Below are 288,358 nucleotides of genomic sequence, written 5' to 3' on the forward strand. Positions count from 1 at the left end.
CCAGACTTCACTAATTGATCAAGGTCCTCTTTCCTGCAGAGTCCAGCTGCTACCTTGGAAAATTCTCCTTGAGTCAATTCTAGCAATGCATCACAGTTTACCCTTCAGTTGAAACCTATTTGCCCCCCCTGCTTTAAACGTTATTGGTCAAGGTGGGAAAATAAAATTGATCACTGTCTACCAGGTTCAGAGGAAAACATTAAATTTATAGTTTATCCACCAAGCTATTATTTAAGGTAATAGACCAACACTGGTAAACATGAAAGATCTTGAGGTGTGAGTTACATATGGGACCTTCCTGAAATGCCTACTTGACAAAATCCAGAAAACCAAGAGGTAAATCAAAATAAACAACCCAGTATTAGGAAAGTGAAGAAAAATGGAATCCATCAAAATAAGATTAACAAACTATAGTTTCAGAACAGAATGTAAACAATTTGTTCACTCTGATGATATACATGGAGAATATTTCCAGGCAGAAAGAATTAAAGCAGCTGACCTATACTCTATTTCTCTAGTAAGTATTGGGAGTATGTTGATGGGGAAGAACAAATGTTGTTGACCCAGTCATATTGGTCAGGGTTCTCCAGAAAAACTGAACAAATAGTATACACACACACCCATAAATATTTAGAGATTCATTGCAAGAATTGGCTCACACAACCTTGGGGATTGGTGAGTCCAAATTCCATAGGGCAGGCCACAAGTTGGAAACTCAAAGAAGGTAAGAAGAGTCTTCTCTCAAGGATACTGTATGGTCCAGTGGAAGAGACGGAGTACAGTTAGTCTGGTGCATTGTGAAAGGCAACGAGCCCTGTATAAGGTGCTATGGAAACCTGGAAGTTGGAGGCACTGTGGCAGCTAAGGAAAGCTTTCAGGAAGAGAGGACTTTGTCACAAACTGAGGACATCTAATTCGTAAATAGGGCAGTTTTAAGACTTTGGCATTACATTATTCAAAATAACACCTTGAATGAGGGGCAAAATATAACTTCACAACTGACAAATAGTCATGAGGGATAATCACAGTTTTCTAGCTAGTTACCTAACAAAGTTCCAAGAGCATTAGGTAACAATCAGAGAGATGTGAATTATTAACCCCGATTCTAAAACTGTAAGCTATTGACAAATAACATCATAAAGGAGGTGAATTTGTGAAGTGACATAAACTCCCTGGGTTTCATTTTCTTCATTTGATAACAGGCAGAGTTAAATAGCATTACCTAGTACTTTTCGGACATAGGAATCTGAATTATACCTGCTGCTACCATAACTAATAGTAAAGAAACTTATACCAGAAGAGAAAAACTGCAGTAACCAAAACTAAAATGGAAGGCACTGACTTAGCAATCAAGCAGCAGGTGGTAATAAAACTGATATCAGAGTTTGGAAAGATGGCAAAATGTTTAATAAAACTGTTACTTGCAGTAACTTAGGGATCAGATCACGTGCCTTTCAAGCATAAAGATGTAGGGAAAGAAGATGAAGACAGAACATGATAGTAGTATATGTGTAGAATTGGATACTTTTGGCAAAGTGTCAAAAGAAAGAAATGAGCACTGGATAGAATTAGCTGGTGTGCAAACAGAAACAAAAGAAAGCCAGAGGTTCATATGCTGGAATAGCAGGCTGCTTCTAGACCCTTGTTAACGTGGAATTAAAAGAGATTTTGAATGGCAGCATCCCCATTAAAGCTGATCATTTTATTAAAAGTGAAGGTAAAAATCAAAGAGTTCATTCTACCTGTGTATTGTTAAAACTTTTCAGTTATTAATGTGCAGCAGGGTAAAGATTGGATTGCAGGTAGCCTCTTGGAAGCAGCCCAGAGAGAGAGAGATGGAGAAGATAGAGAGAGAGGAAGGTGAAGGGCGAGTTGGAAAGCAAAGAACTCAGTTCAGGAGACTACTTTGTGTGAAGTTATTATCACATGAAATTTTCTGGAATCAAATATATAAGAAGCCTACTAAAGTTTTGAGAGATAGCTACTACCAAAGAAACCAAGACCTTGAACTTCAAATGACTCTTCGGCTTTCAAATTTCTGCCAGCTGAAAGCAAAATGAGAAAGCTGTGCAACCCTACACAAAAGCCAAGTAGGAAAATAGAAAAAGAAGACTCTCCCAGAGGGCACAACCTAGAGATTCCACAAACAAAGAAAGGAGCTGCTTCTTCCCGAGAGCAGAATCAAGACTTAAGGAAATCCCAGCACTCAGAGGACCAAGAACCTTAAAAAGTCTGCCCTGAAGGCTTTCAAAATTGCTACAGACCTGTAACTACCATGTGTCTCCTATCTTTCCACCTTCCAAATGGAAGTATTTATTGTGATTATCCTCTCCTTGTTCCACCACTGCTATATGGGATAGGTCAGAGGGTGAGGGAAAGAGATGACTTGTTTCAATTCACAAACGTCTGGAATCCTATTCAGAACTCCTTCTGGACATGATGTAGTGATTACTGCACATCAGTGGAAGGTCCTAGACTTTAAAATATATGTGTTGGTTAGTTGGCATTTGGGATTGTTTCCACTGAGAAAGGGTATCTTTTATGCATGGGAAGAAGGGAGTAAAGAGTTACATAGTGGCCAGAAGTATAGAATGGTATGGTATTTATATATTTATATCACAAAGTCAAAAAAATATCAAGGACAACTGAATTTAATAATTATTGATACTGATGGATCAGCAATGTTTGAGTGAGTAATAATATAAAGACACGCATACTTTATAAAACAATGTATTCTCACTCTATAGAATTTGCTTTTCATGACTTCACTCCAGTTGAAAGCAACAATTGCATAGTTACCATGCAGTTTGTCTCCTAATTTGTGTTCTAGTGATAACAATTAAATAAAGGATTAAAACATAAAATATAAATCGATTCAAAGTACAGAAAATTTGAATATGAAGTAAGCATAAGCAATCCAAAATGTAGTATATGTTCTCAGGAATGTTATTTTTCTCAGACAGTGTTCATCATTCTCTATTAAAATATGAAAATATAAGGAAAAACACAAATTTAATTAAACATTAGATGAAGCTAAACTGTGTGTTTATATTTTGAAATTTTATTTAAATCTTATAGAGTACTTTTTAAACATAAAACTATTCACAATTCAAGCCTTTAATACTTATCAATGTAAATAATCAGTATTATTCTTCAGGTATTCTATATCAAAATATAATATGATTGCCAGATTTAGCAAATAAAAATATAAGACAACCAATTATATTTGAATTTCAGGTCAACAGCAATAGTTTTTAATATAAGTATATCCCAACTATTGCTCAGGACCTACTTATTCTAAATAATTATGCATTCTATCTGAAATTCAAATTTAACTGGCTGTCCTGTATTTTGTCTGGCAACCTTAACATATGTACAGATTTCAGAGTAATAGGATTTACTTAATATTGCAACATATTTCTCAGTCACTCAGTATAATTATTGTAAATAGCATGATGATACAGAAGTTTGGTAGACTGAATCATGTCCTTCACAAGACATGTTCAAGTCCTAACTCCTAGTTCTATGGGTATGAACTCATTTGTAAATAGGATCTTCAAAGATTCTATTAAGATGAGGGCAAACTGAAGAAGGGTGTGTCTTAATCCAAAATGACTGGAGTCCTGATAAGCAGAGGATATTGGGACAGGAAGTAGAGGGCAGAGAAGGAGAAAGGAGGGGACAAATTGCAGTGTGACAGATGCAGAGACTGAGGTATGGATTGCCAGTAAGCCACCACCGGAAAGCTATATAGTTGGGAGAAAATATAGCCTGCCAATATCCTGATTTTGGACTTATAGCCTTCAAAACTGTGAGACAAAAAATTCCTCTTGTTTAAGCCAACCAATTTGTGGCATTTGTCATAGCAAACCTGGCAAACTAAGACAATAAGTAAATACCTGGACAATCCTTGATTTAAAAACCTTTAGTAATAAAGGTTAGCAATAAAAGAGACACTTTGCAATACTGGGAAAACATTTCAATATATAAAACCCCATTACATTCACACCCAGAGGAAAGATTTGTCATGGCAATTAGTTTGTCTCTTAACTTTCCTAAGTGCTTTGCTGTTCAAATCCTGCCTGCATTCTGAAGCGTCCAGCTTTATCTTCAGCAACACACATGAAAGATTTCAAAGTATTTAGATTCAGCCGTTTTCTGTTTCTAGGCTTATGACAAAAGTACTGGATACGGATTATCCCCCTGCGGTCTTGAATAGTGTCAGTCATGAGAGTGGAAGTTTAGAGTTGTGATTCATTCTACCAGTGCCAAATCCCACATCCTGAATGGCACTGCGGCCCATATATTCTTCAATAATCTTTGTGTGTGCCTGTGTGTGTGTGTGTAGGTTCTTGTGATATTCTGGACTCTCTAAAGCCCAGGGCTCAGAGTAGGCAACCCTTATATCCAGGTATAAAGCCAATAAGACCAATAAAGCCAAGTACATATTTATTTATCTCTAAATGTCCATGCTCTAGCACATTTTACCAGTTCCCTTGCAGTCCTCTGTTAGTTCACGTGACTGGTTCTGGCCAATGGGCTGTGAGTAGAAGTGATGAGTATCGCATCTGTGCCAGAGCATTTCAGAGCTGTGTGATCACTTCAGCCGCTGTCTCCTGCCACAGCGATCAGCAAAGGCCTAGGTTAATGTGGCAGCACTGCAAGGTGGGAGCGCCTTCATCTGTGACTCACTGCAGAAGAGCCCCTCACCTACCCATGTGAGTCAGACAGGTAGCAAAACCAAAAAAATAAACTTTTGTTAGGATAAACCAGAAACATTTTGGAGTTCATTTCTTCCCCCCACAAAAGCATAGCCTCGTACTACCTAATTAATATGAATCCACACTTGAGAGCTTTCTGTATTCCAAGATAATATATTCACCTATAAAGCGAATATTTTTAATAATAGTTTAAGCTTCCCTTATTTACTTTTAAATATTTAATAAGACTGGAATTTGATTTTGGTTTAACATATGATATATATTTAAGGTTTTATTTCAACACACTATCCAGACCAATTTTCTTGCATAATCAACTTATTTCCCCAATAATTTCAGATATCACTTCTATCATTCACTAAATTAGGGCTCACAAACTTTGATTCACAAGCTAAATCTGTCCTGCTACCTATTTTTTGTAAATAACATTTTTTTGGAACAGACACACTCATGTGTTCACATAATTTCTAAGGCTGCTTTTATGCTGTGGAAGAACTGAGTGGTTGTGACAAAGACTGCATGACCCAAAAATCCCAAAATTTTTATTGTCTTGTCCTTTAAAGAAAAAGTTTGACAAGCCTTGCATTAATTTACAATATATTCTTGTGACTGTTCCTAACTTCTTAGTTCCTTCCATTGATTTTTGTACCAATGCAGTGATGGCATAATTATTTAAATTTAAAATATAAATTATTTTATGATTATGTGAAAATTAATTATACTTACATACTCTAATAAATTGCTCTGGCAAATCTTAAATATTTTTCCTTCTAGATCAAAATTTAGTATTTTTTTCAATTAAAATGTACAGTTGAGATATTAGAATTCTATATACATATAGATTGGGAAAATTATCATTTTTAAATCTTTTAATTTTCCTGAAAAAAAAGTGTCATAATTTAAGTTATACAGATTTTCAACACCTCTTAAATTTATTCCTAAGATATTGCTTTTGTTCTTGCTGTTTTTTTTACCTTTTGTTGCTAATGTGTTTAAATATTTCATGGGTTTTTTTCCATTACATTTTCTAACAGGTAATCTTTATTTTTTTCAATAATTCAATTTTGTTGAGATATATTCACCTACCATAATGTCATACAAAGCGTACAATCAATTGTTCACAGTACCACCATATAGTTGTGCATTCATCACCAAAATTAATTTTTGAACATTTTCATTACCACTCACACAAAATTAATAAGAATGAAAATTAAAGTGAAAAAGAACAATTAAAGTAAAAAAAGATCACAGGATGCTTTTTTTTTTTTGGCCCCCATTTTTCTACTCATCCATCCATACAGTGGACAAAGGGGAGTGTGAGCCATATGACTTTCCCAGTCACATTGTCACCCCTCATAAGCTACATTGTTATACAATTGTCTTCAAGATTCAAGGGTTCTGGGATGTAGTTTGATAGTCTCAGGTATTTACTGCTAGCTATTCCAATTCATTAGAACATAAAAAGGTTATCTATATTGTGCGTAAGAGTACCCACCAGAGTGACCTCTCGGCTCCTTTTGGAATCTCTCAGCCACTGAAACTTATTTCATTTCATTTCACATCCCCCTTTTGGTCAAGAAGATGTCATATTCCACGTTGCCAGGGGTATTTACACTCCTGGGTGTCAGATCCCACGTAGCGGGGAAGGCAGTGATTTTATCTGCCAAGTTGGCTTAGCTAGAGAGAGAGGGCCACATCTGAGCAACAAAGAGGCATTCGGGAGGAGACACTCAGGCACAATTATAAGCAGGCCTAGTTTTTCCTTTTCAGTAACAGTCTTCCCAAGGGCAAGGCCTGTGATTGAGGGCTCAGCCCATCAAACCACCAGTCCCCAATGTCTATGAGCACATCAGCAACCATCGATGTGAGGAAGCCCAACACCCCATGCATTCTCCCCCAGCAATGTTCACATTAGTGGTAGCATATAATATTTCTCTTTTTGTGCCTGGCTTATTTCGCTCAGTATTATGTCTTCAAGGTTCATCCAAGTTGTCATATGTTTCACAACATCATTCCTTCTTACTGCTGCATTGTATTCCACTGTGTGTATATACCACATTTTATTTATCCATTCATCTGTTGAAGGACATTTAGGTTGTTTCCATCCTTGGCAATTGTGAGTAATGCTGCTATGAACATTGGCATGCAGATATCTGTTCGCGTCACTGCTTTCAGATATTCTGGGTATATACCGAGAAGTACAATTGCTGGATTGAAGGGTAACTCTATATCTACTTTTCTAAAGTACTGGCAGACTGTCTTCCAGAGTGGCTGAACCATTATACAGTCCCACCAGCAATGAATAGGAGTTCCAATTTCACCACATCCTCTCCAGCATTTGTAGTTTCCTGTTTGTTTAATGGCAGACATTCTAATTGGTGTGAGACGGTATCTCATTGTGGTCTTAATTTGCAATTCTGTAATAGCTAGTGAAGCTGAACATTTTTTCATGTGTGTTTTGGCTATTTGTATTTCCCATTCAGAGAACTGTCTCTTCATATCTTTTGCCCATTTTATAATTGGGCTGTCTGTACTATTGTCATTGAGTTGTAGGATTTCTTTATAAATGCAAAATATCAGTCATTTGTCAGATACATGGTTTCCAAAATTTTTTTCCCATTGAGTTGGCTGCCTCTTCACCTTTTTGACAAATTCCTTTAAAGTACAGAAATTTCTAAGCTTGAGGAGTTCCCATTTATCTAGTTTTTTCCTTTGTTGCTTGTGCTTTGGGTGTAAGGTCTAGGAAGTGACCTTCTAATTCAAGGTCTTGAAGAAGTCTCCCTACATTATCTTCTAGGAGTTTTATGGTACTGTCTTTTACATTGAAGTCTTTGAGCCCCTTTGAGTTAATTTTTGTGTAGGGGGTGAGGTAGGGGTCCTCTTTCATTCTTTTGGATATGGATATCCAACTCTCCCAGCCCCATTTGTTGAAAAGACTGTTATGTCCCAGTTCAGTGGCTTTGGGGGCCTTATCAAAGATCAGTCAGCCGTAGATCTGGGGTTCTGTCTCCAAATTCTCAATTCAATTCCATTGATCAGTACGTCTGTTTTTGTGCCAGTACCATGCTGTTTTGACTACTGTGGCTTTATAGTAAGCTTCCAAGTCAGGGAGTGTAAGCCCTCCCACTTCGGTTTCCTTTTTTAGAGTGTTTTTAGCAATTTGAGCCATCTTCCCTTTCCAAATAAATTTGATAACTAGCTTTTCCAAGTTTGCAAAGTAGGTTGTTGGAATTTTGATTGGGATTGCATTGAATCTGTAGATAAGTATGGGTAGAATTGACATCTTAATGACATTTAGCTTTCCTATCCATGAACATGGAATATTTTTCCATCTTTTAAGGTCCCTTTCTATTTCTTTTAGTAGAGTTATGTAGTTTTGTTTGTATAGGTCTTCTACATCTTTGGTTAAGTTTATTCCTAGGTAGTTGATTTTTTTAGTTGCTATTGAAAATGGTATCTTTTTCTTGAGTGTCTCTTTGCTTCTCTCATTTCTAGCATACAGAAACATTACTGACTTATGTGCATTAATCTTATATCCTGCTAGTTTGTTAAATTTGTTTATTAGCTTCAGTAGCTGTATCATTGATTTCTCAGGGTTTTCCAGATATAAGATCACATCATCTGCACATATTGACAGTTTTACTTCTTCCTTTCCAATTTGGATGCTTTTTATTTCTTTGCTTGCCGGATTGCCCTGGCTAGCACTTCTAGCACAATGTTGAATAATAGTGGTGACAGTGGGCGTCCTTGTCTTGTTCCTGATCTTAGAGAGAAGGCTTTCAGTCTCTCACCATTGAGTACTATGCTGGGTGTGGGTTTTCATATATGCTCTTTATCATATTGAGGAAGTTTCCTTCAATTCCTACCTTTTGAAGTGTTTTTATCAAAAAGCAATGTTGGATTTTGTCAAATGCTTTTTCGGTATCTACTGAGATGATCATTTGATTTTTCTCTTTTGATTTGTTAATGTGTTGTATTACATTGATTGATTTTCTTATGCTGAACCATCCTTGCGTGCCTGGAATGAACCCCACTTGGTCATGGTGTAAGATTTTTTTAATGTGTCTTTGGATTCGATTCACAAGTATTTTGTTGAGAATTTTTACATCTATATTCATTAGGGAGATTGGCCTGTGGTTTTCCTTTTTTGTGGCATCTTTGCCTGGTTTTGGTATTAGATTGATGTTAGCTTCATAAAATGTATTAGGTAGTGTTCCATTTTCTTCAATGTTTTGACAGCATTTAGGAAAGATTGGTGTTAGTTCTTTTTGGAAAGTTTGGTAGAATTCTCCTGTGAAGCCATCTGGCCCTGGGCATTTGTGGGAAGCTTTTGATGACTGACTGAATCTCTTTGCTTGTGATTGGTTGGTTGAGGTCTTCTATTTCTTCTCTGGTCAGTCTAGGTTGTTCATATGTTTCCAGGAAATTGTCCATTTCCTCTACATTATCCAGTTTGTTGGCCCACAGTTGTTCATAGTATCCTCTTATAATTTTCTTAATTTCTTTGGGATCTGCAGTAATGTCACCTTTCTCATTCATTATTTTGTTTATATGGGTCTTCTCTCTTTTTGATTTTGTCAGTCTAGCTAGGGGCTTGTCAGTCTTGTTGATCTTCTCAAAAAACCAACTCTTGGTGTTATTTATTCTCTCTATTGTTTTTTTGTTCTCTATGTCATTTATTTCTGCTTTAATCCTTGTTATTTCTTTTCTTCTACTTGGTTTAGGATTAGTTTGCTATTCATTTTCTAGCTTCTTCAGTTGCTCCATTAGTTCTGTGATTTTAGCTCTTTCTTCCTTTTTGATGTATGCATTTAGTGTTATAAATTTCACCTTCAGTACTGCTTTTGTTGCATCCCATAGGTTTTGATATGTTGTGTTCTCATTTTCATTTGTTTCTATAGATTTTGCAATTTCTCTTGCTATTTCTTCATTAAACCACTGATTGTTTAGGAGTGTGTTGTTTAACCTCCAGGTATTTGTGAATTTTCTAAGTCTCTGATGGTTATTGACTTCTAATTGTATTTTACTGTGGTCAGGGAATGTGCTTTGAATAATTTAAATTTTTTTTAATGTATTGAGGCTTGTTTTATGTCCCAGCATATGACCTATCCTGGAGAAAGTTCTGTGAGCACTAGAGAAGAATGTGTACTCTGGTGATTTCAGATGTAATGTTCTATATATGCCTGTTAAATCAAATTCACTTATCAGATTGTTTAGATTTTCAATTTCCTTATTGGTCTTCTGTCTGTTTGATCTATCTATAGGAGAAAGTGATGCATTGAAGTCTCCTACAATTATTTTGGAAACATCAATTCCTTCCTTTAGTTTTGCCAGTGTTTGTCTCATGTATTTGGTGTCACCATGATTATGGGCATAAACATTTATGATTCTTATTTCTTCTTGTTAAATTGCCCCTTTTATTAGTATGTCGTGGTCTTCTTTGTCTCTCATAACATCCTTGCATTTAAAGCCTATTTTATCTGAGATTAATATTGCTACTCCTGCTTCCTTTAGGCTGTAGTTTGCATGAAATATTTTTTTTCCATCCCTTCACTTTCAATTTCTTTGTGCCCCTATGTCTAAGATGAGTCTCTTGTATGCAACATATTGATGGTTCATATTTTTTGATCCATTCTGCCAATCTATATCTTTTAATTGGAGAATTTGATCCATTTACATTCAATGTTATTACTGTGAAGGCATTTCTTGAATCAGCCATCCTATCCTTTATGTTTGTCATAAACATAACCTTTATGTTTGTCAGATATATTTTTTTCCCTCTCTCTCTTATTGTCCTTTAATGAACCAGTATTGAATCTCTTTGGTACTGAACCTTTCTCCATGTGTCTCTCTCCTTCTTTGTTTCTCTGTTGGTAGGGCTCTGTTTAGTATCTCCAGTAGGGGAGGTCTCTTGTTAGCAAATTCTCTCAGCATTTGTTTGTCTGTGAAAAATTTAAGCTCTCCCTCAAATTTGAAGGAGAGCTTTGTTGGATAAAGAAATCTTGGTTGGTAATTTTTCTCTCTCAGAATTTTAAATATGTCATGCCACTGCCTTCTCGCCTCCATGGTGGCTGCTGAGTCATCACTACTTAGTCTCTATGTTGTTTCCTTTGTATGTGGTGAATTGCTTTTCTCTTGCTGCTTTCAGAACTTGTTCCTTCTCTTCAGTATTTGACAGTCTGATCAGAACATGTCTTGGAGTGGGTTTATTTAGATTTATTCTACTTGGAGTTCACTGGACATTTATGCTTTGTGTATTTATGCTGTGTAGAAGGTTTGGGAAGTTTTCCTCAATAATTTCTTTGAATACTCTTTCTAGACCTTTGCCCTTCTCTTCCCCTTCTGGGACACCAATGAGTCTTATATTTGGAAGTTTTATTTTATCTATCATATCCCTGAGGTTGATTTCAATTTTTTTTATTTTTTTCCCCATTCTTTCTTTTGTTTCTTTCATTTTCCATTTTGTCATCCTCCAGGTCACTGATTTGTTGTTCAGCTTCCTCTAGTCTTGTACTATGAGTATCCAGAATCTTTTTAATTTGTTCAACAGTTTCTTTTATTTCCATAAGATCATCTATTTTTTTATTTACTTTTAAAATTTCTTCTTTATGCTCTTCTAGGGTCTTCTTCAGGTCCTTTATGTCCTGTGCCATGCTCTCATTGTTTATCTTTAGTTCTTTGATTAATTGCTGTAAGTACTGTGTCTCCTCTGATCTTTTGATTTGGGTGTTTGGGTTTGGGTTATCCATATCATCTGGGTTTTTCATATGCCTTAAAATTTTCTGTTGTTTTTGGCCTCTTGGCATTTGCTTAACTTGAGAGGGTTCTTTTAGGATATGTAGGCTGATTCAAAGTCTAATCTCTAATTTGTCAGATCTACAGCTTGGTGGCATACACTTTCTTTAACTAACCATCAAGTGGCATCCGTGAGCCACCTATTCCCCTCAAGCCAGTTCTCCCCAATTTTGTCTTTGTGGTATGTGGGATTGTGAGTCTTGTGGGGGTCCAATTGGTGCACCAAGTTTGGGTATGTTGCTGGTGCTGTCCATCCTGAAGTTGGGGCATGTGTCTGAGTGGTTAGGGAGGGAGGGCAGCTTTAATAATCAAACCTCCCAGGTGATTCTGGAGATTTAAGGCTATTTCAAGAGTCTAAACCTTCAGTTCAGTCTCGCCACAGATTGTCTCTGGCACTGACCCACAAGTCCTTGGTATTCACATGTGGTCCCTGGGATTTCCAAGTGGGTCCTTCTTCCAAGTCATGCCCTCCCAGGGCCTCTGCTGAGGGAAGGCTGAGCTATGTCACAAGTGCACGTCATCCTTCAAGGGAAGTTCTGGGCCACTGGGCTGTGTAGGGGTGTTCCCAGCCTGCTGAAAGGATGGCTGTAAGGGGCTTGTTAATTTCCCCCTTTTCGCACAGCTCCACCTTCCTAGCTCTGGGACAATTAGCTGTGGCTGCACATCTTAGAAACAAGCATTATATCTTAAATAAAATGCTCACCCAGTTGCGGAGGAGAAAAGAATTTATTCACAACCTTGCAAGAACGGATGCACAGCCAGACACATGGCAGGCATGCCTGAAAAGAACATGGCAATAGTTATATCCTACCCCTAATATGTTGGTCCCTCCCCTGTTTCCCCACTAGCTGGGTACTCCAGAGGTTACAGCCTATCCAAGAGAGCTAACTAGCCCACCTTTGAGATTTTGGATTGTACAGCCTATCAGAGAGAGTAAACTAGTTTAAGTTTTCCACCAAGCGCTCCTGCCTTTGATTATACCCCATATCCCTTTATTTTCAAGTAACCCTGGTTATTTTTCCCATATAAGGAGCTGGCGCTGATTCTAGGCTTATGTCATGGCTTTCTCTCTCTCCTTCCCTTTACCACGGAGCCTATTTAAGCCAGTTCTGCCACCATTTTCCCTGTTCCATTTTATCTTTATGTGAAAGCTAAACTTAACCCTTTCTTACACATGAAAGTCTATTGTCTATACCCGATATTATGGTGTGTGCACTTGATGCCAGAAACACTTCCTGTCACACTGGGTTTTTTGGTGTGGCTCTGGGCTGTGGTGCTGGTGCCAGCAACAGGAAGGAGCATTCCCAGCCTGCCGGGAAGATGGCTGCAAGGGGCATGGTTATTTTACCCTTTTGGCTAACCTCTGCCTGCCTTGCTCTGAGATACTCAGCAGTGGGTACATGAAAGGCTATTGTCCATACCAGATATTGAGGCATACCCACTGCTCATTCCTGCCATGCTTCACTGTGCGGTTCTTGCTGCTGTATCCACAGCCACTTGTGGGTTTTTAAAAAAAGAACTAGTCCAACTCCAAATGACAACCCATGATTTCCCCACACCGCAGCATGTCTGCCAGATATTCAGCAGGCTTACTCACTCGTTCTAGAGTGCAGACCCCTGGTTTCACCAAGTGCACAGTCCCTGTGGATTTAGCAGACCGTGTCCAGCTGGTGCATCCCTGGAACTGGTGTTCTGGGTCACTTTCTGGCTTTTATCTAGTATTTTTCAGGGAGGTATTTTTTTGCCCTGTCTCTCCTAACTGCCATTGCTGGAAGTCTGGGTAATCATTTTTACACAGGGAAATAATTTAATTTTGTTTTGTAAATGAATATCTTACTGCTTCGGGGGGATGCCTATGAAAAATTTATTTGCAAATAATTATAATTTCAGTCTTCTCTTTTCCAGTACTTATACCTCTATCCACTGTATTACTTCCTATAGCTTCTGTAACAAATTACCACAAATTTGTTGACTTAAAACAACAGAAATTTATTCTCTTATAATTTTGGAGGTCAGGAGTCTGAAATCAGTAACATGGACTGAAATCAAGATGTTGCCAAGTCCAGACTCACTCTGGAGGCTCTAGGGGAGAATCCATTCCTTGCTTCTTCCAGATTATTGTGACTGGTGACATTCCTTGGCTTGTGGCCACAGAACTCCAATCTCTGCCTCCAGCTCCTCATGGCCTTCTCCTCTTCTGTCTATAAAATCTCACTATGATTTCTTTTATTAGGGCACTTGTTTCTGGATTTAGGGCCTACTTAGATAATCCAAGATAATCTCTTAATCTCAAAATTCTTAATTTAGTCATGTTTGCAAAGACTCTTTTTCCAAATAAGGTAACATTCTAGGAATTAAGACATTAGGAAATGGATATCCTTTCCTTTTGGGGTGAGGTGTCAATTTTTCATCCTCTCACATCCAGTTTGGTTGTTTGATAGCATTAGATAACAGTCCAGAATAATGCTAAGTAATAATGGTGATAGTGGCTGTACTTAACAAGAGAGTTGGTCTAAATTGCCTACTTTTCTATTATAACAAGAAGAAAAATATGCCTTATTCCTTATGCCTTTTAATTTGTAGTCCTTTTTATTCCTTTTGTCATAAAGGTACTCATTTAGTCTTTTCTCTAATTAAAGTTTCATATCACATTTTGTTCTCCTAAAACTCGTCTTTCTATCTATGTATACACTTATTTAACATATGCAAATATGTGGGTACCATCATATAGATGTATGCATTTATATGTGTGTATGTATATGTTCAACATTTTAGAAAAACTGTAAAAGAGTCACATATACATATTAATGTTTAACCTACTTTCATCTTTCCATATCCTTTATGTGTGTATCTGTGTTTATTTTCACATCACATTATGATTAACGTCTCTGTATATAGTATAAATATTACTGAAGAGTTAGACGTAACAATTTTCTCTTATGTTTTACTCTTTTAAATAATGCTGAAAAGAGCATCTATATATACTTCCATATAGCTACCTAGCTGGCTAGTTACCTACATATGTACAAAGTTGAAAGTGGAAATCAAGACAAGAAAGTATACTATTGTAAACTTCTTAGGCTATGCATTAAGTGGTGTGATATCAATTGTAGGTAGATCATGATAATTTTTAAATGTGTGCTATACACCTAAAGCAACCATTTAATTTTCTAAAAGGTTTTAGGTAATAAACTAATAAATGAGATAAAACTGTAACATTAAAATAAATGCAAAAGAGGAAATAAAATGTAAGCAAAAGAAACAAAGAAAAGACAAGACATAGAAAAAATAGCAAGATATAGACTTACACATAATAATATCAATAATATCAATAGCCACATTATGTGTAAATAGTCTAACCACTGCAATTAATAGGTACACATTATAAGACTGTATGAAAAAGCAAGAAGTAACTATATGTTGCTTACAAGGAAGGCAGTTTAAATATAAAGACACAACTACATTTAAAGTAAAAGGATGGGGAAAAGATATACGATACTAAGAAAGATGGACAAAAAAAAGCTGCAGTGAACACATTAATTTCACACAAAACAGATTTGGAGGAAAAAGGAATCACCTGGGATAGAGAATATTAGTCCATATTAATAAAGGGGGTCAATTTGTCAATAGCATATAGCAATTCCAAACAAATATGTGCTGAAAACAAGAGCTTTATAATACATGAATCTAAAACTGTTAGACCTGCAAGACGAAGTAGACAAACCTGCAATTATAGAAAAATTTCAATACAACTCTCTCAATAATTGATGGAACAAGTAGGCGGAAAAGTAAGTAAGGATATGGAAGTCCTGAACACTACCATTAATGTACACTCAACCTCGCTGGCATTTATAGAATACTGCACCCAAAAATGGTAAAATTCATTCCTTTCAAGTACATATGGAACACTCACCAAGACCATATTCTTGGCCACAAAATAAGTCTCAATAAACATACAATTATTTCTTCCTTACATTCTAAGATGGTTCTGATCAAACCATTCCAATGCCTTTAGACTTAGGGATAGAGAACTACAAAAGGGGAAAGAATATGGAAGTAGAGGAAAGATGAGAATGGGTTAGGATAAGGAAGGAAATTTGGGGGGAAATCTTGGAGAAGTAATGGGGCAGTTGCTAGGAACAATGAAGGAAAGGCTGAAAGGAATGAATTTTAAGAAGTGTTGTTATGGATTATATATTCTGTTAATGAAGAAATGCAAATGAAGAACTTGAGTTATTTAGAAATCATTTCCTCATACTAGACCACATGGGTCACATACTTCTTTAAAGTTGTACATCTAATGCTTCTACAGATAAGAGAATATTTTCAAAATTAATATTCTCATTCTTTTGACCTTTTTGTTGTTAATGTTTGTTTATTTACAAATAATAAATCTTTTCATGTATCTGGTAATTTTTCTCTGTTCATTGATCTTTCTCTGTGCTTATGCAGAAGGAAAAGTCTTGTGGTTTATAAATGAATAATATGACTCCCCACACCTCACCATAGCTGGAAAAGAGATTTAGAAAAACCTGACAATGGGCAAAACATTGCTATTATTGACTTTGGTAAATCTGATTTATTATCTGGAGCTTGGCCATCTGGAAAAAATCAGATTTTTTTTAATCAAGGTGTTTATGTAGCAATCATTAATGGTATTAAGTACTTAAAAATAAAATCCTTAAAAAACTTGCACCATGACATTGGGATTTAGGTTCAAATATTTAAAAATAAATATTCTTCAATAATCAATGAAATACATGAAATATTTATTAAAAGAATAATGAATATATTTCTGGTTTTGGCTGAATATTAGACTAATTTCAGAAATCACCTCCGACTTCAACCCAACTACACATTGGCTAAAATAGAATAAATATACTTTTGTGAGCAATCCCAAGCTTTTGGGAAGTATGGGAAAAACTCAAGGCCCGAAACAGACAAATTATAAAGGATAAATACAAAGCAACAATATATAAATATGAGCTGAAACTCAGTGAAAAGCACTGAGGGGGAAAGAAGAAACAAAGAGCACAGCTGGGGTTTCCCTACAGGCAATGCCAATGTCTGCACTGAAATATAGAAAATAACTCATAGATCCTCTTCAAGTGTAGGAGACGAGCCTTGAGTCCTTGTTTTAGATCATCAAAATTGTACTTAGTCAGTAGCCTGTTTGCATACATACATGCAAATCTTTCTAGGAAAAATATGATCAAACTAGCCTTTAAGGATTCCTGGATACTAAGATTTAAAATAATTTGAGCTCAAACTCAAAAATCATCCAACAAGAAAATGAACACTGTGAAAGAGAACCAGCCCAAACAAATAATCAAACAAAAATAGAGACCCAAGGATTTTGTATACATAAATAATTTTTAAATATATGAAATAACTGGGAAGAAATATTTTTAAATTATAACTTGGAAAAAATAGCAAGTTGACTGAAAAACTTCACAAAGAATCAAATAGAACTTCTAGAAATTAGAAGTGTATATATAAAAGTAATGGATTAATAACTCAGTTAGTAGTTTAAAGGTTTAAGTAGAGTTGAAGAATTGAATGATAGATCTGAATACATTATCCAAAATGCAAATAAAAGAACATGTAAAAGAAAAATATTAGAAGAAGTCAAGAAACATGGAAGATGTAACGAAAAGTTCCAATACATACATAGTCAAAGTTCCAGAATAAAACATAAAAAGCATGGAGAAGAGGAATTGTTTTAAAAAGATAATGGCTGAAGATACAATTATCCAGAAACAAGATGTACAACATAAACCAAACAGGATAAATAAGAAATCTTCACAAATGCACATTTTAGTGAACAGCAAAAATATCAAAAAGAAAAATTTTAAGAGATGGCAAAAGTAGCAGAAAAGAAAAGACGGCTTAATACTAAGGAAGAACAATACGTTGTTAACTGAATTCTCAACACCAGCACTGGGAGCAAAAGAGACTATAGGGGAAAAAATACACTAAAAATGCAGAAAATTTGTCAATCTAAAATTGCTGTTTTCAAAACAAGTGGATGATTATGGGTATTTTTGATTAACACACTCTAACAGACATTTACTAAAAGATATCTTAAGGAGGTACTTCAGGAATTAAAAAATAATCCAAAAGGAAGGTGTGAGATGCAAGAAAAAGGAAATACAGACATTTGGAAATATGTATGTAAATCTAAATAATATCTATATAATAATAATACCTAACTTGTGGAAGCAATGAGGTCAAAGTTAAATGTTGTTTAGATACTTTGGGGGAGATGGATTAAAATATTGATTAACTCTAGGCATTATTAAATATTTATTGTAAAATGTCAAGAGTAATTACTTTAAAAATATACAGTGGAATTTCCAAATCAGTAGAGGAAAGCAATGAATAAGGAATAAAATAAGGAGAAAAATATAAGATATATGAAAAGGGAAGAGGGAAGGTCATATAAATTAAGAGGCACAATTAGACATGTAAAAATTCAAAGTATAACAAAAATATATCAAGAAGTCACCATCTAAAAGAAGTGGTACAACTTTACAAAGATCAGAAAGGCTAAACTGTAGCACAGGAATCAGCATCAATAATAAAGTGGATCACTACCTGATGATAAAATATTTAATTGCCAATCAATATAGTAATCATAAATGTTAAATGAACCCCAAAGCAAAGATTCAAAATAATTAAGGCAAAATTTAATAAACTTACAGGGGAAAATACCAGAAAGAAAATCCACTACCAACTAGGATATTTCAACACACTTCTCTCAATTTTTTGAGGTGTCAAGCAGCCAAAAATGTTATAAAACTATAGAAGATTTGAATAAAATAGAAAAATATTTGAATTCAATAGAAACACAGCTTACATTTAGAAAATGCAAAATTTTATCAGATTTAAATGGAATATTTCCAAAAAACTTGCCTTCTATTTGACAATGAAGCACATTTCAATATATAAATACATTTCAAATAATTCTGTTATAAAAATATGCTCCCTGAGAAAATCAGTTAAAACAGAAATTGTAGAGGATGATAAAAGGAAACACACACACATTTCGGAATTAAAATTAAAAATATGCATTTAAATAATGCATAGATTAAAGAATTTGTTCTTATGAAAATCATAAAATATTTGGCATTAAATGAATATGAAAATCCCATCTGTTGAATACAGACTTCTGATTACAGCTATGATGGAATAGGATACATCAGACCAAACTTCTTACTAAAAAAGCTTCATTTAAAAATTATTTGACAGAAGTAAATATACTCAAGATTGCAGTTTTTATAAAGCAAATATATATATCACTATTCATGATATGGCCGAAGGATCATTCGCTCTGGATTCAGGCATAAAATTGATTCCCAGATTTACCTTTTTTTCTAGGTGTGAATCGGCACAATTCACTTAAAATCTCTAGGCCTCAATTTTCTCATTTGTAAAATGGGATTAATAATACCAGTACTGTAGAATGCTGTGAGGATCAGTGATAATGTATTTTAAGTAATTGCTTATGGTCAATAAAAATAATAAAAATAATGATCTGCAACAATATTAATATGTTAATTTTCAAAGAACTGATGAATATTTAGGTATAACAACTCACAAAACCATTCATTCACTCATGTATTTAACACAAATTACTGAATATCACTAGGCATTTGGGATAAATAATATGAATAGGACATGAATTCTGACTTCAAAATTATTGAAAAAGTTTGCACAATTTTATAAGCAAGCTTATGAATCCTTTCAATGAAAGGATTGCATTTTTTTCCAGTTTTGTTTCTCCAGAGTAGATGAAATGTAAGGGATGAAATACAGGGTGACTTCGGCCAAGGCTAGAACTTTTCTTTAAATTCTTATTGATCAAATATGAGAAAAATCTGGACTTCTAGAAGTCAAATGAGGAAATATGTACAGCTTACCCTGCTTCACATTCTCCAGACTGAAGTAGGAGGAACATGAAATTCATTCATTCATTCATTCATAATAATATGAAAGTAAGATTATAACATAATTATATATTATATAATAATTAATAATCATAAATATGAAAATGAGAAAGTGACTACTGAATTGACAAAAATGAAAATAAAAACAAAACAAATGGGATGATAATGAGTGTTGTAGAGGATGTGGTAACACATAAACAATCCTAGTTAGTAATTTCTATGCACATGTAAGTTTGAGGACCACTGGCCAACCAAAGGAGAAAAAACAAAACAAAAGATATCTGCAAGATATCTGGACATTCAACTATTCTACCTTTATGATAACTATTAAATATCTAGGTGATAAGCACATTTGAATTTGCTTAAAAGGGAAAATCTTAGGTTCTTCATGTCACTAGAATAAAAAGATAAAATCAGCCATAGGACAGTACAATGCAATGAACCCTAATGTAAATGATAGACTAGGGGTAATAGTACAATTATAATAATCTTCTTTCATCAATTATAACAAATACACCATATTAATACAAAGTGTTAATAAAAGTGAGTATATATGGGGGAAAAAATCATTTGAATGCTTTGGAGAGCAACCCAGGCAGCAAGGAGTTAAGGGCCCAGAATTTTAAAGAAAAAGAAAATTCAGAGAGATGAAGTTATGAGTGCCGCATATTAATTACAGCTCATTTCATGATATTTATGAACTTTATATCAATGTTAATGTAAAAGATTAGCCTATAATTTTCCTTTTATTTTAATGCCCTTGTAGAGTTTTGCTACAAAATTTACGTAGCTGTCCTATAACTTAGAAAGTCTTCACTATCCTTCTATTCTCTCAGTGCAAGACTGGTGTTATTTCATCTTTAAAGGTTCAGGAGCATTACCCAGTGAAGCCTTTTCAGCCTAGAATCTACCTGTAGGAAGTTTTAAAATTGTGAAATCAATTTATCTAATAGATGAAAGACAGTTCAGATAATCTATGTCTTCATGGGTCAGTATTTCTAATTTATGTTTTCCAAGATTTTCATTTTGCCTAAATTGACAAAATACAATGGCAAACATTTTGCAAATATCCTCATTTTTTCAAATTTTAATATATGCACTATAAATGCCCATCTAAGCGCAACGTTAGCTATATTTCACAATTTTCATTATGCCATATTTTCATTAATACCCAGTTAAAGATATCTTTTAACTTCCATTGTTACCTCATTAATTCATTGGTAATTTGGAGATGTGTCACCTAATTTTCAAACATTGATGGATTTTTGTAGATATGGATTTTTATATTCTCTTCTGTGGTCAGAGAATATATTCTGTATGATTCCAATTCATTGAGATTTATTGGGACTTGCTTATGGCTTTGCATTTGATAATTTTGGTAGACGTACTACATGTACTTCAAAAGAATGTGCATTCTGCATCCTTAAAAGCTTTATTCTTTGCCTTTTCAACCTGTTACCTTGAGAAACTTAAGAGTTGGCAAATATCTCTTAATTAAAGGGAAATGGGATCATAAATAAGGCATGCTTCCTTATGGTTTCCTTTTCTCTAGGAAATTGACCTCTCAAATCTTTTCTTAATCCTGAACCCTGCCTTTTGGTCCTATTCTGCATATGAATTGACAAATAGCTTGAGGAGAAAAACAGTGAAGAATGTAAGGTTTATAATTTCAACACCTGTTTGTGATTTTTTTTTAAATAATGAAGAATCAAACTGAAATTTCTTAATCTGATGAATAGTATTTAGAACAAAAATTATCATATCAACAGATGAAATATTTGAAGTTTTACCCATAAGAGTGTGAATGAAATAAAAGTGGCTGCTATCATCACTTCTATTCAACATTATACTACTTTTCCTGGCAAATTTAATAAGGAAAGAAAAAATAAAATAAAGGTAAAAAAATTGGAAAGGAAGGATTAAAGCTGCCATTATTCTCAGACCATCTAATGGCATATACAGAACATTCAAAATCAAAATTCTATAGATAAATTATTCAAACTAGTAACTGAATCCAACAAAGTTGATACATACAGTATCAATTTCAAAACTTAGTTGTATTTCTATAAAATAACAATTAGAAAATAAATTTAAAAATACTATTTAAATAGAATCCAAGTACTATATGCCTAGGAATAAATCCCATAAAAGAAATGAAACTCCTCTACACAGAAAACTACAAAACTTTTGTAACTTAAGACAGAATTAAGTCAAGAGCATAGGTTGTTGGGAGAGAGAAAGAGGGTAGAAATTAGGCAATTGATGCTTCAGGAGTACAGAATGTTTAGTAAGGTTGAATGTAAAGGTTCAGAAATGAATAACACAATATTATGTCATGGTAGCACACATATTATAAATATAAAGAAAAGCTGAGTGTGAGCATGGTTGAAAAAGGAAGGCTAGGGTCATGTAGCAGAAGGAAAACTGGAGGATGAAAACTGGGGCTGTATAACTTAGCAAAACCTAGATTGGAAAATGACAGTGGTTAATTGTACAAATATCAGAAAGCTTTTCCATGAACTAGAACAAATGTATTTCACTATTACAAGGTGTTAAAAATGAGATGATATATGGGGAAAACACAATTAATGTAAATTAAGGTCTATAGTTAACAGTAAAATAGGAATATTCTTTCATTAATTGTTACAGAGGCACTACACTAAAGCTAAATGTCAATAATAAGGGGATATAAGGGAGGGACATGGGATTCTTTTTTCTGGAGGTAATGGAAATGTTCTTATATTGATTGTGGTGGTGAATGCATAACTATGTGATTGTATCAGGAGCAAGTGATTGTACATTTAGGATGGATTGCATGGTGTGTAAATAAAACTGTTTAAAAAAGAGAGGAAGTATTAAATAAATGACAGTGGCTCTAAAAAAAAAAGAATTAAAGAATTGTATGGATAGTCCATTGACAGAAAGACTCAACATCATAAGGATGTCAGTTCTCCCCAAGTTTCATTGTAATTGCAATCAAAATACCAGGGATGTGGAGGGTATGTGTTGTCAAGTTTATTATAAAATTTATATAGGAATGCAAAGTGGCACAAAAATTCAAGATAATCTGGAATAAAATGGTGTGTGTATATACATATACATATACATATACATATACATATACATATACACCAAAGTTGAAAGCAATAAGAAGAAAACAAAGAACCCAATAGAAAATTGAACAGAAGAAAACTTGAACAGACACTTCAAATATTCAAATATCCAAAGGTTATCCAAATGGCTAATAGGAAATGAAATTATGCTTAACATCATTGGTTATAACAAAAATGAAAATTAAAACCACAATGTGTTAGCACTTCCCACCCAACAGAATTGCTAATATAAGAAAGAGTGAATGTATCATACATAGGACATAATTTAGAACAGGCACATGCTGGTAGATGAATGATTGGTATAATCTTTTGAAAACTATTTGAGATCATTCTAATAATGTGTGCATACTCTATGGCCCAGCAATCAAACCTAACACATGAAGAAAAAAAAACCCTAACCAACCAACCAATCATTAGTTCAAAAGATAGTAATAAAATTAATTGGATATGATATCAACACACAAAAAACAATCTACTTTTCTTTTATTCACTAGAAGTATAAAAATAAAAATTCTTTTAGGAAAACATTTACAGTAGCAACAAGTATTATGAAGAACCTGGGGTAGAGGGAGAGAGCTCTCAGAAAGGGTACTTGTCCTTTATGGAGAAGAAAAAATACTGTAAGATACTTAAAAGAAATTAAATAAATTGAACGATATACTATGTCTATAAACAGAAAAACTGAATATTGAAAATATATCAGTACTCTCCAAATTGATTTATAGATTCCATTCCAATAAATTCCCTAACAGGAATTTTTGATGAAACAGGCAACTCTCAAATGTATATAGAAGATTAGATGCCCAATTGTGAAACACTCCAAAAATAGAAATTTGTGGAGAAATTGTCCTACTAAATATTTTAATAAAATCATAATAATTAAGAGAATATGAAATTGGCACAGGAAGGATGTCCTAAATAATACATGACAACTCTAATTATAAAAAATAGATGAATTTCATTTTATTAAAATAATAATTTGTGAGTATCAAAACACACAATAAAGAAAGCATGAAAGACAAATCACAAATTGGGAGAATATATTTACAACTCAAATAATGCAAAAAGGATTAATGCACAGAATGAATGTGGAACTCTATCAGAAATTATGATCAAAAGAATTCCTATAGAAGAATAGAAAATTTGGGAAGCAAGAAGTAGCAATAGAAAATAAATATGAATAAGAATGCTTAGCCTCATTAGTAATCAATGAAATAACTAATTCAAAGAGGAATTTTACACCCAAAATTTGAAGAATAGCAACTATGGAAAATGTAACACAATGGAACATGAATTGGAACAACTCAAAGTGGAAAATAACATTGCATCATCTTCAAACATTAAATATGAACATACTCTATGATCTGACAAATCATCTCCGAGGTATGTATCCTCCTGCACAATTAGCATGATAAGACAGCTACCAGTTTGTTCATAGCATCATTGCCTAAAATAGCTGAAAAACAGAAACAACCCGAATGACTAATAACTGAAAAATGGTTAATTCCCAATGCAATATTATATAGCAGTAAGAAAGAATGAACTACAGCTATATGTAACAGCATGGATAAATCCTATCAGCATGCCAGGTAGAAAAGAACATGTCCAAGAGACTACATAATATACCTAGGTATTTTTTTTAGTTTTCATAAAAATCTAAGAAACAAATCCAAACAGCATATTGATTTGAAATATGTATATGTATATGATGTATATGCATGAAAATGGATCAAATCATTTAAAATGGGATAATAAAACAAAAATCAAGGTAGTGATTAAATTTAGTAGTGAAACTATGGGATGGAAATTTGGAGGTGGTCATAGGTAAATTTGAAATGTGTTGGTAATCATACATTAGACAGTGGATTTAGAGCTGTTTGATTATTTTGCTTGAAAAGTTCATGCAAGTTTCATAGATTCTTTTTTATGTTTCAAATATTGTTTGGTTTTTAAAAATTGAAATATAGCAAAAGATATTTTTCCATGAATCAACTTTTTATCCCTTGAAAAATATCATACTCCATGGTTTTCTTACTGACAGATAATTGTTCTGAGACCTATAATAAAAAATAAACAAAAATAGGAAAGTATGAATCCTTAAGAGAGAAAGAAAAAGAACTTCATTAAAAGATTGTTTGATACCATCTTTAGATACCTAATAAAGTAGAACAATAACCATGTCTCTGAGTTATCATCATGGGTGATACTGAACATAATAATTAGACAAAAAACATGATAGAGTCACTCAGGCCAGCAAGGAGGGATGTTCCTAATGATGTTACATAAGGAGTGGGGAGGCATTCATTTTTCTAAAGCAATTTTGTTTTTTTTTTGGTTTCCTGAAATTCTCATTTGCCCTCAAACAGAGAAGAGTCTAGCCTAGAAGAAAAGCCACCATTCACAGTTTAAATATGGATAGCAACCCTATCCTGGTAAAGAGAAATTATTGAAAGACATTTTGCAATGTATCTAAGGGGAAAAAAAAACTCCCATAGCAATCGATCACCTAAGACTGGGTACCTGAACTGAGCATTGAACAATCTGCAATGGCAATGGCAATGCAAATGAGAATAATTAATAGTGATAATTTTTTTTTTTTTGCTTGTGAATCATCTCCTTATTATTATTTTTTTAATTAAATTCAGTTTTATTGAAATACATTCACACACCATACAATCATCCATGGTATACAATCCACTGTCCACAGTATGATAACATAGTTATGTGTTCATCACCACAATCTATCTCTGAACATTTTCCTTACATCAGAAAGAACAAGAATAAAAAATAAAAGTGAAAAAAGAACACCCAAATCATCCCCCCATCCCACCCCATTTGTCCTTTAGTTTTTATCCCCATTTTTCTACTCATCCATACACTAGATAAAGGGGGTGTGATCCACAAGGTCTTCACAATCACACTGTCACCCCTTGTAATCTACATTATTATATAATTGTCTTCAGGAGTCCAGACTGCTGGGTTGGAGTTTGGTAGTTTCAGGTATTTACTTCTAGCTATTCCAATACATTAAAGCCTAAGAGGTGTTATCTATATAGCGCATAAGAATATCCACCAGAGTGACCTCTCGACTCCATTTGAAATCTCTCAGCCACTGAAACTATTTCGTCTCATTTTGCATCCCCCTTTTTGGTCAAGAAGATACTCTCAGTCCCACGATACCAGGTCCAAATTCATCCCCGGGAGTCATATTCTGCGTTGCCAGGGAGATTTACACCCCTGGGAGTCGGGTCCCACATAGGGGGGAGGGCAGCGAGTTCACCTGTCAAGATGGCTCAGTTAGAGAGAGAGAGGGCCACATCTGAGCAACAAAGAGGTACTCAGGGGGAGACCCTTAGGCACAACTATATGCAAGTTTAGACTCTCCTTTGTGGTAATGAGATTCATAAGGACAAGTCCCATGCTCGAGGGCTCAGCATATCAAACCGCAGTCCCAATGTTTGTGACAACATCAACACCAGCCCAGGTGAGGAAGTCCAACACATCTGCACCTTCCCCAGATCCTTGGGGCTGGGGAGGGGGAGGCTGTAAATATATTTTTTATTATCTGCCCAAATTACTCTGGGATGTGAATAACGACTAATTTTTGCTAGTGAACTGACACCCAATTCCAGAGACAATGGTCCAGGTCACATCACAGCAGAAGCTGCGCACCATGTAACTGGGATATCATGTTCTGTGGCAGCAACTCCCTTTGAATCAGCTGCATAAAAAGCACCTGTGCACTCTACATTTTCCACAAGCTTCAGGTCACGTTCTCTTCCATTTTTAATTCACGCTTTTTTTAAAATATGACTTATTGGAGAGCTGCCTGGATGGACACGCTAATCTCTACCAATTTTTATTTGTCCTTGGAATAATTTGGAGTAATTCTTGGGACCAGTCCAAACTTCTTTAACATTTATGTTTTCTTCTAGAGGCTCAGACCATGGAGAGTGTACCCATTATATTTCTGAATTTTTAAATGTCTCTCTGATGACTACAGGTCTGACTGTGCCCAATACAAAGATGCCGTAATAGCCTCTTTGTCAACTAATTCCCTCCTAGTGCATGGATTTGGTCCTAAAATTGGCTTTTTCCACCTCTTCAGGGATGAAATTGTGAGCTAGGTACATCAAGAATTTATCATGTATACTGCTTTTAGGCAACTGAGACTTTCAGCAATATAAAAGTTGGTTGAGTTCCCTCTTGGCTGCTGTATCTTTTTGAGTGTCAGTTTTATGATCAATACTAGAAGCCCAAGGAATAGTCATTCCCTCAATGATCTCCCTGAGTTGCACTCTCTATTTCCATCTAAATATTCTCTGGCCTGATTCCAAGCCCACTTAGCAGGTGTATATCTCTTTCGACTCAGCACTACTTTCCCTCTCCTGTAGATTCTGAACAAATTATACCCTTTCATTGTTTTCTTCTAATTGTGACCCTTTTCCTGACATAACTAAGTGCCACATGGGACATCATATTTACTTAGTTCTTTGTTTATTACCAATGTTCTTCTGTTTATGTTCCCATTTATGTTGGTGCCAAATATCTCCCATCCACTCGGGATCTTGGGATCTCTTATTTCCGAATTCATTTTGTTTAACAACCCTGCCATTTAGGTCAGGAACATCTCATGTTCTCTAATAAGCAAGACAAGTTGTTCTGAAATACTTTTAATTTCTATGACATATGACAGAAGTTTTTCATAAAGGAAACAAGTAAAATTTTAGAAACTTTAGATTGAATTGCTGGAAAGTAAGGGGGTATTTCCAGATAGGAGAGATCTAGGGAGAAGGAGCCCCAAATTCTACCTATAAACTCTGTCAAAATCTCTGGCTGATACCTGGGCCATGCATACCCTGGTCAAAATGCAGGCAGTCCAGTTAAAGAAAAAAGAACTGATCTGGTATTTCAGCTGCTGGCCAAGAGACTGTGCAGTTTGAGCCCAACCAAGTTAACTGCTGTTAAAACAAAAGTGTCAACACTCTTCATTAGACTGTGACAGAACACAAAATCTCCAGGATATAGCATTGGCATGCTTCATGGTCCAAGATACAACCCAAAATCACTTGATATACAAAGTTGTAGAAAAATGGTACTCTTTCTCAAGACGAAAATAAAAAGTCAAGAAAGGCTGATCTCCAGATGGCCTGGTTTTGGAATTAGCAGATAACTTTAAAGCAATGATTATAACTAAGATGAAATGAGATAAAGGAAAATTTACATGTAATGAATGAGAAGATGGGGAATCTTAGTAAATAGAAGCTATAAAAAGAATAAAATGGAAGTTCTAGAGTTGAAAATTATAATACTTAAAATTTTTTAAATTACTGGATAAAAATTGTTTTTTATTAGGCTAAAGAGAATATTTTTCTGGATAGATTTAAGTTTACATAAGAAATAAAATTTGCAACACTGCTTTAATACACAATAGATAAAACAAGCTACACAGCCATCAAAGAAATGTACTGAAAGTTTTTATGTATGTGCAATGTGTGTATATGTACGTACATATGTATAATATATTTGCTAGTTACATATAATATATAACACATAATTTTAAAATTATGCAATATATATGTTACATATTGTATAGTATGTACTTCTTAAAATATCTATTGGAGTGTGTGTTTATGGTGTTATAACATGAACTTGTATGCACATTGCATGTAATATATAATACACATACACACGTACTCCAATGGATGTCTTAAGAAGCAAGGTGGACACAGCTGAAAAGAATAATGGCAGAGCTAGAAATGAGGTTACAAAGCTATCCAAGAAGCCTACTGGCTGAAAGTTTTTCATATGTACATATAGAGATACAGATGATAGAGACAGAGACAGAGATGGAGACAGAAATAGAGATACGTACACATATTATATATACTCATGATTTATATTACATAACGTTACATTTTCTATGTCCAATAATACATTATATCTATTTGCCTTTAACCTGGTTACCACAGACCAACCAACCAAATAGTTGCTTTCAAGAGCAAATTATCAAAGAAGTGGTGTGTTTTATTTTGTAAATCCATAGTGTAGTGCTATAGGTCTTTTAGAGAATGAGTGATCTGTGGGCTTCTTACTCCTTGTTATTGAAAGAAAAAAAAAAAAAAAAAAAAAACGAAAAGATATGAAGTTTGTTTTAATATAATATACCAACCACATGCTAAAGTATCTTCCTCCTCATCTAAGTCCATAAAAATGACAAAATTGCACAGGGAAACTAGAAGAGGTGTCAATGATAATTAGTAATTATGGAAAAGGAAAGGAAGACAGAAGAAGGAATTAGATGGAAGAAGGAACCCAAGTCCTTTGCTGAAAAAGTAGGGAGAAACTTCAAAGAGGTTTCAGTCCCAAAGGTGGTATCTTTCTTAAAGCAGAGGTGACTCCATGGCAACCGAAAAGATAGCTGTTCGCAGAAACCACAGTAGGTGTCCTTTGTTTGATACTGGCACATCTATTCATCCATTCATCCCCTTTTTTCCTTCAGTGTGATAAAAGCTATAGTCATGTACTATAGCTACAGAAAAGATTATTTTTTAATGTGTAAAAGAATAAAATGTACAGCTATATACCTATAAATCTGAAAATACATATGAGAAGATACCATTTCTTCCTGGGAAACATAAAGTTAAAAATTTAGCACAAGAAGAAATAGAAAACTGGAATAGGCCAGAAGGTCTTAGATGAAATCAAAATGCATCATTAAATTTTACCTTTTAAAAAAAGACACCAAGCTCAGATTTTCAAGATATAGACAATTCTCCCTTTTATTCACAATTTCCTGGAACATAGAAAATGGTGGCAAGTCAGCAAACTAACTATATGAGCCTATTACTTTGATGTTTCAAATAGTTAAAGACAATCCAAGAAGGGATAACTATAGACCAAGATAATTGAGCAACATAAAATAATGTATTTGGGGAAATTAGCTAAATAGAAATTCTAGAAAAAAAATATAAATATTGAAATAATATTTGAAACTAGTGAGTCTTGTAGGAAGGATAGAAAAGAAAATGAAAGGAAAAATGCTGAAGATAGGTGTGAGGAAATCATACAAAAAATCTATGTAGAAAAAGAGATCATGTGGAGAGAAAAGCTACAGCTCATCTATAATATGAGTCCCACAAAACTAGAGAATGAAGAAAAGACAATAGTCAAACTAGGAAATTTTCCAGAACTAAAAAGCAAGAATCCTCAGATTATTTCTATCTATATTTATGTCTATATATGTCTATCTATCTATCTATCTATGAAGTTCCAAGTAAGATAAGTGAAAACAATCTATAAAACAAACCTTGGGATTTTATATTTTTTTAATCCAGTTGTATAGTTTTAAATGAAGCACACCTCAGGTTTTAAATACAGAAAATACATATATACAATACAGAAAATTTGAAATGAATATATGTTATTGAGCACATGGTAGCTAAAAGAAAGTTCCAGTATCTCTATTAATGGCAGCCTAGACAGAATTTAAGGTCAAAGCATTGAGAGATATAAAGCACATGGTAATTATTGAAAAAAATAACAATCTATCAAAAAGACATACTTTTATGATCTTTGATCTGAGTAATAAAACATAATAAAAATCATAAAGCAAAAATTGAAATGACTGCAAAAAAATCATCAAATCCATAAGAATAATAGAACATGCTAACACAATTATCTCAGGAACTGATGAACCAAGCAGATAGAATTGACAGGAAAATAAAAGATTTTTAACAATATTATATAAACAACATTCTTTAACAATTCTAAACTAACATATGTATATAGAACCCTGTAATAAATAATTGGAGGTTATTAATTATTTTCAAGAACACATGGGTCATTAATGAAAATTACTCATAACCCAGATACTAAATGAGGTCCCAGCAAATCCCAAAGTATTGACTAAAATGAAGTAAAATTAAAAATCAGTAATAAAAAGTGAGCATCCCCTCCACACAAAGAAAATAAAACCAAAAACATACTTTTATACACTAAAAAATAAAATATAAAGGAGGATATATCTTCTCTATATGTTATGGAAATGATTTATATTGGGAAGTATAAAGTAGAATGAAATGATAAAGGATGCTCTAATGATAAAACTTTTGTTATGGAGCTAAAATGTTACTTTAAAATGTTATGGGTTAAGCTTTTCTTAAGAGGCTATATAAAAAATAGAACAAACCCAAAAATACTGGAATGAAAGATAAAACAAACATAAAAAGTAGGGCTTAATGAAACAGAAATGTAACATTTTTTAAAGCTTTTTATGTTTGTTTTGGTGGGACTAACAAAAAATCTTTGGCAGTATTAGAAAGAATTGGTAAGAGATGGCAGAAGTAAACAACTTTGGAAATTAATGAGAGTATAACTAGAAATAATAAGGAGATATATACATAGAGAGAGAAAGAGAGACAGAGAGAGAGAGAGAGAGACATTAAAAATACCTGAAAAATAGGAGAAATCCATCATATTCATGCTTGGAAAGACAATGGCAAAAGATCCCAGTTCTCCTCCAATCAATCTGTAAATTCAGTGCAATGCCAATGAAAATTCCAGTAAGATATTTTATGAAGTTTTGTAGGCTGTTTCTGGAATTCACATAGAAAAAGAAGTAAATTCTAAAAATTAGCCAGGACAGTTATACAAAAGAAGAATAAGAATGAGATGTCACCTGGAAGATATCAAGCCTTTTATAAAATATCAGTAGTTAGAACAGTATGATATTGGTTAGAAGAAAAAAGTCCTAACATATCATTTTAGAAATTAAAAAAATTAAAATAATTGAAGTTCAAGGATAGAAATGGCTTGTTCAAATATCACAGTGATTCAGGACCAAAACCTAGGTCCTGAATTCCAGGCCTGATTTCTGTCTACTACAGTACATTCTATTGTCTCATGAGCTGTTGAACTTGTATACAGCACATAAAGAATGTCAGCCTAGGTTGGGCTATGGTAACAAACTGCCCCAAGTCTCAGTGGCTTAAAACACAATACATGATTTCTTGCTTAGATTCCATGTCTACCATGGGTCACTGCAGAAATCTCCACATGAACACTCAGGGACCCAGACTGATGGAGTCTCCATCTTTCGGTAGCTAGACTGTGTGGACATTTGACCTCTGTCGCTGCGTGGCTGCTGAGGAGACCTAGAGAACTCCACAGGTATCAATTCCATTCACATTTCATTGGTGAGAACTTGTCACATGGCCTTGGCTGACTGCCAAAGGACTGGGGAGTGGGTTATTATGCATGTCTAGGAAGGAAGAAGAGCTGAACATATATGGACAACCCCTGGATTACAATTACAAGTAGTAAAGTAAAGGTAATTCAATTGTTCAGCTGATCATTCATGTCTGATTCTTTGTTTCCCGTTGAGGCTTCCAGTTTTTTAGCCTATTCCTGAACATCTGTGTCTGTATCTCCATCTGAGTTGCAGCAGCACAAATATGTGATAATGTAAATCAAATCAGTGTCCTGGGCTCTTTATGGTTAAAATGATAAGCCAAGGAAGAGGATCAAAAGAAAAGATTGGAGGCTTGCCCATGGTTCTTGGGGATTTGCTTTATTTTTACTTGGCACATCCTCAAGTCTCCAAATTTTAACTTCTTGGCCTGAAAGGGTTCACTCAGATTCCCCATATACTTACCCTTCTTTTTAAATAGGTGTCTGTGTCAAAGGAAAAGACCGAAGAAAAATATCATTAGTAAACCCATAGAATTGTTGCTTATTAAAAAGTTCTCTTTTTGTAAAAAACATTTTTGTCTTAATTTAATGCAATTCAATTAAAATATACACAGAAAAATATGTTTTAATCATTTTCACTGGTATGTTTTATTTTTTAACTCTATATTATTTATACCAGGGAGACAGGGTTCAGTCACATCCTTAATAAAGACTAACAATCAAAACAAAAGATATTCTGAAACTGGTATAACTTCTCTGAATCTTGTTTGGCCATGTGCAAATATAGATACTCTTCTATATGTGAATGTGAAATATAGATACTCTTCTAAGAAGCAATTCAAATTTTAAGGATTTTCCCTAAAGGGAAGATCCTCCAAACTGGAAACCATGCTCACCAATAGCTTTCACTTATCTGAAACAATTTGTAACATACAAATATGCTGTATTTAATAGGCTACTAGCTATTTTTAATGTATTATACACAGTGTCACGGAAAGAAACCCCATGACTTACCCTAAAGAAGTAAGAAGATTATAAAGTAGTGTGAATACTCCAGGTCCATTTATGTAAAATATGGTTATATACTTATGCATAGAGTTTGGCCAAATGGGAAGGTGATGGTGATGGTGGTTTTGGTGATGGTGTTTTGGGTAATTTTTATTTTGTTCCTTTCTGATTTTGATCTCTCCCCCCTCTCTTTTTTAACAATAGATCTGAACACATTTTGCAAATGCACATGCATTTTTAAAAGAAAAAAAGAAACTTACTTTAAAAAAGTAGCTTTGGAGAAAGTATTGTGCATTTATGCAGAATTATAAATCTACCTATTGTTGTTCTTCAGATTCTGGGTATTGGCATACAACTGGGTTTCCAGTAAAGACCTAAGCAGTCTTTTGAAATATTAATATGGTGAATATGCTTTACCTCTTAACTACATATAAACATAGACATATACCATTTTAAGTTATGAAGAACAGTTTAAAAGATTCAGACATCCTGTATCTCATTAAAGATGGACAGAAGCTGTTTTATTCTAGTTTCTATTTCATAGACCTTTTAATATTATGTCTTGGTTGAAATGCCAAAAAGGTTATGGCAAGTTCTGAATAGCTGCATAACCTTTGTCTTCCTTTGTGTGGAAAAGGAAACAGTGCACATTGTGGAGCAAGATGCTGTATCTCAGGAACAGGAATGTAGAAAGAGAAGCAGATCACAGGCAGCAGTTTGGCAAATGTTAGGTTATGCTCTATATCATTCCTTGTGTTTCAGGGAGGGTAAAATTTGCCTCTAGTTTTCCTTAAATGTTCCCAATACTTCTGCTTCATTTCTGCTTACAATTCTGGGCTAGGCTTTGAAAAATCAAAATCAAAAACACCTTTCACAGGGTTGGGAATGCTTTGTACTGAAGCAGGTCCTGGAGGGGAGTGATAGCATAGGTCAGGTAGAGTGGGTCTCCTGGACGTCCTGCCGAAGCACCTGCTCTGCAAACAGACCTAGTCCCTGCATCTGGGTGCTTTCTTGCCTGCTCACATGTCTCAGTGAGTGCAGAGAAAAAAGAAACACTGTGCACTGGGGGCCAGGGGGACAAAACCCCCGGAAGCTGAGGATTTGTCTGAATAATGGTATTTCTATTCAAAGAGAAGTGGAAAAGATAAATGCGACTTAGTCCACAGACTTTCTTGTCTTTTGATCTCAGGTCTTTCAGGGATAGGTTTCCTAAGCCTCTCTTAGGCCCTTTCCTGGTGTTTCTTTTTGTTGTCCCTCCTCTGATTCAGATGCCTGTCCATGAAAATACTACCCACATTCATTTTGGGGGAAATTTCTTGGTTTGCATTCCCAGCATTTATCTATGGCCTGCCTGTGAGAACTCTGAAGGTTCATGGAGGTAATTTTCTTATACTGTGCACAGCAGACTACAGAGGATCATGGCTGCCTGTCAAGGGATCTGTGCCATCAGAACATTTGGTTTCTAGTCTCCTAAGTCTTCTTTGTTTTTGATCGTGACATTTCTTCATGCCCAGACGCATACGTGATGTAACATTCTTTGTTGATGTTCTGAAATGTGTTTTAGAGTTATTTCGGCTTAGCACAAAATAGGAATGGAGACCTAAACTTTTCTGGTTGAAATGCTAACCTTTTTTCCCCCTGCCTTTTCTGTACCATGCATGAAGCTTTAAACCCAAGCCTGGCATTTAATAGACCTTAGACTGTTTTATTGGAAACAGGGCAAATGAGAAGTCTCTCTAGGGGATCTGTGGGGCCTTTATTGTGGTGGGGGAGTATGTCCTAAAGGGGAGTTCCTAGCAGCCTAATTGTTGACGAGTGATGGAAGTTCAACAGCATGGAAATTCTACTTCTCGCTTCAGCTGAAAAGGTGCTTATAAAGGTAGCAGGGCTATTTTAGCAATTTGCCTTATCATGAAAATCCAATTTGGGAGCTTCATTAAAGGGCACTAATTTAGTGTCTTATGGGAATAAGTGTTTAAAGGAGCTTGTCGACAATCTTAGATGTTTGCCTGTGTGTAGGTGAGCTCAACTCCCCAAGCTGGGGTTACCTGGTTACATGTATGCTCCTTCATTTAAAACATGACACCAAATAAATCCCAAAGCACCAAGGCCAAGAGAGCAATAACGCTAGTCCCTCTTCCCCTACCACCACCTTCCACTCCTAAAGTTAGGATATTTTTAGTAGATAAACACTTCTGTAACTGACATTGAGGATTTGTCACCCAGGGGTCCAATAAGGTAGACACAGTTTTAGTGAATTCAGTGGTAGTTGATACATGATGGGCCAAGGACCTTAAAGAATGGTAAATGTTTCAAATAGTTTAAGAAAATGCAAACACTTTCTAAATGCCTAGAAGAATCACTTATTGCTCACTGCCTGCCTGATATTCCCTAGAGAATATTTCAGTCCCACTTCGGGACCCAAAATTTAAAATTGAGTAGCTGAATGTTAATTATCTATATGGCCTCAAATAAATTTAAGCTTTCTCCAGTTCCTAACTTAACATAATATTTGGAGAAAAGGTAGAAAAATTTAGTTGAAGCAAATTAATTTTATTCTTCTTTAGGGGCTCTTTCTTTTTAAGAAAAACTCTAAATTACTGGAATATTGCATTAAACTTTGATGTCAAGTTTATCTACCAATTGTGCAGATATGGCAACCTTCTCTTTTGTTCTTTTACATAATCAGTGGAGTTTGTACTAAGAATACTCATTCAGTAATCCCCTTCCCCTAGCCCAGTGGCTATAATTTCCAATCCAGTATATAAGATTGAGTTCCAATTTTTTAGTGAACTCTCAGAGTGAAATCTGATTCATTCTAGAAAGGCTTTGCATTAAGAGCAAGCAGTTAAGGTTTCCTGTTAATACATTACCCATCCATCCATTCACGAGATCCTTAGGTGTGGTCCTTTACAGAAGGGAAATAAAATACACTGACCCTTTTCTGCTGTCCCAAGTGTGCAAATTTATGGTATATCACAACCTAGCACAATTTCCCCCAAAGCAGAGTAGGTTTTTCAGAACATGATTCAAGATAAAGGAAATGGGAGTGAATTAGAAATACTTTTATTAATTTTCCCTTTTTAATTCCATATGGCTGGAAGGATGGAGAAAGTGCCTGTCAAAATGCTTTTGGAGACAACTGAGTAGAAATGCTGGAAAAACAGATCAAGGTAACACTCCTCAGTCCCTTAAGCTTGGTTTGCCTAAAACCTCATGCAGTATATTTGGTCTTATTCCAGGAAGAGCTGAACTCCAAAGGAGAAAATGTTCAGTAGTTGCAAAGTAATTATCTATTCATCAAGGGCCAGTAGGTCTCTATCCACATTTTTTTCCTTCACTTTTTCTGGAAGTACATATATTATCTGTTTGAGATGTACAATCAGTATCTTAGCATATATGAACATGGCTACAGCTGTTGAAATTACATTTATTTAACAAGGTGAAAGGCACATCCTTTAATGAATCAATTTATAATGCCTGCCATTAGGGGCAGGTATCAATAAGTGAAACTAAAAGGATATGGAAATTTTCATAACGTGGTTTGTGCTAGTTATTTGTTGTCTATTCATGCAGTTACCAACTGCAGCTGGTAAAAGTTGGTTTTCTCTGTTTTCGATTTCTTTTGGGATGGGGCATTCATTGCACCAGATCCACAGTTATTCAGCGTCTACATTTCAGAAGCTGAAATGCTGGATACAGTCAAAATGAGCTTTGGCAATTCCATGTAGGCATGTACAACTATAATTTTGCTGCACATTAATAACAACCTAGCAAAGAAGCCCAGAATCAAATAATGCTGGAAAGCAGGCTTTACATTCACTTATGAGGAGTGGGCGGTATTCCGGAAACGTGTCCGTTCTCTTCCCTCTCCACGACGCCTTTCCCATTTTTTTTTTGTTTGTTTGTTTGTGTGTGTGTGCCCCCAAAACAATGAAAAAAAAAAAAAAAATAGAATTACAGATAATAAAAATATATCTCCAAAACAAACGAGAAAAAAGCAGAGCTTTTATTCCTTCAGATGCCAACTCTGTTCCTTGCCCCACGCCCTACTCTGCTCGGGTTTTCTGCAACACCTCTGTAATTTTAAATCAGCGTTGGGTGGGCAGCGGTCTGAACCGGCAGTCGCCCGCAGCGAATACGCTTGGCGCCGCTCGCCCCGCACTTTTGGTCTTGCTCAAAGCCGCGAATCTCTGAGAGCCCTGAGGCTACGGATTCATTTGGGTGGGGTGAGGTGTTATTATTGCGAGATTGTCTCTGCAGAGTTGGCCTGGAGAGTAAGCGCCGGCGGAAGGGAGCGGAGCAAGGCTTCGCCAAGTGTCCCCAAGAGTCGGGAGGCGGCCCCCCAGAACGGTATGCGGGAGGGTTCAGGCACAGGGCTGTGGTGGGGGCGGGGGGTGCGCCGGCTGGCAGGGAGCCCGGAGGCGGTGTGGAGGGGCAAGGGGCAACGTGCCAGTTTTCTTCTGATTAATGATGCTCACGCTGCCGCGCGTGGCTCATGCGCTTTGTCTCCAGCCTTGGGGCTGGCGGAGAGCGGCGGGGGGGAATGGAGCGCACTGCGCGCGCGGGGTGCACCCGGCAGGTGCTCGCGCTCCTGCCCCGGCAGCTGTGGCCGCGTCCCGTGGCAGAGGCTCGGGCACCGGCAGGCAGGCGCCCGGCCGCGGCCACCTCAAGGGTGTGGCGGGTCGGAGAACCGAAGTCTTGGGCCCGAACAGCTGACGGGCCACGTGCATCGCTTACGCTGCGCTCCACCCGGACGGGGACCGGACGGGGTCGGGGCAGCGGGGAGGAGCCGGGCGCCGCCCCTGGCGGCAGTGCCAGCCGCGTGGGAGGGCACGGCCGGGTGGAGGGGCAGACGACGGAGGCGGGCAAGCAGGGGAGCAGGACCGAGGGACGGACGAGGTTGGCTGTCTTTGGATGGGACTGACAGCCACGGACAGGTGGAAGCAGTCAGACAGCCTGAGAGGGGAAAACAGGAGCGCAGAGAGAAGGGGAGAGGCAAAGGGAGCCCTCACGAGGGAGACAGAGAGAAAGAGGGAGAGAAGTACTCGCGTGCTCCTTCCCAGACGCCCTCCTCCGTCTGAGGGAAGCGGCCCGGGGCACGGAGGGGGAGAGGGAGTGAGACTGCGGACACCGAAGACGGGAAGAAGGACCCCGCATTGGTCCAGGGACCGACGGACGAAGAAGGACTGACAGACCGACTCACGGACTGGCAACCGGCGAGAGGAGCAGCTACAAAGAGCGGAGCACAGGAGAGCAAGAACCCCGCGCTGAGCTGCCTGGGTGACTGACAGACGGGCAGACTGGCAGACTGGCGGCTGGGGCGCGCTCACTCCCAACAGCCAGCCGGGCGAGGAAGGCGGCGGCGGCCTCTGAGCGCGCTGGGAGCAGCCACCAACAGCAGGGGCAGCGGGGACGCGAGCCGCAGCCACCACCGTTTCCGCAGCTGTGCCGGGAGTCCAGCGGACGCTGCAGAAGGCTCGCTTTACTAACAGTTAAATAAATCGACCAAAAAAAAAAAAAAAAAAAAAAAAAAAAAAAAGCCAAGCCAAAAGCCAAACCAAACAAATCCAGCCAAATCAATCATTGAGAAACAATATTATTAATAAAAACCAAAACTAAACACCAAATAAATCAAGGCCACCAAGACGCTGGGGGGATATCCACTGTTCTGTCAAGGTAATTTTCAAGGTCTTCCGACGTGAACACTGTACGCCTTTTGTGGATTTCTTTTTCTCTTTTTCTTTCTTTCTGAGCTTTCCTCTTTCAATTGTTTCTCGTTTGTATTTCTTTTTCATGTTTGTAGAAAGCTGAAGTTACATATGTATTGCATTTTTACGTATTGTCCAAGGAGGGGTGAACTCCACCTCCCCCAAATAAGGCAGAAATGGAAGGCTAGAAGTCAGTTGAAGAGAAAGGAAACGCTATTCAGTGGAGAAGTCAGTTTTTGAGGGTTTCTTGGTAGAAGTTTGGAATGCTTTTACTTCATTTGTAAGAGAACTATACTAGGGACAGAAGTTAAAATCCGTTTGTTGTCCTTGTAGGACTGGGGTCCTGGGTCCAAAGGAATTTCGGGGAAAAAAAAGGTCAGTATTATTTTCGCACGTTTGCAATCTGGGTTTCATTGCAACCTCCAATTGCAATTAACTGGTTTGTGTGTGTGTGTGTGTGTGTGTGCATGTGTGTGTGTGTGTGTTTAACGTGATGGATAAATTGAGTTGAATTAGGTGTTTAGAAAGTTTCTTAGGAAGACTAATTGACTCACTTGATGTTTATGCCTAGAAATATAATGGAGTGGGCTGTAGATGTCTGCAATTCAGGTCCAGTACTACATCACCTCCTGCAGATGTAGGATAAGGGCAGAGTCCAAGCCTAAAAGGAAAACCAAAGAGAATTCAAAGTTATGGAGATGGGAAGCTAGTAAGTACAATGCAAGACTGGTAGAAACCACTTTAATAGGAAAGTGTTTAGAGTGCAGATACTCATTTTGGTTTCAGATTTTTTAGATGTGTTGATGTGGCACTTGAGCTTCTCCAAACAAGAGCAATAGTCCTCAAAGTTGAAAGATTATGCTCAAATCCCGAATAAACTATATGATTCCCACCTCCTGCTCATCCACCTAGGAGATCAAAACTGCTGTGAGAGTTTTAAGAAAACCAAGAAATGGAGATTGACAGACCATTTTTGATTTGGTGAAAGTCAGAAAACCTTTGATACTCACTTGAAAATAAATACACTATTTCTTTGATGTTCTGTGTTACCACAGGGCTCACATGTCTTAATAGGATTTTTGTCAATGTCATTTTCATGAAAAGCAGTCATTTGGAAGCTGTGGGTTCTAGCTATGCTTTGTTCAAATAGTCGAGTAATCTGCTATCTTGGCAGTGATTGCTTCTGCTGCACTCCTAATGCGTATTGCATGTGAGAGATTATGTATGCACTCTTTTCCATTTGTATGGTTTTTTTTTAAGGTATGTATTTCTTTGTGTTCAATTCTGCACTTCCTTTGTTACCACACTCTTTTACTTTTTTTTACCAACTTTAGCTAACAGAATATTTTTAGATTTTTCTGGAGTGTGAACTTGGGTGTATTCTTGGTGGTGTACACTTCCTCTCACAAAAAAATACAAAAGTACAATCTATTACTATCTTTAGCTTATTAATACAATTATGATTTGGTTTAAATGTAATTTTAAGACATTTAGATTGTTATCATGTATGTGTTAATTTACCCTGTCAGCATGATTTCTGATTTTTTAGATGATTTATGTTACTTGATAAATAATGTAACTAAGTTGCTTTAAATGAAAGCCAATTTAACAGAGTAACCTGTTCTGGTGAGGCATATTTAAAGAAACTTATACAGCTCCAGAAATTGACTTTCAGCAATTTCTGGTGACTTAATTTCACTACACGCTGATTTCTTTTTTACAGTATTCAGCTCAGAGTGAGGCAGGTTTGTGTGCCCTATTAGATTTGCAAATTGCTAATCTCCCAGTGACTTTCCCTCTTAGATCCCAGCTGAGTTTGGTTACCTTGAGAACAGTAGCATTAGCCTTGTTAGAGCATGCTCCACTGGGGAGTTCTGTGCAGTCTATTTTTAATGCTATTTAATGAAGGAGTGAGCACCTCACTCAGCAATAAAAGAAGCATGATGGAAGACAGAGCAATGCGTAGTTATGGATACTGGAGAAGGATATTTGGAAAGGTAAAGACTGGCTGCTGGATACGATAATTTTAATTAGGTCCTAATATATTGTATTAACTGAAGTCAATTGATTTTAATGAGAGCCTTACCCATAAGTAGTTTGGTAGGTGTTTCCACAAACCTTTTCAATGATTCTTAGAAAGAAGACTCAATAATTTGAGTGCCTTAAAACTTGAGGGAGATATTAACTGGGGAATTCCTACATGCATCCTATTTTTAATACAAGTCATCATCTTCCTGGGTGTGAGGAGTGCAGAAATAATTTCAGATTCCTAAATCTTGTTCCAGTGAAGGGTTTGGAGCTTACAATGCGTTTTGGGCATAAAATAACTAATAGCCTTCTAAGAAACTGTGATCATCTGAAGCTCTGCCTTGTGAAATGTTTTTCATTTTCTTTTATGAGTTAGGGGTCTAGGTTCAGAATTGTGGGTAACTAAATGAAGGAGGAAGTTCTGGTTGTACTTGACAGAATATTTGGGCTGTCTTTTCTTCTTACTTTGAGATAAGCACCATAGATTGTTTTAATGAAAGTTAAATATAAAAAATGTAGATAGCTGAAGCAGCACTGGTAACTTTCGGAATGCTGTAATGAGGGGCATAGTATCTTAAAATTATAGCGCATAAAATACAAGAAGCCATCTCTATGCAATGTTTGCATATATACAGAACACCTGTGTTGAGGTAGAAAGTGAGAATGTTCAATCAGAAAGGTCTCTGTCGTTCATTTTTATATTAACAGCATGCTATAATGAGGTTATTTCTTTGTTCAGAGGGAAGCTAATTAGACAAAATGCTTAAGTGGTTTCAAAATTAATAAACATAAGAGTGAGAGTTTATCTTAAATGGGAAGTTAGTCATATAATTACTTTTAAATGGAGCTGTTAGGACAATGTGCAAAGTTGATCTGGATTTTGCCAATTTTTGTGGAAAAAATCAACAAAAAATAAACTACAAAGGGAAATACATTGCAAGGAGTTACTGTTTGTTTTGTTTGTTTTTTTAACTTAGTACTTCTAGTGGGGGGAAACATTCTACACTGGCTGTAATATTTCCCTTAGTGGTCATGCCATTTGGACCAGGATTCTGACACCTTTCTGGAGCTTTTCAGGTCAGTGGGCATTCTCATCTGAATTCAATGTGTACTTTGTCTGTGGACAAGATAATGATAAGCTGTATGAGTAGAGTGTGGAATGAGTCAGCCACTGAAAACACAATATACAATGTAGCCAGAAGTGAATAGGAATTGAGAATTCTCATTAGTATGGTGAGATAGTTTGAAGCCCTTGAGGTTGGAAATTGTATATACCATTTGTATATAAGTTAGTTTACTTCAGATCTGTTTGATGTCAAGGTTAGAAAAGAATGGGGTGTAACAGTGATGTTGACACCGAAAGCTATTTCTTCAAATGGTAAGTACTGGCATCGTTCTAACTGGCACCACATGGTGGTAGCGTCTTTATAAATTTGCAACTCTCTAATCACAAAGTGAATTGGCTTCCTTAATAATACATTATGTCACCTGGGAAGTTCTGAACGTATTTTAAGTCAGTAATGATGAACTTATAAAACATACACTTCCTCTCTTTAGACAAAGTATCTTTATGTTTTTATGGACTCCTTGGCTCCGGAAACTCTGTATTTCGGCTGACTTTGCTTTCTCTTGTTTTTCATTATAACCATTATATTAGATACGATAAACTAGATTCACGCAGTGATATAAGCAAATGCTGAAGGACTGACTGTTGAAGGTGAAAAAGAATATTGCAAGATATGTCTGTGACTAGATTTGTTTTTCACAGGCTGTCTTTACTTATAAGTGTTATTTTCTTTTAAGGTATATTGATGCCGAGTCTAATAAATTGGTTTTCTTCAGAGCCTCAGAGTCTCATAATTTAAATTAATTTTCCTCATCTTGGATTATATTTGGCCCTAGATATTGAATGTATTTATTACTTGTATTTACATCATAGCCGTTTGATTTCTGTGAAGATTAGATATTAGCTGGGATCTGAAATATTTAGTACTATTTATATCTTAAATACAATGTACGTGATAACGAATAAAGTGTTTCAGACAGAACATCAAGTTCACACAGCAGTTTTTAAACGTTTGGTAACATTGCTATCTTGTGGTCATGAAATCTTCCATAGTTTGGTGATATTTTCTTAAGGCCTAAAAAATGCATATATAACATTTTGAACATACATTTCTCTAAAATTACTGGAACATAGTCGTGCCCTGGGAAATAGCGGGGCAGGCAAATTGAAAAGTGAATTTCAGGAATTATATTGGGACAATTGGAGAGATATTGGAAAAAACAACAAAAGCAAAGGGATTAGCTGGAATATACCAAATTGGCTCTCTACTTTCCAATTGAATCCTTAGCATCATATTATGCCCCTCTTTCCTAGCTGCCAAAAACGATCCTAGTATCCCCACCCTGGGAGAGTGTTAGTCACTGTCTATGTCCACAGTAGATCAATATTTTAAATTCCTCTATACACTTCTCCCAAGGAAATGTCTTCAGGAAGTTTTTTAATATACATATCAATGTTATATGAGACAGTTATATAAGATATTTTATGTTTTATAATCAAGTGATACCTATTAAGATAAAATTGCCACTGTGACATATTAAAATGCTGCAGAACTAGTCCAAAATTGTCTAGCTCAAGGCAAATATTCATAATTATTCTTCAGTCATAAATTCATACGGTATATTTAAAGTAATGTACCTTATGATTAATCCTTTTATCTATCAACAGAAACTCATTTCATTTTCTTCAGGTAAAGGGAGGAGGAATCCAATAATAATTTTCCCTTTTAAAAACTGGCCTCTTACTACATTCTCACATTTCACACTGCTTTAAAATGATACAATTCTTAAATAAGAAATCCATTGTGTATAACACACAAAATATGAAGAGTTTGTTAACAAAATGACTTCTGCAAATAATAACATTGGTTTTAAGATCATTGCAAATAAAATTTGATTTTAGTTGAAAGGAAGAATTCAAGATTTTGGACAGGAAAACAGTTACATCACTTGTAATTCAAATATTTTGTCAAATTTTCTAGAGGTTTATTTGGCATGTTGTGGGTAATTTTTCTATGAAGAATTGCATAATGTAAGATATAATTTTTTTGTAGGGTTTTAAAATTGAGACAGAGTCACAAAGCCTACTTACCTACATAAACCCAGTCATCGCTCCCTGACACCCACACAAGCTAGGAAATAATTTCTTGGGATAGAGACATTGAAAAGAAGAACCAAATTTAGTGCTGGAATTACTAAGAATGAATACTCATTCTTTTACACTGGTGTTATTGTTGGTTGCATTTTTTATTAAACATTAAATACTCAAGATAAGAATCTGGACTATTTCTAATGGAATAGAAATCAGGTCCTCAAATACCTACCAGATTTCCTTCTAATTGCCAAGACATGACACTCAATGCAGAACATTCTAATCAGTAGAATTCTACCTTAAAGGAAAGAGAAAAGTTAATGAACTTAATGTATGTAGATACATTTTGATCTAATTAAAATTGAGAATAATTACCAACAATTGAACTAAAATATTTGAACATCTTCAGAGAACAAAACTGAATATATACTTCAAAACATTTTACAGCCTAGTAAGTCCAAATCAAATATTCCTTAACACATTATCAGAAAACTCAACTATGCTCTAATCGCTCAGTATTTTGGGGTGGATTTCAGGTAGTCTCACCATGGTCACATAGATCGCAAAGAGTCAAACCACTGGTCAACAGAGGGTGAAAGAAGGGCAGTAAACTCCCTAAAATTCAGAAACTACCCATAATTAACTTTTATTTGCTCCTAAACTCAATAGGAAAATAAAAGGCTATCAAATTGATTTTGCAGCTTTTTATGCATCGTTAAAACCTCAAGCAAAAATTCTGACACGAAGGTCTGGTATTTTTTGATAGGAAAATACCTATACTCTATATTGATGTGCCTTTCTTATGTTTACCATGTTAATATGTATGGAACTTGGGTGGAAACCCCAATCTTATTAACATCTGATTTATTTAATCATTAAAGAATTATTGGGCAGAAAACAAGTAGATTCCGTGTGAGTATGTAACAGATTCAAGATTTCAGAAGCGACTGCAAGCTTCAGATAGCCACTACAAGCTTAAAATGTTTGACATTTTTAAAATGGGAGTGTTCAAAAACCTTTTTATTGGAAATATGGCATGTAATTTTCCTTTTTTAAGAGAAAGAAAATTAAAGTTGATAGTCAAATGATGATTCTTCAAGCTAACATAGCACATAGTTATTATTAAACTTGCTATTGAATTCTGCCAAATTATTTAATTGACTGGATTTTGTGATCATATCTATGATCTTTTTTCTTTAGCTGATTTATGAGAATGATCAAGCCTTTAAATTAGATAGTTTTATACTTATTTATATATATTAAATTTACTTAGAGATGATGGTGTTATCGTAAGATTTTAAGAAAGTATCACACAACTGGTTTAGCTCTGAAGATGAATTCAAAGATTCTGCTGCAAATAACTAGCTGCTATTAATAATTCTTCATTGGTGTGAACTTTGATCACAGCATGTGTTTCTTTTATGAAGATTAAAATCTTTTTCTATTCCTGATATTTTTACATAATCACTAATATGGTTCTGGAAAGATAAAATAATATAGCACATAATCATGTCAGATGTACATGGTGTTGCTAACTGCTTACTCCTAGCATTGTTAAATCTTAACAACTGTACACCTTAATGTGTAATTACTATTATAACAATTGTCTTCACCCAGAACTAAGGAAGAATGTTATTTTATTCTGCAAATAAGTCTAACGTCCGTTTTATTTGTCAGATGTGACGTGGGTAGTTGTATACAGAGGGATATTTTGAGTTTAGTGGCGCTTCCCCTAGAAAGCCATGTTAAAACTAATGGGGGAGGGAGCAGATGACTGTGCTGTGGGTGACGAAGGAAGGTTTTGTGCAGGAGAAGCATGGGACTCCATGGGGTCCTGCAGATTGAAGATACTGCAGATAGCTGGAGCCTCCTCAGAGAAAATTGTATAGTGATACCAGCCCAATCCAAACAACATAATAGTTACATGACGTTAGCAATTTAGCCAACTCTGCATTGCTTCCCTTTCCTTCTTTACAAAGTGGGGATAAAACCTAACTTGCAGGATTGAAGAAGAAGCAGAGCACCCGGAACATAGTTATTGTTTACTAAAAAGAAAGCGTTATCCTTTGAAATAAAAAGTATATATAGAGATTTAGCCTATCTTTTTTAAATAAATTAGAATAACCTCTCTTTAAGAGGAAAGCTTTTTAAAAAAAAAATTCAGACCATATATCTCTTCTGGCTGCCACCCCAAAATGTTTTTGACAGTTAAATCAGTTACTACCTTCACTCTTTCTTTGCCTGTGAAGTATGGAAGGCCAAGCCAAGAAGCCAAGTCACTAATCTCAGAGGTGTGCATTGTATAAGGATCGTGATGCTCAATAAGGTCGTTATATTCTGTCAGTCTCTAAGAAAAGGAACGACCCCAATTTGGAATTAATTTTAAAAATGAATATATAGGCATTATGTCGCTAAGACATTTTTAGATGTGTAATTTCTACCACCTTAAAGGAGTGGCCCAAAGAGATAAACTATTGAATGGGAAGGGGTTGGAAATGATCCATGAAAGAAACCTTGAATTCTATGCCGGGAGCAAGAGACTTGGAGAGACAGAGGAGATGAGAAGTCTTTTTCAACTAACTACAAGACTTTTAAAACAAGTGGAGCTTTGGGCTTTCTGAGAGGCTTCTCAGTGCGTACAAGGAAGGTTATGGTTCTTGTCACCAAGCACTGAGTGAGCAGTTTGGAGAGGGCAGCTGATCTGTCCTCTGATTCTAAAATAGCTGTATTTATTTTCCTGAAATGAGTCTGTGCTGCTCCTGTGTGAAAATGGCCATGGGAGGGTAGAGACTTCTGCCATAATTGGGGTGGAATCAGTTCTTCTGTCAGGAAATGGAGACAAGTAGAGTTCAGTACAGGAGAATGTGGGCTTTGCAATGCAGTAGATTCATTGAATAATTTGGGAGTTTTTTTTTATTGTAAATTGGGTGGCATCCATTCTTTTGGGGAAGCACACGCTTAGAAAGTTATCCAATGAAACTCTCAGAGGGAGCCTGAAAATAAATTGATAATCTTTCATTATTCTGATATTTGCTGGAAAACAGACAGACAGAAACAAGGAAAGGGTAGACAGGTTTTTTTTGTGTGTGTGTGTTTTTAAATTTAGCCAGAATCCAGCATAATAAACATGCTTAAAGACAAGAGTCATTTAACTAACTCATATAAAGCAAAAAAGTTATTTAACTCTCAAGCAATATATTTTTTTCAGTGTCCTTAGCATTTCTTGGCTAGTATAATCATTGTATGTGGCAGATAATGAATCCAAGTTTGTTGAATTAGAGATTGACCTTTATATTGATGGCAACTAATGGTCACGATTTAGGATCAGTTCTATGTAAAGTTTTAATTGCACTTTTCCCCTGAATTTTCAGCTTAAGTGAATTTCACATTCATCTTTTGGAAAAAGAGAACAAATATATGCCCCTAAATATAGAAATATAACTGCACTAGATTGCTTTGTCCCTTACAAAGAAATTGCTTCTTCAGATACCATGGCCCTTTAAACTTCACTTTGCTTAAACTGAATAAATATTTAACTTTTCCATCTATGTGAAAGGGAATTGCAGTTGACACCCAGTTAATTTGAATCATGGGAAAGGGGGTGAGGCAAAGGTGAGTTCACAGACAATTTCTAAATATACAAAACTAGAGACAATTCATCTTTACTGGATGTGTGCGTTTGGAGGAATTAACCATGATGAAAGTGACCCAGGGAGTGGGGAAAGAAGTCACATCTCTAATGGACTGGGTACACAGGCAGTGCTGGATTCAAAGATAGCTATGAGTTAGGAAAAAAGAAGAGACCAGCAAATTGGGTGCTTCCAGATGTCTGCTTCATGCCTGAAATAGAATAGCTTTGACTAAGCCAGGAGAGATACAACTCTCTTCCCGCTACATGGGAATGCTGATGGGATTAAATGGCAAACCAGTGAAGTATCCAGGACCATTGAGAACTGGACTAATGTTTTACCCTTATCTGTAAAAGTAATCTACTCCTCAAAGAAGGGGTTCAGCTGATTAAGCATGGAGTGAATTTGCTTTCTGAATTTACCTGCTACTCTTCAGAAGTGCTAAGTATAAACTTCTATTCACTCCACTTTCCAAAGAAAACCAAAACCTAGTGTCTTAACTTAAAGAAATACAGGGCATATTCTCTTCTCTAAGAGCATGTCAGGCTTTAGGAATAGGCAGAAAGCAATAGATTCTGACACAGCTGGTATTCTCACCAGGGAGCCAGAAAAATATGTTCCAGGCCACACTATCAAAGCAGGGGAACTTCCATGCAAGCTGAATTGAAAAGTCAGCTAAGTTCTTGTGTGATAGTTAGCAAGACTTGTCCTTGTATCAGATAGCAATGTCATTCCTTCATTTTTATTTGTCAAATGCTTTTTGAAGATTTTCTGTGTCAGGTCCCATGCTAAATATTTAGGAAAACTGGCTCTTTGGGATTTTACAGGCATTTGGAAGAAAGGTATGCATTTTAACATTTTGAACAATGAAAAGAATGATTAAAAGGTTAAGGAAAATTCAGAATGACAGATGAATAATATCTTGGATGATAAAGCAATTAATTTTGAAAAGTTAGAAAAATCTCTCTTTACCTGTAAAGTTAATTAGGAAAATTGATAGAATACATTGAGGGTGGATAGCATATTGTTTCTAGAAAGCATACTACTGGTCAGTAGTTTGTTGATGGTGATAGGCCACAAACTAAAACCAGTTCACTAACAAGAGAAACTGGAGATCAACAAATGTACATGGAACTGGGAAGAGCTATTCATATTCTCTTTTTTGATCCCATAATATGGCACATTTGCAGTATTACTTACTAGGACAGCAAGCACCTGATTCAAATTGAATTGGGATTACGAATTGTGAATGTGACCAAAGTTCTCTGATCGTGTCAAATCAGAATACTTGTTTAGGAATAAAAAGTAGCTGTGTTTTTTTAAGACAAACTATTGTTTGAATTTATTGTGAGATTCCATATTGTGTGTTTGAGAAAGGAAACTGGAAAATTATAAAAGGCTTAATAAATTAAAAAAAAATAGTGCCTGTGATTAGAGGGAAGTGGAATGATTCTGTAGGAAAATTGCAGAGGAATAAAAGATTTAATGTGTAGTCATCTGAAGGATGATGATGGTGGTGATGATGATTTTTTTAGGTATGTAATTCTTTCCATTAGCAAAAATAAGTCAAGTTAAAGATTTATGTATTTGGAGACAGGGAGGTATCTGGATACATTGCCTCAAATCTGGTTTGTGTTCAAATACTTTGCCCTGAAACACTGAGAAAGAATCTACCTTTATAAATGGTGTATAATACAACCATATTACACCAGATGATTTCTAAGATCTTCCAGTTTATAATTTCTATGATTCAGTGACATTTGTGTAATATTAATGGATCACTTCATATTGCATTGTTCATAACTTTTCATGATGCTTTTTTTTTTTGTTTTCCTTGGAAATGAGTGAATGGAAGTTTATACTTAGCTTTTTTAATATTGCATTGTTCGTAAATTTTGATGATGCTTTTTTTTTTAATGTTCATTTCTTGGAAATGAAGTTAATGCTCCCAAGTAAGAGTGGAATGATTAGGAGAGCTTATCAAAATAGTTGATTAGGAAAAGTCGATCTGGGATACTGGACAAGTTCAGATCTGATTCTGCAGCTTCCTCATTTCAAAAATGGAATTTTGTAAGAATTTACATACAAAGTGTTTTTCCCAGTACTTGGTATTTATTCTTATCCTGGTGCTTGTAATTTCAGAGTTTGCTTTGTCCTCATCACATTGTTGGCTTGATTCCATAGGCCTGCATAAATAAAATATCCTTAAGATCCCTCCTCATCCTGAGGAGAATATTTTCATGATGTGGCAGTTGTCCTGGCTCTTTTGCTCATGCATAATGGGAGACCATTTTCAGCACAGCCATGGTAATCACTTCCATGCCAATGGTGCAGTGCTGAAAGGGCTTCTGAAAAATTTCTACTCCAGGCCATTATTTCCAGAAAATGTTCCTTGCCTAGACACTAGGGCCTGACCTTTTCTAAGCTTGGTTGGGCATTAGGAGCTTTGAAGAAGAGGTTTGGGCATGGCTGATTCAGAATTCCCTGTGTGCACAAAGTCACATGCAGTATTTCATTATCTCTATGAAATGGTGCCTCACCTGGGATAGGAGTCTCTGCTCTAGTGCTGATTTACAAAGAAAACTAACTAGGTGTCTGGTAGAAAGGGTAGTCTTATCATCCTCCCAGGAGCAATTTGGGACAATTATCTAAGAACTAGAAATTATTTCAAATAAAATTGTGATCGCCTTGTGATTTGTACACTTTACAGATGAAACTGGTAGTTATATCCAACAGAAGTCCATTTTTATAATCAGAGATTAATCCAACTGATCTAGCAAGAAAAGCAACCTCTAAAATCAATTGAATCACTAGAAAACATTACCACATTGTTTTGACTTAGATGGGAAAATAGATTGGTTTTGATGTTTTAAGAAAAGACAAGGGGTTATCACTTGTTTCATCATTTATTGATTAGATTCTCAGGCTTAGGCAGGAATCAAATGGTTTGCACTGTTAGTCAAAGAATTCACAGCAGTGAGACAGACTTAGATCTTCAAATTTGAAGGGACTGACATACTTTACTCCAAGCTTTGGTAATCTTACCTAATATATTGAGTTGACTGAAAGCCAACTGATACAAAGTACACTGATAAAAGGTAAGGAAACTCTAGAGGAAAGGAATGTGCTGTTTTTCTGAAACTGTTGGGTAAGCTACCATGTGACCATTTGTCACAAAAATCTGTACTTATTTCTGTATTGATTAGGTTATTAGTGCCACTTGTTACGCTCTGTGGGAAAGTACTTAACTTGGCTTGCTCTTTCTATGCTCTGATTTGCCTTGTTTCTCTTGGCAAAATTTCATATCGATATAGAGATCCAAGATTTCTGTAGCCCTAGGTGAATCATTTGCTGAAGCCACAGGGATGGTGATAAATGAAAATCAGTATTCCCCTACTGATTCTGTGAGTTTATCTTTCAGTCATTTTTGATCAAATGCTACTTGTGGGGTGGCTATTTTAATGTTTTTGCACTGGAAATGTTAGCTGATATTTATGAAATCCCCTTGTGTGAAAGGGACTTTTTGTGCCTATGTCATGTCCTCACTGACCTACCCCTTAGCTGTGGTCACAGCAGTGGCATATTTGAGGATGCTTGTCTAAGGAAGGAAGAAAGATGCATATTTCATCCTTTTTTTTTTATTTTTTTCTTTGTAATATGTTGGGGAAACAATGATAAACCAAATGGTGAGGTTAGACTTCTTAGCCATACTGAATAAAAACAGAGAATTGGAAGCTCCCATCTGGAGATCAGCGATTAAGAATCAGGGGGTATTGGAGCCAGGAAAAAGGACATGGAAATTAGCTGTTGATACTTGTGCAGAGGGGGTGAAAACTTATCTGCATTCATTTCAAATCTATACTCGTGGCCACATGTATAATGCCATGGGTTACTAGCTCCTGATTTTGCCTGTCTTTGGGACGTACTTTATCCTGTTGACATGGACAGAGTAATAGGTTTGAAGTTAAGATGACCTAAGTTTGAATTCCATCTCTCCCTCTTACTCTCTTGAACAAGTTACTTAACAATTGTGAGCTTCAATTTCCTTTCTACAGTGTGTGGACAACAAAACTCCCCTTAAATGTTATATATAAGATACTTGGCACATAAGAGACACTCAAGAAATGTTAGGTGCCTCCTGCTTTCTCCCGTATGGACTGGCTATTTATCCATTAAAACACTAAAAACTTTAAGAACCTTGAATTAAAATTGTGTATCAATACTTGGATTGAAAATTCTGTAAACCTCTGGTTTGAGCCACATAATATATTATCTGTCCATGTATCACTGAAAAAGAAAGAGAAACAAAACAATTTTTTGGAGTGGTGGGATTCCCTTGCCTTGGCTTTTACAAGATGTTAACAATATATGTTGCATAATTGAATAAAACACTGAAGAAAAAACACAATAAAATTATGGTGCATCAAAACCCACATCTGTACTCAACACCCAACTAGTCTGAAGTAAACCTACTGATTTAGGATACTCAACAGTTCACATTTAAGTATGAGTCGATTAGATGCCCAAGGATAAGTGATTAATGGAAAATACAAATTTTTCAGAAAGTGAAAAACTTTAAAAACATAGATGGAGAAATAGTTTTGAAGATGCATATTAAGTGATAAATGGAGTTGAAAGAAAAATTGCCTTTCCATTTTTTTTCTAATGGATCATGGGGTGTTTTTGGCTTTTCAATGCACATTTTAAGGTACTCTTGTGATACTTTTTATTAAGGCATATTGCCTTGCTCTTCAAATATATGTTTTAAGCTATCCCTTTGTCAGGTTTGGGAAAAGTGTTACATGATTCATTTATGCACTACCTTCTGCCCCAGGGGGAAGAATTAATACTAGACAGATACACTTATTTTCAGCAGGCCTGACAACACATATTTATGAAATTTACTGATATTGGGGATGAAATAATCAGCTTTGACCAGTGTGTTTCCCCTGAAATTATCTTCTGGAAAACTTAATTTAGAATTTAGAATTAGTCAGTATGAGCTTTCTTCATAGATTGTTTGTTCTCAGTTTGTTTTCTACCAAGCAAACCCCAAACACCTGGATGCACACACTCATTCTTTGGCACATGGGTGACAGTTGCTTTTGGCAGATGTACAGGATCAAAGTGGCCTTTTCATCCTTCTACCCTCAGGGAGTCAGTTTCTCAGATAAAGGAAGTGGTGAAGTTAACAGAAGTTTCAGCCTTACCCTGAAAGAAGTTAAGTGTAGTAGGTGTAATCACCCTGCTAAACTATTTGTCAAAGGTAATGACTTTGCTAAAATATTTGGACAGAGAAATTTAGGGGCAATGCTTAATTTTTATTAATTAGATATTTAAATCTTATTCCATGACCTGAAGCAAACTAACAACCAATATAATCTTATTTGTCTGCTCATTTAGCTAAACTGAAGCTGTGGAAAATCTTGGAAATACTATTTATAGGAAAATATATAAGAATCCATCTGATAGCAATATATTTGGCATTATATACAGAGACAATATAGCTTTAAATTCCTAGCCTGGCTAATCCATCATATGCCTTAATTATTCTCTAGCTTTACTTGGAATAAACAGGGACTAAGAGATTAGCTATAATTTTATTGTTGTGTTTTTTTCTGAAGAGAGAACAGAATACCAAAATAAATATGCATATTCTTTTATAAATAAGTGTGTATTGATATATACATTATATACATATATAAATTTGCAATCTCATTATATCATAAAAGGAGAAATTTATCATTGCTAGATCATTGATGGGGTGACCTAGGCTAGCTGCTTTTCTACATCCTTTTCCTTCTGAATTCATTTATTTCATTATTAATGAACACAATCCCATGAAGGATAGGGTAACAAACAGAGTCAATGAAGAGAGGAAACTTGCATTTATTCCTGTCCACGTCTCATCAGCCCTGGTAAATGGCAAGATAGAAACGGGATAGGTTGATGAATTTATTTCAAATGAGGAGTTAGGGATTTCTGTAGATTTTAAGTTTTGATTCCATGTTACTGCCCCAGTTACCAAAATGAACTATATTGTCTGTCTTATAAATGTCAGTTGGTAAGCTAGGGCTCATATTTTAACAAAAAGGAGCCATCCTATTCCTTAAATGGATTATATTACAGAAGAAAACAAATATGAGTTTTCTTATGTAATCTCAAGGGCAAGTCTCAGACTGTGGAACACTTTCTTCTCACCACACAGGAGGCTTCTTTCCTGAAAACAGTGTTCTCAAACTTGCACATGCCTCAGAATCTCCTGAAGGGTCCTTTAAAAGGCAGATTTCCAGGCCCCACTCCCAGTTTCTGATTCAGTAGATCTGGGGTATAGGGCCTAAGTCTTTGTATTTCTAGCAAGTTCCCAGGTGATTCTGATGCTACTGGTCTATGGACCACAAGTTGAGAACTTATTTTCAGAATGTAGAATTTGCATGATTGATGCTTCTTAATCGAAAAAATTAAAGGAACGCAGTAAAATGCAAAACAGGCAAACATCAAAGCAGAACACATTTTAATTTACTTTGATTTAAAAATAATTTTAAAGATAGCATCTTAAAAGAAGAGATGAAGATTACAAATTCCACTGGACAGAAAGATTTGGGAGCCTGTTTTAGAAGATTGTAGGAGGATGAAAGTTTTTTCCTAAGGTTGTTTTCTAAAGATCTCTAGTGTATCCATGGAGATAAAATAATGATATAATGATCCTGAATCCATAAGATGAATATTCTAAAGATCAAGAAAACTTTAAGATAAAAATTGTTAAGCACTAGTGGATAAAAATATGAATGCGAAAACTGTATACAAAGGTTAGCAACAGCTTTATTCATAATCTCCCCAAACTGGCAACAACCCAAATGTCGCTCAACAGGTGAATGGATAAAAAATCTGCCGTACATCCCTACATTGGAATATGCAACTTGGATGGCTCTCAGGGGTGTTATTCTGAGTAAAATAAGTCAGTTTCACCAGGTCACATATTGTGTAATCCCATTTATATAACACCTCAAAATGACAAAGTTCTAGAGACAGAGAAGAAGTTAGTTATTTTCAGGGGTTATGGCTCAGGGGAGGGTGTGATTATAAAGGGATGGCATGAGGAAGCTTTTGGGGTGATGGAACTGTTCTATATCCTGACTGTGGTGATGGTTACATTAATTTATACGTGTATTAAATTTCATAGAACTGTATAGCTCTCCCCCAAAGTCAAATCGACTGTGTGACATTTTTACATTTTTTTAAAAATCAAAATAATGTTGTCTCTTGGTTAAACCAAGTAATGGGATTTCCACAATTATATGAAGTAAAAGTATCAATTTATTTGGATAAATTTGCTTTATCTCAATTAAACTAGAAAAAAGTATATGATCTCCTTGGGAATGGTTCTTCATAAGTGGTACCAAAGTCATTTGCTACAGGCAGGGATCCTAGGAAAAATTTGGAAGATGGAAATATCTTCCTGACACAGGCCTTACCTGTGTCATCCCTCCACAATTCCTCATTTGTCATTTTTCTTAGGGTCCTTCTCTGTAATGAATTTCAGGGACGTTTTTGCTCTTCTCATTTAGACTAGGTGTCAAAGACTGACAGTCCTAGAACTATTGGTCCTGATTTCTACATGTAGGCACAAACTCTTCAGAGAAGCAGCCATCCATTCACAGCTTGAAAAGCCCAGTGATGGATACCTCAGGGCCTCAGAAGAAAGCCAATCTCATTTTTGAAGTAACTGTAATTTTTAGAGACACTGAGGTCTCTAGAAGTGTCTAGAAGGTCTAGGTTTCCAGACATGTTGGCAGTTCAATTTTAGCCAGAGCTCTAATTTGTTTTGGGATGAATGTCTATTGATTGGATGTATGTGTTTCTCTCAGTGAGGCATAGTCAGTAACTAATAAATGTATAATACTACCTGGGAGGTGCTCTTCTAAAAGCTTTACATATAGTAACATGTTTAATACTCACAACCACTCCATGAGGTAGGGACTCATGATATCCATTTTCAGATGTGGAAACTGAGACATGAATACATTTAGTTAACTTGTTCAGGGTCACACAGTGTAGCAGATTGCGGAACCAATCTTCAAGCCCTGGTTCAGAGTCCAAGCACTTAACCCGCACACAACACTTTCTTTGTATTTACTTGTCTTTAGCTATACTTCCTCCTTTCATAACAGAATGATATTTTGGTTGCGTTTCAGTTTACACATGACTCACCAGCCCTGATACACTGTAATTCATAGCCCTTTACAGAAGTGACCTCTTGAACCAAATGAGTAATACATATGGATTCTAGTGTTTGAGCCCACCCATGCAAGATGCCTTTGGAGACTTGGCCATGCCGTGTGTGGGTCGAGTTACAGCCGTGGGCACAGGAGAGCACAGCTGCAATGCCTGGTGACACCTGAAGCACCAGGTGTCTCTTGTGGAGTGCCTTTTGTGGAGGAGCACGTCAGCAAGCTCTACAACACAGTGTCTTTTGCTCCGTAGAAGCCTAGACCTTACAGAACCAGAAAACCTGCTCTCATATCGCTCAGGGCTGAATGCAACCCAATCACATTAGAAGCTTGTCCAAGAAGACTGCTCTTGGCCTGGCAAGTCTCAATTTCCAATCACAGTGGGTGAGCAGAGGGAGACTTGGCTGAGGAATCTAGAGAAGCTTCCCTCTCCTTACTCTTCCTCTAGATTCAGCTTGTGGAACAGATGGGGGAGAACAAGAATCCAATCCAAAGCTTAGAAATAACGAGGTTTCCCTATGTTCAATGAAAACCAGTTCTTTCTTTTGTTGGATTCTGGTGATGTTTCCACAGAAAATATTTTCTGCAGAGATAGTTTCTGTCGACTCAGTCCTCAAGACAGCTGTGAACTGAGGTTGCACCATCTTTGGATCTCTTTCAATCCTCAAAGAAATCTCCAAGACTGAATCCTAACATGGTAGTGGAAGTGAGACCCCATGAACCTTAGAAGCAGTCCTTCTACCTCATGGGGTAACATTCTGCCCTTGTGCCAAAGGTGATGCAGCCACTTTACAGAATGCAGGGTCTTTTGTAGCCAATTTATGCCTCAGTTTTCAGATTACTACAGAATCAAGTAGTGGGTGTGCACTTTTTCTATTTAGTGAGATGTCCAAGGCAACTTTACTGATGAAAAATAATTGCATGTTTGTGGCTAGGGATAGCTGAAATGCTACTCATTTATGATAAAAGATGTAGTTATTATATGTTTGTTGTCTTTCTTTAATGAGTACCTGTGATTGTATGTGTGGGTGTTGCAATCACTGTGTGACTGAGATTAGATATAATAAGGTTTAGAAATACTATGTGTAGAGTGTTTCTTGTGGAGTTTGGTATGTATACTTTATGTGCCAACATGGTAGCTAATATATTTTTATTATATGAATTAATGTATCTGTGTTTAAGGTGAATTAAATAGAAGCAGCTGTGGGAATTTGTATCATTATACAGATACCAACTTTATGATTTACCTGAGGAAGGTGATAAGGAGTATCAATTTTCCATGGCTACAAAGAGTGCTCCCAATGTTTTCCTGGTGACATGCCAGTAAGTCTTGTAAGGAACTAAAGTAATTTCAATATGAGCTTAATTCCAGCATAGCCACACAGGTTAATATACTTCTATAAAATGAAGGACTTGATGCCCCTAAGTAGCTGCCTTTTATACAGGTTCTTTTCTCAGTGCCCTCTCTTTGGCCCCCAGGCTCTGGTGTGTCAGCTGGACATGGGCTGGGCTAAATTTCAGGATCAAGTGCACAAATGTTACTCACAGGGTGCATGGTGAGAGACGGAGTACGGGCCAATCTTCTGCAGCTGGGAAGAGCAATTAGCAGCTTCATGAATTAGGGTTTTGTTTACACTGTGTCCAAGATAATCATTTGTTTGTTTTAACTAAGATGCTCTATCTTCATCAGAGGCATCAATCCTCATATTTAAATGATAAGGTCTTTGAATCTCACAAATAATGTTTGGATTTCACAGCAGGAACCCCGTCACAGCCCATATTTTCTCTCATTGACTTTGGTAATCAAGACATGAGTTACATATATCCAAAAGTATTTTTCAAGCAGATTTGAAATCATGATGTGATCTATTCCAGCAATTTATTCCACTGGTACCTATATTAAGAAATATCTTTTATATGAAGTCCCGGTTCACATACACACACATGCATCCTAACACACATATACATGCCAAAAACATTTCCATGCACATATGTGAAATAAAATTTCATAAAATGAGACATAGCCTTACCATGGATAATGTACTGTAAGTCTTCTCTATTCTATTTCAGTCCATTCTATTCTGTTCACTGAGCTCCGTTCCACTACCTTCCATCCCATTCCGCTCCTTCCATGTTCTATTCACTACATTTCAAAAATTCAGGTTTCATTCAGTCCTTTGATTTCATGACTTACTAATTGGTCACAACCTAAAGTTTGAGAAACATTGATCTAGCTATACATTTATTTATTATTCTGCCTTATCCTCTTCCAGTATTTATAGAAAGGAGCATATCTCACATTACTATGGCCTTTTGATCTTCGGTTATACGTGATCTTAATGCATTCATCAAATGATTTATTTATTTCTACAGAATAAATGCCAATTTGTACTCTTTGAAGACGGGAGTGATGACTAGAAGTTATAAGTAAATAATGCTGAGTCAAATAGATTATTTTAGAAATCATGGATGTGAATGATTGTTAAAATATATCCAGTTGTCCCAGGAAAGTGGCTTCTGACATAAGGTGATCAGTGTATTCCTAGAAAATGTTTGTTGATTTGAGTTGTATACTTCATATGTATCAACAGCAAACAAGCATTTTTTTTTAAATGTATGCTTTAAAAACCTGTTTAAATGTGATAGTATTAATATACAATAGAGAGTTAATATTTAAACTATTTACAAATTAATACAGCTTTTCTGGTTTAGAGGACTAGAAGACAGTTACCTGTTTAGAAACATTTATTAATTTCCTATTATGTTTCAGACACCTTTATGGGTGCTGAAGACCCCAAGATGAGCAAGGCATAGTCCATGTCCTTGGGGAACATATAGCCTGAGTCTCAGATAACTTCTGGACCCTGGATACATGCTGAGATGGAGGTGTGTTTCCTGATAGAGGCATCAGTGTGAACATAGAGGAGGGGTAGACATTGAAGAGTGGGTGGGAAAGAGCTAGGGATTTTGTTAGGGGAGAGGTGATTCCTGAATCTCACCTTGCTGGTTAATAAACAGGTGTAATTAGTGATACCTCACATTTTCTAAGATGACCTTCTCAAAAGGAGGAAGCCTTAGGAGAATGGAGGTGATGGCATGTTTAGCCAAATGGGGGAGGCGAGAAAATCCTGATTTATACCAAAAGTGCTATACTACTCAGAGGCAGCTCAGTCAGCGGACATGTGGGCACAGAGTGATGCCTGGGTGTATGAAGATTCACTTAAGTTCTTGTAATAAAAACATCAGAGAGCTGTTTTGTGACAAGTGTCACAGGTGTGCATTGCACCATCTGCTGGCATAGGGAGAGCATGAGAAGCACTGCCAATGGCCAGATCAGTGTTCTAGCCCGGATGAGCCTTCCTGGCATCCTTCTCAGGAATTCTCAGCATCCTGACTTTTTTCTCTTTTAGCTGGGTGCCATGGAAGAGGTGGTTTAATAAATAATCATGAGACGTCCACTTCAAAATTACTAAATATTCTTTCAAATGCTCGCACTTAAATAGTGCTTTTCAGTTCCTGCAGGGGGAGCCAGGGGGCTGGTTTATTCACACATGGGAACAAGGAGCAAGTTGACATCTCTAGAGGGTCGGCCCAGCCACCAGAGGACAGACCTCTCTGTGTGAGCTCTTGGCTCCAGCTTCTGATTCTGGTCAGATCCTTCCATATGTGAGCCATCTGAGCTCTGACTGCACCCTCCTCGCATACACACCCTGGTGCGCATCCCCTTTAGCCCTGCACCTCCATCCCTTCAAACTGCTCTTCCTCTTTTCTGACCTCCACCATCCTACACCTGGAGCTGTCTGGGAAAGGGAGAGAAGTACCTGAGCTCTCTGGGAGAGATGAGGCGGGTTACTCCCAACTCTTTAGGGTGTGTCATGACAGGTGAAGGTAAGACCAACCCTTACTCTCAAAGTTTACCTCTTGATGGGTGATTGCCAGGCCCTAAGGGGAATTATTAACTCTTGACTAAGGGCTTACAATAAATGTTTCTGTTCTTATGGGATATCATGCACTTCATAGTTCTTTGATTTTCTTATTGGATGAGGGAGTTTTCTTGAATTATAAATTAGTCAAATCTAACTGTTCCCCTTGGTCATTAGTGATAAAGATTCATTTACTCTTGACTGGCATACTTACTACAAAACAGAGAAAAAGTCTTTGGAAAGCTACATGGAGTAACTCCTCATTTCTGGGAGATTGTAAATTCCTTGAAGGCAGGTGCTGGACCTTATCTACTGCTGCACCCCTCACAATTCATAGTAGAATAACTTACTCCTGGTAGGAGCTGTGTAAATCAATTGGTTATTGAATCCATCGGCATTAACAGCCTGATACACATGATCACACACATGGATTGTCCAAATAATTAAAGCCACATCTTTCAGGAGACCAAACATTTCACTTTGACCAATTTAAGTACAAATCTCTCAGCTTGTAGAACATTAAACACTGAATACAATTTAATATTCTCTTACTGATTCATTGTCACAGTATGAAAATACTTATTGAGTTCTGCTCATGATAATGATGACTCATGCTGTTAAAACTTTATCCCCCACTCCCCAAGCCTGTCCATGAAGAGAAGCTGTGAACAATGTGACATAAAGAGGAAAAGTGCCTCTGTGAGTTCCTACAGGTAAAGGTCAGAGAATACTGCCCAGCATGTAAGAACCCAATGTAAGTGTTAGGTCTTTTAATTGTTTAGGCTGCTCCTTTATGAGAATCTGAAGCATTAGTGTACATGCTCTACATGGAGTATTGAACCTTAAAAATCAATAAAGGACCTAGAAATTAAAACATGCAAATTTTTTATGACCAGCTATAAAATTCAAGTATTCAATTATAATTGACCTTTTTATGTCCAGCCTCTTCCCCAGCAGAGTTCTTTAGACAGCCAACAATGATACATACTCCCTGGGAGAAAGTGAGGCAGAGTGTCTTCGGACTTGTGTGGCCTTGGACAAGTTTCTTAGCCTCATTGAATCTCAGCTATCCCATCTTTATAAGGGAAACACTGATGGCTATTAATGGTTGAGAGGAGTAAGTGAGATAACTTGTATAAACTGCTTAATACTTTATGTAGATATTGACTAATATATCATCATGATATTTTGAATGCTATGTGTCGGGCATGGTGTTAGCTGCTGGTGGTTTTGAAATTAAGTTTGGGGATGTAAGTTTCAGAGGTGCCTGCATGTAGACAAACTTTACATTTGGGGTAAGAATTTTAGTGGCCTCTGGGAGTTGGAGGTAAAAAATAAGGGCAGATTTCGTGTATAGTTAAGAATTCTCTACTTTGGGGACAGTTGTAGATTTTTTCTTTCTTTTTTTTATTTTTATCTGGCCACAATTAAATATGTAGTTGCTTAAGAACCAGTAATTCAGAAATATGGATACTCATAAAATTGTATATTGTGGGTCAAGTTTTAATACCTTCATAAATATTGAAAGATTTAGAGCAGAGATGAGGCATTAGGGGTTAGAGAAGGTGACTTAGAGAATCCGACAATGTTTTGAAGCCAAGCAGTGATTCTTAACTTCAGTTTATTACCACTGCAATGTGTTTTCAACTTTCTGAAGTGCCCTGAGATGTTGCAGGTTGGGTTTTGGGAAACAGGCTCTGAGATGGAGTTTCATGTATAGGATGTTTGCCTAGGAGGGTTCTTTGGGCCAACACCTGTGGAAGGACATGGGCGGGAGCAGGAGCGGGCAGAGGGAAAAGTGAGCTGCTACTCAGGGCAAAGGAGAGGATGGTATGGGCCCACCTAATGTGGAGCTCTGCGGCTAAAATGGCCTTCAGATTGTCCTGCGTAGGGTTGAGATGGCCAGGCACTCCCACATCAGACCTGGGTCACCCTAGGAGAGAGCATGGCATTGAGACAATCCCTGAAGGGACAACAAGTCTTTCCTTGAAGGGAGATCCGTGTCTACCACGTGAGGTCTACCAGAAAGATAAAAAATTAACACCAGGCACAACCATGATACTCTAGAGCAAATGTATCTGATTGGATACATTTCACCCCAGTATGGGATAAAAAAATTGTCCTTCATCACTTATAGGGAGAAAAGCCATAGCTAGTTGTGAGTCTGTTTTTCCAAAGAAGCTGTGGCCTTTAAGAGGTTTTCAAACCTCCCATATTCTCTCTAGAAATAATAATCAATCACCTGCAAAGCAGAGTCTCTCCCACTTGGACTGAAGCCCAGTTCTGGTGTATAGTATTTGCATCTCAAGGTGATTTAATCCCAGAGAAAATTTTATGCATTTAACTTTTTATCATGGAAATTTTCAAAACATGCGCAAAATAGTGATAATTGTGTAACAAACTCCATGGACTCATCACGGAGCATCAACATTGTGCCCTTCCTGTTCCAAAGGAATTTTTAATAGCATCAAGCATAGCCTCTTGTGTTGATCTGAGACAGATCTGGACGGGTGTGCCCTCTGTGTGGGGTGAGATTTCACAATATTTGAGGTCACGAACGTTCTCTTAATAGCACTGACGTGAGAGCAGTTGAAGCTGTCAGAGCTGTGATTCTGGGAAGCGACAAGCACACCCCCACACGCCTACAGAGCGGTGCTGCCTGGTCATGCCTCCCATTTCCACTCTCTCGGCTCCACAGCCCCACTGTAAGAACTGGATTCAATCGGGGAATGTGCGCCGACGCCATCAAGGCTGTCTCCATGTCCCATGGCACCCAGGAAGGCTAGGCCGTGAGTCACCGGCGGAGAAAGGTGCTGGAGATTACCCGTGTTTGCTTCATTTTGATAAGTATGTTGTGTAACTGAGGGGCCTCCAGGAAACGGATGAATATGGAAGTGGCCTGGCCAGCCTCTCATGCACTCAGCAATTTTTTTCAGCCCAATATAACACCAAATACAAAATTTCTACTTAAGAAGGGGTTAACTTAGGGCAAATTTTGTAGAGACCATCTAAAGCAGGGTTTGGAATCTTAGTTGACCCCCGTGGCTTGGACGTCCAAAAGCTTCTGACGCACTGAAAGTTCAAGCCCGGGATTGGTCTGCCAAAGTGGTCACGGTTAAACTCCTGCCCTGGTAGGCTTGCCTTTGCAGGGCTCTGTCCTGAGTAGGAACAGCCCTGGCGTGCCTCGGAATGAATCAGCAGTCCGCTTTGCCCCTGCGAGTTGAGCAGGAAACTGATGGTTGTTTGGCCCAGGGAACAGGTGGCTGTGGGGGTTGCGACGGTTGTGTTTCCTCTTTGAGGTGGGGGCTCAGCTGTTTCCTTGATCACGCGCCCCTAGTAAGTGCTTGGAGGAGGCAGGAGGCCAAGAATACAGCTGAGACTTGAGCTGCAGCCAACTCCCAGCAGCTGCTACTCTGTTCTCTGAGCTGGAACTGGCTCCAGGCTGCTAGGTGGCCTGAGCTGGCATTTGGGGAGGGGCTGCAGAGAAGTGTCACTTGCACTGCACGCTCTGAGTGACTTAACCCACCTGCTGTTATGTGTGTGTGTGTGTGTGTGTGTGTGACCTAGTTAAAGTGGACTTTCCCAACATTCAAATTCCATGAACATTTTTAGGTCAGTGAAAAAAAACAAAAGACATTCTTCTGGGGACAATAAATTTACAAGTCTTAAAGAAATCATTAGAAAATAAATAAATAAATAAAGCTGAGGCTACCATCCTAACTCAAAATGTCTTAGTTTACATTTATATCTATCTACATATGCACAAAAAGCAGCTTGAAAAGAATATTGGACTAGCAGCAATATTAAGAATTAAGACAACATCCCTTCTAATCTAGGTCCTCTTAGAACTAAGTCCTAGTTTTAGTGTGGTCTTTATGTAGCTAAATAAGTGATTTTGGTTATGGCCATTGCCCTTGGCTAGGTTTTATTTCCATTTTTTATATGCAAAATGGAGATAATGATCTCAGAATATGAATGCATGTTTTTTTGGAGAAGTAAGAAGTTGAAGTGGAAAGTGTCTGACAGCTATACATGGACACTCAAGAAAAACCTCTACAGAATCAAAATGTGCATTAGATAACATACTTGTGCATATCTATGTATCTGTTTTCTATGTAGCAATAATTGACAGCTCTTTTAGGATGGCTTACATACAATATAAAAATATCTGTTTGGAGGTGAGTGATTATATGAAACTTTCAGTATTTAGTTATATCCTAAACTTGAGAAACAAGAAAAAAAATTTACCTTGAAAATATCACATGAGCTCGCAAAACCTCCTTTGGTTTAAAAGCTCTGATGCCGATGAAGAGCCATTTCATGAACCTAACCTAATGTTTTAAAGAATTAATACATCTTCTCCCTCCGTTGAGTCTGGGTCCTTCTAAAGGGCTGGGCTGGTTCCAGTCATCTTTGTTTCCCCTGTTCATAATAGGGTTCTTAAAAAGTGTGTGTAGAATAAGTGAAAAGGTATTCAATTTATCCTGTTCATTAATGGTTTTGAAATGAAAAATGAGAAATGAGGGCATGCACGTGTTGTGGTTTGAAAAATAGCCAGATTATTGTCCTTGGACAGAACAGGCTTCACTGATCTTCACCAGTATTGCCCCTCAGTAGCTGTGGCTGGAGCTAGGAGCTGATTGATAAAAGTGACAAATCTATTGTGGGGCTGTTTAGTAAAGGAGATTAATAGATAATAAATGTGGAGAAATCTACATACGATACCAGATGTCACCCATGCACCTTCCCTGAATCCAAACCTACTTAACAGAAGGGAATCTGATTTATTTTAATGCCATTACAGTGTCCCTCCACAAATTTAATTTTCCTTTGAAGCCTTGTAGTCAATTCCTTGTAGAGAGAAGTGACCTTAGAACTAAATATTCACGTCAGTGACTTCACATAAAAATATCCTTTAATTCTTAAGATATTATAGTGCAGTCAGATTTAAATTAGTGTTGGCTTTTATTTTAATGCATTTGAGTTGTTTTGATTTTGACTAGCTATTACAAGCACAAAACATCTTTTATGATCATGTGAATTTTTATTTAATTAGACTTGTGATTCTTTAGGCATTATTAAAATATTTTAGTTCCATTATATTATTTTGTGTGTATGTTTTTTCTGTTGGTTTGCCATTTACATTTATTTAAAACATGCCTTTTCATAGACTTAATTCCTTTTATTGCACGTTTGATGATATGTTCTTTTTCTTTGGTGCTATTAATTCTTTGCATTGTCTTTACTTTCCTATTTTCTGATTAAATGGGTAATTACATTGCAACCACAAACATGCTTCACAGTGTGATTAACACTGCAAATAGGCAATTTGAATTCATTCATTATTTTTTGGTCTCTTCTTGATTCCTGTTTACTTTTTCTGATTACAAAAGTAAAAATGTCCATTTGAGAAGATTTGGAAAGACTAGAATAAGCATGTGCCCTCAAATACTCCCTGTGATTTCATCTGCATGAATCACCCCTGGCAACACTTTGACGTGCCTTTTTTATTTATTGACAGGCATATGGTGACTGTTATATTCGCTCATTTCAAAAGTGTAGTGGTTAAAGTTCAAGTCCTAGAAACAGTCTGACAGAATTTTAACTCCAGCCCCACCTCTTCCCAGAGTGAGATATTGGTTGTTAACCCTAACCTCTCTGTGCCTCAGTTTCCTCCTCTTGTGGGATTATTCAAGGGTCAATCACTGCATAGTACTCAAAATAATGTCAGGCCCAGAGTGAGTACCCAATAAAGGTAGTAGAAATGTTGTACATTTGCCCAGTTTACATTGACATTTAACTTTTCTTAATGTAAAGTCTCAAACTGTAGCATAGGAAAAGTAGTTCATTTTCTAATGTGATTTATGTCAGTGATAATGATAATGGGGGAATAATTGTTGATTTGGAAGTGTGGCCTCAGTGGCTTTGCAGTATGATTAGATGCGATTTCCTCATTTCTTGTCAAATTTACATGTTAATTAATCAATAACTAATTACTTCATCAAACCATTACCAAACACCAGGCACCCTACTAGATGTTTGGACACCTGTTTGCACAGTCCCTATTTTAAATAATTTATGTGAGAGATGGACAAGGAACTTACGATACTTCCTGCAGTGCCTTTTAGAAGCTGACCTCCATTTACAGTTTTGTTCACCTCTTGGAGTATTTTGGAGAGCTGTGGTTTGAAAGAAGACAGAATGGCAATGTGAGAGTCCTTGTAGTTGATTAAAGGAAAACATAATCTAGTCTGAAATGGGAAATTATAAATGCATGAAAACTTAATTTATAATAAAATTTCTAATGGTTTTGGTATAGAATCACCCCAAAATAAAACACTTTGGGAGCAAATAATGGATCAGACATTTTGTAACATATGCTGTTGAAAAAAGATTCTAAATAAAATAAAGTAGACCTTTATTTGCTGGGATTGTAACAGTTTGGTACTAATAATTAATTATGCCTGTACTACCCCTGAGAAGTCTAACATCCCCTGTACCACTTCCTTTCCAAGGAAAAGGACTCCAGTGAAAATGCACATTTATCTGTTAGGAGATCGACAACATCCCTCAGAAAGCACTTGCTACTTTTCATTATAAAATAACATTTGCTTTTTTCCATTTTCAGGTAAGATTAGTCATTAATAAAGAAGCATTGATTTTTGTGGAAGCAACTCTCTATTAAAAAAGGAAAAAAAACCATGACTCTAAAACTCTTCTGTGAGGGGAAAGCTGTATGTATATATAATTTCCTAATAATACTGTATTCCTTGCATCCTTCATGCATATCCCAGGTGATGTATGTGGGTATTTTTATGTGTATCTTAAAATGATTAGAGCCTACACTTTACGTAGGCCATGGTGAATATGATCAATAGCTTATTATTGCTTGCTAGAAAATAAACTTTTGTCCTAGTGGTTATTTCAACCTGAAAAGGCCAGTCCTAAAATCATCTTTCAAAATCTAGTAAAAGATCTGGCCCCCAAAATTCAGGAGAAACAAGTAGCAAATGATACAGTTACTCCTTATTTGTATACATAACTTTAAAAAAACATAAACTAATCAGAAAGAGAAAAATGTTACTGGAACATGAAATTTGCAACAAAGTCCAGGACACTCAGTGAGAGCACGTATATGGAAAGCCATGTGATAAACTAAGTTTTGCTCAAAACTGAGCATGTTTTAAAATAAAAAAATCTTCCAAAATTGACCAAATGAGGTCATGTAAAAATGATACGTAGTCAGGGAGTAGTTAGGTAGGCAGCATTTCTCACCAGTTTTGCAGTCACTTTGTTTGACATCTTGGTAAGCTCAATGAATCACCAGCAGAGGGAATAGTTGATGGGTTCTGCTGATTTGTTACTCTCTTCACTCCTGCTGGGGTCTCTGAAAGTTAGAGTAGACATGGGCTGGCCTGAAATTGGCTTCTGTGTTCATGTCCAATCCCCATAGGAATGGTCAATCCATAGTTACAAGCAGGGAGCCAGTGCACCCAGAATTGACAACAAAATCTTCCCGGCATTTCAAAGAGCTGAGATCTGTCCTTTATATATTTGCAAGTAGCCTGGGTTCAAATTACGTACACACATGCAAACATACACTCATATATCCATATATTTTAATATTAAAAATTAGCATGCTAGCCCTGCCTTGTGAGACTAACAAGGATCATCTATGTAAATGTGCTTTGTTTTTGGTGTTTATAGAAAATTGCTTTTTTCATTATCATGTAGCTTTTGAGAGGCACCAGGATCCTGTCCTGTTCTTTACGTCCCTTAAATATCTTTCTTTCTTTTAGTGGAAGTATATAATCATTTGAAGTGTAGAACACATTAAAGTATATACCATACTTTAATAAATACAGGGAAATGCTACTCCTAGCATATTATTTATCTATAATGAACAGTCCTCTTCCTGCTGGATGACTAGTAGTAATGAATGAATTGCTCTTTTTGCCTTCATAGTGTTAAATCTATTTGCAGAAATTAAATGTTGATGCAGGCTTCATCATAAATTCTTCTAAGTATACAATTGTTCTATTGTTACTTATTTTATTAATATTGTAGGAGGTTTCTGACAGCTGGACCAACTTTTCATCCTCCTTCCTTCCCTCCCACCCTCTCTCCCTTCTTTCCTTCCTTCCTCTCTCCCATCCTTCCTCCCTTACTTTTGAAATTATCGTTATGAGTAAAGAAAAGGTTATTATTTTTTCTTATTATCTGATTTTTCTCCAAGTTTACCCCTTGGGCTTTCTATTAAGGAAACAAAATCCAACCAGAAAAAATTCCATTTCTTCTGAACAAATCTTGCTACATTATGAGAGCAACTACTGACTTCTCCTTTCTGATCTACTTTTAGAAATCTTTAAGGTATCACAAAAAAGCCCACAGCTTAAAAGTTGAGTATTCCTTATTACGTAAGATTGACAGATAATACAATTTCAGTGATACATCAAATCATAAATTTGACCCTTTGTCAGAGATTTTCAACCCAGCAATTTCCACATGTTAACCTTTTCCACATCCATAACACTCTTGCAGATGTTTAGCAACTGCACCAACTTATGCTTCTGTTCTTTGGTGAAATACCAGATTTTCAGCCCCAATTCTAGAGATCAGGTTTCTTGCTTGATTGTAGGGATGCTACATCATGTTTGATTTTCAAGAATAAGATAACAAATTAGAGACATTAAGGTGGATAGGTTAGCCTCATGTCTTTATTCTTGAAATGTCAGTTTGCACTGAGACAATCAACAATTTTCTTCTATTGAAATCTCTTAAAAGTAAAAGCACTTCAGGACTATTTTGTCTGACCATGCCACACATATACAAAGTTAATAGCTCCTTCGAGGCTCTTAGCCTAGATGTTATAGAATTCATGAATAAAATGCCCCCAAATCTTCAACTTCACCTTCAGGAATCCCCAGGGATTTCCTAAATGCAACTTAACCCTTTCGCCTTGGGTCCTGTTCTGCCCTGAGACCCAAGACCCCATACCAGCACCTGTCCCACTTAGGGCAAGATATGCCTCCAAATGACATTAATAGTTTCTCCAAATTCTTTTATTTACAGTGGTTTGAGAATCTGCCTCTTCCCTTTCTTCAGAAGTGGGTAACTCTAGCTGCCTCTAATAACTCACAGAGCTTTCACCAGCTATTATTTTATGAGGTTATGAGTTAAATAAATAGAGGAGTACAGAAAAAGCAAACATCCATTTCCCTTGACCCCAGCTTCTTAGGACTGAAGGGTCTGGTTGGAAGGTTTGTTCAGGAAGACCCCAAGTAGGAGAGGTCCATCAAGACACAAGACAAGCCCCTGCAAAAATGCCTTTAGACTTGAATACAACAAACTCTTTAACTGTCCCTTCAAGCAAGAACTTTTTGTAAATGAAAGAAAGAAAGAGAAAAAAGAAAAGGAGAGAAGAAAAAGTTACACGAAGTCAGGTTGGCAGGAAAAGACACTGCCACTTCAGGATTTTGAGGTAGAGTGCGGTTGGCCAATGTGATGGCAATTCTGACAGTGAACCGTGGTAGGCAGGCAAACTAGTAACCTGCAGCCCTCTTTCAAATGGCCAACCACATGTTCTCTTTGGGTTGCTTTCCAAGCTGGGCTCCTGGGCTCCAGTCACCATTGGCACCAGATGGCTACAGAGCTGGACTATTGCCCAAACCAAAGCAGGCACATACCAATTCTAACCACTCAAGTAAGGAAGATCCTTCTGGCCAAGCCCAGGACACATTTGTGAAAACACAGACTCTGCCCTACTGATGTGTTGTAAGGTCCCGGAAAATGTTTTCCTCCCAGCAGTGTATCCATTTCTCATTTTAGCAAACTGCTATCGATTGTGTTTCTGCTCTGTTAAGCTCTGTCGGCGGTCCTGAGATACACTGCCTCTGAGGCTTGTGCCCAGGGAACTGAGAGTCTAGTGCCAACATTCTTCATCTGGAGGATTTCTTTAGAATGCTTGTATGTAAAGCATGAACCAAACACAAGCCAACCCTTGATGGCTTAGAAATAAAGGCTTAGAGATACTCTTTTGCAGATTTGCTTTCATATACTATACTTTTGTCTACCCAAGTCTACGTCCTGTCTCTAAAGGTCCTGGCTTCTTTTGCTCCTCCTTGTCTACCAGGGAAGGAGGCCATACAACAGTGGAGGAGGAAGCATCTCTACCACCTTTTTCCTCCACTATAGAGGTTCCAAACGTGGACTCTTTTCTGGCATTGCACTCACACTCATCCTGTGGTAGTTTTTTTGTTTCTTACTCTCCTGTGCTAACCAGTCAAATAGACTTTGAGAGATTTAGTTGGGGGGTGGGAAAATTTCAATGTAATATTAACATGCATTACAACAAAAAACATGCCAATGTCAAATGAATTCAATTATTTTATAGTTCGTGTAACATCTTAAAGTAATCTGATGATAGTAGTAGGAATTATTTATTGAACAATTACGTTCTTCTCCAGCAAATATGTTGATCTCAGCAGAGTGACTCTTAGTTTTCATGACTGTGTTTGCAGTGGTGTCAATATGCAATTTTGGTGTAATGCAAAATATGAGGTGGTGTAGAGGAAGAAAAAGTAGAGCAACAACAACAATCAAACAACAAAGCTCCAGCATTTAAGAGAGGCAGAGTGGGTACATAAGATGAAGATGTCGTGTCCTCCACTTTGTGATACAAACACCATTGCACCTGAGATTGTGGCACTTGATCCTAAGGGGCGAGGCAACACTTAGGTGAGGGTCCTGTTAGTGGGAGCAATTGAAAGAAGCGTCATATAACAGCTGAAAGGAGCAGAGTTTGGAGGGAAGGAGAGACACTGTTTTCTATATTTTTTTGGTCTGGGGATGTGATCAAGGTCTAGATGTATGGCTGGTCTAATTGTGATAATGAGTACATTTCATTGAATCCATCAGTTTTTCAGAAAAACTCAGCAAGTACAGAGAGCCTGAAGAAACTCATCCGCACGTGCTTCAGGGGTTGAGTACCCACCTTTTATCTTTAGTGAGAGCAACCCTCCCATTGTCCCTGTCTTCTATTAATTGTATCTATTAGCTCCCTTAAGATTGCTTTCAAAATTAGGCCTACTTTAAGAAAACTCTAAGTCTAAGGTTAGCATGGGGTATCTAATGTTTTTATTCTATCCTTTAGTCTTCCTGATTGCTTTTCTCTCAAATCCCTTTGTCTGTTTAATTCTCTAGGTTCCTTCAGGGCAACATCGCGTCTTTGCTTTTTCTCGTATCCTACCCACAAAATGTTCCATACAGTAGGTGCTCAATAAACGTGCTTCAGTTTTCTCTGAATGGATAGATGACTGTTACAGAGCTCAGCAAGACCCAAGCCTTCTTGGGCTCCATCTATCCAGAACATGTCATGGTTTTGCTCTTTGGTCCCTTTGAGTGGCTGAAAGGGTGTTTTTCCTTAAACCTCGACTTGCTGGTTAATAGGTTTGTGTTACTAGATACCTTGGCTTTAGGTGAAGGAAGCAGTACAAGAAAGACCCCTGGCTGCCACTGATTGGAATCCAGATAAAACTTGGTGCTTCCTTTTATCCACTGATTCAAAAATTTCCACTATGTGTCAGGCATTGTTCTCAGTACTGGGATTACAGAGGTAGACAAAATGAGAAAAATCCCTGTCCTTGTGGAGCTTACATAATAGTGGAGAGGAGTGTTTTTTTTTTTTTTTTTTTTTTTTATTATTTGTTTTTTTTATTGCTTAGTTCAGATTTTCAGCTTTGTTCATGAAAGACTTGTCTGCATTGCTGGGACCTGTCAGATCCAGTGATTAGAGAGCCTAACAGCTGGCTGAATCGAACAACAGAAGATCTGAGAAGGCAGCTTGTAGTCTTCTCCACTTGTAAACTAGAAATGAATAAATGTATTTGATGTAAGGATAAATTGTAGTGATCTGTATAAAATAACACAGCCCAGGGTTACCATGTAGTAAGTGCTCAATAAAAGCTAATTGTTGCTTTATTGTTTTGGTCGTTGAATCCTGTAGAAAGGACTTGCTGTCAATATATTAATACCCAATTTTAGTTCAGAGCTACTCTAGTAGCTAGAAACTTTGTGTGTCTCCTGAAATTCCACATGCTATGCTTGGGATGGCAGCATACATCCATTTCTGCTAAATCTCACTCCATCTCTGTCTCCCTCCCTTTTGGGAGTTGATCATCGCTCCTGCAGTCAGCTTCTCATAGCTCCTGCACCAATAGATGTATAGACAGTGTAGAACCACATTTTAACTTTTTATTTTGGAGGAGAACCTTTTGATTCTTTTGTTCCTCTGGAAAACCCTTTCAATCTTTCTGCTGTAACCAGTTGGTAATGAGGCAGGTCATGGGTGGACAATTTAAACTTCTATGCTGATTCATTTTGATTAGGTTTCATAATGATGAGTTTGCTAATAATAATTCCAAAACGGCAATATTAGACGCATGAAATATTCATAGGCTATAGCACCAAATACCAAGCATTAACTTAAAGGGGAAACGAAGCTGTCACAGGAAGGGAAACTGCTTATTTTCCCTAATTTACATATATAAAAACCATGACTTCCATTACCAATTCAAAATTCTGACAATTATAATTTATCAATTTTTCTTTGCTTTTATTCATTTTATCTAAAGTGTTTCTTTTTTTTTTTTTCTGCAAGCAAGGTTTTAATTCCTCAAGCACTTAGCTCCTGCTCTGGCACCTATAACTGCGTCACATTTGTTAAATTTTATTGTTTTTGAAATGACACATGCTTCTTTCACTTATTAAAGAGGTGAAGGAGGAAAGAGTTTATGTCAGATGTGCTGATTAACTTTAAAATTAGTATTGCCCCTATTTTTGAACTGCCTTTCTCTTTATGATGAATTTTGATATTTTGAACCCTTTAAGCTACAGCTGAAAATATGTATTTTGTGATAAATCCTTGTTCCATTTCATTGTGCCTCCAAAACTGAAAATAAATAGTGAATTATTTTCTTGGCATCCAGCTAAACAGGGAATTTAAAAATTCTGTACTGAAAAACTGAATTGATAATACAAAATTCTAGCATCTGCAAAATTACTAATACACAAGCAAGAATATCTTTTCACTGAATCACTTCCCTCCCAGCTCTGAAATAGTTTTGCTATAGGCAATCACATTAAAATGATATTGAGAAAAATATTTAGGATAAGTGTGTGATTTTGTGGGATTCCTGGAAGATCTAACCATTTAGGAATATTTTTGCGTTTAGCAAAATTATATGAGAGGGTCATTATCAACAAAATCTGACTGTTATTTGAGTTCCTGAAAATTTGTTTTAGTTACATGTGGAATGACAAAGCTACTCCCCAAGTTTGAGATCCCTGCTATTTGTTGAAGATTAGGGAGACACTCTTTTCTAATTGTTCAGTGTGCTCTGGCACCAGTATAGATTCTAATCAGGCGTTCTACATTTAAAAAGACATTATCATGTCTTCCTGCACATCCTGGGAACACTTGATCTGGGAATCAGGCAGGTATGTGATTTCCCACGTGGTCTCCAAAGAGTTGAGTACCTTGAGTTCTAAGTGTGGAAGGAGGAAATTGGTCAGATAGCTAGTAGATAATTTCATGTCATTCTGATAGCTATGGCACATGGGCTTTTGGGAGATTCAGAAATAAAGATGGAGCACAATGTTTAGAGAAAACATATGTCTATGTGATTTGAGGGAGTTATACTAGAGAAAAACCTTCAGGCTGTCATCAGAAGATGTGATCGTGCAGTTTCTATACAGTATTTGCTGGCTCGTGCATGTGAGAAGACGATAATGGCACAGTGGGGGAAAAAAGTGGGGGTTTCTCATACAATATTCTGGGAATTAATTGCTGGCCTAGATTTCTGATAAGGCCATCTCTGGAGGAACATAGCAATGGCCCTATCAGAAAGAGCTCTGACTACCAGGTTAAATACCTATGTTTTTCACATGGCTCTGCCATTGTGGGATCTTGTCCAAGTCACTGGATTTAAAGTTGGTGGCTAGACCAGCTGATTTTAAACTTCTTTTCAACTTTGTGGTTCTCTGGGCATTTGCACATTTTCAAAAAATTTTACACCTAACTAGAGGTCGATAACGCCTCTCTGTATATGGGTATATCATGCTTAGACTCTCAATAGAATGAGGTTGAAAATATAAAGGGTTATTAGCCTGCATAGTTTACAAAGCTGAGGCCATTTAAAATTCTGGGATTAGTCTCACCAGGCAGTCAAACTCAAACCAGCCTCCATGGCAAGATGGAAGGAGAACCATTGGCCCTGTTCTCTGTCGGATTTAATTTGGCCAGAAAATTCTCTTCATCTGGTTTGTTTACGCAAGAAATTGGACCAGTTACACGACAAAGCCATTGATCAGCTGTTTCATTCCATCCAGCTTTCTCATCCAGATTACTGATGGTTTCTCGTTTGTATTGCACCAAGACCATGTCCAGGTTAAGCTTTAGAGAAAAACTTGGTAGGATTGTCTTACTCAGAAACGTTGTCTCTTACCTTTTGTGGGTGAGGGCACATTGAATACACGTGTTGATTCTAGTCGCGATGCAATGTAGGTTCTCTGAACATTCTATTTCCCCCAATCTTTTTATTCTTGCAACAGCAACACTGAATAGGTAAATGGTGAAGTTTATCTTGTCAAAGGCTAGAATGCTAAAATGATGGTGAAGATGATGCTGACACCATTCATTGTGTACTTACGCAGATCAAGTACTAGCCTGGGCAGGTTACCTATGTGGAACTAGTGTGTATATATGTGCCATCAATAAATCAGAGAAAATTTCATAAAGCAGAATGCTTTTGTACTATGTATTCTGCCTTTGATCTCTCAGTGTGCATGATGCTGATTTGTTTAATTTTGATTTATATCATATCCAGAAAGAAAAAAATAGCACATTTTTATGTGAAGTTTTGTTAGTTGACCTGAATATCACGTCATATGTAGAAAAATAACCTTGCACAAGTAGAGGCTCAATAAAAAACTTGTTATTAGAATGAAGAATTGAAACAGCAACACAAAACTGCTCTTCAGATGTTTCTCTTGAAAGGAGTCCTCCCTTAAATTCATAGTTATCATGAGCTGTTCTTATGACCAAAATGTTAACATTAGTTCTTTCCACTGCTAGATTCTGCTAAATGCTGATCTAGCTTATGTTTGTGTTCACTTTACTATAATAGAGTAGAAAAAGAGAGTTATACATATGAACTGCTATATGCTTATAAAGTGACTTAGATTAAAACTTAAACAAAAATATCATGTAAAATATTTCTATACCCTAAAACCCTGGTATGAAATTCTTTTCCTTGAAAGTCCCCTTAGGTTCTTCCTCCAAAATGGTGTTCTGATAATTATGGCACGAATGGCTCAAGCATCTTACAGAATGATTTAGTTAAAGGCTTTAGTTAGAAGGTAGAGCTCCTGGTTGAGTGATTTTACACATGTATTGAGGGATACAAATTTCCTTGGGAAATTAAATTTATGTGACATTTTCTCTTGGATGTTTTTCATCACCTTGGGAAATTTTCAAACTTGCTGAAGATTTTAGTCTGTACACGTTATACAAACCATTGTTGCTTTAATTTCTGAAGGGATTGCTTTCCAGTTGCTTCTTGGATTTTGGCTTTTTGTTTGTTTTACTCCTGTTAACCTTAATCTTACAAGTTCTAAATATTTTTAAAATTTAAACAGAAGAATTGTTTTGAAAACAGGATTGTTTTGAAAACATGGTGTTGTAGTATTTAAATACCCCATAAAGCATATTGACAAATCATAAATATCACCAAAATCTGTAAGTAGTTTATTTTGCAGAACTGGGATCAGTCAAAAAAAGAGTAGATAGTGCATAGGGGAAACTTTTATTGTTCAAATAAGTAAACTTTTTTGATTATGTTGTTTCATCATAAAGTATGCTGATTTGGGATAGGATTAGTCATCTCTCACAATTTTTAGTATGAGTATTTGAAGAAAGTGACTAATAAAGTGACCCTCCCAACTTGCTAATAGAATCCAATTTTGATTTTTCAGTTTAGATATCCCCTGAGAACTAACTCGCTATTGGCTCTGCAATTTGAATCAAATCTTCATCTTTCTTCCCCTACAGCACAGTGATTAATATATGTAACATACATACATAATTAAGACAAACACATTTTGTTGGTGGTTATTCATACAGAATATTTGGTGTCTTGCACTGTGCCATTCTCCTTTCTCCCCCTTTCTCTCTCATCCCCATAATCCTAAATGCTACCATTTTCAACTCTAAAGGAATCTAAAGAAGTAAGAAATCATATAAATACAATAGGAAATGAAAATTATTTTCCTCATTCTCCTCACTGTAAATAGCTGTCAGCATTGTTGATTTATTTACTATAGCTTGTTTTATGAATGTTTGCTTGCATTTGGCAAATATAACCCCCAAAAGTAGGGCCACTGAAAGAACTACAATGACTTTTGTGCATTTGAATTTAGTCTCCTCTTTCTCCCACCAACTGCAACAATTGAGATTTCTCCAGAATGTTTATTAACCAAATGTTGGAGAAAAGATGTTTGTTAAAAAATAGCTTTGGTTCTTTATGAAATGGGAAAAATTGGAATAAATTAAGATTAAATGGTAGTGGAAGAGTCGGGTTACTTTGGCAAACAGAAAGCTGGAGTAGGATTGGTTTGCTGGCACTGCTTTCCTAGCAAAGAGAACAATTTTAACCAGTTACAAAAATATTTGTGATCCATATGTTCCTCTCTGCTCATTCCCATATGCCCATATTCTCTTTTATCTTGGTAGATGATGACTTTATGATTCAGGCATGCAAGAATAATACCTCGCTGACTTTCGAGCTCAGTGCTATTTCAAAATGTGTCCTGGTAATTACACACACACACATCTCCAGGCTGTTCGCGCTTTGAGTTGGTTACGTACTGTGTGAATATCAGTTTGGTCTTTCTTTTTCTTGATGGAAAGAATTATATCATGCATCCTCCTACGGAGGCTGGAATAATGCATCTAAGGCTTCAATTTGAAAATATCCTTGCCATTCACTTACTGGAGTTTTAAATTCCACTGTACAAATATGAGGAGCAGAAAAAGGGTGTGGTAATTTTTGATAACTTCATTCTCCTTGGGAAAAGGAAAACAGGATTCACAAAAGCATTTAGTAAATACATCTAGCACTGGAACCTATTATAGACCATATTAGATAATGGGCTGGTTACTTAAACAGATCAATTTTAAGACATGTTATCTTCTATTTAATATTGAGTGTTAGTCATAGCAGCCATGGTGAATCTGTTATAATTGAAAAATTAAAATTACTGTTGATTAGTCATCAGTTTTTGTCCTAAATGCATGTTTGCTAATCTCCCAATAGCTATGCAAGTCCTAACAATGAAGGAAACATTTTAAAAGCCAAATTATCCACCTTGAGAGAATATGAATAAAACCAGAAATTATGGACTATGTGAACACACTTTCGGCAGTTGTTTTTCTCTTACACAACAAATGTCTTTGTAACCCAATATGTTGTTAATATAGCCTCAGTAAAATCCTGTGAAGTACCAGCTGTGCTCATTTAAACTTGGAGGTGGGTGGAGGGAGCAGGGAGGGGAAGGCAGAGAGTGTTTCTAACTTTCAGACTAAATCATTGGGATGTATTTAGTTTTTCATAAACAGGTATATGATAGAAGAGATGCATGTGCTGTTAGATTTAGCAGGTGTGCACCAAAGTAGAGTTACTGGGAAAGGAGTGAGATACAGCTTGATTTTGGCAAATGTTATTAGGAACCTGTCTCTGTGTTTGCATTCAAGCTGTCTTTGCCGCTGCTCCTGTAGGAGTTGTGAGAAAAAGTGCACATTATAGCATGGATTGTTTTCAATAGGCTCCAAGTTTGCAAATCTGTTGAATCCCTCTGACAGTGTTTCTTTGCTGTCAAACAGAATGCCCAGCTGGTGATGGCAGTCCTGATGGGGAGGGAGGGATAATGGATAGGCTGCATTCGTCATGTCATGTAACAAGAATACTAGGAATTCTTCTTCCCAAAATGTAAGTGAAAAGGAAAGCTTTTTCAGCTGTGCCATTGTGAAAGTTTTCTTCCTTTTTCCTTTTGTCTTTTTTTCTTTTTTTTTACTTTTATGGATGATGTCTCATTATCTCAAAACCTTTAAATATACTTCATTAATATAACTTTCATTTAAAAAAGAGTCACAGAAACAGCACTAAGTATATCATATTAATGTATAACTAAGACAAAGGCTTTGGTTAAAAAAAGGAGGCAAGATTTTGCTCATAGGTGATCTTAATTCTCATTGAAGCAAACACATAAGCTTGTTTTTTTTTTTAATACAAAGTGTGAGATTTCACTAAAAAAGGTTAAAATTGAAGTGAGTAATCTTTGGTGCATAATGCAATTGTTAATTTTAGCTCCTTGCGTGGGTGCCGTTCTGACTTGAACAGCCGGCTGTAGCCTTCATTAGAGAAGAAGCAGGCAGCTTGAGACAGGTGGAGCCGGATCAAGCTGTGAACGTGATTTGCTGGAAGCTGGTCATTAGTGTTAGAAATCCAGTCTTAATTTATTTCGTCCTTCACCCTACCATGATTATTTCAATTATTATTTACTTTTCATCTTTTTTCAGGTTGACGATGATGTGTCAAACTGTGTAAGGGAGTCGCATGGAGATGGGCATTCTGAACTGTTAATGGGGACATGGGACTCCAGTTGTCTCTGATCACTGGTGTGGATTTTCCTGGTGTAGAACGACAGAAGCCGCTAGTAAGTCTCCAGGACCTACAGCAAGAATTCTGCACAGAAGGTAAAGGTTTTGTTGTCTGGCTGTCATCTCTCTTGTATTGTTTATTATTTACATAAATGTGCCTATTTGTATAGAACAGTTCATTGAATGTAACCAAAAGTCTGTAACAGGGACTCACTTGGCTTATAGTTTAGAAAATCAGAGCTCCGCTTGTTTACATTTAACATCTGGTTGCAATATGTTTTTTATTGAAATGCCCTGACAAAATTGTTCGGCCAACAGAAGTCCCCTCTCCTCCTCCTACCTAATACATTAAGAAACAAGTTATTTGCCATTGGGAAATGGAACTTTTTTATTTAGTTAGCCACGCACATATTGAATATCACAGAAACACGAGAAATCAGTCAGAATTCACTGCATGGAATATCCTAAAATCCCCCAAAACCTAAAAGTATTGCTCATTAGTCACTTACATACTCAAACAACTGTGTTTTAGGAAAACTTTTCCTTTTAAATTCCCATAATCCTTTGCTAAATAAGCCTACTTTTAAAAAAAAGTTATCATTAGATAGCTTCTGTTCTGTCATGGTAGGTTTTAGCAAATTTGCAACAAAAACTGCTGGATTTTAGATTTTTCTCATGACTCCTATTCCAGTTGGAAATAAAGTTACTGAGTTTGTAAATGATAATTAAACACTCTCAAAGAAACATATCAAAACACTGATTTGTCCAATAATAATTACCACTGTAATCACTGGGAATAGGACAGTTATTGCTTTGGAATTTTCGTGAAAGAACTGACTTTATAGGCTACTGTCTCTTCCTTCCTTCCTTCCTTCCTTCCTTTCTTTTTCACATCTTACAAAATAAGGAGGAAGTAAATGTTAAATTATTCATGAGCCTTATTTGACAGCACCTCAGAAGGAGAAGTGTCAGGGTTTTTATGGTGGTAGAGAGAAAAAAAAATAATAACAGGCTTTAACTTTGAAAAGCCATTCCCAGGTCTGTATAGTAGTCTATTGTGAGCCGGCAGTAGCGGAGCTCGGTTGGATAGCTTCATTAGAACTGCCTGCCAAACACTTCCTTCCGTAGGATCTGTGCAGCACCAGTAACTGACAGGAGCTTGGGAGACAGCTTATGCTTTTAATAATGTAGCTGTCGGTGTGAAACCTGAAAATGTTGACCCTGAAAGGTTTATTGCCAAATTTAAATTCCATATTTATACTGCATTATTACCTCTTCAATTGGTTTTTACCCATTGTAGAGCACACTGTATTCTTTATACCTAGGAAACTGTGTCTGTGATTAAACTTGCAAATAATTTTGAGTGATCTTAGAAGAGCTGGAGACTACCCATACAACCTCTTGACTCAGAAGTCGAGGGTCATCTGTTCAGAAGTTGGAGGAATATGCTCTTCTTCCTCTATGACGTGGGGCAAAGACTGGTGGAGGTGTGAGAGTTAAACATCTCCATTTAAGACGCACTGATCCATTTCTGTGGCAAGGTGCATTCACAAGTGTGTATGCGTGGAGGGGGTACACGGACGTGGTGGCCACACTGCCTCCTGTGTATACCTTCGGTACTTGATTTGATTTTGTTTTATTCTCCTTTTTGCATAAAGTTGGCAGGGGTGTCCGTATTGCTCATTCGAATTTCAATGTATAGAGAGAAATGAAATATCTCGAGAGTGATAGTAAATACTGAAGCCTCCACTGACTTTATTTTCTGGCATCTTGCCCTTCCAGGGCATCAAACCTTGTTATTTTAATCTGTGTCTGGGAGAATGTCTGAGCAAGGTGACCTGAATCAGGCGATAGTGGAGGAAGGTGGGACTGAGCAGGAGACGGCTGCTCCAGAGAACGGCATAGTTAAATCGGGAAGTCTGGACGAGGAGGAGAAGCTGGAACTGCAGGTGAGTCTAGAGTCCCAAAAATCACACCACCGTGCGCAATTCCCTTCTTTCGTTTTTAAAGTTCATTGAAGGTTGTTTGTTTGTTTGTTAAAGAGTTAGACTAGTTAAATAAATAGGAAACGTTTTCCCAATTATTAGTCACAGTTTTTTTCTGACCGACCTGCGCACCAAAATGCTTTTAGAAATGAAAAATATCCAGAGAAACTATTTAATTACAGAATGTGCACACAGCATCCCAGTACTAATTTTTAGACCACCTCCAGGTGTATGGAGGTCTTCTCCTGAGGCAGCTTTAGGCTGGCTGAGTTTTACAAATGGATTTGCTCCTCTGTGGAAAAACTGAAGGTCCAATTCACAGTACACTTAGGAAAAATCAAAGACGTGAGCTCCATTGATTTTCATAGGCAAGACGAAGTTCGATTCTTATTAACAAACAAGCCTAAGCCCTAGATTTTCCTGCCAAAGAGAGGGGGGAGAAAAAGAATGGCAGGGACTGAAAAAGTATTATGATTAAATATGCCGTGATTTACAAGAAAAAGAGATTTCATAGTGGAAAAACAAACTGTCCTTGCAAATAGCCTGTAAGTATCGATTTTCTTGGAATAAAACTACAAAAGCACAATTAATTCTTTTCATATGTATGTAAGTCAGGCAAAGGCACCTAATGACAGAATGGCCAAACGCCTTCCAGGCCAGCTTTTCTTCTCCAAATAGCTATTGTAAGGAGAGAGAACTAAAAGTTAAATGGTCAAAAGTTTTTGGCTGCTGGGGACAGAGGAGTACTCCCTGGTGGCTACAAGGTGTCGCTGATCTTGCTGGTTTCTCCCCACTATATGACACTTTACATCTCTTTCTCTGCGGTGGTTGTTGGTTTATTGTTTTATTATTATTACTGTTATTTTGTTTTGTTTCTAACATACAGAGGCGGCTGGCGATTCAAAACCAAGAGAGAAGAAAATCCAAGGTAGGATTCTCGAGATTCTATGCATACGTGGCATCACAGATACAAGTTGTGTACTTCACATTGGAGTTAAAGGGCTTGCCAACAATTTGGATGGTTTTGTGCAGATAGAGTGGTGGATCCCGTCCCGGCTGTATCGGTGCTATCTGCTTCTAAGGGATCATGTTCAAGTATATCTTTCTCGCTTCGTCCGCTTTTTAGTTAGAGCGTTTGTGGTACGCTGTAGCTGCAAATGTTTATTTTGGTCTCATTTTCACACTTGTAGATTGACAGGGCTTTACAAAAGAAATAGGCACTTGTTTTGTTTTCATTTTTAATACAATTTGGACTAAATGGTTTGGTCTCACCATTTGATATCTGTCCTGAAGTAAACAGGTACTTGGTATTTATTATGCATTCTTCATCCTTTTAAGCATGTTCTCAGGCAGATCTCCTCCAAACTTGGTTTTCAGTAGAAAGCAAATTTTTGTCCTTTTCACAAAACGGCAGCATTTCATGCTCCATCCATTTGTTCCCAGTGTGATGGGCACAGTTGGCTGAAAGTGGGTTTGTATTCATCCATTCACATTCTCTCCCACCTTCAACCACGTCAGGCCGAGGTCTGAGGCCATGAATAGGTAGCTCTGGGCCGCAGACTCACAGTGGGTTTTAAAAATCTGATTTGGGAATTTGATATGAAGGTGGAGATGTTTTCATGGTCTGAGACTGTTTCCTGTTTGTTTTCTTTATTTCCTTTTCCTCCCCTTTTCTCCCCCCTCCTAGTCAGGAGCAGGAAAAGGTAAACTGACTCGCAGTCTTGCTGTCTGTGAGGAATCCTCAGCCCGGCCAGGAGGCGAAACTCTTCAGGATCAGGTATAACCCCTGTCGTAATCATAGCTGCATGAACGGGATCTGCCTTTGTATGCATGAGTGTTAATTTGGTATTAAACAGTGTTTTGGGGGAGAAAAAGAATAATTGAAGACAAGAAAGACTTTTCTGGCTTCGTCTCCTGTTGATGAGACATTCTACAATAGTTCTACAGTTTGTCACCGAATGTTACGTTTGTTTTTTTTCCAGACCCTCTGAAAACTGCAAATGGAAAGGAATTCAAAAGAATTTAGATTAAAGCTTAAATAAAAAGTGAGCACGGCAGTGCTGTATTTCCTCAAAAGCTCTCTCTTGATAAGGCTGAACCAAATATAGCCCTAAGTATCCTGTCTCCCTCCTTAGTGGAGATGTCTTACCTCTCAGCTCCCCAAGATACACTTGCCTATAAAGAACACGACCTTTGGCTCTTGTGAAACTTAAGAAATAGTAAACAAGGTGCATTGAACTTTGGAGGAATACTATTAATGGCTTTTGGGGGAGATGTCTCAATACTGCCGAAGTTGTCGAGAAATGAATTTGAGTTGATGGTGAATTTAAGTTAATAATAATAATATATCGCTGCATATCCTTACCTTCATTTTTGTTCCCTGACAGCCAGATTATTAGGTTCTAGACATTCAAATTCTAACAAAATTCTTCTGTGACAAAATGGGAAACCTCATGCCATGTTTATTTTTGTTTGCCTTTCAGGCATCATATTAGCTTTTATGAAAGGGAAAAAAAAAATAAGCTACCAAGAAATTTCCCTTATTTTGTCAGAGGCTCAGAGGAGTCAAGACAAAAACAAAATGAATTATCTGAGCCCAGGGGAAGGAAAATTGATTAAGAGGTTATTGCTCTGTTTTGTTGTGCTTGTCTCTTTTTACTTTAACTAAAATTCTCCAAATTCTCCTCATGAATACAGAGAGCATTGAGAGCACTTTCTTGAAAAGGACCAAAAATAAATTCCTTATAGATTTTGTCCTAAGAGTTTGTTTTTTTTTTTTTTCTAGCCTCGTTTTCTTAACCTGCCACTCATGTCATAAGGCATGGACAGGCTATCGTTCAGTTGCCATCACTGTTTCAAACACAAGCTTTATTTTACATGGGCTCTGAGAAACGTGTGGCTTTTCTTCAGCATTTTATTTGTGCTTCTATTTTTAATGGAGATTGAAAAGGGGAATAATGTGAATATCACAGCTTGCACTATTAAATGTTGATTGATGGCTTGTAATGTACTGCACACAATATATGTTAACTCTGCAGACTGACAGACCCTGGGAGAGGTAGTGCCCCAGTTGTCCCCCACTCCTAATGCCAGGCAAAGGAGGACAGCCTTTATAGACTGAATCTGCTTTTTGTCCCATTTGACAAGATACCAGGAGGAAATTTTTTAAGAGATCATCTGTGTCATAGGGCCCGTCCCGGACCTAAGTCTAGTTTCTCCATACAATTGGTGCAGAGAAATAAGATGCAAACGGTGCTTTGTTCCTGCTGGTTCCAAGCTCAGAAACCAAGACTAGCTTTGTAGGAGGGAATTAGAGCCTGCAAACTTCTCTTTGGTCTGGCTGAGGGATGGTGGGGGCAGGGGTCTGATAGAAAATAACCCAGATGCACACGTGAGCAGGTGATTGTGCTCCTTTCTTAGAATATAAAGAAGCAGAACTTTGAGATTATATGCAAGGCCTTTGCTAGGTACCACCGGCATTTACACAATGTGGGAGCTGAATCCCAGAGAACACTGGCAGAAGTATACAGTATTTCGATTGTACTGCTTCCCCAATATTTGTATATTCACAGTATTTGAAAAACTGCCTTCATTTTCCTGTGTGGGGAAAACTCTTGCTACCTGTATTACTTGATCTCAGACCCATACCTGATGGTTCAGTCTGTCCTTAAGTTAAAGGAGTTTTGCTTTTCTAATGTTATACTATTTGCCTATCAGTGTATTACTGCAACTTGAATCATTCTTTCACTGTTGTTGGATATCAACTTATCCTGTACCAATGTATTTATTAACACTTGTATTTTATTATTGAGCATATCAATAAAAATATTAAAAAATAACAGATTGTTTTTTACCAACTCTATAGCACTTTTGTGTGTTCTTTCAACACCATAATGCATCTAACTATGTATAGAAAAAAAATATTTTTCTGAGTATAGTATTTGTCAACACATTGCAACAGTTTGTTTTTGTAGATGTCTTTTAGCTTCTGCTCTTGCATTTGTAATGTATTTCCAAGCCACTTTCATTTTTGATTCAAACTTTGAGGCTGAATGGTTCAATTAATTTTGAAGAAACAATTTGACTCCTTTCATGGCCTGAATGCCCTGAGTTTTCCCTCCTGATCAACCATAGAATATGATTTTTCCTCATCCCCCTTCATATCTCCTGAGCCAGAAATGTTTCAGCTGTTTCCTTAGCAAGTAAAAGCAACTCATAACCTTGTAACCTACCCGAAACTTGGACGATTAAGACTTTTCAGTCCCAAATCATTCAACTGCCCCTATAATCAAATTACACTCCATTTTACATACTTGGTATATGTTCATCCCCAGGATAAACATGTGGAGATCAGGAAACCTGGCTAAGATAAATATTTAGCATGAGAAAGTGTTTTATTTCATCCTCTGCATAGTGTGTCTTTCCAGCCATGATGACTTTTTACTCCAGCCAGGAGTGTCACATTGGAGCTCCAGCCTAAAGTGAAACTTTGCTTCAGAGGACTTTTGTTTTATGATCATTAGATTGGTCAGGTTTACTGAGAACCACTAAGAATCCCAGATCAGACATAATTGAAGGGGTACAGGCATCAATTTAGTCACACATAGGGCGAGCATTAGTTTAGTTTTCAGTGAGAGACACTGTTAGTCATTGGGAATTATTTTTTCCAACATCATAAATTTTAATGTCGCTACTGAAAGAAAGCTTTCCCATCAAGTGAGCTCTTACATAAGAACAGGTGGGTTTAACGTTGGCTAATTTGTTAGTGTTAATCACAGCACAGATTATTTAATAAAACTTAAAAATATGATTTGGCTTCTTCAAAATAGTGCACATACAATCAACCACATGGCTGGTATATGTTTGTTAATACAAAATTATCTGTTTTTAGTTCATTATAAAAATAAAAGTGGATCTAACCCCCAAACTGTAAATGGTCAATCTTACAATGAGCATTGGTCTTAGAGAAACTTACATTTCAGAAAATATTATACTTCCTTCCTTTTCTAAAAGACAGTGCATATTGTAGCTATATATTATGATGCTTTATCAATGACATTTGTTAACAATTATGATAATAATCCATACCTAGTATTCCTGCAATTATATTGTTCATTTTTTTCTAGTAGTAGAAGTCATTGTTGATAAGGTCCAAAAATACTGTTTATTGTAAACTGGCTACTAGGCCCTTTATGTCTGTTTTATCTGTAATTATGATTCGTAATATTTGTCTGTCTGTGTTTGTGCCAATTTCTCCTTACAAGGAATTATAGAAAAATCTGCAGAAGTTTCTGTTTTTTGTTTTTTGGGTTTTTTTTTTTTTTTTCCTGAGACATTACAGTGACTAATGCAAGCTTACTGATTGAGGAATTTTTCCTGAGTGTTTAAAAATAAGCCTGTAGAGAAAATAAGAGTTGTGATCTATAGGAAATTAACTTACTTAAAGTTAATATTCATGCAGCAAAGTTTTAGTACTAGATGTTTTTCATGACCTCCCATCGACTTCTGAAGTAGAATTTGCCGTAAAGGGCAATTAGTTTTCTGACAGATCTAATTTTTTACCATTTAAATAAAGGAAACACAAAATCTTCACCTGGCTTTCATTTTCCTGTACTTAATAACCTCTATGCAAAATGGAAACCAGTCAGAGATTATTAAATTTGGCCCTAAATTATTATATTTTTTCCCCAACAGGAATCAATTCATTTACAGCTTTCCAGTTTTCCCAGCCTGCAAGAGGATGATAAATCTAGGAAAGATGACTCTGAAAGAGAAAAAGAAAAGGATAAAAACAAAGATAAAACCTCTGAAAAACCCAAGATCAGAATGTTATCAAAAGGTGAATGCAAAAATGTTTCCTTAATTTACCCAATTTGGGCACATGAGTAGTCACAGAATACATTCTAGGTTTCACATGAATTTACCTCTCACTAAACTCTTTGCATATAATTTTATGTGTGTGTGTGTGCGTGTAAAGATATGAACTTGATTCTCTTTCTGTTCATAGTGTCATTATTTGTATAGCCAGAGAGGTTTTTTTAAGGTTCACATATTTCTTTGAATTAGCATGCAGATCTCCTGTTTTCAATGACAAGTCCATGCAAAGGAGTGAATACAGATCTGCTCTTAAATCAGGTTTATTAATTCAATTAACTTGGGTTGATGAACAATTTTATGTCTCAACTTTCATGCTTATCTTAAAGACAGAGGGTGAGCAAGTCCCAGTAGATGAGACATGGTTCTCAAGGTTTAGCTGTTTATGTATTGGAATGCATGACTAGCATTTTATTTGGCACAGATGAATTTGGTCTCTGCACCCATAGACAGTTGCACAATATCTTGTTTAAAAAATACATACATGTATCTACTTCAATAAAATGTGTGCCGAAAACATCAACTCTTTTAAAATCCCAAGCCTACACTCCAGACTACTCAAATTGTTGCCCTACATTTAATAGTACAAAACAAAGCAAAGTTTTTGTTAAGTTAAAATGAAGAACACCCTGAATAAACAGGCTTATGGTAGACCAGAAAAAAACAAAATAAAATTGAGAAAGAATAGGGCCTCTGATTGAGGAATGACAACTACTTCTAATATTACACTCTATAGCCACACATCTGTTGTAATGGTTGTCCTTGCTGCCGAATATCTAAAACTCAAAGTGTAAATGAGAGTAAAGAAGTTCACAATCTTGAAGTTTTAGAAATTACGTTTCGCAAGCATCAGAAGGCGATCTGAAAGGCTTGGCGGTATATAGTGACCCTCCTGTATCCTGTTCTGGTTAATATTTAGATATTCTTGTGGCAAAACTGACTTTCCTTTTTTGCTTTCTCTGTTTTAAGAGACAGAGAATTCCCTAGGACCTCAGGCTTGGGTGCACTCCCTGTGTGGGTTGGGAGTTCCACGTGAAGGGCGTGTCTCTGGGGATTTACTGCACAGAACGAACTGCGCATGCCTGACTCCACCCACTCCCCAACACCTCCCCCGACTGTGCCCTGTTCCCCTCTGATGACAGCTGAACCTTCCCACCCTCCGAATCTACTGGGGGCTCTCATTCCGTGAATCTGATTTTCATTCTGCCAGCTTGCTAGCTTGGAAATATGTATCTTTCATACTAATAGCTTCACCTAAAATTTACCTAAGCAGGAAGGAAACGGGAAAGATTGGGAAGTCTCCCCCACCTCCCCTGCCCACCATCATTCCTCACAACTCCATCCTACTCTGTATTTCAGATTGCAGCCAAGAATATACGGATTCTACAGGCATAGACTTACACGAGTTTCTGATTAATACATTAAAGAATAATTCCAGGTAAATTCTTTTATACATCTCTTATTTTTGGAAGGGTCAGGTAGAATATTAGAATCGAAGTCGTTAATCCAAACACTTCTAGGAAGGTGGTTGTAAAATGCAGACTCCCTCCCTGAAGTTATATATTATCACTTGTATTTTCTCTTTTCTGTTAATAGTTTGCAAGCTTATTGCTAACAGATAGTCTTAATTCCTAGTTAGTTACTCTAATAATAAATTATAGTTTTCTGTTTCTGCTTTCACCAAGTCACACATGCAAAAAAATGGCTGATCAAGGGGAGAAAAAATAGGGAATGAGAATTAGTGATGTTAAATAAACCAATTATGTTTCAGTGCAGCTGGTTATCCATCTACAGTTGATACTTAGGCCTTGCTTTGTTGCCGTTTCCTATTAATTTAAAAATATGCTATTTATTTGATGTGTTTTATAGATCCATTACCTCACATGTCATAGTTAACATTGTCACCAAAAGCATTTTGATATTATGAAATACCAAATGAGAGAAAATATAATTTTTAACAGAATGAAATACTATGTAATTGAGCAACATATTTGAAAGAAGAGTTAGATGTTTTGACATTTATTTTGCAGGGACAGGATGATACTCTTGAAAATGGAGCAGGAAATTATTGATTTCATTGGTGACAACAAGTATGTTAAATTGCAATGTTGGTTAATATATACGATGTGTCTTCGTTTGGTATTTGGGGTTAATTGTATATTCCAGAAAGAATCAGGGATAGATAAAACATTGTTTAATTTGTTTCCTGATTTGTAAATTGGAGATGCTGTTCGAGTTAGGAGTTATATGCTGATGGGAATTGTTGCTTGGACCATGTGAGCGCCTGCTTGTTAAATTCCTGACAAAATGGCTATAAACAGAGGGCCACTGATTAGCATAGAGTAGCTGTAACAAGAAGTGACCCTTTTCATTTTTATTATAGTTTTTTAATGGGCTCCAGCTGGCTGCCGTCAGTTATGCCTGGAAATAATCGTGCTGCTTTCAGTGCAGTCTAATGACACATCTCCAGATAGGCATCTGCAATCATGTCTAATGTCATATCATTCATCCTGTGCTTGGCTAACTGATAAGGTACCATGGGCTAAAGTGAAATACTTTCCAACAGACAATAAGTTCTCTTTGGCAAGAGAAATATGCAACTATAAAACAAAGATACTTATGGTAGCTTAATCAATAAATCTGTAATAAGTGGAAAATTTACTTGGAAATGAGGACATTAAGTGATGCCAGAGATGTAATAGGCTTAGTGGTTTGGATGGAGGAGAAATGGTTTTGTGTGTGTACCTGTAAAATGTACTATGTGCCAGAAACGGAAATGCTGATTCCACATTTTCTTGCACTCTTTTCCAGTAATCATTATAAAAAGTTCCCTCAGATGTCATCATATCAGAGGATGCTTGTCCATCGGGTGGCAGCTTACTTCGGGCTGGATCACAACGTGGATCAAACAGGGAAATCTGTTATCATCAACAAGACCAGCAGCACCAGAATGTAAGCCCCATTATTGTATTTGTACAGCAGTTTCTTTTTCTCTTATGGATTCATTTATAAGAACACAGTATAAAATCCAAAGAATATGACATTTAAAATGTGAAGTGTTATTTATCTCTTGCTCTTATCAGGAGTAGTGTGGCATTTATCTATAGGAGATTATTTAAGGAGCTGGAGATTTATAAAATTCAGGTAATAAAGTAGATATATTTCCAGATCTTCTACATAGCTCCAGAAACATAATTTTTTTCTTCCATCAGTACTCCATGTAATTACATGTAAAAGCATGGAGAATTTTACATCAAAGTATAACTCAAATTGAAAATAATAGGCATTTTTATATAACTGTGATATACACAGGAGAATTGTCCTTTCCTTTCTCAAAGTCAGGTATGTAGACAATCATCTTATTGAGCTTTCTAATGTAAAGGAAAATCTGAACCTGGAGACAGAAATCCTGCTTCTAAGACCCAGTTCTTCTACTTACTGGCTGTGTGACTTGGAACAAGTTATTTAAAATCATCTGTTTTTCACCTCTAAAATGAGGTATTGAGATAGATGCTATATAAGTTCTAGCTTTAAAAAGAGGATGGCAAGTTTTTCTAGTCCTTAAAATAATTGTTTGCTTCTATCTTAATGTATTTTCATTGTCCCATTTAGCCACCAGAGGCATAATAAAAATAAGTAGTCATTTGCTTTGGAAACTTTGAACCATTCCCCTTGAACCCAAGGATCTTTTGAGTAAGGTGCAAGTCAGTTTTATAGCAAATTGCACACCCCAATATAAAGCATCTTCTTAGAACATTTGTATATATGATTTCCTTTTTCACAGTGTGTTTGGTAAATTGTGTAAGTTGCATGGTCTTTAGGAATGCTTTGTTGGTGAAGGGAGCTTTTGTGTCAAGCAGAGCAGCATGGGTAAAACAAATGCTGATTGTATAGACCATTTCCACCATTTCAGAAAGTTCTACTGGCCCACTCTGCTCTAAATCCTTATGATTCCCCCAAGTTCCTAAATAACACTACTGCATGTAATTTCTCCCTTCAAATTTTTATTTTCTGGCAAGTAGTCAATATATTATTAGAATTCTTCAATTCCAGGAGAGCACTATCTTCTTTCTTTTTTTTTTCTGGCCATTTTTCAGACTCCACATGTTATGCCTTTACAAAGAATGGAAAGTGCGTATGTGCAGAGAATACTTTTTTACACCATGGTTGCTATAGGATTGCCATAGCTCAATCTCTGCCTAGTTCTTTGCTTTCACAAACCACCCTTTAGCCCCCAATTCATGAGTCGTATCATACCTCAACAGAAAGACACATGACTATATGTCATGGACTTTCAAAGTCTTTTCTGAAGAGTTGAGCTCAACAACGTTCAACTCACAGCTGTCAAATCCTTCTATTCCAGTCACATTTCTGACCACTGTCTATTTGAGTGGCTCTTTGGGGAATGATTGACATCTTTTAAGACCAGGAAAGAGAATGAATTAAAATGTCCTTTTTCAAATATTAACAAGTCACAGTTGTCAGGACCTGAATCATTTCTGGCAGTTTTGGCAAAGAAGAAATGTTGTTTGGGGGAAGTTTGAGTAACTTTAACAAGGCTTTTGCCATGTTTTTTGGAGTTGAAGTTGGAAATGAAACATTCTATTCAAGTCCTAGGTTTCTTGGTTTTCTTTGGTCTCTGAAAATTTAAAAGTGGCTTTATTAGTGCAATTGATACATGATGGTTGTGGGAACCATATTTATTTAGAAATATTTTCAGATGGAAAATTCCCCTTTATTGAAAGGAAAGAGGCTGAGATGGAAGTTTCTGAGATGGTTCCTTGTGAGTTTTGTGTTTGAGAAATTACTTTTCAGTGTATACAGTTTCATGCCACTCCAATGCAAATACATGAAAGTACGTATTTTAAATGGCTCTGTAGTTTTGGAGAAAAGTGGCAATGCAGAAAAATGTGTATGGATGATAACACTTAAAAGGCAGAGGGAGAGAAAACACTCTTTTATAAGGATTCTACATTGTTCTCTTTCTGTGGCATTGCATTAGTATTAAGGTACCTCTCTGACATGGATACATAAATAACTGTAACCATATTAGCTACATAGTGATTGGGATTTATTTTCCGGAACCCCACTATCCGGATGATAGGCAGTTCAAGTAATTATAGAATATGTCCGAGACAGTTAAGTTCTGTATATAGGCAAAATAGTTTTACATGAAGTCCAAAATATTTAGGTCATAAAAACACACTATGTGAGGATTATATATGCATGTGCACATGCGTGTGTGCTGCATTCACCTCTAGTAATTTCTCCAATATCCTCAGATATAATACATCTGCCCTTCTGTTATGGGAAGAATATGTCTGAGGACACCCTTCTCAGTTAAAGTGATAGCATTTCTTAGTTATATTAGCATTGCCTGTTGTGCTGGGCAAGAGCTTCATGTATCTTCTTTCATTTAATCTTTAAAAAAGGGATTTACAATATTAAGTAATTAGAGCCGCATTTTACAGAAGAAAATTAAGATTTGAGCTTATGGAGAAGCAATGATTAGCATGGCTGGGATTGAAACCAGAGTGTCTAATGCCAAGAACAATTTCCTTAAATTATCTGACTCTCTTAAAACAGAAACATACAGAGCATCTTGAGCAAAGTCCTCAAGAAGATTCTCTGGATTCATTGGGAATTCCAACCCTTTTAACTCCTTTTCTATCAATAAGAAACTTGATTGAAGGAGAAGATATTTTTAAGGTGTTTATTGCTGCTACAAGACATGAAATTTGGGAATGGTGGACTGTCCACTAAATTTAAGCCTTGCTTTATTCCATTTCACTCTTCCCCCACCCCCAAAAATGAAAATGCAACATTTATTAATGTTACCGTTACTGTAGGAGATGAGCATATTCATTGTGTTATTTTAAAATTAATATTACAAGCAATCCAATTATCCAAATCCATGGCTTCATGTCATATCCACAAAAGCATGAGTGCAATGAGAAATAATAAGCCAAAGTGGAAAAGACAGTTGAAGTAAAGTTATGAGATGTTTCACCTTCATACATAGGGGGTTTCTGGGGAACTTGTAAATTACCTGATGAAAGCTGAGATGTAATAATCTTGAAGTCCTGTAATATATACAGACAAACTTTTCCAGATATTGGAACATGTTCCCAGCTACTATAATTCACCCACATATCTACATCCAGAATCTAGACCTCAGACTCTGTGTCTACATAACACCTGCAAGATAGGATTCCTGCCATCACACGGCTTACCCTCTGCTTATAGATACTAAACGAATAAATTCAGAATCTCATTCATCGTTAAGCCTGCAAAATGTAGCGCAATTCTTTGTGGACACATAGTGGGCACATAACTGCCTAGGGGACCGCTGCCTGATTGAAGGCATGCTGTATCAAATACCTTGCAGAAAGTACCAAGTGGAGCCAGTGGGGGCCCCTGACCCTCCAGATTTACGGCTCAAATGTGCAGATATTTAGGAGGACTTTGAAGAAGGCCAACACTTAGATAGTGAGGAGGGGAGTACCTTGCAAGCTGGGGTCTGGGTATAAACAAATATGTGATAATAATCTCTATATTTATTGAGCACTTACTAAGAGCTGGGCATGTATTGAAATTCTGATCATTTGACCTCAGATCCAGGGGTTAACCATATTATATTGCCTGGAGGCAAACTTGAGGGGAATGAGATGATCTGATGGATTTATGTTGTGTCAATGGGAGGCTACATAAGATGGAAAGGAACCTTGAGTGCGGGAAGCCCTCAAGTTTAGGAACACAAAGATTGGTATGAATAGTACCATGCTTTAAAAAGATTAACCTGGTTTGCATTAGTAGGATATATGCAAGAGGAAATGGTCAGGAGTAGAGAGACTTGGCTGGGTGTTTCTGTCACTAATGCATGGTTTAGAGATTAAGGATATAGCCCAGGAGAGGGAAGACTGGGAAATAGCAGTTGTTCCTAGATGGTGCCTTCATCTGAGCAAAATGATGCACTTTAGAAAACTATTAAAGTCATTTTGTCCCCACAGCAAGGGTAAGAACAGGTGAGTGGATGTGACCTGCAGCCTCCCAGCACACCTTTTACTCTGCAAATTATGTCCTAGTGGCTGAGGACACTTCTTGCTAGAATTGATTGCCTTTATGTTGAAATAATGGGGTCTCTGAGCTGAGGTTCTCCGTGTTGGTTTTTTTCACCTTTAGTTAGCTTTCTTTCCCCTTGTATAATATTCCCATAGATACATTTTATTCTTTAGCACTTCTTATTTTTTTTGCTGTTGGAATTCCTTACTAACTGTCAGATTAGGTGGTAATACCAAATGAGCCCCTTGACAATCTAGAGTGGAGGGATAAAAGGATCTGTGGTGTTTTGGTACTACAAATGATATTTATAATGCATTTACACTCTGTAATACCTTTTTCTATTTAAGATAGAAGTTAAAAATATAAACAGTGATTTTATGAAAATATTTAAAACATGAGCATTTGTATCTTTTCATATGAGAAGCTTTGCCCTTCTCCTTTTCCCTCTCTGATCTCTACTTTTTCTCTCTTTGCTCATTTTCCCATGGGTTTAGCACAAAACGGTTTGTCGATCTTTTATTTGGGATTCTTTTTTCACCTCCCTGTCCTTTTCTCCCTCCTAGAGAAAGGATACATACTGTGCATAGGTGGAGCATTTGGAGACTAGAAATCTACTTGAACTAGTGTTTTCAAAAGGGCCAAGACCAGCCACTGACTGGCAATGAAAGAGCCTGGTGTAGTTCTGCATGTATTTGCATATGTCAGAGTGACTTTTAAACTAGTCCCAGATAATTTTTATGTTAAAGGGCTGTCAACTCTTGAATATGTTTTCTTTTGTCTTTCACATCCACCCACTGTCATTGCCTCAAATCCCCTACTCTGAGAGTGCAAAGCAAAGGAAGGAAATACCAAATCCACTGAAGGAGGGTGGTTACAGGGCCCAGGAACTGAAAAACAGGAACAGTGGCCCAAAGGCACTGGTTCGGAGCAACACCTTAAGACTCCAGTACAAGGGCACATCCCGGTGGTTCCTGAAAAGGGTGGACCTGGGTCATTTTCGAGGGTGATGTGCATTGTATTGTGACTACAATAGTTTGTTTCCAGAAAGGATGATTAACCGAGAAGGCTATTTGATAAAGCACAAGAACCATGAATCTTGTTCTAGCACCAAATAAAGCTTCTCTATAGGTGAAGCAATTGAGCACAGTTGATTTTGGTAAGAATTGCTGAAGTGATGAATAATTACTGGATTGCAGGACCTGCCAGCTTCTCAGTGGGTATACCTAGAGAGGTGACTGAAGTGCATCAAGGTCACTGAACAGCCCCTGTGTTTAATTTCCTCAAGAGGCTAAGGCAGCAAATGGGAATCATTTTTTTTTTTTTTTTTTGATCCTTAGCCATTTCACTCTCTGAAGATGATGAAGTGCATTTATACTAAACACATACACACACACACACACACACACCACCACCACCACTATCACGACCAACAACAACAAAGAAAAACAAGTTTTTCTTCTCACCTTTGTTGTGTCACTTTTCCTTTGGCTAAAAATGTAAGCACACCTCAAACTAATTGAGCAGCATGCTGATATGGATGCTCACCTAATAATCCTCTGAAGACCAAACATCAATTTATTTAAGTGCCTCTTAGAAATCTATGAGTGGCTGGCATACTCTCATTTCTAAACAGGATAAAAATTTACTCTGTACTTTTTACAGGAATGACGTTGAAAATTATCCGACTAGAAGCCAACAATCAGATATCTAAGAATCACATTGCTCTCAGGAAAACATGAAGTTTTAATTACTAAAAAAATAGTTCCTTAATCAAAATTCAGGGTCAAAGTAAGACTTATTTCTTAACATTGGTCAAACTCCATATAATTTTTCTCAAATATTGTATTTTTGCCATAGTATTCTCAAATACTTCCTTCAGTGACTATAGGATGAGATAGGTAAATTGTAGAAATGTACTGTGAGGGGAGAAAATAAAGTTTGTTGCATTCCTTTCTCCTTTTTAATTATTTATGGGGCTTTCACTTTTGAATGGATGATTGGCTTATTTTAGAACTAAAGCATGCCTGTACCTTCTATGACATTAATATTCTTATTGTAGTTTTTTCCAGAGTTTTCCATAGAGTAAAAATATTTTGAAAACTGCTTATTGGTTTAGCTCACAAAACTCTAAATAGTTAAAGTTAGATAATTTTACAGGAAAGAAAAGTGAGTTTCATGTTGCTTGATGTTAGTCAATTCACAGAAGACCAGACCAAAATCCACTGTTTGTGCCACTTAGCCGTGTGACTCTTCTCCTAAGTTTAGGGAAAGGAAAGGTTAACAATACTCTTAGATGATTATAAGAGCAAAAAGAAAACAAAGCACTATTCTTCCACTGTTACCCAGTGATTGGCCTCCCAAACCTTAAGTTGCATTTAATGGTTTTCAGAACTGAGCAGAGAACCAAATTAAACAACTTTAATATTAAGATGAATAGTAAACCTGTTAGGATGTCAACAAAACTCCAGAACCACAGATCACACTGGATTAAAAATTGTCTTGGCATACTTAGAAATAAAACAAAACCCAATCCTGTGTTCTTAAACTGTGTCATAAATCAAGCAGAAAGTATTTCTTAAGGGTTCAGTACCATGCTTTGGACAAAAGAAGGACAGGTTATAGAACATACCCACCAGAAGACCATAGTTTATTTGAGGAGCCAAGATGATTTTGATCAAGACTGTGTGTGTGTGTGTGTGTGTGTGTCTAAGTATATAAACTGTGTTTTTCAGTTTGGAACAGTTGGGGAGAGGTCTACTCTGTAGAACTGTCCTGAATGTACAGTAGTTTTGGAAGGAGCTAGTTTGGTGTGGCTCAGTTCTCTCAATCTGTAGCTCTGCTTGCAGGCAGCTGAATCTGGCCCAGTGCCTGCAGGCTCCCTTCATTGCTTCCCCATCCATTCCAAGGCATTGGTGGTCACTTCTGCACTTGTGCCTTGGAAAAGGTTTTAGGGAGAACCTGGGGGTGTATAGTGGCTAGGTGTCTTTTTGGTGTAGTTCTCATGTCTTGCTAAGCTAAAGATGTCTCATATTGGAGAGGCCCTTAACATATTACCCTGGCTTTAGGAAAGATAGAAGTGGGGCAGAGAGCAGAAAGAGAAGTTGTAGTTTATTTGTTGGAGTTGTTTGGTTTCTCCAAAATTGTATACTTCAGTGTCGTTTTAAAATGCTTAGTATGAGTCTTTAAGCAACATATTGGAATCTACCAAGAGAAGAGAATATTTCTACCTAATACATCTTATCCAACAACCCAATTCCTTCTAGCTCCCCAGCCTTCAATCCAATCCCACAGGATTCCCAGGGAATCCTAACCTCCATTTTCCACTCCGCTGGCTGTCAGACCAGGAAAATGAAGCGTTTCTTTGCAAGTATAAAAGAAAATATTGGTAACTCTATATCGTTTAGAGTGCACTGATCACTCTGGATCTTCTCAGCAACTGAAATGCTGTATTTGCATGTAGGCTTAAATGGAGTACTTTTATATATGTTATAATATATAAGCAAAAAGCCTTTAATCCTAAGAAATGACAGTCATATTCAGCAGTTTCCAAAGAAAACAAAAAATCATGAATGCCTCATTTGAAAAAGCTTGAATCAAATCAATATTTGAGTATTATACTAGCAATTAGGTCTATCCTAATCAAATTTAACTCTAATAAAAATTTTGGTCCTATGTTCACTGACATCCTCAAATTTTGGCTACTCAGAAAAATATCAACAGTGTTAATAATGGTAGCTGACATTTACTGAGTGCTATTCTAAGTGCCTGAAACCGGGCTTTATACTTCACTTGCTTCATCTTGTATCTCATTTAATCTTCCCAAGTTTTTTAAGGTAAGTACTGTTACTTTCCTTTCTTTTTTTGTCTTTTCTTTTCTTTTCTTTTTTTTTCCCAACAAAACTGACAAAAACCTCTCCCCTAGGGAGGTTTAAGTAAATAGCAAATGTAAAAAGTCACACTATTGGTAAACTACAGAGCTGAAAAGACGTAATATGATACCTGGTTTATTAAGATGCATTTTTGTTAGGCCTGCTGATCAGCATTTTGTCTGTATTATTAACACTATTTTAATGACTAAACTATAGCATACTAGTATGCTAGTTCAATATCCATTTTATATAATCTTATTGGGTTAGGTTCTAAAATGCATTGGGTTTTATAGAGAGTGGAACTTCAAGTCATTGAATACATTAATACTACTACCTTTTAATATTCATGTAGTATTGAAATGGAAGGATAGATAACTTAAAGAAAGAAAAGTGACCTGACAGTCTAGCCCTATTCTTATTCAGTTTATTACCACTGAAAAGAAAGGCCTGAGATTAGAAAACATTCAAGAAATCAATACCCTGGAACTGAACAAGAAACTGATCATCACCAGCTAAGTGTAGGAAGTCAAAGGAATGAATTCAACATGCAGAGTGCTGTGCTTTCTGTCTCAATAGCAATAGGAGAGGAGAGGATGAGCAAGCATATTGGAACAAATAGTTTTGTGGATTAAGACTAGTTTATTTGTGGATTTACTTGGAAGATGCCATTGGAGTTTTGAAAATAATAAGTAGCCCCAAATTAGCCCTAAAAAAGGGCTCAAATAGAAATTGCTTTATAGATTCTTTGACACTCATGAGATAAAATTTGAAATGTTTTTATAATTTCAAGAATATAGGCACATATTTGATGCTGTTCTCTTTTTTGAGAATATATGTGGCATCCTATGTCAGACATTTCATGTAAGAAAATCCACACATCATTTATAAAAATGCTTTTCTATGAAGATTTTCTGCCATATACATGACTTTTCATTTGTGGCAATTCTCATTTAGGGGCAAACTTCCAGAAATGTGCCTCTTTTGTTAAATTTAGTACATCTATCTCATGTGTATGCTATTTTATTTTTGTCAATACTGTGCTCAGTACAGTTCAGAAACAACCAAGCTCATGAATAAGAATAAAATATTCTAGGTCTTAATTACATTTAATTTCTCTCCCTTTTCAACTTTTATATTTTCTCCTTTTTTCCTCCTTATCCTTCTGTCCTTTTCTATCTCATAGCTATTTGGTCTTTTATTTTAGAAGAGAAAAAAGAAAGGCCTTCAGAGTAGACTATCATCTAGCTGACTTGACTACATGCATATGTTTATATGCATATAGATCAAGATGGACAAAGGAATAAAGAGAGTGATCTTTTTTATTTACTTATTTTTGGTTTACATATATTGGGGGACTATTATATAATAATACAACACTAGAAGCAGGGGGAGTATTAATTCTGGTATTTTGTAAAGTAGCAGCACAGTAGAAAAATTAAGAGTTAATTTGAGAAACCACTGCATCTAAATGTCCATTTTAGCTGATTGTAATCTAATAAAGGCTTATGGAAGGAAAATACAGAAAATATTCAACATGTAAGGACATTTTAATTGTCCATAACCCAATGATTAGATACAAATCACTTTGAAGTTGTTGAATTGCTTTCCTATCTTTCTCAAAATAATAGTTTTTATTATTTTTATTACATGTTTATTGTAATAATCACAAATATATAAATGTTAGAAATAAAATTTTTCCATTATCCAACCATCAGAGACAATTATTGCAACATTTTTCTTACTGTTATATATTACTGAAATGTTATTCCTAATGTTATATATTATAGTTTCAACATAAATATGACCATGGCATATCTGTGCTTTTATACATTGCTTTTCTATTTTAGCCAATATTATTGGATGCCATTTTATAAAGCTACATGTTGCACATGGTGATACCTTAGGTTACTTAACCAGTCCACTGTGGATTTCCACTATTTGGCTCTTGTAAACTATGTAACTGTGTATTCATTTATTAGTATTTCCTTTGGATACATTCTTAGAAATAAAATTGCTTTGTCAAGGTGGGTTAACATTTTTAAGATTCTTAATGCATGTAGCCAAATTGTTTGCCAAATTGATTTACCAGTTGAAGTGGTCTATCTTACAGACCCACGTTATCTTTGAGTATTCTGCTTGCTTTTGTTGTTCATGAATAGCCTATGTTATTAAAGAGGATCAAGGTGTTTCCAGTGTTAGTTTACATGTCTGTGTTTGTATATACATGGTAAGGTTAGTAAGGTAGAAATCAGGAAGAATAAAATGATTTTATCAAAGGTACGGAGAATCAAGAACAGAAGTTTGAAAGGCTGATATAGGAAGCTGGATACTTGGCGTTGGAAAATATTGTTTGATTTGAAAGGTTTAGTCTCATTTAAAAGAGAGTAAAATGGTATGAAATGACAAAATGATACTGGAATCTGTGAAATATTATTTAAAAATTGGAACATGGGATTTTTTTTCTTTTTAATAGAAGACATCAATGCTGTAAACTTTTTTTAACTGAAAATTTCAAAGCATTATGGGAGCAGTGCCCCTTAGGCTTTTCTAATATGTTTGACAATTAAAATATTTTTGATAGGTGTCTTACACCATCAAAATATTTTATTCTGTAGTGCACAGAGCCTTTCTTTGCTAAGGTGCTTATACATATTAATGACCACCTTTTAGTTACTCAGTTTGAAATTCAAAGACTTCTCCTTGGTCCCTCTCCATATTTAGTAGAATAGAAATCGTCATTTTTGGGGGGTGGGGGAGGGGCGGGAGTTAAATTTAACTATTTGGAAGAAAAGTAATAAATTTGGTCTCCAGAACCTGCCAGTGAGGGTAAACTCTTGAAAATACTTGCAGATAAAAATATTTAAAACAATAAGAATCAGAATGGTGAGTGCTCATCTAGTTGAAGCTTCATGGGGAAAATATTCTAACTAAAATTGGAATTGACTGAGTGAAAGACAGAGTTTGATTGTCTCACACAGTATTTCACTCAGCCACACTGCTTCTCAATTAGTAAGCTGTGTCTAATTAAGGAACAAGGAGGAGTTAATTCTAACTTTTCAAAGATTTGCTTGGGGATGCCAAGAAGCTCACTGGAAATGCCGGCACCGTTTACCACACGTGAACAATGAGTTTCACAGTGGATACGAACTAGGAATTGTGGAAAAATGTATTTTTACCTTGAGAAGAGGAAACTTATTTTCCATCTAGAAGAAGCATTAAATGTATTTTCTATGCTTTTTGATGATGATATACAGAAAGCTAGAAATAATATCTCACAAGCTAAAGTCTGCCAAGAGAAAAAAAATTAGGTATGGATGATGCATGGCTATGAGATATATGGTAAAGTCTGATCATCATTTATTTAATGAATATCATGACCTTTTGCAGTTTAGGAAATTTTTTCTTAGAATTATATTCTCTCATATTAATATATTAAAAATAATTCATTACCACTTTAAAATAGAGTTGTGTAATACATTATTTTAGTTCCTTTCATTATATATCTAAGAAATAATATTGCTATTGTGTTAAATTAATGGTAAAAGGATTTTTAAAAGCTCTAATATAATGGTGCATTACTGATAATTTTTAGTTTAATCATTTGGAATACTTCTGTTATATATCTTCATTTGCATGAATTTGAATCTGCAAGTTGCTCTTACCTCTAGAGCCATAGGTAATTCTTCATAAAATCAACCTGGAAAAAATCTTGTAAAATTTATTTTATTCCTTTTAAGCAAGCTTCAAATGGTTACTTTTTTGATCATTCAATATATTTTTGGAAAAACATGAAGGGATTAATAATTTGCACTGTTATATTGTCTGGAGGAAATAAAACAAGATATTTGAAAAGCAATATCATAGTAAGATGTATTCTTGTTCTAAATAATATTTGTATTATTGATTAGAACAAGCTCTTTAGACTACTTTTTGGTTATGCAATAGGTATAGATTTCCCCATGCCCTGTCACAAAAACAAATAAGCTAGCAGTATAAAGCAGGGAGAAATTTCAAAAATAGTGTTTAAATAGTTCTCTCATAGCTACAGTGACACTTCAAACTGAGAATTTCTAAAGCTAGAAGAGGTGTTATTTCCCCCTTCCCTTTTCAAGGTACCTTGAATTATAAAATTTTTTTTACATGATTATTTTTGGTCAACTTAAAATACAAGCATGATTTTAAAGAAGATTTTCCAAATACTCTAAATTTGAATTTATGTTCCTACTAACCAAATCCTTTCTTGGTCTATCATTAAAACTTTTATGATTATTTATCTTATTTAGGGACTCTTTTGATCTGTCCCTGAATTACACCAGTGGTTTCTGAATGGCTATCCTAAGTTTCCATTCATGTATACATTATTCATTTATTCATTCAGTTGAATGCTTCCCATGTGCCAGGCATGGTTCTAGACACTGGCAATTATGCAATTAAAAAACAAGGTCCTTATCCACATGGAACTTACATTCTAGTTCTGGTTAATGTGTTTAAATCTTACTTGAGTGCTTTTCTTCTTAAGGAAGATTTAGTCTAAAGCAAATTTACCTTTTGCTCACAAATCAGAAAGTCTGCATTCTCAGACCATTTCATTTCTAAGTGGGCCCCAATCCAATTAAAAACCAATGCAAAAAGTGTATCTGTATATTTAACAGCAAGCAAATAATTTTATTTGCTAGAGTTTATCAGACTGCAGAGCCAGAGGCTATAAGGAGAGAATTATCATTGACTGAATCAACATTTGTATTTAGGTCAATATCCTAATTTAACTCCCTATGTGAAAACTGTATAGAGCAATATATAAATATTGGGTGAAAATGATGAGAAGCTTAAAAAAATTCCTGGGAATTGTTATTGTTTACAGCAACCTGAAACAATCCTAGATAATAACACCTTATAATACATGTTGAATTTCTCTACAGTAAATGACTCCTTCACTATAAAGTATAGGTATACTTTATTCCTTTAGTGTGCTGATCTCAAAATGTCATATTTGTACTTCCAGATTGCTTATTATATTTTATTACATTTTACATTTGGGGGACAACATTTACATTGGTTGCCAGGATGATGGAGGTTTTTTGTTCTTTATCCTGAGGTTTGAGGGCCTCCAGCCTACTGTGAACTATATGTTTAGAGAGATGCAGAACCAAGTTTCTGCAAGGCTGTGAAAAGGCTATTTTATGCCTGTGGCTTAGTGAGCAAATCCATATACTGGGAGTCAAAAAGATCGCCAAGGGGTGGTTACCTCATCATAAAAGAAGCAAAAAGTATTTGCTCCTCCTACATCAAAGTTTTACTGTAGGGATTTAAAAAAATAATTTTATCAGTTTGCAAAAATTATGCACTATTCTAGAAACTGGTATTATTCCACTTTTCTTGTCTGCTCACAAATTTTATTATAATTTATGTACCTGTATTTAAGGAAAGAGTGCTTCTTATCAAGATTTGAATCGTACACTTAAACTATTCCTTTGTTTTAAAAATGCTGTTTGCTTATTTCAGAGGTACAAGTGAACTATGAGATTCTCTTAATTACCGGTCACCCATATTTAACAGCAGACAGCATTGCCTGTGAAGTGGCTTCCTGATTACTGAATGCATAGAGAGCCCACTAGGGACACAAAACCCAGTGGGCTTCAGAAGTAATCCATCAGGCATGACAGAGCCACTTTAATGAGAGTAATAAATTACAACATTTTCTAAACCAGGGACAAACATTTTAGCACTTCCTTTGGGATGAACCCAAGCCCAAATCATTCGCTGAATACTGTTGTGTACAGTGAAGATTGTAGGACATTAACAAGGAAGTGGAGCCCTTTCCTGTAATAATACAAAATGATTGAGGACTTAAAAAAATCAGTTGATTAATCAATAGTGTATAACTGCTTGGAACGTATTTGCCATGCTAATCAGTCATTAAATTGTTTACACTCCAGATCCCCCAATTACTGAACTGATTTACAAGCTATAGTCTAGCATGTCAGAGATAGTATAGCCAGATTCCAGAGCATTTTTTTAATGGAGAAAGGCAGAAATAATTTATAGATGATCCTCCAGACTCAGAAAACTCTTGAAAGGGAGCAACTGATGGAAAGCTTCCAGATGTTGATGAGTTAATGTGTTACTTCCAAGTTCTAAACATAGTTTGAGAATATGGGAGGGAATTTGTTTGAATTCAGGAGCAATAGGAGTCAAAATAACTAAAGAAATGGGTATAAACTATATATGTGCAGGACTTTAAAAATTTTTTTAGCTTCAGCCATGGTGAGCAGCATTCAGTTAATCATGACAACAAATGCAACTCCAAATTCAAAACAACAAAAGGTGTTCTAACAACACGCATAAAGTGATCTATTACCTACCTGCATATATATTGCCAGCAACTCTAGTATCCAGACCACTTGTAAACTTTTTTTTTTTTTTTTTGCATTGAATGCCACTGTGGGGGAAAAACAACACTAAGAAATAATTTTAAACAGAGGGGAAAAAAACTTTTTTATTGATATGTTTTACTTTGCTGGCAGACCAGAGCAAAGGTTTTGTGAACATTTAAAAGATGAAAAAGGTGAAGAATCCCAGAAGCGGTTTATCTTGAAGCGAGATAACTCTAGTATTGATAAAGAAGACAATCAGGTTGGTTCTCAAGTTTGAGAGTGGCTGACATTGTTGTTTTTGAAGGTGGGCTGACTGATGTTCTTGTCCTCCTTCTGTTGTCCCCTCCTCCCTCTGCCATCCCTTCCCTGCCTCTGGTACTACTATCCTTTCTCCAACCCCCTTGCCCCCCTTGCCTCCCCTTGCCTCCCCTTTTGGCATTCGATGGGTAGCAAAAAAAAAAAAATGTCCTGGTTGCTTTAGCAATGGCTCTGTGTTGGGCTGCATGGGTGGTGCTTGGCGCAGTACCTGCTGCATGACGTGGAGGGCGGGGGATGGGATGCCACAGGCTCCGAGCTTTTGGGGGAAAGCTTTGTCAGTTGCATTTCCAGATGTCTGTGTAACTATGGCAGTCATTCCAATCCCTACAGCTTTGTCCTTCAGTTGTGCACAAATTGAGCTGGATTATCAATACGGACTGATGATCAACGGGTGTAGCCGTAAAGAACAAACCTTGTTATGGTGAGGACAGGTGGATTTTGCAACTATCCTAAAATAAGTCTTCACAGGAAAGAATCAAGTTCATGTTTTAGTCTCCCACCCCTTCTCTTTCCCATGTTTATTGTCCATGTAAATTGTCCGCTTCATTTTGCATGAACTGTAGCAGAACTTTATGTGTCTTTTGCTGTGACAAAACACTGTTGTTCTAGCATAGTCGTACTCACGATTACCTGGACAAGAGCAGAGAGACTTCACTAAATCTCTTCTCCAGATTGGTGTGGGGTAGGGGTGTTGGGCCATGAGAGATGGAGAGTGATTAGGAAGAAAACTGAGTAAACGGCAAAAATAAATAAATACATAAGCCATACTAGAATAGAGCAGTAAGGAGCCATATAAATGCCATTACAGTTACACTTTGGGTCTCCAACAATCAAAATACATTTTTTTTTTTTTTTTTTTGAGAATGACTTGGCTTTAGAATTCTCAAAGGTAAGACAATATGCATCTCACTCAAGTTACTTTAATTATTCTCAGTGAGTCACTCTAAGTCAGTATGTGCATATCTGATGCACTTTTTTTTATTAACCTGTTCATCATTTGTATCTTGTTTCCTCCCACCACTGAGCTGCACTGTGGCTCAGGTTAATTAGGAAACATGTGCCAGTGTCGTGTATTTAGTGGGTGTTTGTTGAGTGGATGGATGAATGTGGTTAGTGCACAGCATTTTGTGAGGAATGGCAAGGATAAGATGGGAGGGTAGTTGAGACACAGAAAGCTGTTCAGGGGAGAGAATGAAGGGCAGTCCTTATGCTGGGTTCTTTGAACTGTTGCTTCAGTTTACTTGACATTGACCCTTATCACCAAATAGGCTTTTTACATTTGGTTTAAAACTGTTTGGTCTTCCTTTCTATGCCAGATGCAGTTCACAAGATCAGTCAATGAGTGAATAAAACACAAATTAGGATCTAGAGAAATAATGTCTACATCTTTCTTTCTGCCCATTACTTTCTTCACTCACTTTCTCTGTCTCTGTAGTACTCAAAGTTGTCAAAGCCATTTCTCCCCTTAGCCACCTTAACTAGCCACTTCCTCTTTTTTTGCCAGTGGTCTGCCTCCTTCTGAGGAGCCAGAAACACTCAGGTTAGCAAATGAGATGATGATCAATTATGACCCATCAAATTCCTGAATTGGCTGAACACCTGGTGCACTTACAGGTGCTTTCATTTCTGAAACATCTGTGCTACTTCCATCCAGGGAGGAAGCAACCAGGTGCAGCAAACATCTCCCGTTGTTGGATGTCATATGCACACTGTACATGCCACACCACCATGGCCTCTGTAGGGACCAGAGGGAGTGAGACTTTTCATGCTCCATTTGTTTAAGTGAACATTTATTATTCTCAGCTGACAGTTGCTTAACTGCAGACTTCTAACAGCTCAACTTGGATAACCCTCCTGATTTCTTTTTTCTGTTCAGCAAAACAGAATGCATCCATTTAGAGATGACAGACGAAGTAAATCAATTGAAGAGAGAGAAGAGGAATATCAGAGAGTGAGGGAGAGAATATTTGCACACGATGTGAGTAGTTGTTTTAATTGCCTCTTTAGTGCGGTCCTTCCATCAGTAGCAAGGCAGCTTCATCCCCCAGACAGTGAGCTGGCAGGGAATTAGGAGGCTGAAGCCAGGGAACAAATTGAACTGCAGCAAACTGGAAGAGGACCTGGTTCAGGGAAGTGATGGAAAATTAGCTAATGGTTGGTGTATGCTCCTAGGGTACATAGGTATGATGTTGCTCAGTAAAATAGACTTAACTACAGAAAGAGGTTGTCAGATTTGAAGAAATGCCTTCACATTCATATTAGTCAGCAGCAAACTCATTGCTATGTTCTCTTAAATACCAACATTGTGCTGAGAGAAGAATTGCAGAAAAGAAAGAAGAATCTGGTGATTACACACTCATACATACACAGTATTTTCTGGGTTCTTAACAAGTATGGACATTTTACTCTCTCAAAGTTAAACATTAATTCTTATTTTGTTCCCTTAAATTCAGGTCAAATCAGTCTACAAGCAACCTACCGAAAATAATCATAAGATAATGTAGTTTGTTCAAATCAAAATAATGAATGTGGTTGAGTGTTTTGCCCCTCTGTTCACTGTGGCCAAAATAAAATGTAATTAAAATAAATAAAAATTAAAAGACAGAAAAAATTTAAAGCTGTATTTAAACACAAGAAAATTTAAATCATGAGCTATTCCTATAGTGTTTCCATTCCATGAAATCATTTGATGTCCCCCTGAAGTTTTGTGGATTCTTCTCTCTGCAGAAGTAGAGTGTGAGCTCTTTTCTGTAGACTTTCTGATGGCCAACACTTCCTGCTTTGCTAAGTCAGGTGGGGCATCTGATCTCCTGTTGTGATTTGCCAGCCTAGAGACCTAGGCTTCAGGGCTTGGCGTGGATGAGAACTGCTGTCACTAGACATTGCAGGCTGAAGCTAGTTTCCCTGATCCTCCAGCCCAGTACTGGATCCTTGAATATGAAGCTGCAGAGGAAGTTCAGATTCCTCCAGCACTGCCTTTCCTCCACATTTTTATGAGCTTCTATTATCCTTTCTGGATCCACTTTGCCTTTCTTTGACATAATAAAATCGAATTTTGACAATTGAATAGCTCTGGCCCGGAGCTCTGGAATTAGGAGACAGTGAGAAAGGAGGGAGATGCAGGCAGCCATAGCTGAATATCTGGATACAATTCCAGAAAACTGCATGTGTGTGGGCTACTTAAACTTTTATTATGGTCAGAATTATAGATGATACAAAACACAGCTGTGGCACATTGTATTTACTGGATACAAGAATGAAGTAATGGAAGGATCTGTACTAGTCCTGATAGGGCAAGGATGCCCACAGTGGAATGGGGGGGTTGCACGTTCCCATCTGATGAACTTTGTGGGGAGAAATTTATCTTAAGGCTAGTTCATTTTTTATTCTCTCTCTCTCATGAAAATATTGACCTTTAGCTCTGCTTCTGGCAAGTCAAGTAATTTATGAATGAGTTGTTATGTGGAAAAGCAAGTATCAATCACACAGATAGCAAGGCACAAAAAAACATTATGTTTTTCTTCAAAAGCTGTGCCACATTGCTAGATAGTCAAGAGAGCTAAGTGATAGAAGACAACAACATCGATACTTCCCAGTGATGAGAATGACACCTAGACTACTGTCCTTCACTTGCTGATCCTCACACCTATAGAAAGGTCATCACAGGGGAAAGTGGTTAACACGATTTCCCTTACACATTGCATTTCCCTACAACCGCATTGAAGAGGTTAGCTTCATGATCTTGAGGCAAGTGTTGCAGTCAAAAAGCCTCTATGGCCACGTGATGTATTACCATTTTAAAAACGCGAAATCAGACTTACATGTGAGAAAGCTTAAATGCTTTTGCACTCTGTAAAATCTTTCTAAGTCTATTCCATGAAACCTTTAGCAGCCCTCTGTAAAGTGCTGTGGCTTCTTCCCCCTGCAGGAGCAGAGTTGTGAGCTCCTTTGTGTAAACTCCCTGGCAGTCAGGACTTGCAGCTTTACTAATTTGGGTGGGACACCAGGTCTCCTGTTCTGGGACTACTTTTCACCTGATCGCCTAAGGAAGGGGTTTTTAAACTGGCATCTTTTATCCCCAGGGTACTCATGGAAGGGCTGCATAGATTAAATGAAGCTCCTGATATCATCTGTGATGTGTTATTTTCATGTGCATGTGTGCATTTGTCTAGGAAAAGGATTCTTACTGCCCCTGATAGTCTTACAAGTTTTCATGATCCTTAAAAGGTTAAGAGTCAGTCTCCTAGAGGGAGGAAAAAATGCCCAGAGCCTTCTTCCCTATCCCATGGCTCCACTGGAGACATGCAGACATACCACTGGTTTCCTCTGCGTATTAGCTGTCTATTGCTATGCAGCGAATTACTCCAAAATTTAGCAGCTTAAGACAACAAACACTTATTACCTCACAATTTCTCATGAGATTGCAGTCGAGCTGTCAGTCAGGGCTGCAGTCATCTGAAGGCTTGATGGAGGGGGAGGGGTTTCTGCTTTCAAACTTTTGTTGTCCCTGGCGAGGCTTGGTTCATTGCTGGCTATAGGCTGGAGAAATCAGTTCTTCACTATGTGGGCCTCTCCATAGGCTCTCTGAGTGTCTTTACGTGGCAGCTGGCTTCCTCTAGAGTAGGTGATCTGAGAGAGAGAGAGATCTTGGAAGTGACATACCTTCCCTTCTGCTGTATTCTTGTTGGACACACAGACCAACCCTGGTAAAATGTGGGAGGGACTACACAGGGGTGTGAGTACCCAGAGGTGGAGCTCAATGGAGGCCACCCATTATTAACAAGATATGACTATATACTAACAAACTCTCAAGGACCTAACACAGCAATATGAATTTTCCTGAATCCATATGGTAACAAATCTTCCTTACCATGTATGTAACGATAGCACACTTTAAGGGACCTTCATCTTATGCACTTTCAGGCTCCCAAAGGATCATTACCACTGCCCAAATTGTTGAGATACACAAGATGATCAGTAAAGTATATTAAATCAATTATAAAACAAATGCAAAGAATCCAGCATAAGGAAACCACACTACAGAAGTCTAATCTTTTTCTTGGTTGGTCTTTCATTAGTTTGTTCATAATTTAGAAAGTAAGCTAATTAAACCACCTTCCCTTGGCAATTATTATTTAAGTAGTGAGGTCATTTGACTAGATTCAAATATTGGTATACTTAAGTAGAATTATTATTATTATTATTGCCCCTTAAAGTAAAAATAAAATTCAGAAATACTTCCTGGCATTTAAACTTAGCTTAGCAAAAGTCAAATTAATTTTAAAATTAGAAGTGTTCTGGAATATTTTCCAAGTGTATCTTGGTGTCTGAGGTGTGCGTGTGTGTGTGTGTGCTTATTATATTGGCAGGTGCACAGTCTAAATATGCAGATAACTTCAGGGGTTTTCTAGAAATAAAAGCTGAAATATAGTTTGAGATATTTGGGTATCTTGAGAAAAGTCTAACAAAAATTTGTCAGAGCACACAACAATTTAGTTTTCAGGTGATGAATGTCTTTAGGAATCAGTGGTATTTGAAATGTCTTGACTCTTGTTTCCTTTAGCAAGGATTTCAGCTTGTTTTAGGATTGATTCCATACAGTATTGCTAGCTTTGAGAAGGTTAGGTTGATAAAGCAGTATATTTGAGAACGATATGCCTTGCTTCAAAGGTAATTTCTGAAGGATATTTATATATAAATGGGGATTCAGGGAGGAGCTCATCTGTGGTCCCTGAGCATGTGCTTGGATTCCTCCTCAGGGAGCTCATGATAAGGGCATGAGGTGCCTCCAGGATTGGGGGTGGGATGTGGGGGAGAATTCTATAACACATTAGGCAAAATAAGTTTTCTCCTTAAAAAAAAATGAGCCCTTTGTATCCAAGAATGCATATAAATGACAGCTTTGAATGTAGCACTTAATTACCATGACAATTTTCTCTCTCTGTTATTATAGTTTGCAAGTTACTAATTCCACTTTTTAAAAAAGTTTATTTTCATCAGCTACTGAATTAAAGTTTATAGCTTTCTCTGTCTTATTTATGAAATTGGGGATAGTGGAGGGGGGGTAGAATGATTTTTCAGGATCTTTCCGTAAAAATCAGAAATATATTTTGGGGAAAGTTATCTTTGTCTTGCTGGTGTCTTACTTTTCTCAGAGAGTTTGGGCTGTAAGCTTAACTACCCTCCCTCCCCCCCCTGCCAAATGCTATTTGATTGGCAAGTCTGAAGAGGTTCATGTCTTTGATCAACTCCTTCAAAGAAGGAGTAGAGTCTCAGAAATTCCTATATCCAGTCAGAACTTTATAAACTTAAATTGACCTCTTTCCAACTTCAAGAACTAAAAATTAAGAAAGTATTGGATTCATAATGTATACCTGAGAGAACCTCACTTTCTTTTACATACCATGACTTGAATCAAGCTGATAGTAAAACCAAACTAAAGGAAATAAAGATTACAGGATGTTTCATTTACTATAAAGAAATCTTCGTAGGGATAATGTCAACAGCACATCATTTGTATTTATTCCCTTCATACACCTAAAAATCAAATTTAAAAAGTGACTTTCTGAAGAGCCTTTTCCTTAATTGACTGGTTTTGCTTTTTATTAAATAATCTTTTTGCACACTTTGTTATCCAGGATGCATGTTAAATGCACAGAGGTTGAAACAGAAATGGCTCTAGAGATGCTCTCTGAAATGCTGAGGCCACGAGGAAAAGTCACCTCTGAATCTAGCCCTCTGGCTTAATGGAAGGAAACAATTTCTCTCTGGCAGAATAGAAAAAGAAACCAGTATCCTGCCTGCCTCTCTAAGCAGTGATTACATAACAGTGTCTTTTAATTCAAGAAGTAATTATTGAAAGGTCATTATTGTTTCTTTAGTTTTATCTCAAGTCAAGATGGACCTGTTAAATCTCTATTTATTCTTTTAATAGGTCATTTATTCATTATTTAGAAAATCTACTCAGATAATGTGACATGTATATTTATGTTTAGAAACTTAACACTTTGAAAATGGTTTTATATTAATTCCTAAACACAGTCTCTGTATTATAGAAACACAGCGTTATATTTCATTTGGACTTCTCTTTTTCTGTTTAGGTTGAATATGATCCATCTTTCCCCAGCATATGATGATAGTGGAATTTCATCTTTCCTACATTTTGTATTACATACAAAATAGTAGAGAAATGAATGCTAGGGAAATAGAAGCTAGTAAGTAGTTGGTTCTTTATGTGAAAAATTAAGAAATATTAGATGGACTTCGAAAGTTTTCTAAAAATTAGCTTCATTTCTTCCTCACTTCTTTTCTGCCCCTCCTTTATGTAAGATTAACATTTGATGCCATTTCTTTGTTTTTGAGAGTCTTGCCCCCAATCTCTTTGCTCCATGAGAGTTGAGCATTATCAGGTAATGATTTCAGGATTGTGGCTTTATGGTTTTTCCACCCTCAGCTGGGTGGTACTGAGTGTGCATGCTGTGCCTTGATTTGAATCCGTTCCCTTGGCTGTTGGCGGCTGTACCTCTGCAGCTCTGAGGAGAACCACCAAAAGAAACCACTAGCTCAGAATCCACGACCACTTGTTTCTTCGGCAGTTTCATTCACAACGTCTCTCTCCCTGACCTCGATGCTGAACAGGCTAGTCCCCTGATGGAAAAACACCATGTGCTGCATGAGAATTGTTTACTCTTCTAACTCTAACCTAATTTTTCCTCTTTTTTACTTCCAAAATAGTGCCTGTTTTTCTTAATTCTTTTCCCCTAAGAGGGGAATAGTAGTTTTAGTATCAGGCAAGGATTTGGGATCTCTCAGCATATCCAGAACGTCTGATACAATGCCTTTCTTTATTTTTCAGTCAGTTTGCTCCCAGGAAGGCCTTTTTGTGGAAAACAGGTAAAATGAAATTTACTTTTTCTTGTTTTTAGAAGAACAAAGTCTGTCGTGTGTGTCCTGTATATTCACAGATATATATACCCCATATTTACGCTTGAATATATGTATAAATAAATACATATATCTATGTGTACACACATACTCAGCATGTCTAAAATTATTTGATTTGGAGGAAAAGTTTTCTAGTTACTTTCAAATGTAGGTTTAAACTTTCTCCGTATGTCAGGTCTCAACTTCTGGTCCTTTCGAAAGAGCAATTCCTATTACCTTCACCAGGCATTTCAAAATGTAAATGTTGAGACTACACAGGAACTTGCAGTTTCATTGGCTTATAGAGTAGGCTACTGAAAGCACTTGTGTATTTGATATTATTAGCCATTTCTTGAGCCCCTAAATATATATGGCTATAGAAATGATTGTTTGAGTACATTGTCTTAAAATTTCTCATTATGAACAATCTATGAGTCTCCATAAAAGTGCTGACTTAGAAGTCTCTCTAAACTGGTCTGGATTTAGCAGCATATCTGGCTAAGAGATTAGTGGGGGGAAGTGGTCCTTGTCATAGGGAGGGGTTATAACATTTATACAAAGTATTGAGCACAATAACAGGAATTTTTCAAACTTAACATATAACTTTTAAAAATGGTTCTAAAGTGACATAGATATTAAAATGCTCCATTAATTTAACTGCAGATTTTCAGGGAGAATTAAGGAATTCCACATTAACTATACCAATCACATTTACAGTGCATCAAAATGGAAAACTTGGATTGGAAGTACAGAATTACATTAAAAAGTGGTGGTTAATTTTATTTCAGGTGTTGGCTTAATTCATGCCCCTGTAAAACTGATTAAATAGAGGCTGTTTGATTAAATGCCAGTACTTAGAGAAATTTAAACTGAGCATTAAGAGATGATGGCTTTTTTTTTTTTGAAAATGGAGTCATTCCTATCAGCAATTCAAGTAACTAAACCCCCCAATTAAGTAAACCATTTTCCATGCCTCTTTTAGAAGAAAGGACACAATTAGAGAACAAGTCCATATGAAGAATACAACCACCACCCTCAAGATTGACCTGGGAATCCATATACATTCAGACAGATGTTCCTATTCAAAACCAAACTAAGAATCCATGAGCACTGACATCTGGGGAAAGACTCCGAAACATTTCAGAATTCTCTTTCTTACCAAAAAGGATTAAGTGAGCATTTACGATTTAATTTAGTAGGAAATCTTATTCCCTAGTCTTCTGGCAAGTCATTTTCCCTGCCTTATTCCCTAGTCTTATTCATTTACCAGGGTTTTGTGTAAAAAGATTGCTAAGATACAGAAGTGTTCCTTATATTCAAATTGGATTATATACAACAGTACAATAATTAGTTACAAATATGCAGTGCATCTATGAACTCCTGATGGTCTCCAAAAGCAAAACTCTAATTGACAGACTCTCCTCCAAAACCAAATATATTTCTTGAAAACTTGCTTCTGGAATGCCAATATTTCCAAGAAACTAAAAACAACTTTGATATTACTTAAAGAAAAAAATCACAACTAACATTAAATTAAATGTCTATTAAAGCTACATCAATTTCTTTTATTCCCCTCTCATCTTCCATTCTCTTTATTTCATCTACCCTTTTGCCTGTTAGCAAGCATCCATGCCTTAATCCTAGGGTAGGGAAAAATCATGCTGCCATTTATTTATTATGGTAAAATTCAATCTCATACAAATAAAAGACAGTGTTGATCTGCAAGAAAGACATGCTATAGTAAAGCACATATCCGTTTAGCATAGGCATTTGTACTCTTAGCTTTTACATCATAAAATTCATGTTTTTCATTTCCAGTAGGCTCTTGGAAGACAGTAACATATGCAATGAGACCTATAAGAAAAGACAGCTCTTTCGGTTGGTATGGTTTACTTTTTAAAAACTGTGTTTTCACATTATGTGGCAGAATCAATGTTATAAATATAAGTGTATTAGTGCAAAACATTTCTGTTCATGAGATAAAATGTTTGGCCATCTCTGCTGTAGAGCTTGTTACATAGCGAGTGCAGAAGTCATTAGATAGTGAGAGATAAGGGACCAGAGAGCCAGCCCTTAGAATATAATCTGTTAGGATTCTCCCTCTGATTTTCTGCTTTTCCGCAAGGGCTGGCTTTGGTCACACACTGATTTAACATTAACAAAATGAACTTTGGTGACCGACACCGACTTAAAATTTCTCTCACAGGTTATGATTGTGTATATGTTCCCAGCACTGGAAAATAAGTCAATGATAGCTCTGTTTGGCTAGTTGATTTTTAAGCCCACTACTGTACATCATAGTATTTCATGCAGAGTGTGTGTGTTTGTTTGTATTTCAATTAGAAATTTTATTCCTAAAGGAAGATATGGAATTGCTTCCAATTATGATGAACTACTTAAATCAAGATCTGTATTTGATAAGGGGACAGGATTATAATATATTTTCTTAAATTCTACACTAAGCTGGAAGCTCTATGAAGGCAGAGGGACCATACCCATTTTCTCACTGCTCTGTATCTCTAGTTTCTATCATAGGGAAAAGGGCTGCAAACATACTCTGTATCCAATAGCTTTATTTAATTTGTTAATGCATTTATGAATAATAGATTTAATTCTGTTATAGGAAAGATGAAACAAACTCGTGCTCACTTAGAAGAAAGAAAATGTCAAGAAATTTAGATGGACTGTGTACTTAAAAAGTATCTGTTTTGCAGTAAAATTGAACTTAGGACTTCATCATTAGAGCAAAGTTTGAGTAATATGTTCTCTTATACTTTGGCAAAACCAAAACCTTTTTTTTTTAACTTTTTTTCTCTTCCTTTTTTTGAGGTTGAACCATAGAGTCTAATACCTTCCATGATGTGAAGAGATTTATTTAGGCTAATATAGGTAAAATACAGGTTGTTGTCACCTGAAGAAAATGGTTTTACATTTGATGGCCCCAAATCTGCCCCATCAACTTAGATCAGCCATCGCAAATATAGATGCCATCTCTCAGCAAAATCACCAGGCACAGAAATTCAGAAAGATGACTCAGCATGAAGCCATCCAACAGCTGTAGAAGCAATTGAAAAATGTATGTAGGTTGTATCTAGGAAGAGTGGTGACTCCCTCCTTTACGAAGAGAGGTTTAACCACACTGGCATTTAAGGGAAGTTTGGATTTCTCCCAGAGTGCAGAGTTTGTGGAGAAGATGGTATTCGAAGTGGAAATAGTGATGGGAACAAGGAATCACCCCCATATGGATAACTCCCTTCTGATACTACATGCTAAGGCTAAGTAGCATTCCTTGAAGGACTGGGCTTTGTCAAAGACAGGTTAACATAATCAGGGTTATATGGGAGAAGATTGAAGTTGAGTATGGAAATTAAAAGAAAAACAATCTCCACTTCCCGTGCCTTTCTTGAATTTCAGAGCAGTTCAAGAGCTAAAGTTTCCTGGCCATTAGTAGGTGTCTGGTGCTTTCTAAGGGCACTCTGGTCCTTTTCGTGTGGTCCTTGTTCCTAGACCCACCCATCCTGGGGTACTGAGAACAGGGAGAATTTTTTCGAGAAAAAGGAGGGTGGCAGGGAACTGAGCATTTTAATCCAATGTTCCCTCTATGGTGCTTTTTGTTCTCTGAATTTCCTGTCCCACACCTTCCCCTCACCTTACAAAGTTCCTGTCAAAAATTAGCTGTTTCATTTTTATCTCTCAGATCCATTTACCTTCTTAAGTTTTCATGAAATGAAAGAAAAAGTTTAGTAAGTAAAATTGAAGCAAAGCCTAGAATTTTCTGTGTACCTTCTGTATAGTTTTGATGGTCAGTGTTTCCATCAGAAATGCTTACTTCCAGCATCTCAGCAGTCCATCATTATCTTTAAAATAATTTTATTAATAAAGCTGCTGCTCACTTCACTGAAATTTGTACCAAGACTGATAAGTCATGTTGCATAACAATGTGAAATCAGGGTTTATTTCTATTGCCCATGATTTATGTCCCCTTTTCTTATTTATATTCCATGAGAATATTAGGGCATTTAATGATGCTTTATTTCCATCTGCAAAAACAAAATTGAAAATATTAACTAAGTTACTCTTTAAGCAGATTGGTAACCAATGAAAATGCAAATTTCATCAACTTTATAAAATGTGTGCAATTTTGCACACTCCTTTGAGATACTCTGGAGTCTTCAAAATTCACTTTTGGCTATTGGGTTTCTTGTAGTACATTCATGCACTTTCTGTTTGAATTCTGAACAAATCTGTTCTTCCACGGTCGGAGGTTTTTTTGTATTTCCACTGATCCCCTTGGAAAGTTTCTTGTCAGTAAAGTGTTTATAAATTGTTGTTATTATCACAAGCTTTTTTATGGGAAAAAGATTAAAGAGCTCTTTCCTTTGCCCATGAAGGTTAAACTCACTGAGTAAAATTCTCACCATAGGTTAACAGAGTAATTTCTGTGATTTCCATGCTGTCTGCAAAACCTTGGCAAATTCAGCAGTGGGGGGTGGGGGGTGGGTATATTCAGAAATCTGTAATCAGATCCCAGGGCACCTGTGTCATGAAGTTGGAAAATTAATTGATAAATAGCTTCTTTGGGTCTGTGTGCATTTTTCCCTGGCCCAATTATTGAATTCTGAAGGGAGAGCAAAACTCTTCTTCAGTGGGAGTTGCATTTAGGATTGTTCAAGATCATAATTTTCCCATAATTCATTCATAGTTGATTTGGTTCAAGAGAACTTATCTTCCTCTCCTCTTCCCAAGAGAGGGTAACAATTACATCTTATAGCATGTTTTTCTAGTTGTTTCTCCTTCACCAGCAGAGGGATCATGTGACATTTCTCTTTTTTTCTGTTTGTAACACATGAGTCTTGTGTGATATGTTATCTGTCTGTAGATCACTGAGGTATTTGTGGTACTGTTTGTGAAGTATCAGGCTTAAGGGAAAGGGTCAGCAAGAAGGGTCTTGAGTAGACGACTCTTCCAAGAAAGGCCCTGTTCTGTGCCCACACGGTTCATGCGGTGTAATGCTGTCCCTGTGCATCTTTCTGGTGGCCGTGCTTCAGGGGCAACAGAGATGGCTCAGGGAGAACATCTGGGAGTCGACAGAGCAGCTCGGAGAATGAACTCAAGTGGTCCGACCACCAGAGGGCCTGGAGCAGCACAGATTCTGACAGCTCTAACCGCAATCTGAAGCCCACCATGACCAAGACGGCGAGTTTTGGGGGCATCACGGTGCTGACCAGAGGTGACAGCACGTCCAGTACCAGGAGTACCGGGAATCTGTCCAAAGCAGGTAGCTAGTACTGAATGGGTTTGTGTTCTATGGCATTTTCTGGATTCTGTCCAAGCCATATGGTCACAGTTTCCTCTGACTTTGAGTTGACTAATAATGATGGTATTAATTACATTAATGGCTGGAACTCAAAGATAGGATCTAAATTCTGTGATTGTTACTTGCTAGCTGCCTACCTAGATCAAGTTATTAACCTCTCTAATCCCAGTTTCCTTATCTATAAAATGTAGATTATAATACAATATTACTCCCTCCCATCTCAGCAGACTATTGCAAGTTTAAATTAGATCATCTGTATAAAATTGATTACCATGGCATCCAGCACATGGCAACTCTTGACAAATGATAGTTATTATTTTTTAATACTATAATTTAATCTCTAAAACCTAAGGTAAGCATAATATTAACATCTAGGACCCTTGCATTGGTATGCTGTTAGTATGATCCCTGGCAGGTTATTTAACCTGTTGATGTTAATTTCCTCTTCTAAGACATGGAAACAACAATAGTACCTCTAGCCCAGGGTTATTGTGAAGACTAAATGGGTTTCATATATCTAAAGCAATTCAGATAATGTCTAGCAAGTTATAAACCCTTGAATAACTAGTTCTTTATTTTTTTATTGTGTTTAATATTTTCACCCCCCTCTTTGCAGATGAGAAAATGAGCCTCGGAGAGGTTTAGAGTTTCCAAGCGCAAACATCTTTGTTTTTTCCTGCCATTTTTTTTCCAAGTGAATAGTGACATTCTGAAGTAGGCAGTTCAGATTTGCATGGACAGTCTTTGACAACTCTCAGCTGATGGGAAGCCTCGACACCTTGCACTTACACACGCTTGCGAAAGACCCTTTGTGGTCTGCCATTCCTTGCCCTTCTGTTTACCAAGAATCCCTCACTATTTTCAAATTATTTCCAAATGTTTGTGATTAAAATACCTCATGAAATCCCCTGAAGCTGACAAGTGACCATTCAGTAGCACTCCATGAGTTAAAGTTTATGGTTTTGGGTATGTAATTGTTTTTGTTTGGTTTGCTTTGGTTGCATTTTAACTTCAAGAAGACTGGAGTCCACTGCTCTCAACAAGGGTGGGAGTTGAGAGCTGTGATTCAGTGACAGGTCCTGGGTGCCAACTGGCCTAGTGGTATATTCATAGGTGTGGGGAACAGGGGAGTGGAGGCCAGGGCAGAGTTTGGGGTGCTGAATGGAAGACAGCAGTTTGAATTCAGGCCTGGGCTGTCCTTGATCAGGAACACTTTCCCAACCAAGTCCCAGGCTTAGGCTAGGGGAGACTCTGTAAAATCTTGAACTCCTTGTGCTGATGGTTTTGCATAATTATATTGTTAACAAATAACTCCTTAGAAATTATCTCATGTTTTCCTACATAGGCAAAAAAGAAATAGTATTTTGTCATAGCCACTATTGTGTGTGTGTGTGTGTGTGTGTGTGTGTGTGTGTGTGTGTGTGTGTAATTGCTTCTTGGAAAGATTCAGGTGGACTCAACTGCCTTCTTTTAATCTTTATTCACCAATTAGTGAGTTCTTTATTTCTTACTCTAATTAATTGCTCGCCTACCCTACAACTGTGGTGTACTTGAGCTGTTGTAAACTAAGAAAGGTTAAATTGTTTTAAATCTCCTTAAAATGCAGAAAGCAAGTACCTTAAATGGTGCACTTAAAAATTCCAGCGATCCAAAAGAGCTCTAAAGATTTTTAAATTAATCGTCATTCTCCATGCAGGGCCCCCCAATGGCTTCCAAAGCAAACCTCTTTGGGAAATATTTAAAACACTTCAAGAATGCTAAAATGCCATGTTCTTTGAAGAATGATTATAAATTGTAAGTGCTTTAGACTATTTTCTTCCTTTTAATCTGCATCTCCATTTGAAAGCTTGTCAAGGTGCAGGCATGGAAAGAAAAAAAAAATTAAAGGAGATCAAGATAGGATGTCAAAACAAACTTACAATTTCCCAAGATGGTTTTATGAAGCAAAGCTGTCAGTTTTGCTGTCATGGAGCATCAGAACAGCACAAGTTTCCAATTTTTTACCTCATTGTTCACAGTAGAATTGCAAACTTTTTTTTGACCTTTCAAAACTCAAGTCTGGAATTGTGACATTTAAGTTCCTCTTCTCCTCTAATTACATAGGTCCTTTCTTTAGATAGATAATAATGAGACATTTTCCATGTTGGAAACATGTTTTCCTACATTTTGGGAAAAGCATATCACTGAAATCTGAGTGTACAAGCACATGCTCTTGAGGCTGGGCTGTGCCTTTCTCTTATTTGTTCCCAAGCACTGAGCACAGTGATCATTACCTGCCAGACATCAAGCACACTGTTGAGGCAGATGCTGCCATTATGTCATCCTTGTGAAGAGCACTTGAGTGGTATCTGCTGCATCCTCCATGTTTCGTGGTAATGGCGCTGTGGTTGAGAAATAAGAGTACAACATCCATTTTTTCCCATACTGTACAAATTACCTGTTTTTACTATTTTCCCTCCCTTTTGATCTCCAGAGCAGACGTCTTCAACTTTAGCCTGCATCAGATTCACCTGAGGCTTGTTAAAGCACAGAGCACAGAGTTTCTGATTCACCAGGTGTGGGGTGGGGCCTAAGGATTTGCATTCCTAACAAGGTCCTAGGTGTTGCTGATGCTGTTGGGCTGGAGACCACACCTTAAGAACAACTGTTCCAGAGAAATATGATCTTCTTTTGTTCTGTCTTAATAATTTTGGGTTCCCTAGCATTTTGTTTTCTGGATGCAGTGTTATTTTTGTGGGTGTCACCTTCCATGTCTATACCCTGGGGTATTTTGGGAGCCAATGCAAGGCACCTTATCTTTCCACCACTTCTTGTTTATTCCCATCACTGCACTAGTGATATTCTCTTCCTCCTTGTAATTTTGAAAACATTCTACTGCATGCTGATTCCAGAAATGTTTTCCTGAATTCTTAACTCAGAGAAAAAATACTTTGTGGTTACAGGGGCCTTATTCACCATTTAGTTGCGTGGCTTATATTTCACAAAGACGTATATTGAGGGTGAAAAAAAGTCACTTCCTGAAGTCAAAATAGTAAATGGCTGAACTAGAACCAAAATCCAAGTGGAGTGCTCCCCCTAGGCCAAGGGAATCTGGCCATGCCTTCCCTCTTCTGCTCTTGCCCCTTCCTGTCTCATGGTTTTCTGTTTTGCTCTGCTTTGCGATCTCTTTTCCAGTCTTTCCCAGTTTTGTCCTTTTTCTTTTTCCTGTTCCTCTCTGCAGTGCTCACCTGAGCCTCTCACCCGACTACTCAGAATTCTTCTTCCTATCCCTCCCATCAGATGTTCCTTATGATCCAGAACCAACCTCTGAGCATCTTACTGAGAGCAGCATCTGGTTTTTGTGCAGCATCTTTTAGCACTTGCCACAAGCCTGATCAAGTTCTCTTGTAAAAAAACACTAGGGTAACCATGTGATCTGCAGGCTTAGAGAGTGGTCCTTGGAGTATCTTGCCTGGGTTTGACTCCACTACACACTAAGTGAGCTTGGGAAATTTATTTACTGTCTCTGAGAATCAGATCTCATCTTCAAAATGAGGTTGCCGTGAAAGTGGGATCAGACACTTCATATAGTATGATTAGCACTGTATCTGTCATAGAGATCTGTTTTAAATATATATATTTGCCATAGTTATTATCAAGTCCCTGAGAAAAAGGAAACCAGAGGCACTTTTAACTCTCAGCATCCAGAATCACAAAGTTCTCAATTATCAATTTCACTTTTTAAAGTCTTTGAGTTCTTTTAATCCTGTGTTATTATGATCACTAGCATCCATTTTTGATCAAGAATTTCTGTAAAGCCATTTGTAGAATATTGCTCTACGTGATTCTATGTGGTGGGTGTTTGCAAGCTGGCCACAAGTTAGCCATCTGGTCAGAAAAACCAGTTACTGGGCCCTGGCTGCATGCTGATTGCTAGGTCACCCAGCCCAGGAGGTTCAACATGGTTTCTCTCATTGCAAGCAGTGAGAGTTCAAGCCAAATTATTTTTACTTCCTTTCTTTAAACTGTGGAATCAAATCTTTCATGTTGTTTCTTTTTTGTTCCTATTGACACTACTAATTTTTCTCCATCTGGTAGATGGGAAAAATATTGCAAATCAGTGATAAATGGCCGTCTCCTTAGAGCCAAAATTGAATCACTCTTTGGATTTGACTGTGGCACTTCAGTCTGTATGTGTTGCCCCTTTTCCCCACTCACACCATGCCAGCACCAGCTCACACCTCAAGTCAGAGTTAGGATATGTCTAGTTAGCCCCAACTCTTTCTCACTGTCTAACCCCTTGGCCTGGAGATTAGCAAAACATTTTTTGTATGATATGAGATGTCTGGGGCAGGAGTTTTGTTGTATTTTTACTGTCATTGCTGTTGTTTACTGGTGCCATACTGAGACGGTAGCATCAAATCATACATGATGTGTCCAAAATCCAATACTACAGTCTGCACTGGGGCCATGATTTCAGATTCATGGTGTCAGCAACATAGTCTCAAAACTCCTCTGAGCAGGGAGACCATTTTCAGTTTTCGTTTTACAACCTTTCTTTTCTTCCTCATACATTATTCAAAACCCAATCAGCATTCTGAGCCATTTAGATGGAGCATCCTGAATTAACCTGAGATATTATCATTATTAATAAAATCTTGGAGAAAGCTTCTGTGGATCTCCCCTTCTGCCTCCATGTTTGAGAAATCTGCAGCCCACTCACTTCCCCATGCTTTTACTCTTCTGCGTCATCTGAAAGATGCTTGATCATTGTCATGAAGGTCAAACCCTTCTAGGTCCACCCCTTGGCCGTATGAGTAAGAGTTCTGCAAATATGTGAAATATAGTACGGTATCTTAGGCATTTTACCCATCCTCTGTTTCCTGCATAATATGTGCCAGTCCCTGTGCTTGAAACTTTGAATCTTTTTTTTTAATCCTTAATTTCTAAAGTCAATGTTATTTCACCATTACACAAAAAGGAAACTAACATGCAATGATCTCAAGTTGTCCCTGGTCAGAAAGTTAGAGGAGTAGAGTCCTGAGTGAAGCTTTGTCTCCCTGACTTTCAATCCCATGCATATTTTCAATCCATGCCATTCCTTGAGAGAGATTCATTTGATTTTGAAATTTGTTCACTCACATATGCTATGCTTCTGATAGGAAAGATCCAGTTCATCTAACATTTAGGGAAGAAGATTGTCTCTGACCATACCCATTCAAAATTCAGCTTTATGGAGAACCAGTACTTTAGAAAAGTATGAGCTTGATCATCACATCACAGGACTCCTCTTTAGACTGCAGTCTCTTTAACCACTATCCCAGCCATTTTATTCCCATCATTCCAGGTCAGCAGGATGTTTCCATAGCATTAATTACTTGGGGAGATGGGAGTTTTCAGGCACCGAGTTCAGAGCCTTAGGGTACCATTTCCAATTTATCAGCCCAGTGGCATGTGAGAAAGCTGAAAGAGAGAGTGCTCATTCTTAATCCCTCTTTTCCTAGAAAATTGGCACATCTGAAAAACACAGAGCAAAGCTTTCAATAAAGTGCAAGCCCAAAGCATGGGGGAGGGCATTAGTTAATCTCATCCTACAGCATACCCCTCAAATTCCTTAATGATGGATTGTGTGAAAGTAGCTTTCAGATTTAGAGCCACGCTTTCTCTCCTCCTCTCTGTGTTGAATGATTTGTTAATCCATATCTCCCTGGCAGGTTCAGAGTCTTCCAGCAGCGCAGGCTCCTCCGGATCTCTGTCCCGCACCCATCCACCTCTCCAGAGTGCATCCCTGGTCTCGGGCGTGGCAGTCAGTTCGTCAGGCTGCGTGCCCTATCCGGAGAATGGCATGGGGGGCCAGGTCGCTCCCAGCAGCACCAGCTACATCCTCCTTCCATTCGAAGCTCCAACAGGCATCCCGCCCGGAAGCATCCTTCTTAATCCACACACAGGTTAGTTTACTGCATCTGCTTTGGCAGGCACACATCAGAAGTTTGTCCTTGTGCTTGACCTTTTGAATTTGCCACTGAGATTCCTTAAAATGTGTGAGCAGGAGAGCTTGTTGCATGAAATGCTGTGTAGGACCTTTGTTTAGGAAGAGCAGATGTCTCTATCTATACCTGTATCTGTATCTGTACCTTTGCTTCTGTCTCTGACTCTGTCTCTATCTCTATCTCTTTCTGAATCATTTACATCTACATCGATGTCTGTCTATAACCATACCATACCCATTCTCATACCCATTCCCATATAGACACGGATACAGGTATAGTTATAGATATAGATATTTCCCAGAAACTTCCACTTTTCTCTCTGTCCTTTCTTCCTTGACCATAATGTCTATTATGTCTTCCCATGGGCTGACATCAGAGTCCAGAGTGTGATGAACTGGGATGTACTAATTAAGATTTTGTGTTTCCCAGAATAAATCCCTGGTTAGCTTGCATTGTTTCAGAAGTATTTTTGCATCCAAAGATATTTCAGGAGCTTAAGGTGTCAATTGGGACTCATAGTGGATTCTTAACTACAGAAGCTACTTTCTTACCTTAGAACATCACCCAACTGCTACAGGAGAATAAAGAATAGCAGTGGGGAAGAGGATACAGAGAACAAATTCTTATGTATTTTAGGGAATTTAGGCCTCGACTAGTTTTGGTAGGGTTTGGAAAATTAGTCACTCCGTGACTATGGTATCTTCAATAAAAAATAGCCATTAGTTCTTTATTTTTTAATATCTCCAGTGGATTGGTTAACTGCCACACTGATTCCAAAGGACCCAGATCATTGAGATTCTAAAATCAGGAAATAAACCGAAGAACATGTACTTCGTGAGATAAACTTCTCAACCGGGGACAATTCTCCCTAACCCCAAGGCCATTTGGCAATGTCTAGAGACATTTTTGTCACGTTCATCTAGTACATAAAGGCCAGAGATGCTGCTAACCATCCTCCGGCCCAAAATGTCAGTAGTGCCGAGTTTGAGAAACACTGGTTTAGAAGGCTTGATATTGACTAGTCACTCCTTAAGAGGCCTATATTAGTGACTGGGGAAAGACAGTGGAATTGGCTTCAAATATATCTGAGGTTTGATTCAGCTCATTCTAGAATATTTCTTCAATTAGCTAAGCTTGGAAATGTAAAACTGGATGAGAATCTCATAAAATTGATCTAACTCAATCTTCTGACATACATAATGCTACTAGTAATTAGGAAATCCAGATAAACATCAGAACTATAGTAAAATAGTTACTTGTATAACTGCCACATTTTCTTGAAAACATATGGCACATTTTCAAGGCATGGTGTTTGAGACATTTTGAAATTGCCATAAGCTTGAGGGAAAAGAAGGCATAATCATTTTATTGAAAACCATTTGAAAGCTTCAGATTAGCTACTTCTAAGAGAATATTGAATTGTTTATTTTATTTGGAAGATTGTAAACACTATAAAGGAAATTAAAAGAAGACCAGGACCATATTCATTACTCTGGGCACGAATCAAAGTAGGAACTGACTCTGTTGGCTTAAATTCTTTCACTTTTATTTGAGATGGAGGGCTTGCAGACAAGAGCACATACTAAACATTTGGTTTTTCGTTTGTTTTTTTTTTATTAGGGAAGTTGTAGGTTTACAGAAAAATAAGCATTTGTTTTGAATGGTGTGTTCTTAGCAAAATTGCAGAGTGTTTCAAAAAAGCTCAACAGTATTTTTAGTGTATAATACAGGAATATTATTTGTAATGATAGCATAGTTGTGCATGTGAATGTGATTATTGTCATCTATAATCTTGTTTATAGAAAAAGAAATAAAGTGCTGTCTTATGCCAAGTCCCTATTCTTATTCATTGGACTGAGTTGTTTAAAGCCGATATCAAAATATCTTCTTTGAAAAGGGATACCAACTGAGGAAAAGGATCTAATAACACTGTTGAAAAGCTTTTCCATGCCCATTTCTCTGATCTGACAAATGCAGACATTAAAATGTTCCAAGACCAGAAAGAAAGTGTATTAATATATTGTATGCTATGGTTGAATAGTAGACTATAAGGTGAATTATATTTCTTTTTTCCAGATTGAATTCAATGAACATTTGTTTTTGTAATTTTCTATATACGTATACACATATATAATAATAAATATATGTGTGTGTATGTATCTGTGGTGTGCATGTATGTGTGTGTATATCTATCTATCTATCTATGTATCTGTGTATCTGTCTATCTATCTATCTATCTATCTATCTATCTATCTATCTATCTATCTATCTATCTCTTATATGACTTCTGTTGCAGCTGGAAATTTGCATCCTTTGGGCTGGAACTCACCTTCTTTCTCTGTCATTGCTGTGAATTCCTAGAATTCCTACCCCTCACCTTTTCTTAAATACCTTTCTACCAGTTAACATGGCAGGAATGGTTTGGTGTTAGGAACCAAGAATATATGATTACTTTGCTTCTTGTGTAAATTGCCCTTCCTTCGGTTCATTTCCTGTTACCAGCACATTTATAAGGGGAGGGGCCACACCTGTTGCTGTTATTTCCCCACAGTGGATAACAAAGTTTTAGGCACTATGCAGGTGCTCAACAATTACATTGAATACTTATTGAAATAATGTCTGTTATACAGTATGCATACTGCTACGAATCGTGGAGTAGTGCTTTTTTTGGTTTGTTTGGTTTTTGTTTTTTGTTTTTTTACCTAATGCCATACATTTGAGAGTATGGCTCTTGTAGGAAACTATGATTGATAAAAGATGCCTTAAGCAAGAATAGGACAAGCAATGATTTGAAAATACTGAGGTGCCTGCCAATCTTGTATCTACTAAATGAGAGAATGAAATTTCCTTTGTCAGCACAACTGACTGGTGTCTTACTAAGTACAAAATATTTGGCCCACATATATTCTTGCAGTTCCCAAATACAACCACAACCATTGATTTCGTCTGGCCTCAAGACTCAGCTCTCAGCTGGTCAATTTTCACCTCAAGACCCTCTTCCCTGTTCTTTCTTTGCTTCTGAGGTACCTGGATGAGTGTGTTGCCGCAGAGGCTGTTTTTCAAGGTTGTCCCTGGATAACATCTTCATTGTTGCAAAGCAGGCGTGGACTTGGGATTTGATTTTCCTCGAGCTGTCTTGGGTGTAGCCTCCTGTTGGAAATTTTTAGAAAAAGGCTCACTTTTGTTGAGCTACTCTCTTTCATCCCAGTGTCGTCCTGAGATGCTAACAGACATTGGTGCCCCCCATGTACTCTTTAATACCTGGATATGTTGTTTTGCCATTTTTGCTATGCCTTCATCTGGTGTAAATTTGTGAGTGTGTAATGTAAGGGCATGCTATCTGCAGGAACCTCACTTTGAGCAGTCTCGTAGGGCTGGTTTCTTTCAAATTCTCTTGATGGGCTTCTGTAATGCTATACTTTTTATTTTTAACAGACTTCTATCATCTACTTATCCACTGTGTCTACCTTTTCCTTAAATGCCTGTTGAAATTTTTGTGTGCTGTCTATAAACATTTCTTTGCAAGGTCTGGACTAATCCATGCCTTTGCACAATCAATGACTCCCTTATAATTTGAATATCACCTCAAAAGGACTGGGAAAGGAAAATCTCTTTCTCTTAGCTCCCCTCTCTCTCTTTTCAAATAAGCCTTTCAGGAAGAAATACTGTGCCCTTGATACTTTTCTCTTCCCTGGCTGGGAGCTCATGGTGCCCTGGCTTACCTCTGTCATCACACTCTTTGCTGCTGCCAACACACATGCCAGTGCCTGCTGGGAGGGCTGTTGCAGTTTTGACATGAAAACCTCTTCCAGGCTGAATAACCTACGGCCAGCCAGTCTTTTCTTTCCCCTTCAGGCGTTCAGCAGATGTCATTCAAACTAATTGCTTGTATTCAGTTGCAATTGCATCTGGATTGGTAGGAATCATAGAAAAGAGAGAGGCTGTCCTTGCCTGACCTGGAAACCAATAGTTGCCTATCCTAGTTCTCTTAGGAAACTGGTTTAGTTCTCTTCCCTGGCATCCATCCTCTTTCATTTTCCTCGGTTCATTCTTTCCACTTCTCCTCGGTAAGCATAAAATCAGTGTTGCATATTCTCTTCTCTTTCCGGAAGAACCTGCCATGTCTCTCTGCTTAATTAAATTCTTAGTGCTTTTTGTATGCAATTGTTTGGAAACATCTCTTTCTTCTGGTCCACAGCACATTAATCATATTTCAAACAGAACGTAAAATTTATCAAAAAAGGCACATGAATATTTTGGGGTTGTGTTTTTCACTCTACTTATGGCTAGTTTTTCACACTCCTTAGTGCTCATTGGGTTAAATCAAAAGTCATGAGGTAATATAGTAAAGATCCTTTTCTTTCTGCTTTCCATCGTGTGTGTGTGTGTGTGTGTGTGTGTGTGTGTGTGCGCGCGCGCGCGCGCGCGCACAGAGTGAAACTGATTTCGAAATTGTTTCAGATGAAGTTATGTATTTGCTACTGTGGATATTTTTGTAAATATTTGGTAAACCAAAAATTGTCCTCATCTTTCTAAAATCCAAGAAAAAACTAAGGATTAGAAGATTAAATGTGCTGATGGATTTCTGAAAGTTGAAGCATTTTTTCATCCTTTCCCAAATTGCTGGTTTGGGAGGAGAAATGGATTGCAGGTTTTGAATAGAGAAGAAATTTAGTTAAAGAAAAAGAAAAAAGAATTTAAAACAATAAAATGTAGCCAAAATAAAATGACAATGATAGGAAAACAAATGCTTAGAATATGAAGTACATTTAAAAAAACACAAAAACTTAATTTAGGCATTATTCAGTGAATATACTTCTGGCACATTTGCTTTTCCATCACAGAACATTGTGATTGGTTATGAAACTATTATCAGAACTTCCTCAGTTCTGGCAGGTATATTCATGAATATGCAAGAATTTGGTAATAATGGGGAAGCTTGGCTCCCATTACATTTCCCACTTGAGCTGAAATCAAGTCCATTGCTCTCTTATCTGTAGGCGTTTTGTATGGCTACAAATTCCAGCATTTTCTCCCCAACTTGTCTCACTTTATTAATTTATTTCTGTTGAGCTGCACACATCTGTAGCTCTCTCTAAAGAATGAGATATAGAACATTTCTAGTCTCCCAGGAGGTTTCCTCATACTGCCTCCTAGGTAACACTATTCTGAATCCTATTACCATTGACCAGTTTTGCCTGATCTTGAATGTAATATAAATAGGAATGGAGATTTTTCAGGGAGCTACTAGTTCAGGCAAAATATTGACTGTGCTTGGAGATGGGGCTTTTCACGGAGCTCTGGAAGCATTCAGTCTTCTCTGTTGTCGGTGAGGCTGCTGGCCCTTCATAGCTGCCACATCGCAGAGTTAGGCAGTGAGTGGGGATAGGCATTGCCTCGAGTTAAAACGCCACACACCTTGCTGTTTTATCAAGATTCAGTATTTTCTCTTGGAGAGACAGTTTTCAGTACACGTTGGGCCTGTGGTTAATTTCCAAGTTTCCAAAATGCTTGATTTTAGTTTATTTGCCTGTGTTTCATTGTTTCTGTGGGATAGGGAGTGCTCCAAGATCCTTACTCTCCCATTCTGGAAGTCAATCCTGAACATTTGCTTTCTTTTGGACACTTGGTTTTTCATGACTTCATCCATCAAAATGTGTTAAAAGAGAACACTTAAATCCAAAATACTGTGTAGTTTATTTTTTATCTGAATTTTATTGTTAGTATAACAGTAATACATGCCTATGGATGCAATATGGAAACTGTATAGAGGATATAAAATGACAAGTAAATGCCTTTCTTCCAACATCTTCAACAATCTCATAACTTTATTAAAGTTTATGTTAGCATTCTGTCTTACAACAATACTTTTATAAATAGTATTTAATTTGAGAACCAGGCTATGTTTGAAGAGGAGATATAATGCTATGTCACTAATGCTGAGATTTTCAAATTAAAATATTCCAATTTTCAAGGTCAAGCAAATGCTTTTTTTCCTTAGATTCTGTTGATTGATCATGATTGCACAATGTTTTAGTTTTTTCTATAGTGTTTTTTGCTTCCTTTGGAATTTCGAATATTCCTTTTTTTTCCTGTTGACAAAAGTATTCATGCCTTCTTCACCATTTCCCTAATAAAATAAACTTTCTTAGTCATATTCTTATTGGAAGTTTTCATTTATACTCAGCTGCTACGACATTGTCATCTTGGGATTTCTTATCTTTGCTGTTCTGATTTTTTCCTAGTGTTTCTTAATCACAAGTCTCTCTTCTTTGACCTTGTTTTCTTGTCTGTAAAGTGGAAATAAGATTACATACCTATAAGGTTATTGGAAGAGCCAAGATAATGGGTGTAGGGCTTGTCTTTGTACCCACCATATTGGAATTTGGTTTGTTCTCTCCTTTACCTTCCCACTCCCTTTCTTTTCCTCCTCTTCATTTGCTGCCCTTCACTCTCCTCTTTTCTGTTCCTTATTCCTATGTCATGTCCAGTGAGCCTTCATTTCCTCTTCTGAAAAACAAGGTGATGATACTTGGCATCCTCATAGTCCAAATGAGTCTCAAATGATACTATTTTGTAAATCATAGAATGTTACTCAAATATAAAACAATACTATTTAGTCATAATAATAGTGAATTATGCCATTATTTCATAGGTCCAAATAATGTATATTAGTTTTGTCATTACAAATGATTCTGTAGTGAGCTTATTATGCAGCACCCTTAAAATCTAAATCCTTGTTTTCCGCTGGTTGTGTCTATTTAGAGAAGCAAGTAAATGGATGTGTTATATTCTGTTGCATATATGTATATGTTTTTGGAATGGATCAATTCTGAATTGGTGACAAGACTTAGTGGAAGCGAAACAAATGCATTGGTAAATAACTTGTAACTGAATGTAGCTGGAGTTGTGTTAATGGAAAGCAGCCGTTATCATTCTGTGAATGTTATTTCACTGCTGGCTTTGAGGTGCAGGGCATCAAAACATATGGCTTTGAGAAGATTGCTTCTCCACGGGCCTTCTCCACTGAGTGCCACTGTACACAGATGCACTGAGGTCTGATAAATCTCCTGGAAGTTTCTGGATTTATTTGCAACTTCTTAAATTGCTAGGGGCCTCCATTGCTCTCTAGCTTAACCGGATGGGTCACCAGCATTCTTCACATTGGTGAAGGTTCTGGTGTCTTGGATTTCCACTGCCCTGCCTCTTTACTTTAGGCTACTGTCTGAGTATCTACCAGAGTGGTTCTTTCTGCCAAAGGAGAAATTGAGGAGCTTGCCTAGACCAAGCTATGATTGCATTGCAGGCCAGCCCTTTGTGAATCCTGATGGAACTCCTGCAATATACAACCCACCCACCAGTCAGCAGCCCCTGCCCGGTGCAATGGTGGGGCAGTCCCAGCAGCAGCCACAGCAGCAGCCCTCTCCGCAGCCTCAGCAGCAGGTCCAGCCTCCACAGCCACAGATGGCAGGCCCATTGGTCACTCAGGTAAGGGGCCAGCTGGAAGCCAGGGCAGGAAGTTACCCCTATGACGAAGTCTGTATGGTCCTCAGAGCAGCAGTTCATCAGGGAGAAGGTGCATTTTCCTTCGGTGCCACCCCATTCACTCAAGCCTTGGAAATAAAACCTGGCACTCTAGTGGGCTCAGTTACAGGTTGACAGGGTTTCATCTGAATCCTTAATTCAGATACAGGTGAGTGCCCCATCCAGTGATTTGCATGGTAAGGGTATGGTACTAAGTAGAGTGAATGGCAAGTTTTCTCTTAAGTCTTCATGCTGTTTTTATATATCAGCCTCTGTTTTGGAGCCTAAACTCATAATCCTCTCCTGGCCAGGTGACCAGGTGACTCATCTTGGTCACCCATTCCCATCACAGGCCAAGTGCTTGTGTGAACTCTTTGTCAATGGGAAGAACAGAGCTCAGTTAATTCCAAGGCTGGCCTGGCTGTTCACACACCCCTTGGAGAGATGTGGAGCTTCCCTCCTTTCCTGGGGTTACCTGTGGAAAAAGTCCACAGAGACCTGAAGTATTTCAAGTAGGCTGTCAGAGTGAACCTCCTTTTAATTATTTTTCTTATGTATTAGTTGCTCGGCAATATTTTTACACCCAGAAAATCTGTGCACCAGCAACAACTTCAGAAGTACAGCAGTAGCTTCTTAAAGGAACCCTCTCTAGCCTGGCAGCAAGCACCAGTTTGTGTTCACTTGAAGGAAACCTGCCTCCTTCAAGACTCTGGTCTGCATGAACTTGACTTTGAGGTGGCGGGTGGTCCCGTCTCTGGAGTGCATTGAACCAGGAGGACCTGTAAGGGACAGTGGGGTGCTTCAGATAAGAGAACTTCCTGTGAGATTTTAACCCCCAATCCCTACCTGTTACCTGATCAGCTTTTTCTTTCCTCCAATCTGTCCAGGGGCTGCAGGCTTCCTCCCAGTCAGTGCAATATCCAGCCGTCTCTTTTCCTACCCAGCATCTCCTGCCTGTGTCTCCAACGCAGCACTTCCCTGTGGTACTGTATTATATGTGTATGAATTTTCCCTGGGAGAGCATATTCACTGGCTTTATTCCATTCTTGCACAGGGCTGGCCAATGCTGGGTGGGTACACCATGCTGTGCTGTAAGCAGGGTGGGTGTGAATGTCTCATTCCCGAACATTGCAGCCTCTCTCTGCAAAACGATGGCTTCCTTCTGTCATCTGTTGCACATTTAGCCATCCTGTGGTCAAGTGCCCTTTTAAGAGTTTACCAGCTAAGCAGGAATTGAATGCCCTCAGAGTTAGAAGTCAGGAACAGAGAGATTCATGAACTTGATGTGAGGGCTTAGGAAATATCCTGAAACAGTGTTGGGATAACCATACTACCTTATGCTCCTGATATAGGTGTTCTCCCAGTGCCCCAGTTCCCAATCCCTTTTATTTTTCCAATGTAATTAGTTATTTTGGGTAACAGTTTAAAGAGTTGGTAATGCCCCTAAATTGTGGGACAGGCCAGTGAACAAATATTCCCTAGTACAGGTAAAGAAATTCCACCCAGCCTGCCAGTGACATCAGTCCCGGCTGCATCTTTACCTGCCACACCAATGGGTGGCAATGAGTATGACCTCGTGGTTGCTGCTGGCAGGAGCAGCCAGCTCCCAGGACAGGAGGGGCACCAAGCCCCCTCTGCAAGCACCACCTGAGGAATCCGAGCCTTCGACGAAAAAATCAAGACTTGCTTCCATTGAAAGGGGGAGATTTGGTTCAAATTGTTCACCACCTCTGAATCTCAGGGTGATTAAAACCCAATTGCTCCCGCTATTCTCTCACCTGAGATTCCTTCCTTTCCTTTTTTCCAGATTGAACTTTCTCTCCCACAACTGCACTCATGTGACCTGCATCTGCCTCCATGTGCCTCTCCCATTACTAAGCTGACCATACTGATTTTGTTTATTCCTGTGGCTTACAGAGAGAAGATGTGGCAACACAGTTCAGCCAGATAAACTTGAGCCGGCAATCCTCAGGAGAGACTCCCGAGCCTCCTTCAGGTCCTGTCTACCCGTCATCCCTCATGCCACAACCAACCCAACAGCCAAGCTACGTCATCGCCTCCACAGGCCAGCAGCTTCCTCCAGGGGGGTTCTCAGGCTCTGGACCTCCCATCTCCCAGCAAGTCCTCCAGCCCCCTCCCCCACCACAGGGATTTGTGCAACAGCCTCCAACTGCACAGGTAGGCATGCTTTCCCCCACACCTCTGGCCTACAGCTGATTTGTGGACCATTTTGACCTGTGTTTTCCATGTCAGATATTGCCCGTTCAACAACCTGAAGTGCCCTACTGGCCCACATTGCTATTCCCACTCACAGGGCTGGTTTGTGCGTCTGTCCATCAGATTATGCAAAGTCTTGGGACACAGAAAGCAAGTTGAATGAAACTGACGTAGCTGCCCACGGTAGGCCTGGCGGCAGTCCCATTTTCCAGCCCGTTGGTGCAGAGCCCAAAGGAAAGAGCCCCCTCCGCTGAGGTCCTGCGCACTGGATTGCCTAGGAGTGCCCAAGGGAAGGGAAAGGCCTGCACCTGGGGGACTTTCAATCCTCTCCTGCTGCTGCTCTTTCCTTTCTTATCAATTCACAGGCATTTTCTGGAGTTAATCGGTGCTCCAGGCAGGAGTTCCTCTATGAATATAAAGGAGGAAAGTGAGCCAATATCCAGTGTCCTTTCCTTTCCCTAGGGGGAAGCAGAGCTCATGCATGCTCTCACAGGTAGCCATTAATCATATTTAATTGACTTGAGCATGTAAGACACCACAGATCACTGATTTTTACTGTCTTCTCAAAGACTGATTATGTGTTACTGCTCACCACCAAACATCTCCGATGCTCCCCAGGGTATCTCTTGCAGAATATTGGAAGTGATTACTGTCAAGATGTAAAATGCACAGAGGCAATTTCTGGTCCATTTTCAAGGCACACATACCCAAAGCAAATTCCATCCTAATTATGAAGTATTGCTTTGGATGAGCTGTTTAAAGTGCAGTGTCAACTTTGTGTCATTTGTTTCGCTGTCTTAACCTCTTGAATAAATTATTTTCTTTTCAAGCCACACAAAACCCTCTACCATGAAATGATTTTCACTCAATTGTTCATTTTATTTGGAGTGATTAATAGCTCATCTTCAGTTGCCTTCTCTGTAGTATCTTTTAGCTCATAGGATGTGTAGTAGAGGTGAAAAGTAATTTTAAGTTACAGGGGAAAGGTCTTTATTAATGTATTAATTATTTTACTAATAAATAAAGCACTTTGAGTTTAATTATTTGGATAAAATAGTTTAGTTCATTTAGCCTAAATAGCATCTAAGTGTGCTTACCCATTTCTGCTGTCAAAAAAAAAGAAAAATAAAAAAAGACTTGACAGAATATTTAAGTGAAGTCTTAAAAAGTATCCTTCCCTGATAAAGGAATTTCAACATTAGAGCACTTGTAGAAGTAAGGACAATTCAGAGCTCCTGGTTTGTCTGCAACAGAAATGCCTTCATTTCCTCTTTAATAAATTTGGAAATAAAAAAGGGGGAAAAGGAAGCAAACAAACACACTGAAGTTCTTGGTTCATGATCAGTCTGGAAATCCTTGAATTTCTTTATTAAAGAACCCTCAGATAAAGATTTAGGCTATAACCCATAATGACTTTCAATGTAGTAAAGATTTTAAAACCTCATAAGTCTATTATTGAACAATAAAAAGAACTCAGTTGAGATTCAGCCTGTGGATATATGTGGAAATCTGTTATATTTATGCAGGGAATGAATCTGTTTAATAACCTTGGGATCAATTTTTGTCTGACTCTTCGTGTGTGGTTTCTGTATGCCCACTGGAACGATAAACCTAGAAACAATTGGACAAGGCAAAGAGGAATTTGGAGAAGGGAAGTGGGGAAATTGCTCCTTTTTTTTTTTTTTCACAGTTTCATCTATTCCTTATTTAGTCTTTCCATTGCATAATTCATGCAATTTTTGATTCTCCATATGTTAACATAGGTGGTTAAAAACTTAACCTTTCCTTCTTTGGGGGTTGTCCTTTCTTCTCCCTCCCCTTCTTTCCCTTCTGATCTTTCACACTGATCTTTGAAATATCCCTCCTAGGCCAGCTCAGCTTCCCTCCTCTCTGGGGAAGAATGAGGATGGGCCGGGGACCCATTTGCATCGTATGGCGTTGGTCATGGTTTCTAAGAGCTGGCTGCTGCTCTGTCTTAGAGAGGTGCTGGACAGAAGTGACTGTGGGAGAGAGTGGGTGACTGAATGAAGATGGTTTTATTTGAGTAGTTCTCTAGCACAGCATCTCAGGGACTAGAATAAAAAATAAAAACAATAAAAACTGAGTCCTAAAAAAGGAGGCTCTTTTTTATTTCTTTTTTTCCAAGAGTGTAGTTTATATCCAGACCATTAGTACCCATCAAGAAATTTTCAAGTGTTTGAACTCTGTTCCTCACCCTTGAAGATATTTTCATGTTTCATGTATTGAATGCAAGAAGAGAGTCAAGGTTTGGATAACACATTCATGAGCTTACATTTAGTCAAGGCACAGTCTTTCCTAAAGGAACAAAATACTATTCTTCCTAAGAAAGCAAGTGAATAGAATGCTGATGGATGAATTGGATAGTTGTTGCTGTTGTTAATATTAGGATGCATCTGAGGTATAATGGTAGTAATCATTAACAGCACAGCAGTTTGCTGAAATGCAACTAAAACCTATTATTACTCCAGAATTATTTGGATGTTTATTGGTATAAACTGCCTTACAAAGAAAGGGAGAAATGGAAAGAGCATATCCCTATAAATAAATAAATGGAAAGAACATATCACTATAAATATATAAACAATCATATATACTATATATAGTTTATGTATATACCATATAGCCTATACAGTGTTTATATACACTATAAATAATTTGTACTAAAAACAATTTTATAGACTATGTATACTTTATATATATACTATGTAGTATATACAGTGTTTATATATACTATAAACACTATAATAATTTATAAACCAGCTGCCAGTTACTGACCCCTGTTTGCTTTAAACTCAGTTCAGTCTCTTAACCTTTACTATCCATATTGTTGGATAAAAAGAATTACAATTCATAATGATTCTGTGAGATGAAGAATCAACAAATCCACAAAGATTAATTTACCTTTTGTTCCTACTTTATCCTAAGGCACGAAAATACGTTGCATATGTTTCAACAGCAATATTGATATACAGAAAGTGTTTCCCATTTTGCTTGAGTAAATCAGAAAATAAAACAGCCTTAAAATCACGGCTCCCAAAAAGGTGCCTGATAATTTTATTCCACATATGCTGTATTTATCGGCTGTGGCTGGGGTGCCTGTCTTTTCACTTTAAAGATGATAGGACAAAAACCAGAAGCCTGGAGATGGAAAATAATTAAGAATAATAAGAAAATAGTCTTAATAAAATAATTAATATTGGGTAACATTCTTAGTTGGGATATAGTTTGATTGATGTTCTAAAAAATATCACAGTTGAAGAATCAGTGGGTGTTTTGTATATTGCATTCGCAGATAGTTGCATAAAGAGCCCGATGGAGTCAGGGCACCTTACAGTGGCTAGTTTGGTGTCACACATTTCCACATTACTAGGGATCTCAGAATAACAAGGCTGTAACCATTTCATTTCCCTAAAATGGCGCCTTCACACTACTTTTCTTCATGGGAAAGCTGCCCTGTATGAGATGGTATTTCATTTTAGGACAAGAGCTTTTGTGGCTCCTCTCCTAGTGGAACACTAAATCTTTAAACACCAGTAACTTCCAACTGCAATTCCTGATCCAGATTCTTGCTCATATCTGATTTTATACCCAAAATAGCCACTTTTATTAAGTCATCCTTGATGATTACCATCAAAGTTTAGCCATCATTCATCATAAATTAGATGATTTTTCAACATAGTGCTCATGGAATCTCTAAAATTGATAGTGCTGTGGCAATAGATAAGAAATGGAATGCAAAGCTGCATTTAATAGGCACATTTGGCCTTCTGAAACTATTACTGTAGGACAAGAGTGATTTTTTTTTCCCTTTAACTTACACCTGATTGTTCTGTATAAGAATTAAAAAAATGTTTCTGTACCAATTCTAGTGTAAAACAGAATTATTCCTTTGAATTATGGTTGAACAACTTATATTTCCTTATGTTTAAGAGCAGTCAATAATATTATCTATTTAGCAATTTAAAGATTCAGATTAACCGAGTTGAAAAATTCTGCTTTTTTAAGTATTGTCGTTATTTACCTTCTGTATTTGAAATCAAGGTCTTCCCTATGATTAATTTATTTTAGTTTCAGAAGTAAAGTCTATTGTAGCAAACAATGGAACTTACTTATTATTTAGGTAAAAGTTTTCGATGATTGATATTTTTATGGCCATAAGACATTAATATCACCAGTAATGGTTGTCATGTGTTGAACACACACAATATTTTCTCAGCTCCTCCAGAAGGTAGGCACAATTGTTATTTTCTCACCATTTGATGTATGGAACGTGGATCTTAGAAGGTGACAATGATGTCATTACATGTACCCAGTGGGTTGCATCCTTTATGTGAACTCACCCATTCAACTCAAGAATTCGTCTCTATTTTACTGTTCTCTTACATTGCCATATGTGTGTTGTATAATCAATTACTTTTTTTTTCTTGGAGTAAGAACATTTTAATATTTACTAAGACCTCTATATCCCAAAGCAATATCTAGTTTTGAATATCTGTGGACATTGTCCAGGGAACATATTTCTCATGCTCTTTCATGTCTCCGTATGATTCTCGTGGCATTTTCTTTGAACTCAGAGTCCAGCGTTAATTAAAGTGTTCCACTTCCAAAGCAGAGTTAGTGTATTCCTATTTTTCTATGTGAAATTGTGTGAGAATCCAGCCCTGCTAATCACCCCTTCTTTCAGTACAAGGAGCAATGTAAACAGTTGAATCAATACTCCAACTTATTATCAACTGGGAGAGAACTCAGCATCAGTGTAAATGTGGTTAGAGGAGGAGATGTAGACCCAAGACCTAAGCACAGCCTTCCATCTCACTGTGCTTAAATTGAAGCCTACCACCACCCCTAAGCCCTAAAGGATGAACTTATGAGAGGAAGAGTCATGAGTAAACAGGAGGGCTGGGCTTCCAAGAGCTGGTAGTGAGGAAGTAGAGAAGCAAGCCCATTGGTGACCTGTGAATACGATATGACCTCACCCTGTTTCCAAGTGAACACGGCCCAGTCATTGTCCTGGAATCTGACCAACCAAATAAGCAACCCCTCTCTCGTGCTATGAGGGGAAGGGTGTGGTTCCTGCTGATGCTTTCAGTCCAAACTGGGGCAGACAAGGAAGTTTTTCTAGATGGGTGATAGTTGATTTGAATCTTAATGGAAATTCATCTATTTTTAATCATTAGAAAGTGATAGAAAGTGAAATACACCATACTTTATTATGTTTCCCCTCTTAGATAGAAAGTATATATATACATATACATGTACATATACATATATGTATATGTGTATATATATATATGGATACTGGCTGTGTCTTGATCACTGTACAAAGTGCTTCTAAGGCCCATATTTCATAATTTCATTCTCTGCTGCTTTAGGCCCAAGATGAGCATTTTTCATCTCACCTGTGTTCCCATTAGAAAAATAATTCAAGTGAGATACAGTATTTTGGACTATATAGGGAGTAATTTTTGTTGATGATGTTTGATGATCTATTATTTGATATTAAAAGCCACAAAATTCAGTGGTTTAAGACAACCACCATTTTATTGCTCACAAGTAGATCAGAATTTTGAGCAGGACTCAGCAGGGATGGCTCATCCCTGCTCCATATGGTATTGGCTGGGTTGGCTCAGCTGCGACCGGAAGATCCAAGATAGCCTCACTCACAAGTCTGAAACTTTAGTGTAGGCTGTTAACTGAAATGCCTCTTCTCCACATGGCCTTTTTCTCCAGCAGGATAGCTGGTGATGAGGTTCATCTCTTGCAAAAGTGGAAGATGTGAGGCTTCTTAAGGATTAGGCTTGCAAATCTCAGATGTCACTTCTGCTCTTTGCATTGGTCAAAGCAAGTCAGAGAGCCTGCTCAGATTCAAAGGCTTAGAGAATAGATTTCCTTTTCAAGGAAGTAGTAGCATACACATACATGTAGGCATGGGATGAGGTTTTGGTGGTCGTCTGTACAGACAATCTGCCACAAGTATATTAAATCATAAAACAACAGTGTATTTTAGCTATGTTCAAAAGTGTTACTTTATGTGTAGTTCTCACTTTCTGCTTTTCTTCCTTTCTTCCACAGATGCCAGTATATTATTACCCATCTGGCCAGTACCCTACCTCAACCACACAGCAGTACCGGTCCATGGCCTCGGTTCAGTACAATGCTCAGAGGACTCAGCAGATGTCACAGACGGCACAGCAAGCAGGTATTTGGAATCTCTTTTCTATTTTCTCCTCAAACAGGTAAATTATTTTTGCAGGTAAATCTCTAAGCTGTCTGTTTTGGATGAATATACAAGCTTGGCCCTTTAACTTGGCTCATTTCCCTTACCCCAAGCAGATAACAATGCTTTTAATTACTTCTGTGTGGAATAGAAGGAGGTACAAGAAGGTGAATCACATGTCACTTTTACATCTCAAGCATGCATGCTGAACACGGTGCCCATAAATTATTTTTGCATCTTCTTGGTTTATTTTAAATTAGAGAGCCAACCACACCCTTGTCTTGCTAGTTCAGGTTTTTTGTTTTGTTTTGTTTCCTTTTCAACTTGAAGAGATTCTTCCCCTGATCCCAAGGGTAAGGAATCTCCAGTTAGGTTGTTTCTGCACCATCTTAAAAAGCACCGTCTTTAAAAGAAGGCCACCGGCAGTGCAGCGTGCAGCCTGCGTCTCGGTGGAACTCTGACTCCATGGTTCAGTCAAGACGGCGGCAGCACAGCCTCCCACCCAGAGCCCGGCAGCCACTGTGCAGTGGGAAGGGGGGCCGATACACTGTACGAGAGTGAGTAGCAGGTCTCACAGTGAACCGGTCTCTTTCCCTACTGTGTCACACTCCTAATGGAATGCCATTTCCCAGAGAGCAGCAGGAACCCTGCAGGACTGAGTGACTTGGGCTAAGGAGAGGTTTGTGTCATTCCTGCTGACCAAACTGCAGGAAAAGCTGCTAATTGTCATGCTGAAGACGGCCTGACTGGGAGACTGCCTTCTGTAAGTAGGTCATGTAAAAGAGCACGTGTTCCCGCTGCTGCTCATAAATGCCTGCTCCGTGATCTGCTTTCTGCACAGAATATGTGCATATGCAAGTATAATACACACATATATACGTATATATATATATATATAAAGATGATATGTGCAATTTTTAAAACTATGACATAAAGCATAATCCCTATAGAGAATTTACCTCAACAGCAGATCCCTAAGAATTCTAATGCTGACATTGCTAACATTTTGTCAGTTTGAAGACATAATTAAATTCATCTGTATTATGGATATCTGTATGTTCTTTAGTTCCTCTCATGGCCTATTTAAAGTCTGTGTGAAAAGAATTAGAGAAATGTAGAGGAGACAACCAAACCTCATCTTGATTCTACATTGTATTAGTTTGGGGCAGAATATATGTTGACCTATGAATTGACTTTATACTTTTAAAGTAATAAGAACACAAAACAATTAATTATGTTAAGGAAAACATTTGGCAGTATTTCTCTGATTATTGGAAAATGCTCTGATCTCTGTTATTTTGGTGGTTAACTGTTCTATCCAGTTGAGATATTTACTATACTGATGTGTTGCCTGCATTTTGAAATCATCTTTTCTTCTGGTTAATGTTTATCGTAAAGAGTTTTTTTATAATCTCCTAGATATTAGCCCAGAGGCTATAGTAAAGTTTTCCTTTTCTCTGTGAATGCCTTTAGAAGAACAATGATGCTGAAATCTAACTGTAATGATTTTAATTTTTTACTTAGTTTAGTGCCATTGTGTTATGTGGTTTTCTAGAGAGTTATTTCAGTCTGTGTTAGATTGTAGTTCATATACAGGAATGCAGTTACAAATGTGTCAGAATTTGCTAACCCATAAACTCTGGGTCTACTTGAGGAGCCAAAGCTGAGTAAGTTGGATGTGTATGTTAACAGGTAACAGAATTAGATTACAACAAACCTTCTGTTCCCCACTGACAACCTACACTGCTATAGCACCTCTCCACTGACTTCACGTAAGCATCAACACAAGGGAGAATACGTATGAATGACATTTTCACTATTTTACAAAATGTTATGAGAGCAGATGGGCTGCAAACCCCTTGCCCCAACTCAGAGAGACTTAACTGGCCCCAACTATACTCTGCGGCAGCGTGGTGTCTTTGACTTGTTCCATGCTTCCTCTTCGCCATGGAAATGCCATCTCCAAGGTGAGATAATGGCACCACAATGAGGTAGAATGCATTTTAAAGTAATGTCAGGACTCAAAATAGCAGCAAGGGCAATGTTTCAGGTATCAGGGAAGTGAACAACAGCTAATGTGGTCTTTGCGGGGTGGGTGGGAAAAGGGAAATGATACCAGAACAGTATCTTCCCCAGGAGTGACTTCAATATACACATGCGGACTGAAGCCTTTGAGCTCACAACTTTTGTGCACCACCGCGCCTAATATCTGGCTGTAAAATCCCAGTGCAGTTTCCACTGCAGTGCTGAGTTTACAGAGTATTTGGAAAGACAGATGAGTCCCCTGACTACACTGAGAATCGCTTCTGTTAATAAAAATCCAGGTGACCCGGCTCACACGGTGGCTCTAGGACAACGTGTGGAGGCTCCTGGTCCTATAGCTGGGAAGTCTTTGCTGAACCTAGCAGGACCAACAGAGACTTCCCAAATGGACATGGTAGAGTTATTTGAGGGAGCAGTGCTATGTTGATGAACTATTTCATAAAGAGAAGAACCTCTTTGGATAATGTCAAAAGCCAGACTTCCTGGAGGAGCTTTGTAGATAGACCTTCTCTATCTTTGACTTTTTGACAGGAATTGGCATGGCACTGTCCCCGGTGATGCCCTGACTTCCTCTTCCTCCTGTCCCAGCAGTCCTGCATCCTTGGATCTGATGTTCTTCTGTCCTGCTCTAGTTCTAATTCATTAGGGTGGGGAAAATTGTCAGTTAAAGCCAAATAAGATTTTAATCTCAATTTGCTTTTTGGCATTGTACCTAATTTTGACTTAATTGCAATGGCTAGCATCTCTTCCTTCTTCATTTTTGGCAGAACTGAAATCTCTGCCAGTTACTGCATATCCCAGACCTCAAAACTGTACCCAGTTAACTTTTATAAAGTGATTTGGGTCTTCTGCAGTTGATCAAATGGGACACTTGAATTATTGTGGGGCCCAACAGGAAGGCATAAATTCTTTCTTTTAGTCATTTTGTACTCTTTACCCTATTGACAGGTGTTAAAGGTCTAAGCCTTTGCTGGTGATTATAAATAAAGGCCACTAATGTTGACATTTTTGGGGAAATCAAATGGTAGATTTGCACAGTGATATTTGGATTTTGTTAATACATGTGTGAGAAACAATTACAATCTTTAGTATAGAAATGTCTTGAAAAAAATGTTTATTGCCAACCTGACATTATAATATGACCTCAACAGTGGAGGGACAATTGATGGCAATTACCTGATAACCACAGACTTGTAGACTGCAGTTACCAGGTTTAGCTAAATGGAGTGTTGTTTTTAAGTCATCCTTGCTTTGAAAGACTTGATGGTGAGAATATCTTACCTAGAAAGAGATTTTCTCAGTGGTCAAATATTAAAATGAAGTGATGATGAACTCATATTTTATTCCTTAAACATTTCAGGTTTATTTTAGTCCGTTACCATACTGCTTTTAGTTAATACCTATGTCGGTATCATTATACTCTTGTTCAAAAACATTTTTAAGGCCACAGAAATGTTAGCAATAATTATGTCCACCATCAGTTGAGGGCCTCTTGTGGGGGAGTTGCTGTGCTAAGTTTTAGAAACATTTATACTGTTAAATCACCACTGCATATTGAGAGATTTTAGGGATTTAGCATCCAGTTTTACAGATGTGGAAAACTGTTGGTCAGAGAGGTGAAATAAGTCACCCTGGATTCCAAGGTTTACGGAGTTGGGAGTAGCTCCCAGGCTTGACCTGCTTTAAGCTTGTGTGTTAAACACAGTATCATAACAGCATAAACACGATTACCATTTTTGTCTTCATTTACTGTCAAGGATGATCATATAGAAGCTGTCATGTTGAACCTAAACCAGCATGCCCATGTTAGAAAGGCAGAGAACATTTAATTGATCATTCAAGTACACAGGTTGTCTTAATAGCAGAATAAATAAGGAACCTTGGACTTTTCTTCCTGACCCAGCTTGGGATTCCATATTTCTTTGTAGAGCTAGTTCACAACATCAAATGGCAGAGAACCCCTGAGACATTTATGCTTACATCCCACATTGGAAAGGAGAAAACAGAGTTCCTTCTAGATTATGTCCCCAACTCCAAACTTGCTTTTTAATTTGACTTAATAAGGAATACACTTAGCTTCACTCTTGGCTTTCTAAAATTTTAGACATCTCCTAAAAGTAACCAAAATGAGCTTTAAAGTCTTGTATGCTTTCATAAATGGATATGTGGGAATGAATGAATCCTGGTTTTGGTATTCAGATAATACTGGTTTCATAAAGTGAATTGGAAAGTGTTTCCTCCTCTTATATTTTCTAGAAACGATTGTTAAAAAACGGTGCTACATTCTTAAATGTTTGGTAGAATTTTCCAGGGAAACTGTCTGAGCCTAAAGATTTTGGGGCCCCTTTAACTTTTTTTTTAATTTTAAGATAATTTTTGGAGTTTTTAAGAGGAATTAAATTCCTTTAGTGGTTATAGGAATATTTAGCTTATCTATTTCATCTTGGTTGAGTGTTGGTAGTTTGTGGTTTTAAAGGAATTGATTTCTTTTTTCTAAGTTGTCAAATTTATGATTGTCATATTGTTTGGAGTATTCCTTTTTATCCATGTAATGGCTGCAGGATCTGTTTTGTTATCACCTTTTCATTCCTGACACTGGTTATTCATAACCTCTCTTTCTAAAAAAAAAAATTCAGTCTTATTAGATTTATCAATTTTATTGATCTTTTCAAAGAGAGCCAGTTCTTTGTTTCATTGAGTTTCTCTATTGATTAACTGTTTTCAATTTCATTGATTTCTGTTGTCATTATTCTTTCCTTCCTTCTACTCATTTTGGGTTTATTTTGCTCTTCTTTTTGTTAATCTCTTGAGGTGGGACATTAGATTATTGATTTGAGACCTTTTCATGTTTCTAATGTAAGTATTTAATGTTATAAATTTTTCTGTCAGCACTGCTTTAGCTGTGTACTGGATATTTTGATACAGCGTATTTTCATTTTCATTCAGTTGCATGTAATTTTTATTTCCTTTGAACTTCCTCTTTGACCCATAGATTATTTAGAAATATGTTATTTATTGTCCAAGGGTTTGGAGATTTTCCTATTGTCTTTCTGCTCCTGATTTCTGGTTTGGTTCCACTGTAGCCAGAAACATACAGGGTATATTTTCAGTTTAGTTAAATTTGTTAAGACATGATTTATGTGCCAGGATGTGGTATATCTTTATGAATGTTCCCTTGGCAGCTGAAAAAAAACAATGTATTGAGCTGCTATTGGGTGGAATGTTCTATATGTGTCAATTAGATAAAGTTGATTGATTGTGTTCTGATCTTCTATATCTTTGCTGATTTTCTCATCAGTAATTCTATTAGTTGCTGAATGGTGGTTGTTCAAGACCTCAACTGTAAGACTTCCAAAAATCCTGAAACGTATCTCAAAGCAAAAGTTGCCCTCAATGTCCCCAAAGTCCCTGGTGAAGATGGAGGAGAGATGTTGAAGTTACTCAAAGCATCTTATCATTTGGCTCTTTTCCCAATGAAATTCCCTAAAAGAAATTGTAAACATTCCATAGAAATAGTCTGTAAGGTCAAGGCTTTCTGAGCAGTGGAGTTTGTGTGAGCTATTCCTATAAGCTGCTGCCTTCGTCCCTCACGTGCTAGGCTTTCAGCATTGTGGCTTAACGCCAGTAATATTACTTTAGGTTTAGGTGGAAGAGTAAGGTAGATGGCTGTTTACAATAGACAGTCCCATATCCCACCTTTCCTAATGGACGAGGAGAGTCTGTATTCATGAATGTCATGAAATTTGAACACTATGATGATAAGCTAGCTGCAGAGCAAGGCAGGAAGGGAAAAAACAATGGGCAAACTTTAAATTAGATTAGATCCTAATTGTAACAAACCATTTCATGTGGATTCTGAACACTGTGGAGATCCTTCTCACCTCTGCTTCTTTTTAAATCTCTTTCCTCTCATCCCCAACTTCAAATATCTGCTGAATTATTCATTTTAGGTAAAAAACAAAACAACAACAAAATTTTTTATAATATTTTCCGAGAAAATGTTTTATTTTTCAAATTATAGTTCAGATAGAAACTATGAAAAAGAAATATTAAAAATGCATCATATTGCAAAATTCCACACAGCTTTCTGTGGGGCTTTTAAGCCTGTTTAATGTTCTTCCTGCGTCATTCCTCTCAGGTCTCTGTTTTGAGTAAGTGATGCACCAACCTGCCTTGCAATAGTAGAATTGGAGTCTCCTCAGGGAGATAATAATGGAGGTCTTCAGAATTTGTTGAGCCCCGTTACTCACTTCTTTTCAATTATGTTTATGATATAGCCCACAAACATCCTTTTATACCCTGCTCAGCAGCCATCTTGAGATATAAATGGTAGAAATAGAAATGACATTTAAGTCTGTTTTGCTCGTTGAGGAAACTGAGGCCAAAAGTTCAGCTTCCTGCCTATTGCAAAGTCTCTCATCAGAGCCAGAATGACAGCTTTAATAATGAGTGTGTGATTTCTGTCCTTCAGAAACTCACGGGGCATACACTGATAGCCAGACAAAGGAACACTCCTGAGTTACCACCTCTGAATATATGTGAACTCAGAAACACCTAACCCATGAAAGGGAGAACAAACAAACAAGAAGGAAAATATCCAGATAACTTGGAGAAATGTTATCAGCCTCCCACACTTCATAAGATAGGAAATGGAGACTCCCCACTCATCAGAACATCTTCTTGCTCTGCCCAGATAGAAAAGGTGGAAATAAGCTTGCAAAAGGCCTCCTGCTTATTCAGTTAATTAGAAAAGAATAATGGTTGCAAATAAAAAGTCACTGAAAGTAAAAGACATAAGAAATGTGAGAGAAGAGAGAACAGGTCAGAGAGGTAGATCCTGTTTTTTTTTTTCCTTCTAATTTTGCTAACTGATTTTATGATAACAATGTAATACAGTAATCTGTAAGAGAGACTGTCACCTATAAAATGTAAATTGGCTCAAATTTCATTCTAAATATGCGGAAAACCATTTTTGTGCGGGAAGTTCTTCAATGAAGAATTCTAGAGATGGAGGGGGTCAGCCTTTGAGAAATACAAACTTTAAAATGGGCCATTAGATTTTTCTTCTCTTATTTCAGCCACTCCATCATGTTGTTTAGTGTTCTTTTTTTTACTTCTTACTCTTTCTGGAACAAAAATCCAGAATGCCTTTCATTTCTGTAGACAGAACTATTTCTGCCCTCTAATCCCTTGCACACACAAATCATCTCTTGGCCTCTGAAGATTCTTATACAAAGAGCTTGTAAATGCTGCGCCCCATTTGTTAACATTGTGGAGGTATTGGGGAGGAGGTGGCAGCAGAGGGCAGGGGGGAATTACTGCAGCCAGTGCTCCTCAAACTTTAATGTACATATAAAGTACCCAGGATTGTGTTAAAGATGCATATTTTGATTTAACAGTTCTGGAGTAGGCCCTGAGATTCTGCATATCTAGCTCGCTCCCAGATGATGCTGATGCTACTGGTCTACCATCGTGAGAGTGATGTGACAGGTGGTACATTTTCAACAATGGCCAGCCCATATATAAGATGTTGCAAAAGGAAGAAACCTACCCAAATTCATGCTTTGGTTTGACATTATTTGTATTTTAGACACAATTCTTAAATTTCATAGTTAACATAGCTGATCTTCTGAATTATGGCTAGAATGTGTTTAGAATTAATATGTTAATGTTATAAATCTGCGTTTTGAGATAGAAGATAAATATAACATGATTCCATCACGTAGCATGATGTGGCATGTTGAAAGAATGAATAACATGTGTACCTATTTTCACTTTGACATGTACAGGGAATGTGTGGGTGTGTATGTGTGTGAGTGTGAACAGAGAGAGAGAGAGAAAGAAAGATTATTCTTTCTCACCAGAACTGGTGGTTTATCTTTTCCCTGTGGAAAATATGGTGCTTTAAATGTTTTTAAAAGCATTTAAAAGGCTAAATGGAAACCTCTCAGCCATTCAGTTAAAATATAAGAGCAGAACTGTAGTTAAATGTTACAAAATCAAATAGAAAGGCAGCCCAACAAACCAATTCACATCAACAAAATATATTCTTCGCTCTTCAAAAACCTGGTGACTATGTCACATACCTTTTGGGCCAATTTTAAAGATGCAGTATGTTTGGATGTTAGTACTCTAATCAATTTAGGATTTCTACAAATTTAAAATAATAATGTCTCCATCAAAATTCATTTCAAGTGATTAGTCTTGAAAGTACTCAAACGGCAGGGAAAAAACAGGCCCTGAAAATTTAGCATCACCCCCCTTTGTTCATGGCAGCTCTTTGTTTCAATCATCTTAGTTTCCTCCTGTATACGTAATGATGGGATGGGCTCAGTGGTACCTCTGACAAAAAGATATAATTACCTGTGGTACATGTTTATTTGAAAATACACTGAAACCACAGTTCATTTCCGGATAGGTCTGCATAGATGTTCTGTAAACATTAATTAGTTTGTGTAGCTTTTCTTTTTCTTAAGGAGTGATATTTCTGTTGTAGCAACATATTGTTACTAATAGCAGCTCCTAGCAAGAAACGTTATTGCCTCTTTATGTAGTACTGAAATACATTTAGGATGGGGCAAGATGTATCTTAATTGGAGTCTAAAGTTTATTTAACCAGAGCAGTTGAATAAAGGTGGCAGTGAGTCTTCTATTTTTAGCTTGATTATTAAGGAGGCAGTAGTGGTGTCATCAGTTGAAGGGTTTTATCTTTAAAAGCCCATTTTCTCTTTGTTTTTGCTTATGATATTTCTAGCCTTAACTTTCTACCCCTTGGAGCTGGCTGGAGATGAAGAGAGGGTGCCTCCGAACTGAGGAAAGAATTTGGAATACCAGTGTGACCAATAGGAGACATTAATTTATAGACTAGAATTTTACCTTTCTACATGAAATTGCCTTCTGCAATATTTGATGACTTAATAAAAGACCCATTTGTCTAATTATCCTATCTGCATTTTCCATTAATTCTTGAAATCCCATTAATCTGTGTGTATTTTTTTTTTTTTTAATTTGAGGACAAAATTAAAAACCAATAGTCACTCAGAGAAACAATGCAAAATTTGTTACAATTGACAGCTTTAAGGAAGTGATTTATACTTTGGATGTCCACATTATTATGCTACCAAAAGCAAAGGGATAAGTTCTCAAAGAGTTACATGGGATTTCATTGTCTGATTTCTGTTAACCTCAGTGGAAGTCACCTAAAAAAATCCTTGAAAAAGTTAGTCTGGAAATGTTCATGTGTTTTTTTCATTAATTGGTTGAATTATTCCATTTACAAAAATGGGAATGAGAAGTATTATGCTGAGATTTTGAGAAGGGTTAAAATTATAAGGAGCAAAAATAGGAATCATGCTTTTTTAGGCCAAGAAACTCACATGGTCCCCAAACCATATAGCTGGCCAGGTTCCCTCTGTCCCTAGGAGCTCATAATTAAAAGGAATTTGTTCAACACATTTGCAGTAGTTGTTTGGCACTTTATATTTTATTCATCTTTTGATGTTTACAAGTTGATCTTTACTTGTTATACAGTTAAGCACAGTAGTATAGTTAAGAGTTCTGGTTTTCTGTAAAGACGGGAAGTAAGACAAATCATAGCATTATCTGTTTTCTTGTATTATGCAACAGAAAATGAAAAGCAGTAGCTTGTAAAAAGTGAGAGAAAAACAAAAGAGTTGGATCAGAGGTGGTTTTCACTATGGAAAGACAGGTGGCAAAAAAAAGTCATACAAATATATTTTTTTGAAAATTCAACATCCTGTGAAATTTTCCTAAGAGTGAATCATGAACACTTTCAAAAAATCTAAAGAACCCAAACTACTTGTTCCAAGGTCAGATTTACTTAATGATTTAACTGAGTTAAATTTAGGAAAGAGCGGAATTTTTCTGCCGTATACAGTCTTTTCCCTCCCTTTTTGTGCTCTCTTTTAATTCCTTATTAATTTCTTATCAATGATTTCTTGTCACCTGATACCAGTCATCTAGAAGTATGAATTATCCCATTTTTCAGTCCCATCTTTCTTTGAATGCTCTTTTTATTAAAATTCCCCAGTTTCCTACTCTCCCTATCTTATTTTATTTGTTTTCTCTTTTTAACTCCTTACTCTACACAAGTCCTCCCCCCCCCCTTGTTTTTCTTTCTCCTATTATTGAACGATATTTTCCCTCCAAACTCTGGGTGCTTCTCATATCATGTTTTAGTTGTCTGCCTTTTTCTTTTCATTATGTACATTGCTTTCATTTCGTTCCTTTCTACACTCTCCTCTCCATTATGATCTAGGACACTCCATCTTTCCAAAGGCATTCACAATCTAACATTCAAATGATTAAGAATGACATGTTAAATTTTCTCCACCTTCTGGTCATAGAGCTCAGAGAATATTACACTATGTCTTGTTCACCTTGGTGTTCCTAGAGCCAGCATAAATTTGGTGCTCAGGGTTTGCAACTTCAGATAGAGATTTGTAGTAATAAAGAAAAAAGTAAATATGAATTCGGTACAATGAATCAGCAACCTACCGCATCCTAGTTCATCCCTTCCCCACATCATCAGCATGAGATCAGCGTTTTAATTACCCTCTCCAGCTCTGGAATGCCACAGACCTTTCTGTCCAAATGAATGACACATGATCATTATTACAGTTCTGGAGCCACGTAACAAATTACTGCACCCCAGGAAGGCTCTGGGATTGTGTGCATCTGGTAGAGTAAGTATAATTCTAGTAGAAACTCAGCAACTCACACATCCCCTTTAGAGCTGATGGGAGTCCCATGCTTACAAGTGTGGTCACTCATTGATTCAGTTGCTACAGTACAATTCCATGGCAGAGGCATTTTTTGCACATATGTTCATTGGAACAGAACGTTAGCGATATGCGTTAGCCTTCACATTTTCACCGTGTCCAAATCCTCAAAGTCCCAACAGGTCTCTTCCCACCATTGTTAAAGCCAGGTGCTATTCACAGTTGTTGGCCAGGCCCCCCTCGCTGCAGTGATGTTACTGATGCCCTTCAAGGACCCCCACCAATCCCCAGTTGCCTGCTGACATCTTCCCCTGATTCCCACACCATTTTCTCAAGGCACCTGGAAATTTATTAAACTTGCATTGGTTAACATTCTCCCAAATACTTTTACACTGTTGGTTGTCGTTTTGTTTTGTTTTTTGTTCATTTGTTTGCAGTAGGTCCAGCATAAGCCACTGTAGATCAGAATGTTCCCAGAATGAAATGGTAGGTAGAGGGGCCAGAGAAGTGTGCCAAACACGCTTTGCAGAACTCAGGATATCACAGTGGATCACACATTTCACAGTATTGAAAGAATATGTGGTAGAATCTGCAAAGTTTGCACCAAGTGTGTTTGCATGCATTTTTTTCAAGGAAAGTGAAGACCACAATAACCAATCATTTACACATGGACGATGTTAGCCAGAGTGTGTGGTATTCCAGTAGAAGGGTCAAAAGGCTTGAGTTGCTCTTCAGTCAATCGTGATAGAGACCTTAGTTTCCCCAATTGTGACCCACTAGACCTTTGGGGTAGGAAAGGCTCAGGTGACCTGAGCCTGCGGAATTGAAATGCATCAAAGAGAACCCTCCAAGGACAAAAAATTAACCAGAGAGAAAAGCTTCTGCCTCGCTGAAAAGTGTGCTTAGAATTATGAAAAACAGTACATGACACAAATGGTAATTTTTGCTACATTTTATTTTATGTATGTAACTTTTTATAAATCACAAAAACAATCAAGAACTGATAGTAAAGGAAATTAAAAATAATAGACATAGAAACTCAACCCTGACACAAGAATGAATTTTTATTTTTATCTCTTCTGTTTCTGCCTTTGGGCCTATGTATATGCATAATACACACACACACACACACACACACACACACACACATACATATACATATATTGTATCCATAGATCATGCCACTTTCTTATTAATAGTTTTTATTTTTTCAAAATTCCTTGTTATTTTACATGTGCACATACTCCGATGCTTCCAATATTTCTGTGACACTGTTTTAATAGCAATAATTAATCATCCCAACTCTTGTAGGTCCAGGGAGGCCTAGGGCATTGCATTGACTCAGTCATTCAGGGACCACCCGAGGTGAGCCCCACACTTACAGTGTATCCTGTCAAGTAATAGCAATTGCAATATGATGTATTTCTCAATGCAGCCCTAGCTCTCCTGGTTTCCTCCGTCAAGAGAGAAGCCTGTATTGTGGGGAACTAAAGCTTTCAAATCTCTAATTTTTCTGTCACCCTTAATGTCCACATTCAGTAAATATTTCATAGTAAATCGTTGCCTTTGTTTTTTCTCTTCCCAAATCGGGATGATTCCACAGAAGTTTCAGGGTATTTTCTGTCTTCTGCCAAGCACTTTTGTCTTTCTAATTTCCCATTGTTAGAAATGTCCCAATTCAAAGAGTACACACACTTTGAGTTGGAATCTACCTAAAGTGCCTCTCTGAATGTTCCACACAAAAGAGACGGTTTCCTTGGCAACAGAAATGTGGCAAAATCCCCCATGGAAAAACTTGCTTCCTACCTCCTTTCCGCAGTGCCCTTCAGCCCTGCTGTTTGCCAGGCATGGAAACTACACTTGAGATACACTTGCTGCTTTCGATTGGTTTAACCATTGACTACAGGACCTCCCTACCAACCACTTGCTCTATTTTCCCATTAATGAAAAGAGCTCAGCTATAGAATGGTTGTTTTCTTCCTATTGTATTTAGCTGGTCTTTTCTAGACATTTTAGTAAATAGCCGGCAATTGGTTTTCAAAAGTGTGTGTGTGTGTGTGCACACATGTGATTTTAAATAACCGATAGCACTTATTTTTATTCTATTTTCAGTTCATGAAATTTGCATGAAAAGCAATTTTTTAAACTCTGGTAGAATGCAAGGACTTGTTTGGTTATTGCTGTGGAAAGTATCATATTAATCTGGCAGTACTTATGACACAATTATTAAGTATGCTTCTAAATAAATCCTGTGATTACTGAATTCCAAATGCTTTTCTTCCCTTATTAAAAAATGGCAAGATAGGCATATGAATATATACATAGGTGAATCTACTGAAATTTAATTCCAGAGATGTCATTCAGAAGTTTTATGGGGCTCAACTAATGCAATTTTTAAGTCCTGGGTTCTCATTCTGCCCTGGAAAATCAATAAATCTACATCATTCGGGGTCCAAAGCGCAAACCTCTTCCCAATCCAGTTTACCTTTCTAATCTATATTTTCTTCTCCCTTGGAACAATGACAAAGAATATCCATATTTATATAGCTGTTGATTTCTAAATGATTCTGCTGTCGAGCTCATCAATTATCGAATATTTAGTGTCCTGTAAGCTTTCTCTTCTTTTTCCGGGTAATTGAGCCACCTGTTCACTTTGAAACTTCAGGCATTTATGAGTTTGCCAATATATTTAGTGTCTGTTATTCAGGAACAAGTCCTCAGCTCAAGTAGAAGAAATAATACAGTTAGTATCTGTCCATTCTTTTTAAACTGAGGAGTTGATGAAAGACATCAAGTGCAGAAAATCAATGTGCTTAGCCAAAGCGTTCTTATGATATTGTCAACAAATGCTAGCACTTTGAATGGTTTTAATGCTGGTTAGAATTAACCAGCATAGAAACAGTGATCCTGTTTTCTTTCCCATATTGAGCTACCTAATATTGTAAGAATTACATTAAACTGCAGGAATGTGATGGTATATATTAAACCTCATGTTGTATCTGTAACCCTCATGTTGTGTCTGGGTATGTGTGTGTTTATAAATGGGGATTAAAAATGTAAGGACACGCCAGAGTCTATTCAGAAGGCTTGTGCAAAACAGAGTAAAAACAAAAAATACCAACGCGCACCTTTTTTCTTTTCTTCTTTTTCATTGTGGTATTTCTTGGTTTATGATGACAGTAACTGAGGGTAAATTATGTGACTCAGTAATGCCAGCTCTTGGCATTCCCCAGGAGTTCTTTTCCTGTTCAGGCTGACACTGGTGGCCCTTGGGGCCTGTGGCACTGTCACGAATGCTGGCTACTTGAATTCTGTGTCCTTGCCTGGTGGTGACAGCCAGCACTTCTACGAGGACAACTGCCATCTGGCTCTTTCTACTAGATTTGTAGCCTAAGCCTCTGTTGGGTTTGGCTGTTGTGAGAGCCTCCTGGGAATCCAGAACCTCTGTGAAATCACTACAGATGGCTTTATTTGGAGGAGCTAACAGGTGTAGAAGTAGAAGTAGGAAGTGAAAAAATAAATCAACTGGGAATTTGATACCTGCTGGTCTTAAAGGAACTTGAGATGGACTCCATTTATTGAGACTAGATTTTATGTGCACAGAAGAATTTGGAGACCTAGTGAAAGCAAATTGAAACTTTAAAAACTTTGAAGTTGAAGCACATCATGGCACACTGGGTATTTAGGCTCTTCTTGAGGAAAGGCATAAATGTGATGTAAATTAGCCAGGGGAAAAATGCACTTTCATGGCTCCTAAATCATTGTTTCATAAGAGGTGTTTCCGCCTGCATTAGGAAAGGGAGGGAAAGCTTCCCTTTCCTAATGCAGATCTCTGGGAGGAAAAAAAAAAAAACAAAAAACAAACTAAAAACATATCTCTGAAGCCCCTGAATTGCTGAGAGCTGGGCCTCAGCTCTTCCCCAGGATTACTCAGCTTTGTGAGGAGGGTGTGTTTTTCTAGTCTTTTTCAAAGGCTTTTTCTTCTTCTGGATGTAACTGATTCTAATGCTCAGACAGATCAGCTTTTCCAAGTCTTAAAATGTGTTCTCAAGCAATTAATATGCCATTAATTTTTAAGAACCACTGGCCTAAAGCTAATCTGCTTAGAGAATTCTTCTGATTTTGATTTCCTCCCCCATGTTCAAAGGAATCCATGTTGGCAGGAATACTATGGAATTCAAATCATGTACAAATATCCTTCCCCATGTTCAAAGACATCTATGTTGTTAGGAATACTATCCGGTATAGCAAATGTGTGCTTTATCTATGTTTAGAGGTGGTTAAGACTAGGAGGTAGGTGGACGATTAGATGTGGGCATGAAAGAAAGAGACTTCTGGCTAGCATTTTTTGGTCTTAGTAGGGAAAGCTACTTACTAAGCCTTCTGTGCCCTAATATTTATTTCTTTATGCAGTAAAAACGCCCACGGGCACCTTTCTCATTTTTCTTGCTGCTCACAGCCTTTCAACTGGACAGTAGTCTTCCTGTGCCACCCCCTTCCTGTGCCTTGGTGCCCTTGGAGGTGTTCCACTAAGACCGTCAGCAGTTTGTCCTCTGCTGTATTTCGAAAGGATATATTTAAATATCCTCTGAGGGGAAAATAATCTGAATGGAATTAAGAACAACTGAGAGTTTTTGTTATTAAATGGTGGAAAGTGGAAGCTAAAATAAAATGAGAGTTAAAGCAACAGTATGTCGACACTGGAAATATTAGCACTACAGCAACTAGTGATTTTAATGCCATAAGTGAAAAAGTTTGTTCAGGTTGTATCATAAGTTCTGTTTCTACAGGATGAATTTCCAAGTGAAAGCAGAACAGCAGTTTTATAGGCAGGAGTATATTGATTCAGCAGGTGTTTACTGAGCACCTGCTAAGACCAGGGAGAAACTCAGTGACGTCTGAAAATGCAGACTTGGAGTCATTCCATACAGATGCCATTTGCAACATCCATGCACAGATCCATTCAATCTGTTGTGATTTTACATCATGTTAAAATAACAAAGTAAAGCACTTTTGCCAAATTCACAACCCTCAACACCAAGGTTAAAAATTATTTAATACATAAACACACACGTGCACATGCATGGGATATATATCACTACTCTTACCTTTAGGATTTTCACTTTTCAAAAGTCAGATGTTATTTCCTCACATTGTTATTAAATGAAATTACAGAGATGATCTGTCCTGGGAAATATCCTCATTTGTGTTGGTAAACAAGATAGAATATATCCTGAACACTGTTAAAATGAAACTTGTGCTCTTAGCAGGGAAATACTGATATTATTTCTCAGTTTTTATTTATTTGCTCTTTTATATATAAAATCATTAGCTTTGGCCACTGGCATTGAATATATGTGCAGGTTTGCTACTATTCAGGTTAATAGCATATTGGACCTTCGGTTTGAAACTTTCAGTTCTTTGTATATTTTCTCAAATTATAATGCCTACTTATTTCTGAAAAATACTGGATTCATGGAGGCTAAAGGGATGGGGAAGGAAAAGGTTTTTGATCACTTGCTAATTGTGTCAATATAGACCTTACATAACAGGTGCTCAATCAATGTTTGTTGAATGAAAAAAAAAAATGACACAATTTCCTAAGATAGTAAGACTGAGTGTTGCAGAGGATGGTACTAAGAATGTAAATTATCCCTAATTCAAAGCCCAGCACATTAAAGTTTTCTATTAAGTCGATTTAACCCCATATTGAAGGCAAGATATTTAAATCCAAATTCAGCCTCTGAAGCCAAGTAAACTATAAAGTGCCGTAACTCTTCATGGATTCCTCAGTTTTGGGGAGGAGGAGCCATATCGCCACTGTCCCTCAATTTTTACTAATGTTCAGACAGGGCAGATACTCTGCATCTTAAATATTTCCGACTTTTGAAATAACTACTGGAGGACTGAATCAGAGACCACAGAGAGGAAACACATACGGGATTAGACAGTCAGACATGGTAGATGAAGATCCCCTAGACAAAGGTCTAAGAGTAGTGGCTCTGTGTGTCTTTTTAAGAATAGGATTACACAGCTAGGGTTGAGGAAACCTGTTCGACATTCTCTGATGTACCTTAATGACACACCTCAGGTGCACGGAGACCACATTGGTTCCGAGTAGTCGTTTCCTATCTGCAATGTTTCTTCCTCTCTTGGATATATATCTCTTCCTCCTGGGCTCTTGGTAGAAGGTGGGGTCATTACGTAGCTTTAGGTAGTTCATAAGACAGTGAACACTGTATTGCTACTTGAAATCCTGAGGGCTGTCTAGCAGTGCAGTTTGTGGACCTGATAACGTTGCTTTCGAAAGACTTAATGTGTCTGTAGCCTTCGCCCGTGTTTCATCGACATGCCTCACAAAGGGTGAGGGCTTGGATAATGGCTCCCTTCCCCGTCATGCTTCTCACTGTGCGATTACATCCACCAAGGAAAACAACTATGATTTAATCCCATGAGACCACATGGACCTTGGACAGTCCCTGAAATGGTTACCCAGTGGTTCTATTTTTGGCAATTACACATCCTTTAGGACACTGTAAAATCTAAAAAATTGTATGGGAATGACTTTAGGGCAGTCATCTCAAATTTGAAAACACGACTGACTTTAGTGGTGATTGGAGACCTTGGTGAGGTTGTCTCACTGTACAAGGATACAAACCATGCTGTGAAATGGAATCATTTCCAAATTTTTCTTCATCTAATAGTCTGCGAAAATATTCTGAAACTCTTCTCCAATAGTAAAAGTTTGCCAATGATTATTTTGTCTACCAGATAAGATTTCCAAAGGGGGTTGAATTTCCAAGGTTACCTAAAACAAAAAGGTGCGTTTAGTAATTTTGCTTTAGAAAATTAAATGTTGTTTGTTCGTGTCCCATCGAAGAATATGGAACTTTCAACTTTTGTTGGTGAGCTAAGAATGTAAGATGAAAAAATAGTATTTAGTTTTAGTCCCTATAAAATCTCTCAGACATTTGTCAAGAGAAATGATAGCTGTATTATTTGCAATCCTTTTGCATGATGAAAATAGTATTTTTAGTATCATGGCTTTGTTTTTAAAAGCCGACAGCTTGCACTGGAAATTTAGAAGTTATGAACAGCATAAAGTGGTGTGGTAACAGAATTTAGCAGTTTTTTTTTCCAGGTATTTTGTTTTTCATCTCCAAGTGCTGATATATGCCTTGGCCTTCTAGGTTAAGTTACACGCTTTCCTCTATCCATCTTTATGGTAAAATAGCCAATTTAGGACACAGTGGGTGGAGGTCAGGGATTGATTTCAGAAAGTGGCATAAATACATCCCTACTTCCAGGTGACTCTTTCAAGTATAGCTTCTTTATTCACAAAAGAATTCAGAGACAAAAGGGGACTCTAGAGAATATTTTGTGGGTTATTTGATTTCTGTTTGCAATATATATGCCTTTTGGTTTTCTAACTGGTGTGGAGAGATAAATGTAAGTTTATCACATTTACTGAAAAAAAAAATGCAGTTCTACTATTTATATTTGAAGACTAGAAATCCATATTTATGCCTAGATATAAAGTCTATGGAGGATTTTTAACTAATTACTGAGTTATGACAAGGAATTTAACACTCATCATTTCCAAAAGCTCTCTACTTCACAGGGTCTGAAGTAATGCTCTTTGTTCTGTTGATTAAATATCAAGTTACAATATCAGAACTAAAATTATGAGAAATACATTATTGTCTCATTTATCTACTATTACTGAAGGACAAGCTGTTTCACTTAGATGAATTTTTTTAAATGAAAATTTTCTTTTTAAGTAATTGAATTTAAATTATTAAATTTTGAATGGAAATTTTGCAGAAGTGATTTCATTCTTTCCTTCATCCTGAAGAAAGTATATACACTGAACATACAGTTGTTTGTTCTTATCCTGATTGGCCTGATACTGCAATTCTTTTCTCAGGTGTACTTCTGTCAGAATGTCAAATTCTAAACAGTATTTCCTTGCTCCATTTTTTTTTTTTTTTTACTAGTGTGATTTGGATTGAGAAAGTAGATAAAAGCTTGTTAGACACATGTCTGAGATTGATTCTGGAGAGCTAAGAGGTTTAGCTGAGAGCAAGAAGCATGGGTTTAGTATGGAAATTCTGTAGCATAGTTAACTGGGTCTTCTTTTTTTGTCCCGGATCTTTGAATTTATTGCAAAAATGAAGCATCTGTATATTGGCTATCAATCAGGGGGCCTTGTAAATGGATGTAGCTGACATACAATTCTGCATGCTTCCTTGCCAGGGAATGAAGCTCAGTCATTCCAAAAAACAAAAAGGGGACAGGGAAATGAAAACCCAGTACTGTCAATGCTTATTTAGTTAAAAGGAATGTAAGTAGTTTCCTCTTACTGGGATCAAAAAAAAGAGAAATGACAAAATGAGGAAGATGGAAGAGATAAAAGTAAGTCCTTTTAAATAGGTCTGCCTCAATAATTATTACATATAAATAATTTATGTTGTATATTTGAGTGGTTAAGAATAAGAACTCAGGAATTAGATTACTTGGCTTCAAATCGTTGCCATTTATAGCTGTGTGATTGAGGACAAGTTATTTAATCATTCTGTGCCTCAGTGTTCTCATCTGTAAAATGATGATAATCCTAGGCTTAGCTCTTCGAGGATTAAATGCAGTAATTCATGCAAATTGCTTAGTGACGTTGTTTGCACTTAGTAAGCACTTTATACATAGATAGCAGTGACTGATGAGTGCTGTAGCTCTGGGTACCACACAGAGCCTGTAGAAGAGAGGGTCGCTATCGTAAAGATTTCCTATTCCGAGGCCCCTCTGCTACCTATGGGTGTATCCCATAGCTAATGCAGCAAAAAATTTCTATTCAGTGATCTTTTATTAAGAACTTAACTTTCTGGGTTTTTAACATTTGGTCACACAGCAAAGTCAAATTTTTATTTTTTGAAGAGGAAACTGAACTTCGGGGATTCTATTCATTTGGTAAAACTTGGGCACATGGCTCTGCCAAATTCCATTCTGGAACCAACTTGTAAATCTCCACCAATTGGAGTTTTAATGGCACAGATGTTTAAGGTAATGTTGAATGTAGGATAGAGGTGCCAATCTCTTTATTGATGTGAACAAAAGAAACTTTGTTGTGTTTTTTTTTAAATCACTATCACAAAATAAAACAAACAGGTGCTAATTTGTTTCTTCAGCTTGCCCTTAAAGCCACTTCATGGGAGGGATTATCACGGAAAACACATTCTTGCTGTAATTTGGAGCCTTTGGGCATCTGATGTGCCAATTGCCTTCACTTGGTTCTGGTTTAATTTATCACTGGAGTGTCCTACCCTGCTCACATGCGCCCTTTGTGGGCAGAAGCAAAGCTAATATATTTTCCAAGTGTATTTGAATTGCTTCAATAAATCACTGTTGACACTGAAAGCAGTTTTATCATTTGCCAGAACAATAAGTTATCTTCATGCTTTATAGACGCAACACTCTCCAAGACTTTTATTTGTGTAAATTGTAATGCATCATAACCCATTTCCTAAAATGAAATTAGGACACCCATAATATGTGTATTTTTAAGATGAAAGGAAGTATTCCAAGGAAAATGTGTAGTCTTACCCAGAAACGGTCACTTTTTATCCTGTTTATTTTATAGTGGCAATTTATTTGTTACTATAATAATGGGGGCATTAAATACTCGCAACTGGGGTTAAACTTCATTTAGCTGAAGATAACTGTTGCTGTGTGCCAGTGGAATCAGCCCAAAAAGAAATAGGACTAAGCACAAATCATTCCTATTAGGTCTATGATTCATGAGAAGAAATCTGACATTTAACACAAGGTCCATCTCTTGGAGATTCTATAGGCAGCCATTCCGATAGATCAGATTGCAGAACCAATTTTTTCCCATAGTGATCTCTGGGACCTACTGTTTTTCCCCCTTTATTTCACAATGACCAGGCCTGGATTCAGAAGGCACCTGATTGGAACCCTTTAGACTCCTTGGAGGGAAAAACATATTACTTAGAAATACCATGTCTGAAGTTCCTAATTAGGAAAACATCATCTGATTTTAATACTTTTCCAGGACTCTGTTCAGCCCGATGGACAATCAAGTGTGTTCTTTTTTATTGGCTTGACTGAAGACTGCTAAACATGTATAAACTAATTTGCCATCACTTCCTACATGATAAGAAAATAACTTTTGTTTTTAATTGACTCAGTAGTTCATTCCAAGCAGAGAAAACAATGTCAATAAAGAAGCTGGGTTTTGTAATTAGAAACTAATTTACTTGTTTCAATGCCAAGTGCTTTCCCATGCACGTTGCAATATTTGAATTAGCTTTAATTCTTCTTACATTAATTATCAAGAGGAGACTTTTATGTCCTGTCATGGAATTTCAGATATTTCCATGCATCTCTTTCAGTTAACAAATGCTGTTACTTTTTTTAAATAAAACTCACCAATTGCCATTATTAAGAACTTCATAAGCCCCCTCTTCATGTCTGGTTACAGGATATCCAAAATAGCATTTCCTTACCTACACCCTTAAATGAAACTCCATGCCCACCAATCCTTGAAATCAATCAGCCTTACAACTCTCCCATCATCCCCAGTTTAACCAGGATGCACCCCACGAGTTTCTTCTCCTCACTACTCCCCTTATTTTACACAGTTTCCAGCTTCACCTGCCATTTCTTTGCCTCTTTGATGCATAATCCAGGCAAACCCAACCCAGCTCCAAGCTGGTACCTTTGTCTGATACTCTGTGTGTTCCTCTGCAGATGGAGAGGACTGGGATGGAGATGGGGTACTCAGATTCTCAACTGTTTTAAGAAGGCAAAATTTTGCCTCTCTCCATCCCATTTCCTCTTTTTTCAGGCCATCATCCCATCCCCTTTTCTCTTTGAGTTCATGGAAGGGGGCTGGTTTCCTGTTCCTGGAGTGGACTCAGTTGGCAAACTGCACTCCAGACAATAAATGTGAAAAAGGCTTTCATTTTTGGAGGATTTACTCATTTTCATAAAATATAAGCCATTGCTTATCACTAAGATATCACTGATTCTTTTACTAGGAGATCAGTTATTTATGGGGCCACCACTGTTCTATAAATCACCATTTAAAAATGAGAAACAACTGACATTTGGTTTATGCCAATTTCATTAAATTTAATCTCAATATGTCATTGAAGAAAAGGGCTCTACAATAAAAAAAATAGCATGCCTTCATGGATGATTTTTTTGGAAACTTAATTGGCAAAACTTCTGTGAGGAATTCCATTCACAAATTTGCTTTTTATTGAAAATTCCATTTTAACATGTTGAGTTTTACACATTTTAAGTTGACTCAGTCAAATTTATTGTGTCTTTTTATTGAAAGGCCAAACTGTAAACTTTCTTAAATAATTCCCATGTTAAAATTATCTCATCATTAAATGCTTGTGATTTATTGCCATAATCCCAGTGTCTTCTTTAAATACTGGCATGATACTTTTTGACATCCCAGGTTCAGTGTGAAGGCATGGTCTATTAAAGAACTGGGAATGTTATAGAAATGAAGAAGGTTTGGAATAAGGGAATTTCTCCTTTGTCGTATCAAGCTATGTTAATCCCAGATGGAAGATAAAGGGAAATGATTATTGATAATCATTGAAGAAATAACTCTGTCTCTTTGCATCTCTCTTTCTCCCCTACCCCCTCTCATTCTATATGGCTCTCTGTATCTTGAGAAAGAAAACATTAGCTCACACTGAGAGAGTAAAAATCTTCCCGGCTGTTCATCAGGCTAGAATAACAGACATAGATAGAGTCAGTAGCAAAGTTAACGGGAAACATGTCTCCTAAGGACATGCTGCAGCTGTCGAGTGTCATGACAAGCTCCTTATTTGAGTGACTACTGCCTTTTCACTAAGAAATCTTGTTCTCTGAAATCATGGACTATCAGAAGCTTTGCTGTTTGAAATTATATCAATAGAAATAAAGCTTCCCACTCTTGCTTGGAAAATCGAAGTCACTTTAACATAGAGAAGGAAGCAGCCTTGATTTACAGTCCAAGGGCCAAACTTCCAGTAAGTCGTTCTAGACACAATAGTACACATCTGTCTCAGCTTTGTGGTTCAAGAGGAAACACAACCCTGGGTCCACTCCGCAACCTAGACCTGATGTTGTCTCCTTTATACAGCCTTACTTTGCTTTATAACCTAACAAAACATTTCTTCATTTAAGCGTCACCCAAACTCCCTAAAATAACTCTGTATTTTTCTTTGCCTTTTGTTGGTAGTCTTAGGCTGATTGAGGTAGGCAATCTCTATCCAGGTCTATTAGATGATAATTTCTGAGAAACTTTGTTTGCATACCTGCCTAGAGAGGTATACTTTTCTGTTACCAAAGCCATACTATCTTGCTAAAAAACAGAAAAAGTTAACTTGATAGGTAAACATAGTGTGGGAGTAGAGGCATTGCTTAGAAGAACGTATGGTGGTTTGACTTGAAAACTCCAAAAATTTACCCCTAACTACCAAAAAAAAAAAAAAAAAAGGTATACAGCTCTTGTGGGAGTGCAGGGATGTGCACCCCTCTACGACAATGTTTTGAAATTAGTTGACTCACCGCTTAAATTTGCCATGTTGTCACCAGTAATAGAAGGCATTGCATTAGTGTAATCTAAAGGCAGCTCAAAACCTTCTCAACCACAGAAGCTTTTGTTAGGCATTGCAAAATACTCATCTGAAAAATATTTCTTTGTTGTTGTCTGAGATAAAAACCAAACCTATTTTATTTGATGCTCTGTGTTGCAGCATAGCTCCAAACCTGGCTTCTAAATTCTTCTATAGAAGGAAAAATTCTAGTCCTTTGGATGTCTAAAATTACTTCTTTTACACATTTCTTTTCCTTTTACCAGCTTGGTCTAGGAAAGAGTAGCTTTGTTTTACCAGCGATAGTTTCCTCTAGGGTGTATATTAGTAAGATTAATAAAGTGGTTCAGCACGCAGCGTTAGGAACCATTTGATGCTTTTATAGCCCAGGCTGCTTCTACTCTTGGAAATGTAGCCTTTTAACTCAGTGATTTCCAGCCAGAGAATTCTGAAATAGTGTGTGATTGTTTCACCACAGACGGTATTTAACATTTATAGTGAAACTGTTGCTGCCCTATTTTTAGAAGACTCCCCAAGAATGGTCTGGGGCCACACCCAGACTTTAGAAGTGGGAATGTTTGATTATGAGTTTTCATTTGTGGGCAGTGACTTAGCCAGTGTTTGTTGTTGCTGCAGTTACTGAGCACCATTTCTGAGCATGGTAAATAGCCTACCAAAAAAATTGAACAGAAAGTATTAAAATCATAAACAGTAGCCTGTTGATTGTATCCCTATGCCAAACTACTTTATGCCCTAATAGATAGTTTGTGTCATTCATGTGGTTTATGCCACAATAGGGAGCAGATGTTGGGGATCACTGCACAGCTATAATATATTGTTTTGATCAGTGGATGGCTGTTTGGTATGACAAATAGCATGAACTAAGAGTCAATTAAGGGGACCCTGGATTTTCAAAGTAGAACAGGAGAATGCCTGTCAATATTGGTGAAACATTAACCTTGTACTCTTATTTTTAATCTAGGGAAACCAAGGCACAGTGCGTTACACACCATGTTTTGCCCAAAATCACAGAGCTCATGTGTGCCTTCCTTGTGGCCCCACAGGGAGAAGAATCTCCCTTGCCTTATTTTTCTGGGGAACTACCACTCCCTAGTCCTGGAGTCACGCTTGGCCAGGATGGGAAGAGTTGAAGATCATAACATTTCCCCTCTTGGACTTAGAATGGGTTTCTCTGACTCATATGCAGCTTGGTGCCCGCTGCCTTTTTTACCTGCTGGCCACAAGGTTCTACTTTTTAGAAACAAGATGTTTAGGTGAAATATGGTATAACATCAGTAGGCGATGCTGTTTTATCTATTCAACATTCTTTCAGCAGTAATGCAATACATCTATTAGGCATGTGCTGTGTGCAGGCACTGTGCTGCGTGGAGGGTATGGGGTGGGGGAAGTGAGAAAAATAAGGCAAAGACACATATCACAGAAGCAGTTAGTTTCTTGAGGGGCTTACAGTCAAGAAGGAGAGAAAAGTGATTTTTAAAATCATGGCATAGTCATATGCATTAACAAAATATTTGGATTATATTCTGTTTAGATCAAGGGTTTTTTGTTTGTTTGGTTTGGTTTGGGTTTGAGTTTTTTGATTGGCTGGTTGTTTTTTCTACCAAAACATACCGATGTAGACTGACTTCGACAAATCCTATGAGAATGAAATTCATATCAGGCATGTTTTTTTTTTTTTTAAGCAAACAATTTCAGCTTTGATTAAGGCTTAATATTATCTTTTTAAGTAGCAAGTGTCGCTTTTCTTTGAAGCCATTAAAGTTGTAAGTTTTGCTATGGCTGGTTATTGCACCCAGTCAGAACTGTAACCTTTGATGAATTTGACAAGTTTAATTTGAAACATTTGGGGGCATCTGTTGAATATCCAGTATCAGCTATTCTCGGAAGTGAAATAAAAAGGAAGGATATTTGAATGGAAGACATTTTTCAGAACTTAAAATTTTGTGTCAGAATAATGATTATTTACTTAATTGTCAAGCAGTTCTCTTTGAATTTTAAAATGTTAGACTCAGAAAAAATCTTAAAAAGATCCAAATTATCCGAGGCCCTAGCTTTATAGTATGGAAACTGAGTCCCACGGAGGTTAAGGGACTTGGTCAGGGCCAAACAACGGAGTAAAAATGAGCTGACATTCAGGTTGCCAATAATTGGTCAATGATCAGTCCACCATGGGGGCTCAGTAGTCTGGCATGTTTTCTGCATTCAGAGGTGAGTTATCTTTCTCCTAGGTAGGCCCCAAAGTCTCAGATACTATATCACATTTCCATTATGCTTTGTCCAAAGCCAATGTATTTTTCTTTCTGGTCCAGTGAACTTAACTCTACAAGACATAATCCTCATCTTTTTTTATCCCACTTTATTTTGGGCAATCATCTGTGTAGTGAGCACAGATTTCTTAGTGGCAGATAATTCAAGGGCTTTGGATGCCTGAGAACAGCTGCACAGTCTTTGTCAGAGTGCGGACTGCGTGCCGGAGCCCGGATCAGCTGCTCTTCCGGAATTGCACTCCTATAACAGAGCCTGGCATTAGTAGGTTGCAATTATTTTTGCCTATAGTGGGCTGTTCTTCATAGATATTTTACTTTTTATTAAAGCAAGATAAAAAAAGGATTTTGTGCTTTAAAAATGGCTTTTTTGGCCATATCTCCAGACGGATCATTGAGTTTATTATTCATAGAACCTGAAGACTGTGTCCTGAAAAATGAGTAAGAAGCACATCATCTTGAGGATAAAGCATGTTATTAGAGTATAATGCCTTTTGGGTGAACTCTGGGGGTGGCGTTTCCTTAGCAGCAAGTGAATTTCTAACTTGAAAGTATTTTTTAAAAATAATAATTATAAGCAATTTAAGTGCTCTCTTCTTTAAGAGAGACAGTCAGCTTATGATGTTACATTACTCATTCTTGCCCCAACCTCATGAGATTGATATTGTCAGTTGTATCACCTTTCCCATTTTACAGATGCTAGAGAAAGAGTTTTGTCAGGGGGATAAAAGTGCTCCAAGATACACAAGGAGTCTGTCTCCTAAGGCTGTGTTTTTACTAAAATATATAGCCTCTCATGCCTTGACAATTTGTGCCTGCAAAATAAAAGAATAATCATGTTAACTTCCTATCAAAGAAATGTTTTTACCAGTCTTAGGACGAAATGTTTTGCATCCACTGAGACATCATTATATGTGTAGTAATGGGTATTAGGTATCAAACAGAAGCTCTTTCACCCCTACATAAAGCAGTTATAGTTATTTATTTTTAAGCCTCTCAACTATGCCCTTCCTCATGATCTTGTTAATAATACCAGGCCACTTAGGAGTTTTTGTTCGTGAGATTTCATCATGTATGCTTTCCAAGGGCCCTCACCTGCTGAAATACCAACTTTCTCTAATTAAAATTTTATTCTCCAAAGAAACAGCTATACACACTTTTAGTAAGTTAATAACGAAACTAATTATTGTGAGTTGCTGCATCTTTGGCAACATCTATTTAAATGTGGACACTTGTAGCTTTGTGTTTGCTAGCATCGTTATGAAGGCACAGTGTCAGCAAAGCTGATGTTTCTGTAAGGAGCACCTAATGACTCCGTTTTAATCAAAGGCTTTGTAAGGCAGTGTCTGGGTCCTGCCTTTGCTGTGGGACAGGCATACTGCTGGTGAGGAGCAGGAGCGTAATTGCTCAGTTAAGTGTCTCTGGGGAATATAGCTGAGGCAAGATAGGGAACATTCTAGAAAACGTGCTTACCAATTTAATAACAGATTAGAGAAGATTTTCTCATATAACAAGCAATTAAAAAAAGTGGTTGGAAATATTACTAAATGAAAAACATTTTAAAGGATCTGCTTTATTTATACTTTGGGATGCCCCTCAGGAAAACTTTCCTTCTATATTCAATTCACAAAGAACATCTTACCTCTCTTGGTAGTCTCTCTTGGATCAGTTCTAGGTGCCTGAACTTGTATGAGTAATGTTAAATTGTTGTTTATCCATGCAAATGTATTCCTTGTGAATACCCTTGTGGTAGTTTGAAGCTGTATGGACACCACCAGAAAAACATGTTCTTAAATGTAATCCATTCATGTGGGTGTAAACCCATTCTAAGTAGGACCTTTTGATGAGGTTACTTCAGTTGGGGTGTGTCCCACCTCAATGAGGATGAGTCTTAACCCTATTATTGGAGTCCTTTATAAAAGAATGAAATTTAGACAAAGAGAGAAAGCCATAGAATCAAGAAGCTGAAATCAATGAAAATGAGAAGAGAAGGGGGAGACTAGCAGATGCTGCTATGTGCTTTGCCACGTGGTAGAGGAGCCAACGATTGCCAACAACTGGTCTTCAGGAAGAAAGCATCACCATGATTATACCTTGATTTGCACATTTTCCCAGCCTCAAAACTGTGAGCAAATAAATTCCCAATGTTTATCCTGATGCATTTCCTGGTATTTGCTTTGAGCAGCCTAAGGAAACTAAAACAACCTCAAACCCTCCCTCCCTCTCTCACCCCTTTTTAATACTGAGAATCTTGCTGGAGGAGTATATTGAGAAGTGGATTCAATTTGAATTGTGGTATACATGATTAATAAAGAAATAAGAATTGCTGATCATTTCTGCTAGATCAGGGGTTCTGAATTCTGGATTTCATGACCAAATTTAAGGGGTTCCTAAAACCAGGGAAATTTTATGCAAAATTCTATGTGTATGTGCCTAGGTACAATTGTCTAGGGAGAGGTTTTAAGACATTCTTCAGATTTTCAGAGTGATCCATTCTCCCCTGTAAATGTTGTCAGTGTCCTTTATCAATGAATTTCCTCAGTTGTGTCTATTGTTCTATTGCCGAGTTCTCCCCCTTCCGAAGATTAGTGAGGAAATTAGAGCTGCAATTCCCAAACCATAGACTCATGGGTTTCTGGAGGTTCCTTCTGTTAAAGGCAGTAAATTTGTCCATTTTTAAAAGATTAATATATCAAATTAATAAAACCATACCCTCTATACCACATCCCAAAATTTCTGAAGGTGCACTCTGATTGGGTGGCTGTTAGTAGAGATTAGACTACTTGACTCAGTTGCTCATTCCTTTTGACACTGCTTTGAACTCAATTAGCTGCCAAATGCCTAAATAGTTTTAATTCTAAGCCACAGATTATTTAATTTATATGCATAATGGATCATTGGTTAAAGACAGGAAGAGAAAGAAAAACAAATGCTGCAATGCAATTTTTGAGGAGCATAAAAAGATTAACTTTTCTCTAAGTTCACTATAAGCAAATCTTCACTATATTCATAAAATGTATATGCATGTAATGTATGCATGTAATGCAGGCACACACTTCTGCATATATATGTGTCTGACTGTGTATATATAGATGCATACATATGTAAATATGTGTATGCATGCATCCACGCATACACACACATGCACACACTTATATTAAATAACTATAATTTATCATCTGACCATTAAACATTTGAGAGTGAAAACAAAGCCTATAATAACTGCACTAGAGCTATAGGCATAAACTGGGACATATGGTTACCTTATATAAAACTCCCAAATCTGCCTCTAGTATTTAAAAAGAATGTCGGGAGTGAGGAAGGTCAATTTTAATCTTCATTTTATGCTCTTTTGCACAATGTATATTAAATAAAAGCTCTAGTTTACAAATAAATTAATAATAGATACATAAGTGAATTCCAAGTTTAAATGAAAAAATAGTGGCATTTATATCCAATTTGGCTTGTTGTTTAGAAGGCATAAAGGCTATCTACAATCTACAGTGTGTTTTTTGTGGATAAGTGCTTGCAGTGGGCAGTGTGAATCCTTTTGCCTTATCTAATCAATTAGAATGAAAGTTGTCAACAAAAAACACAAATTATCAAAACAAGCCAGTTGACTTTTTTAATGCAGAAAGTGCAACATTTCCAAACATGAAGTTAAAAAGCATTTTTTTTTGTTTGTTATGGTGCTTTACCTAGTCTTTTCTTTTATTGTATTCAAATTTTTATTTTTTGAACAAAAAAACTTAAGGTAATGATTTTAAATAAAACAATATATTCTAGACACTTTTTTGACAACTCATTAAATTTGGACTCCTATAGTTCTGTTGTGATGCTTTCTTCAACATCTGTATTAGTTCTTATCACTTCATCATCACAGAGAATCATTCTGTCTGCTTACATGAAGCTTCGTTTGATACTCTACACCACTTAAAGCACACATACAGAACAGTCATTTACAAGTCTTTAAGTTAGATGTACTTTGTATTACTCATTTGGTCCTCAAGGCCTTATTTAGTCCTGAAGGCTATTTCACAAATCATGAGTTTTTACATATTTAAAATGAGAGTAAATTAAATATCATGTGTCGCTTGTTCAATGAGAAAAAGTAAAATCGGTCCATATGCATTATGTATATTATTAAACATTGCATTGAGAGAACACTAGAATATAATCAACACTATTTTAATTTAAAATATTATTCTCTTTCTTTAAAGTCACTTGCTTAATCATCTAGCACACATACAAACATACAAAATGGTTAGAAATATTCATGGAGTGAGAGATCTTGTCATACTGCATGGGATTTAGTATCCTAGGTGCTGGGAAGCATTGTGAGAATATAACAAGGTGGGAGATGGGCCCTTAGTGAGAACAGCTGGCCACTGGAAGGAGAGGGGCCCACTGCTTTATATCTTATCTTTGATGTGATGAGAGGGGGCTCCATTTAATAACTAACCAAAAAGAGATCGAAAGGCACCTCCTTGAACCCGGAGTGTACTCAACATCCTTTTGCTCTGAGACAACTTTAGATTGAAGGGGAGCCCTCCTTTTCTTGAGGGCTTATAGCCTATGGGAATATTGGTTTGTTTCTTGTAAGGGCTGGGCTAGCAAGAGCAAGAGAAGGCCTCAGATTTTGCTGAGTCTTCGATGATGCCCAATGGAGTAGAGCCTCTCTTTGAAGAATGCAGCAGCCTGGCTCTCCTGAAGTTTACAGCCTAGGGATCAGTGTTCCACCAATGCTTTGAATCTGACCCGTGCTCTTTGCCAAAGGCTCTGTCCTGGGCATCTGTTCACCAGCCGTGGTCAGTTTTCCTTCTCCACTCCATGCTACTCCTGCCTACCTTCAGGTTCAGAGCTGCTGCTGCGTTTGTACTAGAGATTAAAATTTCCATATGATCCAGGGGCAGTAAAGCACATTCATTGTACCACGAATGGTCATTTCCATGTGCCTTGCATTTAATGACTGTACCTTGGCTGGCAAAGCAATTTTGAGGTGCTGAATCCTGGATATTACAAATTAGAAGGAGCAGTTCCTGACTTTTTTTTTTGGTGGGGAATAGGGAGGCATGGGGGGGAGGGGGTCAGGTGCCTTCTGGTATGGTTAATACCCAGTTTGTTCATTTGAGGTACAATTCTGGAGGAAGTGAAAATATTCCCATTTACTAGCACTGTTTGATGGAAACTAACGCCAACTACTGTGTAATAAGTGTCATGTGCTGAGCAACATGTAGTCACGTTGCCTGGTACGTGTTCAACTTTCTCCAAAGCCCTGGGAAGTTGGAATAGTAAAGCAAAACAAAACTCCAAGATATTAGGCAACTCTCCCAGTGTCACGCAGCCAGCGACAGGAAGATCTGGTGTTTAGCAACGTATCTATCTGATCATGGAGCATGTGATTTTTCCATTAAGAAGCAGAAACGTGTTAGATTTAACATCAGAAGCTTACTTAAAGTCTCATTTAAGTATTCTATCATACTGCTTCACCTTGCTGATAGTAGTTTAAACAAATATGGTTAAGTGTACTAAACTTGAGACCAGTTACAGCAGAGCGTTTTCTAAACCAAATATGCTTGCTGAATGCAGGATCAGTATGCTCAATTGTAGAATAAATCAGATACTCCTTTTTTCTTTTTCATTTTCCCCTGCAATATTTGATATCCATGGTTATCCTTTTGATTTCAGCCATCTCGTTCTGCAGTCAATGAAGGAAAATGTTAAATTTGACAATATGAGTAATACTGCTTGCCTTGAATCATAATCTGACTTTTCTTTTTTTTTCTTTTTGTCATACAAGATTTTTAAACAGTAACAGCACTTAATAGTACTTCTTAAGTTATTATCAATTCCCTACAAAGGTTGCCATTTCCTCAAGATGGAAAGGTAAGCATTAGGGCAAAGAGTCAAATGTTCTGCCCTAATAGTTAATGACATATAAATTTGGTAGTTAACATTTACTTAATTGCTGAAGCAGTCATGCTAAGTGCATAGTCTGACATATCAAGTGTTTAAAAGGATAATTTCTGAAGGGAAAAAAAAAGATCTGTAAAACGAAGAGACAGTACTCTAGTAAAAGGACTATCCACCTGTTGAAAATCTTCATTTGGGTAGATTGGCTTAGTAGCTTGGGAAATTCTCTGGGGCATAGGAAAGCACTCCTTGTAGTCTTTGAAGAGAAAGAGCAGCTGGTTACTCTCTGTTTGCCTCTCTTCCCATCCCATAGCCATTCACCCTTCTCTGCATCACTCAGCTCCCTTTGCCCTAAGGTTGGTAGGTTTTACTAACAGAAGGCATCCACAGCTAGAGATCAAAGCGCAGGGGAAAGATCTGAGTGTCTTCAGCCTCCCTCACTGCCTTGGGATGCAGTTGGTTCTGGCAGGCAGCCCCTCTTCTCAACTCCCACTGGCTTCCACAACACTAGCTCCTCCCCTAAGATTTTCAGGCCTAGGGGAGAAAATGGTTTCCCACTGTTGTTACACTCTGGGTACAGCAAACTTATGTGTTGGTCCCTTAACTTGCCTACACCTTTGGAAATATTACCTTTATTAATAACTCTTCAGAAAGATTATTTCAGTGGAATTCCATTGCCTGCCATGCTCCTGAGATGGTGGGGAAAGAAGTCAGCAGAAGACAAATCCAAAAGCATACCCATGTCTGAATTCTGGCACTTCTAGGTTGTGTAGCCTTAAACAATCTACTCAATTCCTTTGTACTTCATTTTCATCCTCTGTAAAATGAAAATAATAATTGTAACCCACTTCATAATGTGTTTAGCCCAGTGAGTATGATAAGGCAAGCACAATAAATGTCACTATTAACTTGGCTGAAGGAAGGAGGATGTTTGTTTTTGCTAACTTGAATTACTGTGAGTATGGTCTAAACTAATCCACTGGATGGCCTCATCTGAATTTTGCCTGTTGATAAATAACCACTAATATCTATATCTAAAAATTGGGATACAGTTGGCCTGATAACTTCAAAAGAGATAGTTTGATTCCATTTTTGCAGCTTATAAGCTCCTTGACCCTCAAAAACTCTTATCTTCTTTCTTCCTAATGCACTGCTATCTTAGAAAAGCCTGTTGGGTGCAAATTAGGCTCGTAATAATAATGTGATAACAGTAGCAGAAACTGGCACACGTGAGGAAAGGAAATGGCATTCTTGTTCAATTCTGAAATACACATGGATTGTTTTCAGTAAGACACAACATTTATGTTAACATTTAGGAAGCATAAATATTCCCACCAGTCCTGTCTGCTGTATTTGGAGGAAGCCCTATGGCATGCAGTTCTGGGGAAATAAGTAACAGGAAAATGGGTTTCCCAGATTCATGAGAAATTCTATGTATAATCCTGGGCAAGTCGCTTTCTTAAATCCCCATATCCATTTCATCACCCATAACTTGTTTGATCAGGGCATCCCAGATCCATTGTTTGCACTCTGGTTGAATGACTATAGGCTTAGTGGGAACCAAGAAGACATTTAGAAAAGCAAGAAAGACAAGCCATATGCCAACTGGAGGCAGGGTCGGGGGTAAAGTCCAGGTTTCTTGTTAGCTTGTTTAAGTCAAATAAGGTTGAGGCACAATCACAGGGAGCAAAACCTCGGTTAGCAAACTGCCTCAAGAAAAGCTAAGAGATAAGTTTGAGAACGTCAAACACAATCTTTTTAGAATGCCTTTTTTCCTTCTCTCTTCCCACACTCTTCCTCAGCCTCTTCCCATATTTCCTCCTTCTTTCCTCTTTTGGACCTATCTCTACTCCCATCCTAGCAGCAAGCTGTGGAATTAGAAAAGTGTCCCCTGCCCTCTTGATTTTCTGTCTGAAGAGGGATAAGAGGAAGCAGTTGTTGTCTGGCCAGATTGTTGGTTATTCTGCTGTGATGCAGATAAATCGTTTCCCTTCTGCCACCCTTCATGCATTCGCAGAGCTTTGGGCTCTTCTGAGCACACTGCTTCTCTCTTCTTTCTTCTTTCTTTCAGGTTTTTTGTTTGCTTTTTTTCTATTGTGTGCCAGTGCAGGCTACTTATGGGGGGAGTGACCTAGGGCACTTTCTTTGTCAGCATCTTTGGTGAATGTTCTTGAGGCACTGAATGAAGAATACAGGGCTAGGCAGAAATGCCTAAGATATGCTTCCTTTTCCAGAGGATTACCGTCTGGCTGGGAAACAAGACCTAAATAAGTACTAAAATGTAGTTCAAGACCATGTGAGATGGCGAGTGAGTGCAGAGAGCAAACGGAAGGACAATCACATACTGCTCATTGACAAATGCTCAAATACTGGTACGTGTTTACATGAGGGATCTTAGCCCATCCTAACAGAAACCTCCTGAGAAAAGAATTGTCTCCATTTTACAGATGAGAGAAATGACGCCAGAAAGGAGAGATGGCCTCCCACAGAGTGGTGATTTGCCAGATCCCTGCTCTATGAGGGGAAAAGTTTTGAGTGAATCAAACAATAGGAATCTAAGGCAGAAATGTTTGAGAACCAAGGCTTAGGAAGTGAGTCTCAAAATGCGGTCCCCTGATCAGCAGCAGCAGCAGCATCTGGGAACTTGTCAGAATTGCAAATTCTTAGATCCCAACCCAAACATACTGAATCAGAATATCTGATGATTGGGGTCCAGCAGTGTGTGTTTTAACAGGCCTGTCAGGTTAATCGGTGGCAAGCTAATATTGAGAATTCTTGACCTAGAGAAAAGAGCATTCCAGCTAACTGGGGAAGTAGGCTGGGTTGAGTGCAACCAGTGAGAATCTAAAGCTCTGGGATGCGAGCATGCAAACCTTGCTGAGTATGGAAAGGTCTGATTCCTAGAATAGTGTGGATACCTGCCTGGGACAGAGCGTGTCCTCTGCTGGGCTCTTTTACACCCAGTGTGTTTTTATCGTCTCATGGCACTAAACAGAGCCATGGTGCCCCCGGCTCTCTGCCTGAAGTTTTTGAGAGTTAGCTGTGCCCTGTGCGGGAACTCCTCTGTGTCTTTACAGGAAACCTCAGCAAGTAGGGTTATGACCATCTTAAAATACTCACATTCCATTTGGATGCTTATAAGGCACTTTTAACCATGATGAAATGCAGAATATTAATTACTCTTGAATGCCTTGAGTTGAAGGGAAACGTTAGCAAGAGAATGATCTGAATTGTTTCTCTTTCTACCCCGGAGCAGACCATTAAAAAAAAAAAAAAATGAAAATGCTTTATGATGGAGGAGCCACCCTGCCCTAGAGGGATGGTTGAAAGAGTCTTCAGGGTAGACCATTTGTCCTTCAGGTTCATTTTCACTTTAATTATTGTGAAATCTGATTTACATGTTGACCAGCCTCCGACTCCAGCCAGCTGAAAAAATAAGCATATTTGTATTTGTGTGAACAGGACTGAAGACTTCTTTCTGATTGTTGTTCCAATCCAGATAAAAACACTTTTAAATAGCAGGCCCCCACAGAGTGTGATTAAAATACTTCATATTGCTGTTATCCAAGGATAATCATGAGTTTGACTATTAGATGAAACAGAAAGTATCTTTCCTGTGGCTGGGGTCATGGTATCATCTGGTGCCCAAAGGATTTACTTTGTGGTTGTCAACTGAGAAATAACAAACTAAGCTGCAAGGCAGCAAAGGCGTTTGTTTATGTGGGGGTCTTAAAATTGCAATTCAGGAGCACAGATTCAGCTAGGCACCCAAACTGTGTCCCGTCTTGCTTCCAGGCAAGGCTTATTAAACAAAAAGAAGAAGAAGATTATGTAAATCTCTTGTGATTGGTGGATATTTGGGGTCCTCCCAATGTCCTTCAGGTTAGATAGTTTACTGGGTTCTCTATCTTGTGGTTTGTGCCTGGTGGCTGGATTTCCTTGGGATTTTGAGGAACATTGTTGTTTGAGGCTTTGCATACTTTGGCAGTTTGTGATATCTGGCTGAGATTTGCATAAGAGTAACCTCCAGAATGACCTCCCAACTCCATTTTAAATCTCTTAACATAACTCTATTTTGTTTTATTTCTTTTCACACTGGTGATCTGTTTGAATATTGATGAAAAGAGATTAACAGGGAATCAGAAGTCACACTGCCCAAACTCCAACTATAATGAGAACTTGAAAATTTTGTAGCCCCAGACTCTCCATAGAATACATTGATGATAGGTAGAATACACAAATTTATGACAAGCTCAGTTGTTTTTTTCTTTTATTTGAGGAGGTATATGTTACATAATCTAGAACTAAGTCTGAAATTTATGATATCAATCATTTTTGGGTTGTAATGAAATGCAAGCAAGTTAACCTTTAATGTTTTTGGCATCCTAAAATTCAAAACTGACTGATTTTATCTACCTGAATCTTATGGAAAACTCAGAAGAATCTAGATCCTGAAAACTTTTGATATATATGTTCAAAGAATATGTATCCATGATGTAAAGGAAAGTACCTTACTTTGTTCCCTATCTTCATGGGATTTCATTTGATTGTCCACTCCAGCAGATAATATAGATCATGCCATCATAGCAATGGATTCTGTTAATTTTGAATTGAGAGTTTGTGGGACCAAGAACTTCTCATTCATCTCTAATCAAGACTTCCTTGGGTTATTGCAATTCCGTGTGGATTGAGAAGTTCTAATAATGCTCATAAAACAAATAAAGAGCCTCTATCCTTTAGATTCTTGTCAGAAACTGTCATCAGAAATTATCTTGGGTAGCTTCTGTTGCCTTCTCAAAGTTATGTTAGAGCATTTGGTTGTGGTTCCTAGTAAGCTCCCTGAGTTGTCTTATGTCTTCAACCGAGGTGGCAAAAAAGCAAGATCTATGACACTTGACTGCTGGGTCAAATGAGATATATAATAGTGAGGAGGTCACACTGAGAGCCATCTGATGGTCATAGAAAATGCAGAGTCCCTGGCACCAAGGTTCAAACCTGCTTGGCTGGATTATCTCTTAATGTTTAATGGGCTATGAATCATGACAAGTTCATAGATTTTCTTACACTCTCCAACATTTCCAATCTTTTCCTCTTTAGTTCCTTTCCCAAAATATTAAAATCCTTACATTTATCCCATATTAAAACAACAAAATCAAAACCACAAAATCCTGTCACCTCAAAAATCCCATCTAGTTCTCTCTTCAGCTCTTCACCTCACAGTCAAGCTTCTCCATGGAATCTCTTTCCTTTCTTTCTTGTCTGGCTTCTTTCCCATCACTGGTGATGCTTTTGTCAAGGTCAACAGTATTTTTTTGAACTTAGGGTCTACTTTATTTTCTTTCTTGGAAGTTCTGAGCTCTGTTCACTGTCACATTTCTCTTTCTTGAAATGCTCCCTTCCCTTTTCCCTTTCTTTTCTCTCTTTTTCTTTTCTTTTTTTTTTTTTTTAATTTATGCCCTTTCTCATGGTCTTAATGTCCACCTTAACTTTGACCACACTCCCAGAAAACTCCAAAGATAACATTATGACTCATCCCTTTTCTTTCTTGACAACACTCTCTTCTGTTACTTCTTCTAATTTTCCTGTCACTTGTCATTCACCTTTTCAGGTATCATCCCCTCAAAGAAATACTTGAATGTTATTGTATTGTATCTGTATTGCATTGTTTTGCCTTAGAGTCCCATGTTGATCCTCTCTCAATCTCTATCTACTCCTAAACATATGAGCTCCAAGAGCAACTATGTTCTATTGCCTCCCAAATTTGTACCTCTAAGACAGACTGTTCGCCTGTGCTCAAGACCCTTTTGCTCATCTCTTTACTGACCATCTCCATTTACTTGTTTCTCTGGTATTTATAGCTAAGGTATCATAATCCGCCTCCTTACCCAAATCAGAAACTGGTGAAGAAAAGAAAGAAGAGGGATGCAAGCTTACTCTGGGATTCATTCTTGAATTCTTCCTTTCTGTCACACCCTCCTTCAAGCTCATAGATGCCAGTTTCTGACATCTAATCTCTCTCTGATGTATCCCTCTTCTCTATCCCTACTATCCTTGACTTAATTCACATCCTCATGAATTCTTTTTGCCTTGGATTATTGCTGTTGCCTCCAGTAGGCTCCCTACCTCCCATGATGCAACTCCCCAGGAAGTGACTCCTGAAGAATCTTTCAAAATGGCTACCCCATCACTTTTATCATGTCACTTATAAACCTCACATGACACCCTAAAATTTTTCAGGACTAAATTCCTATTTCATAGCATGGTTTTCAAAGCCTTCAGATTTGAGCCCTGCTCCCTCTCTAGCCTCCTCTATTGCTTCTGCCCATATCTAACCTGCTGCCATATCTAACTACCTACAATGCCTGAACATTTTTTTCACACCTCTGGGCTTTTGCACATGCTATTCCTCATGCGTAGACCTCCTTTTTCCTGATTCTTCCCACTTTACCCAACCCCATTAGCAAATACCTGCTCGTCTCCTAATCCTAGGTTCAAAATGACCACTCTGAAGACTCTGTTTCATGCTTACCATTTTTCCCACCCACACCAAAGTAAATGCTCCCTCTTTAGTGATCCTAGATCTTAGAAGGACTCTCACAGTCATTCTTATATCTAGGTGGTAAGGAACAAATAGTTGATAATTTTTGGAAGGGAGGAGCAAAGGAACAAAAATTAAGTGACAAAAATCTAATTGCCTGACATTGTGCATTCAGTAAGTGGTATACTGGATCCATTTCAGGCTGGCTCACAAGAGCCAACTGGTAAACAATCAGAAAATTTACCAGCTGCTAATGAAACCGTAATTCAAAATCAGCCACGGTGGGAGTATTTATACCATGAACATCATCAAGCACTACAAATCAAGGATTTTATTTTTCAGAAAACTGGTTTTCCAGCATACCACTGATATTCATGATTATGGTTTAGTTAGTTAATACATGCTCATGCCCATCAAACACGGGATATTTTAAATCTGCCACTAGAACAATGTTAGTGTGAGAGCCCTGCCAGTCTGGAATTTAAGCTAGGAAAATAGTTACCTTTGACTACTTGAAAATCATAATGTATAAAGATTTCTTGTATAAAAAGGGCACTCTCAACTCACTATTAATTTTACTTGCGTATGGAGTTTTTTTTTCCAGTTATAGTAATAGGTGTATTTCTGCCAATTGAATCTGTGACCATAGCTTTTATTTTCAAGGTAGTTGGCCAGGGCTAGATTACACTCTGTAGCCAGGGTGTAGTGGCAGTAATTTGATCACAATGGTGTTGACCCCATAACTTTTTACCTTATGATTAACCTCTTTTAGTCGGCTGATCAACAGCAATGTATCAGTGAAAGTATCCACAAGGAGGAATATGGTTGTGGGGACAATTTTATAGCCATCTCCATCACTGAGTTTTCCTCACGCTTACTCTGAGAAAAGAGCTCCTGGTGCGGCCTCAGCAGCAATTTGGTGCCACCCAGTCTGGTTTTAAGTATGTCCCTAATTAATACTGCTGTTAGAGGTGCAAGAATGCCACATTTTCTTCTAAGCCATACAGCCTCATTAAGAAAGTAAAATGTTTATGAGTCTTTCATGCAGCCTTTCTCCCTCTGGGTTGTTGAAGCTCTCTGTTGTCAGCATAGTACTACAGGCCAGGAAAGTTCAGAGAATTCCTTCAATAATATGACAGCCTCTTCTATCTTAAATGGAATTCAATGCTGACTTCCCTCTGAGGCATTCATTGAAATTCCATGTGTGATCCGTTCCTCTCTAGTCATTTAACAATGTCTCTCATGTTTGCCCTGATTTAAAAAAAAAAAAAAAATAGAGAGAGAAAGAAAACCAGCTTTGTAGTTGTGATAACATGGATCAGGGTGGTATAATTGCAGTGAAAAGTCCCCAAGCTTGCAGTAATAGGATGGTTCATCTGATGTGTGCTGCCATTAGAAAATGACCCATGCCTGGATGTTCTCAGGGGATGGTAAAGAGGCTTTTAAGAATTACACTCTGTGCGGTATGAAAACTAATGAGCAAAAGAGCAAGTAGGAAGAAAAACTACTGCTTCAGAAAGCATGGTCCCACTTAGGGCCTGTCACAGCCTCCCTCACGTTCATTAGGATGGAATGTACTTCAGTGCCGCCATGTGCCCCTGCCTTCCCTCCATTCTCCTGCCAGCTCTCCACGGGTCATTCTCTACCACATTCCTAAGGAATTAAAACCACTGAATAATAAATGGTGAGGAAAAGAAAGAAAAGGGATGCAAAGAGGACCAATAAATAAGGTGAAGGTGGACATTTGCATCAAAGAGTAAAAGAAGTCATCATGGGCTTCAACTCTGAAAAAAAAAGAAAAGCATTTTCCTGCACTTCCTTTGTTGAATTTTCAGAACCATTTTATGTTATTTCACTTCATAGATAAGAACAGAGCAGTACCTGATTATTATTTCCAGGATAGGCTTTCTTATCCTTTACCTTAAGTTTTTAAACATGTTTGAGAGTAAAAAGATGCCTTACCGTGGTTTATACTGCCATATTATTTTAAAGGTCCTACTTAGGGTTTTAGGCCACATAAATTGGGAAGCCAGCTTAGAGACAAAATTCTTTAAAAGATTCCCACCTTGCTTTTCAAAGTTCGCTCTACTTGGCCTACATTGTCACATCTGGGATTTATCTCCTGGGAATTAGTTTGTAATAGATGAGGGTGTGTAAAGACCAGTGAAATCAGATGCCTTCCTGGGTGCCCAAAGACCCCTGGTTCTGGGAGGCCTCAATGCAAATGGAAATGGAAGGTGATGGAGTTGAATGCTAGGGACATCCACTTCTTGAAGCCTAAGGGCAGAGGTTCCTCTTGCAGGAAACCATGGAGCTATCATGAGATCTGTTTTTGCACCCAAGGCTGTGTGCAGCACCAAGGTGCTGTAAGTGATAAAGGTAGAGAGGACTGCCTATAATGGAGATAATGGCTGGTAGCAATGAAGTAAAACTTGGAAACAAATCCATTGTGTTTCCAGAATTAGAAGGTGTTCTGGTTTGCTAAAGCTGCCATTATGCAAAATCCCAGAAATGGATTGGCTTTTATGAAGGGGATTTAAAGGTTACAAATTTATAGTTCTAAAGCCAAAAAAGTGTCCAAACTAAGGCATCAGCTAGAGGATACCTTCACTGAAAAAAAACCAATGGCGTCCAGAACACCTCTGTCAATTGGGAAGGCACGTGCCTGGCATCTGCTGGTCCTTTGTTCTTGGGTTGCATTTCAAAATGGCTTTCTCCAAAGTGTCTTTGGGCTCTGTCTCTCTGAGCTTCTCTCAGCTCTCTACCTGGTTCTCCTAGAGCACTTCTCTCTAATCATCTAGGAGTCCTTTCTTAGCTTCTCCGGGGAAAACTCTGGGCTTCATCTCTTAGCTTAATATCTCCAGACATCCTTCTGTCTGCATCTTCCAGCGTCTCCAAGCATCTGGGTCTGTGTCAGCTCTTAGCTTCTCCCAGGGGCAAACTCTGGATTACATTTCTTAGCTTCTCTCCAAAATGTCTCTCTCAGCTTCTCTGAACTCCTTCTCTCTGTGAGCTCTCTTAAAGGATTTCAGTGATCTAATTAAGACCCACCCTAAATGTGTGGGGTCACATCTCCATGGAAATATTCAATCAATAGGTCCCACCCCATAAGATTGGATTAGAAGATCATGGCCCTTCTGGTGTCCATAACAACTTCAAACCAGCACAGAAGGCATAATAATAGCAGTCTTAAAAATTCTAAAAGTACAACTGTCTGTAAGAAGCCTGGGGGATCTTGTTTACTTAAGAACCTCATCTGATGCCCTAAGCTGTTTTTCAGAATCCTTGTGTATTTTCTCCCTTTTACCTATTTTTATTTTTCAAGTACGTGAACAGTATTCTTGTTTCCAAAGCCCCAGTGGCTTTCCCAGGGGCATCAGTTGCCTGAAAGAGTCAAATGACTGGATTGATCTTATATTCCATGTATAAATAAGCTAGTTTTACCTTATATTTTAAGATTTTAAGATCATTTTGAGAAAACAATTCATAGTAAATATGCAATCTTTTCAAAGATTGTGAGAAGCGTCATTATTTGAAATAACTCTAGTAATTGAAAACTGTAATATCAGCTGATTGGAAACTAAAGACGCAAATGAAGTGACCAGAGTCTGTTTGAATAGCACCTACTTCTACTGCACCCTCTGACTGTCTGGTGTTCCATTATATGAGTAGCAAGCCTTTAAAACTGCTGCTGAGTGGTATGACAAGGCAATCATGCTTTACCTTTGATTTTCTTCTTTCTTTCTTTGATACTAACAAGATCTTCAATGAACTGTGGTGCGCAACTCTTATCCTCTTTACTTAATTGTTTTAAGTATTAGAAGACAATTAAAACAATACATGGTCATTGAGTACCTGCCACATGGGAAGGGATTATGTCAGGGGTATGAAAGTGGCAAGAATGTATAATAAATCATGCTACAATTTAGAGAGTAAAAGCAAGAGTGCTGAAGTCAGAAAACCACAACTTGAATTCTACCTTTCCCTCATACTGCATGTTAAGTCTCAAGTTTCCCCTTCTGTAAAATGGATTTAATAATAGTGGCTGCCTTCCAGGGTTGTCATGACAATTAGGTAAAAGACTAGTGCAATGCTGGCTTAGCGTAAGTGATCAACACATATAGCTGGTTTATAATGGAAAATCTTCAAGAAGGTGAAAGTGTTAAGGATAGGAAACCAAGGAACAGAACCAGGCAGATATTGGGAAGTGGCAAAATGCATGAACTATAAAAATCCAGTGAAGGGAGAGGCCATTCTTGGTGGAATTGGATAAGCTTTTTCCCTTTTCCTATGCTTTACCGGCTATGCCTCAGTCAAGACTGTGCTGAGCAACTGTAATTCCATCTCAAGATCCTGTACAAAGAGCAGAGTTTGAACTTAATATTTGTTTCTTGGCTCATCCAAAAGAAGTGATTTTTATATTAAGTGGATTGTTAACTCTAATGACTTGAAAAATCAAAAACACAACATGACACACTGCTTGAGTAGGTCGGGGGAGGCAGTAAAGTCTGGCTTGTTTCTGGAGAAATTTGCTGTGAAGACATTTGCTCTCTTGACTACATCTTCGACCTCCATCTCTAACAATAGCAGTGGTGACAAAATCCCAAAAATACAGTTTACTACTTTGCCATTTCATCCATTTCCAAAATGTTGGATCTGTAACTAAGTACCCAAGTAAGAGTTAAAATGCCAGTCACAATCATACCAATGTATAATCCCTAATCAATTCACATTGTGATTTTTCATAATTATGGTACATCAAGAAAAATGTTTTCTTGCTGGAATATTAATGAATTATCCTCAAAGCACACATAGTATTCAATAACTGCTGTATTTTAGCAGAACCCTTATTAAATTTTCAGATTTATGAGATTCAGACATTTTAAATCTTACAGCTTCTCAATCTTAGTAGAGTATATTCTTTTATTTGCCAGGAGGTACTTGTCCATTTCTAACCTTTTTACCTCCAGAAAATAAATGGCACATGTGACTAAAAAATTGAATCAATCTTGACTGAGAAAGAAATAATAAAAATAGCTAATGTCTTTATCATCTCCATAGCAAGCCTACGGGGCAGACACCGTCGCTGTTTCTGTTTTGTCAGATGCATTATATCTTGCTAATCCTCAATAAATATGAAAAAGTGATCATTTCACAGCTAAGAACTGACAAACTGGAACACATTTCTCATTTGAATAGACAAGATAAGCAGGTTGCCAACAGCACTGCCGCAGCCGCCTTCGGATGTGTTGTATCCCTGGCAGCCTCTGTCGGTTCATTCTTAGGTCACTGCTGTCTCATTTCTATTTGTCTATTCCTGGACCAAAGTTCAGATGAATATTCCAGACAGCCTCCTGTCGTCAGGACCATTCTGCTCCCTACCTTCCGTGGCAGCATTTAAAGAAATGGCTCCTCCCGAATTAAACCTTTCCAGGTGTACATTTCGTGCCTGGAGAGCGAATTGAGAAGTGAATGGGATTCATGAATATATATTGGGCTTTCCTTACACTTAAGTTTTCATTTTGAAATGGTAGAGTATTTGCTCCCCCCATAAATCCTGTGTGCCTTAAGTGTGCTGACTGTGGGAACCCCGGTGCAGTGCTGACAGCCCATTGCTATGCATAACCAAATATTAAAGTTCACAAATCATCAGGCAGGGGAGGGAGACGCTGCGCTGCGGCGGCTCTGCGCTCGCAGAGAAGATGAGTCCCACTCTCCTGGACTCTGCGCCTTTAGTGGGATGCAACCACCCAACCCCCCCTTCTTCTCTCTTTGAATACTGTTTGATGTTTGCTTCTTCTCCCTACAGGGCAATCCGTTCTCTGAGTGTCGGAACAGCTCTGTTATCCTAAGACTTATTTTCTCTTCACCCCAGTTTGAGTTTAGAGGTGGTGTAATTAATGAATCTCTCATAGGCCAAGTCAATTTATTTTTGAACAAGATGACTCTGTGAAAGGATGAAAGGAGGAAATAAGCAAATACATAAATAATCCTCAGACCAAGGCCACCTCACTTCCTGTCCCCTTAACTCCCTCCCCACTTTCAGGTCCCTTCCCTCTCCTCTCCGGACTTCTTTTTGTTTACATGGTAGCTGTGTGCCTTCTGCAGAAGGCCCATTAAGGCCAACTGGGCTTTCACCATATGATCAAATATGAGCCAAAAACTGAAAAGACATTTTCCTCATTTTCTAAATGTACTTTGAATCTTCAGCTAGAAATAAGGCTCTATTATATTTACAATTACTCAAACTAGAGAGTGAGTTCACATTGCTTGGTCTTTGCTATAGAACTAAACGGTAAGGAAGGCTGTTGATCATAAGTTTTCTACAATCACACCAAGTTATTTTCTTATTTATAGTACAGTTCATGCTACAGAACATTTGATGTGGCTTGGAATAAGGTTATAATGAAATAATAAAATAGCAATAGAATTGTTCAGAGATAATGACTATATGGATTAGAGTGGAAGTTCTAGACAATGAGAAACAATAGAAAGCAATTTTTTTTTTGCAATCAAAGTTAAAAGCAATTTCTCTCAAGTGCCCCTGCATCTGAGGCATTCCAGGAGGTAGTGATGACAGTGCCTTGGCCTTAATAGCATTTCTTGTTCCCAAGTCTGATGTTTTTTCTCTATTGTATAAAGTGTAAGCACTTCAGACATGCAGCCCTCGGAGCCTGTGTTATTAAGGTCTTAAAATAGACCTGCCAAGCGTATTAAAGTAAGTTTTTGACCGTGTACTGTATCCAAAAATATAGCTGCAGGGAGGTGGCTGTTTCCCTTATATATATTCTTAATATATAGTGTCTTTTCAATAATTTAAAATTACTCAGTGAGTTAATACCACAATGAAAAGGAATTAGCATGAGTAATATAAATGAAAATAACAGGATACATGAAAAAGGTGAAAAGGTGATACGTGCTATACCCACTGATAGCAGGCACATGTCAGACCTCCAGCTTGGTTCTTCCCAAGCTGGCTCTCCCAAGTGTTCCAAAATGACCACAACTTCCTCAATCTTGTTTGATGAATTGACCTGCTTTCCTAATGATGTATATTAATTAGTTATTTTTTTCCTTTTGTTTCAGTTAAAAAGATCTGGTTGTTAAATGCAGCTGGGGTTTGCATAAGAAAATCTAGGATTTTAAAGATTCTTCTCTCTCAGAGAGTTGTATTAAGTCAGTTTCCCTTTTTCTCAGATGCTCAGCATGGTTAATAATATGAGCTACAGGAAAGATCTTATTTTGCAGCATTAAATGAATATTTCTTTTCTTTATCACCCTGTTATTTTCATAACTTTCTTCCCAACATTTTTATAAAGAGAAGAGCTCACAGCTTTCCTCTAAGAATGCATTTTAAACTACTTGCTGTGGTGGTGATAAAAATAATTTGAGTAAATATCCACTTAAAAAAGAAAAAGAAAGCCAACCAAATGACCCACCCCGAAGGACAAACACAGATAATTTCTTAAAATGTTGCATTCTGTAGTATCTATTATATGTATATAGTCATTTGTTAGAGTATTTTACCGTAATGTGGTAAAACACAATAAAAACATGTCGTACCTTTCCCTTGTCATTGCCTTTTGTCCAAGGTATTGGGCACTGGATTATTCAAGATAGTGAGTGATTTTATTCAGTAGGACTTGAAAAATTAGAATTAATCCAAATTCAATAGTGAAATGAGGTACTGCAAGCTGATGGGGAGAGTAGAGGACTGAGTCAATTTAATGAGAATACTTGATAATCTGTAGGTTCCCCAACTATCACCAAAACCAAATTAGCAAAATATGAAAGGTGTAATTTATAGCGGCCAACTGATGTCAATAGAGGCCTCTGTCTTCATGGCATGAAGAATTATCGTCATCACAGCATGCTCATTGGACCATTCTGTATCACGGTGGGAATGTCCATGAATTTTGGGGGGCCATAATCTTGTCCACTCTTAAAATTTAAAAATGTATTCTTAGGAAATAAGCATCTGGATAGCACAATCCTGATACAGAGATTGAGACATCTGACGATTGCCTTATCCCAGGCAGCATTTGTGTTCTTTCTGGCACAACCAGTTCAAACAGTTGTTTTTTCCCCAGGTTACCAGACGGTCTTATCTGGTCAACAGGGATTCCAAGGCCTGATGGGGGTGCAGCAGCCACCTCAGAGTCAGAGCGTAATGAGCAACCAACAAGGAACTCCGGTGCAAAGCGTGATGGTCTCCTACCCGACAATATCTTCTTATCAGGTGCACATCAGCAGCTTGGAAAAGTGTGGGTTGTAATGCCTCATTTCCAACATAGAGGGAGTGGGTGTGTGGCTGTGCTGGGTGTTGGGTTGAGTGGTGGGTGATTGGCACAGCCACTGTTGATGGTTGACTTTGAATCAAGGAATAGAAAAGCAGAAAATGGGAACAGTATGCTTCTTTATCTCTTGTGGCTTTCGAATACCCTGCCAAGTTTGTTTCCGTGTCAACTTTCTAATCACGGAAGAAAATTCTTTAGTCTAAAGTTCTTTCATAAAGACCTTTGGGCATTCTATAGAAATTTTGCTTATTGGTAGAAAAAGCTTTCATGAAAAACTCCCCCTCGGGTACATTTTTGTACATACCCAAAGAATCTTCATTTTACTGTAATTTAAAGTTATAAGGAATTTAAAATGGCATCTGAGATTCATTTGACAGGGCTTTATGTGGTCTAACAATTGCATTTTCCAGACAAAATCCAAATGGAGTGTTCACAAATTGTTATGCACCCTTTTGCAATTTATATCCTAGAATACCCTGGAAGTGGAAGTGGAAGTGGAAGTAAAGGGTTAGTGAAATGCTTTCATCATTAAATTTAGTTGCACCAGTTACCTCTGGCTATAAAGAAACTATCCCAGGCCCTCCTGGACTCTGACTTACCTTCATTCACATTGCATCAATTTCTACCTTCAGTTTCGTATCCGATGTTCCCTAAAGCTACAGGCTAAGTGTGAATGTTGGGGGTGAAGGGGGGAGGGCGGTTACTATGGAAGGCTCCAGGCCGCTTTGCATAAAACGAGAATGAGATCATGGCTTTCTCAACTGAGCAAAACCCAGAGTGGGAGACTCAGACCGCAGTCCCTGTTGGGCAACAAGACAGAGAGGGGAAAGGAACTAACGCCAGGCATTGTGCCCAGGCACTGTACATTATCTCCATGACTCTTTCAATGGTGCCTTAAAGTAGCTGTCATTATGCAAATAGTAGAGGGGATCAGAGAGATCAAATGACTTACCAGTGTGAAATAGCTGGTAACTGGCAGAACTGGGATTGGTGGCCTGTTAGGCATAACGCAAAAGCTTGCAATTTTTTGTAACACAGTAGCTCATTGTACACCCCAGAATAGCCTCTTCATGCGGTGTTCTCTCTTGTGTCTTCCTGCAGGTGCCAATGACCCAGGGTTCTCAAGGACTGCCCCAGCAGTCATACCAACAGCCAATCATGCTACCTAACCAGGCAGGTCAAGGGTCCCTCCCAGCCACCGGAATGCCTGTTTACTGTAATGTCACACCGCCGACCCCTCAGAGCAACCTTAGGCTGATTGGCCCACCCTGCCCCTCCAGCACCGTCCCTGTGATGTCGGCCAGCTGCAGGACAAACTGTACAAGTATGAGCAATGCCGGGTGGCAAGTCAAATTCTGAGAGCTCTGGCTGTGGCACATTTCTTCACATATTACTCATGGCCTTTACGAGAAGAGGAGCAAGGTGGGAACACTGGCTGGGGACTTAAGTATTCACTCAACACTCAAGTGGTTGCTGCTGGTATTCTGTAAAAAACAAAGACTAATACACATGTTAGCTGGTTAATGGTGCATATTTCTGTCATGTCTGCTAGGTATGCCTTTATAGCTTAGCTAGTGACATGAATTCATCAAGGTAAGATTTTTTCCTACCACTGAATACCACTGTGTAGATTATAATATCCCTAATTTGGATTAGTTTTGTACTTTGTGTTGAGTTTGTGATGCTAAAAAGTATTTAAAAATAATATACTGAAATCACATTGTACCAAAGCTGTAATGGGAAAAGAAAAGAAGAATTGATGAATGGAAGGAATAATTTATATACATTATAGAGTTTTCTTTTTTTAATGGATATATATTGTATTGTAGTGTTTAATCAAAATAAAATTATTTGACCTTATGGAGGAAGGTCATGTTTTTACCACCAGTTTGGTTCACTCTCTCTCCCATATGTGTTTTATCAGGTGTATTTCATGCATAAAGCATGGAAAAGATGTTCTAGATATTTGCAAGTGATCTGGTGTCATATTGGGAGATGCTATCGGCTAAACTTAATTAGCTGTAGTATCTTGTCACAATCTACAGGGGTCCAAGGGATAAGATGACATCCATTTCATTCATTCATTGAGCTCACATATTTTTAATGTGTCTGATGTTTTTAGTTTTAGGGCTATTGAACACATGTGATTCACCAACTAGAGTGTCATTGGTAACCCCAGCCCTACACCAAACACTGTCCTACCTTCATCCAGATTCACCATGGACCCAGAAAACAAAATAGTTTTGTTCAGAGGAAAAATAAAAGAGGCATGGTCTAATCCCACCAGTGATATTGGACAATATGATGTAAAACGGCACTAGTTTTGACAGAGTCCCAGAATAACTCCAAGGTGCTCGTGTCCCAGTAACTTAAAACAAGGTAAAATATAGCAATAATTAAGACACAAAGACCCAGAAAATTGGAAAGACATTTAGAAGAAGGCTGTGGCTGGCTCGTCCCAAAATGTTTAGTCCCCTATAGATTCTGCAGGTAGGACTGATTTATGACAACTCTGAATAGGTAGTTTTAGACTTGGGGAGATATTTAATGGGGGGAAAACTCTTATAACTTTGACTTTCCTACCACAGTACAATAACTAATAGTTTTGCATTTTATGCTTTCTGCCTAAAACCCATTATTACCAATGAGAGAGACATGGAAAGTACATCTCGATAATTCCCTTGGTTTTTCACATTGTAATATTCTCTATATACGATTTTCCTTTTTCATGTTGTTAAGTTGGGGATAGAATTAAGTGACTAGTTGAAAACTCTACCTAACATGTTATCATTTCTTAGTTTCATATCCTCTTTTCCTTTTTCCTTTAAAAGGTAACTTTTCCACATACTCTCATTAGCACTGTTCCTTGTGAAGTCTTATATGAACACTTTATGAAGTGTTATAAAAAGATGCTGCTTTTTTTTTAAATTGAGCCATTAGACTGATAGGCTGGGTTGTCATTAATCCAGTAGCTGTTCTGAGAAGGAGCACTGTGCTTCTAATGGGAGGAAAGGGTTGGCGAGTATTGATTCATTTTTGGAGTATTATATTCTCCATTTAGGCTTCTGACTTGGCAGTGATCCCAAACTCAAGAATCCAAATATGAGTCAGAACTTTTATCTTTCTTTTCATAGACTTCTGGGAAGTTTTGACCTTTTCTTTAACATGCCCCATAATTACTGAGCCTCCTTTTCCAGGGATTTGAAATATATACCATGCTACTGGTAAAGACAGGGCTTTTTTCTCTTTGGCTACTCTTCTCCAAATGTGTTGTCCTCTTTCATATTTAGATATTTGGCTTTTGTTTTATAAATTGATTTGGATACTGTTTCAGGCTGTGCGTTTTTCCCTACTTTCACTAGATATTTATATTTAGCATTCTGATTCTTCAAATTTCATGTTATATGTATTGTTTTTTACACTAGAGTATTTGAGATGACTATGTAGAGGAATAGACACATGGTTTTATTAGTGAAGCCTTTCCAGAATGTAATTTATTGTCACAAGAACATTGGATTTTTTCATGTTGATTAATGGATTTATCAAAATCACATTTTGTAATCACAAATTGTTTCGCTTATAAGCTCATGTCAAGATATATGGATATATAGATATATAAATACATAGATAGGTAGAGATGTATGGTAGATCAATCGATAGATAGTTATGGTTATCCTTAATGATCCTCTATACCTCTATATGAGTGTGAAAGAGAACAAGAGATTTATGCATTCATTTACTTGCAAGCTTTCATTGCATGCATGATTATATCCTAATTATGTGGCACTGTTCAAAATGAGAGTGCAAATAAATTTAAAGCACTTAGGTTTGTAAATTTTATCATACATCTGGTTACTCTTTAATAATTGGAACTAAATGTTCTAACTAGAATAGCAATGAATTTAAACCATAATTATTTTATTGTTTTAATGTAGTTCCACAAGAGGTGGGGTTGGGTGAGGGAGTCTGTTACACAACATTATGGAAATGAGATTATGTAATTACAAGTAAGTTTGGAGGATTTAGAATAGGGTTATAAATCATCATAAAAAATAAGCATGGTACATGTGAGCCAGAGTAGTTTTTCAAATGAGATTTGAAGGACAAAGCAAATCCAATTGGGGAAGACAGAATGCTGCAGCAGAAACGGCTTCTGCGATCTACCAAATGCACATTTAGACTCTGCTTCCACTTCTGCCAGCAGCTAGAATATGATGGGATGCTTCTATTCTCCCAGCCTCCTGTTCCCTGAATTTCATCCACTGCTGCATACAACCCCAAACAGCAGAAGTGCAGGCCTGCACAACTCGATTATTTACAAACCAGAAAGAAATATTATAAATACCCGATGATAAGGGTGGAATTCAGACAGATTCTTTGGATTTTGCAGTCCAAGTAATATCTTAGAACAGGAAGACTCTTTCCTTGGGATATTTGTGGTGGTTACATGAAAAAGACTTTTCCAAGGAGAAGTATAATTTGGAAACAAGGCTAATTAAGGTTAAAAAACCTTGTAAAAAGCTATCTGATTTCTGGAAAATTTTATATTATGAATCTCCAAGAGGGAGACATAATTTACTTATTTGGCTACAATATCCTTTCTTCACAGAATATAACAAACATATTTTTCCAAAAACATTATATTAAGGGCCCTAAAACAAGAGCAAAAATATAATTATTTCATTTCAATAGAAACCTTTTGTATATCAAAATGTATTATCACAATCCTACTTCCAATTATGACATCTTTTGGTAGCTGCCTCTGGTATGCAGTAGTTCCTTAATGAATATATGGATTTGGAAGGTAATGCCATAGTGCTGACATTTCTGGACTTCTTTTTCTTGAATGTTTGATTTTGAAGGATTTACTATCTATAACTACATCAATATAACAACTATATCTATATGCCCACTGCCTATATAGACAGATGGGTATACAGATATAGTTGTCCCCAGTGAGTCTCTACACTTCTATGTGACTATTAAAGAGGAGTAATATATAGATTCATTTATTCAGCAAACTTTTATTTCATACTTACTGATTTCAAGGTCCTGTACCATGCTCTCTGGAGCCCCTTCTTTTAGGATGCTTATGAGTTTTAGAATAAATTATATCAGTAAATAAAGAGCTAAAATTATAGGAAATTAGTCACAGGTGTCATGTGAAAAATTAAGTAAAGTATAGGAGCTTAAAGAAGAAAGAGATGATGTCTGGTTGTTATATAAAGCTTTTGAACTGGACCATACTGGAGAGATGGAATTTGGGCATATTCACATGTAGTGGTTGGGTCACAACCCCAGCTAACAGAAATACCTAAAAAAAGGAAGAGGAAGGGAAGGAAGGGAGGGAGGGAGTGGGGAGAGAGGAAAACATTAACTATACCTTATGTTGACTGAAGTGGGAAATTCACAGTGAACTTTGTTGGCATGAACTTGAATGCCAGGCAAGCAGGGGCTTCTGAAGCTTATTGAATACAGGATAAAATGATCTCAGCCATGGTTCATAATGGAGCATGGGCCTCACAAAGTAGGATAGATTGGACTTGAAAATGCTTTTCATTCAGAAACGAGAGAATAACACAACAATAGTTGAGGTTTGGCACTGAGCTACATCTACCATTTGCATTATTGGGGTAAGTCAGAAATGAGTTCTCTCTCAATTCAACACTAGCAATTCTATTGCCTGCAAGCAATGCTTTAGAGGCATGTTTCTTATTTTTCCCTCTTGGACATAATCATCTGCATCAGAACATGTAAGTGCCCTGTCTTCAGTTGCATTGCAGGGCACAGTTACTATATAATCTAGCAGGGCAAAGCAAATGGAGGTGAGCTGAAATTGGAGACAATTCAACGGGAGGAGTGCCAAGTCTCCATCACAATATATTCGGTATTCACATAGAGTATGCACTGAAATCTGATATCAATTTTCTCCCATACCCCTTTATTAAAAATAATGTGAGATCCCTTAGCCAGTATGGCTGAGAAAATCAATTTTTTCTTCCTCTAATGGATGCTACTTCTTCCACACAAGATTGGAAGTCTTTGTTTATTCCCATGTTACTCTGACCAAAGTCCTTTGCTAGGAAAGATTGTTCTCTTTAGGACCTAGGAAGTATTTTTCAATAGTTCTTAGCTGTAATGTTTGTTTCGAATGTCAAATCTTTACCACCTGCTTTCAGTGGGGTTTTGCAACCTCCAGTTTTCTCTACAAAAAGAAATTTTGCCACTATTATGTGTTATCAGTGGCAAGAGCTTCTCACTCTTTGAGCTGAGTTCTCTGCTGCTGTCAGCGTTGAATACACAGTGGGGGTGAAAGGCATCTGAGATTCTTCTTCTCTAGAGGAAAATCACTTCCTGATTGATGTCCTAGCAGAGAACTGATTCTTCCACTCGACATGTGGATTCTTCCTCTAAGACAGTATTAAACATCTCCCTGACTGTAAAATCTCAGAAAAAGCTTTGACATCTTTGTTTGTTTGATTCATTTTGTTTTGCTGCTGTTTTGGTTTCCTAGGCTGATCAAGCATATAACATGAAATAGTTTGACCTAAACAATGGAAATTGATTAGCTTAGATTTTGAGGCTAAAAGAAAGTCCAAATCAAGCCGTCATCAAGGTGATGCTTTCTCCCCAAAGACCAGAGTTCTGGAGCCAGTGGCCGGTGGTCCTTGGATCCTCTGTCCCCTGGCAAGGCACATGGCAGCATTTTCTGGTCTCCTCCTACTCTTTCAGGTTCTGTTTCAGCTTCTTGTTTCCTGTGGTCTTCTTTCTCTTTGTATGAATTTCATTCTCTTATAAAGGACTCAAGTAATAGAATTAAGATCCACCCTGAATGAGGTTGGCTCACACCTTAACTGAAGTCGCCTCATCAAAAAGGTCCTACTTACAATGGGTCCTCACCCACAGGAATAGGTTGAATTTAAGAACATGTTTTTCTGGGATACATAGAGTTCCAAAGCACAAGAACTTCTTTATACCATTTTACCCTCAGTGTTGCTTGGCCCACAAAGTATAGAAGGAGAGGGAGAAGGTCAGGTACTGAGCAACCGGAAGCAGACATAAATCTGAATGGGGGTGATCCCTGAAATTGGGTTTGGTGAAGAGGCAAAGAACAAACCCTGGGATTGATGATGTGTGGGCAGATGACCTGCAGGCCCGGATTGATTTGGCTGAAAAGCATCCTGTTGGAGGAGAGCTGCTTGTTTAATGCTCAAGGCTTCATTCCTTCAGTGTCTGGTTGGGGGGATAGGGTAGGTTGCAGAGGTGGTGGTAAGAAGTATGGCGAAAGGACCTGGAATTAAAAGTAGGCTGGCTTATTGTGAGGTTTTGAATCATGTTTCTTGCTGAATGATCCAGAGCCTCCATGAGAACAGCCCAAGGAAACTAGCTCTGATGATTAAATGTGGGGACAACTTGGGGCTATATTGCCCTCCTTGTACCTCAAAAGTTATTATTTTGTTAATAGCTCTGAGACTACCAATATTTACATTGCCATGACTCCATCCTAAGAATCTCTGCCTTCCTGCAGTTCTATTTTCTGCATTCAGAGTTTGCAGCTGCTTCCCCTGGATCCTTGAGCAAGTCACCTCTGTCTATGCAAACATGTTCCTCCTCTTTGTGTGAAAGAGCAGTCAACCTCAGCTAGTTCAGGGCTCTCATTTCCTTGAAGAAACATGTTGCATGCCTACCTTTCCCTTACAGAATCGTTGGAAGAAACTCTACGTACCATAGTGCACTCTTAGTCACTTGCAGCAATCCTGTGAATCATTTCTAAGCTGGGGAAAAACCCCAAAGCTGGAAAATCACCTGTCTGTTCCAAGAAGCAGATAATCACCTGTCTTTTGCAAGAATTTTTTATTTTGGTCTAGAAGAATGAGGCCACATTTTTCAAATGAAATATGTGAGCTAATTTTATCCTTTTAAAAACGAGAGGAATTACTTAAAGTGCTTAATAGTGATGTAATTGAGAGCAACGGCCTGAGACTGAAAAAGGACCAATTTAATTTGGACATTAAGAAAATTTCACTTGAAGCAAGGGCAATTATATAATGAAATAATTTCCTAAGGGAGAAACAGTAAGATGCCATTAAAAGAGTTGTTTAAAGGAAAGTAGATAAAAACACCTGCAACTGAGCCTGCTGGAAGAGTATTTTATGAGTTACGGTCTTACTATGCCTTTATCCCATCCATGCTGAAGATTTACATGTCTGGGGTAGCTTATTTTACATCAGGGAAGGATCTTAATTGTTCCAGAGGACTAGGATGTCTATATTCCATTTTCCTTTTTGCAGAAATTTAAAGCTGTAAATCAAATCCTGGTGAAAGAGAAAAGAACACAGGGGCCAGAGTTGTGGAGAATCCACGCTGTTCTAGAGGGTGCCCCTGGTTATAAATATTTCTGGAATATAAAGACATACACACACATCTATTCCATCTATTTAAACCTTTAAATCAAAGCAAATAATTGATCAATTTGTTTAAATTGGTGATGGGTAATCAGTCTTATTACGGGCATGGTTATTCCTTTACACCATCATATTGCTACAACTGCAGCATAGGAGGCAAAATATAAAGAAACAAATCTATGTTTTTCTGGACTATGAGGGTATTTTAGGGTAATTCTCTAAAATACCTTTAGCTGATGTCAGAAGTCCAGGGTTTGAATCCCAGATACCCCACCCCCACCCCCAACACACACACTGTTGGATTTGAGGCAACAGTCCAAACAACAAACAACCTCCTGCATGTTCACATTCTTCATTTGTAAATGGAAATGTAATATGCCAGATTGGCTGAGCAGTGTTCATTTAAGTGTTCATTTAAGCCTTTTTTTTTTTTAAGTACACCTTTGTATAGGAATTTAAATGAACCAAGAGGCTGCCACGTTGACTTGAAAGATTCCCTGAAATTCTCACTGTGAAAGTATTTTCTGGAAACTTATGCATTTTTATTAGATATTTTAAATTTTCTAACCATGACTTCCCAAAAGAATCCATCACTGGAGGCTCCCTTTCTGACCTCACTTTCCCCTAACTTATTTGGAGAAAGTGGCATGCCATACCCCCAGCCAGCCTTCATCAGCCTTCTCTATACCTACTCCAAGCCTACTCATTGTCTATATTGGGTGTTTCCACCCTGGGAAGATTCTAATACACAGTGTTTATATCCCGCCTTGTTTAACATGTATGTGTATATGCCCCACACTACCCATGTGAACATCCACTGTGGATTCAGCTGCCTGAGTGTGGGCTACACTTCATAAGGAGCAATCAAGTCTTACAGGCAGTGGACCCAAAAGTGCCTTCAAGTTTTCATAAACGTACACATTATGTTTTACTTGTCTTCACACCCACATTCTGCAGGTCTCAGGATATAGCCAAAACTCAGCTTATGCTGTGTTCTTCACTTCAACATCAGTCCTGCAGTGGTTGGTTGTGTTTCATGAAACACATCTGGGCTTGGAAAAAGAAGCCCACATTATAAGTCTCTGCATGGAGCCCCTGGGTAATATTGGACAAGCCTTCCTTTTTCTTTAACATCTCTCCCTCTGGACTCTTTCCCTTTAGCTTCTTGACCCCTAATAAGGTAGAGTAATGGTCCCTCTCTTTAGCTACTACCATTACTTATTCCACACCTGCATTAGAACCTCTTCTGCCTGTATGTGGGATCCATTTTATCCCCTTAGACAAATTGTTTGCACTCTTTGAATCATTTTTTACTCATCTTCAAATTAGAGACAAGAACTCCTCCATAATTTGATAAGGTTAAGGGTAAAGTGAGATTTCATAGAGGAAGCTCTGTCCAAGCATCTATCACTGTGCTTTCCGGTGTGGTGTTATCATTAATTGTGCAGTTTGGGAGATTCACATCCAGTAAGAGGAGTGGGCGGTGGGAAATGAGATTTCAGGAGTTCATGTTTTTGGAAAGATCAACAGTGGCTCTGCTGATCAGCAAGGTTTTGGACTAGATGACTTTTGAGACCACTGACAGATCTGAGACACTTGGGACCCATGTAGAATATTTCTAAGTCAAAATATAAAGAAACAAATCTATGTTATTCAGGACTAAGAGGGTATTTTAGGGTAATTCTCTGAATGTAGAAAAGGGATTCGTCAAGACCATGGGGTTTGCTCTCTTTTAGGAGGTATGCACTTCAGCTTTTAGAGGAAAGATAGAAATTAGAGGGAAATGCAAAACGCTTCCTCAGAGTTAAAAAAAAAAAAAAAAAAACCTTAGCAAAAATACCATTCACAGCCTTTCTACCCCGAAGAATAGCCACATTTTGCATAGCAGAAATCCTGCTTTAAGGAGTGATGGAACAAAGATCAGATGTGAATGTGATAATGTCTGGATGTTTTAAGTAAAGTTATTCTAAAGAGACAGCCAGCCTTCCTCCAAGCTGCCATCAGGGACCAGACATTCTTTGCCAGTGTATGTTTTTCCTTGGCATAGTATCCATGGAGATAAAATCAATTCCAGGAGATAATAGAAAACAATTCTTACATGTTTTCTCTGAATTTGATGATAGTTTGAAATGAAGACTTCTTGATGGCCTTATTAAATCTATTTCCATGTTGTACAAATAAATTTTATTGTGGCCCCTAGAGATGTTTTCTTTCATTTCAGAATTCAGTGTATGTGTTTTCTGTTACTCTTAAACACACAATACTTCTATCTTTGTCAGAAGAGCAGGGAACATGGTTGTGATTCAATGCTTGCTTTATGGACATACTTCATCTTCCCTGACTTTCAAATGAAACAAGTGGCTCTGCAGTTAATGCTTGTCTGCAAATATTTTTATAGCAAATTACACTCAGAAAAAAATAAATGAAATAATTTATTTTCTCCTCTAAGAAATAGCATTCTTCTTTGTAGTAGACAAAGTCTATGCAACTCATTATTTCCCCCCTTTTTCTCTTGGCTGCTAGCAAGCTTGAAGCTAGTTGTGACTATTAATAACTGTCATAGCTTTCCTTAGCAAGAAATTAGTAACCTATTTTACCCCTCCTCATTCCAAAGTTTCTAATAGGTGTATCTTTTCTTTTTAGTATTGAAATATATATTCTTATGAGGCTGTTTATTAGTTTAAAATGCTTCATTAACTTTTCAGATATAAGTGGAGGCATAAATGAATTATTAAATTGGTCAACCCCTACCTCACACCTTCACAGAAATCAATGACAGATGGAATATAAATCTACTTGTAAAAGTTAAAACAATAAAGCTTTAGTATAAAGCATAAAACACATCATCTCCATGGATTACCCAGTGTTGCAATCTTAAATACTCTTTGGGTTTAAAACTTTGATCATGACTGATACATGCCAGTTTCCAAACCTTTTTAGAATCTCCTAAGACCACTTAGAGTTGTAGTTCTGATGGGGAGGGGGTTGTGATGCATCTCCTGACATAATAGGAAATTCTTCAGTATTTATGCGACATTCCCCTCCCCCTCTTAATTGGATCCTTTTACTTGTAAATCAGACATCTTCCTTCAGCCTGTAAATTCTATGTGAACATTGGAAGCACCCACTGCCTTCTCTTCCACATCTTGGCCAGACATCATATTTTTGGCTTTTAAATTTTGAAAACAATGGGGCCTGTATATGAGAAAGATGAGATTCTGGAAAAAGGTTTTTTGTTTTGTTTTGTTTTGTTTTTCTTTCAGAAACAGTTCTTCATTTACCCTGGATTAAGCCTGAATACTGAGTGGCCTACAAAAACACAGTTCTTTTCACTCATGTTACACGTGTCTTATAGCTTGGAGTTAATTCTTCTCCACATGGTGGTGTTGATATCGTGGTCTGCTCAGCAATTGTAACTAGGACATGTCTGAGTTTGTGTAGTCCACAATCATTCTCCAGAAACCATCCAGTTGTCTAGTTTCTACAGGGGCAGACTGCAGAACTAAAGAAGCTATGACAGCACTGATTACCCCTGCACACAAATCTCCACTTACCACCCTCACTCATACTCAGTATTCAATTTTATTTATGATTCATTATCCTGTTCAGGAGTGAGAAGCCTATTTCAGAGCTTTCCTCTTGACCTTCCCTACTATCACGGCTCTTAAGTGTAGGCCAATGGCCAATGTGGGGGGTACTCCAACTGCCAGTTATATCAACTCAAATTATACACTTAGGAACTGTGGAAATGACCACTGGGTGGGTTCTGTGGACCCAGCAGGCTGACGGTGAACCTGAATTAGCCAAGACTGCATTCATCACCTCACCCCTGTAAGCCCTACTCTAATAGGGGGGCTGCAAGGAAGATTTGAGTCTCCAGGTTTCAATGTGAACTTAGATCTGTGTCCAATAATCCTTGAAATGTTGGGGTATTCCTCTATCTCCAGAATAGAGTTGAGTAAATCGCCATAAGACCATTTGAGGAAAGCCTGGGAGAATCATCACAGTATAGCTTCCCACAGTGTTACAGGCACTTTCCTTCTATCAGTCACTGGGTTCCAGATCCGAAAACTGGCTCATGTCTGAGAACTGAGCAAAAAGTCATAGCTTTTTATCCAAGTAGTTACTCTTGACCTCTAATCCTCCATTCTTGCCTGTTTGGGGTGGTAGATGATGTTTGCCTGTCTAAATTGCCCAAGGAACACCATGCTGTATTAACTGTCTCCACAACCACCTGCAAGTAAAACCTTCTTGGCTGTCCCTCCAAGTTTCCCTGTCATTGCAGTAACTGTGGCCTCCTACAGTGGTGGTGGGTAAGCATAGCCATCTGGAATTATTGTTTTGGGGTCCCATCATCACCTTGAATAAGAACATGCCCACCTCCATGACTACGTCTCCTACCAGTGGCTTTGTCTTACTGAGGAGGCCACCACTCAGCTTCTTAGTGATGTTGGTGCCCCTCTCACCAGCCCATTTCTAATGGCCATGGTGAATCATGTATCCCCTGGGCCCTCCCATGAAAGATGACCCTCTGATGAGTCTTCTAACCTCACATAATATGTCTCTCCAGCAAGTTTCCTTCCCTCACTCACCTTATTATCCTTCCTCTACCATCTTTCAGGAAAGCTTGGGCATTTATACTTCCCTCAAGGCTGGCAATCTCCTCCGGTATTCTAAGAGTCACCTTAGCAGAATTTGTACAATTTTCCAGGGTCTTTGCCAGAATGCTAAATCTCATATCCTGAGAAAGTACCCAAAAGTCAATGAATTTTGTATGTCCAGTTTTATATTCTGGCTCCTGTGATCAAACACCCTCAAAATTTAATCCCTACAGTATTCCCCTGGGTTCTGCTGGTAAATGTTAGCTACTTCTGGATGCTCCTTTCTTGATTAATCTCTCTCCTCCCTGTTTTAGTTTCCTAGCTTCTAAAACATGTAACATACAACGGGTTGGTTTAACAATAGGAATTTATTGGCTCTCAGGTTTCAGAAGCTAGGAGGCTTGCTTCCTCCAAGGGTCAGTATATTCTGCTTGGCTGGAAATCTTTGGGGTTCTTTGCCTTTTCCAGCACATGGACATGTACATGACAGCATCTTCTCCTCTCTCTTCTGGGCTCCACTGACTTCCAGCTTCTGGATGCTTTCCATGGCTTCTCTCTCCATCTGACTCACTCTGTTTATAATCTAGATTAAAGCTGTTACACTTGGAGCAGCTAAAGACCTAGGAACTAGAGTTCCAAATTCCTAAAAGGAAAAACACAAGAGGACTTTCTTGCTAAAATAATATAGGTTTTATTGAGCAAGAGCAAACATGCATGCAGAGCAACACCAAACAGGTGTTCTACTCAACAAAGCTGGCTGTGGAAGCAGCTTACATGGCTGTTTAAGGAAAAGGGGGAGTGAGATAAAGGGGGGAGTGAGGGAAAGAGGGACTGAGGGAGAGTATGGGTTAACCAGGGTGGATTGTCCTTGGGCAAGCAACAGTTGGTTAATTAGCAAGCTGCAGGAACAGGATGTTTGTGCAAGATCCAGGCCATTTGGTGACTGTCAGCAGACTCTTTATCGCTGGCTTTGACTTGCTTGCTACAGTTTCCCTTCTTCACAGGGGGAGAGGCCTCCATCACCACCACAAAGGATCACCGGCATGTCAACATAGCTCATTTGGCCTCCTTTTCTTCTTCGTAGCTCCTCCAGATAAAGTGGAAGTTCAAGCAAATCAATGTGGTTAATGTAGTTATTGTCCATTCTATTTTCACAAAGCTCAACCTGATTCAATTGGGCCACACCTTAACTGAAGTAACATCTTAAAGAAATCTTATTTACAATGAGTCCACACCTACCAGAATGCATACCAAGACCAAGAACATGTACACAATTCAATCCCTCATCAGGCCCAGCAGTTCTCCAGGCAAGATTATGCTGGTATCACTAGTTATCAGCCTACCAGCTAGGAGAGGAAGTGGGGTCACCTCCTGAGGGGAGAAGAACTCCCCACAGAGTCTGCCAGCTCTTACTGGGGGAAAGTGGGTCACCTCTGTGAACTCGGAAGATTCAGAGGGGCCCACAGAGCCAATATCCTCCCCGACATCCATCCAGATATATCCATTCCATGTTTCAAGGTCCCAAGTTTTCAAAACCGGGGCCCTGACTTTAGCATAGAAGAACTTCCTAGAGACTTCAAAATCTCTGGAGCTTTGAGATCTTATTAGATCTGTGGTTTACTACTGAGATGTGTCCCCTATTCCACTGAAGAAGTTAAATGTCTCTTTATAAGCTCCCAAAGAAGCCCTCTGGCTCTCATCCTTAAGTCTTCAATTGTTTGTTAATGGTCCTCTGTTCCTCATTATTCCTCTGCAGAGAATCCATACAACTTAGCAGTAACTGGCCAACTCCACTACATTTGTAGGTATCATTCTCCTCATATCTTTCATATATTTGAATCATTGTACCTACAAGGGCATTTCCCTCTGCAGGGATGCTTTTCCCGGGCACTGTCAGTGAGAAATTAAGCAATTGGACTGTGTACCAGGGGCACTCAGGATGCTGTATTCTTTGCCTGCCAGTGAGCTAGCCAGCCCCTAAACCTCAAATTACTGCCCATTTTTCATACCATTTATGGCTCCACTAGTGTTAGTTCAATCCTCTTAGAAGTAGATGCCAAGATGGGATTAGCCTTTTAAGAGATTTAAGGGAAAACTCCTGTAAGGAAAAATGGAGAGGGATCTGGAGGAGAACAGCAGAGCCGTCAGACCATGATGGCAGTCTGATCCCTGTTGGGAAGAGAAGGCAGGAACAAAAGTTTAGGTAGGAAAAGTCTTAAAAAGCAGTACAGTTCAAGGAAAGTTTTGTCAAGGCCAATGTGGAGCCCTGAATCAAAGTTGTTGCCAGAAGAGACCCACATCTCCCAGGAACAAGCCTGCCTTTATTTCCGCTGAGGTCAGCCATAATCTTGAGGCAGCATATGTGAAGGCTGGCCTCCGTTTGGTTTTCAGAGCACAGTAGCTGAGGTTCCTCGGTCAATTACGTTCCCCGTAATCAGAGATCAGAGAGGTGCAGCCCCATGGCTGCCAGACACAGGGTGTGCTGGTTTGGATATATTATGTCTCGCCAAGAGACAGGTTTTTATCCAATCTTGTGGGATATTTAGATTAGGTTATTTCCATGGAGATGTGACATACCCAATTGTAGGTGATAATTTTGAGTCTATGGAGGCGTGACTCTGCCCATTCAGCATGGGTCTCGATTAGTTACTGGAGTACTTTAAAAAGAGCCACAAAGGCCCAGACACTTGCTGACACTGATGCTTAGACATGCGTGGAGATACATACAGAAGGATGTTTAGCTAAGAGATGAAGCCCAGAGTTTGCCCTGGGTTATGCTAAAACAGGACCCTCAGCTGCTTGGAGAGAACCATCCTGGGAGAAAGAACCAAGAATGCACAGGAGCTGAGAGAGGAGCTGGAACACAACCTGGGATCAGCAGACACCAGCCATGTGCCTTCCCACTAACAGAGGTTTTCCAGATGCCAATGGCCTTTCCTCAGTGAAGGTATCCTCATGTTGATGCCTTAATTTGGACACTTTTATGGCCTTTGGACTGTAAATTTGTAACCAAATAAACCCCCTTTGTAAAAGCCTATCCATTTGTGGTATTTTGCATAATGGCAGCATTAGTAAACCAGAACACAGGGATTCAGAGTCCTTCCATCTTCAGGATCCAACCTTATCTGTGGACTTTAAGTCCTGTGCAGTTAGCCAGTGACACGTATCCCTTCTACTCATGGATGCACTTAATTGAAATAAGGATCTGGTTAGAAGACCACTTAGCAGCAAGAGCTCTACAATATGGAAAAAGGAACTCAAGCTTTGGTGTAAAGTGGATCTTTCCTGTCACTTAGAATAAACAAAGTTAAATGAAATGGCTATTAAAAATGTCATAATTCAGATGGGATTGATGATTTTAAAAAAAGCAATATTAAAAAAAAGCAAGTCACAACTACAAATACAGTATAAATTAAAAATAAAATAAGCCAATACTATGAACAACTGTATGTTGATAAATTTGAAAAAGATCAAATTTGTAAATTTTATTGCCAAAAATGACTAAAAAATAAATGCAATACCTGAATGACATAACTGATAAAAATAATAATTTTTAAAGATATTCTGACCCCAAACACAAGGCCTGGAAATTTTTATAGGTGAGTCCTACCAAGCAATCTGACATACATTCTCCCAGAGTCTTTTTTAAAAATTGATAAAATCTAGTAATATAATTCTCCATGTTAACAAATCAGAGGATAAAATCATCTTAATAGATGCAGAAAGACATCTACTTAAAACAATTCAACTTGTCATTGATTAAAAGCAACCAAAAGCCTCTATCTAGGAAGTTTTTTGAACTGGAAATTTTTAACAAAACTGGTCAAATTTCTGACAAAAAAACTGAAAAATCTAAAAATATTTATAGTGAAATCATATTTAATGTGAAACACTTGTCATATTCTGTCTTAGTTTGCTTCTATAAGAAATACCACAAACTGGATAGATTAGAAAATAGGAATTTATTGTCTCACAGTTTTAGAGGATAGAAGTCCAAAATCAAGGTGTTTGCAGGATCATGCTTCCTCTGAACTCTGCAGTGGTCTGGTGGTGGCTCACCAGCTTAACTCAGTCTCTACCTCCATCACATGGTCTTCTGTCTCCCCTGTGTCTTCTGTCTCCCACTCCTCCTACTACACCGTGTCCAATTTTACTCTGTTTGTAAGCACTCCAGCCATATTGAATTAAGGCCCACCCTGATTCATTTTGGCCTCATCTTAGCCAATAGTGCTTTCGAAGAGCCTACTTATGAATGTTTTTATCTAGTGGACCAGCAGTTAGGACTTGAACATGTCTTTGTAGGGGACATGATTCAATCCATATCAGTCTGCCCTCTGGACCCCCAAAAGACGTGTTCTTCCCAACAACGTATATGCACTCACCCCAACATCTCAAAAGCCTTAAGCCATGTAAATCAGCAACAACTCTAAGTCCAAAACCTCATCAAAATCAGTCATGGGAATGATCCAAGTGAGGGCAAAAATTCCTCTCCATCTATGAACCTTTGAAACCTAGAAAACATATAATCTACTTCCAAGATACAATTGTGGGACAGGCATGGAACAGACACTCCCATTTGAGAAGAGAGACGTTGGAAGGAAAAAAGGGTCATGGGTCCCAAACAAGTCCAAAACCCAGCAAGGCAAATTCTAGTAGATTTCAAGGCCTGTGAGTAATCTGTGGCTTCATGCTCTGTCTTCGGAGCCTGCTGGTGGCAGCCCTACCCTCTCTGAGCCCTGGAGAACACGTGGGTGCAGGCCCCACCCTCCCTCTCTCAGCCTGAAGAGGTCTCCTTTTATTGCATATTTTATAATTGTACTTTACCTGTCCATATTCATAAATCACACATAGTATTATTTTAAATAGTACTTTGCATCATGATTTTACCTTTGGAATCATTCTTCCTTCGTGTCATCCCGTCTCTGTCCCTTTCAGTTCAGGCTGCAATAGGCTCCATCCTTTTCAATACTGGCTTTTAAAATTAAGGACTTGTCATGGAGGCTTGAGGGTATCGTATTTATTCAGTATTGTAATGGAGATGCAAACAGGTGTAGTAAGAGGGGAAGCAATACAGTATAAAGATTTGAAAAGAATTAACAAAATTGTCATTCCCACACAATAGAGTTGCTTATGTAGAAGAGCCAAAGGACTGGAAAGATAAAATATCATAGCATATAATAAAAATATTGCAAAATATATGTTCTATAAATTAGAATCAATCATATGACAATACAGCAGGAAAAAAAATAGAAAATGTAAGCAGTAAAGTCTATGTAATTTGCAATGCTAACAAAACCACATATTATCTCATACTTTTCAAAGAAAAGTAGTAAAAATTTTGAAACCTATACAAAAGACTTAAATAGTCATGTGTCATGTTCAAGGTGTATATTTCAGAAAGAACTCAATTTCATGAAGAAGTCACTTCTCCACATGTTAAACTAAGAATTGAAGCCAGTTCCAAACAAGGTTTCAACATATTTTTAAAGTAATTCAAAACTGTATCCTAAAATTCATATGGAATAGCAAGCCGCTAAGGAAACCAAGTGAATTTTGAGGAATAAGATGAAGATATTACACTATCAATTATAAAGATATTTTATAACATTAATGTTGAGTGGTATTTATATATGAATAAATTAATATGCCCAGAGGAATAAAATAAATATCCCAGAAACAGACACACCCAAATATGAAAATAATGCAATGCAAACAGTGAGAAAATGATACCTTATGCAATAATGGGAATGTGTAATCTCTATGGAAAAATTTAAATTAAATTTTTATCTTACAAGATATACAGAAATGCCTTTTAGGAGAATTAAAATCCTAACCATGAAAATCAAAGCTATAAATTGTTAAGAGAAATTATAGAAGAATATCTTATGGTCCTCAGGTTAAATACTGATTTATTAGAGAAGATACAAAAATCACAATAAAGAAAAAACTATTAAGAAATTTTGATTGCCATGAAATTAAAAACTTCTCTACAAAACGTCACCATGACAAAGTGAAAAGAGATGTTACATTCTAGAAGGTATTCATACAATATATGGGTACGTTATATGTCAAGTAAGGATGTGAAGCAACAGTTGTTCTCATCCATGATTTGTGGGAGAATAAATTGGTACAATCATTTCAGAAAAGAAAGTAACATTATCTACTGAAGTCGAAAATAAGCATGCCTGGGCACCCAGGAATTTCACTCATAAGAAAAAACCCTCCAACATGCTTACAACAAGGTTTAATGAAGCAGTGTTTTTAAAAAAGAAAAACTGGAATCAACTGAAATGCTCACAAGTAGGAAAATGGATAAACTAATAATATTCATACAATGAAATATGGCATATATATGTAGCTCCTGTTTAGTTGTGACTAAACAGGAGCTTCATATACAAGCATGGAAAAATCTCAACAGCCTAAATTTGTGATAAACATACAAACAGCAGAAAGATAATTATGGTTTGATCTGAAAATTTTGAAAACATTCAAAATAATACTATGTGTGGTTTATGAATATGGATAGGAAAAGTACAATTATAAAACATGCAATAAAATATGCATGTGAATAATAACCATTAAATTTAGGCTAGTGATTAATTCTAGGGAAGAGAGGGTAAAGTGTGGAATAGGTATACTCCATGAGAAGCTTCAAATTGATCTGAAATAAAAGCTATGAAATAAATATAAAAATTTAATTTGACAAAAATTGATGGTTAAATACTTGCTTCTAATCTGTATTCTCTGTACTTTCCTGAAAACTTGACATTTTAAAATAAACATTATTTTAAAATACACAGCAAAGGATGTTGTTTGTTTCACCTCTGAGTTTGAAGAATTGTCATAACCAAGAAATATCCTGTATTTGTTCTTACAAACCTTAAAATTTATTAAAAGTATAAATGGTTTGAGATTTGATTGTTCACCCATGAGTACTGCCAGCATTTTGTCTTTCTTAGGAGAAATGATACTTCACGTAATGATCTGGATACTGACTGTCTATTTGGTTATATGACTTTCTTGGCAGAAAAGTATCTAAAGCTAAGATAGATGTTAGAGGAAGAAAAATTCTGTATGTGTGTGTGAGTTTCACCTTAAGTTCTGGTTTATTTGCTAAGATGAGTAAAGTATTTTTCAGAATTTTTTGTGTATTTTAGTAGTATTGGTAGTTTTGTGTTCATTTGAATTCAAATAACATTCTATCGCTATTTTTATTGCTCCTGTAAATAGTATTTACTAGACATTTATTGAATATCAATGAAACACATCATAGAAGTTGCTACTGAATCGTGCCAGTTGAATTATCTGTATTTAGGGTTTTATTAAAAGAATCTGCTTTTTTGGGGTACTGATTACTTGCTACATCTAAATGTCCAGTAGAGAAGCTGATTTGACAATCCCAAGTCATTTCCGCAAGTCCAGACAAATTAGTAAGTCTTTGGAGCTTGAGTTTTCTCATCAAAGAAACGTATTATTACACTTGAACATTATTTATTCCTCTCCTCTCCTCATTCGTTACAGCATTAGAAATTCAATGAATTGTAAATTCTTGTACCCAGCAAGAGCAGAGAAAGCATTTATTGTTGGCCAAGTTTCTTCAGAGTGAATTTTGAGACTCCAGAGGGAGTGTCAGGACTAGAATCCAGGTGTCCCAGTTTTCATTTAGTATTTATTTACTCTAGAATAAATTTACTCCATTATTCTTTTACTTGTAGGAGAAAATGACACCATCGTCAGTCTCTACATTTTTATGCACAATGCCCATCTTAAATAAAAAAAAAAAATCATGCAAAAAGAATAATCAAAAGAATAATCAGATAATAGAAGCAAACTCGATGATAATTCAGATATAGGAGTTAGTGGACAAGTTTAAAATAGCCATCATAAATAAGTTAGGGAAAATAGATTTTTTAAATATCTGAAAGATGAAGAATTTCAATCAAAAAATTGAAATATATGAAAAAAGAATCAAATGGTGTATTATTCAGGGTTCTCCAGAGAAACAGAACTGACAGGACATATGTATATATATATTTCTATATAGAGAGAGAGACTTACATGACCATGGGGATTGGCAATTTGGAATTCCATAGGGCAGGCCACAAATTGGAAACTACGATGTAGGTGAAGTTGAATTCCCTAGGAGAAGATAGAGGCAGAAATTCTTTCTGTCTTCTTAAATCTCAAGTTATGGCTTTTAAGACCTCCAGTTGATTGGATGAGGACACTTCCCTCATTGCTGAGGGCAATCTTCTTTGCTGATTGTAGATATAATCAGCCATAGATGCTCTTGGTATACACAAATTACTCCTTCTGGATGCAAATCCATCCTTGAAATATCTTCAGAATAACAATCAGGCCAGGGCTTGCTTGACCAAACAGCTGGACACTATAACTTAGCTAAGTTGACCCATGAAATTAACCATCAAAGATGGGTGTTCTAGACCTGAAAAAAATATAATACCAAAAGCTGAGAACTGTTAGATAGCTGGAAAAGAGACATTCAGCAGAAGACTGGATTAGTGAACTCAAAGACAGAAAGAGAACACCTCAAAATCAAAGCATAGATGGGAGAAAGGTATGAAAAGGGCAGAAGAATGTAGGAAATGTGTGGGGCACAGATGGTTTAACATCATGTAGTTATAATTATCCTGGAAGAAGAGGACAGACAGATGCCGTAATTAAGGAGTAAATGATCCAAATGTTTCCTAGTCTCTTAAAAATTATCAACCCACAGATTCAGGAAGCTCAGCAAACAATAAACAAGATTAATACAAAGAAAGCCACACAATTCTCTGGGCTTTTTTGGGCTGAGCTCAGTTGGGCACTTTATTTGGTCTCAGATGGGCTTACTCATATATCTACATGATTAGCTGCTTGGTCGACTGGGGGCTGGATCATCCAGGATAACCTTAGCTAGGATAGATAGTCTCTGCTCCATGTGGGGCCTCATTCCCCAGCAGACTACCCTGGGCTTATTCTCATGGCAGCAAGGCAGGGTTCTAAGAGAGGGAGAGGAGCAAGACCTCTTAAAGCCTAGGCTCAGAACTGACCCAGTTATCACTTCCTCCACACTCTATTGGCTAAAGCAGAACACACCTTGATGGGACAAGCTGCAAAGTCACATTGCAAGGGGTGTACACACAGGAGGGGAATAATTGCAGACAATTTTGCAATTCATTAATGTTTATCTGGGAAACCCAGAGCTCTTTGTATACACAAATTACTCCTTCTAATTCATAACTATAATTTGGGTAACTTGTATCTATCATCTCTTCTCTTATCAATGAGAAAATCAAAGAAAAAGATCACACAATCTGTTCAAGATTACAATGAGTGGTAAAGATTTCAACCTTTTATAAAATGCTGCCTTCCAAACCCCTGTACAAAATCATCTATTAGAAAGCTCTACATGAGTGATCACACCACTGGCCAAATATGTCTTTAAATGTGCTTTATTTGGCCATTAAAGTGTTTTCAAAGGTTTACAGTCATTGCCGAAGATTTCAAGCAAAATTGAAATCTCAATCTTCTCTTGAGAATCAGAAGGTCCGCAATACTGAGCTTATGTTGCTTCATTACAGCAATTGTATCGAGAGTGTTCTTCCTGGTCTGCTACAGCCCCACCATCCCCCATCGCCTCACCCAAGAGCACTTTCCCTCGTTTTGGTTACCTGGCCTTTAGAGGCATGAGTTTGGAACCAGCACTCAGTCCTTTTATTAATTTATTAGTATACGTGTTACACAGGATAGTTAATTTATTATTTTCTGTTTTAGTATAGACTAGTATAGTTATCTTTCACCCTCCCTGTCCCCTAGCCCAAGGAGAATTAGCAAGGCATTGAGTCCTAGAGCTGGAGTTCTCCTAAAGATGCTCACTCTTATTCAGGAGGTCTGGGTGAGGCTTGAGATTCTGCCTTTCTAGCAAGCACTCATGCTTTGCCTTGGCTATTAGATCCCGTTTTGAACAACATTGACCTAGAGAACTGTGACAGCTCCAGGGCAAGATTTAAGAGGCTTTACTTTCACAACCTAAAGTTCAAGAAGACAAAGAACTTCACTGTCCCGGAGAAGGGCAGGTTGCTGTTTGGGGAGTGTTCCAGTTTGCCAAAGCTGCCATTCTGCAAAATACCAGAAATGGATTGGTTTTTATAAAGGGGATTTATTAGGTTACAAATTTACAGTTCTAAGGTCATGCTGGGAAGGCATGTGGCTGGCATCTGCTGGTCCTTTGCTTCTGGGTTCTGGTTTCAAAATAGCTTTCTCTAAAATGTCTCTGGGCTTTGTCTCTCTTAGCTTCTCTTGCTCAGCAACTGTGCATCCATGCTTGTTCTCCCAGGGCATTTGTCTGTAAGCATCTGGGGTTCCTCTCTTAGCTTCTTCAGGGAAAACTCTGGGCTTCCTTTCTTAGCTTAGCATTTCAAAATGTCTTGTCTTCTGCATCTCCAAGTGTCTGGGTCTCTGTTGGCCCCTGAACACTCTTAAGGACTCCAGTAAACTAATCGAGACTCACCTTGAATGAGCAGGGTCACACATCCATGGAAATAATCTAATCAAAAGGTCTCACCCACAGTTGGGTGGGTCATATATCCACGGAAACAACCTAAGCAAAAAGATCCCACCCACAATAGGTCTGCCACCTCAAGACTGCATTAAAGAACATAGCTTTTTCTGGGGTCCAAACCAGCACATGGAGTGAGGAGGAAATATGTCCAGAAAAGAGACATGATTCCTAGGTCTGGAAAGGGGAAACATGGTTTTGGGGGTCCTCTAATTAGAAGGGACCTATTTCTGTAAAGTGTCAGCCTCATATGAGGTGACCCAGTACTCTGACACAAAAAATAATGGCAGCAGGGCAGGATCCATGGATGTGTGACTTCTGCAGTCACACAGGACTCTGCTTCAAAGAGCCCCACTCTTGGCTTAAAGCTCTTCTGTCACCATCTTGAAATTCTTAAACAGATTTTCAACTAGGGCCCCTGTATTTTCATTTTTCATTAGGTCCCACAAATTGTGTAGCAGTTCCTGAGTAGCAGAGAGTTACCTCAAAAGATGCTTGCATAAGTTATGGTTCTCTAGGGAAACAGAATCAACAAGAGATATCTCTAAATATGAGATTTTATGAAAGTGTTTCATGCAACTGTGGGGATGCTGAGTCCAAATTCTGTAGGTCAGGATACGTGAGTCCAAATTCCATAGGGTGGGCAGCAAACTGGCAACTCTGATGAAGGTCTTCAGTGGACTCCCCAGGAGAGCCTGGCTGGCTGAAAAAGAAGTGAAAGTTCTCTCTCTTCTCCCTTAAAAGTCTTTAACTGATTGGATTAAATCCAGCTGATTGAATTCTCTCATTGCAGAAGACACACCCTTCATTGATGTAATCAGCTACAGATGCAGTCAATTGACTGATGATTTAATAAACCAGCCTTCTTGTTTATTAATCAGTCACAAATGTCCTTACAGTAAAAGTTAGGCCAGTGCTTGCTTGACTAGACACCTGGGCACCATCACCTGGCCAAGTGGACACATGAACCTAACCATCACAATGCCCAATTGACAAGAAGCATCCATGTTTGAGAAGAGACGCCTGAATTGGGATAAGTATTTAAGAAACAGTCATAATGCACTTAATTTCTAGTCCCCATCCACCCCATACCCCTACCCCATTTGGGTATCACATAATTCTCAGCAATATTTCACAGCCCCAGAAGTCAAACACGACAAAGCTTGAATTTCTTGTCACCATATGAGTGCAGGTTTGGAATTAAATACAATTTGATTTAGATAAATTAAGTAAGGTAGCATTTTTTAAGTTTTGTATGGTGGGACCAAGGAGCATAACCACTGCACATGTTTAGATAAACAGAGCAATCTGATTACAGATTTTACAGGCAGTCAAAAACAGTTACAAGTAGGTAAACACCTAGCCAAAAGGACATTATGTCAGCTGAATTGATTGACTGCTAAATGGAGGGAAGCTTGTGATTGCATCTGTTCAACAGACTCTGTTGTATCCACATCATCAAAGTAGTGTTAGGGTGGGCTGTGAGCCAAGAAGGGGAGAGAACCTCCTTACAGGGACCAAGCACTCGAGTGGTGTTCATTAAAATCAGATGCTGTCAGGCATCTTGAGTGATGACCTGGAACAGGAAGCAATTGACATTTGTTCAGATCTTTCAAGGGAAGCTGAATGTGTGAACAAGATGAGTTTGAAGATCTTCATTAGTGATGACGTGAGGCATCAAAGCTTGCAGCGGAGGCTCTGAAGCCCAGAGGCCCAAGAAAATACATGTGTCAAAATCAGAAGTGAAATCCACATTGATTTTTTTTCCTTTGACATCAATTGCCTTGCTTATGTAAAATTCATCTCAGAGGGCCCATCTATCCTGTATTGTTAGAAATTAAGACATAATTGAGAATTTTGTATACTCTATTAGGATTGAACTGTAGTCTTTGTCCTTTATTAATTGAGCAGGTCATCTATTACTTTGCACAAGGTGCTGCAAGAGAATACAAAGATGAAGCAGACTTAGGTCCAACAAGCAAGATTATAGTTTTCAGAGACATGGAGATAAGACATGGGCAAAAACAAAATAAAAAGACATATGACAAACACTATGATAAATGCTTATAGTTACTGTGGATCCAAGAACTTTATCCTTACTTGGGAAGAGTAGAGAGGAGGATACAGAAAAGTTGATGGAAGATGAAATAAGCTTCTTCTTGGGTCTTAAGTGACTGGTAGAACTTGGCTTTTCACTGTTACTAAGGAAGGTCATTCTACTATAAGAAGCAATATGGAGGCAGAGAAGAATGAACATCTATCAAAAGTTTTAGGAGAAATTAGTAGCCTAGTGTGCTATACATGTGTTTGCTAGAGAGATCATGAAGGGAAGGAATGCAACAGTAAGAGAAAAATTCCTAATTCCTTGGTTAGTTTTGATACTTTCAATTGCTTGTGATAGTTTAATTATTTATTTTAGTTATTTTTGCAGAACTTTTTAAGGTTTTAACATTCTTATGTTTGAATTGATTTCCAAAAGGAAGACACTACAGAGTTTGTTAATTTCTTGAAGAAAAATCTTATTTTAGAACAGTTTTAGATTCAGAATTATTATAAATATAGTACAGAGCATTCTGTACCCCTCACAACTTCCTTCATTGTCACTATCTTATGTTTCTCACTTGTAACATTTGCCACAATTATGAACCAATATTGATACATTATCATTAACTAAAACCCATATATTATCCAGACTTCCCTAGTTTTCACCTGTCAATTTTCTGTTCCAGGATCACACCAAGGATATGACATTAAATTAGTAGTCATGCCTCCTTAAGCAGCTCTTGGTTGTGACAGATTCTCTGACTATCCATATTTTTGCTAACCTTGACAGTTTTGAGGATTAATGACCAGGTAATTTGTAGAATGTCCCTAAACTGTGGTTTGCCTGATGTATTCCTCATGATTTGACTGGGGTTTTGGGTTTTTGGAGGAAAACTACAAGGTAAAGTGCCATTTTTGTCACATCATATCGAAATTACTTATTATCAATATAATGCATCACTGTTGATCTTAACGTTGATCACCTGGCTGAAGTAGTGTTTTTGTCAGGTTTATCCACTATCAGTTACTCTTGTCTTTTCCAGTTTCCATACTTTTTCATACTCTTTGGAAGGAAGTTGCTATTGTTTACCAAGCAATGGGTTCGCTGCCCAAAATGCACAGATGCCTAGTGACACCAGGATTTTGAGAGAAGAAAACATTTTATTGCATAGTCAACCAGCAAGGAGACAGGAAGCAAGCTCAAATCTGTCTCCCTGATCTGAGAATAAAAGGAGTTTTATAGGATGGGAACAAAGGGAAGTAGGGACAGTGACGGGTATTTGGGTTGGCATATTCTACTTGGTTTCTTACTGAATTATCCATATATGGTAGAAATATGCTCTTTAGACCAAATTTTCCTTGTTGAAGGACCCCTCACGTTTTATTTGCTTTTTATGTCTCCTCATCCTCATAATCTTTGGTCCTGAGGAGGGTGAGTTCCTAGTGTCTCAGAATTTATCTAAGGGAAGAGAATTGGTGCTTCTGCACTTGCTGTGGTTTATAACCCGTGGCCAGTTTGATTGTCTGGAAAGAAAAATTTACAGGAACAGAGGATATTGCCATAAATCGGTTTTTTGGCCTTCCCACGGTTTTACTCTGCACATCCCACACTTCAGGAAGGTGGAGTTATGCTCCACCTCCTTGAGGCAGCATATCTACATAAGTTATTTGTTTGCTTTTTTTTTCCCCTTATTCTCCCTCATTTTTGCTATGATGTGTCTATTTGTGAATCTATTTGTGTTTATCTTACCTGGAGTTTATTGAACTTCCTGAAGGTACAGATGATGTTTTTCAATGAATTTGGCAAGTTTTTGACATTATTTCTTTAATAATTTTTTCTGTTCCTTTTTCTATCTCCTGCCTCTTTCTGGTACTCCCTTTAAACATATGTTAATGCATTTAATGGAACTCCACATTTCTCTGGAGCGCACTTCATTTTTCTTTATTCTTTTTTCTCTCGGATCTTTGGATAAACCTTCTCTATCCGTCTATCTTCAAGTTCACTAATTCTCATGAATTAGAATTAGAGGGGCTTTCATGAATTTTTCATTTCAGTTGTACTTTTCAATTCCACAATTGCCATTTGTTTTTTTTTAAATATAATCTCTATCTCTTTATTGCTATTTCCAGTTGATGTGACCTTGTCATTACACCTTTTGTTACATCTTTAATCATGCTTTCTTTTAGTTCTTTGAATATATTTATAAAAATTTCTTAAAGTTTTTACCTGTTAAATCCAACATCTGGTCATTCTCATAGGCAGTAGCCTGCTTTTTTTTTCCAGGATATGGATCATGCTTTCCTGTTTCTTTGCATGTATCATAGGTTTTTTGTTTGGTTTTGGTTTGGTTTGTTTTTTTCTTTTTGGAAACTGGAAATTTTGAAATACCGTATTATAGCAACTCTGGGACTTGTTATTAGTTTACTTGTCTAAAGACTGGCTGGATTATTCTAATGAAGTCCAGCCCTGCCCTCCCCACCCCCATCCCACCCTATCCTACACACAGTGTGAAACCTCTGAGGCTGCTTCTCAGGGACCACAGCGTTAGATATGTCCACCATCACCTTGGGATGGCAGTGTTTTGGGCAGAGCTCTTTTTTGACTGGCTCTGTCCCTGACACCCAGGTGTTAAACTCTGCTAATTGTTGCCTGACTGCTCTATTGTTTTCAACAATGCCTGCTTCCAGTCTAATCACTTAAATCCAGTCTCCTTTGAATGAATAATTCCTGAGGTCAGTGATACCTCTTTCTGTTTTTCTCCAGAAAACTAGCCAGACTACCGTCTAGCCTATATTCCCAATGAGTCTATCAACTTTCTCCAAGTTGTCTTTCACCACAGTTTCCACTGAATTTTTAGAGAGCCCTTAAGCCTGAACTTCTCCACATTCCATTGCAAATAAACCCAGTTCCTTTGGGGAGGAATTTGGAACTCTCAGTTCTAGGACCTGCTCCTCCTGCAATGCATAATCTCTGAGCCACAGCACTGGAGTCAAATCTGAGTCTGATTCTGATGCTTGCTTTGTCTCTTCAGACTGTGGTGTGTTTTTGTTTGTTGGTTGGTTGGTTCCTTTTGACATCCTGTAATAGAAAGCCAGACCTATTGCATCAGGTACAGGAGCTGGGTTATATAGGCTTCTATTGTAAAGAATTATGTTTATCTGGCTATTTGCTGTAGCCCTAGGTAATAGAAGCTTCATTTTCTCTCCTGTTCTTGTTTTTTTCTCCTCAGTTATCTTCGTGCTTCCTTAAACACTCCTGTTCCAGCTCAGCTCTTGAAGGGCTTGGGTTGACACGGTCCTAAGATCAAAGAACAAACCAGGCACAGAGTCACACTTGGGTTTATTAGGATTTATGTACAGGAGAGGGCCCCAGTGGTGGCCATCTGAGGAAAATGGAATGAGCACTCTGTAAGGGCAGGGAGTGCAAAGGGCAGTTTATAAGGATTTAGGACAAAGACATTCCATAGGGTATGAGAACAGAGTTTCAGCAGAGTCTTGTGACATAGGGGTCTGGAGGTTTGCTATCAACAGTGATCAGGCGAGGGGAGTTTCAATGCTTTGTTTACGATACCATCTTTACATAATTTCTTTCTTGAGGAGGTCTTATGTCCAGGTCACACAGGCTGCTACATGCTATGGGGCCTCATTACCCATTAGGGTGGGAGAGCCTGGTACCTGGGTCCCCACAACTCCTCTTCCCGTTTATAGATTCATCGGCTTCTGCTTGAGGTAAGCAGAATTCAGCTGTGACTCTCTGGATGCACCTCTCTCTCCAGATTTGGAGGGTTCAGTTTGCCCTATGACCTCAGCTTTTTGACGGATCCAAGAAAAGTCATTGATTTTGAGTTTGCCCAGCTTTTTCTTGAGAGACAGAAGTGACAGTTTCTAAGCCCTTTATATGTTGCAACTAAAGCTGAAAATATCTCAATTTTATGTTTTTTTTTTTTTAGTTGAGTGCTGGCTATGTTGAGCTTGCAAGCGAGGGGGAGAGAGGTAGGAGATGAAGTTAGAGTGGTAGAGAGGGAATAGAATATGTAAGTGCTGATAAGCAATTATCAGAGACAGACTTTTAGAGAGGAGGAGACAGTTGTTTGATAGCATCCCTGCACATACCTTTATGGTTGGTAAGTATAACAAATAATAATTTGGTACATATAACAAATGATATCTTGCATTGTGTTCAAACATTTTTCTTCTTATTCTTTCTTACCTTTGCAGCATTTACAAAGGTAGGCTGGAAAACAAACACTATAAGTAAAAGGAAAGAATTCAGAGAATTCCTTACTTTCCAGTATAAACCAAAGCTTCCAATAACCATGCATACCTGCTTCACTTATAGAAGACATATCGAAATTCAAAATAATGAAGGTCCATATAATCTGAGACTTTCCTCATGATCTTGGACTTGTTTGTTTACAGTCTTCTTTCTTACTATTCTTTCTCTATATGTCTCTCCCTGCCCCCATGTCTCCTCCACCCACTACCATCCCTCTATCCTTTCCCCTTCCTCTTTAAATCTAGTTCTAGCTATCTCTATCATAAATCTAATCTAATCTCATACAAGATCCTCCAAAGGCAAATAGGTTAGCTTTGCAGTGTTAGCTCTCTTAGAGAGATTTTATATTCTACATTTATATTCTATATATTTACTAGTCACCAAACTCGTTCTGCCTTCTCTGAACTGCCTTCATGTTGTTTCCCTTCCTCTGGATTATCTACACCACAGCCCCATCCTATAGAAATCCTACAAATACTATAGGAGCCAGTTCAAATGCTACTTTCTCTACAAATCTCTTCTTAAGAGTCAAAATGCTAGAGATGAAATTGCCAGGGTAGTGCTGGATCTAAACTGCACTTTGGAGAAATTACTTTGGCATTGGTATACAGAATAACTGCAAAATAAAAAAGTGAGGGGTGGGAATATTTAAGAGGCTTGCACAAGCATGCAGCTTAGAGAACATACTTTGTGAAAGACTGTGAACAATTTTTCCCAACTTGCTGCAGTCTTTGCACCTTTTCCATTGGCATATATGGCAGTGGCACAGGTGGTGAGTAATTTTATTTCTTAATGAGAACAAATGAGTCCTGGATATTTGAGGGAGGCTGGCTGAGTCCCCATGATGATGACAAAATCAGTAGCTTGTCCCCGTGATGATGACAAAATCAGTAGTTGAAAGAATACTATGTAAACACGGCGGTGAGTCACACATATTCAATTTAGGCAACTGCATTTGGACATGTGATGATTCTATCTGAAAACAGGATTAGTCAGGGAGAAAAATGAACTTTGTGAGGCGAAGTGCTCATCAAAAATTGAAATTCTCATATTACCACTGAGTTCTTAGATGAAGCTCTCCATGTCTCTGCAGCTCTGGAGAGTTCCTTTTTCCTCTCCTGTGTAAGACAGGATGTACGTAAAGATGCACTTGTGTGTGTGGGTTTACCAGCTATCCACAATGATCTGGCTACATTTGATGCAGAGCAAGATATATGGTGATGTAGCTCTGTTGCTGCATTTGTAAGCCTGGAGCGTGGCTGACAGAGTCTTCAGAAGGACAATTATCTAGATTATCTCTCTTTTTTCCTCCCTTTCTCACCCTTCTACTCTCTCCCTTCTTTCTCAGTCCAAATCAAAATGAACAATGACAATGAAATCTGCCTTGGCAAAGTAATTGCATTTCCTGAACCAAACGAGATATCACTAGTGTTCTTTGGGAACATCAGTTAACTAGCTTTCTATCTTTATGTTTGAAAAATGTGATTTCTGCTTCCCAGAGGTAATCTGAAATGTGCATTGTCATTAGTGTTTCATAGCAAGACCATTCTCTAACTTGCTTTCAGTTACTGAGGCAGTAGTTTCTAGTAATAATAATGATAATAATAATAATATATCATTTCTTGAGCAATTATTACATACCAGGCATGGTGCTCAGCATTTAATATATACTATTTAATTTAATCCTTTAAACCATCCTCTGCAATAACAATTATTATCCTCATTTTGTCAACAAGGGATTTCAGTCTCAAACTATATGTAGAGCATACAACTTGTAAAGTATTAGAACTTGGATTCAATCCTACTTCTAATGAAATTGTCCTCTGAATGCCCCTGCAATCCAGTGACTCACAAACTCCAGGAGAAGTTCTTACCTCAAAAATCTATCATTTCTTGCTGGTGAGATAATAGTGAAAACGAGGCTCATTTTGGAAGTTGACCCCCACAATGACATTTTCTGTGCTGGGTAAAGGAGTATAAAGATTGGTATTGTGGAGAGGAAAAGACACACTGAAGTTGCTAAATGGAATTCAATGAACACATTGATTTTTCCTAAACGGAAGATGTGGATAGGCATTAAACAAGGGGTGATGAATTGGACCCAATTTTTCAGTTCAAGCACAGTTATGTCAGATTGCTAAACAATGCTGTAACAAAGGTACATAAATGCATGGGGTGATCAGGGAACTTTGGATGATTTGCTAACAGTAAAGTACTAGAAAGCTGTAGACTGACAATTATGTGAAGTCATGTCAAGGGGTATGCCAAGGCCCAAAGAGGAGAAAAATCAGACATGTGTCTCCAATAGTCTGAGAAATGGTCATTGAAGATATTATTCTCCCTTCAACACATGGTGAGGAATAGTTGTGGACTCATAGGTCCATAAAAAACTGTGGAGTGCTGGTTCCTTCAACTCTCTAGGAAACTTCCAAATAGGTCATTTAAATTACTCCAGATCACATGACTACATAGTAGTGATGCCAGAACTAGACCCCAAGTGTCTAGGCTACTCTCCCTGGGTTCCTTTTGGCAAGGTGCTTCCTTAAGTCTCTGCTCCCCTAGCAGTTACAATGCAGCTTGGTGGCCTTCCAAGGGAGGTGTTGAAAGATTGGCTGTATTCATTATCTCTTGGGGCAACTCTGAGAGGATAGGATGATCAGATGCTAATGTATGAGAAAATGCTTTCAAACTGTATGTTGTAAATTAAGTCATGCACCCCAACAAAAGACATGTTCCAAATTTTAATCCAGGTTCCAGTCAGTGTGAAACCATTTGCAAATAGGCCCCCTTGAAGATGTTATTATCAGTTAAGGTATAAACTCATTTGTGAATAGGATCTAAGTTCCTATTTGGGTATGGGTGAACTGAATCATCATGGGCCTTAATCTGTATTATTAGAGGCCTTAATCGGAGAAGACAAGAGCCAGAGAAAGCCACAGGAGGCTGCTGAGGACAGCACCATATGACAGAGGCAGAGATGCAAGCCAAGGAACCTAAAGGATTGCAGCAAGCCAGCACCAGAATCCTATAGATTTTGGGGAGAAGCATGGCCTTGCCCAACACCATGATTTTGAGACTTCTGACCTCTAAAACTGTGAGCCAATAAATTCTTGTTGTTTAAGCCATCCCATTGTGTGGTATTTGTCATAGCAGCTGTGGCAAACCAAGACATGTACTACACTCTCTTGGTCATAAAGTGTCCCTAATACTTCCTGACTGGGGAGAGGAATATCCAACTGAGGCCATTGTTCTTTGCATGTCTCCTCCTCTCAGCCAAGAATTACTGAGATGCCAGGCAGGTGGAAATGCCAGTGGAGTACAAAGATTGAGTGTAGCTGAAGCCAGACCTCACTCCACCTCTTACTTTGGCATCTTACTCAACCAAACCTCAGTTTTCCCATTCTCCAAAACAAGGCTAATAACAGAAATTTATTCATAAGGCTGTGGGAAGATTATTTGAATTCATAAAAATAAAGTCCTGAGCAGATTATGTGGCAGATGAAAACTGCTCAATAAACGGTATCTACTACTCTATTTCTGTTGGTGTTTTTAATATTAGTTCAATAAGCATCAGCTGGATGTCAGTCCAGTGTCTGACCTTGTGTTGGATGCTGTAGTCATAAAATGGGGAGGGACCACAGCTCACTTGAGAGAACAAAGGCTGGTGGGAATGGATGGCAACGGCTTTTGGAGAGGTTATACTTATCTTGTTCAATGTTACTGGCAGTTTCTGTCTTGATTTGGGTTATTCCCCAGAGCAGGCTCTGAGACAATGATTCGAGGACAAACATTTGACATGATCCCAGGAAACATTGTTAGGGGAATGGAGAAGTGAGGCAGAGAAGAGAAGGAAACCAATAGTGACACGTTATCAGGTGAGTGACCATCATAGGAAAATGGAGCTCAGGCCAGCCAGAGACTGAGAGAGACAGTGGAAAACGTGTCTTAGTGTGATTTCACCTAAAGCATAAGGAATCAGGGGTATTTTCCTACCTAATCCACATTCAATCTTGGTTGAGGGATGTGTTTGGTGACACAGAAATTGAATGTGCTCTGCAGGCTAGGAAAAAGCCCTCAGGTAGAGAGGTGCTGATTGTGAGCAATCCCTGAGGGATGAAGAAGTGAAGACAGAGGGGATGTGGGAGGAGGGGTGTAATAACAGTAGTACTGTCTAAAAGACTCATCTTCTGACTTTGATTTTGTTGATGACTTTTGGCAACCAGGGGTTGATTGCAGCTCTAACAGCTAATAGTGATAATACAGGGGGGGTCAGGAGTAGGGGAAGTTTCTGGACAAGACACATGGGTGAGATGCCAGGATGCAAGAGACAGGTTTCGTGTAAGCCAGGTTGGGAAAAACATCCCAGGAAAAGTATCCTACTTCTGTGGGCCCGGAACATTGAGAGAGAGAAGTAAGATCTACTCTGGTCCGATGGCAAAGTTGTACCTGTGAACCAGGTAGAAGGATGTGTAACTGTTTGTACTCCTGGAGATATCATCTTTACCACAAAGTAGCAAGTGGAACTTTCTCTGGAGAACAGTGGATTCTTCACCTTGCTGTGTTTTAGGGACTGTAACTTATCTCATACAGCCACAGTGGAAAACAGATGGAAGCATCCTCAATACAGAAAAGGTAGTTAATGCACCGTGCACACACAGGTAGTCAGGACTATCTGGCCAGAAGTCCATGTTCTTTTCACCCATGGCCAGGGCTGACTATACCATGTACTGAGCTAGGGGCTGTTGCACATATAACCTTAATTAAGCTTAAAGGGCCACTTCCAGCAGTGAGTCAAGAATGTTATCCTGGTTTTATTCTGTTTCTCTGAACCCTGGTTTTCCTGACATCCCCTCTGCAGTCTGCTCTCAGACACCCAGCCACATTAGGTCTGGTACCTAAAAACCTGAAATTGTGGATCTGACCATGTTCTCCCTTTCTACTCTTAATAAATGTACCCAATTTTACAAGCAAAGCAAGGAAAAAGATAATAGAAAATGTTTTTTTTTCCCCTCAGAATAAGAAATAGAGTGTTTATTGAAATCATTGGCACCAAACAGCATTTATTTATTTTATTGATACTTTATTATGTTTAAATATCTGCTCTGAATATAGCTGTTTCTCCAAGAGAAGAGGCCAGCTTTGGGCTTATTTAAATATGCTGCATTGCAGGGGAATTGTTTCATGGAGATCATGGGGAAGCAGGCACATTATTTTAAGCTGCATGTATTTTAAAATGCAAACTCTTGCTTATCTTTCCTACTGGCAGATGAATGGTTTGAGTTTCCAAATATCGGACTATTCAATTGTCAAATTTGCTCGGTCTAAAGCAGAGATCCTCAAACACTAATGGCCATTATCATCACCTGAAAATGTATTGAAGCACTGATTTCCAGGCTCTGCTCAAGAGATTCAGAGCAGTTATTCAGGGACTGTGTGTGTGTGTGTAGGTGTAATGTGTGTGTTTTACAAATTCACCAGGTGATTCTTATAAAGGAGATTCTCAGAGAAGTATATTTTTTTTCCCCAAGCGATTTTCCTTTCCAATTATCTATCAATTGGTTAGGCCAATAATAAAATGAGCTATATTATATGCACCTTTGAAAAATAATTTAGCCATGTGACCTAAGAAATTTGACCTTATAATTTTATATCTGGAGATTTATGCAATAGAAATTAATTTACAGATGGCAGACGCCCATGTGTGGTGTGGTCACGTCCCCTACTGTCTTCTTAAAATAGGGGCGATCTGACCAAAAAATGTCTAAATGTAGGGAAATGGAAATTTATGCAAATTCTTTAACTTCCATGAAACTCAGTATCTCCAAAATGTGACAATAACAGTAATTGTACCTCATAGGTTGTTAAGATTATAATACACCCATCTGCAAAATGTCTACTCAGTACCTGTTCAATGGCAATAATCATGCTTCCGTTCCCCATATAGCCACTGAGATATTACAGAGAATAAAAAGAGATGTACCAACAATTGAACAGAGATGTTTGTAACACAATGTGAAGTGAAAAGCCCGGAGCTAATATTATAAATACGGTATCAAGCAGTTGAGAAATATGTGTTATCACCTACTATGTGCCGGGCACAAGGTAAAGACTCTAGGAAACAGTGATTAATGAAACAGACTTGGACTCTTTTCTGATGGAACTTTGATTTTTAGAGCTTCTGTAAAGTACCAGAGAATAAATATTTTAGGCTCTGTGGGACATATGGTCTTTGTCACAACTATTTAACTGCCGCTGCAGCATAAAGCAGCCTTAGACAATATGCAAATAAATGGGTGTGACTGCATTCCAATAAAACTTTCTTTGCAAAAACAAGCAGAATGCCAGATTTAGCTTGCAAACTATAGTTTGCCAGTCTCTGGTCTGATCTGTTACAACTATGTAGAAAATAAAGAGCAAAGCATTGTATATATAACCAAAGACTAGAAAAGAAATGCTCCAAGTGTTAAAACATGTGGTATTTAGGTTGATGAATTATATGTAATTTTTTTCTTTTGTATTCATTTTTGCGTTTTACAAAATTTCTCCAATGAGTTTATACCACTTCCAAAGTAAAAATTAGAATATATATATATATATATATATATATATATATATTTGAAAATGTGTATGCATTGTATGAACCCTTTGAACAGTAAGGAGGCTGAAACCTAAGATTAAAATATTGACATAAAATATTAACAAGACTGACACTGTTTGGTAATGTGGGACATCAAGGCTATAGCTGTGATTTTAGAATCCACTGTACACGTTTGAACTTATGGCTAGGACTGCCCTTTTTCAGACTGTTTCAACTCTGTGGGATTTTATATGTGTGTGCTTATGTATTTATGCAGCTGTGGTGTGGATAATCCCATTTTTCTTGTTATCCGTGAACTCTGGAGGTCCCTTAACTAAAACCAGCTGCATTCAATGGGTGCTTGAAATTTGTTCAGAACTAAGCCAGGAGCTTTGGAAGATAGAATGAGATACTGCCCTCTCCATTCTTAAGAGTAACTTTAAAAAGAGTTAGAATGCTGGGCAGCGGCAGCAGAATGGCAGCAGTGGCACAGTTAAACAGCATCAGTTGCATTTGTCTTGGCATCCTGGTCCCAGTTCTCTTGGTGATATGAGAAAGTTAACCTCGACACAGTCTGAGGAAAGAAGTTTACAATTTGTCTGGAAGAATACCATGGGAGATCCCTAAGAGCAGTTTTCTTGGAGTGTATGTGTTTGGCAGTCTCCAAAGATGGTTGTGAACAGTTCCTCCCTTCCCTATAACCACATGCCACTCCTTATATCAAGAAGAAGAGGCAATTAGCTCTGCTCTTGATCTGGCCTGGTTTTGTGACTTTCCGTGACTAACAGAATACGGTGGAAGTAAGACTTCCAAACCTAAGCCTCAAGAGAACAGGCTGCTTCTGCTGTTTCTCTCTTCCAGCCCAGCCTCCATGCAGTAAGGAAATCCAAGCTACACCATTGAATGATTAGCTAACACGTGAAGAGAGACTCTGAATGATGAGAGTCCATCTTGGGTATTCATATCCCATCTGAGCTCTCAGCTAAGTGTTGCAAGTTGAGTGATCCCAGTTGAAATCACATGGAACAGATGAACTACCCAGCTGACCTTGCCCAAAGTCCTGACCTACAGAATGGTAACAGATAACACATTGTTTTTGTTTTATCCTGCCAAGTTTGAAAATTTTTATTATACAGCAGTGCGTAACAGATACAGTGTGTATGTGGTTTAGAGATGGGGAGCAGAAATAGGGAGAGATGGCCAGCTGGCTAGATTACAGATGAAGAAGTTGAAGACAATTGAGATTAGGAATTTAGCAGTGGAAGTGCAGAAGTTAAGCTGTAAGAACAAGCAGTAGATTGGACTTCTGGGTTTGGTTGTTTCTAGGCCAGAGAAAGTTGGGTGTGCTTGTAAAGGAGCCAGTAATCAAAGAATACTTAGTCATCTCCATTTTACTTTTAACTTCAAACTGCTCAAAGGACTTTCTCCACACAACTTGTCTAAAGAATAGAAGCCTGATACAGTCAATCTTTACAGCCTCTAGTTCTGTGCCTCTTAACAGTGTGGTTGGGGATTTAATTTTCTCTTCTTGTTCAGGGTACATTCTTCAGCAAAAAGTTTATCATGTCTTGTAAAGCTGACACACTATTTTAAATTTATTTTCGTATTTACTTAGAGCCCTCATTTCCTAAATGCTTTAAGAAACCTCTGGGGCAGCCCACCTGGTTCAGGAAATGCAAATTTTACTTGGCACAGTACCCCAGCCACACAATCTGTGACTATGATCTTGCGTAAATCATCCATTAACTTCCCAATGTGTAAGTATATCTCTGTCTCTAGCTGAGAAGAAGGGATTGCTACTTGCTCCTGTCTACATTCTGTTGCTTTTATGAAGTTAACCTGTTAATCATCAGATAAGGAATATGGAACAATGCCAGGTGGTAACAAAATCTGAAGCTGTCTAAAAAGACCCGCCCATCAGTAAAAAGTCATGGAATGCAGCTTCAAGCACCAGATATTCTGACAGCTGCAGAAACTTGCCTGCCTGTCATACCGGGTGGCAGCAATCCTGGGGGCCCAGCTCTGGGTCCTGCTGGTTGATATTCACAGTCTTAGCTCTGTTGACACCTGTCTGACTGTACCACTGAAATGCAAACATGTAACACCACTGGCTTGACTCTGATACTCAGTTTCACATGTGCAACAGTTGCAAACCTTTTATAGTTGTGAATTCTAATGATGTAGGAATTCAAGGCTGGGATCATCCAGGGTATGCTGACATCAGCCCTGGAATGTGATGGTCAATTCTCATCAGGCAGCCCCACTTTGAAAAATCAGACATTGGGTGAAAAGGACATATTACTGTTTAAATGCATACAAATAAACAGCACACACATAAATGCACTTCAGATGCTGGGATCTCTTCAGCTAAATTTAGGTAATTCAGATTCTGGATTATAGTTTTGTTGTTCATCACACCACGTCTACCTCCATCAGAAGGCAAGCTTTATGGGAAGAGGATATTCTATGTGTCTTCAATGCTTAGGAAGTTCCTGGCCCATACTATGTTTTACATATATACATTCATATATATTTATATATATACTGAGTTATATACATACATACGTAGTTTAAAAAGTGAAATGCTTTTATTGAATAATAGCATTCTCCAGGCTCACTCCCTTTGGCAGACTACATTTTCCAAACATTGCACAGTATCTCCTATCTAACATGAATTCCTTACAATGTAACTTTGACCCTCCTCTCACTGAAAGGTATGGTCTCCAGTCCTCCCTGTTGAGTCTGGGTGGACTTGCGACTATGGTGTAAGCGATACCATGTGACTTCTGAGCTTGATCTTGGAATCTAGACACCACATCACGAGGAAGGTCAAGTAGCTGATGAAGAGCTGCTCAGGAGAGGAACTGAGGCATGTCCCAGAGTGCTGGTTGAGCTCCCAGCTAATAGCCAGCATTAACTTTTCAGCCATGTGAGTGAGTCATAGCAAATGAATCCTCTAGTCACCACTTAAGGTACCCAGGTGATGGTTCAAGGAGAAGACATGAGCTCTCCCATTAAGCCCTGAAGATTCAAGAGAATAATCATTGTTTTTTAAGCCTCGATATGTTTTAGAGGTTTCTTTTTGCAGCAAATGATAACAGATACATACTTCCTGCCCCTATTCCTAATTTCTGTTCTCAAGAGGCAGGTGTTCTAAACTCCTTTAGTTATTTCTTCTGGAAACTGCTTCCAAATATCTAAATATTTTGAATATGGTCTCAGTACCACCTATGGCAAGCGATGCACACTTCCTGAGCCTCAGTGTCATCATCTGTGAGATGGGATAACAATAATAGTTTGTCACTGGTTCATCTGAGGTATAATGAGCTTAGACACCTAACACAGTAAACGGCGCAGTGTAAGTGCTCCATACATTGTGATTATGATTTTTATTATCATGAGAAAATTGCATACTTCATGTAAATGTAGAGTAATCAAGACAGTGGAGACCCATATCAGGGACACATATGATCATGTTTCTCTTCAGATTTAAAATTAGCTTGACCATGGAAACAGAGAGCTCTGTGTCTACATAGGTGAGGCAGTTCATTTGTCATACATATGTTTATATAACTAGTTCTTGAAATTTAAAATAGTGTATATTAGCTATAAATTTTTTACTATAGAAGATGGCTATTTACCTCTATTATAGTGACCAGAAATATATTTTCTCTTCCTCCTCTCCTTTATATGGCTATAGCACAAAATTTAGTTCAATTAATATTTAGTATTTACAGTCTTATAACTACTTAAATACTTTTGCATCAGATCCATGCTCCAGTCCTCACTTATTATCTCTTTTCATTTTTTTTTTGAAGCTAGTCACTCCATTTTTGTTTTTTGCTTAATTTTCTACGTGCCTGTCATTAATTCATGTCCAAACTCTCTGCCTTAAGCTTTTCTGTGATTCTTGGCTTTCTGTTCATGTTTGCAAGTGAGTTATTATAAATCTTCCTGGAGACAATGGTCCATGAGCAGGCAAGGTGACAGGTGGTTTTTAATGTAGGGTGACAAAGAGTTTAACAGCCTTCTTCATGAAGATGCTCCCAAATGTCATTCTTTATAGTATTGGTCTATTGAACTGAATAATCATTTAAACAGCTGCCTGGGGTGGGTAAGCCTGGTGGCTTAGGCCGAAAGGAGGGCAGAGATTCTCATCATCCACCTGTTTTAAGCCTGGAACTTCAACTGTATACTCGACTATGCCTACTGACCGTGAGATCCATAATTCCACCTCTCCAGAAAGTAAACCTTATCCTGTGTTTATGGAGAGAGGGTCTGTAGCCTGGCTTACATAGATTAGGAGTAATGATACGTGAGTCTAACTGCTCCTTAATCAAACTCTCTCAATCCATCTTTTTGTGCCCCTTCCCCCACCAAACCTTGAACCCCACCTCCAGAGGTGACTGGGATCTCCAATTTCCAAGGCTTTTCAGGGTTCTGTGGTATGAATCAGCTGGCTCCTTAATGTCTTGCCTATTGCACACTTAAATTTCAGCTTTCTCAGATTTGCTGAATCAGGTACCACTTTATATATCTTTTAGCTTCCATAATTAATTGAATTAACATTTTAAATGAGCTGCTGTCTCCTCACTAATTCTCATATTGCATGCTTTTACTTCTTTACATTGTTCACATTTGAATTTCTCTCCTGCCATTTAATGGAGTTTAGGGAGGAAGTGAGATCAGTGCATTTCTTTACAATGGCATGCTTAACTGAGAATCCTTCCGTTAGTTTGAATACCATTTCTACTTCCCATTATTATTATTACTATTATTATTATTGTTACTATTATCTACTTCCCATTATTCTCAGACATTATCAGGGATAGGAATAAAGTGACACGAGTGAACCAAGGTAATGGTGGGTTCTGGGAGAACAGCTCTCTTCACTGCACCCTTGAATTGGCTCATTTGAGGGAACTTTTCCTTCTCTTTGGTAAGTGAAGTGCTCACCGTCACAATAGAGATTTCTGAGACATCTACTGTAGAATCAGGCAAGGACTGTTCTGTCATGAAATTTCGCATCTTAATCAATCTGAGCCAGAGAAGCAAGCTAGAAAAGTCTCTGCTGGAGTGAAACTTACTATCCCTCATAGGATTTGGGGGCAGGGGCCAAGCTTGTAGTCTTGCCAATGTACTGAGATGAGGAAAAACTCTTTTCCCAGATTGAAGGGGAAAAAAAACTTTGATTGGGTTTCTGTAAACCCAAACTGCTAATATAATCTTCAGATCGTTCTTCTAGAACTGACAGAGGCCATTACTCAAGACTGGGGCTCTGTCGTTGTTCTCAGAACCTTCTCATTGCTGTCCCAGCTCATTCCACCCTTGTCTGTTGCTTCCTCTGGCCTCAGTATTGCATTTCTTTCCATTTCTAAGAGGTCAACCTCCCTGGAAATGTCAGTTTTATATAGCAACTGGCTACTTCAGAATTTCTCTTCACGTCCCCAATGCTGATGGCTGAGTGATGATGACTTCATCCCAACATGAGACTTTTTCATTTTGGAAGCAATCAAGGGATATGTTCTCTCTGTTCTCTCTGACTGGGTCACCTGATATGTGGGGTTTTCCACAATTTGCCCTCAAACATTGTCCTTCCCATTCTGTAGTCTAGAGCAAGTTTTTGGAAGCAGAGATTGTATTCAAGAATAATAATAATTGAGACAGTTAAAATCAATCAGATTTTAGTTAGGAAATGACTTCTAAATAAGGAATATGTGTGTATATGTAAATGTGTGTGTGTATGTGTGTGTGTGTGTATATATATATTCCTTCAGTTTCATGGACTGTTCCCATTTATAGATAATAAAATTAATACACCAAGTAAACCTGAATAGACAATTTGAAACTCTTAATTAATCACTGAAAATCATATAAATAAGCCCTTTTTCTCCTCTCTATACATTGTCTTTCTCCTAAATTATAGTATATTTGCCTATCATGAAGGATGAGAATGTTCTTTGAATCAAAACTTTCCGACGTTACCGACAGTGAAGGTTCTTCTCCACATTGCAAGCATTTTTCTTGTGAAATCCCAAAGACAAAAGCAGTGTGATTTCTATTCTCTTCACATTCGTGTAGTATTACTGTACCTTCCTACTCCATTCCCTTTTGCTAAAAAGGATAACGACTCCCAGATGGTATATTTCTTCTGGCAGGAAAATCAACCTGGCATCTTATGAAAACAGGTTCTTCAAGATGCAAATGACTTCTATTTAATTCTCTTTCTACTTCTTGTTTTTTAAATTTTTCATACTGGTGCCTGAAATAAAGTTGCCCAAAAATGATATTTAAGTCGATTTAAGAGATTGGAAAACATAGACAGGAGACTGTCAATTGTTATAGTCTTGGTGATACAAATCAAATGTAGCTTTAAGATTTTATTCTTCTCTTAGCCTCTTTCCTCTTTTCTGTTTTAGAAATCCCAAATTGATTCAACAAGACAGATCAAAGAAATAAGAATTTTTTTCCATTAGACTTATTGCTTCCAAGGGTGTTTTAGTTTCCTAGGCGGCTTAAAGCAGATGCCATGAAACCAGTTGGCTTTTAACAATGGAGATTTATTAGCTTACAAGCTTATGGTTTTGAGGCCATGAAAATTTCCAAATTAAGCCATCATCAAGACAATGCTTCCTTCCTGGAGATGGCTGCTGACAGTCCTGGGCTCCTCTGCCACATGGCAAGGCATACAGTGGCATCTGTTTGTCTCTCCCTTCTTTTCCAGGTTTCCTGGATTTCAGCTTCTTGCTTCTGTGGCTTTCTCTGTCCTTCTCTCTGTATTCATCCCCTATAAAGGACTCTAATAATAGGATTAAGACCCATCCTAAATGAGGTGGGTCACACCTTAACTGAAGTAGCCTCATCAAAAGATCCCACTTAACAATGGTTCCTTCCCACAGGAATGGATTAAATATAAGAACATGTATTTCTGGGGTATATACAGCTTCAAACCACCACAAAGGGTGAACAAAAGACAGGCAGTGAGTTTACAACCAAGAAAAAAATAATGAAAAAAAAATGCCTAGTGATTCAGCTTCATTACATTTCATAAAGCCAATTAACATGATGAATTTTACCATTCTCCTAATAAACAGAAGCCCCAGAATTTCTATTTTGCCCTAATTGCTCTCAACTATATTATAGTCTAATATATTGCTGTTTATTTTGAGAGGCAGGAATTCCTTCTTTTGCCAGTTCTTTCCTTCACAGCACATAATGGGATGCAGTTGGTGCTATGATCTCAGCACCACTTAGGTCATCTTGGGCAACACTTATTGATCCTCACTCCTCTCCTGTAAAATGGGGTAAAACTATTCTATTTGAGAGTTAGGATAGCTCAACTTGGAAAACAGAGATTTCTGTGTCAATCTCATGGTAGTCAGCTTACTTGTCATATATATATATATAATGAATATACATATTCGTTAACGTGTGTGTGTGTGTGTGTGTATGTGTGTAGAAAGAGAGAGACAGAGGCAGAGAGACCATGATAGAAGAGCAAAAGAAGAAAGATAGAAAGAAGATCAGGGTGAATTTGTGTGTGTTTCTGTGAGTGTGTGCACACCCCCCCTTATATGTATATTTAACCTATACCATAAAATCAACTATGAATACATCAACATGAGAAGAAAATATTCTTTAAAAAAGGAACATAGGGTAAAACAGAAATTTAATCCAACTACATTGCCATTTTGTTTGTTCAACTGAGAGCATTGCATAGAAAGTGGAATTAGGCTCATCTGAATATATTACATGAAGATTTGCCAGTTTGATCTTTGTGCAGTGCAAATGTGTTTCATGAATTAATGTCTCCTCTTGTTCTTTTCCAGATGCTGTCAAATCCCTGTCATTCTTTTTTGTATTCAGCTATTTGATGAGGGGAAAACTACTGCAGCAGAGGATTTAATTTTGGAAATAAAAACAGCCCCTGGTGGTATTGCGTGTGTGTGTGTGTGTGTGTGTGTGTGTGTGTGTGTGTGTGTGTTAGGTACAGGGAGGTATGAGATCCATTGTGTTAAAGAGTACTTCACATCATGGAAAATGAACATTCCTGTAGAAGTATTTGCCTATTTTAAGGCCTGAGAAAGAGATTTATTTGAAGGGAAGCTATGATTGCAGTGGAACAAAGGATCCCCTTTAATACTCATTGACATGAACAGGTCAGTCTTAGGGTACATTATCAAGAGACTTGACAGACATTTGGATTTACTCAGAAAATCTAAATCTGTGGACAATATAAGGATAATACCAGTAAATGTTTTGTTAATTTTGATATTTCCCTTGTGAAAATACCAGAGACCACCATTTATTTCATAAACAAAAGGAAAATCTATTGAAGTACTTATTTATGTTTTGTCCTCATTATTGCAGTAGGTAGAATGTAGTTATAAGAATCATCCCTCCCGAATTCCTCCAAACTTTGTGGAAGAGATTTTTCTCCTTACTCCAGGAAGTGGTTGATGACATGTATTGTAGGGCTCCAAACAGTCATTGTCAGACACCCTGAATACAGCAACACATGAAGGTTTTTGTTTGGGGGATGCAGAGGGTGGCAAACATGGTAGGAAAATATTTTTGAGGGTGTTGAGATTTGAATCATGTTCCCTGCAAAAGGCATGTTCAAGTCTGAACCTGTGGCGTGAACCCATGTAAATAGGGCCTTTGAAGATGTTATTAGTTAAGGTTCCCAGACTGATTGAGGGTGGGCATTAATCTGATATGGCTGAAGTCCTTACAAGCAAGGAAATTGGACGTGGAAGTGGAAACAAAGGGAGGAGACAGAGAGAGGCAGATGGCCACGTGACAGAGGGAGGGATTGAACCACCACCAGAAAGCTCCAAACTTCAGAGAAAACACGGCCTGCTAATACCTTGATACGGGACTTCTGGCCTCCAAAATTGTTAGACAGTAAGTTCCTGTTGCTTCAGCCAACCCACTCTGTGGTGTCTGTCACAGAAGCCCTATCAAACCAAGGCAAGGTTTTCTCTAAAATTGGAAAAGGGACAGGTTTGAGGGTTTTTTTTTTTTTTTGTGAATGGAAAACATCTGGCCAGCTCCCCTGCAGAGCTCCTTTGAATGGCAGAAACATTTGTGAGGTGACAAGAAAGCCCTAGGGATGGGGTGAGGGAGTGGGGCAGACAGAAATGGCTGTGACCATGGGATCAGGGTGAAACCCCCATGACCATAGTTGACCCAGAAGCAGCTGCACTGCCCGCCTTCAAGAGATTATTTAGACTGGGACATGGAGCATATCAGTGGTGTCAAGCATGGAATGAAGATGGGAGGCCCCTCCTCAGGCATTCTGGAATGCAAACAGTCCAAAAAGCTTAAATATCCCTGGATAGGGGAATAGTTCCCACAGCACATGCATGAGATCAAATTTGCCACCAGCTGAACCATGGGGGGATCTCAGAACTGTGTTGTGTGATGTCGTAAAATGAAGAAATGTGACATTTTTCACACCTGAGATGGTGGGGCAAAATTTGTAGCAGTTACAGCATTTATTTTGCATTTAGGCAAAGACTGTAACATAGATGCTGTCTTTCTCTAGAGGAGCTTACAGGGTAGTAGGAGATTAACCATTAATCACAATCCTGAGTAACTAATAGAACAGAGGTCTAGGCAAAGGGTTCTGGAATGAGCTGGAGACAGGTGGGGAGCCTTCTCAGGAGAGGAATAGGAGATGGGTCTTAAAAGATGAGTAAGGACTTTATCAATAGAAAAGAGGCAAAAAGTTATTCCCTATTAGAGAAAAAAAATATTTTTGATGTCTGTAATGGAAAGTGTGAGGACTTGGTGAAGTTTTTTAAGGTTAAAGTGGATGAAGAAAGGAGAGGCTGCAGGTAAAACTAACGATGTGAGCAGTAACCAAGTTGAGAAAGGTCTTCCAAGACAGATGGAGGACATTGCTATTTTGAGGGTCGTAGGCTGCCTGTGGAGTTTTGAGCAGCAAAGCAACATGGTAAAATTATGAGTTAGAAAAAAGTGGTGGGTAAAGGTGACTAGGTGAGGAAATGTAAGATTAGAGAGAATTACAGACGTCCAGATAAGAACTGGCAAGGGCCTAAACTCAATGGAGTGGAAGAAAGGGATGTGGGAAGTAAATTCAATATGGCAAATAAGTTGTAAAACTCAATTGTATTCACTGCCCTATCCCCAGAACATGATGTTTTGCCTAGTATAGAGCAGGTCCTTGATAAATACTTATTGCCTAAAAAGGAGTAGAAGACAACTCCTAATTTCTTACCTTGATGATTGAAATAAGATACACAAGAGCAAGGTTGAGGGTTTGATTTTGGAAGGATTAAAATGGAGGAGGCTATGAGTCATCTGGGTGGAGCAGTCCAGTATGTGGTGTGAGATGTATGGGGAACTCGGCGGGAGGCTGGGAGGGGAGAATATCACAAGGAAGTTATTTCTCTGGAGGACTGTAAACTCAGACCTGGAAATTCAAATGTGTTCCAGTGTAGCCCCTGGACTACATGGTAAAAAATGGGCATAATTATAGAGATATATAGTAAACACTTTCTGAAACTGATTCATATACAATTTTTGGTAAGGCTCCTTTTAATCAAGGACTTTTCTCAAAAAAATATCCCAAAGAAGTTTGTAAGAGAAATAAACTCTTTTTTCAAAGTATATACTATTGCTAATACATAAGGAATAAAGAGCTACTTATAATGCCTACTGCTTTCTACAGAGAGAGAATCCTGTTACGTGGTAAGAATTTTGGTCTGTTGAGTACCTTAAAAGATGTAATTATGCAAGCTAAGGTGAATTCCTTAGTTTAATATAAGGAGGATTTTCAAGAACCAGGGAAAGAGGTAATGTAAAAGTTAGAGCATGAAGGACACAGATGGGAAGAAATGGGAGAAAAGGGAATGGGTGAGAAATTAGAAAGACACATGCTCTTTTATGATGGGATTTCTTGAGGAAACATGAAGGACCAGAGTTCTGTGTTTTGGTTTGTATGACAGAATGTAGAGATATCAGAGGAGGACTTAGGAACCCAAAAACAGAGGGGTCCAAGATGATAGGTAGAATCCATAGAAATCTGTGAGAGTCTTTGGAGTTTCTCAGAGAGTAGAATTCAGTCTTGTTGCAACCCAAATATCGGGAGGCCCAAGCACACACCTGAGTTACATTTCGATAATGTGATCCCATTCATGAGAAAGAGCTTCCAAGGTTTTCATTTAAAACTATCTATAGAAAATTTAGAATTAGAGAATTCTGCTTTAAATCAACCTTTACCCCTCTATTTAGAAAAACTTCTAAAACTCTGAATTGTATTATGAGTCCTTAACATTTAGATCACCACCTGTTGGGTCTCTATTCTGAGCCCTATTGAATTCATCCCATTTCTGTGGTCCTGTGAAATCAGGAATGAGAAAAGTTGTATCATTTGGGAGAAACAATGACTGTGGAGAGAATCACATCAGGGTTTCAAGATAGAGCCAAGCACTAATAATTGTGGAATGCATTTATCCATTCCACATATTTTTAAATTAACTTCTCTGTCAATCTGTTAAGTATAAGGCACTGAAAATCAGACATTCGAACAAAACACCATCTTTGTATTATCTGTGCTTTAATGCTCTTTGGGGAGAAAGAGATAAAAATATTAGCAAATCTGAATGCTATAATAAAATGTCTTATCTAGGGTGCAAGAGGAGCTACTTAAGATTTTAAGCCTGGACATGATCAGAATTTAAATTTAAGAAGATCAATCAGAATTGGGGATACCAGGTATATAGCAATAGTCCATGTAAGATATGATAAGAGCTTAAAGCAAGGCAGTGGCAGTGAAGATTGAAAGACAGGGACAGCTATATAGGATCAGCAGGATTTGGTCCTGTCAGAATATGGGTGTGAGATAGGGGGATCCTCAAATACATTCGGTTTTCCGGCTAGAGTGACTATGTGGATGGCAGAGTTATTCATGGGAATAAAGAACACAAAGCTGGAACAAATTTAGGGGGAAGATGATGAGTTCTGATTTGGGAACTTGAAGTTGCCTGTGGAACATACAGGTAAAAATCTTCAGCAGGCAGGTGGATGTTTAAGTCTGTAGGTCAGGACATCAGAACTGGAGCTATGGTCTCTTAGTTATCGGCATCTGCGTGCATTCAAGTGCGATGATGATGTGAGCATTAGCTGAATGAGATAACATCAAAAGAAATCACTAAAAGAGATAATGTGCTGGAGACAGAGACAGAGATGGAGAAGCTCTCTTAAATGGAAAAATGACAGAAAACATTAAACCTGTGACAAGTAACTTTAGGCACATGTTGGGTCAGTTTCTTGCTTTGAAATGAAGCAGATGGGAGAAATTCCACACATGGGAGAAAGAACACTGGAAAATCAAACCTAGTAGAAGTGAATCTCAATCAAAGTGGAGACAGCTCAGGATACCTCTAAGGGTTTATCATAAAGCTTTTGGAAATGAGAGGTGCCAGCATAAGTAGATTTAAAAGCTCATTTAATTGTTTTCATAATGAAACCCACAGAACTTAAAAACTGTACAAAAGCCTGTTGGCTTAAGGCTGGTGCAGGGATGGGGAAAGGCTGAAAATTTGTCTAAAGGAATAGGTGGGAGCAGATTATAAATGACCTTGAATGCTAATTTTTACAGTTTGTAATGGTTGGGGGGAGGTGGCTGGAAAAAGGGAAACAAAAGAGTGGCATGGTAAGGGTAGAATTCAGGAAGATGACTGTGATGGTCCATGTAAAGAATCACTTGGAGACATTTGAACGTGTAAGTCAGGTGGGTGCCTCTGACAGTAACTGAGCCAAGAAATTGTGAAGGACTGGCCTAGGGCAGTGACATTGAGGTTGGAGAGGAGAGTTGAATTTGAGATATTCAGCAAGCTGGCTTGGGTTTAATTGTGGGGGATTGTCAAGGATGTAGGTGTGAGAATGCCTTCTAGATTTATGACCTACAAGATTGGCTGGATGACTGTACCATCAATATAGAGAGAGAAGACTTGATTTTTCAGCAAATGAAAAATAATAGCTATGATATATCAAATCCTTATTGGATGCCAAGAAATGTATAAATCCCTTTACATACATATTTTTATTTAATTGTCAAAACAACTCTTTGGAGGGTGAATCATTTTCCAACTTTACAGGTAAGGAAACTAAAGTTTAGTGAGATTGATTAACTTCCCCCAAGATCATCTAGTTAATAAATTGTGGATATAGGATTCAAATTCAGATTTGGCTGACTTCAAAACAATTCTGATTTCTGCAATTCTGCCAAAGACAGTGAGCTATTTGGATGGCTATAAGGCTATGTCCTGCTCTAATTATTGCTCATTCATTCATTCAGCAACAATTACTGAAAGCGTTTTATTATATACAGGCAAACTCTTCTGTTCAGAGTATTGCAACTAGAGAAAACTGGTTTTTGTTAAGTTGCTATATTTTGCCTGAAGTGTCCATGCAGTTATGCTCTTTCTACTCTGTTCTGATGGATTACTACAAATAAATGTTAGCTATTACAATGAGGAGTAAATATAGTAGCAGTTGTAGTAGTAATAGAAGTCCAAATACTAGTGTGTTAAAACTCATGTTTAAATTCCCATGTTTGTAGTGGAAATAAACAATCCTTCTGGAATGTAACCATTTAGCCCATAATTGGACAACAAAATGAGGCTCCATAGCAGAAAAGGCTGCTTGACTTTGCCAGAGCCACATGTCAGGTAAGTGACATCGAAGACCCCTAAAATTTATATAAGATTGCTTTCAGGGACATCGCAGACTTAATTCACTTCAGAAGGACACTTGTCCAAGGGAGAGTGTAGCAGTCAAAACCCAGCCATAACTCCCCTTGACAAGCATCAGTACATGATCCCTTTTCCTAACTCTTGCACATGCATTGTCCACTCACCCAAGCCACACACAGATGCAGCTGTACCTCCCTGATGAGAGGGGGCGATATTGCAAATTCTCACAAAGGTGCCTTAAGGGCTGGTAGTGGCCACAGTTAGTTTGGGTCCCCAACTCTGGACTCTGAGTCTACAGTTTCTGAATGAAGGAATACAATCACCACTACAGTATTGCCATTTATCTGAAATTAACTTTTAACATGCAACATTCTAAGTGTGGATAAGAATACATTTTCCAGTTGTAAGAATTTGAGATTAAATGTTTGATATTCTCACAATCATTTCCAAACAATTTGCCCTTTAGCTGTTAATAAGGTTTTCAAGGTGCAACTGAATGGATAGGACTGAGCAGATACCAATCAGCAAGGCAGAGTGGGAGCTCCTTACCGAAGATGACATTACATTCCACCTAATTCTTATTAAAAATCCATGAGGTTGCACTGTTACAGCTACACACACACACACACACACACACACACACACACACACACACATATACATACATATATACTATTTTCCCACTATTTTCAGACTATAAATGAGGTTTGGAACTTCACAGTGGGGGAATTTTGAAGGCTTTATAACATGCTCTGAACGGAAACTGCTTTCATCTTACTGTAAAAAAAAAATGTCTGTCTGAATTCATGTTCTCATGGCAACACATTCTGAGATGAAAGGCTAGACCAGAATGGTGCAAAACACCTGGAGGCTCCATGACAAGGGGGCCAGTGTTTGACTACTGGCCAATGAAGAGGTAAAAATATATACATAGCAAACAAATTCTAGCCATCCAATTGGATAGCTTTGCTCCCTTTACTCAAGTGTCTCTGCTGGAGTTGCATATTCCTGAATCTCTCACTGGGGCCTCTGCTCACCCACCCATTTAGTTTGCTTGCAGTTCCTTCAAACCCCTCCTTGAAGCTTATCAAGGCCATGTCTCTCATCTGATTTTTACTTTGCCCTTAACAGGCTGCTGAACCTGAAGATCCCCTCACCTTGCTTTTTCTGATTACTAAAAGTTGTGTCTGTAGATACGATGGACATTCTAATGACTATTTCTGGTTTCATAATTCTCAAATTATTCACATGGCCAGTCTCATGAGTTCTCTAGGGACCTGTCATGAAGACAACTAAAACCCAAATAAATGTTGAAACTTATGATTTGGATGTTTCAGATGGATGTGACCTAAATGTTCTGATCTTGACAAATCCTGCTTTGGGGGTTAATGGAGAACGGCCACTTTGATTGAGGGTAATCTGAAAACTGTAACTGGGTGGGAGGGAGGGGGAATTTTACTTCTAATAATGGCAGACTACAAAAATTAGACCAACCTTCTTGCTGAAAACAATTAGAACCATTAGAAATAAAGCCTGCTTGAAGATTGGTAACAAGACCATGAAGAATTATCAGAAAAATGATCTAGGGAAAAGATGAAAATTCAGAAAGGTGAGGCCTGCCAAGTGTGAAATCTTCACACTTTGGATTAGAAGAGGAGTGGACAAATTTTCTCTGTAAAGGGCCAGATAGTAAACACTTTTGCATTTGTTGACGGTACCATCTCTGTTGCAACCACACAACTCTGTCATTGTAGTATGTAAGCAACCAGCACAAAGCCAGGTGGTGGGTCTGTTCACCGACCCATGGATATGAACCACAGAAGGTTACCACCCAAAAAGGATAAACTGGAAGAAGTAGAAAGTAGTCCAGCATTCTCAAAGACTACAGCTCAGCCTCAATTCATAGCAAATCATGAAGATGGACTAAGGTAATTACAGGGTGTATTTATTCTAGGCATTTGCCAGAAATAAATTCAAATCATTTTGAGAGGAAGATAACATAATGCAAGTCCACAAAATACTTCTACAATTTAAAATTTTTTTGAGAAGTTGTAGATTACATGTGGTTGTAAGAATTAATATAGAGAGATCCTGTACACCTGTCACCCAGTTTTCCCCACAGCAACTTCCTACGTAAATATAGTACAAAAACACAACCAGAAAATGGACACTGATTCAATCCGCTGAACTTATTTAGGTTTTACCAGTATTACATGCACTATATTTGTGTATATGTGTGTGTATTTAGTTCTATGTAATTTTATAATGTGTCAATACATGTTACTACCATCACAGTCAAGATAACAAAAAGATATAAAAGCATACCTGATGCTATGCTTTTATAGGCACAACCACTTCCCTCCTTCAGTCCTCCTTAACTCCTGGAAACCACTAATATGTTCTATAATTTTGTCATTTGAAGAATATGATATAAATGGAATTATACAGTGTGCAACCTTTTGAGACTGACTTCTTTTGCTCACTGTAATTGTTGCATGCATCAATAGGCTGTTCATTTTCATTGCTGAATAGCATTCCATAGTATAGATTTACCACAGTTTGTTTAACCATTTACCTGTTGAAGGACATTGGGATGTTTACAGTCTGGAGCTAGTACAAAGTTGTTATGAACATTCACATAACATATTTTTGTGTGAACATAAGTTTTATTTCTTCAGGATAAATGCTCAAGAGTGCAATTGTTGGGTATATGGTAAGCCCATATTTAATTTTTTTTTTAAATTTCATTTTATTGAGATGTATTCACATACCGTACAATCATCCACAGGGTACAAGCAGCTGTTCATAGTACCATCTTATAGTTGTGCATTCATCACCACAAGCAATTTCTAAACATTTTCATTTCTCCAACAAAAAAGATAAAGATTAGAATAAAAATAAAAGTATAAAAGAACACCCAAAACATTCCACCCCCTATCCCACCATATTTTTCATTTAAGTTTTGTCCCATATTTGGTTTGAAGAAACACATTTAGTTAGTAGGAAATTGTCACATTTTATTCCAAAATTGCTGTATCATTATATTGTATACCATCAGCAATGCACAGTGACTTGGTTTCTCTGCAAGCTCGCCAACATTTGATTTTATCATGTTTTATTTTTTTTATTTAGCGGTGCAGATAGGTATGTAGTGATATATTATGTGGTGGTTTGGAACTGTGTGTACCACAGAAAAGCACGTTCTTAAAGTTAATCCATTCCTGTGGGAGTGGACCCATTGTAAGTAGGACCTTTTGATGAGGCTACTTCAGTTAAGGTGTGACTCACCTCATTCTGAAAGGGTCTTAATTCTTTCATTGGAGTCCTTTATAAATGGGATGAATACAGAGAGAGAGAGAGAGGGAAAAAAAATCCACAGAAGCCAAGAAGTTGAAAGCAAGGAAACTCAGAAAAGAAGGGAGAGACCAGTAGATGCCAAGGATCAGGAAGTAGATTCCGGTCTTCAGGAAGAAAGGATCACCTTTATGATGCCTTCATTTGGGCATTTTCTCAGCCTCAGGACTATGAGCAAGTAAATTCCCATTGTTCAAGCCAACCCATTTCATGGTATTTGCACACAGCAGCCTAGGAAACTAAAACAATCATTATGGTTTTAATTTGCATTTCCCTAATAACTAAGATGAACACCTTTTCATGGGCTTATTTGTCGTGTGTGCATCCTCTTCAGTGAAATGTCTGCTCATGTCTTTTGCCCATTTTCAATTGGAGTGTTTGCTCTTTTACTGTATAGTTGTGGGGGTTCTTTATTCTAGGCACTAGTTCTTTGCCAGACATGTGGTTTGCAAATATTACCTTCCAATCGGTAGCTTTCCTTTTCACTCTCTTCATGGGGTCTTTCACAGAGCCAAATATTTAAATTTTGATGAGGTCCAATTTATCAATTTTTCTTTTGTGGATCATGCTTTTGGTATCAAGTATCAGAACACTTCACCTAGGCCCTGAATATTTCTCCTGTCTCCTAAAAGTTCTAAAGTTTTATATTTTCAATTTAATATGTAATGCATTTTGAGTTCATTTCTGTAAAAGGCATGAGGTTTAGATAAAGGTTAGTTTTTTCCTATGGATATCCAATTGCTCCAGCACCATTTGTTGAAAAGGCTATCCTTCTTCCAATTAATTGCTTTTGCATCTTTGTCAAAAATCATTTGAACACATTTGTACGCTCTATGACCCAAATATATATCAGGAGGATGAAGATAGATAACAAAAGCATATTTATTCTTCCCATTGTTATCTATGGTAGTGGGGAAAGAGAGGCATATTAGAAGTCCATCACCAGGGAAGAAGATAGATAAAAATGTGGTAGATAAATCAGTAATCTTTACATGGACAGAACCTAAATGAACACTACCAAATGAAAAATGAAAGAACAAATAAAGTCTGTAGCATGAGGGCATTTTTTGTAATTAAAAACATACATTAGGACAAATGACAGCATTTTATCCAAAGATGCATGCCTATGTAGGTTCACATTAAAATGAATAACCTATGGGGGTGGGATCATTAGAATGGTAATTGTGTATAATGAAAGAAATTTAAATACAAAGGAGAGGACTCTTGCAGGGACCATTGATTATAGTGTATTCTGTACTGAGGAATATATGTACCTCAATTCTTTGCACCTATTTTTTAAATTTTAAAATGTAATGTAGAGAATGAAAACTCATTTTTTCTGGACTCCAAGCTGAAGCTCTTCTCCTATAATGTTAACTTTGGCAAGGAAAATAACATATATATTCAACTGAAAGCCTTTTCCACAGGGAGAACTTTTTGAAACTTTAGCCTCACCCTGTTTGTTCAACTAGTGCAAATTAAACATTTTTAATTCAGCAAGTTGGGTCCAGGAGGCTTGTGGTGGTTTGAAGCTGTTATCTACCCCATAAAAGACCATGTTCTCTTAATCCATCCCTGTGGGGGCAGACTTATCATTGGGTGAGACTTTTTGATCAGGTTGTTTCCATGAAGATGTGACCCATCCCATTCAAGATATGTCTTAATCCCCTTGCTGGAGTCCTATATGTGAGAATAAAAGGCAGATGTAACTCAGAGCTCAGAGAAGCTAAGAGGTGAAATCCAGAGTTTGTCCCAGAGATGCAAAGAAAGGACCCACATGAGCTTAGAGAGAAATCCACTGAAACCAGAAGGTAAATCCAGGAGAGAAGGACCAGCAGACATCACCATGTGCCTTTCCACATGACAGAGGAACCCCAGATGCCAGCAGTCTTTCCTCAGAGAAGGTATCCTCTTGTTGATGCCTTAGTTTGGACATTTTCACAACATTAGAATTATAACTTGTAACTTAGTAAATCCCCATTGTTAAAAGCCAACCTATTTTCTGGTATATTGCATTTTGGCAGCTTTAGCAAACCAAAACAAGGCTCAATGCCCCAACCATAACCATTTTGGACTCATTCAATTGCCAACTTGGCAGTATATTCCATATTAGAAGACAAACGTCTTATCTAGTCTTTGTTGAGGTCTCCCTCAGCTACTTTAGATTGGTCAGATGAATTGTGGATCTGCTGTGCTCCAATAGTCACCAGTTGGCTAGAGGTTCCTTCTGACATACAGCTCCCCCCTTCTAAGAATCAATATAGAAAGAGATAAATACAATGAATCAATATAACAATATTTTGGATTTTGAAATTTGAGCCCACCTTATATACCTTTCACTGCTTCCCCCAAATTAACCCCTTCCCCCAGTCATTCAAGGCTTTCTTCCTGTCCTTTTCAATTAGCGGTGCCCCAGAAGCACCACCCCCTCCATACCCCCACCCCTCATGCAACACCGCTATCTCCTTACTGAGTGATCTAATTCTGATCTTCAGTTTAAGCTCAGTTCAACCTTCCAGTCCTCCATAAGGCCTGTCTGAAACCAAAACATAGGTCATATTTTTCTTATATTCCTCTATGATTTTGATGGCCCTTGAATACATTGCATCGTTAGCAATGATATATACTGTTTCCTACAAGTGCCTTCATTTCCTCTTGTGTACATCCATAGTTTGTGGATCCTTCCTCTATTCCTTCTGGGAAATCCTATTATCTCTCACTCCTACCACATTCTTTCATGATCTCAGTATCAACAGCCATATCTCATATGACACCCCAACATAGACAAGGCGTATTAATTTGACAGACCAAAGCTGGCCTAATATGCTAACCCACAACCAGTTGTTCCCGAGCCCCACTACATCCCTTCCATTTCCATAGTAAAGATATTAAATCACTCCTTTTTTTACACATTACACTCACATTTTTAAATTCTCCATTTTTTCCTAAGTTAATTGAAATTGTGTTTCTGTATTTTGCAATCCAGAGAACCTTGAATAAAGACCTCCAACAAGATTCTAAGCTTGTGTACAAACGAAAGTTGCTCCACACTAATTTGTACTGGGGTTGTGAGTAGGGGTGCATAGAGGCTAGATGTATCTTAATGAATGGACAAAACACTTATACTCTTGAAATCTTTCACATAAGCAGATGCTCTTAGGTAGGGAGTACCTGAAATGAGGAGAAAGATGATACTTTTGCAAAGAGCATAACTCTATATCCCTGTGACTCAGGCAGACTCTGCTTTGTAAAGATTTAGAATTGTATTTGTATGTCTGAACAAGGGTACGTAGAATGTTTATGGATTATCAAAAGACAGCAAAGCACAAAGCCTTCTAGGTTTTTATTGTTGTTGTTGCTGTTGTTGTTAAATATGTCATTTTTGTGTGTGACAAAAAAAATCAACGTGCTCAGGGAAGAATTCACAAGTTTCACAATGGTAATAAACAAAGGTGAAAAAAATGTTTTCTGCTCCATTTCATCTAATAGTTTTCCCTCTTTCTCTCATCATCAAGATTGCTTCAATTATTAAGACAAGTTCATTTCTCTTAACTCACTGTATTGTGGCTTACTTATGGCCCATTAACAAATTTATATTGTGATATATTGTATACAAAGAAAGTGTACAAAACACATTGACCATTTCAATGGATAATTATAAAATGCAACATGCAATCACCACCCAGATTGAGAAATAGAATATTGCCAGCACCCTAGAAAAATTATTCTCAGTATACCCCTCTCACATACCCAAAGGTAAATATTATCAAAATATAATACTATAGCTTAACTTTGTTTCTTGAACTTTCATAAATGGAAAAATTAAGTATAAGCTCTTTTCTGTCCAGTCTCAATTCCGGCCAATATTGCATTCATAAGACTCCTCAGTATTGTAGCTTCTGGTGGTAGTTCATTTATTTTCTGATATATAGTATTTGACTGAATGATTAGTTCACAATTTAATTTTTTACCCATTCTTTTATTGTTGGACATTTTCCTGCCTGCCTGCCTGCCTTCCCTTTCTTTCTTTTGATTTTTTTTTTTTTTTTTTTTTTTTTTGCTATAAAGGTGCCATGAATATTTGACACGTGTTCTGTTGAAATATGCATGCATATTTCTTGTAATGCTGATAGGTTATCCATATGTTTAACTTTTTTAGATAATACCAAAATACCAAACTTACAGAGAGTTTTATCCTATTTTTACTCAATCTAGCAGTGTCGAGAGTTCAATTTGTTCCTACTACCTCACCAACACTTGCCCATTTGGCATTGACATCTTTCTAATTTAAGACAACCTAGTGGATGTGTAATGATATTTCATCATGGTTTTAATCTGCATTTCCTGGATTCCTAATGGGTTGATCACATTGCATATATTGAGTTAACTGCTAGATATTGTCTTTTGTATAATGCCTGTTTAAAATGTTCATCCATGTTTTATTGAGTTATCTTTTCACAAAATTGGCTCATAGGAAATTTTATTCATTCTCATCTGAGTACTTTGTTGGATCAATGTATTAAAGGAACCTACCCGCTGTCCATAACTTTCCTTTTTATTTTTAAAATATTTTTTGATTAACAGTAGCTATTAATTTTAATGAAGATGAGTTTATCAATTTTTTGATCAGTGCTTTTTGTGACCTGTCATGAAAGAAGGTCATAAAAGAATTTCCTAGGTTTTATTCCATCACAATTTGAATACAAGTGAACACCCTTTTCTCATTGCTGCTGCACCATCTCACCATTTCATCTAATGTTTTCTATAGTATTTATGTTGATGCTCTTATCAAGATTTAGTTAATTCCCTTCTTTTGGTAGTTTGCTAAAAGTATTTTTTATCATGAACAAATATTGAATGTTAATATTTTTCCTGCAATTTTTGAGAGTTTGTGTGCTTTTGTTTCTTTATTCTGTTAATGTTTTGATTCATATTCATTGATTTTCACATATGAAACCAATTTTGCATTCCTCAAGTAAATACCACTATATTACTAAATTTGTTACCCAAATTTTTAGGATTTTTATGTATATTTTCATGAGAGTGATTGATTCGTACCTTTGCTTTCTTATAGTATCTTTGTAAGATTTTGCAAATAAGCCTCAAAAACTGACAAGTTTTGGTTTTATGATTCATCAACAGTATGATTTCAATTCTTTGATATTTTTTGGAGCTTGCTTATGGAACATTACATAGTAGTCAATTTCAGAATATTACAGTCACATTGCTTTCAGGTGCAGTGGTCTATTTTTGTCAATATGGTATCATCTGTTAATTGTGTTGTCAATCTTTCTATTTTGCTTATGTTTTGTTTTGGTTGTTTTGTTCTGTTTGATCTATAAGCTACCAAGAGAGGTATATTAAAATATTTCATTGTGATTAAGGATTTGTTTCCCCTTTTAGTTCTGTCAAGAATCTTTGTCAAGTTTTATTTATTTACTTAAATATTTACATATGGATGTTGAATTATTCCAACAACATTTGTTGATAACACCATCCTTTTACCCTGAATTGCCCTGGCATTTTGTCAAAAATCAATTGATCATACAAAATGGATATTTCTGGATTATCTATTCTGTTCCATTAATTCATCTGTCTATCCTTATGCCAATATCATCCTGCTTTATTATTTAGCTTTATAGGAAGTCTCAAAATCAGACAATGTGAGTCCTCCAACTTAATAAAAATGTTTTGGCTCTTCTAGGTCCTTTGCTTTTTCGTATGCATTTTTTAATCAGCTGGCTTGTATCACAGGGATTGGGGGTGGATGGATCTCTTTCCATGTTCCTGCCTCTCCCCCAGCAGTAGATGCTGCCGGGGTTTACTCAGTGCAAGGCTCTTAGTAGTTGGGGAGGTGGGGGGTGTTTAGTTGTATTTTTCCAACATCAGTCTTAGGCAAGGTTTGTGTACTTGAGCCTCAGTTGGTGTGTCTTCCTCTACATTCCTGAGCCTCCTTCCTATAGCAGCCACACTCTTCCTTATATTGATGGGGTGCTTTTACAGCCCTCCCCAGTGTCAGCCAAACTCTGCTTTGATTTACAGGATCCTATACATAAAAGACTGCTTTTGCTTCCTCTTCTTCCCTAGAAGCAGTCAAGTTTTGCCCTATGCCAGTGGGCAGGTGGGTCTCCTTCCCCTCTCCCAGCAGCATATGCCTTTCATTTCTACCCTTCCCACAACAATATCTCAAGTGTGCCCATCTCAGAGGTTTCCCTACCTATCTCCAACGTCAGTTGACTTTTGCTTCACCAGGATAGAGTCAGAGCCTGTCTCCTCCTTACCTGCATGTACCCCACAGAGGTGGGTCTTCTGATATTTCCTGCCTGTGAGGTTCTGTTAGAGAAGTCCCTTTGTGCCTAGGGTTGCCAGGGATTCTAAGTTGTCATGCTGGCCACGCTTGGCCTTTAAGATTTTGTTAAAGTTTCATTATTTTTTTCTTACCTGATTATGTAGCTGCCACCATTTCCTTTTGTATTCTGCCAAAGGCAAAATGGTTTGTGTGTCCCATGTCTCCTCAGAAGGGCTCATCACCCTCTGGGAATTCAGTTTACCTAGTTACTATGTGACCATAATTCTTTGATGTGCTCCAAAAATTTAATTATTTTGTAGATAATCTGCATTTTACTTATTGGAAGGTTAGGAGCAGCATTCCCTTGTGACTTTCTATATCCTAGGTATCAGAAGCTAAAACATCATAAATTATATTTAATAATTCCTCTTACCACTACATCAATTCTGTCTGATAGAAGTATAGCAACTACTTTATGTGAACATATGTTTTCATTTCTCTTGGGCAAGTTGTTAGACGTGAAATTGCCTCGTCATATGAAACTTTTATACTTAACTTTTTAAGAAACTGACAAACTGTTTTCTGAATGGTCCATACCACTTTACATTCCAACCAGAAAATTACGAAGATTCTAGTTTTACCCATCCTGGTCCATATTTGATATTGTGTGTCTTTTTTTTATTATAGGCATTCTAATGGTTGCCTAGTGATATCTCTTTATGGTTTTAATTTGCATTTCCCTAAGGACTAGTGATTTTTGAGCATCTTTCATGTGCTTATTAGCTATTCACATGCATTCCTTGGTAAGTCATCTATTCAAAACTTTTGCCCATGGTTGTCTTATTGAGTTGTAAGTTTGTCCTTTTTCAGATATGTGATGTACTAACATTTTCTCCCACTCTGTGACTATCTTCTCGTTTTGTTAATAGCTGCTTTTTAAGTGAAAAGGCTTAATTTTAGTAAAGTCCTATTTATTATTGTCTTCTCTTATGGCTCAGGCTTTTGGTATTATGTCTAAGAACTCGTTTCCTATCATAAGGTCATAAAGATTATCTTCTTCTAGATGTTTTATAGTTTTAGTTTTTACAGATACGTCTCAATCTATTCTGAGTTTTTTTTTTAAATACAGCATGTAAATGAATATCCAATTGTTCCAGCATTATTGAAAAGGACTTTCCTTTCCACCATTGAATTGCCTAGGCATACTTTGTAGAAAAGCAATTGACCATAAATCTGGCCTCTCAATTCTGTTCTTCTTTAACAAAACCAGTGCAAGATTTATACACTGAAAAGTACAAAACATTACTGAGAAAATTAAAAAACATCTAAATAAATAGATAGATTGTCATATTCATGGAGTGGAAGAATCATTATTGTTAAGATGTCAATGCTCCCCTCATTTATGTACAGATTAAACACAATCCCTATTATTAAAACTCTAGCAGGCTATTCTGCAGGCACTGTACAATGTCTGCATTGTGTAATGCAGTCTGTAGGTAAAAGGTTTTATATATGTTCAATACAGTAAGTTGATTGGATAGTATTGTATAGCAGTCTTCTATGCTCTGCCAGTCTTATGTCTTATTCTATACATGATTGAATTGAGATATTGAAATCTCCAATTCTTATTGTTGTAATGTCTGTTTCTCCTTTCAATATTGTCATTTTTTTTGCTTCATTTATTTAGGGATATACATCTGTTGTAAGGTGTGTGTATGATTATAATTATTACAGCTTCCTGATGTATTGACCCTTTTATCATTATGACATGCATCTCTTTGCCCATAGTAATATTTCTCATACCATCTGGTAACACTTGCTTTCAGCCAAAGAACATTTAGTACTATTTTTTTAAAGACAGGTCTGCTAACAACTAATTTCTTCCATTTTTTTTTTTTTCTTGGAATGTCTTTAGATTAATGTTTTGCCTCAGATTTGGGAAGTTTTTGGTTATTATTTCTTTAAATATTTTTTATGTCCCTTTCTCCCACTCCTCTCTCTTAGAACTCCCATTATATATATGTTGGTAAATTTGATGTTTTCCCACTGGTCTTTGAAGCTCTGTCCATTTTTCTTTCATTTTAAATACAGATTGGATAATTTCTGTTAATCTATCTTCAAGTTTATAGATTCTTTCCTCTGATATCTAAAATCTTCTTTTAAGCCACTAGAGTGAGTTTTTTACTTCAGTTATTAAACTTTTCAACCTCCTAATTTGCATTTACCATAACTTTTCTTCTTTTTGAGATTCTCTATTTGCTGTTTCAACACTGTCACACTCTCCTTTAAAAGTGATTTCCTTTGTATTTATAATATCTACTTTGAATTATTTGCAATCTCCAACATCTGAGAACACTCAGAGCTAGGTTCTACAGACTTTTTTTCCCCAAGTATGGGTCATGCTTCTTATTTCTTGGAATATCTTGTAATATTTTCTTAAATACAAGACATTTAGAGAACCTATTGCAGCAACTCTAGATTCTGTCTTTTTCCCCTCTGAGGGCTGTGTTTTTATTTTTTGTTTGATGATTTGTTTAGTAACTTGCCTGAACAAAAATCTGTGAAGACTGTTTTTCCCACAATGTGTGGCTGCTGACATCTTCACTCATTTTAAAAATTCTAGTGTTTATGTTTAACCCTGGCTGCTTAGTGGTTGCCCTATGGCTGCATAGTGTAGTGCTCAGCCAAAGATTGGTCTGAGATTGTACCTCTCTCTGCTGATGGATTTGTGGGTAGCCTGGGGAGTGCATTCAATGTTCAAGTCATTTCTAAGTCTGCCCTGACTTTTACCTTCTTTCAGACTCTCAAACATATTCTGCCAAAGCACAGGTTGTCAATCAGGAATGTGTGGGTGATGTAGGCTCTCACAAGCCTCCAGTCATACCAGGAAATGTGGCAAATCGATCAACTCCCTTATGGCTGTTTTACTTCCAGGAACTCTCAATAAATCCTTGGCTAGTCCACTGGTCTGTTGCTTATCCCAAACAGACCAGCAACTGGCTTTCCTGATCACTTGCCTCTGGGATCATCACTTTAACTGACAATGCTTCAAATTGTTTTCATAGTCTTCCTGACCTACCATACTACCTGTGCTTGGTGGAGGATGGAGGCAGCCCCAAACAAGAATACTAATACCCATAATTTTCTTACCTAAGCTCAGTTTTTAATGAATAAACTCTTTTCAGCTGGTTGCATGCCTTTGGTTGAATTTTTTACTGTTTTGTCCAGCTTCACAGTTGAATTTTGAAGAGATGGATGCTTTTCAACCCCTCACACCAGAACTTCTCACAGACCATAGTTCTCCACAGCTTTTTTTTAAAATTCAGTTTTATTGAGATATATTCACAAACCATACAATCATCTGTGGTGTACAATCAACTGTTCACAGTACCATCATATAGTTGTGCATTCATCACCTCAATCTATTTTTTGAACATTTTCCTTACACCAGAAAAAGTAAAAGATAAAAATAAAAGTAAAAAGAACACCCAAATCACCACCCCCCAAACACCATATTTTTCATTTAGTCTTTGTCCCCATTCTTCTACTCATCCATCCATACACTAAATAAAGGGAGTGTGATCCACAAGGCTTTCACAATCACACTGTCACCTCTTGTAACCTACATTGTCATACAATTGTCTTCAGGAGTCAAGGCTACTGGGTTGCAGTGTGATAGTTTCAGGTATTTACTTCTAGCTATTCTAATACATGAAAACCTAAAAGGGCTTATCTACATAGTACGTAAGAGTGCCCTCCAGAGTGACCTCTCAACTCCATTTGGAATCACTCAGCCAATGAAACTTTATTTCGTTTCATTTCACATCCCCGTTTTGGTCAAGAAGATGTTCTCTATCCCATGATATTGGGTCCAGATTCATCCTTGGTAGTCACATCCTGTGTTGCCAGGGAGATTTACACCCCTTGGAGTCACATACCATGTAGTGGGGAGGGCAGTGAGTTCACCTGCTGAGTTGGCTTAGCTAGAGGGGGGGGGGGGCCACATCTGAGCAACAAAGAATTACTCAAGAGGAGACTCTTATGCACAATTATAAGCAGGTTTAGCCTTTCCTTTGCAGTAACGACTTATAAGGGCAAGTCCCAAGATTGAGGGGTTGGCATACCAAGCTGTCATTCCTCAACGTTAGTGAGAACATCAGCAACAATCCAGGTGAGGAAGTCCAACACTTCCACATTTCCCTCCAGCTCCTCAGGGGGGCCCTGCATACATCTTTTTATTCTCTGCCCAAATTACTTTGGGATGTATCTTTATTTCATACTAACATGTACAAACATACCAGGCCTCATTTCCTATTCAAAGTTCCATGTAATTATTGTATTTGGACATACTGTATGAGTTAAATTGTTTAGGAAATAGAGATCCTGCACCTACTAAACATCTCTTCCCTTGGTCTCACATGGAAGTTAAGTTTAAACACAGTCAGTATTATCCTTTACCCTTTGGCCCCAATTTGCCCTAGTCCTAACTAGATCTGCTTCATTCATATCTCTAATTAAAGTATGGACTCCTTTTCAGCTTTTTAATAGTTGCTATATGCACTAATACTGAATCATATCTGTCAAGCTCTAGCTCTGAGTTTCAGGTGTCACACCAATACCGAAAGTTCCAGGGATCAATCAGGTTATATACAAAGGGATCAGTATCTCAGAATCTGGAGATAGCCATTACAATTCAGGAATAGATGTGACCGCTGTAAGAGCTTACAATCTAGCCATTACACTAAGGGACCATTACAGTAAGCATTCCCCTGATAAACTGTGCTCTAAGGTTCAATTCTGAGTTTACACATTGTAGTTAGCCCATATTGGTGAGGCATTATAGTGTTTGCCTTTGTTTCTGGCATACTTCACTCAAAATGCTGTCTACAGGATCCATTCATCTCCTTGCTGTTGCATGTCTCACAGCTTTACTCCCTCCTGGTAGTGCTCAATATCCATTGTATGCACCACACCACAGTTCACCATCTGTTCCTCAGTCAATGTACCCTTAGGCTGCCTCCACCCATTGCAAGTCATGAATACTGTCCCCATAAACACCAGTGTGCAAATGTCCATTCATGTTCCTGCTCTCAGATCTTCCAAGTATATGCCCTCTAATGAGTTTGCAGAACCTCATGGCCCCCATATACTTAGCTTCTTGTGGAACCACCACACTGTCCTCCAGAAAGGCTATACCATTCCGCCTCCTAACCATTTTCTCCAGCACTTTTATCCCTATTTATATTTTGTCCTATAATTTTATAGAGCTATATTCACATACCATATAATTATCTACAGTGTACAATCAGTTGTTCATGGTGTCATCATATAGTTGTGCATTTATCACCACAGTCAGCACCTGAACATATTGATTACTATGAAAAAAATTTTTTGTTTTTTAATGAATAATAAAAAAGATAATAAAAAGAAAAATAAAGTATAATACAATGCAATATAATAGTAGGTTCAGACAACAACACCACTACCAAGAGTCCCATATCTCTCCCTTATATTCCCCCTCTCATAGACATTTAGCTTTGGTATATTGCCTTTGTTATATTTAATAGAAGCATATTACAATGTTACTGTTGACCGTAGACTCCAGTTTGCTTCAATTATATTTTTCCACCATACCATCCCCTTTTCAAAACTCTGCATATTTGACATTCATTTGTTCTCCCACATGCAAGAACATTTTTATATTTTTACATTTAGTCACATCGTCGACCACTCCAGTTTTTGCTAAGTTAAACAGTCCCAGTCTTTATCTTCTATCTTTACCTCAGGTGTCATACATGCCCCTATCCCACCTCTTTCAGCTTTACTCACAGACATCTTTGTTCAGTGTACTTACAATATTGGGCTACCATCACACAGCATTATGCTATCTATTTCTGGATCTATATAGTCAATCCTGCTGAACGTTCTGTAGTTTTCATTCAAATGCCCAATCTCTACCCTCTTTCTACTCCACAGCTTTTTAAGTCATCTGTTCTGGGATGGTATGCCCAAATTATTTAGTCCATTTGAGGTAGATTGAATTATGTACCCCAATTTAGACATGCATTGCTGTGGGTGTGAACCCATTGTAAATAACCTCTAAAAGGTGTTGTGGTGTGGCCCAGCTGAATTAGGATGGATCTTAATCCACATTACTAGAAGCCTTATAAAGAGAAGAAACCAGAAGCCAGAAGATAGAGAAGGCCAGCTGATAAGAAGCCAGAAGTCAGTGGGAACCAGAAGAGCAGAGAAAGGAGTGGACATCATCACGTGATGGGAGACAGAGTGGCAAGCCAAGAAACCCCAAGGATTATGCAGACAGAATGTACCAGAATTTTTGCTACAGACTCCAGATTTTGGACTCTTTTAGCTTCAAAACTTTGAGCCAACACTATCCCACTGTTTAAGCCACCCTATTACGTGGTATTTGTCATAGCAGCCTGGCAAACCAAGACACATTAACACATCTATACACCTTTTGTCCTTTCTTTTACTTTGGTCCTTTCTTTATCCTTGTGCTTTATGTATGTCTCTTTACACTGCATATAGCCTTACATTTTCTGTTATCTAATCTGCCAGTCTATGTGCATGATACAATAGCATCTCCTATCTGACAGAGAATTGACCTCCACCCTGCCTCCTTTTCAGTCATCCCTACCTTGGAGGCTCGCTGTGCTTTAGCTGCTATATCCTCAAATGCTTCCTGCTCTGAGCACAGCTTGTTTGGAGAAAAGAGCACATACCCTGATCTTTTCACCAAAATTGCACACAGTCCTCTGGCATTCAGTCACCTTTGCCCCCAGTCCCATATAATTTAAAGAGCAGTTGCTATAGGTGTGGACATACTCTGAACTTCTTGTCATCTTGTTGTCCTCGTGAGGTAGCTGCAGCTCTCCATAAATGAATTCCCCTAATAAGTGCTTAAGGTCTGATCAACCCAGCATTTAGTGCCTCTTTCTTCAGAATCTCAACAGGTCCTGTTGTGGGGCAGTTTGGGGGCAGCTCTGGCTGGATCTCCCCCTACTTCTTCTTTCAGGGTGACTCCTGCTGCTGTTCAGCAAGACACAACACTATGTCATTTAATGTGAGATTTTAATGCATTTTTATTATGGTGACCACAGCAACATTTGCAGTTTTCTAGTTTTTTTTTCTTTTTTCATTTAAATTTTGTGTATTTCTTCTTTCTCTTCCCTTTATGTTTTTGAAGTTTTCTTTCTTTTACACTTTCTTCTTTAGTTTGAAATTTTTAAATTTTTGCTCACTTTTTTTAAGTGGTTACTTTGGATATTTTAACATATATAACTAAAAAAAACATGAATCAAATCAATATCCCTACATTCATCCAAAAATACAAGAGCCTTAGCTTAATTTAACTCCAACCACTTGTCCTCTCTTTTTTAGCTTATGTGTTATTTTTGGCCACATGTGGATTAGACATTAATTTTATATATATTTATAATACTGTGAATTAGACAGTAAAATATTTTTATACTGTCAATGTCTGTTAATATTTCCTCATAGTTTTCTTTGCTCACAATTCCTCTTTCATCTCAGAAGCACCTTTGGAATTATTTTCCTTTCTTCTGAAGTCCCTTCAGTAAAGTTGTCTGGGTAGAAAATTCATTTTCGTTTATTTTACAAATCTTTATTTTGTTCTCTTTAAACAACCTCAGGTTTCTTTCAGTACTTTTATGGCAATACTGAATATCTTCTGGGTTTTCTTTTTTGCTGCTGAGAAATCAGCTGCCTTACTTCTATTTTTAGACCATCACTTTTTTCACTGGCTGCTGTTGAGAATTTCTTTTTTACTTTGGTTCCATACAGTTCTGCTACAGTATCTAGTATGGATTTCTTTTTCTTTATTGTGGCTGAGATTTCTTGTGCTTTTGTAATACAAAGTTTTGTGATTTCAATTCCTGGCCATTCTTCACTATTCTTTTTATATGTTGCCTTTCTCCCATTCTCATCATAATCTCTCAGTTCAATATATTTGGATCTTCGATACTATCTTCAATGTCTCTTAACTTCTTTCATGTTTACAGTTGCTAACGACTGCAGTTTGTGTGTCTCCTCAATTCCTCTGTCCTGTGTATTCTATGACCTTAAGTATGTCCATGTTATTGTTTAATTCTTCCTTTGAGTTACTTCAACAATGATAATTTCTAGAGGTACCAGTTTTATCAATATTCTTTGTCATCTTGATAATATATGTTTTACCTTAGTCATGGTTTTTAGTTTTTTATTCTGCCTTTTACTTTTTAAAACACATTAAACATGTCATTTTATATTCTGCATCTAATTCCAATAGTTTCATCATCTGTGTCTGTTTCTCTTGTTTGTTGCATCTGCTGACTTTATTCTTGGCATATTGTTTTTCTGAATGTGTTCTTTCTTTTTTCATTGTGATCTCACTTTTGTTGCAAATTATTCTGTAGCATTATTTTAGGGCCTTTTTTTTTTTTTTTGGAGGGGGCTTTACCAGAGAAACTTGTATTTGCTTTTATGAGTTGACCAAGTACAGCACTGCCATGACAGATCTCATTGTAATTATATTTTTTAAAACAGTCACATAATATTAATTTAGTTCCCAAACACAGGTGAAGTCAGGCCAGTGTTTACAAACTCTTACAGGAGACGTTTACCCTCTCTGTTGAGATGAAAGGCCAGGGTGGTCAGGCTTCCTTTGATGGGGTGCTTTTTCTTAATTTACCCTTTTTCTGAATAGGTGGCTGATCCAGGGCCCTTTCTTACCATGTGTGTTTGTGCATGTGTGTGTGTGTGTGTGTGTTTGGGTAGAGGGGTCATTTATTCCAATCCCTGCTCGACTCAAGTCATATTAACTCAATTTTTGGAGTACTCCAGCCCTCAGTCCTGGACATTTTATGTTTTTGAAAATAATAGTTATAGATTCACAGGAAGTTGCAAAGAAATGTACAATGATGTCCTGTTCACTCTTTGCCTCCCCAATGTTAATATCTTGCATAACTAAAGTATAATATCAAAGCCAGGAAATCAACCCTGGTACAATCCACAGGGCATGTTCAAACTTCACCATTTTTGTATGCACTCATTTGTGTGGCTGAGTGGCTATATAGCTCTATATAATTTTATCATAAGTGTAGCTTCATGAAACCACCACCCACAATCAAGATTTTTATCTGTACTACCACCAGAAAGCTCACATGCTGTAACTTTACAGTCACACCCATCCTCTCCTCCCACATCCCTAAGCCCTGAATAATTTTGTATGTTGAACCAGCCTTGCATATTTGGAATAAATCCCACTTGGTCTTGGAAATATTCTTTTTATACATTTTGAATTTAATTTTCTAATATTTTGTTGAGGAATTTTGTGTCTAAGTTCATGAAAGATACTAGTCTGTAGTTTTCTTTTCCATGATGTCTTTGCCTGGTTTTGAGCAAAGGGAAATATTGGGCTCAGAAAACGAGTTGGGAAGTAGTTTAGTTTCCTAGGCTGCTTAAGCAAATGTCATGCAATGGATCAGCTTAAACAATGGCAGCTTATCAGCTTGTGGTATTGAGGCTAAGAGAAAGTCCAAATCACGGCCTCAAGTCTATGCTTTCTCCCACAAGACCGGAGCTGGCTGGCAGTGATCCATCACTCCTCTGTCATATGGCGAAGCACATGGTGGCATCCTCTGGCCTCTCTCTTCTCTTCTGGTCTCTATTAATTTCAACTTCTGGCTGTTTCCTTTGTGGTTTTTCTCTCTGTATGAATTTCACTCTGCTTATAAGGGACTCCAGTAATAGGATTAAGACCCTTCCTGACTGAGGTGAACCACACTTTAACTGAAGTAACCGCAACAAAAGGTCCTACTTACAATGGGATCACACCCACAGGAATGGATTAAATTTAAGAAGATGTTTTCCTGGGATACATACAGCTTCAAACCACCACAGTAAGTGTTCCATACTCTTCTATTTTCTGGAGAATATATGTAGAATTTCTATTAATTCTTCTCTAAATGTTTAGTAAAATTCTCCAGTGAAACCATCTGGCCCTAGAGATTTCTTTCTTTCTTTCTTTCTTTTTTTTTTTGGAGCTTTTAATCAGAAAAGCAATTTCTTTAATCATTTTAGGACTATTAAGGTTATTTATTTTATTTAGGCTGAGTTTTGGTAATTTTGTAGTTTTTGAAGAGTTGGTCCTTTTTTTTTCTACGCTGTCAAATTTATGAGTGTTAAGTTGTTCACAGTATTCCCTTACTATCTTTTAAATGATTGTAGAATCTGTCATGATATTGCCTATTTCATTCCTGGCATTGGTGATTTGTGTCTTCTCTTATTTTTTCTTTAAGTTTTGCTGAAGTTTTATCAATTTTACTGTTTTGTTTTTGTTTGAAGAACTAGCCTTTTGTCTTATTAATTTTCTCTGTTGCTCTCCTGTTTTCAATTTCATTTGCTTTTACTCTTGTCTGTTTTATTTCCTTCCCTCTGCTTGTTTTGGATTTATTTTGCTCTTCTTTACCTAGTTTATTGAGATAGGAACTTAGATTACTGATTTGAGATCTTTCTAATGTAAGCAGTTCGTGCTTTCTTAAATATGTTTTTATGTTTTTTAATTTGACAAGCAGAAATATTATGTTTGTCATTTTAATGTAGGTAAAATTATTAGGTTATCTGTCTGTATTAGTCAGAATTCTCTAGGAAACAAAATCAACAGGCGATATATGGAAATATTATGAGACTTTTTGTAAGAGTTGTCTCATGCAACTGTGGGAATGGGCAAAGTCCAAATTCCATAGGGCAGGCTTCAAGCTGGGAACTCCGATGAAGGTTTTTGATGAATTCCCAAGGAGAAGCTGGCTGGCTGAAGTGGACATAGAAATTCTCTCTCTGCCTGCTGAAATCATGATGTCTCTTTTTAAAGCCTTCAGCTGATTGAATGAGACTTTCTCTCATTGTTGATTGTAGATGAAATCAGTCATGGATGCAATCAACTTACTGATGATTTAAGACCATGAAATGTCCTCACATTAACAATCAGGCCAGTAGTTGCTTGATCACACAACTGGACACCAAAACCTGGCCAAATTAACACAATGAACATAACCATCACACTGTCGTATTATAATGTTTATATTTTTAAAATTTTATGTCCTTTAACATACATTAAAGCACGCACACATGCACACACATCAACTTCAAACTTGAGAGAGAGAAAAAGCATGGCACCCAAGCAAATTCCACATTTCATTAATATGTCACTCAGTCTTTTAATAAAGTTTTAAGAAATTTTCTAATGACATAGCTTGAAAAATCTATAGGCATTTTCTTTGGTACTCATGAGATGGCACTGTTGATGTTGTAAATACCAGAAAAACAGGGGCTGCCAAATGACTAAGTTATGGAGGCACATGCCTGCTTTTCCCCACAAGAGTACAGCAAATAGTGCTGGCAATGTCTTATGCCCACACTTGGAGGAAACAGCATCACACTACATAAGTTAATTCACATGCTGACTCATGGCTATGTTCAAGGTAGTTTTTCCATCAGAACTTCAATATATCTCTTTACCAAGCTGATACTTGACTGGCTGATTACCTCTGGAATAAGTGCATTATGCTGAAGCACTTTTCATGCTTTCATTTTGCTAACTAGAGCAGCTTGGAGGTACATTTTCCAGTCCTCATCTGTAATAATTTAAAATTTGTTCTTTTACTGCAGAAGTTCATATTTAATGAAAATGAAGATTCTGCATCAATGTCTTACTTTCTGAATCATGGTTAATCATTTTCACATCAAGTAATGATTTGTTTTTGCCATTCCTTTTCATTCATCTGGCTCTCATTTTGAAGCTCTTTATAGCTGAAGGTTTCCCTGTTGTTTAAGCCAAGAACTGCCATTTGCTAAGTCATGACCATGGCTATGTATGGTTTGCCCAGAGTTCATTTTTACTTCACTTGTACAGAGATCATACAAACATGTAAGTTTCCTACCTGTGAAGTGCTGGCTGTAAAATAATTCAAACAGCTGTATACTTTTTATTTTTCAGTTCCTGGGGAATTGAAAATGTAGATGAAGGAACCTGAGTAAGAGGCCATGTGCCGGCTTGTAGAACCTATATTTGAAAGCAAATGCCCAAATCTACTACTGTGTCTTGGTTTTTGATAAAATTGTTGAAATTATTGTTGAGATCAACACTGATACCCATATCCATATACATCCAGTACAGCACTGCTTTAGCTGTGTCACACAAATTTTGATATGCTGTGTTTTCATTTTAATTCACATCTGTGTGCTATTTTAATTTCCTTTGACACTTTCTTTGACCCATGGATCATTTAGAGAGTTTAATTCCCAAGTGTTTACAGGTTTTGCTGTTGTCTTCTGTTACTGATTTTAAGTTGATTCCATTATGGTCAGGGAACATCCTCTGTATGATTTCAATTTTTTTGAAATTTGTTAAGATTCATTTTACTACCCAGGATATGTTCTGTGTTGGTGAATGTTCTGCGGGTCCTTGAACAGAATGCATATTCTGCTATTATTGGGTGCAGTGTCCTGCATGTCAGTTAGGTACTGTTAATTGATGGTGTTGTTTAATTCTTCTATATCCTTGCTTACTTTAGTTTTAGTAGTTCTGTAAATAATTAGCTCCTAAACTGTAATTGTGGATTGTCTGTTTCTCCTTTCAGCTTTACCAGTTTTCGTTTCATATATTTTGAAGCTCTATTATTTGGTGCATACACATTTAGGATTGATTGTCGTGAACTGATCTTTTCATCGTTGTGTAATGCCACCTCTTTTCCCCAGTTTTTTTTTTTTTTTGGTTTTTTTTTTTTTTTTTTTTGCTATGAAGTATGTTTAACTGATATTGATGTAGTCACTCCTGATTTTTTATTTGACTATGATTTGCATGTATATCTTTTTTTATATCTTTTTAAATTTCAAACTACTTATGTTATATTTGAAGTGAGTTAATAGACAGCACTTGGTTGGGTCCTGAATTTTTTGTTCTGCCTTTTTTTAAACCATTCTTCCAATCTTGTCTTTTAATTGGTATATTTACAAAATTTACACTTAGAGTAATTATTGATTTTTAGAGCTGAAGTCTGCCATTATACTTTCTGTTTGTTTGTTTCCCCATTTTGAATTCCATTTCTTTTTCTTGCTTATTGTGGGTTGCTTGACATTTTTCAGATTTTCATTTTATTTACAACGTTTTTGAGAATAGCTTTGTGTAATTTTCTTAGCAGTTGTTGTGTACATTACCATATACAAATGTACTTATCACAGCCTACTGGTGTTGGTGTTTTATCGTTTGTGAGTGAACTATAGCTACCTTACTTCCATCTAGGTTCTTTTGCTCTCCAAAGTTTTAAAGTATAATTGTCATAAGTATTTCCTCTAGATACATTGAGCACCACATTAGAGGATGTTGTTGTTTATGTTTCAAACATCAAATTTGAATTTAAAAAACTCATGAGTTGAAGTATAGTCTATTATGTTTACCCCTGATTTTACCCATTCCATTGTTTTTTCCTTCCTGAAGGTTCTAACCTTCTGGTATCATTTTCTCTCTGTTTAGAACTTCCTCTAGCCATTCTTTAGAGGTCAATCTGCAAGCAACAAATTCTCTTACTCTTCCTTTATCTAAAAATGTCTTTACTTTCCCTTCATTTGTGAAGGATAGTTTGTTCTGACCAGAATTCATAGTGGCCATTCTTTTCTATCGGTACTTGAAAAATGTGCCACTTCTTTTTGCCCTGCTTGGTTCAGATGAGAAATCTGTTCTCATTAGTATTGGTATTCCTCTATAGGTAGTATGTGGCTTCTCTCTGGCTGTTTTTATGGCTTTTTCTCAGTATTTAGTTTTCAGAAGTTTAATTATGATGTGTCTTGGTGTGGATTTCTTTGGACTTTTCCTAATTGGAGCTTTCACTAAATTTGGGTAGTTTTAGGTCACTATTCTTTGAATACTTTCCCAGCTCAATATTTTTCCTTCTTTCCTTCTGGAACTCCAGTAATGCACATGTTGAATCCTTTTTTATTATTTCACAGGATTCTGAGGCTCTGTTCAATTATTTTCAATCTATGTTATTTCTGCTGTTCAGATTGAGTTTTGTATTCAAGTTCTTTGATTCTATCCTTTGTCATCTCCACTGTACTATTGAGTACATAGAACAAGTTTTTAATTTAATTAAGATTATTTTATTCTTCCATTCTATAATTTCCATTTGATTTTTTGTAACTTCCATTTCTTTTGTGATATCTGTTCTTTCACAGGTTTCAATTTATTGTTGAAGCATTTTTATGATGGCTGCTCCAAAATCCATGTCAGATAATTCCACCACCAATTCACCTTGGTATTGGCATCAGTTGATTGTCTTCTCGCACTAAAAGTTGTAGTTCTTTTGGTTCTTGGTATGAGGAGTGATTTTTCTTTTATTGCATCCTGGACATTTTGCTTATTATATTAGGAGTTTCTTAATCTATTTAAATCTTCTATTTTATCAGGCAGTCACCCTGTTTAGGTTTAGCATGTAGATTCTGGTTTACTTTTGTGAACTGTAAGTTCCAGTGAAAGTTTAGATTGCAGATAATGAACAACCTTATTTTGGGGGAAGGAAGTTCATGAACCTTGGTTTCCTTATGTAACTGGGCTGAGGGTGGAGAGAGATAGGCTCCACTGACACTATCCCTGGACCTACCCAACTACAATCCGCCCCCCCCCCCAATCTATAACAGGGGCCGCACATCCACCTACCCACTATGACCCCTGTTGTTGAGTAGGGGGGGAGTTGAGTAGGTCCTCTGGGGTTTTGCAGTTACTGCTCTGTGACCTATCAGAGCTTCTCTGCTGTCCTGGTCAGTGGAATAGATCTGTTAGTGCCACATTGTGGAATCGGGGTTGGCTCTCCCCATTGGCTCTGTGTTAGGCTTCTGCCTTCCCAGTTCATTGGCAAGAGAGAACAGGTGTTTCTTACTAGTTTTTGTTTTTAGTTAGTTTGTTTTCTCTACATCTGTTTGTGGTTCTGTATTATAGGCCTCTCTAGGCCTAGTCCAGGATATATAGGAGACAAAATGTTCTTTTCCAATTCCTGAGGTCCCTAGCCAGTCTGTCTTCTTCTTTCTGCCTTCCAGAGTCCTTTTATGGTTGTTTCTTGAGTAATTTCTAGGGCATTTCATTTTATTTAGAGAAGAGCAATAGGGAAAAGTGAGTCTATTCCTTCTTCCCAGAACCAGAATCCCCTAGATTTTTTGTAATACTGTAATATAATTGTTTTTGAGACTTATGGCTTTACATATACCATCAATGCATAGATGGTCACCCAATTGCTATCTACCTATGTTATCATCTTTCCCATGTTTTAGACCTGTGTGTTCACTGTTTACTGGATTTCTCTGTGTAGATGTTTAATAAATGTCTCAAATTTAACATGTCCTAAACAAAACTCTTGTTTTCCTTCTCAAAATATCCTCCTTTTAAACTCTTCCTGATTTCTTTGAACGAAAGCATCATTGCCCTATTTTAAGCCTGCCACACAATGTAAGAATTTTCCTTGGTTCTTCTCTTTCTCTGCACTCTCATACACAAGCCAACAGGAAGACTTATCTGTACAACCTCCAAAATACATGCTGTCTGACCACTTCCATTTCTACTACCATCTACTCTGCCTGGTTTAATAAAACAACTTTTTCACTGATTTCCTGCTTCCATTCTTGCCCCATAGACCATTCTCTAGACATAGCAGCTGGAGTTATCTTCTAAAATGTAATTAACAATGTATTGATTCTCTTTTAAAACTGTCAGCTGACTACTGACTGTAATTACAATGAAATCTAAATTCCTCACCATAGACTTCTAGACTCTACATGAACAAATCTCTGGCTACTTCTCTGAACCTCTCGCAAAAATCTCACATTATTTACTCAATTCCAGCTTCTCTGGCCTTCTTTCTACCCTACAAATATGAACAAGCTAGTTTACTCTTAGGGCACTCTCTTCTCTGACTACCTGACAAACTCTTTCCCTAGAAGTTTGCATGGGTGATTCCTTCCTATCCTTTAGGTAAAGTTCATATATTTTCTCAAAGGTTACTGACCTCCCAGTGTCAAGTAGATTTTCCATGTGTTTGCCCAATCACTCTCTTTTTATACCCCCTAGCATTTGTCACTATCTGAACTACATTATTGTTGTATTTGCTTATTTGTTTATTGTTTCTCTCTCCCTTTTCTTAGCATGTAAGTGCCTCAGGCAGAAAACTTCTTATTTAAATTCTTGTTGCTATAAATTCTTACTATTTAAAAAGAGTCTTGTATTTAGTAGATGTGTTAAATATTTGTTAAATAAATGAATGACTGAATGCCTCTCTCATTTCCTCCCAGCTATGAGCCTATTAAAGTATGCAACTTTATTTATTTACAGTGCCTAAAGTAAAGCAGCTTCTTTGCATTGAATGAATTAATCATTTTGAAATGCTGAGAGTTTGTGCTTGACCAATACATTGGTACTTGTCATTTTTGATTGTTGTGTAAAACCAAGCCAACAATTTGAGGAGGGAAAAAAGAATGAACTTTAAAAGGCCATAAAAGGCTTACTGTGGCTCGGTTGTGCTTTGCTCCTGTCAATTCCACCATGCTATGTGAGTGTGAAATTCCTCTGGATGCAATTTTGAAAGTACCTTTTAAACCCCCTCTGTTTTTGCTCCTTATCTTTGACTCCTTCACCTTTCTTGTCTCTGCCTCTTGTTCCCTTTTCCAATTAATTCATAAAGTGGGGTATCAGGGTTGGCTGGACCCCTGCAGAGCTAACCAGCTGTTCTGTCTAATACCACAGGCATGCTCTTCCAGGCTGGGCCAATTACATTTACTGTCTCACACTAAAGTAACCTCAGTGCCATTTGGAGTCTTTTTGGGGACTACAAATGATCAAAGCTTTCTTCTAGGCTTATGGGAATAAAATCAACAGGAAAGTGACAGCAAAGGGACCCATACCTTATCCAGTTGGCACATGACCATATTCTTCATGAGAAGTTTACTGGTTGTAGGTTCACAGTATCTAAAAAATAGAGACCCCAAGGAACAAGGGAAAACGAATGAGAGTTGACAGCTCATACATACTAGCAAGACAGCTACAAAATGTTATTTGACATAAAAAGTGGTTTGAAAGTGAGTTGCTCCTTCGTTGGAGACAGAATGTTCCAGTATAATTTTTGTGAGTTGTGTTATTTGAAACATTTATCTGTGAAGGAGAACATGTTTATTAGTACTGCAGGAAGTTATACTCAAACCTGTACCAATTTTACTAAGTTATTATAGCATTATGCCTGGCTGATGAAATATTTTGTAGAAAAATACCTGACACCTTGGGGGAAACAAAAATAAAAAAGAATACATTAAAATTATTAGAAATTAAAAATCCATGAGACATCAATCAAATATAATAAAATCAAAGCTACCAACAACTTTTAATTTTTTTCTCTGTTTTGGTTTATTTGTGTGTGTGTGTTGGGTGGGGGAGCGGGTTGTGGTGGTGGTTGTTTTGGTGATGGGGCTTGGAGGAGACTACTCTCTTATCTTCCGGTTAACGTTCATATTAGGAAAGCCCCTGTTACAAAAAGAAAAAGAAAATAAAATTGCATTTTTATGTAGAGTTATTTCAGAGGTTGAATAAACAAGCAGATTTTGACAGAGAGCATTTGGGATTTCATTTTCATTCTTGCCCTCGTTACCCTCTCCCTGTATCTGTTTGCCCTCCCCCCTGCACCCCATCAGAACCAGCCACCCTCTCTTACAGGGCAAAGCAGGAAAGGGAGCATAACACACCAGCTTCCTGCGAGTTTGTAGCCTGCGTGACAGACAGAGGGTTTCCACTGACAGCCGGCCTGGGTTATCAAAGGATTGATGTTAGTGTTTAAATTATCAGAACAAAAAGATGTTTCAAAGAAGGTCAGCCCAAATATGAGATAGCTGGGAATAGAACTAACACAAGATGTAAAGCACTTGTGGATACAATTATATAATGTTGTTGAAAAACAGTAACGTAGAATGAAATAAGGAGAGAAACATACATGATCATGGGTGGAAAGACTCAATACGGATGTCAGGTCTCCCGTGATTGACCCTAAGAGTCAACCTAATTCCAATAGAAAAGCTCATAGGATGACTGAAAGAACTTGACAATTTATGTCTAAAATGTATGTGGAAAACAAAAGGCCAAAAATAGCAAAATACGAAGGAAAATAACAAAATGGGGAACATGAGATAAAAATTTACAAGTAAGATAGAAAGTCTTATTGTAAGGGTTATTGATTAAAGCAGTGTAATTTTGGCTTAGTGATAAATAAATGGAACAGAATAAAAGTCCAGTAACAGACTGATGGCAGTATAGGAACTTATGCTTGTCAAACTTGCTTATAAGGGACTCCAGTAATAGGATTAAGACCCTTCCTGACTGAGGTGAACCACACTTTAACTGAAGTAACCGCAACAAAAGGTCCTACTTACAATGGGATCACACCCACAGGAATGGATTAAATTTAAGAAGATGTTTTCCTGGGATACATACAGCTTCAAACCACCACAGTAAGTGTTCCATACTCTTCTATTTTCTGGAGAATATATGTAGAATTTCTATTAATTCTTCTCTAAATGTTTAGTAAAATTCTCCAGTGAAACCATCTGGCCCTAGAGATTTGTTTCTTTCTTTCTTTTCTTTTTTTTTTTTTTTTTTTGGAGCTTTTAATCAGAAAAGCAATTTCTTTAATCATTTTAGGACTATTAAGGTTATTTATTTTATTTAGGCTGAGTTTTGGTAATTTTGTAGTTTTTGAAGAGTTGGTCCTTTTTTTTTCTACGCTGTCAAATTTATGAGTGTTAAGTTGTTCACAGTATTCCCTTACTATCTTTTAAATGATTGTAGAATCTGTCATGATATTGCCTATTTCATTCCTGGCATTGGTGATTTGTGTCTTCTCTTATTTTTTCTTTAAGTTTTGCTGAAGGTTTATCAATTTAACTGTTTTGTTTTTGTTTGAAGAACTAGCCTTTTGTCTTATTAATTTTCTCTGTTGCTGTCCTGTTTTCAATTTCATTTGCTTTTACTCTTGTCTGTTTTATTTCCTTCCCTCTGCTTGTTTTGGATTTATTTTGCTCTTCTTTACCTAGTTTATTGAGATAGGAACTTAGATTGCTGATTTGAGATCTTTCTAATGTAAGCAGTTCGTGCTTTCTTAAATATGTTTTTATGTTTTTTAATTTGACAAGCAGAAATATTATGTTTGTCATTTTAATGTAGGTAAAATTATTAGGTTATCTGTCTGTATTAGTCAGAATTCTCTAGGAAAACAAAATCAACAGGCGATATATGGAAATATTATGAGACTTTTGTAAGAGTTGTCTCATGCAACTGTGGGAATGGGCAAGTCCAAATTCCATAGGGCAGGCTTCAAGCTGGGAACTCCGATGAAGGTTTTTGATGAATTCCCAAGGAGAAGCTGGCTGGCTGAAGTGGACATAGAAATTCTCTCTTCTGCCTGCTGAAATCATGATGTCTCTTTTTAAAGCCTTCAGCTGATTGAATGAGACTTTCTCTCATTGTTGATTGTAGATGAAATCAGTCATGGATGCAATCAACTTACTGATGATTTAAGACCATGAAATGTCCTCACATTAACAATCAGGCCAGTAGTTGCTTGATCACACAACTGGACACCAAAACCTGGCCAAATTAACACATGAACATAACCATCACACTGTCGTATTATAATGTTTATATTTTTAAAATTTTATGTCCTTTAACATACATTAAAGCACGCACACATGCACACACATCAACTTCAAACTTGAGAGAGAGAAAAAGCATGGCACCCAAGCAAATATCCACATTTCATTAATATGTCACTCAGTCTTTTAATAAAGTTTTAAGAAATTTTCTAATGACATAGGCTTGAAAAATCTATAGGCATTTTCTTTGGTACTCATGAGATGGCACTGTTGATGTTGTAAATACCAGAAAAACAGGGGCTGCCAAATGACTAAGTTATGGAGGCACATGCCTGCTTTTCCCCACAAGAGTACAGCAAATAGTGCTGGCAATGTCTTATGCCCACACTTGGAGGAAACAGCATCACACTACATAAGTTAATTCACATGCTGACTCATGGCTATGTTCAAGGTAGTTTTTCCATCAGAACTTCAATATATCTCTTTACCAAGCTGATACTTGACTGGCTGATTACCTCTGGAATAAGTGCATTATGCTGAAGCACTTTTCATGCTTTCATTTTGCTAACTAGAGCAGCTTGGAGGTACATTTTCCAGTCCTCATCTGTAATAATTTAAAATTTGTTCTTTTACTGCAGAAGTTCATATTTAATGAAAATGAAGATTCTGCATCAATGTCTTACTTTCTGAATCATGGTTAATCATTTTCACATCAAGTAATGATTTGTTTTTGCCATTCCTTTTCATTCATCTGGCTCTCATTTTGAAGCTCTTTATAGCTGAAGGTTTCCCTGTTGTTTAAGCCAAGAACTGCCATTTGCTAAGTCATGACCATGGCTATGTATGGTTTGCCCAGAGTTCATTTTTACTTCACTTGTACAGAGATCATACAAACATGTAAGTTTCCTACCTGTGAAGTGCTGGCTGTAAAATAATTCAAACAGCTGTATACTTTTTATTTTTCAGTTCCTGGGGAATTGAAAATGTAGATGAAGGAACCTGAGTAAGAGGCCATGTGCCGGCTTGTAGAACCTATATTTGAAAGCAAATGCCCAAATCTACTACTGTGTCTTGGTTTTTGATAAAATTGTTGAAATTATTGTTGAGATCAACACTGATACCCATATCCATATACATCCAGTACAGCACTGCTTTAGCTGTGTCACACAAATTTTGATATGCTGTGTTTTCATTTTAATTCACATCTGTGTGCTATTTTAATTTCCTTTGACACTTTCTCTTTGACCCATGGATCATTTAGAGAGTTTAATTCCCAAGTGTTTACAGGTTTTGCTGTTGTCTTTCTGTTACTGATTTTAAGTTGATTCCATTATGGTCAGGGAACATCCTCTGTATGATTTCAATTTTTTTGAAATTTGTTAAGATTCATTTTACTACCCAGGATATGTTCTGTGTTGGTGAATGTTCTGCGGGTCCTTGAACAGAATGCATATTCTGCTATTATTGGGTGCAGTGTCCTGCATGTCAGTTAGGTACTGTTAATTGATGGTGTTGTTTAATTCTTCTATATCCTTGCTTACTTTAGTTTTAGTAGTTCTGTAAATAATTAGCTCCTAAACTGTAATTGTGGATTGTCTGTTTCTCCTTTCAGCTTTAAAACTGGTAAGTTTTCGTTTCATATATTTTGAAGCTCTATTATTTGGTGCATACACATTTAGGATTAATTGTCGTGAATTGATCTTTTCATCGTTGTGTAATGCCACCTCTTTTCCCCAGGTTTTTTTTTTTTTGGTTTTTTTTTTTTTTTTTTTGCTATGAAGTATGTTTAACTGATATTGATGTAGTCACTCCTGATTTTTTATTTGACTATGATTTGCATGTATATCTTTTTTTATATCTTTTTAAATTTCAAACTACTTATGTTATATTTGAAGTGAGTTAATAGACAGCACTTGGTTGGGTCCTGAATTTTTTGTTCTGCCTTTTTTTAAACCATTCTTCCAATCTTGTCTTTTAATTGGTATATTTACAAAATTTACACTTAGAGTAATTACTGATTTTTAGAGCTGAAGTCTGCCATTATACTTTCTGTTTGTTTGTTTCCCCATTTTGAATTCCATTTCTTTTTTCTTGCTTATTGTGGGTTGCTTGACATTTTTCAGATTTTCATTTTATTTACAACGTTTTTGAGAATAGCTTTGTGTAATTTTCTTAGCAGTTGTTGTGTACATTACCATATACAAATGTACTTATCACAGCCTACTGGTGTTGGTGTTTTATCGTTTGTGAGTGAACTATAGTTACCTTACTTCCATCTAGGTTCTTTTGCTCTCCAAAGTTTTAAAGTATAATTGTCATAAGTATTTCCTCTAGATACATTGAGCACCACATTAGAGGATGTTGTTGTTTATGTTTCAAACATCAAATTTGAATTTAAAAAACTCATGAGTTGAAGTATAGTCTATTATGTTTACCCCTGATTTTACCCATTCCATTGTTTTTTCCTTCCTGAAGGTTCTAACCTTCTGGTATCATTTTCTCTCTGTTTAGAACTTCCTCTAGCCATTCTTTAGAGGTCAATCTGCAAGCAACAAATTCTCTTACTCTTCCTTTATCTAAAAATGTCTTTACTTTCCCTTCATTTGTGAAGGATAGTTTGTTCTGACCAGAATTCATAGTTGGCCATTCTTTTCTATCGGTACTTGAAAAATGTGCCACTTCTTTTTGCCCTGCTTGGTTCAGATGAGAAATCTGTTCTCATTAGTATTGGTATTCCTCTATAGGTAGTATGTGGCTTCTCTCTGGCTGTTTTTATGGCTTTTTCTCAGTATTTAGTTTTCAGAAGTTTAATTATGATGTGTCTTGGTGTGGATTTCTTTGGACTTTTCCTAATTGGAGCTTTCACTAAATTTGGGTAGTTTTAGGTCACTATTCTTTGAATACTTTCCCAGCTCAATATTTTTCCTTCTTTCCTTCTGGAACTCCAGTAATGCACATGTTGAATCCTTTTTTATTATTTCACAGGATTCTGAGGCTCTGTTCAATTATTTTCAATCTATGTTATTTCTGCTGTTCAGATTGAGTTTTGTATTCAAGTTCTTTGATTCTATCCTTTGTCATCTCCACTGTACTATTGAGTACATAGAACAAGTTTTTAATTTAATTAAGATTATTTTATTCTTCCATTCTATAATTTCCATTTGATTTTTTGTAACTTCCATTTCTTTTGTGATATCTGTTCTTTCACAGGTTTCAATTTATTGTTGAAGCATTTTTATGATGGCTGCTCCAAAATCCATGTCAGATAATTCCACCACCAATTCACCTTGGTATTGGCATCAGTTGATTGTCTTCTCGCACTAAAAGTTGTAGTTCTTTTGGTTCTTGGTATGAGGAGTGATTTTTCTTTTATTGCATCCTGGACATTTTGCTTATTATATTAGGAGTTTCTTAATCTATTTAAATCTTCTATTTTATCAGGCAGTCACCCTGTTTAGGTTTAGCATGTAGATTCTGGTTTACTTTTGTGAACTGTAAGTTCCAGTGAAAGTTTAGATTGCAGATAATGAACAACCTTATTTTGGGGGAAGGAAGTTCATGAACCTTGGTTTCCTTATGTAACTGGGCTGAGGGTGGAGAGAGATAGGCTCCACTGACACTATCCCTGGACCTACCCAACTACAATCCGCCCCCCCCCCAATCTATAACAGGGGCCGCACATCCACCTACCCACTATGACCCCTGTTGTTGAGTAGGGGGGGAGTTGAGTAGGTCCTCTGGGGTTTTGCAGTTACTGCTCTGTGACCTATCAGAGCTTCTCTGCTGTCCTGGTCAGTGGAATAGATCTGTTAGTGCCACATTGTGGAATCGGGGTTGGCTCTCCCCATTGGCTCTGTGTTAGGCTTCTGCCTTCCCAGTTCATTGGCAAGAGAGAACAGGTGTTTCTTACTAGTTTTTGTTTTTAGTTAGTTTGTTTTCTCTACATCTGTTTGTGGTTCTGTATTATAGGCCTCTCTAGGCCTAGTCCAGGATATATAGGAGACAAAATGTTCTTTTCCAATTCCTGAGGTCCCTAGCCAGTCTGTCTTCTTCTTTCTGCCTTCCAGAGTCCTTTTATGGTTGTTTCTTGAGTAATTTCTAGGGCATTTCATTTTATTTAGAGAAGAGCAATAGGGAAAAGTGAGTCTATTCCTTCTTCCCAGAACCAGAATCCCCTAGATTTTTTGTAATACTGTAATATAATTGTTTTTGAGACTTATGGCTTTACATATACCATCAATGCATAGATGGTCACCCAATTGCTATCTACCTATGTTATCATCTTTCCCATGTTTTAGACCTGTGTGTTCACTGTTTACTGGATTTCTCTGTGTAGATGTTTAATAAATGTCTCAAATTTAACATGTCCTAAACAAAACTCTTGTTTTCCTTCTCAAAATATCCTCCTTTTAAACTCTTCCTGATTTCTTTGAACGAAAGCATCATTGCCCTATTTTAAGCCTGCCACACAATGTAAGAATTTTCCTTGGTTCTTCTCTTTCTCTGCACTCTCATACACAAGCCAACAGGAAGACTTATCTGTACAACCTCCAAAATACATGCTGTCTGACCACTTCCATTTCTACTACCATCTACTCTGCCTGGTTTAATAAAACAACTTTTTCACTGATTTCCTGCTTCCATTCTTGCCCCATAGACCATTCTCTAGACATAGCAGCTGGAGTTATCTTCTAAAATGTAATTAACAATGTATTGATTCTCTTTTAAAACTGTCAGCTGACTACTGACTGTAATTACAATGAAATCTAAATTCCTCACCATAGACTTCTAGACTCTACATGAACAAATCTCTGGCTACTTCTCTGAACCTCTCGCAAAAATCTCACATTATTTACTCAATTCCAGCTTCTCTGGCCTTCTTTCTACCCTACAAATATGAACAAGCTAGTTTACTCTTAGGGCACTCTCTTCTCTGACTACCTGACAAACTCTTTCCCTAGAAGTTTGCATGGGTGATTCCTTCCTATCCTTTAGGTAAAGTTCATATATTTTCTCAAAGGTTACTGACCTCCCAGTGTCAAGTAGATTTTCCATGTGTTTGCCCAATCACTCTCTTTTTATACCCCCTAGCATTTGTCACTATCTGAACTACATTATTGTTGTATTTGCTTATTTGTTTATTGTTTCTCTCTCCCTTTTCTTAGCATGTAAGTGCCTCAGGCAGAAAACTTCTTATTTAAATTCTTGTTGCTATAAATTCTTACTATTTAAAAAGAGTCTTGTATTTAGTAGATGTGTTAAATATTTGTTAAATAAATGAATGACTGAATGCCTCTCTCATTTCCTCCCAGCTATGAGCCTATTAAAGTATGCAACTTTATTTATTTACAGTGCCTAAAGTAAAGCAGCTTCTTTGCATTGAATGAATTAATCATTTTGAAATGCTGAGAGTTTGTGCTTGACCAATACATTGGTACTTGTCATTTTTGATTGTTGTGTAAAACCAAGCCAACAATTTGAGGAGGGAAAAAAGAATGAACTTTAAAAGGCCATAAAAGGCTTACTGTGGCTCGGTTGTGCTTTGCTCCTGTCAATTCCACCATGCTATGTGAGTGTGAAATTCCTCTGGATGCAATTTTGAAAGTACCTTTTAAACCCCCTCTGTTTTTGCTCCTTATCTTTGACTCCTTCACCTTTCTTGTCTCTGCCTCTTGTTCCCTTTTCCAATTAATTCATAAAGTGGGGTATCAGGGTTGGCTGGACCCCTGCAGAGCTAACCAGCTGTTCTGTCTAATACCACAGGCATGCTCTTCCAGGCTGGGCCAATTACATTTACTGTCTCACACTAAAGTAACCTCAGTGCCATTTGGAGTCTTTTTGGGGACTACAAATGATCAAAGCTTTCTTCTAGGCTTATGGGAATAAAATCAACAGGAAAGTGACAGCAAAGGGACCCATACCTTATCCAGTTGGCACATGACCATATTCTTCATGAGAAGTTTACTGGTTGTAGGTTCACAGTATCTAAAAAATAGAGACCCCAAGGAACAAGGGAAAACGAATGAGAGTTGACAGCTCATACATACTAGCAAGACAGCTACAAAATGTTATTTGACATAAAAAGTGGTTTGAAAGTGAGTTGCTCCTTCGTTGGAGACAGAATGTTCCAGTATAATTTTTGTGAGTTGTGTTATTTGAAACATTTATCTGTGAAGGAGAACATGTTTATTAGTACTGCAGGAAGTTATACTCAAACCTGTACCAATTTTACTAAGTTATTATAGCATTATGCCTGGCTGATGAAATATTTTGTAGAAAAATACCTGACACCTTGGGGGAAACAAAAATAAAAAAGAATACATTAAAATTATTAGAAATTAAAAATCCATGAGACATCAATCAAATATAATAAAATCAAAGCTACCAACAACTTTTAATTTTTTTCTCTGTTTTGGTTTATTTGTGTGTGTGTGTTGGGTGGGGGAGCGGGTTGTGGTGGTGGTTGTTTTGGTGATGGGGCTTGGAGGAGACTACTCTCTTATCTTCCGGTTAACGTTCATATTAGGAAAGCCCCTGTTACAAAAAGAAAAAGAAAATAAAATTGCATTTTTATGTAGAGTTATTTCAGAGGTTGAATAAACAAGCAGATTTTGACAGAGAGCATTTGGGATTTCATTTTCATTCTTGCCCTCGTTACCCTCTCCCTGTATCTGTTTGCCCTCCCCCCTGCACCCCATCAGAACCAGCCACCCTCTCTTACAGGGCAAAGCAGGAAAGGGAGCATAACACACCAGCTTCCTGCGAGTTTGTAGCCTGCGTGACAGACAGAGGGTTTCCACTGACAGCCGGCCTGGGTTATCAAAGGATTGATGTTAGTGTTTAAATTATCAGAACAAAAAGATGTTTCAAAGAAGGTCAGCCCAAATATGAGATAGCTGGGAATAGAACTAACACAAGATGTAAAGCACTTGTGGATACAATTATATAATGTTGTTGAAAAACAGTAACGTAGAATGAAATAAGGAGAGAAACATACATGATCATGGGTGGAAAGACTCAATACGGATGTCAGGTCTCCCGTGATTGACCCTAAGAGTCAACCTAATTCCAATAGAAAAGCTCATAGGATGACTGAAAGAACTTGACAATTTATGTCTAAAATGTATGTGGAAAACAAAAGGCCAAAAATAGCAAAATACGAAGGAAAATAACAAAATGGGGAACATGAGATAAAAATTTACAAGTAAGATAGAAAGTCTTATTGTAAGGGTTATTGATTAAAGCAGTGTAATTTTGGCTTAGTGATAAATAAATGGAACAGAATAAAAGTCCAGTAACAGACTGATGGCAGTATAGGAACTTATGCTTGTCAAACTTGGAATTGCCAATCAGTGGGAAGAGGATGGATTATTCAATAAACAGTGATTTCTACATTAGTTATGCATATGGAAAAATTAAATTGAAATTCCTACTTCTTGCAAAAAATATTATTTTGGATAAACTGCTTATATGTGTGAGGAAAAACTATGAAATATTTAGAAGAAAATATAGTTATACTTAAGAATAGAGAAGTATTCTTGAAGCAAAATACAAAGTATCAAAGAGATAAAAGACTCCATGAAATAAGAATGAACAAACTCCATTCTAAAAATCTACAATAAAGAAAATAAAAAGACATGCTACAAACTGGAAAAAATATTGGTGACATATTAAACCAAAATAGGATCCTTATCTAGAATTGTTAAAATAGTAATATGAAAGAGACAGGAAATCCAATAGGAAAATGGATAAATGACTTTAGTAGGTGCTTTACAAAGAGGAAACTCAAATGAGCCACCTGAGTGGTCCAAATGTAAAAAGTATTTAATTTAAAGAAATTTTTTACTCAAAGCACCCAACATAAGCCAATGAAAGTTTTCTATTAAAAAAAAAAACATATTTATTCTAGGCATCAAAGAATGCCTGCATGCAAAATTCTAGGAAAACTTAGCAGCTCATTGGGAAAAAAAATCACAAAAATCACACAGGAAAAAAGATATATGAACTAGTCATCAGAAACAACATATATTGCAATAGATACTGGAATTATACAACTGAAAAATAAAATGCTTAGCTTTTTTTTTAAAGACATTCATTGAGAACCTTGAAAACATGAGCAAAGAGCATGCACATGCAAACATTTAAAAATATTTCTAGAAATAAAAAACAAATACCTTAAATAAACACCCATTGAGAGGATGCATCTGGGGCAGAAATAATGTGCTCAGAGATAGAAGGCCAGAGATGCAAAGGTGGATAAATACAAAGAAAGTGATACATATGGATACATATAAACAAATACCAACTGATCAAAATAATAATTTTTACCTGTTGCTTAAAAATAAAAGAATACTTGATAACATACAAAAAAGCTAAGTGGGAGTAATTACAGTGTTGTTCACAAGATGGAAAGAACATAACTTTAGAATCTAGGTAAGCATGTTAAATTGTGATGTCTATGCACTTAAATAAAGAAAAGACATATAAATTACAAATTATTCATGAAAATTAGAATAAGAAAAATATGAGCCCATCATAAAAGAAAGAAAAATAGGAGAGAAAAGGAAACCTGGTATGGCTGTTTGAAGCTATTAGGTACACTAGAAAATCAAGTTCTCAAATTTGGTCCATTCCAGTGGGTATAGACCTATTGTGGGTGGGACTTTTTGATTAGATTGTTTCAATTGGGATGTGATCCACCTCATTCAAGGTGGGTCTTAACCCTTTTACTGGAGTCCTTTATGAGAGGATAAAACACATACAGAAGAGATGAAATTGAGAGAAGCTCACAGAAAAAGCTCCAGAGAAGCTAAGAGACAAGGACACACCCACAGAAGTTGAGAGAGGAAGACACTGAAGACAGAAGTTGATGCAACAAAACCTGGGACAGAAGGACCAGCAGATGTCGCCACATGCCTTCCCATGTGAGAGAGGAGTCCCAGATGCTGGTAACCAGTCTTTAGAGAAGGTATCGTCCTGCTGATGCCTTAACTGGGATATTTTGATGGCCTTAGAGCTGTAAATTTGTAAGCTAATAAATCCCCATTGTTAAAAGCCAACCCGTTTCTGGTATTTGGCATTCTGGCAACTTTACCAAACCAAAACGCCAAGAAAAGACAGATAATTAACAAAAAGTAGAAGTCTAGGAAAGCCCGTAGAATGTTGGCATTTTTGCAAAACACAGTAGTGATAGGAACATTTTAGGTGTTCTGTCAGAGTCTAGGGCCCATGTGAGATGGACTTGCACGGGGACTCTCCCTGTGCTCCTTCCTCAAGTCAATGCTTTCATAATGATAAGCAATACCTGAAAACGATAGATCAGCAATTACAAGAAGTAGGTACAGTATCTAATTCCACCCAGGGAAAGGATGTATTTTTCTTCTGAAACCACTCATCTAAGAGCTATAATGCAATCTGTTACTGGAAAACCAAGAAAAGGGAACTTAGCTGGTAAATTGAAAATTATTTACGATGAAAATGAAGACTTTTTGAATTGACTGTATATTTTTCTTCACTATTATAGAGACAGCTTTAAGCTGGATATTCTAGAATAGGAATGGCCTAATTACAATAAAGTTACTGTTTTCCAGGTACCAAGCATTTGTGTTTGTTTGCCAAAACACCATGTTCTTTGACATAATCCTGTGGGGGCAGATGTATTAGTGTTGATTATGTTGGAACCTTTTGATTGTTTCCATGGAGATGTAACTCAATCAACTGTGGGCAAGACCTTTGATTGGATAATTTCCATGGAGGTGTTACCCCCCCACACTCAATGTGGGTCTTAATTGAATCACTGGAGTCATATAAAAGTGTGCACAGACAGAAGGAGGTGCTAGAGCTAAGAGAGGACAAAATGCCCCAAGAGAAGTGGCAGCCTAAAGAGGAATGCCCTGGGAGAAAGATTTTGAAATGAGAACTCTGGAGCAGATGCCAGCCGCGTGCCTTCCCAGCTAACAAGGGTTTTCCAGATGCCATTGGCCATCCTCCAGTGAAGGTACCTGATTGTTGATGCATTACCTTGGACGCTTTATGGCCTTAAGACTGTAACTGTGTAACCAAATAAACCCCTTTTATAAAAGCCAATCCATCTCTGGTATTTTGCATAATGGCAGCATTAGCAAATCAGAACACTGGTTTTTTGTTTTTAGTTTTGTTTTTTTTTTTTTTATCTTTCTGCTCTGGTAGAATATCTGAACTTAAACACCCATGTCAGATGATTTTCAGAGATTGTTCAGGAGACAATCCTACATGGATAAAATCTTCTCTGGCTTTATCTGGATTTACCAATATTGTTCTTTCCCCCAAATAATAAAACTCACCCCTCTCTAGTGCTTTGATCATCACTTCATTTTAAAGGATATACCTAAGGGAAATCTTGAGGAAAAGATGTATTAAGTTCCTCCATAAACAAATTTCACAAAACCAAAAGGAAAAAAAAAAAACAAAGTACATTGATTTTCACCTATTGCCCCAATTGCATTTAAGTTACACATTTATTTTTAAAAGGGTGATTAAAAAAAGCAAGTTTTGGCCTTAATCATTAATTTATGTCACATATAGCTTAGTGCCTTTAGGAGTAATGTTAGGTATTAGTAACAACATTTGAAACAATGATTAAACACATCACATATCTAGATTTTAGTGATTCCTTCATGGGTATTCAGTAAGGTTCCTTATTGCATATATTATCTTAGCATTATGACCCAAGTCCAATTAACATCTAACTACCTTGTTGTGTGCAAACATGAGAAAATTTTACAAAACTCTTTGTATGTATTAGGAATGCTTTAAAACATAGCATGGAGCTAGAATCATTTTCTCTGGTGGATATGGCATTCATTCCTTTGCCATGTGTTTCAGACCTACTAGAATAACTTCTATATTGCAGAGGCTGAAATAATGTTACATCTGTCCTGATATTGGAAGTATCATACAATTTCGTTTCCATCAGTTCAATGTGCTTCCGCGGACTTGAATTTGGAAACGAATTAAACAAGGAGATGGCGTGTGAGGCATCCATATTAAGGGTGCTAATTGTAGTGGGCACAGCCTGTCCAGAAGGTAACAAATTTTGTTGCAGTTTCTGGAAACCCAGCTCACATATAAGAGATGTGATTTCCAAAATCAACAGTTCTCATAACAGCTTTCTCTTCCTGGATTTTAGGTAAGGTGGTTTTCTCCTATAAATGAGCACATTTGTGTTGTGCTTCCTGGTTTCCTGGCTGAGACAGAAGAAGCAGTTTCCTGATGAGCCCGTATGTTGTGTTGATCTGGGAATCTTCCCTAGAGGCCCAGCTTGGAGACTGCTCCAGGCTCTTCCAATAATTTTGTAAGCTTTTAATTCCCTACATTAAATCTCATATTTGCTTAAACTATCAAGAGTGTTTCTGTTATCTACAACTGAGGGCTGACTGACGGCATACTTGGTACCAGAAAGTTGCAGACAAGGTACCCTTAAGAGTGGCATCCAGTGTCAGGAAGCCGTGAACGAAGCACAATGTTGGGGGCTGGGTGACAACAGGCTCTTGGAGAATAAAAACGGATGGAAGCTTAATGGTGACATGATTCAGATGACTACTGCTGTTCTAGAAAGTTGTGTCTTTTCTTAAACAAATCAACACGGCCCTCATAGCTGGTATGTAAACACTGCTCACAAACATGTTTTCTTCTCTCCTCTCCATGCAAATAAACAGAGAATAACAGAAGAAGTATCCCCTGGAGGAATATCAGTCAACCTTTACTGTATCTTGCCTCAGGAACGCATCAACTCCCTGGTTCTGAAACACAATTTTGTCTGATGGGACCTTAATTATCTTATCATTCCACAGGGCATCTTGTTGGTCTCTTGCGTTTATGACATCATCCTTTTAGGACAAGGCAAAGGATAAAGTAGAATTTACTCTAGATGCCTCAAGAAACACATGCAGTCTTGAGGATGCAAGATGAACCCAATGAATATTCAGGAGCCTTTCAGCTCAGTCCAATGTCTGGGTTAAAATAGTATGAATTGTGTTGGGATAGCCCCTCCAAAATAAAAGATACAGTAATGCCCCTTGCATTCCTTACCAATAAGAGATACAGTGCCTGGAGGGCTTTTTGGATTTTGGATCTTGGTTTAAATAAGTCTATTGTAAAGAAATTTGGGGGACGGTTGGTGATTTTTGAATACAGACTGGATATTAGATGATACCTGAAAATTACTGCTAATTTTGTTAGGTATGATAAAGAAATTATGATATTTTGTAGACATGAAAAGCTGTAATGTGTATAATTTACTCAAAAAAATACTTCGGCAAAAATTAAATGACGCTAACATGGCCATTTTAAATCAATTTTTAAATCTAGATGATGAGAGTTTGTTTATTATAATTACCCTCCTTTGTTGTATCTTTGAAATTTTTCATAAAATGAAATTCAAAACATTATATCATTGTTGTGAATTAAACTATAAAGTCCAAATTTCTCAAGTTAAATTAAAAAAGAAAGAAATTGAAGTCTTCCTCAATTTCTTATTCTGGCCATTTTTAGCTAGAGTGTTTTTTGATTTCTGGTGATTCCACCTGGATTCCTGGGAGGAATGGAGGCTCCTTCAGTGGTTGAAGTCTGTATTCTCTGCCCAGAATGAGTATATATTTCCTGGAGGACTGCAGATATTGTAATAATTCAACACAGCATCACTTGAACAGTCTGAAGAGAAACCACAGCACAGAGATGATCACAGCCACCAGGCTCCACACTCCAAATTCAGAAAGCAAGCCAATTCTCAGTCCATAAAGCAATTTATCATATGCTAATTTGTTTTCTCATTTCAGCACTGGGTGCTTGTCAAAAGTCATAACAGACAGATAAGTGGTAACTGAGGGAAAGAGAATAGAGAGGAAACCTTTTAGGGTTCAGCCTTATCAATATCCTAATCACTAACATTTTCTGATTTTCTTGTGTATTCAAGTTTTATTGAAAGAAATCTTCCCATTATGTAGGCAATAAACACTTATTTATCACCTATTAATGTACCATCTGCTATTCCTCTTAAGAGGTTAATTTTGATATGGAATTGATACATGGGAGAAAGGGGGACACTCCTTATACCTTCCTTCACTTTCTTGAAAAGAACCAAGTGGGACTTGGCTGACTTCTTGCAAGGTCTGACACTTGGAACTTTAGTAACCCCAGGCACCAAGCTGCTCACACCTAATCTAATTGTCTCAGTTTCCTTCCCCCTCAGAGCCCTCTGTTGCTGACTCCCAGAGCTGCACTGAGTGAAGGCCCTGTCTGCCGAGTCTCCAAAACCCCTAACCCTTTCATTCTTGCTCACAGTGACAATTGCTGTTGCCCCTCACTGTGGAATTGCTCAGACCTGTGAAAACCGCTTCTTAAGGAACATTTTTCCTGAATCCTCAGTCATTCTGATTGTGAATTACCTCTACCAACACCACACTCCTGAACTGAAGCTCATATAATTTTGAATTTGGTGCCCCTAGGAGCCTAATAAAGATGAGTATCTCATCCCCATTGTTTTTACTCATCTTTTGACAGCCCCATCATAGAGCAGTTTTCTTCCTGTTGCACTCATATTCTACATTAGTGGGATGTCCTCCAAATATCTACACTTTCTCCGCTGATTTATTCCTTCAAGAAGAATAATTGAGTTTCTCACAATAATGCCTGCTTCTTGGTTTGATTCCCTTTCTTCTGCCAATGCTTCTCTGACTAAAGTGTATACAAATAACCTGAAGATCTTGTTAAAATGCAGATTCTGACTGAGTAGGTCTGGGGTGGAGCCCAGGATTGTACATTTGTCACAGGCTCCCAGGTAACATTGCTCCTGCTCTGTGGACCCACTTTTGGGTGGCAAGAACCTAATCTATGCAAACTGGTATGAGCTTCTGGATTCACAGGACAACTTTCCTTCCCCCTGACCCCTGAATTTGAGCTCAACTTTTTCAATTTTTAATTTTTTATAAACATATTCCTTTAGCTTTTAACTTGAATCCCTAGAGTGAGAAAAATAAATAGATTATCGGTCTACCAAATGCCTTCCCTATTCAGTAAAGCTTGGCCATCTTCATCTAACTGAGTTAGAAACTTTCATAATAAGTATGTGGGGGTAAAAAACTTGATGACTCCCACTTTCTAGAGCTAAAGATTTAAAACCAGAAGCCCTGCCCATACCAAAGCCTCAATCTCTCAGTGTTAACTTCATCTCCAAATTTAACTCCTTGTCTCTTGTTTTGATTATTCATTTTTGAGTGACAAACTACCTCAAAATTTAGTGGCTTAAAACAATCATTTTATCATTTCTCAAGAATCTCTGGTTTATTGGTTCTCTGTTGGATTGTTCTTCTGTTGGTCTTTCTCGGGGTCTCTAACAAGGTTGCAGACAGATGGTGGGTAGGACTGAAGTGTTCAATAGGGCTTCACTCACATACTCAGAACCTTGGCAGGGATGGTGGGAAGGCTGGGCCTCCCTTTCTGTGTCTCAAGGCCTCTCCACATGGTCTTTTCATGTAGTCAGTCTCTCCAGTGGAATAGCCAGGCTTCTTAAATGGCAGCTCAAGGCTCCCCACAGCAAAAGCACAAAAGCAGAAGCGATTGGTTTTTCTAAGATTTAACCTGGAACTGGCACATCACTTTTGCCACATTTTACTAGTTAGAGCAAGTCACAGGCCCAGCCAGATACAATGTGGGAAGCGAGTACATAAAAACATGAATATCTGGAGTTGCGGTTCACTGGGGGCTACCCTTGTTGACTAACATCTGTTTTCCAATTTCCTGGTTAATGTTGGGGCTTTAGGATGTTAATAAAAATCTCTGTCTTCTACACTTGAATTTGAAACTAGTTGAGAGAAAATCAAGACTCAGTCATTTTGATCTAAATATTCTATATATGTCAGTCAGATCGAGTAGTCTCTATATCGACTCCTGCTCTCCAATGGTCTACTGATTCTTTGAGCTTCTGCAACCTCAATGCCCTACAGAGGCAATGGGAAGCTCAGTCTCACCCCAGCAATTCCTACTCTCTCGGCACCATGTTGGCCACTTGTCTGCCATATGGGCCACTTGAGAATCCAGCTGGTTATCCACCCGGCCCTATGATATCCACTTTTACCAGAATTTTCTACTGTACCCTACCCCTACCCTACTTTCCATACCCTGATTTTTATCTCAAAACAGCAGCAGAAATAATTAGGACCCTGAACCTCTTAGTTGAAGGCTATCTAATATCATTGCTCTCTGATGGATCTTTTCTCATGTCATACCCTGAATTCTTTCTACCTATTGTTTATTGAATTCTTCATGGTAGAGTTAATATATCATTCTGGGTTCTGTCAGGAAGCACAGTCGCTATGAGTATTATGGGAATAAGGGAATTATTTGAAGAATTGGCCTTTATGCAAATATGGAAGAAGTTGGGGGAAATGAAGGTCTGGATGAGGGTCAGAGAATTAGAGAGGAGTAACTAGCCAGACCCCCTGAAGCTCTGAAATGGTGGGTAAGTCAGATCTTGCAGAAAAATCCAAGGAGGAGGCAAGCTGAGCCAGCATGATGAAAGAGAAGCTCATGGAAAGGTTGGCTGGAAGTCTCTGTATAGCTACTTCTTCTACAGGTCACTGCTAAGTGCTTGACCATGGGCCTGGGACCATTGTTGGTCAGCAAGTCCAGCTTTTGAGCTAGACATTAAGTCAAGGAGAGAGAAGAGCTGGCACCCAGCTCTGTGTCTGTCTGTGGCTGCTACTTCACTTCCACATTCCAAATCTCAGGAATGTTCCTCATTTGGCCAATACTAACTCAACCCATCCTTGGAAGGGGATTCTGGGAAACAGTTTCCAGTTTACCAAGTTGGTCTAATGTAACCCTGCCCAATTAAGACATCATAAAGAAGTTTTAAAAGTTCTGAATATTCAAGAATCTTGCTTTGGATTCCAAAATCATTTTGGTGGTCAAAAACTGAGCATTAATTCTCTTTGCATTCCTGCTATAGCAATGTATTTTTCAGGCAAATGTGAAAGAAATACATCTATGTAATAATAAAAAAATGTTATCCTGATTCCCATGATAATAAGTAGTACTTTATTCAAGTGCTGATAAAGAGTCCGGGAATTGAATATTTAGGGAACTAGCATGAATACATAGATGACTTATCTGCAAAGAATGGGAGTTCTATAAGCATTTTGGACTAATTAATGAGACAAATCCCTGGGATCCAGTGGGATCCCTTCAAGGTGCAACAGAAAATATAACATATCTAAAGTTTTGGAATGAATCAAAATAAAATTATAATTCAGTGTTGGTTAGCCCTCAACAGAGTCCACTCAAGTCCCAAAGCCTGGGAGGTATTAGAACTTTGGGAGGCTAGTACACCTATCTATATTAGAGTATCTTAAAGGACTGGGAGCCCAGCCCAAAGACTTACATATATCTTAAAAGAGAGACAGTTTTTACTCCCTAGGAATGCCAGCTGACTCCCTCCTGCATGCCATCTGCATTGATTCCTATCAGCCTGTGAGTATATGACAGATGCTCACGTACTCTACAAAAACTGGTCATCAGAATCGGGGGAAGGTATTTCTCTATCTTAGGCAGAGGCTGTTTTGTTAATTTCAGCTGTTGATAGTTTTCCTTGGACATACTGCTATTCATTGGTTGATGGCTGATTGTAAGTATTAATGTAAAATTTGCACTGGAATCCAATAATTTTTTCTTTGCTCGGTTTCCAATTAAATGCTGCATTTTCCTTCTATATTCTACAAATGTTATTGATTGATTGGTTTTCAAGAAATAAGGTAAATTAAACCCAGTAGACTATCTGGCATGCTTGTAGCTATAAGACAGTTGAAGAACAGGTAGTCTAAAATCCAGTCCTTTCAATTAATTTAGTGGACTCACTTGGATCTAATTTTGAGAAAACCTATTTAGCAGCCAACAAGCTGTCAATCAGAGCCTCTTGAGTGAAGAGACAGAAAAGCAATGGGATTAAGGTAAAGCAATTATGTTTGCCAAGCAGAGGACTTTACTTCAAGAAAAGGTACAGCAATCTCAATAGGTGCTAAATTGGATCAACTGAAGTTTGTGTCTGTGTCGATATTTTTTTTCTCTATAGCTTTTCTGAAAAATTCTGTAGAGATGGTCTTTTTCACTTTCTAACCAAAGAAGGCTCTGTATAATCTTTGCCTGCTGGCTGTAAGAGTCTACACCTCTTGATTTTGAAGACGTGAAAAAGTTTTCTACCCAAAAGATCAGGCTTCTGTTTTGTTTTGTTTAACCTGTGCACACTATTTTTGAAATGCAAATATACTTCATTCCAGATCTATTACAGCCTTAATACATATTAAAAACACCTAAAAGACCCAGGGAAGACCAGCAGGAGACATTTGGAACATTTAAAATGAAAAGAAGTGACTCACTTCTGGAATGTAAAAGAAGCCCGTGCATAGCAGGAAGATGAAAACAAGAAATTCAATAGCACAATGGGCAAAGGATATGAAATAAGCAGTATTCAAATGGTTAAAGAGTATGAGGTGATTCAGAAGTTAGCAGTATTCAGAGAAATGGAAATTAAAACAAAACTGAGACTTTATTGATCTGGTTGTTTGTTACACAATTGTATTCTGTTTCTAAAAATTGAGCTGTACATTTTTTTTTTTAAATCATTTTATTGAGATATATTCACATACCATGCAGTCATACAAAACAAATCGTACTTTCGATTGTTTACAGTACCATTACATAGTTGTACATTCATCACCTAAATCAATCCCTGACACCTTCATTAGCACACACACAAAAATAACAAGAATAATAGTTAGAGTGAAAAAGAGCAATTGAAGTAAAAAAGAACACTGGGTACCTTTGTCTGTTTGTTTCCTTCCCCTATCTTTCTACTCATCCATCCATAAACTAGACAAAGTGGAGTGTGGTCCTTATGGCTTTCCCAATCCCATTGTCACTCCTCATAAGCTACATTTTTATACATCTGTCTTCAAGATTCATGGGTTCTGGGTTGTAGTTTGATAGTTTCAGGTATCCACCACCAGCTACCCCAATTCTTTAGAACCTAAAAAGGGTTGTCTAAAGTGTGCGTAAGAGTGCCCACCACAGTGACCTCTCGGCTCGTTTTGGAATCTCTCTGCCACTGAAGCTTATTTCATTTCCTTTCACATCCCCCTTTTGGTCAAGAAGATGTTCTCCGTCCCACAATGCCGGGTCTACATTCCTCCCCGGGAGTCATATTCCATGTTGCCAGGGAGATTCACTCCCCTGGGTGTCTGATCCCACGTAGGGGGGAGGGCAGTGATTTCACCTTTCAAGTTGGCTTAGCCAGAGAGAGAGGGCCACATCTGAGCAACAAAGAGGCATTCAGGAGGAGACTCTTAGGCACAAATATAGGGAGGCCTAGCCTCTCCTTTGCAGCAACCGTCTTCCCAAGGGTAAAACTTATGGTAGAGGGCTCAACCCATCAAACCACCAGTGCCCTATGTCTGTGGTCATGTTAGCAACCATGGAGGTGGGGTAGGCGAATACCCCTGCATTCTCCACAGGCTCCTCAAGGGGGCACTAAATCATTTTTTTTTCCTTGTTTTTCTTTCTTTCTTTTTTTTTTTTTAACTTTCCCTTCTTTTTTAAATCAACTGTATGAAAAAAAAAGTTAAAAAGAAAACAAACATACAATAAAAGAACATTTCAAAGAGACCATAATAAGGGAGTAAGAAAAAGACAACTAACCTAAGATAACTGCTTAACTTCCAACATGTTCCTACTTTACCCCAAGAAAGTTACATAATATAGCAACCTTTCTGTGAACTTGTTCCTACTATATCCATCAGAAATTAACAGACCATAGTCATTTCTGGGCATCCCCAGAACGTTAAAAAGCTTATCTGTTCTTCTTGGATTATTGTTCCCCCTTCCTTAATTACTCTCTACTGCTAGTTCCCCTACATTCTACAATATAAACCATTTGTTTTACATTTTTGAAAGTTCACATTAGTGGTAGCATATAATATTTCTCTTTTTGTGCCTGGCTTATTTCACTCAGCATTATGTCTTCAAGGTTCATCCATGTTGTCATATGTTTCACCAGATCGTTCCTTCTTACTGACGCGTAGTATTCCATCATGTGTATATACCACATTTTATTTATCCACTCATCTGTTGAAGGACATTTGGGTTGTTTCCATCTCTTGGCAATTGTGAATAATGCTGCTATGAACATTGGCGTGCAGATATCTGTTCGTGTCACTGCTTTCCGATCTTCCGGGTATCCTTTTTAATATATGCGTTTAGTGCTATAAATTTCCCCCTTAGCACTGCTTTTGCTGCATCCCATAGGTTTTGGTATGTTGTGTTCTCATTTTCGTTCGTCTCTATATATTTAGCAATTTCTCTTGCTATTTCTTCTTTAACCCACTGATTGTTTAGGAGTGTGTTGTTTAACCTCCAGGTATTTGTGAATTTTCTACGTCTCTGATGGTTATTGACTTCTAATTGTATTCCATTGTGGTCAGAGAATGTGCTTTGAATAATTTCAATCTTTTTAAATTTATTGAGGCTTGTTTTATGTCCCAGAATATGATCTATTCTGGAGAAAGTTCCGTGAGCACTAGAAAAGTATGTATATCCTGGTGATTTGGGATGTAATGTCCTGTATATGTCTGTTAAATCTAATTCATTTATCAGATTGTTTAGGTTTTCATTTCCTTATTGGTCTTCTGTCTGGTTGATCTATCTATAGGAGAGAGTGATGTGTTGAAGTCTCCCACAATTATTGTGGAAACATCAATTGCTTCCTTTAGTTTTGCCAGTGTTTCTCTCATGTATTTTGTGGCACCTTGATTGGGTGCATAGACATTTACGATTGTTATTTCTTCTTGCTGAATTGCCCCTTTTATTAGTATGTAGTGGCCTTCTTTGTCTCTCAAAACATCCCTGCATTTGAAGTCTATTTTATCTGAGATTAATATTGCTACACCTGCTTTCTTTTGGCTGTAGCTTGCATGAAATATTTTTTCCATCCTTTCACTTTCAGTTTCTTTGTGTCCCTATGTCTAAGATGAGTCTCTTGTATGCAACATATTGATGGTTCATTTTTTTTGATCCATTCTGCGAATCTATATCTTTTAATTGGGGAGTTTAATCCATTTACATTCAACGTTATAACCGTGAAGGCATTTCTTGAATCAGCCATCTTATCCTTTGGTTTATGTTTGCCATATTTTTCCCCTCTCTCTATTAATATCCTTTACTGTACCCATACCGAATCTCTTTAGTACTGAACCTTTCTCCAAGTCTCTCTGTCCTGTCTTTGTTTCTCTGTCTGTAGGGCTCCCTTTAGTATCTCCAGTAGGGCAGGTCTCTTGTTAGCAAATTCTCTCAGCATTTGTTTGTCTGTGAAAAATTTAAGCTCTCCCTCAAATTTGAAGGAGAGCTTTGCTGGATAAAGTATTCTTGGCTGGAAATTTTTCTCACTCAGAATTTTAAATATATCGTGCCACTGCCTTCTCGCCTCCATGGTGGCTGCTGAGTAGTCACTACTTAGTCTTATGCTGTTTCCTTTGTATGTGGTGAATTGCTTTTCTCTTGCTGCTTTCAGAACTTGCTCCTTCTCTTCTGTGTTTGACAGTGTGATCAGTATATGTCTGAGAGTGGGTTTATTTGGATTTATTCTATTTGGAGTTCGCTGAGCATTTATGATTTGTGTATTTATGTTGTTTAGAAGATTTGGGAAGTTTTCCCCAACAATTTCTTTGAATACTCTTCCTAGACCTTTACCCTTTTCTTCCCCTTCTGGGACACCAATGAGTCTTATATTTGGACGTTTCATATTATCTATCATATCCCTGAGGTCCATTTCGATTTTTTCAATTTTTTTCCCCATTCTTTCTTTTATGCTTTCATTTTCCATTCTGTCATCTTCCAGGTCACTGATTCGTTGTTCAACTTCCTCTAGTCTTGTACTATGAGTGTCCAGAATCTTTTTAATTTGGTCAACAGTTTCTTTAATTTCCATAAGATCATCCATTTTTTTATTTAGTCTTGCAATGTCTTCTTTATGCTCTTCTAGGGTCTTCTTGATTTCCTTCATATCCAGTACTATGGTCTCATTGTTCATCTTTAGTTCTTTGAGTAGCTGCTCTAGGTGCTGTGTCTCTTCTGGTCTTTTGATTTGGGTGCTTGGGCTTGGGTTATCCATATCGTCTGGTTTTTTCATATGCTTTATAATTTTCTGTTGTTTTTGGCCTCGTGGCATTTGCTGAACTTGATAGGGTCCTTTTAGGGTTTGTAGACCTATTGAAGTCCTTATCTCTAATTTATCAGATCTACAGCTTCGTGGAGTACACTTTCTCTAACTAATCAGCAGGTGGCGTCCACAAGCCACCTGTTCTCCACAAGCCAGTTCTCCCCTGTTTAGCCTTTTTGGTGAGTGAGGGAGTGAGTCTTGTGGGGCCCAATTGGTGTGCCAAGCTTGCGTGTGTAGTTGGTGTTGCCTGCCCTGTATGTGGGGCGTGTTTCTGGGCAGTCGGGGAGGGGGGGTGGCCCTAACAATCAAATCTCCCTGGTGATCCTAGAGTTTTAAAGCTGGTGCAATAGTCTAATCCTTCAGTTCAGTCCTGCCACAGTTTGACTCTGCCACTGACCCACAAGTCCTTGGTATTGGCCTATGGCTCCTGAGACTTGCAAGTGGGCCCCTCTTCCAGGCTGTGCACCCCGGGTCCTCTGTTGAGGGATGACTGTGCTATGTCACAGGTGAGTGCCGTCCCCTCAGGGCAGTTCTGGGCTGCTGGTCTGTGTAGGGAGGCTCCCAGTCTGCTGAAATGATGGCTGAATGGGGCTTTGTTAATTCACACTGCTCCACCTTCCCAACTCTGGGACAATCAGCTGAGGTTGCAGGGAAGGCTAATGTCCATGCCCAGTTTTGTGGTGTGTGCCTGTTATTTGAAGACCTTCCGTCACACTGGGTTGTCTGGGGCAGCTCTGGGCTATGGGGCTGGCGATGGGCAGGAGTGTTTCCTGTCCACCAGGATGGTGGCTGTGAGTGGACACCCCCGTTTTCTTGGGAAGTTGTGGTGTTTAGTGAATTTTCTCAGCCACTGAATTATTGCCTTTTGTCTCAGAGCTCTCTTAGTTCTGCTCTTGACTTGACGTGCCCAAATTGAAAGTCTTTGAAGCTTTCTGTATTGGGCTTCTTAGAGTAATTGTTTTAGAAAAGAAAAAAGGATTAAAAAAAAAAAAAAAAAAAAAAAAAGGGTCCTCCTCAGAGATCTAATGGGTTATTGAAATGCTAAGAGACAAAGCAACCAGGGCCATTAAGGAAAGGTCCACAGGGCAGAGAGATCAGCTTTTCTTCGGGATTTGCATATGCTCCTTAGGGCCTGAGCTCCGCCCTTCCCCTTTCTGTGTTCACCAGAACTCTAAAAATCCTCTGCTTTTATTTTGGGGTTTTTAGTGTTGTTTTTTTTTTTTCTATGCCTGTCTCCTCTCTGCTGGGTGCTGCTCACAGATTCTCTGGTGTCTGGTCTCTGTCTATCTATGTTTGGAGTCTGGATCAGTAGAATGAGTTTCCGACAAGAGCAGCCACTGCAGTTCTCCCTTCTCCTTCCGGGAGCTGACAGCCCCTCCTCCCATGGGACTGAGCCTGGCAGGGAGGGGCGCGGGTCCCCTGGCTGCAAAAACTTACAGATTTCGCTGATCTCAGCAGTTCGACATTTTCATGAGTGTTGTATGAAGTATGCCCAAAGACAGATTGCTCTGTGGTGTCCAGTCCACGCAGTTCCTGGCTTTCTACCTACTTTCCTGGAGGAGTAACTAAAACATACAGCTCACCAGTCTTCCATCTTGCCCCGCCTCCTGTACATTTAAGATATGTACACTTTTCTGTATGCATATTATATTTCAATAAGAAGTTGAAAGGGATTGAAAAGTAAAAGCAATAGGCTAATATTTAAAAAGAGATACCAAATTTTAACCTTACAGATTGACGGAAATTAGAGCACTGAAATGATATCAAATGCTTTCAGAGTAATAAGGGAATGTGGTATCTCCTACACTCCTAGTGGGAATATAAACTGGTACCAACATTCTTGAAAATAATCTGGCAGTGTTCAGTGGATGAACAAATTATTTCCCAATATTTCCACTCATGGGAATATACCAAGAAACTCTCTCCTAGGTCCACAAGGGGACATGCATAGATAATCAGCAAAAATAAGTCCTTTGAATTTGATATAAAAATAAATGAGACATTACACATAAGTGTTGGGGATAGTATCTTTCACATCCTGTGGATTACATAAATGTTAGCTAATAGGGAAAAAAAAAAAAAAGCAGAAGATGGGACACTCCTGGCTGGATGTAAGATGAAATGTGGAAACAACTGACGCTAACTCGATAAATACTGCTCCCTAAATCCATTTTTAGGAATAAATGAAATGAAATGCTTTCCTCTGATTCCCAGGCTTGTGGAAAGGGGGGAAAAACAAACAAACAGAAAAACAGAAAAAAAAATTATTGGCAGAAGAGGAAGTACATGGAAAGAAGGCAATGGAGCATGAAACAGTTCAGG

The 288,358-nt window shown here is 37.6% G+C and overlaps 1 protein-coding gene across 14 annotated transcripts; it reads left to right on the forward strand.

Moving 5' to 3' along the window:
• Positions 1–38,323: 38,323 nt before the first annotated feature.
• Positions 38,324–188,133, forward strand: ARPP21 (cAMP regulated phosphoprotein 21). 14 transcript variants are annotated; one of them, XM_037846943.1, is made up of 22 exons: positions 38,374–38,454; positions 38,820–38,861; positions 78,089–78,265; positions 79,952–80,118; positions 81,041–81,082; positions 81,842–81,931; positions 85,849–85,993; positions 87,388–87,466; positions 88,059–88,118; positions 88,840–88,980; positions 103,484–103,592; positions 105,528–105,629; positions 111,507–111,544; positions 113,393–113,452; positions 116,623–116,855; positions 122,585–122,818; positions 130,167–130,348; positions 131,272–131,367; positions 132,302–132,562; positions 138,695–138,821; positions 185,064–185,212; positions 186,372–188,133. In XM_037846943.1, the coding sequence occupies exons 4-22, from the start codon at positions 79,990–79,992 to the stop codon at positions 186,627–186,629; spliced, it is 2,535 nt and encodes an 844-aa protein (XP_037702871.1). In that variant the 5' UTR covers positions 38,374–38,454; positions 38,820–38,861; positions 78,089–78,265; positions 79,952–79,989; the 3' UTR covers positions 186,630–188,133. The 14 variants fall into 14 exon arrangements, with proteins under 14 accessions (XP_037702878.1, XP_037702871.1, XP_037702854.1 ...); XM_037846950.1 differs by lacking the exon at positions 38,820–38,861 and having other exon boundaries at positions 38,324–38,454; XM_037846926.1 differs by lacking the exons at positions 38,374–38,454; positions 38,820–38,861 and adding an exon at positions 77,858–77,996.
• The last annotated feature ends 100,225 nt before the right edge of the window (positions 188,134–288,358 follow it).

This window comes from Choloepus didactylus, chromosome 1, assembly GCF_015220235.1.
Source record: "Choloepus didactylus isolate mChoDid1 chromosome 1, mChoDid1.pri, whole genome shotgun sequence".
Classification (NCBI taxonomy): Eukaryota; Metazoa; Chordata; class Mammalia; order Pilosa; family Megalonychidae; genus Choloepus; species Choloepus didactylus.

Excerpts from the sequence above, each read along its gene's own strand:
- ARPP21 (XM_037846950.1), top strand. The coding sequence starts at position 79,990 with ATGTCTGAGCAAGGTGACCTGAATCAGGCGATAGTGGAGGAAGGTGGG. Across the intron at positions 105,630-111,506 it reads AGAGAATATTTGCACACGAT|TCAGTTTGCTCCCAGGAAGG; the intron begins GTGAGTAGTTGT and ends TTTATTTTTCAG. Across the intron at positions 111,545-113,392 it reads GGCCTTTTTGTGGAAAACAG|TAGGCTCTTGGAAGACAGTA; the intron begins GTAAAATGAAAT and ends TTTCATTTCCAG.